The 263,510-nt window shown below is 39.1% G+C and overlaps 20 protein-coding genes across 39 annotated transcripts; 10 read left to right on the top strand and 10 right to left on the bottom strand.

Annotated features, from left to right (window-relative positions):
* Positions 1-679: 679 nt before the first annotated feature.
* On the bottom strand, positions 680-7,903 carry LOC114141889 (zinc finger protein 236). 2 transcript variants are annotated; one of them, XM_028012775.1, is made up of 3 exons: positions 7,819-7,903; positions 4,656-6,911; positions 680-2,273 (listed from the first exon to the last, which is right to left on the bottom strand). In XM_028012775.1, exons 2-3 carry the CDS (start codon positions 6,885-6,887, stop codon positions 1,929-1,931), a joined length of 2,577 nt encoding a protein of 858 aa, XP_027868576.1. In that variant the 5' UTR covers positions 6,888-6,911; positions 7,819-7,903; the 3' UTR covers positions 680-1,928. The 2 variants fall into 2 exon arrangements, with proteins under 2 accessions (XP_027868576.1, XP_027868575.1); XM_028012774.1 differs by lacking the exon at positions 7,819-7,903 and adding an exon at positions 7,489-7,593.
* A 128-nt stretch (positions 7,904-8,031) lies between these two features.
* On the bottom strand, positions 8,032-24,316 carry ntd5 (ntl-dependent gene 5). Of its 2 annotated transcripts, none has more exons than XM_028012779.1 (9): positions 24,164-24,316; positions 22,343-22,480; positions 21,191-21,382; positions 14,992-15,115; positions 14,483-14,559; positions 11,307-11,489; positions 11,009-11,206; positions 9,480-9,683; positions 8,032-9,415 (listed from the first exon to the last, which is right to left on the bottom strand). In XM_028012779.1, the coding sequence occupies exons 1-8, from the start codon at positions 24,234-24,236 to the stop codon at positions 9,601-9,603; spliced, it is 1,068 nt and encodes a 355-aa protein (XP_027868580.1). In that variant the 5' UTR covers positions 24,237-24,316; the 3' UTR covers positions 8,032-9,415; positions 9,480-9,600. The 2 variants fall into 2 exon arrangements, with proteins under 2 accessions (XP_027868580.1, XP_027868579.1); XM_028012778.1 differs by having other exon boundaries at positions 22,343-22,483; positions 24,164-24,293.
* Positions 24,317-26,287: 1,971 nt separating this feature from the next.
* Positions 26,288-35,266, bottom strand: dbpb (D site albumin promoter binding protein b). 2 transcript variants are annotated; one of them, XM_028012777.1, is made up of 6 exons: positions 34,844-35,266; positions 34,651-34,734; positions 34,211-34,492; positions 33,255-33,704; positions 30,246-30,505; positions 28,103-28,318 (listed from the first exon to the last, which is right to left on the bottom strand). In XM_028012777.1, exons 3-6 carry the CDS (start codon positions 34,398-34,400, stop codon positions 28,103-28,105), a joined length of 1,116 nt encoding a protein of 371 aa, XP_027868578.1. In that variant the 5' UTR covers positions 34,401-34,492; positions 34,651-34,734; positions 34,844-35,266. The 2 variants fall into 2 exon arrangements, with proteins under 2 accessions (XP_027868577.1, XP_027868578.1); XM_028012776.1 differs by having other exon boundaries at positions 26,288-28,318; positions 34,651-35,265.
* Positions 35,267-39,473: 4,207 nt separating this feature from the next.
* On the bottom strand, positions 39,474-49,323 carry LOC114141887 (zinc finger protein 628). 5 transcript variants are annotated; one of them, XM_028012773.1, is made up of 4 exons: positions 48,878-49,302; positions 48,369-48,485; positions 45,218-45,862; positions 39,474-43,117 (listed from the first exon to the last, which is right to left on the bottom strand). In XM_028012773.1, exons 3-4 carry the CDS (start codon positions 45,435-45,437, stop codon positions 40,743-40,745), a joined length of 2,595 nt encoding a protein of 864 aa, XP_027868574.1. In that variant the 5' UTR covers positions 45,438-45,862; positions 48,369-48,485; positions 48,878-49,302; the 3' UTR covers positions 39,474-40,742. The 5 variants fall into 5 exon arrangements, with proteins under 5 accessions (XP_027868574.1, XP_027868571.1, XP_027868573.1 ...); XM_028012770.1 differs by having other exon boundaries at positions 39,474-45,862; positions 48,882-49,323; XM_028012772.1 differs by having other exon boundaries at positions 39,474-45,862; positions 48,354-48,485; positions 48,882-49,323.
* A 5,637-nt stretch (positions 49,324-54,960) lies between these two features.
* shisa7a (shisa family member 7a) lies at positions 54,961-72,829 on the bottom strand. 2 transcript variants are annotated; one of them, XM_028012984.1, is made up of 6 exons: positions 72,343-72,829; positions 65,679-67,792; positions 63,051-63,205; positions 62,664-62,729; positions 62,189-62,374; positions 54,961-59,037 (listed from the first exon to the last, which is right to left on the bottom strand). In XM_028012984.1, the coding sequence occupies exons 2-6, from the start codon at positions 66,434-66,436 to the stop codon at positions 58,091-58,093; spliced, it is 2,112 nt and encodes a 703-aa protein (XP_027868785.1). In that variant the 5' UTR covers positions 66,437-67,792; positions 72,343-72,829; the 3' UTR covers positions 54,961-58,090. The 2 variants fall into 2 exon arrangements, with proteins under 2 accessions (XP_027868785.1, XP_027868787.1); XM_028012986.1 differs by lacking the exon at positions 72,343-72,829 and adding an exon at positions 70,806-71,027.
* Positions 72,830-74,640: 1,811 nt separating this feature from the next.
* On the bottom strand, positions 74,641-79,421 carry ube2s (ubiquitin-conjugating enzyme E2S). Its single transcript, XM_028013564.1, has 4 exons — positions 79,227-79,421; positions 77,793-77,940; positions 76,452-76,642; positions 74,641-76,145 (listed from the first exon to the last, which is right to left on the bottom strand). Exons 1-4 carry the CDS (start codon positions 79,227-79,229, stop codon positions 75,777-75,779), a joined length of 711 nt encoding a protein of 236 aa, XP_027869365.1. The 5' UTR covers positions 79,230-79,421; the 3' UTR covers positions 74,641-75,776.
* Positions 79,422-81,669: 2,248 nt separating this feature from the next.
* Positions 81,670-85,024, top strand: josd2 (Josephin domain containing 2). Of its 2 annotated transcripts, none has more exons than XM_028013653.1 (5): positions 81,670-82,056; positions 82,153-82,281; positions 83,451-83,576; positions 83,948-84,142; positions 84,324-85,024. In XM_028013653.1, exons 2-5 carry the CDS (start codon positions 82,160-82,162, stop codon positions 84,433-84,435), a joined length of 555 nt encoding a protein of 184 aa, XP_027869454.1. In that variant the 5' UTR covers positions 81,670-82,056; positions 82,153-82,159; the 3' UTR covers positions 84,436-85,024. The 2 variants fall into 2 exon arrangements, with proteins under 2 accessions (XP_027869454.1, XP_027869455.1); XM_028013654.1 differs by having other exon boundaries at positions 81,670-81,933.
* Positions 85,025-86,691: 1,667 nt separating this feature from the next.
* ttyh1 (tweety family member 1) lies at positions 86,692-117,243 on the bottom strand. 2 transcript variants are annotated; one of them, XM_028012427.1, is made up of 15 exons: positions 116,719-117,243; positions 107,812-107,976; positions 105,904-106,133; positions 102,524-102,635; positions 99,842-100,179; positions 98,717-98,812; positions 98,540-98,612; positions 96,104-96,179; positions 95,880-95,935; positions 94,674-94,766; positions 94,495-94,587; positions 94,273-94,412; positions 92,409-92,576; positions 88,442-88,520; positions 86,692-87,748 (listed from the first exon to the last, which is right to left on the bottom strand). In XM_028012427.1, the coding sequence occupies exons 2-15, from the start codon at positions 107,944-107,946 to the stop codon at positions 87,665-87,667; spliced, it is 1,773 nt and encodes a 590-aa protein (XP_027868228.1). In that variant the 5' UTR covers positions 107,947-107,976; positions 116,719-117,243; the 3' UTR covers positions 86,692-87,664. The 2 variants fall into 2 exon arrangements, with proteins under 2 accessions (XP_027868228.1, XP_027868229.1); XM_028012428.1 differs by having other exon boundaries at positions 92,516-92,576; positions 116,719-117,238.
* An 883-nt stretch (positions 117,244-118,126) lies between these two features.
* Positions 118,127-128,337, bottom strand: leng9 (leukocyte receptor cluster (LRC) member 9). Of its 2 annotated transcripts, XM_028012429.1 has the most exons (8): positions 128,269-128,337; positions 127,909-128,116; positions 124,215-124,308; positions 122,772-122,908; positions 122,329-122,655; positions 121,035-121,272; positions 119,734-119,857; positions 118,127-119,652 (listed from the first exon to the last, which is right to left on the bottom strand). In XM_028012429.1, the coding sequence occupies exons 2-8, from the start codon at positions 128,051-128,053 to the stop codon at positions 119,026-119,028; spliced, it is 1,692 nt and encodes a 563-aa protein (XP_027868230.1). In that variant the 5' UTR covers positions 128,054-128,116; positions 128,269-128,337; the 3' UTR covers positions 118,127-119,025. The 2 variants fall into 2 exon arrangements, with proteins under 2 accessions (XP_027868230.1, XP_027868231.1); XM_028012430.1 differs by lacking the exon at positions 128,269-128,337 and having other exon boundaries at positions 127,996-128,206.
* Positions 128,338-128,531: 194 nt separating this feature from the next.
* flcn (folliculin) lies at positions 128,532-140,814 on the top strand. The gene is made up of 12 exons (XM_028012431.1): positions 128,532-128,750; positions 128,917-129,123; positions 129,212-129,358; positions 131,037-131,258; positions 131,363-131,529; positions 131,610-131,701; positions 135,655-135,812; positions 135,976-136,089; positions 137,740-137,863; positions 137,947-138,060; positions 139,333-139,435; positions 139,814-140,814. The coding sequence occupies exons 2-12, from the start codon at positions 128,917-128,919 to the stop codon at positions 140,019-140,021; spliced, it is 1,656 nt and encodes a 551-aa protein (XP_027868232.1). The 5' UTR covers positions 128,532-128,750; the 3' UTR covers positions 140,022-140,814.
* Positions 140,815-142,152: 1,338 nt separating this feature from the next.
* On the top strand, positions 142,153-155,970 carry grwd1 (glutamate-rich WD repeat containing 1). Of its 3 annotated transcripts, none has more exons than XM_028012434.1 (12): positions 142,153-142,691; positions 142,901-142,945; positions 143,039-143,145; positions 143,402-143,473; positions 143,764-143,910; positions 144,096-146,223; positions 146,322-146,439; positions 149,354-149,516; positions 150,233-150,443; positions 151,520-151,665; positions 152,168-152,359; positions 155,231-155,970. In XM_028012434.1, the coding sequence occupies exons 6-12, from the start codon at positions 146,004-146,006 to the stop codon at positions 155,537-155,539; spliced, it is 1,359 nt and encodes a 452-aa protein (XP_027868235.1). In that variant the 5' UTR covers positions 142,153-142,691; positions 142,901-142,945; positions 143,039-143,145; positions 143,402-143,473; positions 143,764-143,910; positions 144,096-146,003; the 3' UTR covers positions 155,540-155,970. The 3 variants fall into 3 exon arrangements, with proteins under 3 accessions (XP_027868235.1, XP_027868236.1, XP_027868234.1); XM_028012435.1 differs by having other exon boundaries at positions 142,901-142,941; XM_028012433.1 differs by lacking the exon at positions 142,901-142,945.
* A 2,217-nt stretch (positions 155,971-158,187) lies between these two features.
* On the bottom strand, positions 158,188-162,846 carry cdc42ep5 (CDC42 effector protein (Rho GTPase binding) 5). Its single transcript, XM_028012436.1, has 2 exons — positions 162,682-162,846; positions 158,188-162,038 (listed from the first exon to the last, which is right to left on the bottom strand). Exon 2 carries the CDS (start codon positions 162,019-162,021, stop codon positions 161,125-161,127), a length of 897 nt encoding a protein of 298 aa, XP_027868237.1. The 5' UTR covers positions 162,022-162,038; positions 162,682-162,846; the 3' UTR covers positions 158,188-161,124.
* A 6,015-nt stretch (positions 162,847-168,861) lies between these two features.
* Positions 168,862-180,970, top strand: leng8 (leukocyte receptor cluster (LRC) member 8). Its single transcript, XM_028012892.1, has 16 exons — positions 168,862-168,908; positions 169,027-169,181; positions 169,894-170,017; positions 170,819-170,953; positions 173,410-173,487; positions 173,730-174,150; positions 174,262-174,433; positions 174,501-174,671; positions 174,858-175,106; positions 175,200-175,358; positions 175,884-176,178; positions 176,562-176,663; positions 176,760-176,828; positions 176,918-177,047; positions 177,130-177,337; positions 177,548-180,970. The coding sequence occupies exons 2-16, from the start codon at positions 169,141-169,143 to the stop codon at positions 177,708-177,710; spliced, it is 2,517 nt and encodes an 838-aa protein (XP_027868693.1). The 5' UTR covers positions 168,862-168,908; positions 169,027-169,140; the 3' UTR covers positions 177,711-180,970.
* Positions 180,971-182,277: 1,307 nt separating this feature from the next.
* rbfox1l (RNA binding fox-1 homolog 1, like) lies at positions 182,278-197,718 on the bottom strand. 2 transcript variants are annotated; one of them, XM_028012895.1, is made up of 12 exons: positions 197,457-197,718; positions 192,349-192,579; positions 187,850-188,029; positions 187,321-187,374; positions 187,149-187,241; positions 186,989-187,058; positions 185,667-185,726; positions 185,438-185,573; positions 184,513-184,552; positions 184,365-184,432; positions 183,180-183,261; positions 182,278-183,098 (listed from the first exon to the last, which is right to left on the bottom strand). In XM_028012895.1, exons 1-12 carry the CDS (start codon positions 197,541-197,543, stop codon positions 183,054-183,056), a joined length of 1,146 nt encoding a protein of 381 aa, XP_027868696.1. In that variant the 5' UTR covers positions 197,544-197,718; the 3' UTR covers positions 182,278-183,053. The 2 variants fall into 2 exon arrangements, with proteins under 2 accessions (XP_027868696.1, XP_027868694.1); XM_028012893.1 differs by having other exon boundaries at positions 185,438-185,726.
* Positions 197,719-198,219: 501 nt separating this feature from the next.
* Positions 198,220-201,109, top strand: rps9 (ribosomal protein S9). 2 transcript variants are annotated; one of them, XR_003594930.1, is made up of 6 exons: positions 198,220-198,311; positions 199,251-199,362; positions 199,446-199,568; positions 199,744-199,930; positions 200,030-200,189; positions 200,846-200,974. XR_003594930.1 is itself a non-coding variant. In XM_028012896.1 (5 exons), exons 2-5 carry the CDS (start codon positions 199,266-199,268, stop codon positions 201,021-201,023), a joined length of 585 nt encoding a protein of 194 aa, XP_027868697.1. In that variant the 5' UTR covers positions 198,222-198,311; positions 199,251-199,265; the 3' UTR covers positions 201,024-201,109. The 2 variants fall into 2 exon arrangements, 1 of the variants encoding a protein (XP_027868697.1); XM_028012896.1 differs by lacking the exon at positions 200,030-200,189 and having other exon boundaries at positions 198,222-198,311; positions 200,846-201,109.
* A 382-nt stretch (positions 201,110-201,491) lies between these two features.
* On the top strand, positions 201,492-210,218 carry mboat7 (membrane bound O-acyltransferase domain containing 7). Of its 2 annotated transcripts, none has more exons than XM_028013618.1 (9): positions 201,492-201,604; positions 204,244-204,323; positions 204,880-205,009; positions 206,439-206,565; positions 206,681-206,837; positions 207,226-207,421; positions 207,961-208,113; positions 208,654-208,830; positions 209,676-210,078. In XM_028013618.1, exons 2-9 carry the CDS (start codon positions 204,248-204,250, stop codon positions 210,076-210,078), a joined length of 1,419 nt encoding a protein of 472 aa, XP_027869419.1. In that variant the 5' UTR covers positions 201,492-201,604; positions 204,244-204,247. The 2 variants fall into 2 exon arrangements, with proteins under 2 accessions (XP_027869419.1, XP_027869418.1); XM_028013617.1 differs by having other exon boundaries at positions 201,513-201,659; positions 209,676-210,218.
* A 1,490-nt stretch (positions 210,219-211,708) lies between these two features.
* Positions 211,709-221,777, top strand: tmc4 (transmembrane channel-like 4). The gene is made up of 16 exons (XM_028012829.1): positions 211,709-213,479; positions 213,601-213,796; positions 214,932-215,080; positions 215,156-215,320; positions 215,868-215,944; positions 216,207-216,364; positions 216,465-216,612; positions 217,447-217,605; positions 217,681-217,838; positions 218,075-218,195; positions 219,531-219,628; positions 220,014-220,197; positions 220,280-220,410; positions 220,588-220,743; positions 221,162-221,240; positions 221,362-221,777. Exons 1-16 carry the CDS (start codon positions 213,449-213,451, stop codon positions 221,446-221,448), a joined length of 2,097 nt encoding a protein of 698 aa, XP_027868630.1. The 5' UTR covers positions 211,709-213,448; the 3' UTR covers positions 221,449-221,777.
* Positions 221,778-222,277: 500 nt separating this feature from the next.
* leng1 (leukocyte receptor cluster (LRC) member 1) lies at positions 222,278-227,821 on the top strand. 2 transcript variants are annotated; one of them, XM_028012830.1, is made up of 5 exons: positions 222,278-222,391; positions 222,675-222,866; positions 224,444-224,623; positions 226,141-226,430; positions 226,523-227,821. In XM_028012830.1, exons 2-5 carry the CDS (start codon positions 222,735-222,737, stop codon positions 226,740-226,742), a joined length of 822 nt encoding a protein of 273 aa, XP_027868631.1. In that variant the 5' UTR covers positions 222,278-222,391; positions 222,675-222,734; the 3' UTR covers positions 226,743-227,821. The 2 variants fall into 2 exon arrangements, with proteins under 2 accessions (XP_027868631.1, XP_027868632.1); XM_028012831.1 differs by having other exon boundaries at positions 222,280-222,386.
* Positions 227,822-228,911: 1,090 nt separating this feature from the next.
* On the top strand, positions 228,912-254,652 carry lmtk3 (lemur tyrosine kinase 3). 3 transcript variants are annotated; one of them, XM_028012993.1, is made up of 16 exons: positions 228,912-229,264; positions 232,357-232,505; positions 233,879-234,026; positions 235,969-236,042; positions 236,246-236,364; positions 237,610-237,697; positions 238,632-238,780; positions 238,875-238,959; positions 239,703-239,824; positions 240,493-240,642; positions 240,809-246,584; positions 246,659-246,816; positions 248,149-248,282; positions 250,543-250,877; positions 250,962-251,046; positions 253,273-254,652. In XM_028012993.1, exons 1-16 carry the CDS (start codon positions 229,174-229,176, stop codon positions 253,386-253,388), a joined length of 7,779 nt encoding a protein of 2,592 aa, XP_027868794.1. In that variant the 5' UTR covers positions 228,912-229,173; the 3' UTR covers positions 253,389-254,652. The 3 variants fall into 3 exon arrangements, with proteins under 3 accessions (XP_027868794.1, XP_027868797.1, XP_027868796.1); XM_028012996.1 differs by having other exon boundaries at positions 246,659-246,786; XM_028012995.1 differs by having other exon boundaries at positions 232,357-232,490.
* Positions 254,653-255,295: 643 nt separating this feature from the next.
* Positions 255,296-262,234, top strand: prpf31 (PRP31 pre-mRNA processing factor 31 homolog (yeast)). Its single transcript, XM_028013583.1, has 14 exons — positions 255,296-255,451; positions 256,872-257,087; positions 257,171-257,231; positions 257,337-257,420; positions 257,513-257,610; positions 258,173-258,279; positions 258,406-258,575; positions 258,675-258,832; positions 259,908-259,997; positions 260,104-260,231; positions 260,521-260,593; positions 261,549-261,677; positions 261,765-261,863; positions 261,945-262,234. The coding sequence occupies exons 2-14, from the start codon at positions 256,872-256,874 to the stop codon at positions 262,047-262,049; spliced, it is 1,518 nt and encodes a 505-aa protein (XP_027869384.1). The 5' UTR covers positions 255,296-255,451; the 3' UTR covers positions 262,050-262,234.
* Positions 262,235-263,510: the final 1,276 nt, after the last annotated feature.

Raw genomic sequence — 263,510 nt, forward strand, 5'->3', positions numbered from 1 at the left:
GAGCAAATTCTCACTTCTCTCCTAAAATTTACTCTCCATTATGGCAGAAACTGGTTAGTTAACCTTTGAACATCTGCCACCTCTTCCTCTGACCCCCTGTAGATATTATTTTACCAAACTCAAACAAAGCCGCTCGCAGCAGCCCGGAGCTCCTTTTATCCGTGCAAAGACCAGCTGAGGAGTAAGAAAAGGGACGACCATGACGACCCAGTCGGGTCATTTCAGCCATTCTGTACTTAAAGGCTTATCTTGAGCTCAGCTCCTGTAGACTTCATGGCTTAAATCGAGCAGAAAATTCAAAGAGCACCAAAAACAGAGGGCTGCCGTCCTAACTCAATTACTCCCTGAAGGCAGTCCAAGTGGCCACTGCCAGCTTGCACACTCAGCCATCCACGATCTTTAATCTTTTTTATCACAAAGATCCATGCAAAGCCTCCTCTTTGGTGATTAATGTAGTGAAGAAAATCAAGGCCAGGGATTAGCCTAAATTAGAAGAGCGATACGGACCCTTGCTCTGGTGCTCGTTATCTAAACGAGTTTCTCATCATTTGGAGGAGAATTTGAGGAAAAATCAAGGTTAATCAAACACTTGATTCTGCAAAGCAGCTGCATGACAAAGCAAAATAAACTGGGGGGGAAAAAAAGTGAAAACCGATACAAAGATGTTGACAAACACAAAAACAGTTGCAAATATTTTATTCCAATAAATTAGCATAAATCATTTCTGGAAAAGAAATCTGAATGTAGTGTTAGAATATCCCAAAAACATTTGGTCAAACTCTTACTGAATATGGATGAAATCAGAACAGTCATCTAAATAAAAGAAGAAAAAACAGATTTTTGAATTTAAATCAAACAAGTGCAAACAACTCACAGTGTCTCAGACGGTAGGAAAGTTTACATCTTCCAGATGAGATAGTGCAGGAGTGCAGCTTTTACAAATACTTCTCTTTCTATGTACAACTAAAGCATGATCTACGGCGCCCCCTAGGGGACATGGAGAACTTTTTTTTCTTCTGCGTTACATCGCAATAAGTTTTGCGTCCGCTGGTCTATTTTGTATACAATCACAGATGTCAATTTAAAATTTCAAATACAGATACATTTAAAGAGACTCAGTGAAAACGTGTTCATATACTCTTAACTCTTTGGTGCAAAAACAGACTGAAAGTCGATTTACTCACTGCATGTTAATGTCTGTGTAACACAAAAAGACAACCAAAATGGTCAGATATGACTTTAGTACCCAGTGAAAATAACTCAGAAATAGTCCAAATAGTTTGGACGCAGTTTTTTTTTCTTTCCTTCTTACGGAAAATTTGTTTACATCTTAGAAGGGAGATGGAAAGCTCATGTTTGGCCTGTTTTGCTGTTGCACAAATGTTTGTGGTGCATTTCTATCCTAAAGAAAAAGATATAAAACTTCAGATATCTCACAAACGAGATACCAATATACATGGAGAAACCTTACGAAAATCTTATATTATAGCAGAAAGTACGGTGGCCACCGTAAGAAAGACTTTCAGTATTCAATTATCCTGCATGAACTGATCAGTACATTATTGCGAGAACACAAAACCTATTGCGAGGTAACACAAAAGAGACATTTTTTCCCATGGCCCCCAGAGAGCTGCTTAGACTAAATAATCTTTCTTTTCTGAGCACTTTAGGGATTTATCAGATTGCATGAAAACGCATCATTTCATTTTGATATTTTAAATAACCTTTAGACTCATATGAGTATTCCCTTTATCTGCAAAGCAATAAATTAAGGTAATGTCTTCCTGTGTTTGATTTTGGCCCATCAATTGGAATGGGATTAATGCACATTAATGCCTTTTACATCTAAAACTGGAATACACATTGAAAGTGCTCTCTTCTTTAAAAATCGACGTTTAGACCCAAAGTGATGGCGAGTGTCTCTTCCTTCAGTTTGCAGCGTCCTCCTCAGACTCAGAGTTATCCAGGGTGGATACGGCAGAGCTGTACCACTCCGCACTCTCCTCTTCCTCCTGCCTCCCTCCCACTCCGTCTCCTCTGTCTTTTCTCTCGTTCAGCATTTCCACCGCCACCTGGTGATACGGGTGCTTGCGTTTGGTGTGCCGTCGCAGGGTGTTGCGCTCCGCGAAGCGAGTGTGGCAAAGCTGGCACTGGTAGGGTTTCTCTCCGGTGTGCACCCGCTGGTGGCGCTGCAGCTCGCCGGCCTCCCTGAAACGTTTGGAGCAGATGGGACACACGAAGTTCCTCTGGCCCGTGTGGATGTGCTTGTGTCTCTGTTGAAAGAAATTATAAACTTTCATAGCAGGCGCAATAGATTTCTGATGCAATACAAAGGTATTCATGGATTTTTCTTTCCATTTTGTCACATTACAGTGGCTGGATGTAGCAAAGTGTAAATATTTTGTTACTTCTTCAGCAGATTTAGTTGTGTGTACTTTCTACTTTTGCTCTACTACATTTTACATGAAGTATCTACTTTCTACTCCACTAGATTTCTGTAATGTGCTGCGCTACATGCTGCATTCAGATCACATTGCAGTTTTTTCATTTGTTTATGAGTCTGAAAGCAATTAATCACTTATTTGAGTTAACTGGTTCAAAAAACGACTGTATGTGAGCCAACACTAGGGTTTAAATTTTGAAACTGGTGTCAAGAAAGTAAAATATTGGTCACTATTGAGCCATTACAAGGTTGAATACATGGTATTTTTAAATGTTGAGTTGATAATAATAATAATAATAATAATAATAATAATAATAATAATAATAATAATAATAATTGTGAACTCAAAACCTTATTTCCTTCATATAATTTTCTGAAAATAACTAGGCCTATACGTCCACCTGGTCAACTCCAACATGAAGTTGCACTAAACGATTCAAACAGAAGCAGAAAAACATAACTCTATATGAATATGTTGACTGGAAACTGGTTTGACATTTTAATAAGCTGCAGCTGTTTAACCGCAGCCCCATAAACCTAAAGATCCAGGCTAAACCTAATATTGCAAGTTGGAGACAAAGATAAAAACTGTAGAGCCTGGAGAAGCAGAGAAAGAATATCCTGGAAAACAAAGGATAAAATCCCATTTTTTTCATTAAGCTGGAAAACAAATAACACTATTTTGGAGAATTACACACCACCTCTAGCTGTTTCTGTGCCTCCAGTAGATCGAAAAAAATAACAGCTAAATAATAGTCTGCAAACACATTTATTTATGAGGAAGCAGCTTTGGTTTGCTGCTTCCTCATTAGCATTTTCACCAGCATCCGGGCTCTGAAACGTCTCTGCTGCAAATTAAGAGGAAAATAATGTGATCTGGAAGAGGTAAAGAGTTGCGAGGTTCCACAGCAACATCCACTGGGAGCTTAGATGGGATTTGTGGAAAAGTAGTGAGACTCAATGATGGATCATAATGTAACATGCAGAGGACATCCTGTGTGTACATTAGGCCTGAAAATCTATGGTCTTCTAGCTTTTTCTAAAGAGCAGAACATATGTGTTATACATATTTATATTTTCATATTTGAGTGTTTGGGTTTTTTGTAAAAGATTAGCAGTCTGTCATAAAACCATCCCATTTTCCCATGTCGTATAGCATAAGTGATCAAATCTGCCAGTGGAAAGATTATTTTTTCATCAATTTTAGGGAATTGTTAGCTTAAAACAAGCTCCTATATCTTGTTGAAAAATTAGTTGTAAGTTAGTTTTGTCTTGTTTCAAATATATCTCAATATTTGAATTAGAAACTTCGGACAGGAATGTCCAAAGTGCGGCCCGGAGGGCATTTGTGATCCTTGGACTAATTTTGTGTGACTCTCCATTCTGAAAGATACAAACCAATTCAGCAGGTGGTTGATACAGATAGAGACATTTTACCTGTAATCAGAGTGAAAGTGTTACTGACTTAATGTTCAGTACAACACAAAGTATTTGTCTTTTTATCACCACGTTTTCAGAGTCAGAGAATTTTACTGGAAAACTGACTTTAATGCACCAAATCAACTTTTACTTAATTTATAAAATTTTGCTGAATATGGCAAGCCTTTTGAAGGAAGGTGACCCAAATTCCCTTCTTATAACTAAGAATAAATTTGTTCAACGAAGACAGTTTTTAAGAATATGAAAACTAGATGCTTTTCTTAGAGTACAGAAAATGTGCAAGATCCTTCTGAAGTTCTGGATCTACAATGAATAAGATCCCTTTCCAAGAAAAACTACATTATTTTCTTGATTTTTGTTTTTTTTTGTTTGTTTTCTTAACATGCTAGAACTTCTGATTCAACAATAATGGCCCATGTGATAAACAGTTTGTACACTGCTGGAGTAGACAAAAAAATATATAAAGTAACATTTTGTGTTTTTGCAACACTTTGTAAAACCATTTAATAATTTCAGCTACTTTTATAAACAGAAAGGTGTAGATTTTGTCCTGCAGAGATGGATTTCTGTCATTTGTGAGCAGTTTAAGTAAGCGTTTATTAAATATGTTGGCAAATTAATCAGCAGTAATAAATCTTTGCTGCGTCGGTCTGTTCAAGATTGTTTCTGCTGTTCCCTACAGAGAAAAACAATCATTGTAATAAGTTGTGCCATCCCTTAAAACTGACGCCTGATGATCCTCCTGCTGTGCGTCTAATGAAACTATAGTTACCTGCAGATGGCTGGAGCGCTTGAAGGCTTTGCCGCACTGCTGGCAGACATGAGGCTTCTTCTGAGAGTGTGTGATGGCGTGCCGCTCCAGGTCGGAGAGGTAGAAGAAGATCCGCGGGCAGAGTTGGCAACACAGCACCCTGCGAGAGCCCAGGTTGGTGGGAGACTCCGCCGGAGAGAGGGGGTCGAGGGCGTCGAGGGAGTCGAGTTTGCCCGACGGGAGAAGGGGTCCGATGGGAGGGGAAGGAGATTGAGGGGGAGGAGCTGTGCTGTTGGAGAAGTAAAGGTGGTCGTCCAGAGGAAGATGCTCTGAGTGGAGATCTGGAGAGTCAAACTTGGATTCAGAGTCCGGAGACCGGGCCTCCGCCTCCGTAGTGGAGGGGTCGCATGTCGGAGACTCCGACTGTGCAGGAGGGGCTCCAAAAGTTGATGGCTTGTTGTTTTCACTGGTGACTTCTTCATCAGATATGGCTTCAGTTCCTGGGTTTGATTGAGAGTAGCAGATCTGAGTTTGGATAAGATGGCTGTCCTGTAGACCCATGGTGGGCGTAGGGATAGCGAAGGATGTGAGGACGGGGCCAGAGGTCACGCTGTTAACACCTGACAGGATGAGGGGAGAGCTGCCGGCGTCCAGTCTGATTATGGGGTTAGGAAAGGTGGGAAGAGCCGATCCGAGGGAGTTGACCTGACCTGAAGGCAAAGGAAGGGACACTTGAGCGGAGGCAGTGGTAACCTGGGATAACTGACCAGTGGAGGGGTCGAGGACGGCGATGGGGGTGGAGGTAGAGGTGGGATCAGTAGATGTGGCAGGAACAGAGGAGAGGAGGAGCAACATGGGCATGGAAGCACCCGGTGAGGTAACTGAGAGGGGAAGAGAGGAGAGCTGAGGCGACGAGGAGGAAGACAGCAGCAGAAGAGGAGCGCTGGCTGAAGGGTTGGTCAGGATCTGGATGGTTTGGCTGGACAGTGAAGGGAGCACGGCTAGATTAGCCTCCTGAGCAGCTTTAACATTCAACTCTGCAGCAGCTGGAGCATCAGAGTTTGTCAGCAGTTGTATCTGATCACTGCTTTGTGGTGGCTGATCACTGGCAGAAGGTGCATTTAGTGCATTCTCTAAACTTTGGCTAAAGCTTGAACCTGCCAAATTCGATGACCCGTCTTCTTCTTCCACCTGAACCTGATCCGACTGAAGCTTCCCCAACATGGAAGCATCGATTTGCGGCACTTTGAGTCCCTCCGGACTGAGCGTATATGGGATTCCCTGGTCGTCAATGAGGAGGAGGTTTTCATTGTCGCAGTCTTCTGAAGACAGAGACGTGAGGACAGAAGTAGAAAAGTCCTCAGAGCCTTCATCACTGTCTTCCTCCACCATGTCTCTGTCTCCGTCTCCCTCGAATTCATCCACCTCCATGATCAGGGGGCTTTCACAGCTCAGGTCCTCCAGGAAGCGCCCGCAGGTCCTCTCTCTTTTCTTGGGCAGACTGAGATCCAGCGGCTCCGTCTGCTCCTCCTCCTCCCTGAACATCCTCAAAGACCTGCAGTCCACTTCTTGCACAGTCAGAGGAATATTTTGCTCCATTTCTGTCTCTGTAGATTCCTGTTTAATCCAGTGATGGCTCAATAATTTAAATGCAACAGTGTTTGAGATGAGGTCAGTCTCTGACCCTTCCATGTGTGTGATTTTAACTTTTCCCTCTGCCTCTGGGGCATCTTCAGTGAACTCTTCATTATTCCTAACAGCTGATATGTGGATTTGACCGCTGCTGTTCTCTGTGATTAGTTCTCCAGCAGAAACCAAAGCAGGTCCCCTCAAATGTGACCCAGCACAGTCTTTGGTCTGGCTGATGGCACATTTCGTGATTGGCCTCTTGCACTGCGGCGGGACAACAATTCTGATCCTTATTGGTTGCTTCCCCAGGACCGGCACCCCAGGCTTCACTCTAATTGGCTGCCTGATCCCAGCAATCTTACTGGTTTCCTGAGAGACCGGCTCCGATGTCCCGCCCACCTCTGCCTGTTCCCCGTTGACTGTTTGAGCATCTCTCCTGATGATGGTCACCGCAGCTTTGACGGAGCAGGTTTTTAGGTTACCCGGTTTGGTGCTGGGTGGGACTTTTTTATCCTTTGGGTCCAAAGCGACCTCTGTCACGGGCCCCGGTGCCTCTGCACACTGGCTGCCATTTTGGACTTCCAGGCTGCCACTTGTCAGGACTGAGGCCAACTGAGAATCCATTTTGGGGCATAACTATTCCTATTTCTATAAAATAAAAGAAAAAAATAGACATTAGAAAGTTCAGTTAACAACATTAAATTAAAGTAAAATAAATGTAGTAAATTACCGAGTCAAAAACTCATAATGTATTATTATTACTATTATTATAAGGGTCAAGCCAATATTCATCCACAATTTTGGCATTTTATGATATTTAGATCGTGCAGGATTCTTCCTCAATTATAAGGATCGCCGCATATGACCCAATATTACAACCTTCTGCTGCTCCTTCTGTTTATTCTTGCTCTATTTCTAATTAAACTTCAGCATATGACCAACAGAGACTGAACTCGAAACGCAACGGAGCAAAGGATCGAGAGAATTTGCATTTTCCAGCACCATTCTATTAACCTGAATGCAGCACGAATAAAACGCTTAAGGTTGATTTCGCGTCAGAATATTATTCGGATTATTCTCGGATTGCAGTGTGTGGCTGTTCTAAATTATTGCTGGGGATAAAACCGAGGCGAGCTGTCCGTGTAGGACGCCATTACGCACAGCCCTAGGTCCGAAATGACCGTTTCATTCTAAGGGAGCGTGTGCGCTGTGACAGCTGTCGGACCTGGGACAGCAGCATCACAATCGCGTCAGTCGGAGCAGGGGGGAAACGTGTCAGTTCGCAGCCGGAGCGGATCCCGTCCTCCTCGGTACCGCAGCTTCCTCGGACCTACAGCCAGCCATTTTATGGAGCCGAAGGTCCGAGCCGCCGAGAGCGCAGCTTCGGGGGCAAACTTTCCCGGCGCGTTGTCCGCCTAATTCGTGTCTCTGCTTGTCCAGCAGCCGCCGGCGCCTGGATGGACCGGACACGCTTTACATACATTTAAAAACACTGCATTAAAAAAAACCCCAACTATTCTCCACCCATACTCTCGCTGCATTGGGACTGGCTTACCCGAGCTGTGGATATTTCCGGAGGACCAAATATGACTGTGCAGTGTAAAAAGGGGTGATGCTGCGAATGCAGAGGGAGGGAGGGGTCAAAGGGAGTTGCTATGGTGTAGCAGCCTACCGGGTCCGAGCAGTAGCCATGTTCAGCCTATGAGTACTGTTGAACCTGCAGCACAGGAGGGTTTCATCATGTGGCATTAAAGAGCCAGAGAGCGGATCGTTTTCACGTCGTTTTCCTTTATTTTAAACATCAAAAATATAAAACTCACAAGCCCCGCAGGCTTGATGTCTCAGACTGAGCAGAAAAAAAAAGATCTCACAGTGAAACATATCACAGAGTCAGTTCATGGATAATATATAATCTACTAATGAACTATACATGCATCCAGTGGCGGTTTTTGATGTGGACAATGCGGCTCTTTTACCAGGACAGCACAGTCTCGGGGGCGGCACAAGGAGAAAAAGTTATACTAGAAGCAATCCTGTTCACACCGACCTTTAACAGTCTGCAATAGAGTCAGGCAGAACAAACCAAATTAATGATAATGTCAATACTAAGTCAGCATCAGTATCAGATCAATAGTAGTGCGTAAGATTGATATTTTAGTTTCAGATTGCCTAATGAAATCCCATTTAATCTGCCTCAAAAAGACTTTGTTTTGATTGCACTTTTTACACTGTGTTTTAGGAAACAGCGCACACAAATTAGTTTTGTTATGCTGTTTCTGTTGATCTTGTTAATATGTTTCTTATGTATTTTGTAGACATTTATAAACTTTTCACAAATTCTTTCTAAGGTTTTAACAATATATTTAAAAGGGGAAAAAAAACACAAAAACACCTAAATGTTAGAGGTCTGATATATTAAACTTGCATAATAAAAAATATTTTGATCAATATTGGCATTGGTAATACTGGCCCCTTATTTATTTGGTATCGGATCAATACCAAAATATGCAGTATCACAACCCTCTAGTCTGCAATTTGATTTAAATGTATTCCAGGTATGAAACAAGATTTCTAAATGCATCGGTCAATTGATTTATCTATCTGCTCATCTAGTTACTATTCACAAATCCCCATCCCTGCAGATCCATAGGTTCACAGTGTACCTTTGGTTTTATATCTTAAACATTCAATTCCACCACATTTTTCATGTCAATATCCCCCATTTTTTCCAGACTGAATTTCCAGAGTTCTCAGTAACTACATTCTGTATGGTAACAAAATCTGACTGTACTGATTATGTAAATCTTTGGATTTGATTTGCAATTTGAGTTTTGTAAATAATTTGTACTGCTCTTGGTCATCTCCAGTTGACCAAGAGCAACTGGTCAACTGCAGTGTGGATCGTTCCACACTGCAAACATTCTTTAAAACAGATTGAAACTGTTGAAATCATAGAAAAGATCTGGGGGCATTTGTGGCAGATGAAGCAGGGTAGCGACTCGCCCTGGGTGCTGTTCAACCAAGAACCGCCACTGCATATATCATGATTACAGTCTCTACTGTATGGAGCAACTCAAGCTGCAGCAGGATTTGAATATAACTTGTAATGTTTGAATGTAATAACAATGCCTTTTGATTAGTGTGCAAGAAAATTAGGAGTATACCTAAACCCAAAATGAAGAGCTTAGACTAATTCACAATAACTGTCAAAAAGAACTAACAGATGTTGAACAAAGAATATCTAGGTGACCATAATTAAAGTACATGAAGCTGTGCTGAGTGTTCAGGAGGAGTTCTTAAACGGATGCATGTCTTAGCGGGTTGAGATCTTGGGTAATCACTCCACGTCACCGGGCGCACATGTTTCAATTTCTGACACCAGCCGATGTGGGAAGAGTTTGTACTGCAACCATGTAGGCTCTGAAAGATAAAAGAAGAGAGATATAAGTGGCTGGCAACAATATTCAAACACTTTTAAACATTAACTAGTTTTATGTGACGGACCAACACAGAGCAGCAAAAAAACAAAAACATCCATATTACTAAACTGACAGGCCAGACAAGAAGGATAGTAAAGCTAATTTCCATCTGCAGTCCACGGCAGGTTGATGCAAACATGAAATCACACATGTAGATTAAAAAGAAGGAAAGTCAAAAGCACATGGCTGACAGAGTATTACAGGAAGGAAGTTTTTTTTTTGCTCACCCATTTTAGATCTAAGACAACATGATGGGACGAAAGCAAAAAAAGCTACTCAAGCAGTAAAGTTGAAGTGAAACTGGTGTAAAGACCTGTAGAGGCCAGGCCGTGTGTAACTGAGTATGAAACTTTATACTGTAGAATAAGATTTGATAACTAAGAAATGATTTCTCTTTCTGCATATGAACATCCTGTGAAGCATCAAACCTGCTTGAGAAGAACCCAGCAGTTTCTGCCATCTCTTCAAGATCTTATTTCCACTTTATTCCCAATACTTTGATTTTAACCAGGAAAGACAATTTTTTTCTATCAACATTGCAACTTTATTCTCTGAATGACTCTTTGACTTTTAACCTTTAATCTGTAATTTAAAAGAAAAAATAATCCACAAAAAAAAAAAACATCCATTCTTTATTTTCTGCTCCAATTGACCCTAACACTCAGTATAGTCACTGATCTATACATAAATGATTAGTTACCAGCCACTGGGTGATGGATTTTGAGAATAATCCAAGTGTGACGTGCCGATCAGAGGAAAGCTAATTTCCAAGAGGAACCTTTCATGAAAACTCACAGTCTCTTTTAGTCATTGTATGTGTTTTATCTGTATTTTCCTCTGATGCTTATGAAAGTCATATAAACTAAACAAACTCATGTAAGGAACACAGCAAACATGTGGAAGAAGGAGCTCTGGACATAGGAGACCAAAGTAAACATTTAAGCAAAAAGTTACGTGTTTGGGTAAAAATGAAAAGTGTACATCATCTTGAATGCATCATCTCCACATGCTATACCAGTGGCTAAGCATGGTGGTGGCAGCATCAAGCTGTGGAGATGCTTCCCTTCAATGTGAGCTAAAAACAGAGTCTGTAAAAGGTCGAAGAGGCAGAAGTTCACCTTCCAGCAGCAGAATAATTAGGAACTACTTTGGAATAGTTCGAGACGTGTTGGTCTGTCGTTTAAAATAAGAAATAAAGCAATCTCTGACGTAGTAAAGGTTGTGATGTTCTCGTGCAAATAACCGAAACAGCCTGTTTGGGTTTACCAAGGTAGCACTCTGGTGTCTGCAGCTTCCCGTCAAAGCAGGCCTGGTCTGCGGTGAAGCTGCACTGCTTCTTGGGATGTTTGCAGTAGAATGTCACGTTTTCCCCGTGGGGAACCATGGCGTCCGTGACATCAAACGGCCAACGCTTCACTCCACCAATCACAACACGACTCCGCTCAGCAGGGATGACACAGCGAGCTGCGTTGCGAAAATATGAAAGCGTCACGAAGACATTTACATGTTTATTCTCAGAAATTCCAGGTTTCCCTGAACCCAGACACACCGATTCGCTCCTCACCTCGGCAGTGTGGTGGAGACGCGCTCCAGCTGCCGTTTGACAGACAGGTGATCTTCTGGGGTCCATCCAGCCGGTAGTTCTTCTTGCATAGATAGTGGATGTCAAAGGCGACCTCATACTCAGTCTTCTGGACTGCAACCACGTAGCCCTGCTGCACTTCCTTTGGAGGTTGGCAGAACAACTCTACAAGGCAGAGTGGTTTTATTGTTGTTAAAGTATTAACTTTGCAATAGAAAAGTACTGAATGGAAAAAAAAATCATGCAAAATTAAACATATAATAATTTATGATGAGAAAATGTTGGGAAAAATTTAATACAAAAATATTATGTAACAAATAGCTCAAAGAAAGTCGAGCCCCAATGCATGACAAATATTCGCCTGTGAAGAATTTTGAATGAATATGAATTACAACAATATTGAAAGTATTTTTGAATTTGAATTGAAATCCAAAAATTCAAATCTAATTATTTTTTTAAAAACAGGAGGTTTGCGGAAACTGCTGTATACATTTAAGACAAAAACCAAGATATAAAGCCAATCCTGCAACAATAAACAATTAATCAATGAATCATATGATAAATTAAAATGAGCTCAATAATTTCCATTCTAATGATTAATATTTTTTGAAGGACAATTTTGTGTACATAAACATAATAATATGGTTTATGATGTCAGTTGTGTGCGTTTATTTCTGTTTTATTTATTGATTTTGGTTGTTGTGTTTTAATTTGGATATTTTAAATATCTTCCAGTTCCAGTGTTAAGTGTTCTTTAGTAAATTATTGTGTATTCATCTTTGAGAGAACAGCATTATCATGCCATTATCAACATAATGCTCGGAAATGGTCTAAAAACAACAATAATATTGTTTATTGCAATAATTACTGAAACAGAAAAAATTATTACTGTGACATGCCCACAAAAAACAAACCAGTGATTCTTGAGAAGAGGGACAAAATGGGTTTAAATTTTCCCCAAATTATTTTAATAATTCCTCAAGCTTATGTATACAAATATGACAAATAATGTTTTGGAAATGTAAAGATGCAAAGGTGCAGGCTCCTAGTTGCAGCATCTTTTTGAAAATTACTTTTTTAATGGACCTGACCCAGAACTTTGTCAACACCATCTGACAAAAATAAATCTAAAATAATTTTTTAATGACCCAATTAGTGATATTTTTACTCAATTTTACAGACAAATGCTTCTCAAGAAACAAAAGAAATATTATTTAAAACAAAAAACAACATAAGGTCCACCTGACGGAGTTGATGCAGAACTGAAGGTGGTGACACTAGTGAGTAAAAAGAAATACTTGATACATGTGAAGTAATGCCATTTATGTAAAATACATTAAAATGAATTAGCTGCACATTTAAGTGAGATTTCTCAACAAGAGTCACGCTGTCAGTTAAAAACTCTGATGGAGTTGACAAAATGCCAAACTACTTCAATTTATATCATGTTATTCTGAAGGAGGCCATATTAAAATACTTGATTAAACAGAATAGAGAAACTAAAAACAGCATGTTTTATTTTCACACTAATTTTTAAAGACAACGTGTTTCAAAGTTTGGGAGCCACAACAGAAAAAAGCTCCATCTTCTCTCAGTTTCTGCCACATTTTTGGTCTAAAAGCAGCTGGTTGAACCTCAAAGGAAAGGAAAGTTAGAGTAAAGCAGAGAGAAGCGAGATCATTTAGTCATTTAAAGGCTAATATTAGCACATTAAAATAAACTACTTGACACAAAGGGAGTCAATGAAGAGGTGAGATGTACTCATGTTGGTGTGTACCAGCAGTATTCTGAATAAGCTGAAAGGGATACGTGACTGACACCCACATAAACTGCAGATAAAGGCCTGTATTATTCTCTCAGTCATGCCTCAACAAACCCGGCTTATATTTTGTTATTTGCTTGAACTAGAAGACCCTTTTTTTGTAAACTGAGCTGCTGTGTTTATTAAATTTAACATCTGAGTGCATAATGACACACAAATTTGTAACAGAGCGTTTGATGAATGACTCAAGGCAACCAAAATTAATCAGGGTGTTGCATGAGGTTCTGTGAGGAATGAATAAAATAACCTCTGCTTACTTGATGTCTCCTAGGCAATTTCATAGAGGCAGTTAAATCATTGTAAATTTTGTATATTCTATATGTAAATATATATATATACTGCTTTTTTAAAGAATGTTTTCTAAGTGGGAAATGAGGAATGGCTTGAAAGATAAGTTGTTTGATTAAAAAAAAACGTTTTGTGCTTTTACAACGAGTAATGATGCTGCATTTTTGCATTTATGGACATCTTTACTGGACCGACAAGCTGTCTGTTACCAAGTTGATTTTATAGCGAAACTAATTCAAGTCTCTGTAGAGCTGCACAGTGTTACAGTTCGTAGCACCGTTGCCTTGCAGGAAGGATCCAGTTTGTCTTTCAGCATGGAGTGACATGGATGTTTTTTCCCATCCTGTCGGTCAATCCAGACAGTTCGAGATTTGACCACTAGAGGGCAGGAGAGGACTTTGAAGCAAAGCTTGGCGCTTGAAGGGTTGGCGTGTGCGCCTGTGTAATTGTTCGGCTATTTTATTCAGGACCATTTCTGGTATATTTACTAACTTTCTGAAGACTGATGAGCCTTTTGGGGACCACAGTCCAGTAGTAATTCAATGGACCCTCTTGTTTAAGGTCAGAGGTTAAGCTTAGAGGTATGACATGTGTGTTTACTTGTATATAATATACATAAAGGACCACTTTCACAATGTTTACCTACAAAGGGAGGCCATTTGCGACTTTTTTTTTTTTTTTTTTTTACATTTCTACTCTGCTCTACAGGTTAGATTTAGAGGTAAGGTGTGAATTAAGTTTGGGTTAATGTTACTTTTATGGAAAATCTCTTGGTTATTAATGCAGCTACTAAAATTAATGGAAGTCAATCCAAAGTCCTCAGTTTGCATAGAAGAACAAGGATGGGTGTGTGAGTGTGTCATTTTTATTTTACACCACGCTGATAGTGTAAAAAAAACATGCAGTTTCCAAACTAACACCTATTTTCAGTCTCTCACTCACTCACACATTATTCACTAACCTTCAGAAGTGTGTAAAGTCCTGCTGAGAGTGGAGTGGATGTAACACACACACACTCACACACACTGTGGTCAGTCTGCACACTTACTTTTACAGACCGGGTGAGGATGCATCCAGGTCTGGTTGTCCTGACAGAAATTTTCCCTGCTCCCCACTACATCCGCCCTGCAGGGTGGGAAAAGGGGAAAAGTGAAGGAAGCAGATGGCAGGATGACACATGCAGTAATGCCAACTAAGGAGCTTCATGAAGCACAAAAATGATATTTAAAAAACAGTGTGAATGCATCCTTTGCTTGTGCGTCTCGTTTAAAGTGTGTGTGTGAGCATGAGTGCAGCAGCTCTGGCTGACACATCCACTCTGGCTCATCCTTTCCTGTGAGATGACTCAGTGTGTAGAAGGGAAGTCGATACAAGATTTGACTGTAATGACCTAGTTAGCTCAATGGAGGCATGATCAGCTGGGGGATCAAAATGAATTCCCTGCCATTCATCGCTCATCACACCAGCCTTGCCCCCTCCCTCTCTTTTCTTTCCTTCACACTCCATCTATCACTTCCTCCGCTCCTTTCTGTGTAACTCAGAGCCACACTCGCTCACCCAGACAGGCAGCTGTAGCGGATTGAAGTCCCCACAGAGGCGTCGCCGTGGATGCTGAAGGTGTTGATCACCTCCTCTGGCAAAGGGCAGGTCGGAGGAGGAGTGTGTCCAGGTGACTGAGCCTCTGTGGTTCAAGGAAAAAGTAGGAGGCGTCAAAGAAGGTGAAAGAGTGATAGGAAATATTTACAATTACATCATTTGTGATCAAATCTGAGCAAATTTAGGACATTATTCACTTCATTCATGTGCAAAGAAACAGGTTCGCCACTGGTCTTCAAATAATGAATTCTACAGCTGAAATGATTAATCGGATTCATCATGATGAATCGATTATTGAACTAATCGTCAACTAACCTGGTAATTGATTAATTGTTAACTGGAGAACAGAGACTCAAAAACAACCATTTGCTAACAGGACAAGTCATTCAGAGCATTAATTAAAGCAAAACTGTACAAAAAATATATACATTTTTCATTTAAGATAAAAAACTTTTGTCTGTTAATACGTTTTTCCCAAAAGTCCTCAAGTGGCAAAGTAAAGTAGTAATGCCACATTACTGCAATTTAGGCAATAAAATATTTGCATCTTTTAATTAATTTCTAACATTGTGTATTAAAAAAGGCAGAATGTAATTTTTATACGACTGCTTGATTAATTGTCAGACTAATCGGTTGAATAATCAGTTAAAAATAATTGTTAGTTGCAGAAATTTACATGAGAAAATTCTCCTGTAAAGTAGCACGAACAAACAGTTTTCTTTTTACACATGGCTCATACGGGCGTTTGCCCAGGATGGCGTTAGAAAGGGGGCATAAGTGCATCTAATCAGCAATCAAAGGAGAGTTGGCACTCCGGTGTGTTGAGTTGTTTGAGCAACTTGTGCCAGGCTCGATGATTTCCTCCATTTTGAATGGTGGAGGGCAGCAGAGAATTGACAATTAATCAATGTAAACACTGTCGATCCTGTCTTACTGATGAACTTCAAGTATTTTGCAAAGGAAATAGAGCAAAAACATCAGCCTATGGATGTGCAATAGTAGTAGAAACACCGCCTAACAGACGAAACAGTTGTAATTGTTGTGAAAGATGGACCATCAGAAAGCCTCCCCTATAAAACGTATTGAGGTTTGTGGTTGTTATGTCACAAAATGTGTCTCAGCCAAAGCACTGCAGAACCACAAAACCTGCCAGAGTTTTTACCCTGCATTAATTCGGTAACTTTATTGGGTGCTGAGTTTTATTGCAACTTTGTTCCTTTTACTTAAAGAAAACATGTGAATGTACACATCTCTACAACCCTGTAGTATTACTAAACTGCATTCCAATGTAAACCCAATATATCCTGGAACCTGTTTTATTTAACCCAGACCTCCTGCGACCCAACAGAGGCGTTTCACCCAACGTCTCATTCTATTTCAGTAGAAATAACCAGTCTTAGGTAATAAACCAAAGTTCGACATGCAGGTGAACCACCGCCTCAAACCTCTCCAAGCTTTCAGGTTGTATAACTCCTGGCTCTGATCGTTCCCGCAGCTGAGAGCCTCACGCTTGTGCAAGTAAAAATATCAAGAGTGGTGCTTTGCAGAGAGAGGCTGGAGTGACCGGAGCAGTTTTGAACAGGAACGCAGCTTTGAAAGGCAGAGACTGCTCTCGCCTGAGGACGATCTCTGCCTCTGAAATGGAGAAACACTGAGACAAGAATGTAAAGGCATCTATGGGAGAGGGAGATTTTTCTTTCTCTTTTTTTTTTTTTTTTTTTTGGAGTCAGATGAGAGCCGAATGCCAAGTTCTGTTTTCTCATACCGCCCCTCTCCTGCCTCGTACTGCTGGCTGCCGCCCCCACTCACAGTCTCTGGCACCAAACTGCAGTGAAACAGGTATATCAGATTCATCTCCTTAAAAGCTACAATACAGCACATTTGAATGAAACACGGCGAAGAAAATGCATCATTCTGACTAAAACGGATCTGGTTATGGGGTTTCACTCGTGCAAGCATGTACCTTGGTATATCCATGCTATGCAAACTAAACACCCTGAAGCTGCACGCCTGTCCTTGGCTCCTATTGTGGAGAGAGACCTTATCGGAGGCCTCAGAGGCAGAAGGATGAGTCCAGAAAGAGATGAGAGGAGAGGAGGAACGGACAGAGAAGAGAAAGGCCTGAAGCAGCATGAGCAAGAGAGCTTTCTGACTCTCCCGTCTGTGATCTGTCGCCCACACACACAGAGACACACACGCAGACAAACAGTGTGACACATCTGCAGCCCACCCCTCTAACACATCCAATCTATCCGGAAAAATACCTTCCTGGTAAACACACACACACGCAAACAGTGCACAAGGCACACACTCTGACAGGGACCCGCTGCCCACCGCCTCACAACAGACACGGATCAACTCACTCACACCAACACACAACGCAAACACTCTCACACGTTCAGAACCCACCTACCTTCTGCCCGTCTCTCTGCAGCAGAGAGCGAGCCGACGATTTTATCCTGATTTCACGTCTTCCAAGAGATGAAATACACATTTTAAGACAGAAAGCAGCTCAGATGAGGACTTTCCTCAGAGAGCACGTTCAGTGCAGCTGGAGGTGCGTGGCTAATGGGATCTGTCTCAGATGGTAAAAACTGACAACAGTGACAAGTTGACCAAAGATAGTCAGGGAAAATTCAAGATAAGTACTGATAAATTACTAGAGGTTCTACTTATTCATGAGCCTTTTTAGATTTGTGCATCCTGCTATATTTTAAGAAACATGACTACACAAAAAAATCTATTTTACATTAAATAAAATACAGTATCTTCCAGCAGTTATCAACCAGTTGTAAATATCCAGATTTATTTTACATTTTAAAATAAATTATGTTTTATTGTAACAGCATGATCTCATACTGAAAAATATATTTAAAAATTATTTGAAATCGCTTGTTCAGTGCAGAAACAACACCGGTCAAATATGCTATTGGGATAGAGGGGGTAAATGCAACATGAAATTGATCAAAATATTAGATGTCGCAAGCATCAGTAATGTGTATTCAATCTATTGTGCAGATCTGGATTCTTCCAGAAATAGCCAATGAGATTGAGTCTTCTTGACTCCAGTACAACTCCAATAAACTGAAATGTCTGGAATACCACTGAAGATATTCCTTCTTCATTTTTATTTAATTTTTTTAGTCAAAAGGGGAATGAAAAACAGATTCTAATCCTCAAAAATGAAAAATGTTCCTGCTTTTAGGAGCTATCTATTACATTTGCATTCAGAAACAAACTTCATGGTTAAATCAAATACATCTAAATCTTTCAGTCTATAATTTTAGTAGCTAAAGTTACTTTGTTAACAAAACCAGTGAAACTGAAATGCCTGCAGGTGACTAAATTATGAATGTAAAGTCATAACATTCTAGTTGTAAGACTAAACTCAGATGGCTTTCATACTTCGGTCTCTCATCCTCACTGCTTTCACTCCAATCCGTCGACTGCTTCAGTTTCAACTCTCGTCTCTGGGAAAGAAACCTGTGGTTAAGTGCCTTGCCCATTTGGTAGCAGAAAGCTATACTCAAACTCACAAGATTTCAATTGAAAGATGTTTCTTCCCATGGTTCTTTAAAAGACAATCTGGCCCACAGCCTGACAGATCCACCACTATGCCTGACAGTTGTCATGATGTTGAAAACCTCAACTTTAATGTGTGTTGATCAAAACATGTGTATCCAGTGAAGGCACTGAAGAGCTTAGCAAACTCCCACTGCTGATGTTGTGGGGGGAAAAGGCTCCAAACAACCTGGTTGGTATAAACAGAGAGTCTAACGCTTGTGGGAGAAACTAAAACTCAACACAAACTCAAGTTTTAACGACAAAATGTTTGAGTTTCTCAGTTTTGTCTACACACACAATAAATGGACTCAGATGAAACACGTCAAGTGTGGAATTGTTCTGCTGCAATAAAAGACTAATTTATTTGAAGCCAGAATAATTGCTTTTTATATTTAGAGAGTAAACTGGTTATAAGTAATCAAAAATGAAAGACCTCTGAAATTGAATCTGTTTGATGCTCAAGTTGCTCGTGTGTGACTGTTCACTTAACTATTAATTTAATTTGATGCAATGTATGTGCAATTCTCTTCGTGTGTTTAAAGGCACTAATGGTTCACAAACAGCGGTTGAGTTAAACACAAAATGTACGCTGTCAAACTAACAAGTCGTTGAAAGTCAGATATATTTTACTTTGGTACTGTAGTCGTCGCATTATTTTGATTGACTCTCTTATTCTCCACATGTTTAAGCAACAAATCCAAATGTTTTATATTTTGTCCACCACAGAGCAGCTCACAACCCCAGGATATTTTCTGACCTGTCCAGTTTGTGAAAAGCCGGTTTGACAGAAAAACATTTTGACATTTTGTTTTACTCTTATATTTTCTGAATTTGTGTCCATTTGCAACTGCAGCTCATCAGATGGGGAAAAAAAGAGCGACAGTCCACAAATATCTAGAACTGCAAGAGTATATTTTTGTGTCTGTTGTGTAACATCCCACCCGTAAAGCGTAAGAGCAATTCGCACATATTAGCAACTCCCTCTGTAAAACATTTTGACATTTCTCGATCAATTTGTACTTGTGAAGCAGGTTTTTAGCACAATTGCTTGTCATTTTGTGGACGATGCTAAATTTGAGACTTCGTTCGTGTTTACTCGCAGATTTTTGTTCATTTGTTCCTTTGCGTGGCCGCAGAAACAAATGCATTGAATTCACATGCACATAAAGGACAAACTCAGGAAATACACCAGAGTAAAAGTGTGCAATGTTTTTTTTTGTTTTTTTTTACAGAGCTATGTTGATTTAAGGCAAAGGGTTGAATTGGTGCATTGTAGGTATCAGAGAATTGACTTGTTGCACTGTTAGATTTGTAAAAAAAAAAAGGTTATGATTGTCATAAAAAGTAAGATTTATTCTCCCTTCCATTGTGGTCTGCCTGAAATTTGTGCTTAAAATATGTAAAGTTCCAACAGATGCTTCAGATACCAAAGTAAATAATAATAATAATTCATATTAAGATTTGTCTCTATTGTGCAACTAGGATCGCTCAGGAATCTGTGCTTAGTCAGTGCAGAATAATCAGTTATTTCAAATATTTCAACTTTAGCCGACACATTTCTTTAAATGAATCAGCTCGACACACATTAATCCACTCAAGGTCACTGTTATTTAAAATATCTTTAAGAAGTAAAATAAATAAATAAATATCTAGATAATCTATTTACTTCATCTTCTGTGTTTTAGGAGAATTTGAAAGGAGAATTGCATCCCTTTATGATCACAGACTAGAGATGTTATGTGTTGCTGTGTTTGCTCAAAAAAAAACTAAACATCTGCTGATAGCTGTTGGTTCAGAAAAAGAAAATGGAGAAAAAAGCAACCTGTTGGGTTCACAAAACATTAAAGAAAAAAGGTCAGGGGTGTCACAGATTCATCCTGGGTTCCAGCGAGGTCTGCCTGGTATATTTCAAACCAAAGAAATTGTATTTGAAATGATGCTTGGAGGCCTGTATTTACAGCTTTCAGGCAGGAAGTGAACAGAGAGAAAAGATGCATTAGTATTTTAGTATCATGAATTGAACCACAGACTTTAGAGATGTCAAGGAATAATATTTATGGGGTTTTCACTGTACCTTCCTTGAGACAAAATACAAATAGTTTGATTTTCTGCTACTTTTTTCTTTAGTCCGAGGGAAGCATGATTTCAGAACAAAGCTGTAGATTAAAAAGAGTGAAATGCTTGACTAAAAAATATTGGTATTGACTGAAAGTGAATAAGATTCATTCAGAAAAAGCTTTTCTTGTATTAAGTCTGTTTTCATTAAGACCATTGATAGCTTGATAGAGACTGGGCTGCTTTAACAGTTCAGCAGCAAAATCTTGGGTCTCTGAACGCTCTGGTTGACATGGTGATGGGGAGAATAGGTCACAGTTGTGCAACACGTTTAAGTTGACACATTCACAGGGGGGTTTCCAGTCATGTTTATCTGCCTCTCTCTTTTTCTCCCCATCTGGTGTCAACACACAAACTCCAATGCTCATTCCTTGGCCATAAAACAGCCACAAACTCGATTTTTAAAGTATCAGAACTAAAGAAGACAAACAAACCTTTTCTGTACATTTCTGGACATATAAAAAATGAACAGTAAACCCACCTGCGCAGATGGGCTCATCCCCACTCCACTGTCGGTCACCCTGACACCGACGAACCGTGACATCCAAGCCATCAGGCAACGTAAGGCCCGGCTTGCAGTGGACCTCTAGCAGGGCGGAGAAGGAAGGAGTGGCCGACACGAGGCGAAACACCAAGTTTTCATTTGAGTGAAGAGGCCAGGGACAAGTACGACCTGGGGTGAGGGGAGAGGGAGAAGATCGAGGAGGGGAGGAGAGAAACCAAGAGGGTCGGGAACAAAACAATTCTTAGGAAGTGTTGGATGTTAACCAAAGAAAACAGTTACAGCTGAATCACTTTAAAAGAGAACTAATGAGGTTGTATAACTAAATTGCTTGCAATTACAATGCCCTACTTTATGACATACATAATAAAAGCTTGTGTTCTGCTTTCTGAGGCGTTGGGATTGTTGGGTTTTATTTAATTCTCCAGGAAAAAAAAGAAAAAGATTGTGTGTTGGCTAAAATACACAGAGGCAGATTTTATTATGTGCGATTGGGCTCACCACCCAAGGCGCTATTTAGTCTGGGGCCTCAACAGAAAAGCTGATGAGGTTTTTAGTATCAGATTGGAAGCACTATATATATATATATATATATATATATATATATATATATATATATACAGTATATACAGTATATTTATAAAAAATGCTTTTGATTAACTATGATTAAAAAGGGGGAGAGGTTAGGTTGGACAAACACATGAAAACCACAAAACATAGAGTGGACAGACTTAGAACAGAACTTTGATTAAATATTTTCTTCATGAGAGAATAAAACCACAAAAAACTTCTTGTTTTTTAAATATTGCAACAAAAAAACCCCAATCTTGTCTGATTTTATCAAGTTAATATTGCTTTAAAAACAGTCAGGTGTGTGGAAGAAATGTGTCTGTCCAGATAAGATCATTTGGATAAAAATGTGGGGCTCTAAGCTCACAATATTGATAATTGCTTTAAAAAACGCATAACCTGACAGTGAGAAGATTTTTCACAGATTTGTTTTTTTTTTCAGAACTTTGTTTATTTCTGATTTCGGGGGCTGCAGCGGAAAGAGCCTGCCCAGGTCTCCTTTCAAGCAAGAGCCGCCCCTGCAGATGCAGATACACAGTGAATCGTAATGAATCCAGTTACCTGGAGCCACACAACTCAGACCACACTCGCCGTCACACAGGCATTGGCGCTTGCTGCCGCATTCTGCGTCAGATTTGCAGGTCCGAGGACAGGCTCTCGTTTTCCTCTCTCCTCCCTGAAGTCTCTCCACACACGGCCCTGCTGTGACACCAACACTCATCACACACCACCGATCAATCATACGATTGTTCACATCTTGAGAGATTCTGTTTGCCAGCTCTGCTTTTGTCTTCTTTTTGGAGGGGGGAAACATTTGCGTGGGTGGCTGAGTAAATGAGTATTTCCATGGTGGGTTTTGTTTAATCCCTTCTGTTCAGCTTTCGGTCTTCCTTCTTATCTAATCATGTTTAATCTGAAAATCTCTATCTTTATAACTGCACTTTATTTTAACAGTCTATTCCTTAAAATAGTGTTCATATTTATTGAACTTTTCCACATTTTCACAAGGTACAACCACAAATTTCTATTTAGTTGATATGGCTCTTAGGTGACAAAACAAAGAGAAAAAGTCAGAGCAAGCATCAGAAGTTACCTAATTAGTAAATAGAGTCAACCTGTGTGTAATTTAATCTCAGTATAAATGCAGCTGCAATGAAAGCCAGAGAGAATATAACATTAGTGAACAAACAGCATCTCACAGATCACAGTTTTAATCCATCAAAGTAGAGACAGTTTGGCACAACTGCAAACCTACAAAGACATGGCCGTCTGGACAAAAAAAAAGACTGTGCGAAGACGGCATTTGTCAGAAAAGCAGCCAAAAGGCCCATAGCAACCACAGAGGAGCTACAGGAGCCCTGAAGATTTGTAGACACAACAATTGTGTTCAACAATCTGTCTCTTATAGAAGAAGACAAAGCCAAAAAAAGGCATTATTGAAGGCAAGAAGTTTGCTATTGTGAACATGTTTTTGGCAGCATCATGCTCTGGAGATGCTTTTCTTCAGCAGAGGCAAAGAAGCTTCTCTGAGTTTATTGAAAGATGGATAGAGCTAAAAACAAAGTAATATTGGAATCTAAATGTAGAAACAACAAATAACAGCACACAAAGACAGACAGCTACAATGAAAAGGTTTAGATCTAATCATGGGCTAGAGCGGCCCAGTCAAAGTCCAGATCTGAATCCAACTGGACATCAGTGGATAGGCTTGAAAATTGATGTGCACAGTTTCTATGTCTGATCTACGAGTCGCAGATACACAGCAGCAACTCAGCTAGATACAAATGCCATGCTTTTGAGATTTTATTTATAGAAAATATTGAAAACCATGTATCATTTTCCTCCTAATTTACAGACCACAATGTGTTACTTTGTCACACAAAACCCCAATAAAATAGTTTCAAAGTGGCAACATGTGGAATAAATCAATGAGTAAAAATACTTTTGCAAAAGCGCTGTATGTGCAGCCACAACCACCTTCTCTGCACATCTTCCACTGACAGCTGCGCATGTTTAGCATCAGTTTCGTACAACTTTAAAAATGTTTCAGAACAAGAAGCGAGGGTCATGCCAGGACCCAAACTTTTCAAAAATACTAGAAAGTGAGGAAAAGAAATTCCTACACAGCTGCATTTATGCACAAACATTAACACAGAAAAAATATGTAGATATTATAAATAGAAGACTTTTAAAAATCTGCAATCACCTGATCAAAATGCTAGTTTTAGGACGTTTTGCAAAAGAGTGTTTAGTGCAAACTCCAGGAGTTTGGTGCTTACATTCAAATGTAATGTGTCTTATTGACACAATAAGATGTGCCGATATATGTTTTTATTATACTTCATTTAGTAAACTGTGATTTTCTCTGAAGATGAGCCTTACCTGAAGCCTGAGGGGAAGCCGTTCCAATCAGAGCCCAGAGGAGAAGCAGCAGCAGTGCAGAGTCCATCATCATAGCCAGACCTCAGGATGATATGAGTGAGGGACAAACACAGATGCAGCTTTTTTAAAGAAGTAGGTGGGGGGGAACACAAAGGGTGGAACAATGCAGGGAGTGGGTGGGGGGTGGTTTCAGAGAACCCGGGAGCTCACATCTGTTTTGTGTTGAAGACGAAGAGAAATGAGGAAAATTCCTCTCTGAAGGACCTTTCACCCATTTCTGTTAAGACAGCACAGACTGACAAGCTTATGAATAGACCTGTAAACAAGTTTTTATTTTGACAACACAACTATAATATATCTGACACTTTCAACTATATACAGCAGGTTAACTGCTTTGGGAAAATGTATATATCTTGGAGTAAAAAAGTATTTGGTGAAAAGTACACTCATGTACTAAGCAATTGATCTCATTTAATATTTTTTAAACGATGTCATCAGATAGAAAAAAATATAAAGTAATGTTCAAATTCTGGTATTATAAAGAACAAAAGTTTTTAAAATAACAAAATACCAAATTCAATCAGAATTTCTTATTTCAAATCCTTTTTTGGTAACACTTTATTTGAAGGAGTGTGCTTAAGACTGACATTACGTGACATAAACATGACATAACACCTGTCATGAAGATGAGGGAGTCTTCCTGAATGTCTACTGTCATCATGAAGTGTCTTTCAATAAATAATGACACTTTTAATGCAGATTTCCATTAAAAGTGCATTATTTAGCTTTTTTTGGTCAAACTTACATAAAACCTACATTAAAAACCTAGCAAAAGAGTCAACTTTGCATTAAAAGTGTCATTATTTACCGAACGAGACTTCATGTCAACAGTTGTAAACATTCATTAAGACTCCTTCATGTTCATGATAGGTGTTATGTCAATTTTATGTCAGTCTTATGCACACACTTTCATAATAACATCACTCAGGTGAAAACAAAAAGTATGGTGATGTAAAACTCCTCCTAAAAGTCTTTTTTTGTTTGTTTGTTTTTATTATTATTATTATTATTATTATTATTATTATTTTAACGTTACTCAAATAAATGCATCCACTTACTACTCACCTCTGGCCAAAAGTCATAGGGGATACAGCAAACTTGTAGACGAATATGCATCAATCTGATCAGACTGAAATATAACATCTTGGGCAACATGGATGGGAAAAATTAACATACCATAAAACATTGAATTCATCCTCCCACAGGGATACATGGTGGTGGCAGCATTATGCTTGCAAATAACTTTTCAGCATGTAGAAGCTTGCTTTAAGTTAATATTTGGCTAATATTGATCTGCCTTTACCTGCAGATTATTTAACTTATGAAAATGTTATTTAAGTGAAAAACTCTGCCAGTGGAACTAGTACTTTTTTAATAAACATTCACATATTATTGATTTAATTTAGCTGAAAAGTTACTTATAAGTTAGTTTTGTTTTATTTCTAGTATACTAAGATTTTGTCCTGGAAACTAGCCCAAAAATACTTGATAAGATTTTGTGTTTTTGCAGTGCAGTTTGCAAAGACAAACAGGCAGATATTTCACTCTCTATATGTGCAGAGCGACATCCCCAAAAGACTTGCTGCTGTAACTGCAAAGAAAGCTGATTATACAAACCAGTTGATGTTTTCCTTCCACTTCACAGATATGTGCTCCTTGGTGTTGGTCTATCACACAAAATCCCACTAAGATACATTCAGTTTTGCTGTTTTAAGTGTCAAAATAAGCAAAGGTTCCAGGGAGATTAATACTTTTGCAAGGCATCTCTAATGATGGTGTTAAATATTTCCACAGATATCCAAAGGGACAAGGACAGAGTTTGTGAGACAGCTGACAGGCTTAGGAATGCGTGCAATGTGAACAAACAAGAAGATCAAAATATCAGAACAGCCCTGGAGCATCCCAAGACAAATCACAGTCTGGCTATCACTCCGAATTTTGACCGACTCTTTTCCCCCTATAGAAACCCAACTTTATTTCCAGATGGAGTTAATGTGAAACACAAACTTGTAAAGAAACAGTCAAAACAGAGCAGCAGTGGATGAGAACAATCTTTTATTGGTGTTTTTTTTTTTTTTTTGCTTTGTTTTGTTTGGGAAGTTGCGACTACATCCAAAACCAGCCAGCTCAAACTGGCTGGGGAGAGGGAGAAGGGGTTGGGCGCCATGAACACTACTTATGCAGCAGTCACTACAAGGTTCACCAACCACATCTGTGAGGATATTGGAAACCGGATCTTGTTGGGTAGAGCAAACAATCACTGAGTGAGATGATGCAGGCTGTAAGGAACCGCCGAGGAGCATTGCAGTCGTGTGCATAGTCCTTACACAGCTCGAAAACAGAAGACGAAGGTAAAATAAGTCTGCATGAACGTCACGTTCAGGCCCATGAGTCGAGTTTGTGAAACCCACTGGGGTGGAGGAGGAGGTGGTGGCGGTGGAGTCCAGAGCAGAAGTGAACGTCCGAGGGTGAGCATTTCTGAGGAACACTCAAAAAGATGTTTCTAGATGCAACAGATCTTGTCTCTCCAAAGAAAGAAAAACATTCAGTAATATAGAATAATAACAATAAGAGGGTAATCATCATAATTATAACAATAACAATAGCTGTAATGGTAACTACCATCATGGTCATTAAAGGGATTAAAATCACACTTTCGCTAGTCATCCCTCCCCCAGGAACATAATAACACTGTACCATGCCCTTGTGTAGGTGTTGTTAAATACAGTAGAAAGCAGACAGGTGGCTATGGGGAAAAAAGCACTAAATAGCAACAAGCTCTGTGGATCCACACGGGGAATCTTGGCTTTGATTTGTCCCAGAAATCTGGGAAAATGTTACACTATTCTACTCAATGGGAGGCTGGGGGGGGACACGACCCGTCTCCTGAAATACACCAAATACGTATTCAAAATATTTCTCCTTCTAAAGTGTGATTAGTTAATACAGTGAAGTATCGGTGTGTGCCTAACTGCTGGGGGGCTGGTTTCAGAGTATGTTACAACACTGAATGGGAAGCGTTTAACTGTGGGAGCAAGCAGAAATAGAAGCATGGATATATGGATTCAAAGAGGATGCAGAGGAGCAGGACTATCCAGGGCTCCATAACATCACAAAGCACTGCGCTGAGAGAAATAAAAATAAAAAAACAGATCCAAATATAAACGGATTTCAGAAATATGCACCAGTCGACAGGGTAAAATTGTCTATTAAAAAGATGAAAAGGAAAAAAAAAAAAAAAAACCACAAGACCTGGTCAAGACAAGTGTTGAATACACCTTGTGTCTGTCATTCTGCCTCTACTGAGCATGCCCAGTGACCTTTACGTGACAGGGAAAAAAAGGAAGTGCTCGAGAAATAATCCACAAAATGCTCAACAATACGATTTTTAAGATAATTTTTGCTCTCTATATTACAAATTATTACATACGTCCTCAACCATGCTGCTGCATCGTGACTAAAGCATCAATGGCTGACAACTCCAGACTCATCTAAAAGAAAATGATGTTCACCATGGCTTCTCTGCATCTCTGTGTCCAAAACATGTAGAAAATATACAAAATTATTCTCTGCATTTGCTCTCCCTCTAAATTTTTCTTAAGTATTATAAAAATATACAATTCTCCAATAACAAAACCCTTAAAAGTCACATCTTTTTTAATCAGTTAAATTACTCTCTCTCTCCATCAATCACTTTTAATAGCTCAACAAAACAAGACACCTGAGCTTCAGTACACAACCCTTTTCCTTGACTTATACATTCATCATTTTAATAGTCAGTGTCCTTTTTATGATTTCCAACTCATTAAGTCCGTCAAACCATCCCGGTAATTTGGAGTCTTAAGTTTATTTTGTCTCCTCTTCTTGATTTTTCCTCCATCACTGGTCACCCAGACGGTTCTCGTATTTACTAAGGATGTTGCGGCAGCGGCCCAGTTCTTTCCGCATCTCGGCCACTTCCTGTCGGAGGGCGGCGTTCTCCCGCTCCAGGTAGGCGGCTCGCACCGAAATCTGGTTCTCCTTCAGGCGGCGAGCGTCCCGAGAACGCTTCGCAGCCTCGTTGTTTTTGTACCTCCTGGTCCAGTACTTCTCGTCCTAGGAGGGGAGCAAACACAGAAGTGACATTTAGTGGTTTTAGTATGTGAGTGAGCTTTCACCAACAAACACAAATGAAAACTTGAAGATCTATAGTGAGGCAAAAACATGTTACAGAGTTCTTCTGTTTTTGCTTGTTTTGTCAAACGTATTTCTTTAATTAATTAATTAAACTTGTGTAAAAACAATTTGCCCCCGTGGTAAAATCATGAATTAACAATGATTAAAATAATTTTTTGGTTTGATTTCACCTACCCTGATCAAATAGGAATACAATTAAGAGATCTCAAAAAGACATAAGGACTGTAAAAGCCTACAAAACCATTTCTAAGAATTTAGGACTCCGCAGAACCACAACAATAGCCACTATCCACAATATAAACATGCACTAAGAGTGGCTGGCCGATCAAAATAACTTCGAGATGGAGTCAATGGCTCATTCAGAAGGTCACCAAAGAACCGTAACATTGAAAGCTCTCAGTTCAGCTCAGTGTTAATCATTTTTAGATGTTTCCTTGTTGCCACGTGCCTAATTTAAATGAATGAGTTATCAAGTTTCTGCAAAAGTTGATTCAGTGGTAAAAATAAAACCCACTAATGCAACCATATAAATAGTATTTATTGGTCATCATCAAAGCTGATGACCACTGTGACGTAGTGTAACTTTATATGCAACCAAACGTCTTTCCTGTTAAAGAAGGTAAACATGGGACTGACAGCAAATAAACAAATTTCATCCCCAGCAGCCAACTCTTGGTAAAATCCCCAAATAAATAGAAATCTTGCTTTTAATTCACAGTTGAACATTATATGTCGCATAATCACTTGTGCCTGATTTCTGATCTCCAATCTTCGTAAAGCTCTGACCTGTTTATACCGATCTTGGCCAATTTCAAATGTTCGGTAAGAATTATAATACAATAAGTTACAGCAAAAACTTTCAAAATATTCTTCATGCAGTAAGCGTTATTGACTATTTATAGTAGAGGAGACGTCACACCGTGTGTCAGAACAGTTTCTGTATAGCAGGATTTAACAGTTTTTGACGAATGATTGCAGACTTTACATTTTAAGCTACATTTAGCTCATCCAGAAAGAGGTCTGGATGAGGTCTTGCTCTCTCTCGCTGCCTCGCAGCCAGAATGAATCTCAGAAACACTGTAAAAAATACAACTTCCTACATCTCTGTGCTTACACCTTCTTAACACTAAAAATAGCTAACAAAGTAACTAATATAAGTACCAAAATAGCTAATAGTCTATAGTAAATGCAGTAAAATCTTTCACACTAAAGAGTCTTGTTGTCAGACTCTTACATTTACTAATTGGAAAAAGATTTTGGGGTTTCTGGAAGAATCGAGTGATTCTTGTTGCTTCGCTAATTTACCTTTTATCCATAAAATACCACAATATTTACACCACATTTTTCCGAATAATTATATTCTCAAAGCTAAAATATATACAGTACAGATTGTGTCAGCTAAACAAACTTTTGCAGTTTTCTGTAAAGGCAACATTTCTGAACTTCAGACTTATTTGTTAGATATGAGCAGAGATCTCTGTGTGCCTTTTTCTGAATAATCTGTTATGAAGGTCAGCTATTTCTGCACTGTGTTACTCATTTGTATCACAGGTTAGTTTGCGATTCATTTAAAAGTGAATCACGGCTAAAAGTGTTATTTCCTCATTTGTCAATTGAACAGAGGGCGTCTGTCCAACGAAGATCTAATGTGCAGACTAATGCAGATTTTGGTCTCTTGAAATGTCATCAATAATAACAGAAAGCTAATTTTCATGTGCATTTAACAAACAATTAGTAAAATTCTGCAAAAGATGATTGAAATCTGTTCTCCTTTTTCATTTTGCCTCTAATCTAACAGCCAATAAAGAAAAAAAAAACAGAATTTGAGTTTTCTTACTGGGCTCACCTTCATGTTATCAGGCACTAGGATCTTGCGTGCCTTTTTGATCATTGGCTGTGGTTTCAGCTCTTCCTCGCTGAAGGAATGCCTTCTGGGGTCAAAGTCTTGGTCTCCAGAGGTGCTGGACATGGTCATGTCTGACGGATCCATCTCAAACATTCCAATCGCATCCGGTCCGCTTCCCGTGGGCGTCAGCAAAGGAGGACAGGAGGAGGAAGAGGAGGACGAAGGCGATTCGCAGGAGTCGTTCATACTCGACTGACCACCTGGAAATAAAGGAGAAAATGAAATTGTATGATTAATTAAGTCAATTAATGAATAATAATCCTATAGCGGTGAAAGTGGATAAATTGGCCAAAGATTTAAATCTGAGAATCTCTGAGAATGAGAATGATAGTGTTGTCATTCCTTTAATTTAGATTTAGATTCAAAGCTACTGGTTCCATCAAAAGAAATTGCAGCATATTTTTCATTTGCTATGTTAAAGTTTAATTTTGAAATTGGTGAAATTTGGAAAATGGCACAATCTGAGCAAATGTAGTTAAAACAAGTAATGATACTGAGATCATATTTCTAGTGGTAAACATTTAAAAGATGTGAACATCGTTATGATGGCCACCAGAGGGCAGCAGAGAGCTGTTTTTCCTCAGTGCCAGAGACTTGCAGACATTTCTGTGCCTGCAGCTGATTTAGAGGTGAAGTTTTTCCAGACAGCCTTCATGAAAAGGTGCGTACGTTTTTCAGAGAATCTGAGTTATTTACAAACAACGAATAAAAAAAACTATCATATAACATAATATACATCTTACTAACTTTTAGAATAAGACGAAATGGGTTTTATTTTTTAAAAAAGTATCATTTTAGAAATGTTTATTTGTTTTTGAGATTAAAGACAAACTTTTGTAAATAAAACTTAACAACTATACAAATTGCCTACCAAGAGTCGTACTGTGTGTATTTGTTCCACTGTGTAAACTACAACCACAACAACAAATTAACCTGATCGATCTGAGTTAAATAAATCAAATCAGTTATCAAGGCAATAACCGTTATATTGTAATAAAACTTATGTCAAAAGAAAGACTTACAAATGGAAATGTTATATTACTATCCTCCCCCCCCCCCCCCCCCCCCCACTTCTTAAAATCTCTTTCTTTAGATGGGGCCAATAAAGGGCTATGCACTACCCCCAACCACCTTTAGGTCCACAACTGATTACTTTACCCCAATGAGTGCACAAATACACACGTTGAATTAAATATCTCTGTACAAAAATATGTTTTTTTAAGAGTAGAGTAACTACCTGTTAACCATGTGAAACCACATATCTATTGTACACTGTGCCAGTATAATGTCCTTGTGATATGAGGGCATATTTTTATACAAGGTGTGTACTGTTTACTTCTAATCTCAGTGTTCAAAAATGCCAACGCCTTGATCACAGTAAAACAATGATCATATTGCCCAATCGACAGGATTACAATCACTTTGCAGCAGGAGAGCTAGACTGCTGGTGCCATGCTGCAGCAGCCCAACATCAGGAACCAGTTAGCCCAACCACCTGGTTGGATGTTTTCTTGAACTGCATGTCCAGAGTTCTGGGCGGCTCTGACACTGGATGATGTGCAAACTGGGGTTTTTTTGCGCTCTATTACTCACATGTTCTGATAGTCAATATCTGGATTTTTTATCTAGAGGCGATGTGATGGAAAAAACTCTACAGAACTTGTACAACAGCATTCCAGCAAGGACAGAAGCCTCTTTTTTTTAACTTACAAAGCAATTAAAAGCTAGTCAGTTTGATTATCTTCCACATGATCCCTACATTCTTCTCTAATAACACTTTATACTTGTAAATAATCGTCGTAATGCAAAAACAGTCCAGCAGCACAGGGAAGGAAACTCTTCCTGTTGCTCTTTTCCTCCCCCCTCCTCTCTGTGGGGCTCCTCCTCCGTCTCGGCCTGGCCCTGCCTCTAGTTCCCTCACTGCAATACTCCCATCCTCTTCACGTGTACCGACGCGTGCACATGGCCGTGGCGTGTGAAGCAGGGAGAGATTAAAGACGCACCACTGCAAACACTCTGCACACTGCTCTCACTGTGTCTTTCCCTCACTCGGCAGTGTTTTGACCCTGATGCACATCAATTATTGGTTGAGAGAGGGAGCTTGCTGATCACACTGTACACTGCTGTACATAGATCACATTCCAAGCTACAGCAAAGCCTCTCGTCACTGCTGTGGAGTTGACTCATCAAAAAGCCAAAGAGTTTTCTTGTGTACTATCCCTTGGTGGTCTTACAGCTTTCCCCAAAATCTCATCCAACTTTTCACTAAACCCCTAAATCCTGTAGTTTATGTTTAAATTAGATTTTGCCTTTAGGGCCATGTGACTATCTCATGCCTTCACTGTGACCCCAGACCAAAGGGAAATGCTTTGTCACTAGTATTTGTTTAAACTAAAAGAAGAACCAAATAACAGACACTATATAACCTTGGCTGCATTTAAAAGACCATTAAATAATATCAAATCAGTAGAGTGGGACATTTTGTCCTTCAAAGCTTGTAAACTATTAAAAGCTGTGATGAAGTATCTTCCATCGCTTCTGCTATGGAAGATACTTCCATATATTCCATAGCATAAATACTATGAAAGATAGTATCCACAGATACTATCTTCTAGATAGTATCTAGTATCCATAGATACTATCTTCTACACAGTATCTAGTATCCATAGATACTATCTTCCATAGTATCTATGGAAGATACGTCCATATCACAAAGATAGAAGATCATAAATGGTTTGTGAAGACCATTCACAAATGGTCTTCACAAACCATTTTTATGAAGACAAACCTAAAAAACGGCATCAAGAAAAGGGCGATATGGAGATAAAATTTGATTGTTATATTTTGTGATAACTATTGAAATAAACAAAAAAAATTTGCAAACTCAAACAACCAAAGTCAGGATAAATCACAACTTTTATCTTTTTTTTCCAACAACCACCAACTCACCATGTAGACAGTCGCTTCCTCCTCCTTGACTCTGTGGCTGGGCCACCTCCAGGCCAATGAGAGACGGCGAAGACGAGGAAGAGGGCGACGAGGACAAAGACCCAGGCGGCGATGAGGGCGGTAGGCACTGGGAGCTCTGGTTGGGCACGGCCGACTGGGAACTCTGTGAGGGGATCTGGGCCGAGCTGGAGCTGTTGTTGTTGTGCATGCTGCCCATTCCGTTCTCGGTCAGAAACTCCTCCAAGTCCATGTACTGGAGCTGAAAGAGCCCGCCGTCTGCAGGCAGGGTGCGATCCCACATGAGAGGTCCCAGGAACTGGTTGAATCCGCCATTTCCTCCAGCACTGCCACCTCCACAGCCATTACTGCTGTTGTTGCTGACTATCCCATTGCCATTCCTCATGGAGCACACTCCCAAAGAATCCTCATCTAGGTCCAGCCTGTCTTTGTCTGCCATAGAAGAAAGCAAAAAAAAAATAGTTTGTTTTAGAGATTTTGATTACAAATGCATGCAAAAGCTACTCAGAGTGGCAGGTGGATGCACTTATTCTCCAAATCTCAGTTACACAATCATAAACACAAACTCCCAGATGGACCAGATGGTAGTCGAACTGCAGTATAATTTGCTACAAGAACATGAAAACAAGTTCCTGAACAAATCTCACAATGACTGTACTTCTGTTTGGCAAAGACAGTGTTTGTGTGTATTATGCAGAGCAGCTTGAGATGAAACATCTCAACAAGTCCATTGTAATCTGGATCCTAACTTTAAACTGCAGCCGGGTTTATAATCCAGGAGAATACTGATGAGGGTCATGGAGAAGTCATCCCAGGCATGTGTGCTGGCACATGAGACTGGGGTGTGAAGCTTTGAGAGTGAATCAACTGCTTCAAGGTGATACTACAACAAAAATGGGTGGAACTAGCATAACACAAAGACAGACAAAGTTTCTCACCTTTTGAGTCACAAGGATTCTTCAGCCGGTGGTCTCCCTTCATGGGTTGCTGCAGGAGGGACTTTAAACCGGCCATGGAGTTGACGTGGCCCCCAGTGAGGGAGCCCGCAGGCTGAGTACAACTCCCAAACTGTGGGCTTGCACCAGCTGGCAGGTCAGGGGTCGGAAGCTGGGTGAGTTGCCTGGACATCCTGGACTGGAGGGAAGGGGTGGGGGGTTGCACCTGAAGTACTGAGGCAATCTGACCAGAGAACCTTCCAATAGGACAAATATACTGGCTGGCTGTTTGTTTGTATGCAGGAGGGGTGAAAGGTGATGGACACACAGAGAGAGAAAACTTGTGTTAAGATGAATTCATGATGAATAAAATAGCTTTTGTATCACAGTTACACTGTGTAAAAATACTTATAAGACATTATTAATGAGGTGAAACTATTTACCTTGCAGTTGTTGCGATAGAGATCCTTATTTCCTAGTATAAAAAATCTCTTCAAAGTACTCCATTGTTATTAGATGTTTTTAAACTGTAGAGTAGATCAAGACGTTGCCGTGAGAGGGACAGTCAGGCTGATACCGTCTATAAAAGAGCAATAAAACCGCACAGCAGAGGCAAAACAAAATGTCACAACTCACAACTGCGAAGCGGTATCCCGAATTTCTCGACCTGGACTCAAAAAACAAATTTCCCAAAACAAAAACCAAACAACAACAAAAATCCTTCCGCCGTTACAGTAAGAATAACCTCGTAGGAAAAGAGTGCATGTAGAAAAACAAACAAGGAGCAGCAGTGGTCAAAGGAATAGCTGTGTGTTGGTCAGATGACAAGTTGTGTTGCTGCTTGTCTTCTCTGCTGTGGCGCTCTGCTGTCCGTCAGCGGGGGGAGGAGGAAGAGGAGGAGGAGGGCACTCTTTCTGTCTCTGCTGTTTTGTTTTTTTTCCTCATCCGGTGAATGCAGTCACGGGCGCACGGGCTGGGATCTGCGTTCGGGCCGCGCGACGTCCACGTCCGATAGTCCTCTGCCTCTCGCGCTCAGCTGGAACCGACACGGGCAGTTCACGTGACGTCACGCCTCGCGGAACAGGCGAGAGGGGCGTAGCCGAGGATTTGGCTAGATCACTCATTTATTTATGAGACACACCTACCCTCGTGCGCACCTCGAGGAGAACAGGCTGTGTATGGCAGGTTGTTGTGGCATAAAATCAAAACAGACTTCCACTGGCCACGGGGTCAATTCATCACTCCTGCCAATTTCTGCCTGTCTTGTTTCCATTTCTTAGAAACCCTTTCGTACTAATGTACTTAACCACTTAATAGTCAATTATATTCTTGAATTATGGCGTAGAGCAGAGGTGGGTAGTAAGTTACATTATACTTGAGTAACTTTTTCAGGAAAAACATTACTTTCTCCATTAGTTTCACCACACTGTACTTTTTACTTTGACTTGAGTAATATTTTTTATAAAGTATCTCTATTCTTACTTGAGGAAAATTTCTGAATACTCTACCCACTGTGAGTAACGTCAACGAATTAAGAAAAAAAACGAGTGAGAAACAGACACGCGTACGGCCAAAGTTAAAGTGAGATTTCTTGTTTGTGTACAAGGTTTGTTTTTCTAGCGTTATTTTATGACCTGCTGAGTCTGCCGTGCCATTTGGTCCTGGAGGTACTTCACCCTATGGTACAACACAAAATTACCGATGGTAAGTATTTGGAAAAGTGCTGCCTGAATCTTTTATTTTGTAGTCATGTTATATATATTTTTTTTGTTTGTTTGTTTGTTTGTTTTTTCATTGTAACCTATAAAATACCAGAATTTTGACATAACATTTTTCTCTGATGATGCCATTTTTATATATTTAATCAACTTTTTGATCAGTTACTCAATATAGCTGACTTTTAACCAGATAATTTTTTACTCTTACTTGAGTAATATCTTGGATAGTTACTTTTTACTGCTAATGAAGTATTTTGAAGTACTGCTACTCTTACTTTGGGTACTCTAAAGACCTCTGGTGTGGAGAGTGAAAGGCCATTATGTTTACATATTTTTCACAAGGAGTCTTAGTTGTACACTTAGAAATGAATGTGATCAATATATTAAAATATAAAACATATACTGACACAGGCTGGAAACTGAATATTTATACTGAAACTCACTGTTAATTAAGTAAGTAATCTATTAAAATATCAACAATATAGTTCATTGATATATTAAATAAAGACATTCAACATAAAACAAACCATTTTTAACTATTAGTTTTAAAAAAACTCTGAAGGGAACAGATTAAAAGCTCGGAGTATCAGTAGAAGATGAAGGATTTGACTTTAATATAAATGTCTCTCTGAAAAATAAACTGAAGATCTCACAGACAATTTGGGTTTCTAACTACCTGACATAAATGAATATGGAATCTCTGCATGTTTGTTAAATCTGACTGAAAGATCGTCTCGTCAGGAAGACACCAGCTGTTTTCATGTGGCGCAGGCATTGTTCCTCTCTTTGGAATTCGAAACCAAATCATGGACAGTAACTAAAACAGTACGATCATAATTTCTGTACTGTAAATTGAAGAAAATTACTTAAAATCATTGGTTTTCAAAACAGGAACTAAACGTCTCTATTGCAGTATATAAAGTTGATGCAGGCTCTCAGCCAATTCACCAATTCATACCACCATTTTATACCAGAGGGTGGTACTCATTTCAACCTTTTGCCAGGCTGTACTTTTGTCATTTTGGTTGTTTTGTGGTCACGTTCTCTGTTACTAAATTGTAACCTCTATCCCAGGACATTTTCTTACCAACTTTGCCTGAATTTGTCCACGTCTGACTGAGGGAAGTTTGATTCCCACTTTAACAAGTAACAATCTAAATTAGTTTTCTATATTCTGCTCATAGTTTACTGTGAAAATGTGGTTTAATGACCAACAAATAATAAACACGAGTAGGTCACTTTGAGTTATTTTAATCTGACCAGGGATAGTAATGTCACAAATTCATGAGTCGCCTGTGTCAAAGGGGATCAGAACTAAAATAAATGGATATAGGTGACATTGCAATGATAATATTTGAACATGTTGCACTGTACTGCTTAGATCTTGTCAAGCTATTGTATGCTAAATTCGCTTGCCATACAGTTTGTTTTGTCTGATATAGACAGTGTGACTTCTTGTTTTCATATATTTTTTCTTTTTAATTCAGCAGTAGATTTGAAATCAATTTTATTATGGGTACACGCTTTTTTTTTCTTAGTGCGAACTTTGAATAATACATATCAATGACATAAAAAATATATACGTATGTTGAATTTTTGTATTGTAAAACCTACAGATTCGAGCCTCGGACTATTCTAGCTGAATTAGGTATCCCTTCTTTATAATGGCTGGTCACAATTGCACGACTTTTCCAGTTTCCCTTGTAATCCACGGAAAACGTGAGTGTGCTGTTTTTTCAGGAGAGAGGAACGCTTCTGCACGTTGCCTGCCGGCGTACAATAGCTGTTCCAGCTCACGTGGGTCGGACACGCGAAGAGCGAGCCTTGTCCGCTCGCGCTCCGGGCTCTGATTGGCCCAATCGAGCGGTTGCCCCGCCCCCAGGAGAGAGAGCCATTGGCCAGAAATAGGTCGAACAAACCCGCCCGCTTGGATTCCCCCCCGCGTGCATGCCACTGCCGCGTGAGACCAGCGAGGGGAGAGGGAAGAAAGCGCGAGGGTTTGTCTCGTCTACTGTACATTGCAAAGCGCGTGTGAAAACAAAGCGCGCCACAGGAATTCACCTGTCTTCCTCCTGACACAAGCAGAGGTTCAAGTAGATTAGACATGGCAACATAGCAATGCATTTCATGGCTATTTTAATAACAGTGCATCAACACGTTAGGCAGTAAGATTGTTGACTCCACTTAACATATACTTCAACAATGTCTCTTATTTATTGATGAACGGTGAACCTCACTTTAAAATGTATCAATCAGATATGTTTAAAAGTACAACCAAAAATAATTCCCAAACCCAGCTTTACTGCTCCATATTTAAATGTACAACAGAAGAAAGCTCAAACTTTACGTCATTTAATTTTTTTTTAAATAACTTTGACAGGGCTGCTAGATTACTTTGGTTACTGTGTGGTATTAATCCTGTAGTAAACAAAAACAGCCACATCATTCACATACTTGATCCAGCACCCAACCTCGCCAGACCTCTCCTATCACAGTTTCATCCATGTGACCGCCCCACTCATCCCTACCAGGCCAAGATCACTATAGCGTGTTGCTTACTGCCATCTTGTGGCGCCACAAGTGAGAGCCAATTATTTTCAAAACGGCATCTCAAAAATGTGAAAATCAGATTTGTTATATTAGTTCAGTTCAAAGAAATAAGCCCATAATGTATTAATTCATCACACATAGATCAATATATATTCAACCACTGCTCAGTTCGGAAGCTTTCATACAGAAGTATTTTGTTTGCTATAGCCCACACAACCCTTTGCAGGACTGACACTCTTTAGAATAATAAAAATGTCATTTCTAAAGAAGTTGTTCACAGAGTGAAGTATCCAATTGTGTTAATGGAAAGTTAAGGAAAAAAAAGTGTGGTAAGCTGATAAACAGGGAAGCCACCAGACCTAAACTCCCTCTATTTATTGCCTAATAGACCAGGTGCCAGAGCCAACAATGAAGACCAGCTGAAGCCAGGCATTAAAACAACCTGGGCTTTCTTAACACCTCAGCAGAGCCACCTCCATTCCCCGCTGCATTGGCACAGTGATTCAATCAAAGGGCTTTTTGTTGTTTCAGGGTAATATTAATATTTCCTGAAAAACTCTTTGGAGTTTCATTAGCTGTAAACCTACTCAGGAAAATCAGAAATACACACTTGAGGTATATAAGGGGTTCTCGTTGTAAATTAAATTAAAATACAGACACAAGAACATTTGGATTTCTTCTTTAAGATGCACTTGTACCCGTCCTGTGAAGGCCTAGTGACCTCCCACCTACTGAACATGGAAGCAACCAGACCCCCTACAAGGGTTGGGCTGGTGTAGAAAGTGACTGACTGGATGGACAGTGTTAAATTTGATTATTGAAAACCATTAATTATCCTCAAGCAATTAACACAATGAAGTGTGTCGTTATAGTAACTACATCCTGAAAGACTTTGGTTCACTCAATGAATTGTTAACTTTGGATAAGGTACACTCTTTTTCTCATACTATACTCTAGATATTGCTTGTAGGTTACAGATATGAAATAAAAGAAAAACAAATGATTACACTTAAGGTTTATTCATTGCTGAAATATAATCAACTACTGACTTCTCAGTAAATAATGTGATAGAAATCTACTAAAACTAGAATTTTTTTCTTTAAGAAAACAAAAAACTTGACAGGGGTTTGAACATTTCATATACGAATAAAGTGACAAGATGTTCTTAAAAATGCATTTCATCAGATTGAGTTGAACAAAAACAAAAACAAAGTTTGACAGTGAAAACATGATTGCAGATCAGCAAACAACTCAAACGTATAAGGGGGTAAGTAGAAGACTGGCATGAAGACCGATTAGGTTACACACAAATACATGGAATATTACATTTGTTTATCATGATAGGTCCTTGTTTTTAAACACACTTTGAAGAAGTACTGTAGAAATAATCACTGCTAAAAAGAGCATACAAATAACATGAGATTAACATGTTACAGTCAATTTGTTTAACCTGTTTTTAATCCTGTGGTATAAAAACTAGGAATATCCTCAAATAAAGTAAAGTGAACACCGTAAGCAAGGCTTCTTCATTTTGGCAGGAGAGGGGTTACCGTAATTCTAATTACCAGAAACTTACATTTCATCTATATGTGATTAAATCACTAAGGAATATAGGGGCAACTCTCAAATCAACTTTACACTACAAACCTTTGGGGATATACTGAATAAACCATCACATACTGCAGGAGTGATTTAACAACCTCAGCAAAAAACTTGACCATAGAACAAACATGCACTGACATACTATTAACAAAAAAAAAAGGTTTTTGTCCCCATGTCCCTATTCCTAATAAATGCACTTTACATAAAAAAAACTCCTCAGAGCCTATAAGTGAACAACAACAAGACAAAATACACAGCAGACATTATCATACAGCAAGAGGTGTAGCAGGGAACTTTAGTTGTGGAAGGGGAAGATACATTAGCAGGTCATTTCACCTAACTTGTCTAGATAACTGCACAGTGTCAGCCAAGCATAGTGTCAATGCACTTAAGGGGTTCATTTATGATCCTATGGAAACAGTCACGTCTTTGAAAACACCTTCGAACATCTTCCAATATAACCTGGAAGAAGCTCTGGTGATATTTAATGTAATGTTCTACAGTAGTTGTTAACACACATAGCAGAGTAGATGCAACAGAAAAAGAGGTAAATTCTCCTAAAGGCAGTAGATGCCTTTGCCAGTCCCTTTGTTTACCTCTCACTTTCCTATTTTAGAACTGAACAACAAAAATCCCTCATTTGCCATTTCTTTCAGACACCAGGATCAATATCTGTACGGTTCTTGTAAGAATGGCATTTCCTCATGACTGTTGTGTGTCTGTCTTTCTCCGGGTCTCTTTGAAAGCTTCAGCCTCTTAGCATCTCCTCTTTGCAGTCTTTTAGCCCTGCGGCGGCAGGACTCTTTGTGCCTGTGAAGAAGTGTAGCGTTCCAGAAGCGAGCGGAGCAGTGACGGCAGGAGAAAGTCCCTCTGGCACGATGGGAGGCTCGATGGATGAAGGCTGTCAAAGGCCTGTGAGACTGCTTCCCACACACTCTGCACCTCAGCCGATCCTGAGCGCTCAAGGCCTTTTGTGGGTGTTTAACTGCCATGTGGATCAGTAGCCCTGCTTTGCGGGAAAATACGGAATTGGGGCATATGGGGCATCCGAACCGTTTCACTGGAACTTGGAGAGATGACAGGATCTGTACTTTCATTCCTCCAGTGTTGATAAGCCTATACCCACCACCACCAGATCCTCCCCCTCGCTTAATCGTCAAACGAAGAGAGCCTTGTTTCTTATTCTGCTGCCCTCTTATTGTACAGCTTATCTTTTTCTTCCGTTTGACTCCATCAAATCTCACTAACTCTTGGGATTCCCAGTTATTTTCCCTCCATTCTCTGTTGTCGGACTTTTTTTTTTTCTTCTTGTGTCGTCTCATTTCATCGTGGGGCAGAGGGATGTTGCACTCAAATGGTTGGTGCGCCCGGGTGTCTAACTGATGATGGGGATGATGGTGGGAGAGGTGATGATGGTGATGCAGATGGTGATGTTCAGTGGAGGGCAGTTCAGTGAGGGGCTGGAACGGGGCAGTGGTGTGAAGCGTGCGGCTACGGGATCCGGCTGGATAAATGTGCTCTCCTTTCACCCCAGCAGGGGAATGTGGGTGCTGCGGGGGCATGATTGTGGAGTTTGGGGGGAGTGGCTGAGAGTAGGATGGAGCACTGGAGGTGGAGGATTGGGCTGTTCCAACATCATAAAAGAGGGGAGAATAACCAGTTGGTGGTTGTGGGGGTGGTTGCTGATGACTATGAGTGACAACACTAAGACTCTGCCCTCCATGGCCTTCAGTGGATGGAGCCATCTGAAGCAGGGCATTGGTGGCAGCCTCACTTTCAGAAGCTGACTGATTAACATCACTCCCACCTCTGTTTTCTCCAGACCCACTGCTGCCTTCTTGGGAGTTAGACTGTTCAGCTCGGGTAATTCCATGCTGAGACTGCCTGTGTCGAGTGAGGCTATTTGAGTAGGCAAACTGTTTTCCACATACCTCACAGGAAAATAACTTGTCACCCCCACCTTCATGAACCATCTGGTGATGGGCAGTTAGCTGGAAGTGATGACGGTAGGATTTCCAGCATATAGCACAGGTGTAGAGTCGAGGCTGCGGTGGAGGCTGCGACTGGGGTGGGGGGGGAGGCTGTTGCTGAGGGTTGGAGTCTTGAGGCTTGATGTCTTGAGAATAGGGGTAATAGGAAGAAGTGCTTGGTGCTGGATTCTGGCTCCTGTCCTGTGCCACGCTACATTGAGTATTTGGATTAAAGCTGTTGAGGTTCTCTGGAGCTGGTGTTGTGGGTACCTCTTCCAGCTCCCCTTTCTGGTGGAGTTTGCTGTGCCTCCTAAGGCTCTGGGAGTAACCAAACTCTTTCCCGCAGATTGTGCATTTGTAATTCTTTGCACCAGAGTGGACTGTTTGATGCTTGCTGAGGTGAAAAGCCTCTCTGAAATACTTTCCACATATGGTGCAATGGTGGGGTTTTTCACCAGTGTGGATGCGGTCATGCCTGCGCAGAGTCTCGCGGCGTGCAAACCCCTTGCCACAGACACTGCAAAGGTGAGTGCGTGGGAGCCCGCTGGGCCCCATTCTGGGGGTATACTGCCTACGTTTTGGGTGCTGTCCACCAGCTGCAGGATCTTTTTTAGCTCTTGGTTTGCGAGGACGTTTTGGTTTGGTAGTAGGATTCTGTGGGTTGCTGCTCATAGCCTCTTGGCTCCCACCACTTCGGAAATTCTTATCCATGCCAGACGTGGAGGAAGGTGAGCCTAGAGGTCCTAAACCAAGACCTCCTAGCAGACCTCCTATTATGTCTCCCCTATCATCCCCTCTATTTCCGCTGTTGCTAGCTGCTGTTATTGCAGAGATAGCATTATTGACAGAGCTAGTGACATCATCCTCTGAATCATCCAGTAGAGAAGAAAGAGGCAGGTGGGGCTGCTGTTGCGGATGGTGGTGCTGGTTGTGGCTCTGTGAGTGTGGATGCAGAGTTGGGGCCAAGGGAGCCTTTCTCAGAGCTGCGCCCGCCATCCCACTTCCACAGGGGGAGGCACCAGAGTAGCATGGAGATGGATTACCTTGAGAACGGTGGTCATCATGGTAGCCTGTGTAACGATTCCGAGAGTAGTCAGTGGGGTATTTACCATCTGTTCTGTCCCTGTCATTTGAATTCCCTCCCCTTCCAGATTGAAACAGACCATCACATCCTAAACCTGATTTAGGTTCTCCTTCACTCACAATGATTATACCATCCTCTTCCTCAGTTTTCCCATAAATAACCCTTCTATTGCTTTGATAAGTTCCCCCTCCTCCATTACCTCCTCCACCCCCTCCCCCGACTCTGTCCTCACCATCAGTTCCTGTCTTGCTGCCCCGGTGTTTGGGTCCCCTACCTGGCTTGCCGCAGGTGCCTGAGGCAGCATGGTTGAGAAGAGAGGTGCTCTCTCGGAAGGCACGACCACAGGCAGGACATCGGAATGGCTTTTCCTCATGAATCTTCTCATGACGTGTCAGTGACTCTCTACGATTAAAAGCTCGAGAGCAGGTGGAGCAGCCATATGGGCGGGCTGAAGAGTGTATAACTCCATGTTGCAGCAGGTGCCCCTTTTTCTTAAAGCCTTTGCCACAATCAGGGCAATGAAATATTTTGTCTGGGCTAGGACAAGAATTTGACGAGGGTTGGGGAGTTTCTTGGGTCGAATGGGGAAGGCTTGGGTCAGACTGAGTTTTAATGTAAATGGGATTGGGGCCTGTAGTGGCAGTATTGCTAGTACCTGCTGTGGTTGGCTCATGCATGCGCATATGCCTGCGAAGGCTTGATAGGTGAGGGAAGCTTTTGCCACAATCTCCACAGCTATAAATGGGCTCTGAATCAGACTCTGAAGCGTTGGGTTGCATTGAGCTCTGGTTATCAGATTTAGAAAGCTGAGAATCATTAGTAACCAGTACTGAGGCAGCAGTGGAAGAGGGAGCAGAAGAGGAGGAAGAAGAAACTACAGATGAGGATGAAGATGAAGAGGCAAGAAGGGATGATGGATCTCCACCCATATTTGTAATACCAACCCCACTACCAATTAAAGCTGGGGGCTGGCCATGACTTAGCCCTCCATTACTACTAGTGCTTGGATTACCACTGTTGCTACTGTGAACATGGCTGCTACTGCTATTACTGCCGCTATCGGATTTTCTTTGAGGCAAATAGCCAGCCATGGCTTTTTTCCTTCTACTACTACTGCTACTACTACCGCTACTTCCGCCTCCGCTGCTTTCCCCTTTACCATCTTCCTTCGATAAAGATAAGTGAAGTGGTAAGGGAAGGGGCAGACCTGCTTCCTGCTGCATCAGAGAAGCTATCTGATTAGATGAAAGCACTGGAATGCCCTGGAAGTCAAAGCCACCTAGTGATGAAGCCTGGGAGCCTGGGTGAAGAGGGTGGTGAGGATGAGAATGAGAGTGAGGATGAGAAAGGGAATGAGGTGGAAGCTGCTGCTGCTGGGGAGGTTGCTGGGGAGGCTGCTGGGGCTGAGGGGTAGAGTGCCCATGTGAATGGGAGGAGTGCAAAGCAGGAGGTGGAGCAAGGCTAGTGCTAGGCTCTCCAGCTGCCTGGCTTAACCCAATCCCTAAGTGGTTATGAGTTCCCTGTTGAACTAGAAATTGCTCTAAGCTAGCATTAGCAGGCACACCAGAAAGAAAGTACTGATTAGCAGCTAACATGCAACTAAATTGTTGATGAAGGCTCCGTGCATCAGACTGGGCTCCAACCAACTGGTGTCCCAAAGAGCTGACTGCACTGCTGCTAGAAGGGTTGTTAGAGGTGGCCACAGATGTTGATGGGGAGGGAGAGGAGGAGGAGGGGCCAGGTGATGCCTGGGGGACAGAGAGGCCAGGATGTAAAGGAGGGGGTGGAGGTGCTGATGTTACTAATCCTCCTAATCCCCCAGCACTCCCACTACTGCTACTTCCCCCTGTAAAGTGCTCAAAGCGGCCTACACTTGGGTGTAACTGCTCCTGTGCTAGTGCTGCCTCAGACGGGTGGAAAGAGCGCAGGAACTGCGGGTAGCCTGAAGAATGACTCGAGCTGCTGCTGCTCATCTTGCTTGACTTTGAGCGAGAGGTCTGAGATGAGGAAGGCTGTTGTTGTAAAGGTGGGGGAGGAGGGGCACTCATCTTGGCAAAAATGGAGGCAGAATCAGAAAAGGCGTTACCTCTTGACCCCTGCAGGGGTCCCAAGCCAAGTCCAGACAGAAGAGCTCCAGAAGACTCAGCCTGCTGCTGCTGCTGCTGCTGCTGGAGTTGATGCTGGTGTAGTTGCACTTGCTGCTGATGCTGTAGCTGTCGATCTAAACCAAGGCCTTTAAACTGGTGGGCCTGGTGCCCACTTAACATCTCTATAATGTCCAGATTGTATTTTCCAAATTGGAACATTTCCCACTCACTGGCACATGGGGGTGCAGATGCCAAACCTCCAGTGCTAGGAGCGGCTACAGTAATCCCACCACTCACTGGTGAAAGACAGACTTTACCCTAAGAGTGGGACTATGCTACTATGTTCTTACTTTGGAGACAGCTTAAAGTTCATCTCTCCAGATTGTTTATCTCTGGTGCTGCCACTCCCTCTTGATCATTCACTGCCCACACTATACTTCCAAACTCAGTGTGGTAGCTGAGGTGATAAATTGATGATCAAAGGTAAAAGGTAGACGAGTTCCACCCAACTGCATCAGAAATTAATTAAATGTGGTTTTTATTGAGGAACCAGTTCAAATGATGGTTTTCTTGTCTCCTTTGAGAATAATTGTGTTCCTTCACCTAAGATTCCCCATCCATGTTCAGCCAAGGAGTTCCTACAGCTGAAAACACAAAAGTCAAAAAGGGGTGAAAGTCATAGAAGGGCTCTATATATCTTTATATTAAGATAATAATCACTTTATGCAGACCGACAGATTATTCTTCAATATACAATAACATTAAAATACAGGCTGCAGTATATAACTTTTATAAAAAATATGTTTACTACATATTTGTTAAAACTGTCACTAAATTTACATTTAATACAGTGCAGGGCAGTTTTAAAGTATCTCTTCCTACAAAATATAATTGGGAACAAAAACAAATTTTTGCATGATCACATTTTAGTTGCAGTGAATCTACACACCCATTTATATTTCTGAAGCAAGAGTGAAATGAACAATTTGTACCTTTTTGTAGCATCTGCAACAAACCAAAAAAGAACATTCAACATTTTATATTTGCAATAACTTACCTTAGAGTGGTTCTGCTGGAGTGGTGCCCAATTAAAGTAGCTGTATAAATGCCAATTGTTTTTATTATTAGTCTCATACTGACTACCAACACTAAGGTATTTACTTTTCTCTGTGAATGAATATTGTGCACCTTGTAGGCGTCTGTAAAAAGAGGCAGATTTTGCATATTTAACAAAGCACTGGAGAGAGTGACCCATTTTACTTCATTACTATACTATCTGACCATTTAATCTTTCCATGCTGAATCTTTTCTGATATGAATCACACATAGTACACATAACTGAGTATTATGCAGCATATTCATTGCAGAATGGATGGATATTAGAGAGGTTTTAACTCTTCGTCTATGTAATAGCTCACAGACAATTTTGGACATAAATTGTCACACAAACTGAGTAAGAAAGAAAATAGTAATGTAAAGATTTCCAAGTGACTTTGCCACTCTGCTAAGTACTCTGATTCTGTACCTACAAGTGCTCATGACATCCCAGTCTACTTCCTTTTTCATCTGATTTGATAAATACTAGTTTGCAATTACGTAATTATCCATAGCATGTCTCATGGTAGTAAAAAATGCTTAAAACACTCATATAATTTAATTGTAAATTCTTCTTCTAAATATATTTAGCATTATTAGACCTCATTTCCATTGTTGGTGATTCTGAGCTCCATATGGACCAGTTTTCTCTTGTGGAATATGAGAGATTATGACTGCAATCAAATCAAAATAACTGAGTTACATTACCACAAATCCTGACAGCCAACTAGTTGAAGAGAGTTGCTATGAATCACTGGTAGTCAACTGGAATAAAGACCTGAAATCAGCTCTGACTGTCGTAGTTGTGTGATGAAAATATAATTTTGTTCTCAGCCTCCTAATGTCCACCCCTTCTCGTCACAAACCCTGTAGTGAAATTTTTGCCTCCTTCTGCCTGCAAAGCTATTGCGTGAATGGTCAGAATTTTGTGGCCGTGTTTGTTTATGTGGAAAAGCGTATCTGTTATACAGAAACACTGAACTCGCCCTGATTGGTTTTGGTTCTATGCAACAGGCAAACATCCCAACGATGCATTCTGGTGTTTTGTTTTTGTTTTGGGGGGGGGGGGGGGGTTATCTTCCAATAATATGAAAAATTTAATGATACTTTCCAACTATTATTCCCTTCAGCTCCAAACTTGTAAATTGTTTCTCTCTTCCATGTTCACAAAAAACACCGGCAGCGGGAGGGGTTTCATACGAGATCAACATGATGCATCTTGTGGATTTTGAAGGGTGTGCACAAAAACTAATGTCTTGCAACCACTTGACTGTGGTCTGAACAAGCTGGGCCATCAATGCAGTCTGCCACTTCTAACTTTGCTCTCCAACTTTCATAACATTAACTGCAGAGGAAATAATAGTTTAGATGTTTTCCGACTTTGTCAGATGAGCCTACACCTAGTAAAGATTTTAATAAAAGCAAACAGCAACCTGTTAGTACTTTAAGAGAGGCAGCAATGGGACCCTGTTGTTTTAAAATATCAGATTTAGTTTATATTCCTTCAACTTAAGTAAGTGAACTTGTTGACGAGGCGAGCTCTTTGATAGATAGATAGATAGAAGTTGGGAGAGTGTGTTTAGATTAGTAGGTTTACAAGTTTCACATTTCCAATATGATCTTAGGGTTTATCACTAAACAGTAATGATTGTGTCATAAAAGCTAAATAACACAACTATTATAAGTAAATTAACTGGTATATTTTTTCCATTTATACAGTTTTGTAATGCTATCTAAAGACATTTTAAAATTAAAACTATTTTTGTGATTTTGGCTTACAACTTCTCTTTAAAAGTAATTCCCCAAAAATCTTAATTTTGGACCTCCGTCCATAATTTTGGCATCATGTAGCTTTTAATGCTGCAGGTAAAATTTTATTTAAAAAAAATTTAGAAAAAAAATTAAAAATTCTTTTAATACATAAAAGAAAAAAGCAAATTTCAATAACAACCATAGAGAAATAACATTTAGTCACTAAATGATAGTTAAAGTTCACCGTGTTCTGTAGACTTTACTCACTTTAAATGTGTTTATGCTCACCTCTATAAATCTTACCGTTTCCTCTAATTCAATAGATGAATCCTTGGAGGGGGATTTGAGCTCCCCTGGCAGATGAGGGAGATTATCTAATGCATATCTCACTGCCTCTCATTTTAATGCACATCAGCAATCCTGCAAAAAAAAAAAAAAAAAAAAAATAGGGGGGGAAAATGGACCAGAAATGCTAACATTAACACCAGCTTTCCATTCGCTTCACCATGTAAACATTAGTTTCAAGCGCGAGCAATAACGGTTGCTCCTGTTACGGCATTGGCTAACATTTAGCAGAGGGGGGAAAAAAAAGAAAAACTAAACTTGGCGGTTCTCTTTAGCATCATGTTAGACTTCGGCTCAGTGTGTCTTGGCTATGTGCAGCCACACGCATTTTTTTACAAAAGCCACATTGTTGCTAACGTTAGCCATCCTCTCTAAGCACAATTGTAGACGGACGCCGACTAACGTTAACTTGACGATGCTAGCGCTAGCACATACATCTGCGTAACCTATATTCAGCAAATGTTTACCTACGCATCCAGTAACAGAGCAGAGTTTGTAGATGGATGAGGCCTGGCACGCCTTCTTCTTCTTCTTCTTCTTCTTCTTCTTCTTCTTCTAACTGCCTGCTGGCTAGCTACGGTGCGCTTCCATTTCTGCGTGCTGTTTTCCAGTCGTTAGCCAGAGCCATTTTCACTGATGCTGCGCTGGGTGAACGCTCGAAATCAACGCCGACGAACACCGCTGCAGCCTCCTCGCCATTTGGTTACCGACCGCTCTGCGCTAGCGGGGAGTTCATTAGAGTACTATTTAGAGGGCCGAGGAGAATTTTTGGTCGGTCGGCGGTGATATATATTTTTTTGGGTAAAAGTGAGTGACGTGTGCTCCCCTAACGTTGGTCCTTTCCGGCCCTTGTAATGTTTCCGGGTAGCGACAGCAGAGGGGCTCGCGGACTGTGTTTTAGGGCTCACCGCTTGGCTTCATGCTGCTCGGTTTCGCTTTTAGCGATCTGCATATTGGGTGTTTTTGTGAGTTGAACCATCACATATCAGTTGTACGGAAAAGTATTAGGGCTACTAAAAAAAAAAAAAAATCCGACTTTAATCTGAGAGTTGAGTTCTCAGATTATAGTCTGAAAGTTAGTACTACTGCTGCACAATTCACATCCCTGTCACTGAATTTGTTGCTGCTAGTTTACTTTTTGCTACCAGGTGCATATATGCATTAAAATCTAAATTCTGGAAAAAACAACGTCTAAATTCTTAGATTAAAATCACAATTCTGAGAAGAAAAGTAAAATTTGGAGGCTTTTTCTATTCTGAATTTTGTGGAGCAAAAAACCCAGACTTCTAAGAAAAAAGTCACAATTCTGACATTTTCTTTGAATTCTCCATCCATCCATTTTCTGTTCTCCCTTTGTCCCTAATGGGGTCGGGAGGGTTGCTGGTGCCTATCTCCAGCTACGTTCCAGGCAAGAGGCGGGGTACACCCTGGACAGGTCACCAGTCTGTCGCAGGGCAACACAGAGACATACAGGACAAACAACCATGCACACACACACTCACACCTAGGGAGAATTTAGATAGACCAATTAACCTGACAGTCATGTTTTTGGACTGCGGGAGGAAGCCAGAGTACCCAAAGAGAACCCACGCATGCACAGGGAGAACATGCAAACTCCATGCAGAAAGACCCCGGCCAGGAATCGAACCCAGAACCTTCTTGCTGCAAGGCAACAGTGCTACCAGCTGCGCCACTGTGCAGCCACTTCTTTGAATTCTGAGATAGAATTGAAAATTCTTAATTAAGAGAAATAATTCTGAGATTTCAGCCCTAATCCACTTCCATATTGTTATCTGCTTGAATATATTTAATGTTAATCTTGGTCAGGGTTGTATAAAATGTCTCAGAGTGAAAAACAGGAGGTTATAACATTCATGTTACAGAAAGTCTTTTAATTTGTTTGATCTCAGAACAGTATTTTTTATTATGTCAGTATTTCTTTTATTAAACTCTACAGTAATTGTATAAGGGGTTATTTTGTGTACACTCACTAACAAATTGTCTCCTCACTCAGTAGATTTATGCTAGTCCTTTATACCCGCTAGGCCATCCAGGGGACATAACACATGCTACATTAAATCTCTTTGTACCAAAGCAAAACAATTTAATGCCTTGCTTTGGTAAAACATTAAATCACTATTTCTTCGTCAGGAGTGTAAAATGCATAAATATTTTAGGCTTTTATTCTTGTGGTATTCCTGGCATTCAGACAATATAAGTATAAGAACTACAAAGTTGTTGAACACACTTATTAATTTCCACTGAATTCTTCATGTTTTGATGACTTATGAAAGGAGTCTGAGAATTTCCTCTCTGCTGCTGAGGTCCAATAATGTTAACGGTCTCAGAACACGTCTCCTGAAGTTTAATTGGTCAAATAAAAATAAAAATTGTTTGTTTTTTATTTCATTAATTTAAATGCCCCACTTTGATATAAACAAAAAACTTGAATGAAAAGGAATAGTTGGAAGAAAAAAAATCAGACAGCCTAGCCCTTCTCTCAAAAGTCAGTCCTTTATACCTTAAGCAATTAAGCATCAATCAACCATTCATATTGACGAATAAACTGATCAACACAGGCAATGTATATACGGTATATAAAAATATTATCTTTGTAATGATACAGCACTCTGCTGAGCCAATATACTTCATTGTATTGTATTGTTCCTTTAGACAGATTGCTTCACAGATTTATTCCATAAACAGAAATGTAATGTTTCATTTATTTAGGTCTAACTTTGAGATCTTTAAAAAATCTCAGATCCTCTTGAATTATAAATGCTATCTCTTTCAACAAATCTTTTTGGCGAATGTGTTGATAGTATACTGTAATATATTTTGAACATAACTACATCTAGAGATTAGCTATTCAATAGAACAACCTTTAACAACTGAGGTGCAAAGAAAAAAAATATCTACAGAGGAAATAAGTGTGGTAGTGTAAGGAAGCACAAAGATACTGGAGATTGCAACAGACCCGATGGCGTCTGCATCTGTTTCTCTCACAGTGGAGGACGTAGGAAGAGGTGCGATAGAGTGATTGGGTTCTGCCGGACAAAGAAGACGGAGTGATGGAGTGTTTAAATCACCAAACCTCGACAGTCACCCACACCTAAAACCATGTGGGGCGACCTGACAGTAATTGGACCACAGAGGAATAAAAAGGAGCCAGAGAGTGCCGGGGACCTCACAGGTGAGGTGGAGATGCTCCAGGGGATGACCTGATGAAGCTGGCTGGGATTTGTTTTTCCAGAAGTGTGAAAGTGCTGGTATTGAGATAAATAGTGGCTTCTTTTACAAAAGTAACACATTTTTCTTCATAATGAGAATCCCGTATGTTTTATCTAACACAGTGAGAAGAATAAATATCTACCACCCCCAAAGATTTGTTTTGCTTTTACTTTTGCTTCATACTTAAATGTTTCACATCATCAAACTAAGTTTATTATCATAAAAGGTTTATCAGAATAAATACAAAATGCAGTTTTCAAATGATGTATCCATCTATTTTGGGAAATGACCTCCAACCCAGCTTGGCCTTTATGCTAAAATATACCTGCCTTTCCCTGTTAAATCAAATGAACTGTGATTAATCAAAATTAGTTTGGTTTAATTCATTTGTCTACACCCAGACTAGAACCTGTATGGCAACTTGAAGTAGGTTAAAAGATTTCAAAAAGTGCTAAATCATGCAACCTAATAAAATTTAACAACAGATTACAAACAGTTGTTGTCTTCAACCTGGAAAGGAATAAGGTCAGAGTTCATGATTTAACAGTAGGAAAGCAGACAGGACAAAAACTGCATCAGATGAAGAGTCCAAAGGCCGAACCGACTGCTGACCAACAGGAACACAAACACCCCAGGAAAATGTTCCTACATCAGGTTACGCACACTTGGATTATACAGTGGAACAATAATCCAAAGCACATCAGGAATCCAGCTTGCTATAGTAAAGGTTTGGAGTGGTCTGGACAAAGTCTGGACTTTAAAAGTCAGTAGTAAATATAAAAACTTTGTAGTTTTTATATTTTTTTTATGAATGCATGTTTTGCAGACGTTGTAAATGATAAATGGTTTGTACTTGTATACTTCTTTCTCAAGTCCAGTCATTCACCCATGTACTCTTGTACTTTATAGAAGAGTTATAGGCCCATATCAGGCAAGTCGTAATAATATTTAGGTATTTTAAGAAATATACACAGTACTCATGCATTTAAAAAATTAGGATGTTATAGTATTTTTTGAGAGCAACATGAAGCTACTGACCACAGGATGGAGTAAACCTATCAACATCCAATTGGTGTCATCAATTCATACCCAATTATGTATGGTTTTACCTATCAATGTAATGATAGGTAATCATTGATAGGTATCAGAATCATGTTTCTTTAGTGGATAAGGCACCAAATGATAGATTAAATGATAACAAAAACAACCTTTCATTTATGAGCCTCTGTTCTGTGTCCAAATCAAGCTGAATTAGTGTGAACCACCTGGTGGTGAAATGTGAAACTGCGAGAACTCAAATGCACCTTATTTTTCCTGTCCTTTGTGTGTTTTCTCTGTGTTGTTTCAGCTCCACAACAACGTGAGCTGCCGACTGCTCTTTCATTTAAACCCTCACTCTTCTCACAGCAATAAATGTATTCACAGGAGGTTGAAGGTATGAAGTGCACAGTCTCCGTCTTGCTGTGATGATCCAGCAGGTGCGGTGTGATATAACTCTGCGTTCAGATGATCTGGAGTGGATTTCATTTAAAAGTACAGCTGTCCACTCCCAGTAGCACTCTATGGCTTTTAATGTGCCTTATACAACATCTCACACCTCGGTGATGTACAGCTTTAGTTTGTTTACTAATCTACAGACAACTGAAGCGTTGTCTGCTAATATAATGTAGCTGCAGCTTCTGCTTTGACCCCTTATACAACATTAATTTGTTTCCTGATTGCTACTATTAGAAAGCCCATTTCATAACATATTACTGCTGAGCAAGCCTCTTGTGTCTGAAGTGTTTACACAAACATCTCTCAGACTGGTCTGTTAACAGTCAGTCTGAGCATTGGACCAAATATAGGATATTGAATTTTCAGCTTCTCTTTGGTTTAGTCATCATTAAAAACACAGCATAAACTCTTGGTTTTTGTCATTTTGTATTCAAACTCGGCTAGATTTTCCTGGCCTCAATGTTGTTCTGTTTAGTTTCTTTTTGTTTGTTTTTTAAAGACTCAAATGTTGTATTGGGAGACATGTCAGGGATGTTAAAGGTACCGCCAACCAGATTTAGTAGAAAACCTGGACACTAATTTTTTTTTTTTTATTAACAACACTTTGATTCAAAGTGAATGTGATATTAGTTTCTATTTACCAACTATGTTTAAGCACCCCTGGTGTAAAAAGCCTTTTAAGTAAATACATTTTTCATTGCCACTATATCATCTCACATGAAAAAAGTAGAAAAATACAGTTTTTAGTTCTAGTATATTTATTCAGTGGTGGCAACAATAGATGATCAGAAACATTAATTCGTTGCCTACGCCCGCTTTTCCTTGCAGGTTTTCTCCTGGAGTGTTTGAGAGACGAGGAACATCCAGGTTTATCACAATTACCATAAAATACACATAAATGAAGCATATTTATTTCGTTTATGCTTTACTTTTATTAATTGATCAAAGTGTCTGTCTCTAAATATAATGCCACAGTGGAAAATTTATATAAGGGTCGCTTTTTAAGTGATGACCTTAGAAAATGTTGGTAAAACCTTGTTAAAGGTTTAATTTAGAAACACTGCTGTTCCGACAGTGGAGTGTGGGAGTGAGAAGGAGTTTCTTAAAGAGACAGAGGCACAATTTTAGGGTGAAGTCAAATTTCTTTTAGGTCTTGTTTGATATATAGAGCATTTTTATAACACTGAAGGTAACAGTTACTTTATTGTGTTATATAATGGAACTATATGCCTGGAAAACACATGAACAAGTGAAACTTTCACAAACTAAGCAGAGCGAGGGAGAAAGTTAATTTCAGTGAGGAATTAGTTAAGGGTAGTAAAAGAGAATAATCTCTAACATTCACTATTAGAAAACTGCAGTATGTTATTCAGCTTTACTCCAAAAGAAAATTCATTTCATGTCTTTTTATGCATCTTAACAAAAGTGCCAATAACTGTGGGTATGTCAGTAATAAGTCAAGATTGCTGATTTCTTTAGAGAATAAAAGTAAATCTAGAATAAAATTAGTCTAGGCATTGAGGAAGGTTTTCTGGTTTAAGTTCGGTGAGGTCCTCAAACAAAGGAACAAAATGCCAATCAGTGCTTCTCTGTTGGTTTTCAGTAATGCAACACTCTAATAATCTAGTGGATTATTCTAGATTATGGTGGAGGAGGTTATCCAGGGCATCATACATGCAGGCGGTGTCCCTGCATGTATGCATCAACTGAAGAAATTAATTAAACTCCTGATTTTCTCCTGATTTTACTGCAAACCGTGACAATATCCAACAATCTCCTACGTGAGAAATCTCACACTCTAAATTAAAAAAAGGACAAAACATTTTTTCCACCAACTTTATTATACAAATTCTTTGTCACTGTCGTATCCAAGGGAATCAATGCATTCAACAATAACAAAAAAGGGTTTTGTATTTAAATCTATCAGCATGAAAATAAATCCATAAATTTCCTTTACTGAACACTCTCCCTGTCCGCTTCAGGTGGCTTTTATGCATCTTCCCTTCTAAATGAATTCATCACGGTAAAAATGCACACCATATTCATTCATTTCTCTCCAAATAAAACAAGCTTCTCAGTGTGCCTGCTTGCGAATTACTTCTCCTTTATGATAAAAAGAAATAACCCCTATATAGGAGGGTGCTATGAGAATAAAAAGACAACGAAATGTTATGAGTTTGGCACTGTACAGTTCATTAAATACTAACACGTAAGGTTGTTTTTTTTTGTATCCTCAAATTAATGTTGAAGAGATCACTCAAAATATTCTGATTGTACTAGCTATACAAAATACAATACTTCCACAAATTAGATTAACCATTTATAAAAACTGTGATGAGTATTAAATGGATATGGCTTGTGAGTTATTACAGACTTTGCTACAGACCTTTTTGTGGCTCTATTTAAAAAAAAAAATCGAATACAACTTCTACGTTGTCTGTCCTATTTCCCTGAAAAAAGACACTGCACTTCAAAGCTTTCGAGTTTCTGTTCAGACCTCTAGCTCCTCTGTAATCAACATTCATCTGAACATACAAACATTATGGCATCGTAGGGTTTTGTGCGCACAGCCTGCCATAAGTTAGCCGGTCAGGCTGCTGCAGAAGAAACTCTCTCGCCGCACGTCTAGCTAGAAGGCTGCAGAATTTTTAGAAACGTGTTTTTTTTTTTGTTGTACCCGAGTGGAAACCTTAAGTAATCACTTGAGACAAAGAAGTCATAAGGCTGATGTCTAGGCACGGTACATACAGCTGGAGGGTTGGCCATTCGAAGCATTGACGACCCTTTAGAAATGCCAGGCATGCTTTTTGTCAATGCCTCTCAATGAAATGGAGCTGGCATGCATCGAGGTTTGGAGTCTTCTCAAAATCTTAATGACCAGAAAAAAATAAAAATAAAACAAAACAACTAGTCATGAAAATGTAAAGTCATCTAAAAACAATAAACACTTAAAATCCCACCAAGTAAAAGAACATCACATATCATAAGATAATTGTTAATAATAACCATAACAGTTATAATAATTATTAATAATAACACTCCATCAAATTTATAACAACTACATTTAGCACTGTGTATAGGAAGATTGTCCAAATGGAGTCGTGTGTTTTTGCTCTTCAGCGTTTCGCCTCGTTCTATCCTCTGGCCGAAACGTTGCTTCCGTCACCCGCACCTCTGATTTCACTCGATAAAAACAGAAGTAAAAATAAGGAACAAAAATAAACCCTCTCTCAATGCAGTACCCTCTTCCATGGATGAGTCGGGCTCTGATCGGCCGAGCTCGTGCAGAATGTAAACCTTGAGGACACGACACGGAGCGTGCTCGTGTCTGGTGCAAATATCAGGGGACTTGGTTTGTGCAAAGTTTTGTCTCTGTGTTTCTCTTGGAACTGTGCTTAAATTGCTCGTTTTATTTTTTTGTAGTTTTTTTTTTTTTGTTCATACACATTGATACTTGATACATCATGACAATATCAACACAAAATCGATAGAAAGAGAGAGCATTTTATATGGACCACAGATATCACATACTACAGTATATAGGATAGGATAGCCCTTAGTATTGATAAGCGTTGTTATTGATGATTTTTTTTCTACTTTTTTTATATATATTTTTTTTCTAACTCATACTGGCTGAAGTGCATTATGATACAGCAAGTTCCTTGTCTTGAAGATGTGAAGGGCTTCCCAACCGTCCGAGTCTCTCACCCCCACTCCGGACTCTAAGGATGTTTATCTCACCGGCTCGCTCCAAAGACAATCCTTTGACTGTACAAAACATCACTGGCTTGTATCATTTGTGGTAATAACTAAGTGGTGATTGTCAGACCAGCTTCCAGGATTAATACTTCCTTTGTATCTCCAAAAAGATGGCTTTGAAGGACAGTTGTGTAAGTGCATCCTCTTTGTGCTCTTTGTATGCAAACGTATTACACAGCAAGTCGCCTCTCTGGAGGAAAACTGAACACATGCTTCTTCTTTTTGGGTAATATTAAAACAGATGGCTCGGTATTATTTGGTAGGGCCTGATCTGTGAATGGAAACAGCAGGGGAAAACGACAGCCCCCGAAAAATGACCCTGTATCATTTTTGAATATCGGCTTTCTTGTAGGGTCGCTGTGGTCAGAGTTTGCGTTCCTCTGATGATTTAAAATCTAAGGTCACATGGAAAATTAGGCAACCCAGGTGTCGGATTGTTAATTTTGGGTCCGTCCTCGGTTTGAAATTCAGGCGAGGAGTCCTGCTGGAAAACAGCCTTGTCCACCAAATTAGGAAGCAAAAAGCACAGTTCAGTCTCCTTGTGTCAGGATGAGGTTTTGTTCTGCAGAATGTAAAATATCCAAAATGTTTTACCATGCAGGCACAATGGTCTTTGAGACTGATCTGGTTTCCTCAGCCTAACACGTCGACATCAGTCCAGGCAGCTGGCTCTCTCCTCTGAAGTCCTCTGTTTCCTTAAACCAAGTTTTTAATGTCTCATTCTTTATATCTAATATGGCTCCTGAGTACTTCTTGAAAAACACACACACATATACACACACATACATATATATATATATGTATATAATTATATATACATATATATATATGTAGGCGTGTGTGTGTGCGTGTATGTATATATTTATATATAGATATAGAAAAACTAAATCATGAACTATTCCTCTATTGGTTTTGTTTCACCAGTCCTTCTACGAGTAATGGCACTGCTGTATATGGCGATATGGCAAAAATCGGTTAGAAAATATGGCTGATGTAGGCTATCACAAAGGTGTCCCCACCTAAACTTTTAGTTTTACAGGTAGTCATATTCAAGCTAATCTGATTAAAGAGAAAACTAATTTGAATAGCCTAAACACGTTACTGTTACTACTGAATACTTCTAGTTTTATTTGTAGTTTAATAGTTAAATGCAGAAGGGTGATCGATTCCCCTACGTCTAAGGGATTTTTACCTTACACCGTCACCTCGTTCTTACTCCCCGTCCTGATCCCCTGACTGCCTCCTGTGCTTCCTGCAGACCCACCACCACCGCCGCCGCCGCCTCCTCCTCCTGGTATGAAATGTAGCTGCTCGATGGTGTTCTGCCTTTTCGCTGCGAAAGCCATCCTCCTGGCGCTGTGGCCCCCCAGCGTTCCCGTTCCCATGACGACCCCGGCTCCGGGCACCTCCCCCGACCAGCCCACTCCCCCGCTCACGTGACTCGTCATGCCCGTGCTCCTCTCCTGCTCCCGGCCAGACGTGGGGTGAGAGTTCATCTTGATCATGTGGTGCCGGTCAAGGGAAGGCGTGGCGCACACATTCTGCTGGGACTGGGCCTTCTGCTGCCGCGGCAGCGTGGGGACGATGCCGGTTCCTGTGTGGGCATAGGGATCCACCACTCCCATCCCGCTGACCCCCATCCTGTCCTCCAAGTGGTCCGGGGACATGAGCATCCTCTCCTGCCTCTCCTGTATCTCCTGCCTGTCCTTCGTCTTCCTGGTCAGGGTTTGCATGTTGGTGTTCTTGTTGGAGGCCGCCATGGCTTTGTGGTACTGGTGTTGCTGGTTCTTGGACATCCGAGACAGCGTCCCGGTGTTGCCGGGGACGTCGCCCATGTTGAGCAGCTGATCGGAGGACTTCACTTTCCTCGGAGGCTTGGACAGAGTGTCGTAGTTGGGATTGTACTGGGGCTCAGGAGGGTCCAGAGGGTAAGGATTGGGAGTGGGAGAGGCAGGCATGCCAGAGGGGGGCGGCGGGATCCAGGGACGGATGGCGTGTCTGGGGAGGGTTCCTCTCCCACTGAGGGTGTAGTCCCCACCCCAGTGGAGGTGGTGCTGGGAGGACTGGAGGGCCGGCTGAGCCGTGTGGGGTCGGCGCTTGGTGGTGCAGTAACCAGACGAGTACTCATCGAGTCCTTTCTCTGATAGCCAAAACAATACGTACATTAAAAGATGTGAATTAATCATTTGTAGCAAAGGATAAGTCTACAGATAAAAACACTACAATCACCAACATTAGAATCTCAGCCCTTGCTGCCTGTCTTACCATCAGTACAGTGCAGGGCTGACCTATTCACAATTTTTTGGATTAACTGATAAATAATTGGATATCAACAAGTGCAAAATAAAAGATTTTGGTTTTTTGTTGATTTCTTTTACAGAATTTGAACTAGGTGAGGCTAAAACTTTGCCACTTGAGGAGTTCTGGGTAGAACATATTTACAAAAGACGAGATTTTTTTTCATCTTAATACAAACTATTTGCATTTTTTGTACACATTTGGATGGGCTGCACAGTGGCGCAGTTGGTAGCACTGTTGCCTTGCAGCAAGACGGTCCTGGGTTCGATTCCCGGCCGGGGTCTTTCTGCATGGAGTTTGCATGTTCTCCCTGTGCATGCGTGGGTTCTCTCCGGGTACTCCGGCTTCCTCCCACAGTCCAAAAACATGACTGTTAGGTTAATTGGTCTATCTAAATTCTCCCTAGGGGTGTGTGTTGTGTGTGAATGGTTGTTTGTCCTGTATGTCTCTGTGTTGCCCTGCGACAGACTGGCGACCTGTCCAGGGTGTACCCCGCCTCCCGCCTGGAACGTAGCTGGAGATAGGCACCAGCAACCCTCCCGACCCCATTAGGGACAAGGGTGAACAGAAAATGGATGGATGGATGTACACATTTGGCTTAATTAGTGCTCTAAGAAAGTTGTTCTTTTAGCAACTAGTCATTTTTGAGTATCTATACTCCACTTAAGGATTCATCAATTACTAAATTAGTTGACGATTATTTCAAGAGTCGATTCATCACAATTAATCTGATTGTTTCAGCCCTAATCTGAATTATTTACATTGCCTCAAAAAAAAAATTCACACCTGTTTAACTTTTCCATATTTCGTCATGTTACAACTACAATCTACAGCACATTTGATTAGGATTTTATGTGATAGGCCAAAACAAAGCAGACATCCTAGTGGAGTTCAGAACTAACAATACGAATAAATTAAAGCAATTGGTATTTAGTAGTCTTGTCAATCGATTAAGACATTTAATCAGATTAGGCACTGTGATTAATCTCTGCGTAGTACTGTAAACTTGAAATGTAAATATGAACGTTTTCAAAAAGAAAATCTTTTATTATCACCAAACATCTCAGTTTTCCAAGTTTTAATATTTATTATTTAATTAAGTCATTTGGTTTCAAACGTAATTTAGAAATGCTAACTATGCACTATTTTGAATACTTGCAGCTTTTGTCAATTTTTATTTGAAATTCCAAACAGCGAGGAATTACAATAATTCAGCCTTGAAGTGATGAAGGCGTCCAAGATGGCTATAAAACCTTGGTTTTATGTCAAACATACATCGAAAAGTTTTTTAAAGCAAAAGTTGCCACTGAGTATTTTAGTCTGACTCTCCTCATTCATCTTTTCCTTCGCATTTGAGACTGCATTGCTGAACTCAGTACAAGGCCGCGCTGCTGTGAAACTCTGAGTAACCCTATTGATACAATTAACCCACATTATGTGATATTAACACTTTAAAGTTTTTAGATTAATTGTATAAGTTAACAGTAATTAGTCAATCTTTGAGTAATTTGCTTCATTTTATTGAAGACTATGTTTCTCTTAGGGGTTTCTTGGAGAGGATTAATGAGCAAACAGCATCATGAAGTCAGTGGAGGTTCTCACTTGGCAACTATTTCCTTCTCCCATCTTCCCAACCAACCAAAGTGAGAAAACGAGATTCTAGGTGGGGATAAAATGCATTACAAAGTGTGTAAGCAAGTGCCCCTATTCTCTGCAGCAATAAGGGGATGCCTCCTGAACACAAGGGAACTCCTCTTTATCATGCATAAAGCAATAAAACAAATTTCAGCGTACAATAAATAATTCTAAATTTGTATGTGGGGCTTGACTATCTCTTTCGGCAGGGTTTTATTGAACAACTGCCAATAAAACCCATATTGAAAGTTGCCAGTGATGAAGATAAATGACAACAGCAGAAAGCTCAGAGATAAAATTATTGAGGCATTTAAAGTAGAGCTAAGATTATCATACAATATTACAAGCTTTGAACATCTCACAAAGCACTGATCAATCCATCATGTTAAGAGGGAAACAGTCTTGGTAAATAATCTCGCATTAAAATCATCCAATCCAAAGTCAGACCTAAATCATATCAAGAGTTTCTGGTAAAAATTAAAAAATTCATGTTGGCAGATGATCTGAATACAACCCTGAAAAGCAAATTAGGCAAACTTTTGAAACTTTAAATGTGCAAAACTGGTAGAAATAACCACATAATACTTGCAGCTGTAACTGCACAAAGTTGTTTCTATAAAGCAATTACAATAATCCCTTCAGTGAGTTGTACATCAGAGTATTAGGCTATGAGAATTTGTTTAATTGCAAGAAAATAGTTATAGTAGTAGTAACTTTAGCAAAAAAAAAGTCTTAAAATTATGAGAAAAAATGTTTAATGAGGATAAAGGTTCAATAAAGTTATCAAGATATGACATCTCAGTTTGAGTAGCCCCTTTCTTGAAATACACACAGTTGTTTGAATGATTGTTGCAAAATCAGCTACTGATAATAATTTGATGCTGATGTGTTAAAAGTATTTCTGGCAAGTCATAAGTAATATCTGTAAAACCTGTACCAAAGAATAACTTCACAAGATGCTCAACATTCCTCATTTTATTCATTTTTTGTGTAGTTCTCATAAAATAACTAGCTCCTTCTAATTTTACGACTGTATTCTTGCAACATTATAAGCAAGATGGCGACCCTGGGCGTGCTGACATCACTCTGACATCACTAGTGGAAAAATAATCCACATTTTCCAAAAATTAAATCTTCAAAAACCAAAAATTTGATTACTCGATTGGTTGTAATGTGACCTAACGTAGAAAAGGTCAACGGGTGCAAATACTTTTGCTCCACTGCAAAAACAAGACCACACAACGATGCATTCTGCTCCAACAGTGTCGCCATGCTGAAGCGGTTATGAAACATCTGCAGGAGCAGCACTGTAAGGGGGGTAAGAAGGCGTCTCATTTGTGGGAGATGGCAACACTCACCGAGGCGTTTGAGTGAGGAGTATCTGTTGAGCTCGGGCTTGGTGGCACTTTCGTAGGAGGGCGGCAGCTGGGCCAGGTTGTGCAGGGAGTGGTGGAAGGACGGCTGGGATTTGGTGTTGTTGTGTTTGCTGGGAAGCAGGGTGCCTCCAGCTGCCAGCTGAGCATTGTTCATCCGAGGGGTGCGTTCTACAAAAACCACAGGGAGAAAACGACTGCGTGTTAAATGAGATTTGCTCCTCTGGCGCTGCGTTTTTGCAGGGTGTGAATCCTCCAACATTCACTAGGAAAAAGGGAGACTGGTTTCCAACTTGCTTTCAGCAGCGACACAAGCAAACCGGAGCTGTGATAATCATTATTATTGTTCGGCTGAATGAGCCTACATCTGAGCTTAAAATGTAGGTGAATGAAGTAAATGAAGAATCTGGGTGATTGGATGTGATTTACATGGAAGCCATGATGTGAGCAGCTGCCTTACCGATAGTCGCAGTGTGTTTGGGGCTGGAGCCTGATGGGTGGATGAAATTGTGCTGCAGATTGCCCACTGTAAGTCAGAGAAAAATAAGGTAATCAGCTCACAAAATGGATGTCAGGCAGTTTGAAGATGAATGCCGGTTTAGCAAAAACAATGAGGCCTGCGCAGGAAAACCTCCTGATGCATGTTCATTTAGCAGTTTTTAAGCCAGAATAAGTTGTTTCTGCAACCATTCTTAAGCACACCACCACAGGGGATTTTTGTGTCCTATCTAATCATGGAGAAATCTCAGTGGTGGGGCACAGGGGAGAAAAATACACAGATGAGCCCCCTCTGCATATGAAAGATGCTGTTACAAAAGCACTGTCTAATTCTGCAAGAAGCCCTCACATCTGTTGTCCTTGCTGGGCACTCCCGGGGCGTAGAGATTTTTCGGAGCTCTTCCCAGCGTCCCCTGTCCGTCCGCTACGGTCAGAGCCACGCTGTTGTTTCTTTCATCCTGCTGGACTGGACTCGACTGGTGTCGCAGCATGTCAACCAGGGCTCTGGTGGGAAACAAGAGACGGGGGGGAACGGCCACAGATCACCAAGTGTGCTCTTCACACTAACAATAATTCAGCATTCAAATCGCCAGAGAGCAGTTTTAATGATTTTTGATGTAATTAATTGTAGGCAGGAAAATAATGTCAGTTTGATGAAGAGACAAGAGCTTTTGCAGTACATTTCAAAATGACCTACAGCAACTGTGCACATAATACATCTAAGAGACAAACAAACACTCGATGTAGCTCAATAGCGGTCATCATCCAGTGCTGTTTGCAAAGATAGACAACAGTGTCCTCTTAAAAAAAGACAAAAACAAATATCCTGACTGGTTTTAGGCTACAGTTGCATTAGGGCTGGACAATAAATCAATAACAACATATACTGTGATAGCACATGATCAATAGCAATAGCTAATATGTCTGATAGAATGTTCAACATTTAATTTGTAGAATATTCACTAAACTCTGATCTAGAACCGCACAGCATTATGGGGGATGTAGGCAGAGGAAAGGCTTTGGCCACTCAAGCTAACCAAAGTTAGTGGTATCAACTAACTCTCTCTTTGGTTACCTAGCAACTCGCTCATCCTTTGGTCACCTAGCAACAGCTCAAGGTTCCACCACCAGGCCTCATAACTGCTAAAAAATAAAAACCAACGGCGTAGAATGAAAACTGCTGACAAAACAGCAAATGTCACGTCACCAGTTTGGCAGAATGTCAGACATTTTAAACAAAAAACAAGTCAATAATTATTTACATCGACTGATATGATACTCTTATGTTGTGATACGTTTTTCAGCCATATTGTTCAGCCCTAGGTTGCATATTATGGAACACATGAGACATGACAGTCTTATTTGTAATTAATCCCCATTTTTAATCACTCAGTCATCATTATGCTCCCTGACTTTACCATCTGGGTCACCATTAAAAAGGCAGTAAAAATCCACCCAATTCCCCAAATAAATTAATTATTGTTCATGGCACTTGAAATATTATATTTAGGGCTGTCATAAGAGCAAATTTTGCTGGGCGATAAGTTGCCCCAGTAATTATTGAGATAAAAAAATAATTGTTCTTGGATCATTTTCAAATAATACTGCCCTCTCAAAAACCAATAATTTTAAATTTTGTTAAAAGATATTTATACTGGAACTGGAAGACATTTTGAATATCCAAAATAAAACACGACAACCAAAAACAACAAATAAAACAAAAATAAAAACACACAACAGAAACCACAAATAAAATGGAGTATGATCTCTCAGTAAACAAAATTGCCCTTGAAAGATTATTAATCACCAAAATACAAATCATATAGCTTGTTTTAATTTATCATGTGATTAATTGATTAATTGGTTATTGTGACAGGCTTGATTAAAGCCTAGAAATATTATATGTAATATTTCTAGGCTATAGATTCAACTTACAATTTAATACGTCATCCACAAAACCATCATACTGTTCCTCCTAAACACCTTTTAAAAGAAAGGCAAGATAATGTGTCAATGTGACTTGTTACTGCACACTGCTGGTCAGCTGCCTGAAAAAAGGCTTCTACATCTTTTCCTTGCGGAGAAGAAAGATCATTTCAGCTGATTGTAAATATGTACGGTTTCTCACTTAAAACTAGAGTTGGTAAGCTAAGACTAGCATGTCCACTACAGAACTACTGTAACTATAGGCTGGCTACCTTAGCAGATAGCTCCACTAGTTAAGCAGCTAATGCTAGTTCATTGGAGTCCAAGTGTTACTTTATGCTGAAACAGTTTAATACTCAGGATAAACACTTTTACTTGAACTACTTTTAATTTAGAAGTAGTTTAAATAATTTCCTTTCACTAGATTAAAGTAATAATCTAAACTGTTAACTGCTACTATATTCTATTTTCATAGTGATTGGAAAAAATAAATAAAAATACATCAATTCTATACATTTGTTTTACATATTAAATCAAAAACTATATATTTTTTAACATTCATATATTAAATATAAAAATTATTTTTAAAATAACATATTTACTATTTTAAATAAAGAAAAAGCATATTTGTCACATTTATGTTATCAAATTAAAATTATAGGAAATAAAATACAATAAATTCATTATTAAAGATGTCCTAAAAGGTTTCAGATTTATATAAATAATTCAATAGATAACATTATCATCATGATCAGTATGTTCTAATATCTTTGTAGTAGTAGGAATAATTGGTAGTTTCCATTTTAAATAAATTATGTTATACATTTTTCTTTATAATGTTTCTTAAAAATACCCTGATGCTATGAATTCATGCTGTTTTTACTTACTGAGAATCTCATAGCCAACTTGGAGCAACCAGGAGTTTTACTGAAGCTACATAAACAAGGTCAACTACTGTATATGTAGTGTGATAATTAACAGCATTATTCTACACGACCTGAAGACACGTTTTCAGCTAAAATGATGAAATGTAAGGATGTGGAAGCCTTACCTGGGCATATTCAGGTCTCTCTGGTTGGCCTCCTGTTGAACCTTGTTGAAACACACCTTGATACCCACAGCGACAGCCACCATGAACACAACAACGCCACCGATGACAAATCCCGTGTTGTGGCTCTGCTGCTTCAGCGGATCGTAGTCCGGGTCGGGACCCACCTCCTCTGGTATCATCATGGCCTCTGTCTGTGGCTTGGCCCAGTCTGGAGAGTTGTAGTTTGTACAGAGGTCCTGCACCAGCTTGCGGCTTTGGTCTGGACAGCAGAAGCGGTAGTGGCATGTTCCGCAGCAGTAGATGTAGGAGTCCTTGGAGCAGTTGAAAGAATTGTCAAAGTGTCCCATCACATCGTAGTAACCCCAACAAACATCTGTCCATCCATCCATGATGCGAGGTGGGATGTGGGCTGCTCCAAAATGATCTCCTAGACCTTCAGAAGAGGTCGCATTCTTCGGAAACGTCACCTGGGCCAGGGGCTTGGGAAGCGGCTCCAGAACGCTCTCTGAGGTGTCTGGAGGTTCCTCGGGGGCTTTAGGTTTGCTTCGGAGAGCCGCTGGCCTGGCATTGGCCTGGAGGGCAAGGAGCAGGAGAGAGGAGCTGGAATCGGCGTCCGGCTGCTCGGTGAACGGCCTCCTTGAGCGGTCTACATGCTGAGGAGGAGGGGACGAAGAGGGCTCCACTGCACGGGTAAGAGGGGCAGCGAAAAGGGAAAGCAGGGAGACGGCGAGGACTCGGAGATAGGTGGTGGGCGTCATTTTTACATGACTAAGACACCTATTTTCTGTTGTTGAGTCAATGTAGTTACAAAGCTTTATCCGCTTTTCCAGCTTAACCCACTAAAACGCCATGTGAAGAATTTAATGTACAGCCTTCTGGATATCAAAGATGTATCACGGATTTCATTCAGGTATGCTAAATAATATCATTTTTGAAAGAAAAAGCCTACTTCCGTCAATTTATGAGTGCATTACTGTGTGTGTTTGTATTTAATGGTAATGGTAATAAAATTGTTTTTATTGCGTCTTATGAAGGGCCCCGAAAGCATACTAGCTTTGTTCTCATCTCTCTTAAAAATACCCTGTTGGATACGGTTTCAATTCCTGGCCCCAATAGTCCTTTATGAGTTCCAAATTGATTCAATAAAACAAGACACTCCTGTACATTCGTCTGCTGACTCTGGCACTTGAGAAATGGTTCACAGGGAGTGTTTTGTCTGTTCTATTCATCTTCTGCTAACTAGTTCAGTCTGGCACTTTCTACATTCAAGACCTAATTAATTTGTAGGCATCTATTAGTATCAGAAGAAATGTATGAGAATAATGCTCTAACCAATTTGGGGATTTTATGCCGATCAAACAATGTGGATCAATATTGTCCATTAATGCAGACTCATTTCGGAGGACTCCATCGGGATCAGTTTGGTCAGCGCTCGCCTGGCACAAGCCGTTACTGTGACTGGACTGTGGGTGATAATGAGGAAGGCTCTGCTTATGTGCTAGAAGGCGGAAAAAATTACGAGCACACATGAAGCAGAAGAATGACTGCCGGCCTTTTAAAACGTGCAGCAACAAGAGCTAAATGCCATGGTTTTCAGGCAGATTTTTATGAAAAAAAGAAGTCACCCTTGTCACTCAGCTGTATCCTTAAATAGATATGAGATGAATGGCACATTGCTTTTGCATGTGACATGTCAGTCGGAGCAGAATTATTCCTGATTTATCTCCAGGGGGTTCAGAGAATATCACTTTTGTTGAGAGATATGTAAATGTGTGAAGTTATTGTACTGGAGGTGTTGGCAATAATAGACAGAGGCAGATCTGTCTCCCACAGAAATTATAATTATATGTAATTATCAAAACGTCCCTATCTGTAGCAGAGAATGTAGGCACAGATGGGGGAGACAGAATGCTGAAATCACCGAAGGCTCCACTTGCTTCATTTACATGCTCCTCTAACCTTCTTAGGAGGGTTTGGGTGTGAAATAAAAAGAGTCCCACAAAGTAGCAGTTTGTCCACTGACTATTATTCCAAGGGGGGAGTTTCTCTTCTTGTTGTCTTTAAAAAGCTTGATGGCCAAAACGCTCTCCAGGTTAACAAGTCGACAATCAGACCTGCAACATGTAACAGAACAAAAAATTAACAGATGTCTTGCAAATGTTGTGGCTTAGGAAGAGCAAACGCACATCACATATGTTTTAATTTGTTGGATTTTTACGTTTCTGAAAACAAGGACATCATAGCCGCATATGTAACCTGAGCCTCGGGTTAGACATGGTCAAACAAGTTCAAGTTAACAGTAAGTTTTAAAAGAATAGACCAGATTTTAAAGTTATTATCTGGAGTTGAAAGATTTCCTACCAAATAAATCAGTGATGGCAGGCAAACAGCTACTCAGACGGGCTCATCATTTAGCTATAATTTAAACAAATTAAAGCCACTCAAACTGAAAGTCACTTCATCTATATGACTCAAAGTTATATCAGCAGAGTTTAAATACCTACACTTTACTAAGATACCATGAAGTTTACACTTAGTCAACGTTTCTACTAAAAGCAAATCATGTAGATAAACAGACGGCCTCTCAAGTTACGTGTCTTCTTCTTCTCGATTTCTTTTTTTTTATTTATTTATTGGCGGTTAGCAAGAAACGTTAGATGTGCATTACCGCCAGCTACTGGTTCTTGAAGATTTAATGAAATTTTAGCGACTTAAATAAAGATATAAATTAAAATATAAACACTACATTAGTGGATATTACATTTCGACACTTTAGCATATTTTTGTTGCTGATATATAAGTCAAATCAGTTGCTATGCTAAAGGTAGGTTGATGGTGATGGTTGCATAAATCCTCACAGCAGCGGTAGTGTACAGGCAGTCTGATGGACCTCCAATTTTTGCAAATATAGATACGAAATACAACTTAGAATCAAAAATATCCATATCTGTGGAATACAACACTATGCCAAAGGAACGAGATTGTTTTCAGTAAGGCACTGTCTGTATATTCCCACGCTAAAGCTAATCAATCCACACTTATCCTGCATTCCAGTTGTACTCAGAACTGGAAAAATCATGACTTCCCCGTCGTAAAAATCAACTGGAACGCCCTCTAAAGTCAGATTTCCCACTGGGAGCAACTTTGATTATTCCCAGTTACAACTTGTAAGGTGGACTTCACCTTTCAATATGGCCGCTCCTGGCATCAACAGTGGTAAGATGTGTGCATCTAAAACCAGCGTGACACAAAGTGCCCGCAATTCTAAGCTGAACAAATTAAAAGTGGTGTTTGCTTATGTAAGGTTTAAATTGATGGTTGAAAGAGCTATTAAAAACAATGTTTATGGGTGTCACCATGTTGAAATTAAAACTAACTGTAACGCTGTTACTTTCCTATCATTGTGAAGCAAAATTCACCAAGTGTTGGATTGTTACCCACTAATAGGGAACGTGAGATCCGAACTCCGACTTCCCAGGTAACTAGAACATAGAAAATTTGCCTCACAATTACACCCACAATGATGATGATGCATAGGAATGATAAATCCAGTAGTTTCCGACTGGATTTAGTTTCACATAGTCACAGATATTGAAGCAGAGCGTTTTGACATAATATTGAAGATATTTTGAATTATTATTCTTACTAGTCAGAATGTAAATGCATATTATCTTAAATTACAATTCAGGATAGTCGAAATGCAATTGTGTCTAGTCAAAATACATTTTTAGATATCAAGTACATAATTATAGTCACACAAAACCAATTTTACAGCCTGTCATGATAGCCTGACCATTGCTATTCTTTTCCACTCGATTCTAATCTCGCTTCACTGCTCCGTCTCGGCTTTCTCCCATTAAAGGGAATTTCTCTAACAGAATTTCAACCTGGCGAATCAGCGAACAGAAGGAGAAGCTGTGAACAATAACGTTCTTCTGCTCTGTTTTAGAATCATAGTCTGCCTGTAGTTTCAGCAACGGCAGTGGAGGAAGTGAACAAAGCCATTCAGTCCATGTTGGCCATGTTTCAAAATATTGAATTTGCATTAACAGCTGTCTTTTTCAGCTCAGTACTTCCCTGTTCACGGTGGAGGATGGTTGTTTACAGCACATGCAATTTCTGGTAAGCGTCATAGCATTGAACTAACGCATTACAAATGTCACGGCCAAATGTTAGCCTTGGCCGTGGCAAGGCTAACGACTGGGTAAAATTTTAAACTTCAATAGACTTTACCCTTCCAACAAGCGATCCTTTTTAAATAGCTGAGTTCAGACCCTTTGTGCAAAGCAAATAGCGTAGAACAAGGTGTTCGTTTTTACCAGTCTACAGATGTTGCTCAACTGAGAAAACAAGAACTTATAAAGAGTCTTTAGTGAAATAAACATTTTCAGCTTGAGTTGTTTCATATTGGTAAAATAACTAAAACAGGGTAATAGCTGTTAGCCATCCACCTCTGAGGATTTCTTCACATTTTGACAAACACATCGCAACTTGATGTCTACTGCAACTAAGGAAGCTGTTCCTGATCATTAAAAAAAATCTGAACCATTAGTTTTAAGGGCACGATATGCTTTGTTTTCAGTTCAGTGACATGGGTCAAACTGCCACATACAGGCCTCAAATTGCAACTTTGACGTTTGGGATCGGAACTTAGGTATGTTAGGTATGAATGAAAACATTTTAACAATAAAGGAAATTTTAGCAATAAAAAACAGAGAGACTAACTATCAATCTACTGTGACTTGCAGACATTAAAGAAACTTGTGTGGGTAGTTGACTGAAAGCACAGTTTGCCCAGAGGGCCACGACCTCGTGATTCCTGCCCTGCACACCTTTGTCAACCCTTGAGTGTGCTTAATTTTTGGGGCGATGCACATGTCGTGAATTATAGGAGAGTGCGGATTGCATATCAGTGTGCTTGTTTGGTTTGCAGGAAAGAACACTGAATCTCCTGAAAAAGCCAGTGATGGAAAAGAGTCCAGAGGGATAAATGCAGGGTAAGGATTTAAACAAGCAAAGAGATTGTGGCGAGCGGGAAGAGCCAGAGGTATAGATGCAGAGACGACCATGAGTGGGAGGGCGGTGTGTGGGTGGCACAGAATCAAGTACATTTCTCCCAGCACTTACCAATACAACACGGCACATCACACAAACAGCACCACCAAACAGATCTGCTAATGCAAGTCCACGCCACACGCAAGAAGGAGGAGAGTGGTAATCAGAACTGTACATCGGCTCCTGTTCGAACAATCAAAAGGGTTTGAACCTGAAACTGCATGTGAAGGATACAGTCAGCGTTCTGTAAACCTCCATGTAGTCTCTGCCTCTCTTTTTATTCTTCCTGCTCCTTCCTTCCCCTCTTTCTCCCTCATTCTGCCTTTCGCTCTCTTTCTCAGATTCTGTGCGTGGGTTGAGGCAGCTAACTCTCTCAGAATAGCAATGCAGCTCTGTCTGTGTGTGAGTGAAGGAGGAATTGAAAGGTGGGGGAAAGGAGGCAGAGTCCAATCTACACCTATTAGTAAAAAAAAAAAATTAAAAAGTCAGACTCCAAAGTCACATCTATATATCTATCTTTTTCTCAAAAGATGATACCCATGTCATGATCACATTGTCGCGGCAACTCCGTTTGCGACAGACCATACATTCAAAGGAAAATGTGCATTTGCAGCTGCACAGGTGTTTCTTTCTCAAACTTAATCTTATAAATCTGAATGCACCTCCTCAAGTCTTTCGCTGTGCTATTTTCCAGTGAAGTGACTCAAGCCTTCCTCTGGGTGCTGCAGTAGATGGGAACCAAAGGTTGTAAGGTGCACATACATTCACAGCCTTGAAGATGCACCCCCCCACCCCCTCCTCTTCCTCCTCCACTGAGTTTGCACAGCTACAACAGTTGCAAAAACATTTCACGTTTAAATTGCAACACAGCAAAAGGGGCTCCATCATTTCCACTGCGGGAGAGAGCGTTTGCACGTCTTAGTATACAATGTTCTCAACAGGTGTCTGTTGGGAACGAAACAAAATGGCCACTTTCCCCCATACCCCTCGTTCTCACAGAGAGCGCACTGTGATGTCAGTGGGTGAAAACATCCTGAATACAATCACTGTGCATCTGAGAGACGTTTAATTACAGTGACAGCCGCGGATGAGGGACTCTATATCAGTGAATACGTGCTGCGCAACGCCTGTGCATCACCAGGCGATTGAACTGGACACCCCGCTCCTCAGACAGCTCTCCAGCCTTCATTAGGTTAATAAGTTGCAACTTGCACGGACATGACTTGCATGTATTCAGCGCAGGCTAAAAGTGCGGGGGTGTATCCGTGCCGGTGTGTGTGCGTGCATATGTGTGCGTCTTATGAATGGTTTTTAATATGTTCATAACGCCGCAGTGCTGTCGATTAATGCGCTCAAATGATGTAAAAAGACACACATGGAATTAAAGCAAACATGAAAATGTGAGAGTGTGGCGCAGCTTTTTTCTAAATGCGTTTTCTTGTTCTTTGTATTTTTTATTTTATTTTATTTTATTTGACAGCCTAACAGACGCGCACAAACTCACATTTTCGTGCGCATACAAAGACACAGAAAGTACCGAGTCGTTTTCAAAGATGTTAGTCGTTAAGTGATGTTGCAGTAATAAAATGTGCATAATGTCGTGTCTTACCTGTGCGCTGCTCTGGGGTTTGATGCTGTGGAGAGCCTGCGCACCGTACATCTCCGCGCTCCTCTGATGGCAGCCTGTTATCGTGGCAGAAGATGATGAGGACAGATTGAACCGCTGCTGCTAAATGTGCCACTTGTTTTATTTGATTAGATTTTTTTTGTTTGTTTTGTTTTGTTCCAAAAGCTCTTCCGATTTCAGGTTTCTTCCCTCTCCAGCAGGCTTGCTAATAATCCAGAGGTAGACAAGAAAAGAAAAGGGGGCAAAAAAAAAAAAAAAAAAAAAAACACCGAGATGTTCTCAAACATGTGACAGTTCATCTAAACTCCGGATTGGAAATTTTAGAATAACTATCCAAGGGGGAAAAACGCGCAAAAGTGTGAATTTAACTTTCTGAACCTGGAGCTGACCGACTGACGCTGGTTCCTCTGGTATAGGTGCCTAACTAACTGCGCCTGGCCTCACGGAGGTCCGTCAGTGGCGGAGCGCTCTGATTGGTCCGTCAGGCTGAACGCTGATGAGACCCGACTCCAGGCTGCTGGATGCTGACCGTCAGCAGGCCCATTCAACTGGTCCATCTTCATTTAATTAACTCATACTGAACTACGTGACCCTATGGCATGAAAACCACTTTTATTTCTAAACTTTTTATTTTTATTTTATTCTTTTAAATCTTTCTTGTTGTTTAAAGAAAAATAAAACAAATCAGATGCACTCCAGCGAGTGGGGTAGGGGGGTGGGTAAAAAAAAATAAAAAATAAAATCTAGATCCAGAGATTGTGTTTGCGCGTTATTTTCTATTGCTTTGCGTGTGTGTGTGCGCACGGCGGAGAGGAAGAAAAGAGACACAGAGAGGCACGGTTGCCACAGCAACTGTGTCATTATGTTGGTGGCAATTATGAAAGCGATGAAAACGGGTGAGGTGCGGGGAGAGGACTGGCGCAAAAGCTTTAACACTGGAGCGTGAACGAAACTGTCAATTAGACTCCGAGTTCCACACCGACCGTTCAGATTGCTTTAAATGTGGGACGGGAGAGCCTGGAAAACCAGCAAGGGGAAGACTGGTCGGAAATGGCAGTGGGTGAAACTGACTTCGCCATCATCAGATCCTGAGAAAGATGAATGAAAATACCTTTAAAAATATATATGTTTAGGGGGGGGGGGGACATGTGCACTAATAATTTGCATCAGGCTTGCTGGATGAGTCATGATACTAAAACAAATAGATTATCCAGCCTACAGTATCACTCTTGATTAGAATAATTCCAGAAATAAAAGGTGTGGGCCCCCGGGTTTATCCATGAGGATCCAGAGGAGGTGGATGCCAGCTGGTGGAAGAGGTAAGCACTTTCAAAAACCGGAGCTCAGGGGGTTGTATACGGGGGATATGTGGAGCCCCAGGTGCCTAAGAAGGGCCTGATAATTACCTGCATGGTAGGCTGCTATTTCTACACAGGTGGGTGGTCTGCTGCATGTCTGAGGCAGAGGCCGGTGGAGCCCGCAATTATGGTCCAATGACGACGCTCTGCCGGGTGCACTTTCACTGGCTAGTTTGCAGGGGTGGATGCAATTAGTCTTTCCTCATAATGATTATTCCATCAGAGCAGGAGACCACTCTAAACAAAAACAGAGCGCTAATTTATATTGCCAGACAGTGAAAATATCTCTCTTACACACATTACTTAGGAGGAATGGACCTGTATGATGGGCAGTTATCACAAGATAAAATTGGACACGTTGCTAGTATCATGTCGAACCAGCTGAGCTTAATCCTCATGGCACACAGATACATTTAATAATGTATTTAATTTCCCTTTAGGATCAATAAAGTATTTTTTAATTCAAAATATAAAACAAGCTCTATATTTTTGTCACTCATTTCATAAAGTTACACTTTATTGTAATTTTGATTTACTGATAATAAAAAACATTCAGTGTTTCAGAAATACTACAAAAATATTGGAAACTCAGTGTCACATCAAAATGAATATGCTGTATCCAAGCATATTCAAAGAAAGTGGAGTGGAAGGAAAATATCCACCTGCAACAGAGAACCACAGTCTTGAGAGGAATTTGTAGATTTAGGAATGAAGTCTGGAGTCAGCACATTAAGGACCATAACGCACAGTCGAATCCAAAACACAGGCTACAAACGACACAGAAGACTCTTCCCTGAGCCAGGAGGAAAAACATCTGGACTGTTGCTTAGCGGCACAAAGTCATCTGTAACTTTTCAAAACCTTGGTGATACACTCAGTTGTTTTACATTGAAACAAAATAAAAACAGAAAACGGGACTCGATTTAATTTTTACTTGTCATATTTCAATGTTTTATTATTTCAAATAATTTAAAATGGACACAAAATATCCAGCCATCAGCTGACCCCATTAACGGAGTTTCACAAACGTCTTTTCAGAGCATTTTCTCCGGATCTGTGGACCTCGCATGCATTTAGAACAGAACAAAATCTGCCTAAGAAACGCTGCCAGTGCTGTGATTGAGGAGGAAACTCGAGCCAACATGGATGCCTTCTGCAGTTTCTGAAAGGAAACTACAGAAGTTTCAGTAGTGGGAAAGAGTAGGTAGCAGATGTTTGCTATACTACACCGGATGTAAATCAATCTGATTTTTTTTGTTGTTTGTTTTGCATGTTTTTATAAAAGTTACCAGCTTACCCTGCTCCCTCATGGTGACTGCTCTACATCTTCACGCACAACCACAACACAGCCGAGTGCGGACATGTCAAAGATTTGAAAATACTGGACAGTGAAAATATTCTTTTTCTTTCTTAAAAACAAAAGAAGAAGACGACAGATTTCTTATAATCCAGTGTTAATTCTTCCATACCTTTATCACATATAGACCATGATATGAAAAATACAGGTTACAAAAATTCAGCTCTGCGCACTAGCATCGTTTCTATCCCGATAGTGAACATGTGTACTTTTAATTTTTTTTTAGCAAATTTTCCATAAAAATCCCTTGAGCTCAATTTGAAAACTTCGTCCTAGTTCAGACTCAATAACAAGGCAGGCTGTGCAGTACACGGTACCACCACAGCAGCAAGAAACACTTTAAAAATACCTGATAAAGTCCAAAACAATAGGAATTATGCGTCAATAATAGACATTAAATGCCATATTTCAGTGATGTAGTTCCGTCAGACTGGCTCAAAGGAAGAATACAGATAACTGGAATTATTCTGCTGAAAATCTGTATCCAGAAGCTTTTCAGTGTCTTCAGGTATGGAAGTAATTAACAAACCTGTACAGCCAATAGGATAAAACGAACTGGAGGCAAAACAGAGGTACAATAGGGAAAGTCTAGTAAGAGTCAGAAAAAAAACAGAAAACAACAAAAAATTCGGTCAACACAATTCAATATTTATATTTACACTCACGCTCGCATTCATACGTACAGAAATTTTGCAGAGGTATTAAAGTCGCCTCAGAGCTCGCTTTTTATCCGCTTTCTTTTTCCCTCCTACATTATTGGTGTTACTACTACCGTTGCTATTGCTGCTGGTGGTACTGGCTCCATTAGCTCCATTACCCAGAGCTGCTGGTACTGCTGCCACGCTGGGCTCCGATCTCTTCATAGGGTCACCTGCGTGCTTCTTTGGCTGAGGGCCGTCGTTAGGGTCCTGAGGAGCCCCGGAGGTCCCGCCCGGCCCACCCATCGCATGGATTTCTGTGAGGAGACGGGCGCGGGACTCGTACTCGGCATAATCCTCTAAAAGCAGGCGGCCAGCCTCTTCGTTTAGCGCAGACTCAGGGTTTGGATGGATGAGAAGACACTTGATGGTCTTTTTTTGGGAAAAAACAAAGCAAAAGATTTATAATTATGTCGTAGATCTGTTTCCATTACAAATGTATGCAAGGTCCTTATCTATTTTCCAATGTTGAAAAAGCAATTTCACAATAGCCGTGTTCCCATTAAATAAGAAATTAAAATAGGAGTCACATGCGAACAAGCTTATTCACATGATACATTTTTAAGATCATGACAGCGAAGGATGCAAATTGACCCTTGTTTTTTTTCCCTTTTTGTCATGTCACTGTAAATTCATTTCAGGTTCTAAAATAAGAAAAAAGAAAAAAGTAAACCTTACAAGTAAGACGTGTCGGAGGCCAAGCTCTGCCTTCCAGTCCCTCTTCAGCACATTGACACAGATCTCTCCCTTGTGACCCACGTTTGGGTGAAAAATCTTGGTCAGGAAATACCCCTTGGGTGGAACAGCAGGGAAGTCCTTCCCGAGGACCAGTCGCATTCGGAAAATGCCGCCGGCAAATGGTGTTCCCTCTGTCAGAGTATAAAGAATTCATCCCATGAGCATGTATCTCATTACTGTGTCAAGTCTGTACAAATGTTTTTCCCTCCAAAAAAATAGGCTCACAAAGCTGCAGCTGAGGGGAAAGCAATATCAACCACAAATAACAAATACCTATAATGTTATAGGTTCTGATATCACTTTCTGCATCACAGACTTACAAATAGAGTGATGCAGAATGCTGCGTGAAGGAGTGAAATACCTGATCTGCCTCCTCTTGGTCCAAAGCAACAGGGGAAAGGAAAATAAACGCACGGAGATAACATGGAGGCCACTGACTGTCGTTCATCTATTTAATCTGACTCACACAACACCAATTAAGTACTTACATGATAAAAATAGGAGCGGAGTAATGGTAGTATTATTTTTTTTGTGTGTGTGTGTTGCTCAGACTAACGTCATCGCAACGTTTTTTTGCACAGAATGTTTGCAAAGGAAAACAAAATAAAAAAATCAGTGCAGTGCTAGTTTTTTTTGCTACCAAGGCACTTTACCCATAAATAATACTATGTCTGATATTTTCCTGTTCTGCAATAACTGATTGAACAAGATCTTGAAAGCTCCATGTCTGTGTGTTCCCTCGTCTTCATGGCGCCTTTTGTTCCCCAACAAAATTTTGAAGGCTTTGCTGAACAGCTGAATTACTACCGAGATTAAATCAGTCATAGGTAGACTGTATTTACATAATTCCTGGGCTGGATTTTGAATCGAATATATTGAATTTTTTGGCACATATTTTGAAGAAGTTGAATGAGTATGAATACTTATCTAAAGCAGTGTCATTTTTGTGCTTTATGTTTTTGCTTCACTATTTGTTACAGAGGAACTTTTTCTCATGTCTTGTAATGTACATACCATAGTTAAAATAATAAATTCCCTATTGAAACTATAAGATTAAGACATTACACAATTATAATAAAAAATCCTAATGTTATTTTTTTGTCTACTGTGTAGTTAACTGCCATGTTTCTATGAGCCATTATCAAAGCTGATGTATTATACACAATCTGAAAAAGATTATGGCTACCTTAAAAGGGGAAGGGAAAAATTTCATAGAATTAAACAAATAAATGCAAACAGAAAATTCCTATTTCTATGAAGAAGTTACATTCCAAACTTTACCTGGTCCTTCAATAGACGTGTGAAGTTCAGTTATGTCTTCTTCACTGGGATAGATCTTGATGCCCTCTGGGGGGTCTGCAGCCAAAGCGGAAACTTCTTTATAGACCAGCCGCAGAACGTGGGGGGGCAAATTCTCTACATTAGAGTTCTGAAGAGAAAGATTATTAAATCTTTAGCAAACAAGACGTTGTGTAATAAGGTAAGCCCATTAGAAAGCATTTTTAAAATCCCTAAAGAACTTATAACCTTGCTGGGAAAGTGATAGGGTCAGGCAACGTCATATTGTTTAGATTAAAAATTATTATTACTATTATTTAAATTGGGATTAAGAAGTAAGAACCACCCTTGGGATTAAGAACCACCCCTTGGAATATGCTGCAGATTCATAAAGGTTCAAGTTCAAAATCAAACAGAAAATTAAGGTCAGAGCCATTACAACATATCGCTCTGACCTTAATCTATTTTTATTAAGCTGAAATAAAAAATATTGAAAGTATATGCTGTTGATAGATGACGTTTCAGATTTTAAAAATATTTAATTTTTTTTAGCATTTAGCATATCAATCAACTAAACAAACAGGACAATTTTGATTTATGGACAAATTGATTTGTGCATATGTAGTTAAATGTCCACAAGCAAAAGCCAATATAATGACTTCTGTCTCTGACATGACAGAAGATCTAACATTTTGTTCCTTAGAGCTTGCAAATTTTGAGTACGTAACACTTGATGCTAAAAAGCAAAAACATTTTTATCAAAACCACTGATCATAACAGAAATTATTCTCAAAAACACTGATTTTGCCACAGTCTTTCCTACTTAAAAAGTATTTCCATTAACAGTTCACTTGAAAAGACCGTCTTTTTCAAGTGATAATTTATTTCATGCCATATTGAAATAAATTATCAGCAGCATTTTATTACACTCCTTTTCCTTAAGTACTCTTTAGTAAATTTAGTTTGACTACAGAATCTGTTTTACACCTCAATGCATTTTCACTAATCTTGAGCTGGATATAGTTTGGAATCTCTTGTGCCAGCGGTCAAGACAAAGTTTTTTCAAAAGATTAAAATGGCTTTATCTGTTTATTTGGCTCTTACCTTTTATAAAAAAAAAACACATTACAATTCCGCATTAAAGGCAAGCTGTTTGTAAAGTATTTTATTGAGCATCTCATAGAGAAAGTTAATTATAGGAAACGGTTAGCATTGCAAACAATAGCTTCGGACAGTTAGTATCAGGTCTTAACAGCTGGAAAACTACCAGTTTCTTTGTAAATTCCCTTATTGATTTGACTAAATGAAAAAGTTATCCTATTATTAAAGCACACATTTCAACAAAAAAAATTAAATATTCAGGAGAGCCTTCGACGAGTAAATGTCGGATCAAGCTAGCAGCTAGCTGTTAGCAACAGACTCGGTCATCAATCTTACCATCTTCGAGAAGGACGACGAATGTATGGCGTGTGTCAGATATAAAGAAACTTTTCTATTATTTTTTAATAATAAATGTCTGTGATAAAAACTTAAGCCTGCCTCGGACGTTATTGTTTTTCTTTTCTTCTTCTATACGTTGACACAGGAACAAAAATACGTACTACGGTTTAACCTACTGCCGCTGACCAATGATAAGGTTGGTGACGTGATACGTCAGAAAGGCTTAGCCAATCAGGTTGCATAATTATCGTTTCATCATAGAGGACGGTCCTATCAGCTTCAGAAAGTTAAAATCATGAGTTATACTCTCCACTCATTGGTTCTTTTGAAAATCTTACAAACCCCGATCAATACAGGGTCAGCATCATTTAAACACCAGCATAAGTTAGCGGCGCCCAAAAATCTCCAGTGTGGAGTCTACATACCGTTTAAATCAGGCCAATGATCTTAAAACCAAGCATCAGTATTCTACTTATTTACTTAAAACAGGCAAAATATTTGTTTTTGTTAAATATGTGGCATTCTAAAGTGGTAAGCTTGTATTATTCCTTTCACATGGTGTTGTTGTTATCATGCAGTTGACAACGCATTAAATCTTAATTGATTATATTGTATAAGTGTAAAAGATTTAATGTGTGGCAACTGTTAACAGTAGACGCGATTCTTCAAATTTACCGGGGGCCAGTGTTTCTTTACAGTTCAAATTATTCCTTTGACCTATAAAGAAATGATAATGGGCAAGAATCAAATCACTGATCATACGCCCCCAAAGAGATTTAAACAGGAGCAACAAATGCAAGAGAAGTGGATTAGCAGTGCCTACCAACAACTGATGGTGCTATCAAGGACATGTTACTGTGAATATTGTCTTTTCTGCATGGAAAATGGCCTGTCTTACATCACCTGTCTTCAGTCAGAGGTCTCTTCAGATTTGTTGCAAGACTGATTGTTACTGGAGATCCTTCCTGCCCACAATGCAAAATGACTCTGAAGATATTTGAATTAAATGAGTTGCAACAACATTTCATTTTCCTTTGGGATAAATAAAGAATTTTTTAATTGAAGAATTGGAGAAGTCGGAACTTAAAACTAAAAATTATGTCACTCCTTGCCTAACTTGTTTGAAAATCAATTCGTTTTAAATGCCCAACCTAACTACTATGATAAATACAAACTACTAATAAAAAAATATCAGAAATAGATGTATTCAAACATGTAAAGCATGAAGTTAAATTAGATCTGATTATCTTGTTTTAGGTCAGCTATAATTACTAAAAATGTTTATATTTGCTAATTTCCATGAGAGAGAAAGAATATATCACATATTTATTTATTAATGTCTTCAGAATCAGAAGTTATGTAAAAGTATTTCTCATTTTGAAGATATTGATAAAAGCTCAAAAAGTGTTAAAAATAGATCAAAAACAAGATTAACAATAACAACAATGATAGTACTAATGTACTGAGCAAGATTGTAACCTAAATACTGTGCCGTTATTAGAATAGAAATATTGTATTCATAATCCAAGAGATGTGCAACTGAGAAGGATGATTTTTTTTTAAATTACATAATATGAAAATAAGAATAGGAGTGAATAAGAGAGCTAAGTCATAGAGTTGCAGTAATGGTTCTGGTTTGGTTTTTGTAATCTTACTTCCCACTCAGTCTGGGTGTCTTTGCACTCATTAAAAGGAGCAGAGGTCCATTTCCACACCTGTACCAAAAGGTCCAGTGTTTCATAATCTCATCCAACAGCCCTGCAGTGAGTCTTTCTGCCAAAAAAAACTAATGTTATATATATAAATAAACTTACAGCCTTATTCTAAAATATTTTCAATAATTTCTTTTTCATCAAAATTCTACGCATAGTGCCTCATAACACAAAGGTAAAAAAAAAGAGGCTATTTTTAAAAAGTAATCAAAAAATAAACCAACAACACAAGGAGCTGTCTGTATTCTTGTGTGAAAGGACAAATCTGTCTCAGATGTCTACAGACAACGGCTGGGACTTTGTAGCTCGGCTTCTGTTCTGATATCCACTGTTGCGTGTAAGACTTTATATAAGACTGTTCCCTTCCAAATCATATCCAATCAGATTAAATTAACACATTTGGACTCTAGTGAAGTTTTTAAATTACAATTTACAATACTAGAATAGATAGCATAGAGTTAAACAGGATAGAAAAGAGAATACATAACATATTATCTTTATGTGCTTATGTGCTGTTGATACACAAGAATTTCTCCATATAAATGTTTCTTCTATTTCGTTTTATCTTATTTTTACATAGTTTGTTGTTCTGACGTCCTATCTATCTATCTATCTATCTATCTATCTATCTATCTATCTATCTATCTATCTATCTATCTATCTATCTATCTATCTATCTATCTATCTAGTTGTTTTCCAAGTGGTCGCAATCTGTCACTTCACAAGGCTCACCACTAGAGGGCACTACAACACAGTATCACCCTCTTTGGAGTTGCAACCTAAGTTAGCTTCATCGACTGTTTTTAGTTTTTTTATTTATTCCACTGGGTTAAATCGATTATTTAACACTGGGGGAGTTTATTTTACCGCTCTGTTCGGGGGTGTGTGTGACAATCTCTCAACAACAGCAGCAGCAGCATCACAACAACAACAAGAGCCCTACTTCCGGTTTTAGACTCCAGCATCATTTGAGGGATTTGCTTTATCAGCAGGTCAGTGGTTTCATTTGGCTTTTGTTGAATAATAATAGTCCACTCTGCTGCTGTTTTCCTGACTGCCTGCAGCCGAAAACAGAGAACAATCAGCGGGCGGTCACAAGTAGGCTCCGCGTCAGGGTAAGCAGATGCTAACTAGCATGAGAAGAGCTGTAACGTGTAACGCTTCTCGAAAACGTAACTTTTCTCTCTCTCTCTCTGTGTGTGTGTTTGAAGTTTTAGTATGAGCGACGGGGAGGTGTTTCACGAGAAGCAGCGCTTGGAGCTGTGCGCCATACATGCGCTCAACAACGTGCTCCAGGAGCGGGTGTTTACCAAGGAGACGGCCGATGACATCTGTAAACGGTAACCCAATCCCTTCACCCTGGCACGCGGACACTTCGTCACTACACACAAACATCAGAGCTGGCGTTTTGTGACAACGATCGACGGGTTTAATCAACAGAAAGTCTAAGTTGTAAGACATAAACATTACAAAACAACAAACAAAATTCAGTTCAAATTGAACAGTACCTTATTAAATGCCGCTGTAACTCTTATTCAGTTATCTTAAGTCAGTGTAGATAGTGATGCTGTAGGCAGGAGACATTTATGGTAGCAGTCGGTGTTGCTGTAAATTGATGAAGCCTCTGACTGAAGACTGTTGCTGTATGACATGTCATGACATGCCGACAGCTCAATTTCCAGACATCAGAGATGATATGTCTCCTAGATGACACCATCTGCTGTTGGCAAGCACTTTTAAATCATCTTTTTGCTTTTGCCGCTCCTCTTTAAATGTCTGTAAATGTCCAGAAAGCTGGACAGAGTGATGTTGAAGTTGAGGATATCACCAATGGATAAAATTGTATGATCTTCTTTCTTCTCTTTGGTTCTGCTCTTCATAAATAAAGCCTCCTTTTCTGGGTTGCAATAACAGGAGTCTCTCTGCATAATAATCTAAAAATTAATCTAATATTGGTCTAAATAGTGAGTACTCTATAGTTTCTAAAATAAAAAATAAGCTAAAGCGTGACTAATAAACTAGAGTCTCTGGATTCCAAGTTTGTTCTAATTCCTTTTTCTGGGTTCAAAATTCTAGTTCTGCTGACACAAAAAGATGTTGTGTTTCCCAGGTAATCCACATTCTGGTGGTCAAGGCTCAAACTCTGGACAGCAAACAGAGAGTAAATTAGGTGGCAGCCCTTAAATTGGCGAAAATGCCAGCCTGTCTCTCCACTAAGTGGACAACCATGGTGTTTGCTGTAATGGATTTGCTACATTTTAGACAAAGTCACTGTTATGAAAACGTAAGAGGAACCTTCAGGGAAAACGGTGATGCTGCTTTGCACAAATGAAGCCATTGTGGCTGGAGAGACCACTGCTGACATTGTTGGTCTTCAGCCTGAAGGAGCATGACGCAGAATGAGTCATGATCCTGGTGGGTTTTTGACAAACAACTAACACTTATTTAAAGAAGAACCGGAAATGGATAGAAACTTGTTTTTATTCATCACTAATTCCTCTCTTCACAGGTTAGCTCCACAGTGTGTGGTAAACCCCCATCGGTCAGTATTGGGCACAGGAAACTATGACGTTAATGTGATCATGGCAGCACTACAGAGCAGAGACCTGGCCGCTGTGTGGTGGGACAAACGCAGGTGAGTGGTTAAAGTCGTCATGAAATGTCTTTTTGCATGAGCAACCCATCACTATGTTATAGTACTGGATAGCAACAGTTTTAATTCCCTGTTTTTATATTTTTTTATTGTTACACATCACAAACACAAACTTCCGTGTGTTTTATTGGCATTTTCTGTTACAAAGTAATGCAAAGTGGCACGGAAAAGGACATAGGATTTTGCACATCTAATGTTAGAAAAACCTTGGCACAAACCGTTTTAAAATTTTTTTTTCTAACTAGCTTTGAACGTCTGACTTGCCGTAGTTCTCAATTGGATTTAGTTCTGAACTTTGACTCTTCTGAACTACTGAATGTTTTTATTTATCGCTACCTTTTGTAAACCTGCAGGACGGTTCAGAGTCTCTGCATGTCAAAGGTCCAGGGTTTTATTCTCAATGTTCCCTCCCGAGTGTCTCTGGGCATCGTGTCCCTTCCGCTCCGGCGGCGGCACTGGCTGGCCGTCCGGCAAGTTAACGGACAGTACTACAACCTGGACTCCAAACTGAAGGGTCCCGCCTGCATCGGGGGAGAAGCAGAGCTACGGTAGGAATGTGGCCCGCTCTGGATTAGGTTAAATCTTTGCTTTTGTTCCCTGCTTGAACTTCGTCTCAGTGACTCAGTCACTCCCATGCGAGCCATCACAAGGCTCTTACTTCACTCCTTTTGTTTTGCTTCTACACTCTGCATTCTTCTTCTAATACTTTCCTTTCTTGCTTTCTTGCAGAGCATTTCTCAGCGAGCAGCTGTCCCATGAAGTGGCAGAGATGCTCCTGGTGGTCCAGCGGGACGTGGAGGAGGATGGGTCATGGTTAAACCCCGACAGCCCAAACAATTGATCCATTTTGTATCAAAACACAAAGCTCCTCGGGGAAAATTACAGACTTTTGTTGTTTTTTTTAAACACTTCATTAAAGAAAAGTATTCAGGGAATGCACTAAAATACACTTAACTGATACATAAAGGAAAATCCAAAGAGAAGCAGAGGGTGAAGTTTACTCTTGAAATGAAGAAGTTTCCGATTGTAACAGCTGTTGAAGCTTTCCCTCTGGTCTGACCGTGTCTTAAAACAAGGAAGAAGCTGAAGTGGGGCTAGTTTGAGACAAATACGCTTATGAGAACTGACTGAACTGTTTGCAGTTTTACTTGCAGGCTGTGTTAATGATTGAACAGCCGTGTTAATGGTACCTTAATTACTGAAATACGAAGGTAAACGTGTTCTGAGGTGATTTTCTTTGTCGTCGTCTCAGATTTGGGTGATTTTTGGACATATCAGAACGTACCGGTGAAGCAGCTGCGTTGTCTTTTTCCTCTGTCGTTTCTCTCCTATGCACTGCGGAGTGGGATTTGTGAGGTGTAAATGTGTTTGGTTGTGCTTATTCAGGCACACACGTACCAGGATGGCTGAACTATGTAGCAGGATCTGCGGCTATGAATCAGGAAACTTTGTGACTCTGCCTGCTGTGAGTTTATATCGTCACAATGGCGGATCTTGTCTGTCCTGTTAACCTGAGCTGTAGGCAATTGACTTTGCTTGGGATTAAATCCATACACATAAACACATCTGCTAATCAACCATCCATTTTCTAACACCCTTGTCCTTAGTGGCGTCAGGAGGTGCTGGTGCCTTTCTCCAGCTAACGTTCCGGGCGAGAGGCGGGGTCACCCTGGACAGGTCGCCAGTTTGTCGCAGGGCAACACAGAGACATACAGGACAAACAACCATGCACACTCACACATAGAGACCAATTAACCTAACAGTCAAGTGTTTGGACTGTGGGAGGAAGCCGGAGTACCCGGAGAGAACCCACGCATGCACAGGGAGAACATGCAAACTCTGTGCAGAAAGACCCTGGGCCGGGAATCGAACTCCCTGCTAATCATTTTCAGTGGAAAAAGAAAACTTTTTCTACTAAATGAAAGTGTTTTCTTATGCTCTGCTGCCTCTTGCTTTCCCAGACAAGAATCATTATGAAACATCTAGATTTCTATCTGGGAGAACAGCTGATTGGATTATTAAATTAGTTCTTGTTGACATTTAAGATGTGGGATCAGAAAGAAAGTCATTACATTTCAGAAGACTTTCATTGCAGTTTTTCTTGTAGTTTCCAGTCTCCATTGCACTGAAACATCTACCAGTTTTCTGAGACTGGTGTTCCTCCAGTTCCCAGATTGAGACAGTATTGGTTCCTTTTCGGTTGTTTTTGTATTATAATATTGAGACTGCACAGTACTCCAACTACTTGGTTTTCAAGTCTTGTAATTTTCTGCAAACATTTTTCTAAACTAAACAAAACTGCGGGCACTACTAATTGCAAAGAAATATTTATCCAAATATTAGTGAGGTTGTATGTTTATTTTGGAATCCAGAGATATAATTTTGGCCCTTTTGTGCATTATTATGTGCTCCCAATTTTTCTTCTGAAAACCTTTCAGAGTTTTTAGATTTTTTTTCACCCTGGAAAATCTCAAATGCCTAAAAAAGGAAACCTAAATTAATAGAGTACTTGCAGATGACAGATCTAACCACTAGAAAATGTCACACACTGAGTGTTCAGTAAGCTTGTTAGGGGACGATAGTTCTTCTAAAAGGCTCCCACATAGATCCATTAGGAAAAGCAGAGTCGCACAGCTTTGCAGGATTGAAGTTATCGAGCCAGAACACATTAATATTCTTGAGTGATTTAAGCCTGCTTCATAGTTCCCATGTGAGTCATCAAAATGTACATCTTATGTATTTATTTTCCTAATAAGATGTGACGATGCAGGCAAGTCTCATCTGCAGTGGAGTTTGTGTTTATTTTGATGAGTCATCAGATAAATTCAGGTTATTTTCAGCTGTCTGTAACACATGCAAAAACAAAGCTGTTCTGTGACTGGATGCTGTATGTTTGTATTTTCGTCTCGCCCGTTGAACTATGCATACTCAAATAAGTAGGAGCGCCGTCTCTGATGGACACTAGTGACTAATCCTGAACCTCTTGAGTTCCTGTTGTTGATGCTTATTTATAATAATAAACGTGGACCTCTTGTTTTAATTTACTGCGACGCATGCTCTGTTTTGTTATCCACTCATAAAAAGAAAGCAAAGGCTGTTTACAGGTTATTGAAGTTGTTTTTATTTATATTAGACTCTGGAGTGTAAAAGGATGCCATTCAAAAGGAGCATTGGTAACCATACAAACTCAATTAACAGGGTCAGTTGGCAGGGAAGGGGGATTCGATGAAATCTCAAATCATACCATATATACACAAAACATCTTGGAGAGATCCCAGAAACCCGGTGCTATACATAGTTATTATTGCTTGTTACGGTAGAGCTACTGCAGCACCAGTAGCAAGGGTCATATTGCTATGTACCTGCTGTCATTTGCGTGGGATTTGTAGTTCTTCCACTCCGAGTGGCAGTTGTAGTTCTCCATTAAACAAAGTAGAGCTTTTCTCCTTTTTTTTGTTTGTTTTTCCTTTTAGACAAAGGCTCATGAATACTGAGATACGGTCGACAGTGAAATATACAGAGTAGCATCATTAAGTAGTACAAGGAAAAGACAGAACTGCCACCTATAAAAAGTAATAATAATAAAAAAAATGTATACCAAGTGAAGGAACTGCATAACCATTCACAGAAAAAAATGAGCTGTTTTGCTACGAGCCAGTGGTTTTTTCCCTTTTTTTTCTACACAATATTCATATAAAAACATGAAAATAAACGGGTGGTACAGATACATGTAAGAATATAAAACTACAACGCTTGTAGCATTGATACCGTTCAGACTGGCCTCGTCACTGTTCACAGTTTACACAGATTTCCAACAGACAAAGGGGGAAGAAGTTAGACCGTGAGGCGTCGATTCCTAGCTTCGCACCAACAACCAGCAGCGTTGCAGCTGGTTACGTCAGCAGTCCCTTCCTTTTTAAGTGCTTTTAATAATATTTTCCTGTGGTACTGATTCACATCTAGCATTCATTTTATTTAGATTAGTTTCTTTTTCATTTCATTAAAGTGTCCATTCATATGAAAACTAAACATTTTTTTTCTATACATTTTCTAGCAAAAAAAAAGAAGAATCAACGTGAATACAGGTTCCTCGAATGGGAGGGGTTGGGGTGTGATTGATTTCCCCCGTAACCAGTCAGCATGCTGGGAGAGTACTGCGCTCCCACAAAACAGGAGGTCGAGATGGTCCAGAGATGTCACAGAGAGGAGAAAAAGAAGAAAAGACGTTTATTACTCAGGCATGTGAAGATAAACATGACAAAAATTTCAAGTTTGGTAACAATCCAAACATAAAATACACGTTAAACATCTTTAAATCATCGTAAAGGATCACTAAAATGCTTCTATTGTACTTTTTCATAAGTTTTAAGGAGTTACTGATTTTAACAAGCTCATATTTCTTGATAAAAAGTTAGATGTAAGTTAGTTGTTTTGTTTTTTTAGGCGTACTAATATATTTGCATTAGAAACCAGAAAAAAAGACAATAGGATTTTGTGTTTTTGCAGATGAGTACAACTGGAACGCAGCATTAGACATGCTTTAGTACTGATTCTGGACACCACTGTCATAGAGTTAAGCTAAAGCTTAAGCTAAAATTACAAGTTATAGTTTTGTCAGTTTAAAAATCGATGTAAAATCACGTTTTACAGTGTGACAGCATATCCGCTTCACATATAAACAATGAATCATTATAATAATGACTTATATAGTTCTTAAAGGGAAATTGGTATCAGGAGATCAAAGCCACAAAATTCTGATCGGTGCGTCTCTGTCCCTGGCATGAGCGCGGACCGCAATGGAAAAATGAAACACATCATGATGGCGTCATGGGCACAGAGGAACTCACAGAGGGGGGTGGGGACTGCCTGTCACTCAGGGGTAGGCTCTCATAGCCAGGGTTGCCATTGGAGGAAACGTTTGGAGTCCTGTATGGAGACAGAAAGAGACAAGGACAGAAGAGGGAGGGAGAGAAGGAGCGGGAAGAGAAGGGGAAGCAGGGGTGAGACACAATCAGAATGACACGGGGGATGAGGGGACCGCAGGGTGACGGGACCCAAAGACAGGTAAAAGGAAAGAAGAAGAGAGAGATTAGAAATAAAGTGCAGAAAAGCACAGCACTTAGTGTAACTATAAGCACCACTGGCCCTCAAGGGAAGCGCTGCGAGGGCCAGACAGGCACACAGTCCACTCCTGATGCATACAGAAACCTGCATTTAAGGCTAATTCATCACCAATATACCAGCTCTAATGTTATTGCTCTAATAAACTTTGACTTACACACTGCAAAAACAAAAAATTACCAAGTATGTTTGGTCTAGTTTCTAGTGCAAATGTCTTAATACACAAAAACTAGCTTAAGTAACTTTTCAGCAAGAAATAGGAGCTTGTTTTATATAAATAATTCCTTAATACTGATTTTAAAAAAATAGTTGTACTTATTAGTTATAAGTGAAATAATCTGCCATATGAACAGGAATTTTTTCCCCATATTATTGTAATGTCTTGTTCCACTGGCAGATTTTTTTCACTTCTAAAATGGGAATATGTCTTGTTAAAAGTGAAATAATCTGCTGGGGAAACTAGTACTTTTTCCATCAATATTAAGGAATTATTTACTTAAAGCAAGCTCCTGCATTGTGCTTAAAAGTTACTTTTGTCTTATTTCAAGAGTACAAAGACATTTGCACTAGAAACTAGACCAGAAATACTTGGTAAGATTTTGTGTTTTTGCAGAAATCTGAGAAAATTTAAAATGAGTGGACTATGCTATAGTGCTTGCTCTCTTCCTAAGATATGTCAGTATATTTGTATCTGTGTGATAATATCATCAATGAGACTAATCAGAGTAATTTATAGCAAGATAGCACCAAGTAATTTGAGGGGAGGGGGAACGTAAAAGAAGGGGAACCAAACGGGGATCAGAAGGATCTTGGAGAGAGAGAAGCAGCAGGACAGTTTGCAGGGAGATAATAACCTGAGCGATCCGAACACCACAGTGAGGAGATGGATGACAGCGATGATGCAGGAGTGGAGAGTAGGGGGCCGAAGGGTTTACCTATTGACAACCTGAGCCTCACATCGCCGGGGATTTTTACGAGCGCAGCCTCATCAGAGACGCCCCCCCTCCCCTTCCGGCACAGCAGTGCACCTGAACTGCTGTCCAGGAGACAGGAGGCCGTTTGTAACCAGATCTGTGAAATGTCCCGAGCGGCACTACATTGTCTGTCCTGAAAACACCTGACAGACGGATAGACAGACACACAGACAGACAGACAGACCGACCGACCTCTGGAGCTGTGTCTGTTTCTCTGCCTACACTCTAGTTCACACTGACCTGTCTGTGTGTCTGTCTGCAGTTCATGTGCTCAGCCTGGCAGCTCTGTGTATGTGCATGAGTATATGTAGACACTGAAACTACAACTGCATCGCAATAAATCAGAAAAAGTTTATTTAATTAAATTCAAAAAGTTAATTCCTTGTAGCTTTATTCTGCACAGAGTGATAAAGTTTTTATTTATGTTCATTTTGATGATATTGGCTTACAACTATAATCAAAACCCCAAATTAACTTTCTTAAAGGGCTAGAACAGGTTACTGTAGATCTATGGGCTACAGAAAACATGTTCATTGCAGTTTTTAAACTAAATTATTCTTAGAAAATGAGATTTCCGTTTTTTTAGGGCGTCTCATCCCTTTAAATCCAAATAAGCTGCTGCTGGCCACACCCCCAACTCAACGTTTACACTCACACATGAAAATGGCTGCAAATAGATGTGCAACCATACATCTTTGAAAAGCAGAAGTAGAGCCTCCTGCACAACCAACAAGAATGTAGCAAGTGGTTTCTGGATGTTAAGTCAACAATAAAACACTTTTTTTTTTTCCAGCATCCATTGTACAGGGCATACAGTCGTACAACCAGCTGACCAAACGTTGGGGTTGCTAGGTAATGGTGCAGTGCCCATCAGATGTGACTTAACAACTGGGATATTTTTGAAACAGCTTATTTTCCAGACACCAAAAAACATTTACTCATTGCTAAAAAAAAATTATTGTTGTTTTTTTTTTTTTTATAATGCTTGGGCTGTTTTTCCAAGCAGTTGAGACCCAAATGGAAGTACAACAATGTGTAAAATGTGAATTTTACATAATAGGTCCCCTTTAAAAACTTAAATAGAATATAAGACTAATGAAAAAATGTTTTTAATACAGAAATGTTGATCTGCTGAATGGTATGTTCATGTATAGTAAAGTAAGTCCACTCAGTACTTGGTCAGGGCTTCTTGCATGGATTATTGCATCAATGCAGTGTGGCATGAAGGCGATCAGCCTTTGGTAGTGCTGAGGTGTAAATGAAGCCCAGCTTTCTTTAAAAGCATCCTTCATTGTTGGGTCTGGCATCTCTCGTCTTCCTCTTAACAATCTCTCTATAGGTTCTCTGAGGTCAGGACAGAATTCTGGCCAATAAAGCATAGTGACATATGGTGGGTGGATTAAAGGTAATCTGCAGAGAGAACCATGAACTGCTCTGACATGTGCTGACTTTGGACTTGATAACTCTCCAAAATCCTGAACCCCAAATCATCATTGACTCGTCAAGCTTCTTGTGTTCTGTGGCTCTCTACTCTTTATCCAAACTCTGCTACATTAATATCCAAATGAAATGCAAACAAAAGGAGAACTTTGGCACACTGGGCAAAAGTAACTTTTCTCCATCTTTAGCATTTATCGATGTTGTCTCTGGTTCATGCTTAACACAACGAACCCCACAGTTTTAGGCCAAGCCCTGGAAATGTCAGTGTGCGATGCCTCACTATAATTAAAGTCCACTTATTTTGAATCTTCCCCAAAACTACACATTTTTCTACAAAGTGCTTTTTCCATCCACTCAACTTTCTGTTAGTATTGGATGCAGATGTAGGAAGAGGAAAGACTTTAGCCGCTCAACGTCTCACAGCCAGCTAAGCAAGGTTGGTGGCTTACACTGACTTATTCACTCTTTGGTTACCTGGCAACTCACTCACTCTTTGGTCACCTAGCAACAACTTGTTGAGCAACTGACACAGCACAGCAGCAGTTTAAATTTTCACCTCTGTGCCTCATAACTACTTAAAAACAGACAACCATGTGGGGTGAAAACTGTGGATAAAACAGAAAAGGTCACACCACCAGTATAATTATCGATATCAACCGATATGAAATGCTTATATTGTGATACTTTTTAAAACTATGTCACCCAGCCCTAGTTTTAACGTAATATTTCTGTATCAAAATGCTTTCATTTACCGGTCTTGTGTAATTTTCTTACTTTCTAAAAATCCAAGCATTAGGTTTTTGCCGTAAGTAAGCCATGATCATCAAAATTGATAGAAACAAATTCCTGAAATACTTCACTCTAAATGTAGTTTCACCTTTTTAAATTCATTTACTGGAATTGTTTTTAGAAGAAATTCTAATTTACTGGCGTCACCTCGTGTCTAATCTGCCTTTCTTTGAGCAAAGATGAGCGTAGCTTGCTAACACTGTGATAAATCTGTGTGATGTATAAATCACATCACACGTGTGTAAATCTGAAATGATGGACTAGGATTTTAGCTCAAAGCTCTCTTCTCAGCGTTGATTCAGACTCTGTGTTGTGTTTCTCTCCTGATGGACTCTGGTCTGAGATGGGGGTCAGCAGTGTGAAGGTGCCAGATGGTCCAGATGTGGCGACAGAATCACAAGGTTGATGTGTGTCTGAAAACATTCAGCATGTTTTGTCTGTCTGTCTGTCTGTCTGTCTGTCTGTGTGTCTGAGTGTCTGTGTTACTCACGGGAGGGGCGGCGCACTAGAAAACGGGGGTGTCCACCCGGCCCCCGGGTAATTATAGAAGGGGGCCATTGCCCCTCGTTGAGACCCCGAGGATGCCTGTCTACGTGCCTGATGGGAGGTGAAGGGGTCCTCACTCTCGCTGTCCGAGTCGTCGTACTCCTCTGATTCACTGTTGGCGTCCATGACAGAGAGAAAAAGCAAAAACGGGGAAACATAAGATCAAGGAAATGGAAACCATTGAGTCTCTGTAATTAGTTATAGTTGGTAGATTGAGTAAATTCAGTGTCAGCCACATTTACAGGAACCCACCTTTGATTTGAGTAAATCTGTTCATTATGAATTGGTGAGGAATCCATGCACTACTGTTTTTCAGTTATTGGTACCTTTGCTAACAATATTTTGCACACCTGACATAAATTTTGGAGAATTATGTAGTTGAAAAACCCATTGATGCTCTATTTTCAGTCACTGTCAAATTTTTTTCACAGTCCTCCACTGACTGGAGACTGAGCATGAGGTTCTTTTCCTGGAGCACCTGGACCTGGACTGATTGATGCTCAGAATCTTACACCTTGTACTCATGTAGTTGGGTCTTTATAAAAACAAATATATTTGCCAATCGTTTAAAAAAATAATATCATACCCATGAGGTCAGTTTCAGAATAGCTTTTATCCACAAACTTGCAAAATTCTACGTTGTTCTATGTTGTTTTAAACATGCCAAACCCATAGGGGGCAGCATAGCACAAAGGTAAAACCTGTAAGTCTCTCAAATTCCTTCAAAATAACCACGACTTCCTGTTCGGAATTAAACATGGCGGCAGAAGGTTAATTTGCGTGGACAGATATATATGTTGAAGTACTTTAAAGTAGCGTTTTCAAATATAAAATTATTAAAATACAAGGCGATGTTGATTGGAAATCTTGTCAAAACCACATATGCGTCGCAGACTGTAATGCGCTGGACGCTAAATCTCCGTTTTCCCATGAACACACGCAAACAAATGCGAATTTTCTCAAATCTCTTTGTCAGAGTCTTTATAAATAGTTGGTTTTAGTTTAAATTAAACTGAGTTTTTGAAAGTGCATAAAATGTATTAGTTTTTACTGCATGTGGACTAGGCGTCTAATATCTGGACATGCTAGTGTGCACATGCCTTTAGATGTAATGACGCAGGAAAAGATAACACCATATCAAAATATTCTCCATCATAAGTGCCATTCATACCTCACATGTACGTCACTGCAAAAAATTTGAGTGAGTCAATCCTGATGGAGTTTCTCACAACTGTGGCTCTACAACATTTTTCTCTGTTACGAGTGAAATAATCTGCCAGTGGAATGAACCATTTTCATCAATAATAAGAAATCATTGACTTACAACAAGCTTTTATATCTGGATGAAAAGTTTTTTATAAGTTAGTTTTGTCTTATTTCCATTGTACTAAGATATTTTCACTAGAAACTCATTTAAAGTGTTTGGTATGATTATCTTCAACGATTACACATAGCAAAATCTCTCAGTATCCTTATAAAACTCTATTTAAGGATTGTTGTGAATATTTAGCTACTATTACCACATCAGCCAAGCCTATACAGTATGTATAGTCTTAAAATGAACTCCAGTGTTTCTGCGCACACTAAATGTTGAGAAGTATTGCATATAATACAGAAATCTGTGATGTTTATTGTCATAATAAGCTTGTGTAGGAGGCATGGACTGTGAAACAGTGGAGTAACAAATTCATCCTGACATAAATACTTTCTGCTTTTAAAGCAGGAATGTTCACCATCGACAGTCGTAAATGTTAAAGAGTAACAGATATCTGAGCCATTCAAGTGCCTGCATGATGTTTCTTTTTCACCTGGGAAAGCTTCTCCAGGCTCCAGGCAGAGAGCAAAGGATGGCAGTGAAGGCCAGGCCAGAGAGGAAAGAGTAAAGGGAGAGGTAGAGCAATCCCTCCATTCCGTCATAACACAGGCCTTTGAGTGAGTCGATGTAGTCCTAAAAGGAGAAAAAAAAAGGGATACAATGCTCAGAAAGTTTGGAGGTCATGGTTTGGGAATGCTTGGTTTTAATGCAGTACCTTATTAAGGATCCTGCAGTTCAGCAGTGCCACCAGCTGATGAAAGTTGCCCTCTGTGGTGTTGAGTATCTGCTGAACCTCCCTGAGTGATTTCTGCAAGTGGCACAAAGTGGACAAATGTGAGAATTTCCCTGTCGAGTCTTTTACTTGCATTTTTCTGTGCAAAAGCTGTTGCCTACCTCGGCTTTGGGGAACTGTGGCAGAGCATTCCTTTCCAGGCTGGAGAGGTGTGTGTGGATGCTTGACAGCGCCCTCTGAGACTGGGTCAGCAGCTAAATCCAGAGATTCACTGAGGTCAGTGCCATCACATGCTTTTGATTTGTATTTTCACTTTTACTTTGTTTGTTTTCTTATGAGTGTAAATGCTAATCTGAGTAATCTACAGTACGATGTTCATCATTGAGACTTTTAATCATTCTTATGCAATTTTTTTTATATTTTGTGTATTTTATTCAATGCAGACATGCTCTAATAATTCTACATTAATAATTCAGCAGATGAGCTATATCACACTGCAGAGAAATCATCAAAAAAAGCATTAGATGGTTTCCTGTCACAGACTATCCCTCCATCTCATCATAACACAGGCCTTTGTGTTATGACACAAAGCATTATCTATACATTTTCCTTTTTTAAATCTTAATTTTGGCACCAGTGGATTTTATTCCACATTAATTAGACAGAAAAAAGGGATTAAGAGAGAAGGGGAAGACGTGTAAACGCTGTAAAATCAAGTAAAATTGGAACAAATGCTGTGCAGTTCTGGATGAGAGTTTAGTGAAATTATTGAAGATTCTATCAGTCATATTATCTATTGATATTGTTATTGATACTTTTTTTTTCCTTTCTGACTTGAGTTTTATTAGTTTTCCATAAAGAAAATTACACTGCAGTTCTACACATAACAAGGCATAAGCTAAACAATGGTTGGTCTTTGTGGACTCTGGGAAAAAAATGCGCAAAACAGTTATGAAAGATTGCTATTGATCTGTATTGTTATTGATTTAGACCTTTCAGCCTCCACTAATCTCGCTTTGTGATTTCACGTTTCTGTCCACATTCTGTCTCAGTTGCCGTCACCCCTAGTCGCTTCATTGAAATACTGCTGGCAACTGACTGTAGAATATTTAGCAGATTGTAAATTTCCCAACCACGAAACTCTTCTGTTGTTAATTTGTGGTTTGTTTTCTCTGCAGCTGGATGAGACAGATTTATTCAAATAATCACGGTTGGTTTGATCTGATGAGTTTATGTAAACAAACTGGCCGTACATGAACATCTATACTTCTCGCCCTTCTGGGAAGCTTTACATTCCACTTTCCTACTCGGTGCTCACAGTTTAATGTGCTGAAACATGCCCACATGACTGAAAGAGATCACATTACCTGCTGGAATGGACTGTTCATGCTCCTGCTGCAGGTCAGGTAATAATCCAACACGTCTGAATGTGCAGCAAAACAGCAGCACACAAAAGATCAGCGCACAACAGAAAGGAACATTCATCTGGTATTGTTTTTGATTCTGCTATCTGAGGCACATTTAGGGCAGAAGATCATGTACAGGGCAAGGGTTTATTTTTTTATTTTTCCAGAAGCTGCACCATCTATACCTGAGCTGGTGCCGGTGGTGATCTGGGTGGAGTTGAGGACAAACATGTTTGGTTCAGAGCAGAAGTCGCTGAGGGCCTGCAGCAGGAACCACAGACGGAGAAAGATGGGATGATATGAAAGGACCGATGTCAGCAGATGTTAGTAGAAACATTGGCCAGTTGAAATGTTTAACATATCTAACTGCAGCCCAAACTTTATAGCAAGCATTGGTTCGGTTATGTTGAATCCTCCTGTCTTTTAATCTATTTTCTATTTATTTTATTTTTGATTTAATCTTCATTTCACCAGGAAAATCCCATAGCGATTAAAATCTCTATTCATGTAACAGTGGCTACAGGTTAATTAGTGCTTTCCCTCCTGAACTTATTTTGAGTTGAATGCACTTTAAAGATCCAGTTATTTGCTAAAGTGTTCGGACTGCTCTAACTGTGAAACATTTTTCACATTACAGCCACAAATGGGTTTGCAATTTATTAGCCTATTGTGTGTAAGAGCAACTAGGAGTCTGCATTTATTGTATCTTTTATTATTTCGTTTATCATAATAAATTTCTTGTCATGTTAAGAATTTTGATTTATTGCTGTCATGATAAATTCCAACTAATAATGTTTTTAAAAAAAAAACTGTCTGGATTGTTATTTTTAGCCATTTCCTCCACTGTTTGTTCAACCAATAAATTTGAAAACATGACTGAGTGCAGTTACTGCGTGAATTGTAATACTAATCAAACTTTTTTTTATGTAACTGGTGTCCTAAAAAAGTGTTTTACACATTTCTCAAGTTTTGCAGCCTTCACAGTGATATAGTTGCCTAAAAAAGTAATAAATAGTTCTCTTTCAACATTCGTTTCGGTATCTCACAATGGGACACGACCCCAGCGCCTGTCCCCCAGAAACTCTATTTCATTACGCCAGTCTGGAGTGGCTGGTAGAAGTGACGGCGGCTCCAGGAGGAGGGGCTTCCTCGCAGTATAAATGCCTGACGTCAAGCAAGCGATCTTCAGTCTAACACCTCTTCTCGCTCCCAGAAGCAAGTCTCAGACGGCTGGTACGGTAACTATTGAGCTAGCTAACAACTTGGTCGTCGATATTGTTATCACAATAGCAGCACAGAGTATTGCAATAGAACTTCAAGTCCACATCGCCCCTCAGATCATCACAAAACGTTGGTGAAGTGGAAGGAAAATTAAATGATATTTTACATGAGCTATGGATCTCTGCAGCTCCTCCAGAGTTACCATGGGTGTCTTTGCTGCTTCTCTGATTAATGCACTCCTACCTGCCTGTTTAGGTGAATATGATATTTTAATCTGATATTATTTAAGGGTATCAAAACAAAGTGGCTTAAATGCAAATGTACATCATAGTTCCCATGTTTCATCCAATTCACAGTAAAACCCCATTTTGTGTTGGTCTAAATCAAGAAATCCCTATAAAATACACTGAAGTTTATTGTAAGAATGTGATGAAATTTGGAAACGTTCAAGTGCTATACCACAAAAAAAAAGTCACAGCTTGAGATCGCCCCACCAGAAGAGGGAGTGAGAGCCCCACACAAGCTGACAGACTGGAACCACTGACCCAACACAGCACAGACTGGGCCGCATCACAGCTGCTCCATTGTTTCCCTGTCAGTAACCAAGGACAGAGTGGCTCTGTGTGGACGCACACGCTTTGGGACATCTCCCACCAGCCCCACATGACACTGGGAAACTGAATAGAAAATATATCCACACTTTCGACTCTTTTGACGGATGAAAGCACCTCCCCCCGCCCTCCGAGACAATGGCCGCACTTTACAACTAAAAACGGACATTCTTTGGCCGCAGATGTAAACAGGCTCTTCGTGCTCCATAAAAGTCAGCCTGTCTGCAATTTTAAGGGTGAAACAGTACAGCAGGGTTTGACCTTTGCTCCCAAAATTGTAAATGTACATTGGTGTTATTACCCAATATGTCAAGCTGCAGCAAAGGCTTTGAGCTTATCCCACTGACAGCAAGCTGATTGTTTCTGCTTCCTGATCCTAAAATGCACTCCCCAGCTCTTCCTGTCCCCTTCTCACTCTTGCTTAAGGCACTTCTCTTCATCTTTTATCTTTACTTCTCCAAGCCAAACGCCCACAAACTTGCGAGTACACTTGCATGCAAGAACGCGCACTCCAGTGGGACAAATGCACTTTGTTAACAAGCGTGCACACGCTCATTGAATCTTTAATCTCTGACCCATTTTCCTGCCGTCTTGATTCTCTGCCATGACTGCAGCATTCCCTACGAGGCTGGGCTTTTCACAGTTTAGCACAATGGAGACAGAAATTAAACACAGGCCTGCCATCAGGGGCCAAAGCTCCTTAATCCATCATCTCTCAACTGCTGCCTTTCACTGACAGTCCCTGGTATCGTTCCTGTTTCTGCCCAGTTTTTCTGGATCCATACTCACCACCACCGTGGCCGTTTCCAAACCCAGGGAGCCCCAGCTAAGGAAGAGAGCCAGCCATGCCAGCACGGTCATCCTGTGAGGAGGGAGGGGAAAGCAAACACTGCTCAGCCAGAGGAACACTCAGTACATCAGGCCAGAGCGGTTTCAGTCTGGAGATAAAATACTGAGTTCACTCACAGGATGAGCAGCCAGCGGGCTTGCTTGGCCAGTCCAAGCAGGATGAACAGACACACTATGAGGTCGAGCAGCAGCAGCAACACGTACGACAGCCACCTAAAGAAACACGGAGATTTTCACATCAGTGATCAAACGAGCAGAACCAATTTTCTCCTCATATGCAATGCAGTAAAGAAAATATCAGTTGAGTTAATTACATTCAACCTTCAAGTATTAAAAGTTGTATCACAAGACATGAAGGGTGAAATTAAAATTCATAATCAAGATGAATAAATATGATGGTATTAAATAAAATATATATTTATTTCAAACAACTGGTAAAATGTCATGTATCATGGCAAGCATAAAATGAATATTTTTTACTGTCTTACTTTGGTATACTGTTTAATTTTTGTTTGATTTTACTTAAGAAAAAAAAAAAAGGATAAATCAAATTTGACCAAAAATGTATTTTGATAAAGCAAACTTGATCATTTTGATAAGTTATCAAAAATGATAACTTATCAAAATGATACATTGTTCTCAAAATTATTTATAAAATGTATCAAATGTTTAGAATTTGATCAATTTGAATTTATCAAAACAGAATTAATACATTTTGATTTATCAAATCAAAATTTTATATCAAATAAATCAAATTTGATTAAAAATTTTATTTGTCAAATAAACATATCACTAAAAGTAAACAATCATTTTATTTTTATTGTTTGAAATAAAAATAAATCAAATTAAACAAACAATAATCAGGATACCACAGTTTAGTAATTAATCTTCAAGGCCCAAGTTAGTTTGGCAGTAATGTGTTAATGTCTCATGTGAAGACAGTCAATAAATGAACTATATATCCATCAATGAGGCTGTTTTGTTTTTGTCACAGTTCAACTTAACTTCAGCCAATCATTATGTTATATTTTTTATATTTAGCCACTAAATATTTAAAAAAAACCTGCAATTTTAACTATTTATCTTTGCTATTTTTTAATAATGTGAAATTGTACATTGTCATTTTTGCATAAATTGTATTTATCTGTGTGTTGTTAAAGACGATCAAATTTTTTAAAATAATTTTCCTTGAATAAATATTTATCCACAGAAATCTCTTTAAACCATGATAAATAACCTTACCTGTAGTCCTCATTGACTACCAGTGTGTTGGCGGCCCAGCCAGGCGTGAAGGGGTTGGGCAACAAGCTGCTGGTGGGCACCACCGTGGGAACCACAGAGGGCGGGACGGGCGTCAGGGGCGTGATGGACGCCCCGCTGACGCTGCTGTCGTTTCCTGGCCCCGCCTCTACGCTGGACCGGGCCAGGGAGACGGAGGAGAGGAGGTTTATCACGTTCTCGGACAATCTCCGGCAGTTTCGCGTCGACACCAGGAACGGCTTGCTGCCGGAAAACATCTCCTCCATGGAGCTGAGAGGGCCAGAGACGGAGAGCTGCAGTCCAGTAATGGTGTCTGAAATCTATGAGGGGAGGAGAGGAAGAGCGTGAGGGCGAGCTGAGTGGGATAAAAACCACAAAACAAGCATAGTGATGCTTATAATTGCACATAATTGCTGCACAGAGAAGGAGACAGTTCTAATGCACTTACAACCTAAAACATCGCTAATAGATTAGAGAGCAGCTCCCTTTAAGAAGGGGACGTCTGAGTCAGAGCACCAAAAAAGGACTCTGCACATTTCTGAAACCAGGAGATTTAATCAATTAAGTCCCTAAAGTCCCCAAAAACTTTTCAGTGAGTCAAACGTAATCAAAACTATGAGCCGGGTGTTGATCATGGTGAAAGAAACGTCTCCTAGCTAGACAGGAATGTGATCTCTACAAGCTGATCTCTATTGATTTGCATTTACACTTTTTCTAACAGAGTCAGCAATGTGTCTCATTCAATCTGTCATCTGTCTGAATCCTTCACCACGGAGATTAATCTACAGTCACAAATGGAAGTTTTTGTTTTTTAAATCTAATTTTTTTTTATCTAGATTCCTGTAAATTAGTTTATTTATGATTCAAATTGTAGACACTCAATGTTTATATTTGCAGCACTCACCAGATTAACGACGCCGCTTGCGAAAATGTGTAATTAGCCTTGAAATAATATTAATCTTTTATTGCAGGAGACCACTCTCATGCTAAAAACACTGAGTTTTGACAACTTTATTAACCTTTTTCACAATCCTACTCCCTGTCCATGATGACAACATGAATCTGGGTCCTCATTCAGTCTGGTTAGTCACATTTTCGGTTGTTTTAAACTATTTTGACTGTAAATATAGGTATATTAAGGTGGGAAAGTATTTTCTTGCAAAACAAAAACCCATTTGTCTCACAAGAATTGCGTGATCTATTTGTCTTTCCCATTTTGAGGACTGGCTGGAAGAAGTGGGCCTCTTTATCAACTTATACTTTTAGAGAAAACAGAAAATGATAGATTTCTGGTTAAAAGTTTGGACCAACTTTAAATGATTAAATATACATTAATAAGTGTTTCAGTTCCATTTTTCATAGATTTTTAAGAGTGCCAAAAGGTGAAGGAGTGTCCATTTAAAAAACTACAGATTAGGGATTTCAAAAAAGTAAGATTATGCTGCTGCAATTCCAGAAAAAACTATTTTTAGAAATTTGTGTTCAGTGGTATTTTTCATTCCTGCTCCTGTAGTGCATGTTTTGGAATCAATCAAACATTTATATGTTTTGTGAAAGGACCTTAATTTAGTTAATTCATACTGTATTTTTTCTATTATGGAGCAAATTTCTCAAGGTAGAAATCACAAATAGAGGAAAGATTCACTGCAAAGATCGCACATTCAATAATTAATCACATGATGAAAAGGTCACCTTGCTGTTACTCAGACCATATTTAGATTGCTGCAGCTTTTTAACTTAATGCCACACATAAATATATCTGTACAAATGAAAATCCCAAATAAATTCTGTGTTGCTGTAACTTCTAGACATTCACCTCTGCTGTCACTTAGGCTGCGTTCACACTCCAAACCGAATTGACTCAATTCCGATTATTTATCAAATCGGATTTTTTTTATTTATTTATTTATTTTTTGACGTGGCCACGCTTCCAAATATATGCGACCTGTATGTAATCTTCAATGTGAACTGCAAACGAAACTGAAAGTGTCCCGCATGCGCAGTGGAGGACGCAGTAACGTCACACACGCGGAGAGCGTGCTCAGTGTTTGCGGAAGTAAACATGGATGCTAACGGTGGAGAGTAAGCTTGCGGTTTTAAAGGTGTCGTCCGACTGGAGCCAGGAGATTGTCCTTATTGTCCTTATTGGCGGACAATAAGGATAGCCCTCCTTATTGTCCGCCATGGTTGTCTTTTTCTCTTCCCGCTTGCGCGTATCGGGACGCAGAATAGTGACGTCTGTCGAGTGTCAGTGACGTTCAGGAAGTGGCCTGGGTCGCATTCAAAAAAAAAATCTGACCTGTTTTTCAGACTGTCATAAAAAGACCATATAGCTACAGGTCGTATTAAAGCAAAAAAAAAAGAAAAAAAAAAAAAAGAAATCGGAATTAGGTCACTTCGGGCTGCGGTGTGAAGGCAGCCGTATTAGCATCATTATCCTGACCTCATGGAGGAGTGACATTTAGCAGTCTGACTCACAAACCGCTGCCAGACCACAGGACAAATCAATAAGTTTGCATCAGATTCTTTTTTCCTCTGTGAGGCTTACCACATGTGAATCTGCCCCTCCCTCCTTCCCACACAAACAAACAAACAAACAGACAGCATCAAGCAGCGCAGATAAACATTTTCCTGGCATGGGGGGGGGGGCCAAGCAGCACTCACCAGCAGATCGATGGAAGCTAGCGTGTAATTGGCTGTGAGAAGAGACGAGGTCAACTGATACATCCCATCGTGAGCCTCGCTGTTGCCATAGAAACCGATGCCTATGGCAACACTGCAAAGAGGGGAGGGGGTAAAGAAAAGCATGAGAACATTGTTGGAGGGTGACAGGCAGAAAGCAGGACAGAAGAGCAGATAAATGCAATGTTTAATTCAGTGTGTACATTTTAAATGAATGTGACACGGGGGAAGATGTGAAGTGCTTTGGATGAGCATACCAAGAGTGAAGCAAAAGGGAAAGGAATAAACAGATGACAGCAGCAATAAAACACGAAATCAGGCGCCTAGCTGTTAACGCATGAGCTCCAGGGAAGAGGGAGGGGAAAAATATTCAAAATGTTAAACATAGTGTTTACACATTTCTCCGTTATTCAAATATTCAGATTAAGGCACGGGCCAGATGTTCATCAAATCCCCTCGAACCCAGGAGAAATGGTATGACCCAATCCCCCACAAAGTATGTGACCCAGATTAGAAAGCAAGCAGGGGAAATGGAGAAATATGTGTTTTTCATTTCAAGCTGCCAAATGTCAACCAAGCCAGCAAGATCCAAGCAAAGGCCAGCAGCTGAGGGCTCATATTAGGCATATTCAACATTATATTTGCTATTCATGCACAGAGAGCTTTCATGTTGAGCATCAGTGAGGATGAGGCCCTAATATTTCATTGCAGTCCATAAGGGGGAGACACGAACTATCATCCTGCAGTGTGTAAATGAGAACAACATTATGGCAGCTGAAATCAAATTTGCTGCACATTAACCCCCCTGCAATATAGTGGGGTAACAATAATATAACAGTCTGAAAGCATATAAAAGTACAGGAAGTGGAACGTAATGAGCATTAAAAGCATTAAAGTGCACTTTGATTTCCTTGCACCACACAGATGGCTGAAGCTTTAGATGTACAGCAGAGCTTCCCTTGAGTGACTCATTCTTCCATTATAGAAGAGGCGCATGTTGGACAGATGTCAAGCAGTATTTCTGAGCGCTGTACGGTAACCACAATGTGCAGACTCGATGAAAGCACAATCAGCGGAGAGGCAGGGGGGAACAACTGGTGGGTAAAGGACCAGCGGTTTCTGCGCTGGGACGCTCCGCACACGTAATGCTGTAGCAGGCTGTGGTTGGGAAATAGGAAAATAACATGACTGTGTGGAAAACTGAAACCACATGATGGAAGTGATGATGTGCAACCGGTGATTCACAGTCGGATGTTTGCACTTTTACTGCTCAGTATAATCTCAACCACCTAAATACGGCTTAATGTCATGCTTTTTTTTTTGTTGTTTTTTTGGATTTCCTCATTTTTTTTGCGCGCTGTTTCGCTCTGTCACTCTGATCAAAGAGAATTTAAGAGGAAATTCAGCTTACAATGAGTCTGCCGTGACTCATCGACTAAAAATAAGTTGACACTATTTGAATGAGGCTTAGTGCTAATACACTTTGAGATACTTCCACACTGACTTCACGTTCCAGACAATGTGGCTGCTTCTAACAGTGCTAATGTTTGCTTATGCAGTTATGCAGCAATGCTGAAGAACAGCCAGGCACTGAGATAACATTAAAAGCAATTTAAAACCACTGAAGGGTTGGCTCTGAATTATTGTGACTTCAGTTCCTCTTTTCTTCTGTTGCAACACATCCTCAATTGGTTGTTGTTAGCTTTGGGATTGGCATTAAGAAAGATATGTACTATTAAAAAAGCACCAGCATTATCCCCCTGACAAATTTAATGTGTTTTTGCTTCTTTTGTTGCTCAAGTTATATAATTACACTGCAAAAACACAATATCTTTTTGGTCTAGTTTCTAGTGCAAATACTGTATTATTTAGTACACTTGAAATAAGACAAAATTAACTTATAGCTAACTTGTAAGTTTGTTTTAAGTAAGCAGTTCTTCAATATTGATGAAGAAGATTATTTAACAAGACATTTTTCCCATGTTATAAGCGAAATAATCTGCCACTGGTCAAGCACCTTTTTCTCAATATTAAGGAACTGTTTACTGAAAACAAGCTCCAATATTTTTCTGAAAAGTCACTTATAAGATAGTGTTGTCTTATTTAGACTTAGACTTAGACTTAGACTTAGACTGACTTTATTGTCATTTTGCATGCACAGGGTGTATACAGAACAAAATTTCGTTGCATACGGTTCAGGATAGTGTTTTGAGCTTTCAATGTTGTGAGGTTACTCCAGAATAAAATAAAATGCAGTATAAAATATGAATATAAATATGAATATAAAATATAAAGTGCAGGACTGACAGTAAAATGGAAGTTACTTAGCTATGTATATGTGCAAGGTATGAAGTGGAGACCAGATTTGAGTGCAGTCCAGTTAAGAGTTCAGCAGTACTAAGATATTTGCACTTGAAACTCAAAGTTACTTGGTAAGATTTTGGGTTTTTTTCAGTGTAAACAATAGCTGATTCCACATGATGATAACCAGATCTAGCAAAAACCCTATTTTTTAATTATGTATGCATTTTAAGACAAAAAAACAACTTGGGTACTGTTACCTAGCAACCCAAGGGTGAAAAACTGATTACATCTGCTTTTAAATGGGAAATTATTTGATTATAATTATTATGTTTTCTTGAGCAGGTTAGGAGAGGTCTCTAGATTATACTAAACTTGTTCATTAAATCTTTTGCCCAAAATCATTCTTACATCATGGAAATCATACAGTATATCTTTGAAAAGCAGAAGTAGAGCCTCCTGCATGACCAACAAGTGGTTTCTGAATAATAAGTCAACAACTCTTTTCCATCAGCCATTGTACAGCACATACACTGGTAAAACCGGCTGACCAGACATGCTGGGCATTTGCTTGGGTTGCTAGGTAACAGCACTGGGCTTTGTTTGGGTTGCTAGGTAACAGGGCAGTGCCTGCCAAATGTGACTTAATTTTCAGGAGTTTTCTGAAACAGCTCCTTTTCCAAACACCAAACAAACATTAAATTATTGTCAAAAAAAGAGCTTTTTTTTTTTTTTTTAAGTGTCCAGGAATTTAATTGGAAGGAGCTAAAACCCAATTGGAAGCATATAAACATGCAAAAAGTGAATTTTTCATATAGGTCCTCTTTAAAAAAACTCCCACAGATTTCCAAGTTTAATCTTTCTGTTTCTTTGTATTTTCCAAAAATACAGCTGGGTTGCGTATTGTAATTTGTATTCCCTCATTTAATAATGTAAAATGTGTCACTTTGTTAAAAAAAAACAACAAAAAAAAGAAAAACCACTATAAATGTGTGACTTTTTCTCGCAATAGTTTTTGTAAATCTCTGTAGTGCTGATGAAGCCCAGCACCCGCCTCTCACCAGCACAGCGTAACAGCCGCCACCGCCACCCAGGTGACGCAGCAGATGCCCCTCCCCTTCTTCCCGCTGTAACCGTGACCCGTGCTGCCGTCTTCATCATCGTCCTCCTCCTCTGAACCCTCGCTCCGGTCCCCGCGGTGACAGCAGCAGTAATGTATAAGGAAGGACAGGACCACCAGGAGGGAGATGACGAGAGCGATGGTCGATAGACTGGACAGAATGAGCAGAGTCTGTGGGTTAAAAAAAGAGGAGAGGAGAAGGAGAGGGTGAGAACAGCAGATGAACTGGGATGCATTTGGGGAAAAAAAGTCATTTTAATCCAAATAATTATTAATAATTATTATAACGTGCTGGCCGGCTACACTAGCCAGAGACTAACAGCAACAAAACGCACCACAAATCGGAAATCACTTCCGTCTGTAGCCATCAGATTAAACAATACCCAACTGAGTCTTTAAGTCTCTCATTTATAGATTTATTTATAGATTAATATACAGTATTTCCATGTGTATTCTTGTTATTTGATTTATTTTATATTTAGACATATTTGACTAACACACTTATGTATATATTTTATAAATGTTATACTTTTTATGGTTATTTTTGTATTTGCTAATATTCAACACCTTGGATGGAGTAATTGTTCTATTCTATTCTATTCTATTCTATTCTATTCTATTCTGTTCTATGCTATGCTATGCTACATTATGCTACACTATTCTATTCTATTCTATTCTATTCTATTCTATGCTGTTCTGTTCTATTCGAGTCTAGTGTATTCTAGCCTGGTCTATTGTAATAAAGATGATTAATTTGAGAATGTTGAACTCTAGAGCAGATCAGCAGGAGTATACTTCAAACAAATAAAGTAAATACTTTAATAGATTTTAAAAATGCTGCAAACTTGAGGTAATTCTTTGTCTCCTATCCTTTTTTCAGAGGCTTTCAGCTCTAAAACCTTGATTTCTCTCCGCTCTGTGATGGATTTCAACACCACTAAGCCATATCAGACTCTGCTTTTGACCAGGCTCCATGTCACAAAGTCAACATCACTGAAAGGCATTTTGCTCCGACACATTACCGCAGCATTATCCTTCATCCATCTGCCCGTCTGTCACTCCTCCACCTTACTCCCTCTGTCTCACCTCCTGTTCTCAGACTCCCCTCTCCGCCCCAGCCGTTTCCCTCACGTTCTCCTGCTCTCGTTCTCCTCTCCCCCCACTCTGCTGTCTCTTTCCTTCTTTCTATCCACACCACTGAATCTCTATTAATAATCTGTGACCTACTTAAATACATTCGCTGCCACTCTCTCTGGCTCCCCGCTCTAACTCTGTTCGCCTTTCCCTCTCTGCCCAGTTTTCCGCTCATCAACCTCCACGTATTACTCATCACCACTCTCATCCCCTCTCTCTCCGTCTCTATTTCTCTGTCTCTAAGCACTTTTGGTCTCTTTTGTCTTTCTGTTCTGCAGAATAATTTCTGCTCTTCCTTCCCCAGTCCACCTCCTTTATTTGTACAATGGAAGCTGAAACAAAAGGATTGAAATTTTGCTTTTTTACTGCAGAAATACTTCTATCATCCAAACAAAAGCCGCCATGATCACAGCTTTACATAGATCCAATTTGCACAGACACGCTGCAATATATCAGCAAAGAAGAATTGGGCAAGAGTTGAGAGGTAATTGCACGGCTCAATGTAATCTTCCCTCCCGTAAGTGGGTCCATTAATAAACAAGGACAAGAGGTTTAAATGCCTTTAAATGCTGCTGTGATGGATCTGCAGGTGTTTATGGAGGAATTAAGAGTCTTGCTGGACAAACAGTCCATCATCCCACTAACATGTACCAAACTGTACCTGCATACACACAAACAGTGGGTTTACAAGGTGGTTGTGGTGAGAGCTCGTTACCTGCTGGTACTCCCAGCTGTCGGGGGCGAAGATGTTGTCCCTCATCTGCATGCTGAGGTCCAGCCGGGGCAGGGCATGACACATCCTCACCCATATTGAAGGAGAGTAGCTGGGCACTGTGATCATGGCGGCCATTTTCCACTGCCAGCGGTCCCCTCCGCCACCCTGCAGGAGGGAAGACACAGAGGTCAGCTGGACCTGGATGTGAGGTAAGAACTAAAAAGCAGGGGAAAAGGGAGTTGCAGGCGGGATGGTTTTCCTAAGTGCATCTTGGATGCGACGCTGCAGAGCCAATGAGGTCTTAGCATCTCAAACTCGTTCTGATAGGTGATCAACTGGACTGAAAGGTTTTGGGAGGTTTTCACACCTGATAGTCTGGTAGAATCGGTTCAATTTGGGACCAAAATGGCAACATTTGTTACATTTTCAGCTACTGTGATTTGATTTCAACCCGCACCTTGTCAAACAAATCAAAACCTTTGAAAAACCTGTTTACCTCCTCGCCTGTGGTGGAGCTGCCTCAAGAACCACAGAAGAAAACAACACAAAAACCTCTGAAGACAAGCGTTCCTTCTTCATGAAATGTAAACTAAAATGTAGTTGCATTAGATTTTAGCGGTTGTAGGATTTTACTTTTGTCTTTGGTAAAAAGCTTTAAGCCATTTTTCCCTGTAGAGTTAGACTCTCACATTTTCTTTGGTTGTATTTACCCAGAATGCCATGCACTTTAGTCCACTTCCTGCTTTTGAAGTGACCTCTGGTCCACTTGGCATTCACACTGCATTCAAACTGCACCTGAGTTCACTTCAACCGAAACGAGACAGAGGTTGTAGGCAGACCTGAGTTCAATTGTGTGTTCACACCCACCCAAACAAATTGGACTTTTTAGACAAATGCGCTAGAGTTCGATTAAAGCACACTGAACAGAGCTGGTATAAAAGCTGGTGTATATGTTTCTGTTGCTCCAACACTAGAGGTCCTTCTAACGTCAACGGGTTGCTGTTCTACAGAGACCTGCAAATTATCCATCAAGTGAAATCTTTGAGTGCTACAGCAGCAGAACATGTGTGTTTTGCAGCATATTTCATCTGTATCTGTATTTCCCAAGTTTTTAATTGAGAAAAACTACTTCTTCATTTTAGAGACTTTTTGTCAAATGCTTTCCTAAGTTGAGATGTTTAAAATCGCTGTTTGTGTTGTAATCATGTGAATTTGATATCCAGCAATGATTAAGAACCCTGACAGAAATTATATAATAATATATAATTCATAGTTTCTGCCCACTACTGCTCCTTTCAGCTCTATGAATTAAAATTGAAATCATGAACTCCTCCTTTATGGATCATTTAGTCAGACCCTTACTGCAAGTTGAACTGGCGAGATCCCAGGTCACGTTTCAGAGCAGGCAGCTGGAATCACAAAACTTAAAGGGGAGTAACTTACAGCTCAATATGCTTGTACTGTGCAAAATTTAGCAGATTCAGTGCTTTAAGCACAAGAAAAAAAACTAATGTGCATCAACCCCGTGCTTCCTGGAGCTGCTTCTGTCTGTGTTTGTATCATATCCCTACCACATCCTCTTAAAGAAACCTGCTCCTTCTCCCTGCAGTGATTACAGCTTCATGATTACCTTCCGAGGTGGACCAGCCATGGAAGATCATTTTGTGGTATTCACCTCCTGTGCATCCATGTCGCAATTTTTTACATTGACTATGAAGCAAACAGAACGAACACAGATCAGGTAAGAACAATCCGAACAGAGCTGGCGCTAGAAACCCCAACCGGATTAGTTGTCATTGGTTTTTCCACATCTGCCTTGACTTGTTCTGACTCTGATACCAAGAAAATTCAAAGATCCTCATAGAAGTTAGTAGAAAGATTTGCTTTGGATAGAGATGTGAGAGGAACCAAATGTTGTTTTTTTAGGTTGATGACCAGTAACTGGACAGTCTGAATCAGAAAATATCCAGTTTTATATTTAAGCTCTACAGCATCGGGCTGACAGAATGGGAGAAGTTGTTGCTGAGCAAAGAGCTACTTCAATGAGATGCTTTAGAATAAAACAAATCTCCATTATCCATTTGAGTTTTCACATTGTGTAAAGAAACGAGCTGCATTTGACATGCATGCTGGTAAGGTTTTGGAAATCTCATTTATAGTAAGTAAATAAGAAACACAGAGATTGTTTTAGTAATGCTAAGTGAACCCAAAGTGTCTATAGTCAATTTAAGATGCTAAATCATTCTGTATTTCCTTTAAAATATCAGTAAAACCTTGCTTCACAATAACTGCTCTCTCACACACAATGTGTCACCTCTGCTCCTAAACAAATTAGGATCTCATATTTCAGAATAGCTAGAAAATAATATTTGTAATGCTATTTTTATAGCTTTTAAACAGAAATTAGAATCAGCTATAATCAATATAAACACAAAATTCAAATTACACCTCCAGTTTAAATCTCCGGTTTTCCAGTTTATCCAAATTCAGACTCTTTTTCTTACTTTTGAGATAACTGGTTCATTGTTTATTCACCTCTGTTTTCATTGAAATCCTTGAGACGGTGTAGTTACGATGTCCTTCCTTTTTCCAAAAGGAAAAAAAATCAGGTTCACTGGTTCATAAAACCGGTGATGTTTATGAATTTAGTGGTGAGATGATAATAACTGAACAAATGAATAAATGATACAGAATGATTCTACAAAGTTCTGCATACATATCATCCCAAAGTTGGTCAATGGGGCAAGTAGGGAGGTCAAACCCAGTTAATTAAAACACAGAGATGATAAAGATGGAGGCAACAGGAGGGCATGAAGGAGACTGGTAAAACACCACCACAAACTGGGAGTTCATAAGATGAGAAAACAGGGAGAAGCATTTATAACAACAGTACAAATAGAGGGTTACAGAGCTCTGAACTGTACAGCTCAACATCACTAAGCTGTATTCAAAGTAGCAACAAATCATTCAATAAAGAAAACTTTCAGCATGCACAATGTTCTACTTTATTTCTGTTCCTATTGATTCCTCACACAGTGGCGGCTCAGACGAGGCCAGACCTCAATGCAGGGCATGGTAAAAGTTTTGATTCTGCCACTTGTCACAATCAACAACGCCCACAACAGTGTCAGCATTCAGATTTGGGTTGGGTTACTGGCCGAGAACAAGTTAACAGATCACCCACAGGCCAGACAGGGCCCGCTCTAAGCCCATTACAGTAATCCTGTTCACCTTAATGGGTCCAGCAGCCCAACTGTCACAAATCAAATCACTGCCAGCACTCCATTTCTCTTATTAAATCTGTGCCGAACATGTTGGCTCAAATGACATCACATCCATCCACCCATACCTCAGCGGTGTAAACACACGTGAGCGCTCTGCTGTGTAAACATGATGGATGAATTAATGAGATTATTTCACTTAAAGCTTTGTGAGAGACATTTATTAAACTTTGAGCAGGAAAACATGGAAGAGGTGCAATCATCTCCCATTAATTCATGTTAAAGTGATATTTTCTTTCAATCTTTCAAATTCAGTCATCTCAGTTTGCTTCATCGCCGTAGACAGTTTGGTTTTGTCTAATTGTGCTGCTAGTTCTACGCTTCGTTTTGTATAGATGGCGTTTTAGGGTAATTGTAGATGGACTAAAGGAGTACATTTCCGCCAAAAGAAAATTCTGAAATTTTTAGAGTAATCTCAGAAACCTTATAGAATAGAATTGGACATTTTCTGAACTCGTAAAGTCAAAAATTTTTTGACACTTGGAAATTTTCTGAGTTTCAAAACTTGAATTTGTATTATTTTTGGAGCTCAGAAAACTCCAGACCTTTTCTAGAAAATTTTAGATTGATCTTAAAATTTCAGCTTTTTTTTTTTGTGCAAATTTTATATTTTTGTAGCTAGAAATTTTCAAGTTTTTTCTAGAAATTATAAATCTCAAACCATGAGCTTTTTTGTGGACATTTACTCCTCCTTTTTTATAGGCTCTGGACTTTGTTAAAATTTTATTTTATTTTTTCCAATAGCTAACATTGCCCTGCGACAGACTGGCGACCTGTCCAGGGTGTACCCCGCCTCTCGCCCGGAACGTAGCTGGAGATGGGCACCAGCAACCCTCCCGACCCCATTAGGGACAAGGGTGAACAGAAAATGGATGGATGGATGGATAGCTAACATTTGTTCATATGCAATGTGAGGAAGCTTAATGAAATTCCCTGCACTGCGCAAAATCACTCAGCTGTTAATTCAACATTTGGAAGCAGCCTTTGCTTTCCAATAAACGTTATTATTAACAAGTGACAATAAAATAGTGGAAGAGTGGCCAACTTGGACTAAACAAAACTGCTATTGCTAAAACTACAGGCAGAGCACAATTCTAAAAAACGGCGCAGAAAAACTACGTCATCGCTCACAACTCCTCCTTCTGTTCTCCAAATGTCCCAGTTAAAATTTTACCGGAGAAATTCCCTTTAATGGAAGGAAACCCAGACGGAGCAGTGAAGTGAGATCATAATCCAGCGTATTGCGTAGGAGAGCAACAACCAGGCTACTGTTGAGGAAAAATGACTCACTACCCACACAGAAAAGTTTACTGGACCTCTTTTATCAGAAGTGTTGACACTTCACCGACCAGACGGCGCTGAAGACGCTACTGTTTTGTGACTGTGTTCCCGTTCCAGGGGTCTCAAACTCCAGGCCTCGAGGGCCGCAGTCCTGCAGTTTTTAGATGTGCCACAGGTACAAAACACTGGAATGAAATGGCTTAATTACCTCCTCCTTGTGTAGATCAGTTTTCCAGAGCCTTAATGACCTAATTATTCTGTTCAGGTGTGGTGCAGCAGAGGCACATCTAAAAGTTGCAGGACTGCGGCCCTCGAGGACTGGAGTTTGAGACCCCTGCGTTAGACTCAATGACATGGATTTGGAAAATCCTAAACCCTACTATGCATTCAAATACATCTAAAAGCAAGGACGGAGCGGCGCTGGTCTCCTTAATGGCTGTATCTGTTCAGTTCAGTTGCTTGTTAAAACAAATTCACATAGCAGCAACTTGGATGATTTATTTATAGCTATTTAGATGCGTTGAAGGTTTGCAGAGGTTGGTGTTAAATAAAAATGATATCCAATGTGGAGCAGTTGTTTGGATGTTAGATGAAAATGCAGCTGAAATAATCGCGTTAATCCTCTCTGTGTGCACAGCAGCAGATCGGCTACAGCAGCAGAAGACCACAATGGGAGGAACTCAAGTATGGCTCCGTCCTGCCTTGTTTGACTGGTTCAGGCTGCTGGCAGTGTGGGAGGTTTTCTTCCCTCAGTACCAAGTGAGCATCACTTAAATGCCTCAGCCTCCCTGAGTATTTTGTCCATCTCTTTGTGACCACAGAGTACCTCAAGCAGGAAGACACACTTTGTCAAAAACCTCAGATCATCTCAAACTGGTTTCTTGGACTTGACAATAGCCTTCACACAGCAGAGCTGGTTAGAATACCCGAAAGCTGTACTCAAGTAAGAGCAACACCATTTCAACATATTTTTATGAAACGTCCAAGAAATTACTCAAGTAAGAGTAGAAAAGTATTTCATTAAACGTCAAGGAGCTGAGTAACTGATTAGAACTGATTTTATATATGTAACGCCATCGTACACACAAAAATATTAAGCTGTGTCCAAATTCTGGTATTTTAAATGCTAAAATTCATAAATAAAAAAAAATCAAATAGATAACGTGATTGAAGGATTATAGATTCAAGCAGCACTTTTTATATATATATATATATATATATATATATATATATATATACAGTATATACAGGGGGTCCAACCCCTGTATATACTGTATATTAAACCAGTCCTCATTGCAATATGCCAAAATGGGGGGAAGTACTTCCAGACCTAAATGGCACAGCAGTCTCAACAGATATAAATAACAACAAATAAACATTGTACACAAACAAGAAGTCTCACTTTAACTTTAGCCAGGCGTGTTTATATCTGATGTATTTTTTGTTTTATCATCATTCAGTGAAGTTACTCACAATGGGTAGAGTGTCCAGAAATCTTACTCAAGTAAGAGTAGAGATACTTCATAATAATATTACTCAAAGTAAAATGTACGGTGCAAGTAAAAAGTTACTCAAGTAAATGTAACTAGTTACTGCCCAACTCTGCTTCACATTCAACAGATCTGGATCCAGTTGGCCACATTGGACTCATGGATTTGCATTTGTCAAATATGAAGCCACTGAGATGCTGCCATGTCAACATGAACTAAAATATCATGAGGAATGTTTCCGTCACCTTGCTGAATCTAAGCTGCAAATAATTAACGCAGTAGTACCAAGATGTACCTTTTAAAGTGGCCACTGACTGTGATGGAGTTGTACTAGAGTCCTTTTCTATTGATAAACCTATAGACCAGTTATTGATGTGATCAAACACTCCCTAAAACACACAAACACGTCTGTTCTCACAGTTTCTGACTTTTAAAGGCCTGTATTATTGATCCACTTATCGTACCCTACATTCCATTTTCATGTTTGTCATGGAGCCAGTGTAATCCACTTTAAAATGATTGATTTTTGGACAGAACAAACGAGCATCATTTGAGTAGCTGTCCACAAAGCAGACGCTTCCCAAATCTCTCTCTGCAGCCCAAAACATGCTGAACAACTCCAGCCTTTTGAGAAGAAAAAACAAATCTGTGGGATTAAGACATAAACCTCTCAGTTTTAAATGTTTTAAATTTAGTCCATTTCTTTGTAAATCCAACATACTGGACTCAAAACTCTTGATGGTAATTTAAGGTAGCTCACCTGTTCAGATTCAAGTTAGCCCCAACCAAATGGTATAAATGTTTGGATTCTTGCAGTAACAGGTGTGGCTGTGAAAAAGCAACTCTAATCCATTTGCTTTGGACATTTTCTGCTTCATGACATATTGGGAAGGTTTTTCACACCCTGTATGAAGCCCAGAATGTGAGCCTTTACCCTTTACTTCTTGTTTTGTCTCAGTGCTGAAAGATTCATTCCAATAAAAACAGTAAATATGATGAATTTGATGAGTTCTGGAGTCTTTTCCTAAATTTCATTCAAGTCTTCATGTCAGTGGTGCGCCTGCTGAATTATCATCCGACCCGTTTCTTTCTCTTTTGTTTTTTTGCGTTTGGTTGCTTGCCTTCCTTTAGTGGAAGATTATGGCGACATGTCCCAGTCTTCTTGGATCTAATTGTGAAACTGCATCTCATACACTAAGTAAATATTAAAAATGAGCATCTTTGTCTCAATACAAACTTTTAAAGACATTCTAAAGAAGATACCGTCTGAAACCTGCACATGTTTCAGCTAAAATATTTATTCTATCCTTTAACCTCAGCCTTGTTTTTATCGTTTTATGACCTCAATAATGCTGCTAATGTTTGATAACTGTGAAAGTGTGCTGCTCGATCGTATGGGTTCTTATTGCAAACAAGAATTTGTAATAAATATACCAGTACGTATGCGGTGTGAAGAAGTAATTAAATGTAATAAATGTAAAATGTAATATAAATTTTTCATCTGGGGTGGAGTTTTGTATTTATTTTTAGTAAAAGCTTATTTTTATAACAAAAATTCACAAAGAAAAATGAACCACTGAATGCAAAAATGAAAGAAATATTTCTTCACCTGTTGAGGAAAAATGCAATGTTGTGCATTTTAATGTAAGAACAAGAAGATGGAACATAAAGTAGATTCTTAAATTAAGATCTTCAGGAAGTTCATAAAACATTTCTTTAGCCTCCATCTTATTTTGCACATTAACATGACTGAAGAGTTGAAGATTTATGACACTTCATGTGAAAGTCAAGGTTGAGACTCTCCTCCAAACCTTAAAAAATGGGAGGATATTTAACACGTTGTGGAGCAGGGGGTTTACTCAACAGCTGTCACAGATAGAAAACCTCAAGGAGACATGATATCTCTCGCCAGCTTCTTCTTATAATGCCTGTTACTGTTGCATAACTGAAGACAAATAAATGAAGTGAGTCAAAGGGGACAACAATGGGAAACACCAGCAGAGAGATGGAATAAACCCATTGGCTCCAGAGGAGCTTGAAGGAATTAAAAAAAAGAATACAATCTGTTGTTTGTGCTTGAAGCTCACACACAACTCTTTGCATACTGAGACTCCATGATGTAAAGAAAAAGGGCCATTTTGTGAGGCAGCTAATGGGGACGGGGCTGAAGCTTTGCCTGTCAACTGAACTTAGGATCATCTTTAGCGCATGAAAAATCATTGGCACCTTTTTTTTCCCCACCTCCTTTACCGAGACCGATGCTCTGAAACAGACGATATCAATAACGTGCATCTGCAGTCAAAGTGATGCATGTTTCATTTTGCCTCATGAAATCAGTTTCGATTACATCCCCAGCAGCTTTTCTTACAGCTTCATTTATGAGGCATCATGTAAAAGCTTTAAATCCAAAAAGTGAAACCCTTAAAAAACCGGAGCTGTAGAGGAAGCTCCGGAAGCTCAACTTCACATCCAGCAGGATGTGAAGTTGAAAGGGAGAGGGCACAAAATGTGTCCTCCCTAATTGACCAAAATCAAATGACTTTCAGCAAGCCTCAATTTGCAGAAAAAAAACAAAACTGGATGCAATCTAACCATGCCCAACGTTATCAGGGTAACTGGATCTTCTGTAAATGTCAATTAGTGGCTGCTTCTATAAGATTTATGAACCGCCCACAACTAAAAAGGATAATGGTCTCACAAAGGCTATTAGCACAAAAAAACAAGTGCAACAAAACTGCATTGTTTTTTCTGTGTGAGATGCATATCTACATCGTCTAATGTTTCATTCCAGTGATTATTAATCCCCACAGCAACAGCAGCAATTAAGATATGGCGACAAGCGAGGGATTTCTTACCTCAGTCGGCTGCTGGGAGATTTCTATCTCCTTCTGTCTTCTCTCTCTTTGCCGGTGTCCGTGAAATATTTACCCACTCAGAGAGCTATAGTGTCTGTCGTCAACGCTGGACGCGCTTGAAAATTGATCATCCTCAAAGAAACGGCTCAGAGACATGCCAACGTGAGACGGGGTGAGAAACGAAGGCGGTAACTGTAACAGCTGCTGAAATATTAAATGGTCAATAACTGTGTGGTTGTCTGGTGACAGTGGAGAGGTGCTTGTGTTGATGGATGGGCGAGGAGTTCTCGGCGAGCAGGGGTTAGCGAACGAGAGAAAGAGAGAGAGAGGGAGGGATTAGGATTGAGGAGACACCCCTGAGGGATTCTTTATCGTTGCATTGTAGCCCTGCGTTGCTGAACGCCCAAGCGAGTTCAAAACGCTGCACTGACACGATGTTGCTCCAAGATAATTAATCTGTTAACGCGGATTAGTGGGGTCTAACCCCTCACTCGCTCCCTTCTACCGCCAACCCCCCACTGAACATCTAAAAGCTCGCCCATCCAACCAACCAATCTCTGCCCAGACCACCAGAGTGAATCCAGCCCAGGTTACCAAGGCAAACTGTAAAAATGTACTGACTGGAAAATTATGGTGGAAGCTTTAGCCCACCACTCATTCCTTACGTGAAAAATTGTGCACATATAAAAACTGAAGGGGTAAAAAAAGCAGAGGAAGAATCACGAAGAGGCACACAGAGATGAATTTGGGGATGAGGAAGGGAGAAGGGGGATGCAGAGAACAGGAAAACCTGAGGAGAATAAAAATGCGGGTTCCCATGGAGGGATGCTGAGAGAAAGAGGAGGGAGGGTGAGAGAGATGGAGCAACTAACAATGAACAGAAAGGGGCAAAGCAGCGTGCAGTGGATTTGTAGGCGAAGGCAGTTTCCAGTGGAGGCTGCAGGACAGCATCAACACCGATTTAGTGACGGGGAGGCGGCGGAGGACATGTAACGACGTGACTGATGTGATGAGTGCACGCTCAGAGAGATGCCCTCTCAGGGAGTGGAGCAAGAAGAGTGCAGAAAAGACATGGAGGTGAATGGCATCAACAAAAAGTGTTTGCCTTTCACTGGAGAAAAGGGGGCCGAGGCTCGAGAGAGGAGAGGGAGGGGGCGGCGGCGTTGGCTTTTCTGTGTCACTGAAAGGGAGTGGGGGAGGGGAGATAATGCAAGCGAAGGGAGCAAACAGTAGAGAAGCAGGGCGCATACTCACACACTCACTGAGCTTATGGATAGTGTAAATGTGGGTATGCATCTGGAAGGAAAATGGGGAAGAAAACAAACAGATTCATTATGTGTGCAAGACCTCAGCTTAGGGAGCGAGCATCCGTCACATCAGCGATGAGAGAAAAATCACCACTCACAGCTCTTTAAATCATCCGCTTAAAGTTTAATTGTAAAAGCAAACTAGCGGTCATAATAATTGGTAGAAGAATACAGAGTGATCGGTCTTGTGAAACACAGTACATTCAATATTCATGATCGAATTAATCATGAAAGGCAGCAGAGAACGAACCCAGTAGCTAACAAACCCTTACAGCTTTACAATATCAAGACGATAAAAGCTTGTACACCTTTAACAACCATTCATTTATCACAATGATGATTCAGATGAGTTGCATTTGCTTCAATAATTTAGCTTTTGAGACTTATTAAACTTAAACTACCAATGAACTTATTTTATTTTTTGTATTATTGAATGTGCCCATGCAAATTGTAAAAGAAAGATTGACCAGGTTTTATGCATTTTCATGCCTTGAAATTAGATAAAACAATCTGTGGTTTTATACCATCATTACAATTTGATTTGGTTTTATTTATTTTTCCAATATGTTGTATTGAAATACATTTAAGACAACAGAAATCGGTTCTGTATGGTGAGGACTAAAATTAATGATTACAAAAACACTAATATATAACATTCCTATGGCAGTCTTTATAAAAGTATTTCTTATGCCCAATGGACACTGTTGGGTAAATGAATGGACCCCAGAGGATCAGAAAATATCAAAGTGTGTAAAATTAAGGCAAATATGAAAAATAGTAAAGCACAATCAATGTGAGAGAACTGCATCCCTTTGAATTTATGACTTATTGCTTCAGTAAATACCAAAAACCTTGCCTTAGCATCAGTTTTAATGAAGTAATAAATATGTCTTAAGAGTAAACATATCTTATTGCACCAAGTCATGTGCTGTTTAGTGATGTACAGCACTATTTATTAGATACATGTAGAATAGTGCAGGTGATAAGAGATACTTCTTCATTATCGAAGAGTTACGGTGCAAACGATATCATAAAAACCGTTCACCTCGGCGCCGCTAACGGTACAAAGGTGTAAGGTGTTAACTGGCTGCCGGCCAAAATTCAGCCCCTTCCCCACCTTCAGGTCCCACACGCCGTCAAAAATCCTCTCCCCCGCCGCGTCTTCTACCTTAGCCAGCGTGAGGTGGTACCGCGGGTTGTAGGAGCTCCGGTGCAGCCAGCCCTCCTTCCTGAAGGCTTCCTGCAGGCCGCAGTTCAGCTGGTGGAGGCGCAGCTGAGGCTGGGGGCTCAGGTACAGCACCCTGCCGCTGAAGTGCTTCAGCTTCACCGGGAAGGTCACGGCCACGGGCGGGTTGCGGTCCAGTTGGGCGAACCGGCGGAGGATCTCCGCCGCGGCCGCCACCTCGGCGGGGCCGCGCAGCACCAGGAGGCACAGGGTGACGTGCAGCTTGGGGGCGGCCTGCCAGTGAGGAGCAGAGGAGGGGAGGAGGGCGGTGAGCTCCTCCTGCAGCTGGTGGAAGCAGGACAGGATCGTAGGAGTGTTGGCCCGGAAGGTGATGAAGTGAGTGGGTTTTTTCTTAGGAGGACGCCCGTCACATTTCTCTTCTGCCTGCTCCGGTGCTGGATCCTAAGGAGGAGCATCAAAGTCGAGATAAATATAAACTCTAACTGCGACGATGTCCGTCAGAAGAAGGGTTTCCATCCACACCTGTGTGTCTTCGTGACCTTCCAAGGTTTCCTCCCAGTCTTCAAAATGCTTCTCCTCTCCTTCCTCACTTACATCCTGGTCATTTTCTTGAAATGAGGAATTTTTCTCCGTTGGCGATTGGAGTCTAAATAGAAACCAGGAAAGGAAAATAAATACATATGGCAGAATAAAAATGACTTACTTTATTAAAACAAAACAAAAACATTGTCTGAAATCTAACATGAAAAACATTCATTGACCTGCTTTAGAAAAGTTAGTGACTATATCAGTTGTCGTCTAAATATTAAAGGTGACATATTATGCTTCCTTGAACAGGTTAGAATAGATCTATGGGCTATACGGAACACATTTTGCAAAAAAATCATTCTTAGATAATGAGATTTTAGTCTGATCAGTTCTGAATATTTTGAGACATTTTCAGAATGGGCCATTTTAAGGCGTCTTGCCACTTTAAAACAAAATTTACTGCTCAACGTTTACCAGCAGTAAACCCCCAACTCAACGTTTACACTTGCATGTGAAAATGGCTGCAAACAGATGCACGATTCTACAACTGTACATCTTTAAAAAGCAGAAGTGGAGCCTCCTGCACAACCAACAAGCAAGCAGCAAGTCGTTTCTGGATGGTAAGTCAACAAGAAAACACTTGTCTTTTCCAGTAGCCATTGTACAGCCTATACAGCGGTAAAAGTAGCTGACCAAACATGCTGGAGTTCAGCTTGTGTTGCTAGGTAATGGGCTGAGCTTTGTTGGGGCTGCTAGGTGAGAAGCGGAGCCTGCTGATTTGTGACGCTACATTCAGAAAGTTTTTGAAACGGCTCACTTTCCAGACACCAGAAAAATAAACTTATTGCCAAAAATGGCTCTGAGTTTTTTTTAAGCGCTTTGTTCTTCCATTTGGGACATAAATGGAAGTAGAAAATGTGAATTTTGCTTAATAGGTTCCCTTTAAAACAGCATTTATAACTCATTCAAACCTGAAGGAGCTGATATAAATCCTCAAAGAGGCCTTGCATTGTATACTTCTGAGCATTTTATCCAAACCGATGTATTTAAAACACACATTTTACTCAAATGTGGGGATTTTTCACACAGGACATTTTGTCTGCAATGAGTTAAAGATAAAACCTGCAGTAAGAATAACCATCCATCCATCCATCCATCCATTTTCTGTTCACCCTTCTCCCTAATGGGGTCGGGAGGGTTGCTGGTGCCCATCTCCAGCTACGTTGCAGGCGAGAGGCGGGGTCACCCTGGACAGGTCGCCAGTCTGTCGCAGGGCGTAAGAATAACCACCAGACCTATTTGCAGCCTCCTCTTCAACACGTAATCCATGAGAATCCTGCTGTTCCTGAGAAGTGTTTCCTCCACATTGTGTGGGGGCAAAGGTGTGATTCATCTCATTCAGCTCCTCGTCCTCCACATGTCTGTTTTTGGTATGAGCGCAGTCTTCATCCCGACCACCCACACCTGTCTGCTCCTCTGTTGTTTCACAACCACGGTCTTGTTGTTGCTCTGGATCCTTTACTCTGCTTCCATCTGAAACAAAGGATAATTTTTAGTTTGAGAAATTGTACAGATGTATAAGAGTATTCCTACCACTTGAGCTTTTCCCTATTTTTCTGTGTTACAACTACAAATATACAAAGTAGTGCATAACTGTGTATAACACAATTCTGTAAATGTTTTACAGGGGGAAAAAAATCTAAACGGTATGGTAGGTATTTGTATTCAGGCCGTCAGAGTGAATACTTTGTAAAACCACTTATACTGCAAGTGTTAAAGTGTTTCTAAAGCTGTTTTCCACATGTAGTGCTTCTTTCCAAAATAGTTTAAACTCAGTCTGATTGAATCTCTGAACAACTTGATCAAGTCTTTCAGTAAATCAGAATATGGACTCCAACAAAGCTTGTTTGTAAGATTAAAAGCAGCTTTTGAAAATATCAGCCTTTAAACACATATTAAATATCTTTAAATTAAGCTCACATTTCTGTATTGTAATATAATCTTCTCTTGGTCTGATGTAATATTTTATTATGAAATGTGTTTTCATTCTCTGCAAGAGGAAAATGACGATAATTAATGGAAATGTTTGAAATCATCTGTCTCTGCATAATGCCTTTAATGTATTTCACTTTGTGAATTTGATAACTGAAATGAATTAACTTTGCAAACATATTCTCATTTATTAAATATGACTTCATCCATTTCCATTATCACCCATTTTCCCCATCAAGCGCCAACCAGCTGTCTTGATGTGGAAAACAATCCTCACAGCATAATGGCTCTATTTTCAGACGACTCAAAAGTGTTCTGTCAGATGTTCAAAGCTTGTGACAATAATGAACTAAACTCTCATCTAATGTTCTCCAACAAACATCTGAAGCCTCCACATGTATCCTAGACTTTTCAGATTTTTCCTTGCAAACTAAATTCATAAAACCTTGTGTAAGTTTTCATCAACTTCATAAATGTGTCTGACTTTATGATGATCTTCTGCAAAACTTCCCAGCAGAAACATTTTAATTTGTGGCTGAGATGGGACAAAGGCACATTATTTTGTTTTGTGCAGATGGAGGCAGAGAAAGGTCTCACCCTTTACTTCCTCCTCCTTTCCAAACGGGGGAGCCAGAGATTGACCGGTGGAGCCAAAAACCCTGTCAGTTCTGCTGTGGCGGTCCCAGACGCGGTGCCCTCTGTAGGCGAAGTACTGGATCCGGTGTCTGGGCAGAGCCAGCTCTGTGGTGTAGTCGCAGTCACAGGGGTTGGTGTCCCAGTTGAAGTCACAGAAAGGGCGCTCCAGCACACCGAGGAAGCGATCCACGTAGCCCACAACAAACTCTGAAGCGTCCACTGATGTGTCCCACAAGATACGAGAGATCACCTCATCTGCTGTGCGCATGCGGGGCTTTTTGTTCACATCTGCTTGGAGAGAATTCAATCGTTTCCATTCAGACAGAGAGCAAAGAGAGAGATAAGCACATAAAAGTCTCTTCAGATTAATCGTGAAACGTCAACATGAATAAATAAGGACTGACCTTTCCCCTCGTTGTCTTTAGGCTTCACCGCTTTGCTCACAGCGCCTTTTTTCTTCTTGTGTTCATCCATCTTTTCTTCATCCTGTTTGTCATCCATGTCAGGGGACAGAACCGCTGAGTCATGTGGTGCTGGGTCACTGAAATAAATGAGAGCAAGAGCAGGAGGGGGGGAAAGTAAAAATATGGTCACAAATCACGACAAATTAAAAAGACAGGAGCCCTACATTAATCTAAAACAGATGTTACGTACAATATAAAAGCTTACATGAAATTAAAGAAAAATCTAAAGAAAAAGTTTTGCTCCACAATTAATAATAATAAGAATAAGAATACATAATATGTCATGAATTATTTGCATCTAAATGCAGATTAATATCAAAATTTCCCAATCAAATCCAACATAAAAAAATTCAAAATAAACTAAAAAGGCAAATAACACAGGAAAATGCACAGGAACACTGAGTTCACAGGGATCTTCACTTTAAAAATTAGAACAAAATAAAACTGGAAATTGTAATAATGTTTTTATTTATCTAAAAGGAAAATAAATCTGTTTGAATGGTTTACTCATTCACAAAATAAAAAACTACATCGAGCCTTTTCTTCTTCTTACTCTGTGCTGGAGGGTAAGAAAATATGTCATTTCCTTATTTCTGACCTGCTAGTTACCATTTTAATTGATTACATTTCCCCCTTGACTATAACATAAGAAAACATAATTTTAGTGTTTTTTGTAGCTTTTTTGCTTCTCATTTATATTTTTTAGATCACGAGAGCCCAGCTGCTGCAAAACTGGATTTTGACATTTAGAAAAAAATAAAAAAAGAATCAAGGTAGACATTTTAACTTTAACATTTCATATTAGATTACCGTGGTCACCAGTAGCAAAACGATAATCTCTCTGTGTAAAAAGAGAATGAAGATTTTTATCATTATTCTGTCATTTCCAAAAGACTGCCAAAATTTCTAAACCCAGTTAAACTTTGTGGTAATACTTTTATTAAAGATTGCTAAAGATTTGCTCTCTGTCTCTTCCTCACAGCCTGAAAGAAAGGCAAACATGTTTGGACATGTTTCATGTTAAATAGTTTCTTACATATTTTTCCTTCCTGACTCTAATCGCCTCAGACATTGAAAATAGCTGACTCAAAACTCAAGACTCTGACTCCCTCTTTTCTCTGGAACTGCATCTAACCCAGACTGTGGTTCTTATATGGTGTGTTTAGTGTTGGGAATAATTTATTTGTTTGAGTTTGCCATCAACCAGTCATCGGTCAGAGCTGATTAAGCTGAAAATCTTCTGAATCCTGATTGGTCTCTGACTCTCTAACTGAACCTATATAAATAGGAAACTTATGTACTGTGAAATAGTGAAAAAATGCAAAAAGAGAATAAGAGACCTCCTTCTTGTTACTAACGAGAGGCAAGTGGATTTGAACAAACCTGTGTGATAAACGACACCTTCCTCCGAAGTGGCACTTTCCCTTTTGGAAAAACTGGCACACTTTTAATCCATCCTTGTTCTGTTTTGAAGACTCTATAAATTAGAACAACAATAAGGAAGACAGAGGGAAGATGGGTAGTAATATCCGAATGAAAGTCTAAGGAATGTTGTCTTTAATATGTCATCAAAAGGAAGAGAAATCTGCTAAACAACACATGCAGTCATGTCTGGTGTTTCTGTGGCTTCTGCATGTAAACACACTGACCAGCATTGTTTTTGTATGAACATAATGCAGCCGTTTTCTAGCAGAATGAAAATACTTCTTTGAAATGAAGATAAATGCATGTTGGCAGGCAAACTCTAAGTGCAGACATGCTAAACCCACCATTATTAATCATTAATTATTTGTTTGTATAATGTTTACATTACAAGTAAAGATCCAGACTAAAGAACTCCGGATATTATATTTTCCCTCCAACACAGTAACACTACAAACCCTGCAACAGGTGGTAATGATTCAATCCAGATGACTGGAAAGTCATCCAAGATTTCACACCACACTTCCTGTTTTTCTATTTTTGGACAGAACTGAATGTAACTCTCAACCCAAATACCTAAACTATACCTGTAATGTCTTTCTGGTGAGAACTGAGATGACTCCAAAACCTTCTGGCCCGGATCCAGGCGCGAAAACTTACAGGAAGTGCTTTTTTTTTTGTACTTGTTCCTTAGGAGTTTTACCGGGATTAAAAATGATAGATGCAGATGTTGAAGCAGACAGAGGAATCTCTCTCCTCTGAGAGTCAGATTGAGTCATGTGTTGACGCCAGGAACTGATCCAGCAGAACATTCTGTCAGGAAGTGAGAAACTTACACCACACTACTCCATGAATTCAGCTGCCTCTGTCAGTGTGTGAGGGTCTAAACACATGATAACAGCTTACCAGAACTGATACTGCTCTGGGAGAGAGCGAGACACTGAAGGGTTTGTTTCCATAACTGCATTATTACAATGCTGCAGTAAGTGGAAAGGACATATCTCAATGCAATATTTTAGTCGTATTTAAAAATAGGGGTGCACCGATTTATTAGCCAGCTGATTTATCAGTGCCGATTTCCTTAATTTTGGGAGATCTGTGATCAACCGATACTTACCTTGATCAACAAAGGTCTAAAAATCAACCACTGTCCTCTTTTTTCTCCAGTGATCAAGGTTTGACTGGTAGACTGACCCACCAGGTCATGTCTGCACATTTGCAGTCAATAATAATCACCCCACTGTCATGAACTCAGCAACTTTCTTACAATATTTAGCAACAAAAATCGCCATCGGCCAAAATCGGAATTGGCAGGTCAGGATTTTAAAAGACTGGTAATCAGCGATCGGCCAGAAAACTGCAATCGGTGCACTCTAATTTAAAAACATAAAAAATAATCAATTAATTTGTGAATTTACATCAAAAAGAGTCAAAAACTGTTGATTATCAAATACCTCTATTATAATTCTGATAGCACAGTTTTCTGCATAAAGAGACAGCAACTCTGGTCAAATATGCAGTTTCTACATAGAAGTTAGTTTATGAAGCAAAATGTAAAAGGGTAAGTAAAATTATAAGTAATAAAAAATAATGAACAGAATTTCATGTTCTAATCCTTTGTGACTTAAAATCACAAAGTCCAGTGCTATGCAGTAATAAACTAATTTAGTTCATAAAACATTTCTTATTAATATGCGTGTAAGCATAAAAGAGATTGAAATCAGTTCCTTCTAATTAAATCTCTATGAAAAGGGCAATGTGGGACTCAGATTAGGTGAAGTTACCAAGGTGAAGTTAAATGAAACATTTTATCTGAAGACTCAAAATTTAATTAAAACCTTTTTCAAAATTAAGCTAAAGAGAGAACAAAAATCTTACTAGATAAGGGGGGAATTCTAGTCCTCAGCAAACAATGTCCTGCGTGATTTAAATGGGTTCGGAGACATATTGCTGAATTTTCTCGCTAGCCATTTTGTGGTTTTGAAGGAGCCTGCTCATCCTCCAGTCATTTAATGGAAGTGTCTAGTCCATAAGTCAAAGGTTCAAAGGTTAATTACACTTTTTACTGTTATTTCTGCCCTTTGTCCTACCTCTACTCATTAAAAATTGATCAAAATAGTTGTTCAAATGCGACACTGATAAAATTATTTTAAATTACAGGCAAAACATTGATTCATCATCAGTTCTTACATTTGTTTTTCCACAAATGTACATGACCGAAAGCTCCCATTTGCAGGTAGGAAGTTAAAATCCTGGAGCTTATATGATTTATGTTTTATACTTGTTAGGGAAGAACATACTATACTGAATGTATTTGAATGTAAAAAAAAAAAACAGATTTAGGTTTCTGATCATGTACTGCTGGTATACTAAAATATATATATAATGTATATTAGGGCTCCATGATATTAGGAAACATGAGATAATGTTGGCAAGTCTTTTGATACTGAAATGACATGCAATGAACAAATAAATAAAAAGTGTTCATTTTATGTCTTTGTGCTTTAGGTTCATAGCTAACATAGAACATAGTCTATACAGATACTGGATTAACTAAAAAAAAAAACATTATTTCCATCTCAATAGCTGCTTCTGGCTAAAGTCTAATGTTTGGCATTTTTTTCTTAAAAACATGACTATTGTACTTCCTCTTTGCTTTCTAAGATTTTACCCAGAAAACTCGCTAAACCCGATGGTTGAGCGCTAGGGCAGTCATTCATCCAGCGGCCCGCCATGTTTTTGAGTTAAAACATGTTTAAAGTTAACAGGAAATTTTAAAATATCACTTGATAATTATTGAAAGATTAACACCTGAACACCAACTATAAAATCTTTTAAAAAATGCATACATTTTAAAAAGGCTTAAATAAATAAGTAATGCTTAGCCTGGTGGGGGTAAAAGTAAAGCCCGGTGGCCCGCCAGGCTTACAATACACTGGGGGAAACCTTGCTTTCTAAAAATGATTGCAGTTATATTTCAATAATACTTGTGATACAACGTGCAGTGTTAATCTATCTTTAATACTTGTTCTTCAAATATTATTGAAGAACAATTTATCACAATGCATATAACTAAACATTGAAGTGGTTTTGTATTTTCTTTCTTGTGACATACTTAAAACACTTTTTTTCCCTGTTTGTATCATTCATTGTTGGCGTTTTAAATAAAACAAAATAAGACACTAAACAGAACACATGATATACATCAAACTAAATAATAATATATTTATTGTTAGGAAAGAAAAATATTTAATTTTGCTGGTTTTATGCTGATTGGCTTTAATGTCAACTGTTTTGAATTGGAACTCTTCAATTAAACATTAGTTACCAAACCAAGAAAACATCTACATTTTGGAAAGGACCTGAAAGCGCAAATCATATCTTAGTTTTTCATAACCATGTCCCTAAACATTCTCACTACTCCACAAAAGAGTGTTTGTGTTATTAAGAAGAACTCTTAACATTAGTTATTGCATGTAAACATGCCCTAAACCTTATAAAACAAAAACAGGTTTAGGGCTAAGAATGAGGTGAACTGGGATTCTGCTATAATAACTGTGGCTTTTACAGTAACTAGAACAAATCTATCAAAGAAACCATTTGTAAAAATGATGACCAATGACATGAAGCAATAGAATAACACTGAGACATTTACCTCCCGTATCTTTCCGGTCAGTTTTAGCCCCAGCAGCACTCAGATCCGGTGAGTAATTCAGGGTGGAGGGCGACATGAGGTTCTCACCTCCGATCCTCTGGTTCTCCATAGACCCCGAGGAAACTTCTGGACCGCCTGACGCCATTTCCAAATCAAAGAGATATCGCTGTAGCGTTTCACTGACAGACTGTCTCTGCTACCTGGACACCTGGAAACACAAACACGGAAGTCCCGGGTTAGCCATCCGGTGCTCCAAGTTAGCCTTCCGGCTAACTTAGATTTGCATGGTAGTAAAAATATATATACATGCAATTTTATTTTTCATTGAAAAAGAAACGAAGCCAAATGAAGTTCACCGACGTGATCGCTCTCTTTAGTACTCTTTTGACCCAGTCTGTAATCCTCGAATGGAATTATGGTTAATGCAGTTTTATTGAAAAATATCTAGATGTACAAATGAAAACTTAATATTACCAACAAAAGTAAAAACAAAAAACAAAAACAAAAAAAAACTGAAGAGCATATTTTATTTATTTATTTTTTAAATAAAGTTTTGTCTTTATAAGTTGTGATGTGACGTTAACCGTCGGAGCAGTGAGTCAGCGTGAGAAGGCAAGCGCCTGCGACGTGCCTCAACGTCATGTGATTCCTCTGTTGTTTGCTAACATCATGTAAACAGAAACGGGGGAAGTGGTGCAAATATCCATTTACTCTCGTTCAATAATGAGTCTTTGCTAAAGATTTAGAAGATTTCTTTATTATTGTTTTTTTTTTACTTTCACCGTTGTTCGTCTTTATATCTTTAAACACGACCAACGGAAGCAGCTGTGTTTTCGCTGAAGGTAAGACTCGCCGATTTAGCTTGTTGTTATGACAACGTATTAAAAGAAGCGTTAGCATTGTAAAGTCACGTACTGGCTGGAAACAAATATGACCCACAGGATGTAAATTGTACGACATCTAAGGTTTTATCCAATAGTTTATCTACATATATTAAATGTTTCTCAGATGAACGCGCTGGTGGCTCTGTGTCATTTCTGTGAGCTCCATGGCCCACGAACACTGTTCTGCACCGAGGCGCTACACCCACCATCCCCAGACCCTTCGTCTCAGATGGGAACCCCTGTGCCAGGAGACAGGGATGGTGACCGGGAGGGTGAAGGTCTGACTATGAGGGCCAACAGCTCAGCAACACCGAGAGGAGAGATGTGTGAGGTGAGTGGACTGAAAGCCTGCTGTTTTGAGAATGAAGTTCTGCAGTCTGTTTCAAAGTTACTTATGGCCACTTTTTCTTTCCTCACAGGGTTGTCGATCTCTACCTGCATCTCATCCTGGCTTTGTGAGCATCGATGATGAAACAGGCATTCGCTTCTTGAGCCATCAGCATCCCAGGCAGTCCCAGCTTTTCAGTGTGGTCAGACAGGCCTGTGTACGCAGTCTCAGCTGTGAGGTAAATTAACGATACTCCACAAAGACTTTAAAGTAGAAGTTATCTTGGATAGGTAGTCAGAAAAAGTGAACAAATCAGTCCATACATGAAGAAGTACAGCAGTAGAATTTAATATTTACATTATAGTCTGAGGATCAAACGTAATAGTTTAAAAAGAGTACTCAAATATTATATTTGTTTCAGACTTTGCCAAAAGAAACAAGCAGTAAGCAATATAAGAGGCATAAATTACTCCCACAATATACTTGGAAACATTATGGGTTACCAGGAAGAGAAAATATTGTAATTTGCAGTGGAAAATCATCAGTGTGTGCCTTTTTTGAAAATGTTTTAGTTTTTTTTTTCTATCTGAGATGTCAGACTTTACTGTACAGTCTGTCCTGCTAACAAAGGAAATCTTGACTCGAGAAGATAACTTTCATAAATTACAGGGTTTTATTTGTTCCTTCTGTGCAGTGTTGGTGATTTTATTAGAAATAATGCATTTTTAAGTGAGAGCAGCTTCTTTTTTGGTTTTTCTCATTTTGAAACCATTATTAACACCATAAATACCTAGTTGAAAATGAACCATCGCAGCTAGAAAACCCATTATGAGAAAATGCTTATGCCCAATGTTGTAATTATACAGCACTGGTATGAAAATCTCAAAGTAGAAGAGGGAAAATTTGGAAGAGGTGGAAATCATATATTATTTAAAGAAATACTGTTTTTGTTCTCTTAAGTGTCTGTGTTTTCACAATTGGGGCCAATTCCAAAAAGACAAATTTGTCTTTCCTTTTATGAAAGAAAATGTGTAGTAGCCGTCTTTCAGCCAGCTGACCAGTATTGTGAAGCAACAAGTGGGGAAGGAGCAGTGCTGAGTTACTATATTCCACAGTGCTGTAGAAAACTCTGGTCGCTCCAGCACTTCCTGAGACATCTAATTAAAAACACTTCAAAATGTAGGACTGACATGATGGAAAATGTTTGTGGTTTTGAAAACATAACTTCTTCAAACTTAGGTATATCTTGACACCAGTAACTTTCCCATAGCAGCCAGAGGAGCCGGTTCAGTGACAGACTGCTGCTTCCCAAGTGCCGGACCAATAGATTTAAGAACTCTTTTGTCCCCCATGCCGTCAGACTGTACAATTCCTCACTGGGGGGGGGGAGGTGACACAGGACAGAGGGTAGAAGGAGTAGTGACCCCTTGTATTTTTCTCCATACTTATCAGGTCAAACCACATAGTGCAATACGATATCACTGGTCAATCTATCCGCCAAATTCTTATATATATATTTTTTTGTGTTGTATTTATATTTACTTATATTCTATATTCTTATTCCTTGTTTCTTGCATAATTTAAGGTTTTGGTTACTCACATTTGGTGTGTACCTTAGTATTTAATTTGTATTTTGTATTCTTTTGCACTTTACTTACTGTGTGTTATCTTTGTTTTTTGCCTGGGAGCTGCTGGTAACTTCAATTTCCTGAGGGAGTCTTCCCAAAGGATCAATAAAGTACAAGTCTAAGTCTAAGTCTAAGTCTAAGTCTAGCTAGTCTGAAGAGGGCAAATGTGATATGCTGCTAAATGTTAGGCTTTTAAGCACAACACTTAATTTGATTCTCTGTTTTCTTTATTTTTCGAACAATCTCATTTTAAATTTATTTGCACCTGTTTTTGTCCTTTGGTTTCAGGTGTGTCCTGGCCGTGAGGGGCCCATTTTTTTTGGCGATGAGCAGCATGGATTTGTGTTCTCACACACCTTCTTTATCAAAGACAGCCTGGCCCGCGGTTTTCAGCGATGGTACAGTATAGTTTTGGTGGCCATGGACAGGATCTACCTTATCAACTCCTGGCCTTTCCTGCTCCGTCACCTCAAGCTCACAATACATAGTCTTCAAAGCACAGCTTTAAAGGTAGATCAATGTTATGGATGCTGTACTCCTTTAGTATTGTTTTTTTAAACGTATAGATAAATGATCCCCATTCTGCTCATATATATTTGTCTTTTCCCCATCAGGTGTTTGACAGTGAGCAAGGAGGTTGTCCCCAGAGAGCTCTGAGGATGAACAGTGTATTTTCCCCAGCAGTTTTTCCACACCAGAGGAGTGGGAATGCGGCTCGATCGCTAACCTCACTGACCCAGCACCCCAACCTCTGGGCTAGTCTGCACTGCTCTTTTAGCTGGTGAGTTGAAAAACTTCGCCTCACTGGGACAGACAGTTTCCTTTTGTCATGCTGATCTGTGTTTTCCATCGTTTTTCCAGGTTGCTGAAAGCTAGTGGCAGTCGTCTAACAGAGAAGCTTCTTGAGGGGGCCCCCACTGAAGACACACTGGTGCTTATAGAGAGACAAACAGGTACGATATTTCCTCTCAACCAGCACATTTTCTTTTAACCTTTCTGCAGCACAAATATTTGTTACATTCACCTTTATCATTAAGAAAAAATGTGATGTAAACTATTGAGCTGTAGCATAATGTGGTAAAGCATTGTTCTCTAAAAGAGAGGTTGCTCTCAGTCAGTGCCACATGTTTGCTCAGTGTTGGTTGGTTTCCCTGTTTCTAGTCTGAAAACACTCCTGATAAAACCTGACTCACTGGATCGCTCAGAACTCCGTCTCTGCAGCCAGAAAACCATGACGACACTCAGATAACTTGTCCTCTCTCAACAGAGCTTGCCCTATTCTGGTCAAGATTTATAAAGTGGAAAAAGATTTACAGAAAATCTCTGAGTCCAGTGCAGCTTTTAGATCAACCATCTTAATAGTAAATTCTATACAATTCAGGATCACAAATGGGCAAATGCATACGGCGACAGAAGTAAGAAACTCTATGTTTTAACAGTATCACAAAATACTTGACATCCATGAACATAGTGAACATTTAATCAATAAGTAATAGTTTCTGAGTATCAAAGATTGACTACAATCCCTTGGGCAGGTGATAATACCTTCTGAAGTTAACACATCTAACATTTTATATTCAAATAGCTTTCTTTAAAAGAGTTGCTCTTGAAAATGAGACCTCATGTCTCCATGTGGTTTACCTAGATAAATAAATCATAAAAAAAAATAAAAATCAATATACCTGATTTGAATACTTTTGCAGAAGGATTAGGGAAATTAGTCAGACATATTAGGGCAATAGTGAGAGAGAATCTGCTAAAGGCTGCAACGATTTGAGACTGGGGCTAAGATCCACCTTCCAGCAAGACAACAACCCCAAGTGAGCATCCAGAGCTGCAGTAAAATGGTTCATAATATATATTTATGTATTAGAATGGCTTTGGCCTAAATCTAGATTTCAGTCTAGATGTGTAAAGCTACTATAGACGTAGCCTAAATAGTGGTTTTGCAAAGCAATAATTCAGGGGGCTGAATAAAACTGCTCAACATGCTTTTGAGATCTTTATTTATAAAAACCATTTGAAAATTATTTATCTTTTTGGTGCTCTATGATATAAATTCTTTTAAAATGTATTTTGTGATACTAATAACATAATAATATCAGCTGGTTATTACTGTAGTTTTCTTTAAACGCGTGATAGGTGGCATTCCTGTAATTACCACATCATGACTCTCTGAGTTATTTGTAACTCTGGCAAATATATTTATAAATAGCTGAATTTGACTTTGTCTTATTGGAGAGCAATGTTTCAGACTGCTGACCAGCAGTATGCAGCAACAAGTGAGGGAGTGCTGTTTTACTGAAGGAAACTGGAGTTGGTCCTGAACTTTCTCTAGCATCTCAACTTAGGAAGTTAGCAGTCACTAGGTCACTATTCTGCCCTGTTCATATAAACAGGGTCCAGACGACTTACTTTGTTTGGATTCAAGCTTAGGTAGAGTGAAAAAAATATCAAACCAAACTACATCAGAAACATTGTAATGTTTTGTTTTCAGTTCAGAACATCACCAGTTCACAACAGGAGTCACCGCCAGGCACTTCACAATACAAACATTTTAATTCAGTCCAGTCATACAGACTGATTCAGATGTAAGAAATACCTTCCTGCTCGATCCTAGACAGAATACAGCAGCGTCAGGTTCAGTTTATTACAGCAACTTTGAGAAATGGGTTCATTTAAGGAAAACTTTGGTTCGTGCTCATTGAAGGTACAAATAAATGTGGTTTTCAAGCTAGAAATATAACATATAGAGGCAAACACAAACTAATCAGTGTGCCGTTTGTCAATAAAATAATGCGCTATTCATACTCATCAGTAGAAGTGTGCTCCAAAACTTTGATGAACTTGAAATGTCCATGAATACAATGTTAATGTTTGTGTAGAATCAGCATTCAGGTAAAATCTGCCAAAACACAAAGTCATATCAGATGTTGAAAGTGAAAAAAAAGGAAATTTATTTCTGCATCATGTTTGCATTTTACTGGCTTTTCCATCCTGCTGCTTCATGGAACACATGTCTGCATAACCTCAGTCTATTTTAATAAATCTCTGGACCATAAATGACTCCAATCCCCAAATTCAGCGAAGTTTTATATTGACTTGAGCAATGTTTTCTGAAGATTTGCACACAGAGTTTCTGTGCTGAACCAATTCCACCCACCCCCAACCAGCCCACATGTTTACCCCTGAGCCCTGCACTTCTCTGGAAGCTGTTTATAGACCCAATCATATTGCTGATCTGTTTCCTATTAAACCAATACATTTTCATTTTCTTTCTTTCTGTATTTATTTGTTTGGGATTTTGTAATGTTAGATAAATTTAATAGTTGTCTTCAGTGCTTTTCAAAGAAGAATATACTCTCCTCACTATGATCCAATCCTAAAAAAATCCTCAAAAATGGAAATAAAAAGGACAATAGTGGGATTGTTACTGTCGGAGCAATTAGTTTATTAAATCACAAAAGTGATCCTAAATCAAAATGACCTGCCATCTCTTTACAGATCAATGCATCCACTGAACTCCTTTCTGGCCGCAGATAAAACTATTATTTTATTGTTACTTTTTTATCTTTGCACATTAAATTGCATCATGTACAATGACTTAAAAACTTGAGTGGGGATAAAAGGGAGCTTTTAGGATTCTTGTCCTGGATTTTAACCAGCGGGTCTGAGTTTCTGTTTTGGTATGTGTCAGCGTTCTTTAATACCCTCTGAACTGAGCTGTTCGGTAAATACTGAATAACTCTGTCAGTTTCACGATTGCTTTTTGGGTGGAGGGTTGTTGCAGTAACAGGTTGAAAAAACACGAGGCTCTTTTTATTCCTGTCTCAAGAAACGTTAAGCCTCCGGGAAGCAGGAAGAATTTTCCCTTGTAATATGATTCACCACAGAGAAGAGAGTTATCACTTTGTAGTCTTACAGTAACTGCCAGTTTTTTTTTGATGAACTGCTCTGTTTATTACAGGAATTTAAGTAACACTGTTCCTGGTCCTGTCCAAATGTAGAAAAATATCTGCTTTTTATCCTGCAGTTTGAAATGTGCTTGTAGCTTAGTCTGGTCATTTGGAATCGTTTTTAGTAAATGCTGTGTTAAAAAGAGTATAAAGAGAACTGAAAGTGCTTGTATTTGTATCTTTGTATCTGTATCTTTTTTTTAAAAGATACAAATCAGACCCACTGGTTAAAATCCAGATTTAAGATGCAAAGATTCCCTTGATGGGATTCAAAATATAAAAATGTGGAAACCAGTGTGTTCTTAGCAAAGCAAACATTTTAATATTTTATTTATGCATAAAAACAACCTTAGGACTGAATGAAGGCTAACTTCTGCATTCGTATCATTGCAAGAACTTTAATATTGGCTTGTACAAAGCAAATATCTTTATCAAAAGCAAATATGTTGACAGATTTTCATCCACAATAAAGTATATTTATTTTTTTATTTAGATATGAGATCTGTCATTAAATGGAAGTTACTTCGCAACAGTGAGAAAGCCTTTGTGAGAAATTTAAATCTGTTGATCGATAGATCTATCTTGACCACAGGTTGGTTTTGTTGCCATCCATATAGAAAGAGATGGAAAGCCCCCTGAATGATGGAAAGTCCCTTACGGTATTGTGGTCTTAATGATATGAGTAAAAGTTGCGTGGGTACAAAACACAAACAAACACTGTAGCACACAGTATTTGCTCTTAACCTGCATCGTCGGTTCGGTTGATGATTAAAAGTAATTAGGAAACTTTTTGGTGAACAGTGAGGAGGCACTGGTGGAAACACAAAATCAGAGGAGTCATGCGGAGTAGCATGACCTGTCCACAATAATTTCCTGTGAAAATTTCCCAAGTTGTTTTAGTTATTAAGTTTTCAAGTTTTTGTCTTTGTGTCACTGTTTGTCTTCCAAAGAGCAAGAAGAAGAAATGAGTTGCTGGGAAGGAGCAGAAGGAGGCAGGTCAGAGTCACAGTTACTCCAAACCGACGGCAAACTGGGTCTGCTGTGTGAAGCTTCAAAATCGGATGATGTGCCTGGTCCAAAATTTAAATCATTGAGACACTTGAGACAGGTAAACATGTCTAAAAGAAACATAATTTTGCTGTGCATAATCACTGAACATTGAGATTATATAAATGAAAATGAAAGTTGTAGAGAAACATTTTGTTAAATAAAAGATGTTTGTTTGTCATGGACTACACTCTGAGAGCTGCTGTTTGTGTTTTTGTCTGCAGGTCCTCGGGGCGAATGACTTTCGACAGCTATCATGGCATGTGCTCATGGGAAATCAGGTCATATGGAGAAGTGCAGACCCCGGACTCATCCAGTCAGCATTTACTGTGCTAAAGGTAACTCAGCTAGCAAGCCTTTTAACCCTTACCTTAAAATAGAGTCCAATAAAATGAGAATAATTTAAAAAAAAACAATCCACATCAATAGGCACTTCTTAAATAAGGTCTTTTTCCCTCAGTTTATTTGTTGGTTTTTCATTAATACCACAGAAGGAAGATTTGGAGCTGTTGTTGTATTTAAAATGCATATTTTATTCCTTACCTGGAATTTAAGTGAATTCAAATGAGAAATATTGAGTAAACTGCCATTAATTAGCATCACTGTTAGCCTTACTAAGTGTACATCTCAACTCCACATTAATCTCTTAGATTTCCCAGCAGGCTCTTTGCACGTCGGGAGTCAGTGAAGTTAAGCCAGAAACTTTTAGATCTCTAAATTTATAGACCCATCATCTTCCATTACATTCAAAGGTTGAAAGCTCCAAAGGATAAAATAATGTTGCCGTGCATAGGGCTGCATGACATTAGGAGAACTTGTGAAATGTGATCACTTTAATGGATGCTGTGATACAATATGACTTCTGATAAATAATTAATTAAAAAGCTTTTGTGTCTTTCTGTTTTGGCTTCATAGCAAACAGTGAAAGAGTAGCCTGTCCAACTGCTGTTAAAAATACTAAATAAAATTAATTATTTCCATTTAAACAATAAGGTTTTATTGAAAAAGTTGCTTCTGGCTGATGCCTTTTGTATTGGCATTGAAATAAATTACTTTTTATTTCTGTATGTGTTTACCACCATGGCACCTCTTTACCTTCTAAAACTTGTGCTCCATTAAATGACAAGTTTCTCTAAATAAAGTGATAAAGAGACTGTATGCATGATACTTAAATAATTAGCTAACATTTATTGCAATCCAGTCAGTTCTTGATGATGTCTGCATGATGGGCCATAAGTTTCCATACATAGAAAAAATAAACATTTTATATTGGACAACCGTTGTTATTTTTGTGGGACTTTGTGTAATCGCTGTATGTCTTGGACCACTTTGTGGTTGATCTGCAACATTTCAGGTTTTCTGAAACTTGCAAATACATTTTGCCACAGTGTGTGACGCTCGTTCCACGTTTTCTGTTAAAGCTTCGTGCAACCATGCGACTGCTTCCCAATCCTGCCATCAGTATAATTTCAATTCTTTGCTCTTTTGTCAAACGCATCTTCTTGAGCATCTGTATTATAAAAGAAATATACATTTAACATTCTCCTATGTATGGAAACTTATGGCCAACCCTGTATAGCCCATACTTTGTTGTTGAAATATCTGTAAATTTGTTATATTTGGTGCATCCCTTGCTTTAAGATGCTCAGACTTCCTGTTATCAGCTGAAAGCCTTGCTCTCTCTTGCAGCCTGAATGAGTAATTGACATGAATTAGTTTTTTACATCATTGTGCTTCTTCTTCCTTCATTTTTTTTAACTCACTGATGCTGAAAATGACCAACTTTGAATTTGCTTCACTTAGTAACAACATTTTCACCAAAGACTGATGTGGTCAGCGACTCTGTGGCACCTTGATGGGTGACGATGGGTTCACTAATCTGAAATAGACAGAATGTCACTGGTCCAGTTCTGGTCACCAGTTGGTTTGCGCATCACTTCTTTCTGATCCAACACAGCTTACCCTGTGAATCTTTGTGCTCCTGTTAGTCTTTGCTGCCAGTGGGCTGCGTGCGCTCCGTCCCATACAGCGCTCAGTACGAAGAAGCCTACAAATGCAACTTCCTGGGTCTCAGCCCAGACGTTCCTATCCCGGCCCACGTCAGCTCCTCAGGTACAAAACGACCCACTGATATCAAAGTTACCTGCAGGCCACTTTGGGATGAATGTGTGACATCTGCTCTGTTTGTCATGCAGAGTTTTCAGTGCTGGTGGACGTCATGTTGAAGGGTTCAGCTGCAGGCGAAGATGAAATCTGTGCACTTTATCAGTTCATCATCAGCAGCGCCAACACACAGCCGACAGACAGAGGTGAGGCTACATGCCGTAAGCTGGTAGAGATCAGAGTATTTGATTTGCTGTTTTTATTGAGCGTCTTGTTGTTTGCTTGTAGAATGGACAAAACGCAGCACTTTTATTAATAAAAGTGTTAGATAACATTATGACTGCATATACAACCATATTCTATAAATATGGAAAAGTTCATTTATTTCAGTATCTACATTCGCTAAGTGAAACACATTATATTGGTTAATTACACACAGACTGATGAATTTCTGCTTATAGCTACTGAAAACACAACATTTAAGGTTAAAATATTACAAATAAGACCAATAAGAAAACATTTTTAAAACACAAATGTGGACTTAATGAAAAGTATGTTTAACACCTGCGTAAAAGTTGTTTTAATTTGACAAACTAACCTCAGAATGCTGTTCTAATTTACTAAAATAAAAAATTTCTGTAAATTGTCATTTACAGAGGTAAAAAACCTCAATTTTTTTTAAATATGACTGTGTAAAAAAAGAGGTTATAGATATAATTTTGTGAACTCTGGGAGGTAAATTTCATTTATTACCATTTAATAAAGTCCTGATATGCAGAAAACAACTTAACTTGATTCTGATATTTCTGCAAGATAAATAATAGAACCCTGCATAGATTGAAACGATACTTTGTTGTGTGTAACCTGGTAGGCATTGTGTTTGGAAGAAAAATTAGATTTTAGTTTTAGTTTTCAGCAGTCAAGGCCAGTCAAACACAAAATTGTGTTCTTATGTGCTTCATTTCTACTAGAGAGTCTAAAGTCTTAATACTAGACATAAAGCAAAGTTGAAAATCTAAAGTCATACAGACAATTGTAACATTGGAAAAATAACTTAAAACATGAATTAATCTGTCGGTGAAACTAGTACTTTTTCACAAATATTAGAAAATATAGCGTACCTTTCCGTTGAGCCTTAAAATAAATTGTAATTCTATATTTTGGACTCTAATCGGTGTGATTTGTGAACAGGACAAGTTTATGTGAAGCTACTCATTAATTGTGATTTAAGCCAGAGCAGCGGTTGTGCAAGTTATGAAACTGTTCAGTGCATAAATAAACTTTAAGGATCTGGCTCCATGTCAGAAAGTAATTATCTGGTGGCTGACTCTCCCCAGACTTCTCAGCTTGAATTCAAAATTGTTCTGTAAGCAAGTTGTTCAGACGGCACACATCAGAGGCAAACCTGTGTAATCTGGTTTGTACGACGAGTTGTGAAACTAAGATTTATTGAATCTTTACTGTGCTTTTTTCCCCAGGTCCAACATTGCTGAACAAACTTGAGGTGGCTCTGTCTAACGAGAACTTGTCTGTGGATGTTGTGTCTCACTGCCTGCTGTGCCTGAAGGAGGAGTGGATGAAGTGAGTAAAATGACAACACTGCAAGAACACAAAATCTAACCAAGTATTTTGTTCCACTTTCTTGTACAAATATCTTAGTATACATGAAATAAGACAGAATTAACTTACAAGTAACTTTTCAGCAAGTTTTAAGTCAATAATTCCTTAATATTGATGTAAACATACTAGAGCCACTGCCAGATTATTTCACTTATAACTAGTAAGTTTTCACCAATATTAAGGAACCATTTACTTAAAACAAGCTCCTTTCAATTGTAGAAAGACATTTGAAGTATAAACTAGATTAAAAATAAGAAGATTTTCTGTTTTTGCAGTGTAAAGTAAACATAGATGTGGGAAAGATTTCTGTGTTCTCAGAGCAGGCTTTCACTCTTTCAGCAAAGTCAAAGTGCTGTTTAAATTCTCCAAAGTGGACGGTCGGGGCAGGGAGGACACCCAGAAGGTTCTGGCCCTTCTCGGCGCCACGGGGCCCGGCGAGGAAGACAACGTCAGGCTGTTAAAGTACTGGATGACTGGACTGAGCAAAACCTACAAGAGTCATTTAATGACAGCTGTGAGAGGAGGAGAGAGAAGCCCCAGCCAGTGATAAAAAAAAGAGGAGGAGGAGGAGGCGGGACGTGGTGAAGAAAAGAAAAGTGACAGCAATAATATCTAAAGCTAAACGAAGCAAGAGTGAGTCTTTTCATGGGTAGTTTTGTTGACTGTATGGATTCAGTGTTGAATGAAGGAGCGCTGTGAATGGATGACAGAAATGATTTTGCTCATCCATTATTGTCTTTTTAAGTAATGAGAAATCTATTGTGTACTCTCCTCTGATGATTATCCTGCTCAGATTAATACATGGAGTAATTTTGGATAAAGCATGGGGGCCTTTTTTGTTAAAGGGAATTCTTCTATAGGACCTCCCATCATGTGAAGTTTAACTTATTACTAAAAGTTTTTCCACTTTGTTTATTAATACAGATGCGTCCCTAAAGAAATAAACTCACTCTGATGCACTTTATTCCCAAATTGGCTCCATCTGGTGGTGAAGTGGGGAAATGAAAGGAGTGAAAGTGCAGAAGGAGTGTTTCTCCTGCAGCTCCCACTCACTTGTTTGACTGGAGCTCAGCCAACAAGTCTCAAGTGGTGTAAGACAAGACTTTTAAGGTTTTCTGCAACTCAAAGTTGTACAAAATGGTTGCATAACAAGTTCTCTCACTAGTAGGGCCACGGCATTTGCACATTTTTGGCTCCTTAACGAGCCAGTCACACGCTGATCCTCTCTGCTTTTTCTGTTGTTTTTTTTGTATTTTTGTGTAAGTCCAAAGCGTCTCTTGCTTTGCTGAGGTCCGCAGACTTTGGTCAATAAAATCCGCCAACATACGGCTCTGTTTAAACCGGGTAGATTTTTCTTTTTTCCATTGGTTTTACTTGACCTGAAACTATGTGATGATTGTGCAACCAGGTTTCCTTCACAGTCTGAAAGACTATGGATCCTGGTCTGGATAAGTGTGGAAAAAACACAAGAGAAAAAGATTTCGGTTGCCAGACTTAATTTCCTGTCCTGCTATCAAAATGTTGTGTTCATCCACCCATTAACTTATCAATCATTTTATTGACCATAAACCCACAGTCATGTTTTCTATTAACATCTCAATATTAGCCAAAAAAGAACGGGGAAGTCTGGGATTTTGACATGTGTAGGAACTCTGTGCAATGAAACAAGTTTGGACTCATGCTCCGCTCCAAGAGGAAATTCATAAATACTGGATTGACCGGAGCTTTCGTTCTCGATGCAATGTGTTGACTAAACTCTTCTGGTATTATGCTTCTCCTCTCATAACTAAAATCTGGATTTCATTTGGTCTCTGACTCTCTGCTAGATCCAAAAGAACATTATTTCCAAATTGCTTGCATATTTTCTCAACATGCAAGTGATGCACGAAGCAGGAAGACGGCACAATGGCTGAATATTTATAACTGTCATTGTAGCGCATTGTAAAGGTCGAGAGGTTTCCACTTGATGAGGCCTCCGAGAGTTTTGGAGCGGGGCTTTTTTTGCGTACGGCGGGTTTTGCTGCTGCTCTGTAGTTTCCATTCCCCCTCAGTAGAGCAACCGGTCCACTTTCCTTTGACCTTCAATCAGAAAGAACATAAATAGAAACAAGTTTTTTCCTCCTTCCTTTCAGTAGTAATTAACCTCCTTCATGACACGTCGCTGAAATCCGAAGCAACAGGATGCTGCAGACGACCTGAGGCCTCGCATCAACACGTTATAGACAAGATGTTGACAGCTGTTCACAGTGCTGGACTTCAGTATCAGATGAGGCACATCTGTGAAGCTGCTTTTGATGGCAATGACTGCGAAGAGCTGCTCTACATAGAATGACTTGCATGTTCTGGCAGTGGGGTGTTGCAATCTTGCTTGCCAGATTGACAAGGAATTATTTAAAGCAGAAAGAAAAGCGGCCCATGTGACGATTAATCAGGATGATACTGAATCTGAGGGGAGAAAGACAGGCAGATCTGCAGGCGAAGAGGTGCGGGGGAGACTCCAAATGAGAAACATACGCTCCAACTGCATGACTAAGCCTCCTCAGCCCCTGTTTGGAAGGGGGGGAAGGGGGTGAGGGTGTCAGGGAATGTGGGGAGCGGGGGGGGGGGGGGGGGGGGGGTCAGTCAATAGTGAGGTAAAACGTGTGGCGTGGGAGGGGCCGGGACTTAAAGGGAACAGGGGCAGGCAATCCAGCGTAGCACTTTCACTTTGAGCGGCGCCTGTGTCTGAGTGGAGAACACAAGGAGTGACCAGAGGGAGAGGAGGGTGGCCCGCGTCTCTGCCGCTTTGTCCATTAAGGAACCCAGGAGCTACTGAAATTTAGGAAGATTCAAGGTCTGTAGTGCAAAAAAAAAAAAAAAAAAAGGAGGGGAGACAAAAAAAAAAAAAAGCTCTTGAAAACGAAAGAAGGCTGCAGCCACTCTGGGATTTAGAGGGAAAATCCAAAGTGAAAGAGAATGATGGCTTGTGGAGATTAATGGGTCATATTTTGGAAAGTACCAGAGGAAACCAGAAGAAGAAAATGCACTGAGGGATGTGAGCAAGGGGACTGAACATCGACCGCTAAGAGAGAGGAAAGGCAGAAGCGTGCTCTGTCAGAGACCTCAACAAACCACAGAGGGGGAAACTTTGCCTTTCACAGAGTGACATAGCTGAAGAGTGATTGCTGTCAACAAGAGAAATGGAGAAGTGTCCATTCTTAGAAAGATAAAATGCCAGGTAAGAAATAAGAACATCGTCCAATGATTTACTTTAGCTTTTATTTCTATGTGCGCACTTGTAGAACTTGTAGAGCAGACTATTACCCATGCTTATTCAGGTATTACAGCAGACTGCATGTGTCGCTACAATCTCAGCCACACTAATGTCATACACTTGGAGTTGGTGATACAACCGCAGCTCAGAGTATTTTCGTCTGTTTTCTGCAGAAATGGCTAAATTGACACAGGATATGTTGAAACGTTTCTCTGTAGGTATGCAGCTCGAGAAGATAGAAACCACAGAAAGTTTCCACCTATTATCTGAATGTCATCTGCTCCTCTCATCCTCACTCATGTGTCAAACAGGTCTACTTTTGCTGCTGCTCTTCATCGTCCAATGTGGTGGATGTGACTTTGACCTGAAGGGTGTTAGAAACATAAAGGCAACAATCGATTCTAATCCAAATGGATTTGTAAGTCTTTACTTTTTTTTAAATCAACACCTTCGAGGATGTGATGTAATGATGTGAAGGAATAGAAAATAGCATCTTGTCAGATAATTCAGACTAAGCATATCAGGTCAGAGAGGGAAATCAAACTATGTCATGCTTTGCATTTTTTAGTCACCTTGTAGATTTGTAACAATTACAAAAGATATGCCTCACTTTATCAACTTCAGCACAAAGCTAAATCAGTTCTGATCTTTGTTTTTACTTCTCTCTCCTCCAGCGGTCTGTGTTCCCTAAAGATTATCGTGTAGTCCACCATTACACTCGAAGCATGCTGTGTGAGACCGAGCCGGTGAGTTTAGTTATCAGTTATCAGAGTCTCACATGTCATAAAACTGCTTGTGCCTTTTATAGAAATCAACCTCCTCTTTTGGGATAATGTTTGACTCCATAACCTGGATAATTATTACCTTTCTCCCTCACTCATTTACAGATCTTAGGAAAGAAAAAAAAAAAAAGAGTTTGTGAACAGATTGCTACAGCAGGTGCTCTCTAGTGTCACTTGCACTCGAGTGCCACTGATGTGGTTCTTGTGGTGATCCGTCATGTGTTGTGCATGCTAACTCTGAGGTCTCCCTGCAGTGTTGCGTGTTCTCGGCAGCAGTGGTTCTCGTAGAGTCCTGGCATGTGCTCCTCACAAACCTCTGGGATCAGCATCTCAATTACACCTTCATCTTAGAGCTGAAGCAGACACTGGATAGAATTGTTGAAAAGAACAAAAATATAGAGGTAGGATTTTTAGTCTTTGCAATAAAAAAAGAGAAGGATATCTGTTAATTTTCTGACTTATTAAATTTTATGAATTTTGTAAACTATAGTAGTTGGAGCTATACGTATCACAGCTTTTACAACTTGACTTGAGTTGTTTCTCTGATAATTCTGCAGCCTCTAATTGCGTCATTTCCTCTTCTCAGAGTTTCAAGGAGGAGACGGATTTCAAGCCGTACCCATTATTGTCTTCCTCGCCAGAAGAACTATTAAATCTAACGTCAGAACTTTTTGCTCGGTGGCTCAAGGTGGGTTGCTCACCTTCAATTGAAACTTGTTTCCCACCCACGTTGCCCCCGTTTTTTGAAAGGAGGGACTACGGTCCGGTGAGGGGCAAACTATTGACCACTCGAGCCATCAGACGCGAGGAAGACCAGCCTGAAAAAAGGGTAGACAATAAACCTCCATCGTCCTGTGGAAGATCTCGATCCCGGCCCTGTCCTGCAGCTTTCTGGAGCCCCTTGTTATTGTTGTTGTTATTTGGACTCTACTGGTAGCAACTTTTTTTTTTATTGCACAATAATGAAACCTTTACCTGGCACTGAATGAATTATTTTTGAGTTTTGATGCAGTAAGCTTTGCTAAAATGAAGTGATATGCACAAGCTGAATTAAATGCCAAAAGTCAGCTAACTTTGCTCTTGTTATATCAAGTATATATTAAACCTTATAGTCACTCTCTTGGTTGAAAAAAAGCCACAAGCTCCAGCTAATTGTGCTTTCCTTGCTAACAAGAGATCCAAACTGAGCTAGTCGGTGCACATAAGCCATTCTCTGTGGTTGCCTCACTGTTTACAAATGAATGTTGTGAGAATTTATTCCTGTAAGTAAATGTAAGTTAAAGACTTTTAGGTATAGTAGCATTTGGTTTAAATTAGAGTGATCCAGTAACTTATATTTATTATTACGGTTCTTTTGTTGTTTGTCTAAGTTGGAAGAGTGCATTAACTCTAGTGAATGAGCTGAAAATCTGAGGGCAATAGTTTAGCATTTATCAGACAGTAAATGTTGCTGCATGGATTAATGCTCTGTTACTGAAACAGTAAAATGCTTCTTTTCATACCTTTGATTTTATCCATGTCTTTGAGTTCTTTTTGTTGCTTAATTTGAACAAAGTAGTCATTAAGTTACTTTTTGTTCATGCGAGATTACTCGGATGCTTTGGTGGTCCCTTCAGCGTTGAGATGCTTTTGTTTATGCCCCTGGATTCCTTTATCTATTCATGTGAGGTGAACTGTGATATGTCGGGTGAAAGCAAAAAAAAAATTCAAAGATAAGCTGCAGACGGGCCGGGGGGGGGGGAGGAATGCATCGCTGCCGCTTGGCTTCTGTCTGAAACTATAAGAGGAATAAAAGTGAAATCTTTACGCTAGCACTTGCCTCTGCTTGCACCCACACCCAGACATGTAATGTGTACCATTGTCCTTGCTGTCGCCATGGAAGCGCCGTGTTTTGCATGTTCCTTGTTTACACTGAATTTGTGTCAAGATTTTTGCAAGGAGAAACAAACATGTTTGTACAAATGGGGACGGAAACACTTCCATTTTAATACGTGAACTGCTTCGTTGTACCTGTTCCAGTCTGACGCATAAATATTTTAAGACGTCTGCCCGTCTGGAGGGATAAGTCCTGGTTTCCAGTCTGTGACAGGGGGGTACTAATGTCTGGAGGTTTCATAATTCCCGTAAATAGGCTTAACTGTGATTCACTGAAACCTTGTCTTGGGTGGGTCACCGAATACAGATAACCCCACTAAAAAAAAATAAAGAAAGAAAAGAAAGCACACATATACATAGGGGGGGGGGGAGTTCTGGAGAGGTCAGGTTGACCATGCACAATACAGCCAACAGTCTGGTGTCATGTTTTCGAGAGAAATCTTTCAAAGACTGCTTTTTCCTGGCAGCGGGGAGCCAAGCGCCAAAGAGGCCAGCTGAATTCCCGTAAACAGGGTGGGAGAGAGAGAAAGAGGGGAGAGAAGGAGGAGGAGGAGGAAGAGGAAGGGGGAGGACGCTCAAACCACGTGGTCGCTCCATAGACCGGAAGTGCCCTTCCAAGATGTCTGCGCCCGATGAGCACGCGTTAAACCGAGAAGGAGAAGGCGAGATGGCAGAGATGGAGGAAGAGGAGGAGGACGAAGGGGTAGAGATGGAAGACGAAGAAGCGGACGGAGACGGGGGAAAGAAGGTGTACGTCCCCGGGATCGAGCCGCTTCAGCCCGGAGAGGAGCTGGAGATGGACCGCTCTGCGTACCGCGTGTACCACGAGTGCCAAACAGGCGAGTTCAGACCCGGCCTGCTGAATGTGCTGCTCAAGCCAAGACTGCAGGAGCTCAAACCCAGATCTAAGGGTTTCCTTTTTTGACTCTTCGTTCAGGTGCTCCGTGCCTGAGCTTCGACGTGATGAAGGATGGAGACGGAGACGGCAGGCAGCAGTTCCCCCTGTCCATGCTGCTGTGCGCGGGCACGCAGGCGGAAACAGCCTTGCAAAACAGGTACAACACACCTGCTGCTCACTTTTATATTATTGCTTTAGAGCTTCCAGATTACTATTGCACATTTATGTTACAAACAAAACAAAGGGGAAATAATTTGCAAACTAAAATACCAGACTTTATTTGTTCTGGTGAGTGTTTTGTAGTTTTAGTTCAGGTTATTGAGAACAAGTTTTTTTTACACTCTGTAATAAACAATTAATCGCATTAAATTAATCTCTATGATTTCATATCGATGATTAGTATTTTCTTAAGACCAATTTTGTTCGCACACACTTCGTAATCCACGTTATTTATTGTGTGTAGTTGTGTTTTATTTGGAATATTTAAGATATCTTCTGCTTCCAGTGTTCAGTACAAAATTAAAGGTTAACAGTCTTTGAGAGGGCGAACTTGCCTTATTATGTCATTACCAATATATTACTTGAAAATGGTCTCAAAACAACAATGTTATTGTTTACTGCAATCATTTTGGGGACAATTTATCATTATTTTAATCATTATTAACATTTGTTATCGGGCCTGTTGCAGTAATCAATAAATTAATTAACCGCTGGAGATGGGCACCAGGGATGGATGGATGTGATCAATTAAAATGAGTTCAATAATATCCATTCGCCTGGTTTATCATTTGTCTCTTTTCTATTTTTCTCCTTCTACCAAAACCTGGATGATGAAAGTCTTCAATCTGGTGCTTTGGTTTGTTTGAGATTTTGCTTGTAGAGACTTCAAAATAAATGTTATTAGTCGTTTTTATTGTTTTGTTTATTTTGGATATTTAAAATGTCTTCCAGTTCCAGGGTTAAATGTTCATTAGAATTTAAAGTTTGTCGATCTTTGAGATTGTGGTCTTGCTTTATTATGCCACTGTCATTTTATTAGTTGTAAATATAAAGGCAACAATCTTGCTGTTTATGGCAATAACGTCTGGGACAACAAGATTTGTTATTGTGGCAGGTTTAGTGAAAAGCCTTGTTATAATATTTTCTCACAAGTTGGGACGCATTTAGCTGCATTTCTCCTCTCATTTTCACATAATCACTAGTCAAACTGTCTTCCATCTTGATTGCTTCAGTTGATTTACTGCAGTTAAGGTGACCGTAGCATTTTAAATTCACATTAATGCATCACAATGAACGGGAGCTTAGCTTAAATTAATCTGTGTGTCCTCACAGAAGCACTAGTTGCATTGATCAGTGTTGCTTTGTTTCCAGTCCATCTGCGATACTATCAACAACTTTTTAAAGCTGCAGGTAGTATTTGTCTTAACAATTTGCTCTTTTTTTGTTGAGGAGGAAAGAGTGGGAAGAGAGTCTCAAGAGACAACAGAAATGTTACATCTGCTCATGTGTTTTATCCAGCTGACCTGATCCAGCCTTGTTCCTGTGTTGGGACATAGACATGGCAAAGGATTCTCTATGCTTGTTTAGTTGAGCGGAAAGCAAATGTTTACATGAAGTTAACAGGACTGGTTGTAGTTTTAGTACGCACTTAAAAAATAAATTACATGTTTGCTTAGACTCCAAGTCAGTTGTTTACTCTTTTCTCAGACAGATTGAAGCTAAATCCGTAAAACTGTTGTTTTGTTAAATGTGCAGACATGTGCTTGTGCAGCTTTTCACCAGATTACTGAAGTTTGATGTATCTGTGTTAGATTTTTTGTCTTAAGCCTATTCATTGTGAAATTTGTTGCATAAGCTCGTTTCTTTGTTCCTTTGCATTCTTGCACATTTTGTTGCAATCCAACCACAAAACCTTTAACGTGATAGACCACAATATGAATATAAAACATATAAAACAGTTCATATTCATATTGTACAGTGCCTTTAAATAATATGTCTTACTGTTTTAACAGCTCAATGATCAACAAAGCTAGGCTTTTTTGACAAAACAAATTATAAATAGCATTTATTTTATGTTACATGTTATTTAATAGCCTTTTTTTTACATTAAAGTATTTTTATTGTATTTTTATTTATTTTTTTCTCAGGAAAGCCAAGTGATGATTGTGATTGATTTTGTAAAACATCCAAGGGGATGAATACTTTTTAAAGGCTCTGAATATGTTCAGGTTTGAAGTTACTGCAGAAATGCATTTTATTTTTCTCTCTTAACCAGTAATTAACCTAAATTATTGATTTATTGAACATTTGTCAAGTCATAGTTGTAATCACTCCATACCAATTATTCTCTTTTGCGACCTATTATTGGAAGATTTTGTATGTTTTGTGTTTTTCTTGTCACAATAATGAAGTGTCCCCATGACAAAATAGGAGGAAAATATCCATAAATAATATAAATGAAGTAAATAATTGTTGAGCTTTATGTCTATATTTGCGTCCGAAGTAACTGAAAAGAAATTAAAAAATAGAAATTTAATACATTTTTATACATTTTTATTCAACTTTTGAGAAGGAATAAAAGGAAAAGGAAGTGTTATACTCACTAATCTTAAATTGCATTTGTATATTTACCCCTTTACTCTGAAAACCGGAATAAAATCCAACCTATTGTGTTAAGAAGTCACCTTATTAATAAACTAAACACTCCTCCTGTGATTATTTTAAGCTCAGTAAGAGACGTCTGTTGAACTAACGCATCAGTAAATCTCTGAACAGTTCCTCTTGGCTCTGTTTCATATTGTGAAATATTATTTTTATGACTCAGCCCTTACATTGATGAATGCTTGTCAGTGGTAAAAACAGACATTACACCCAGATAAAAGCAGACTTGTTCATGCGAATTTCAGGTTATCTCTTGTGTAAATCCTTTACCTGCCAGTCAGGATTTAACTGAAAATCTGTCAGAACTTGAATAAAAATCGAGTCCGTTAGAAGGTGGTGGGTGGCTTTTACTTTCACTCTCAAGCTCCTCCGTGTTCACCTTTCTGGCGAATGTGCTCCTCTCGCTGCAGACTTCTGGTGATGCGCATGCACAACCTTCATGGAACAGAGAAGGAAAACGAAGAGGAGGAAAGCAGCGATGAGGAAAGCGATGAAGAGGAGGAGGAAGAGGATAAGAAGCCACAGCTGGAGCTGGCCATGATGCCTCACTATGGAGGGATTAACAGAGTTAGAGTAAGTCTGTCATTTTTTATGTAAGCAAATTATAATTGGGGCACAAATCTTTTTAAAGGAGAACTAATTTGCTTTATTTAACAGGTTAGTAGGCAGGTCTGTAGGCTCTACAAAATATGTTTTTTACATTTTTTGCACATAATCATTCTTCAGTAATGAGATTTTTGTTTGGTCAGTTCTGCCTAATTTGAACTCCTTTCAGAATGAGCCATTTTAGGGCTTCTTGTAACTTTAAATCCAATTTAGCTGCTGCTGGCGATGCCCTCAAACTCAACATTTACCCTCTCACGTGAAAATGGCTGCAATAAATACACAGTTATACAATCCTACATCTTCGAAAAGCAGACGCAGAGCCTCCTGCGCAACCAGCAAGTGCTTTCTGAATGGTAAGTCAACAGCAAATCACTTGTCTTTTCCAGCTGCCATTGTACAGCCCAGCGGTAAAACCAGCTAACCTGACATGCTGGTGCTCCATTTGGGTTGCTAGGTAACGCCACAGCATGACTTGACCATTGGAAGGTTTTTAAAATGGCTCATTTTTCACACAACCAAAAACATAAACTTATTTTGTAAAAACACAAGAAGGATTTTATTTATTTCTTGTTGTTTTTAAAGTTCTTGAGCTGTTTTTAGAAGCATTTGAAACCCAAATGGAAGTATAAAAAATTTGAATTATAACAGGCCCCCTTTAATGACTGATTGAATTGATTTTCCAGGTGACCCAGTGTGGCGAGCTCCCATTGGCTGCAGTGTGGTCGGACAAGGGACAGGTAGAGATATTCGACCTTCGCCCTCAGCTGGAGGCCGTCCACAGTTCTGCTGCCATGGCAACGTTCGTCCAGCAGCAGAAAGAAGCTACACCACTGTTCAGCTTCTCAGGACACATGAGTGAAGGCTTTGCAATTGATTGGTCCCCTAAAGTCCCAGGTGAGTCAAACTTCCTCCTGTAGACAGGAGGAAGGAAAAAAAAAACAAGAATTTTTGCTGCAGGCCAAAAATAACAAAGACTTCGGCTATAATTGAGCTGGATTTCACGCTGTGATCCTGTTCAGAGGGAAAACTGGTAACCAAATCCAAGCATGAATCCAGGATGTAGAAACATTAAAATGACAGAAAAGTAAAAAAGAAAAAAGGGTTTTCAGTTGAGTTGAATGTTCACAAAGTTAAATATGGATAACATTTGAAATGGAGGAAATGTAAGAGTGTCACTAAGCTGAAGATTTTAAAATGTGGCAGGAAATGATCCCTGGTTGATTTGGTTCCTTTGGTTTTTAATAGAACGGTGCATCTTTTCCAGAGAAACTTGGATAATCTAAGAATGCAAATTCAAAAGCGCTATTTAAAGGAACATAAGTTTCTGCATAGATACTAAATACTGCTGTCGGTCAGCCCTACTTGATGATCAATAAGTACAGGACCTTGCAAAAGCATTCACACTTTCTTTTTTATTTTTAATTTTAATGTGATTCCAGGAGGATTTCTGCAGGTGTCTCTTTCTGGATTCTTATGTCTCTAAAATGAGATTTTAGGGTTTGCTTTGCAGCACGTTAAGTAGAGCTCTAACCTTCTGTGAGTTTCACAAGCCTAAACGATTGTGTAATAATTGATCAGTTTAATAACTTTCTATAAAGGAGATATCAAAGTTTAAGTGGAATATACTTTTTTGTTGTTATCCCTTTTGGTCTCCAGTTAATTAAAGGCATACTGGACATGATAGGATATATATAAAAATAAAATACGCTAAATTACCCGGCTCATCCCGAGTTATTTTTAGTGTCTTTCAAAATCTGAGAACCTAAACTGATTTCATTAAAGAATCAAACTGAAACACTTTATTAAAGTGAAATTTCAGGATAATATATTTAATTTTGATCACTAAATGTGCAGCAGAATGAAGGGAAGTTTATCTTAAAGCCTAATATTTTTATCCAGTCTACCAGAACTATATAAAAAAAACATAAAGACTAGATTTTTAATGGATTCTCCTGCGTTTTCCTCACCAGGTCGCCTCGTCAGCGGCGACTGCAGAAAGAACATCCACGTGTGGGAGCCTCGCGAGGGTGGAGCCTCGTGGCAGATCGACCAGAGACCTTTCAGCTCCCACAGCCAGTCGGTGGAGGATCTGCAGTGGTCTCCCACCGAAGCCACAGTATGTGCAATTATCAAGACACTGCGGGTCACACTCACGGGGCTGGATGCTTCTTCTCTTCCTCCTCCTCTCCGATGAAAGGAGTGAAGGCTTTGAGTTGACGATGAGTAAACGAATGCTTTGATTAGACATGCATTAATGACGTCACGTTGAGCTCACCTGCTCTGTGCTCTGCAGGTTTTTGGTTGTGGGAAACACAAAAAACAAACAAAACGCAAGGCGTGTCGAGCGAAATCACTGAGTGGATGAAGGAATGTAAAGGAGCACCTGGCGCGCTGCAATTGTGTCGCAACACAAGGTTGCAGCTAAAATTGAAACTGTCCCCATCTTGTTTGAGGTTTGGGAGTGAGCAGCTTGCAAATTGAGGCTGGCTTGAGCCTTTTGCCAAAAAGAAGAAGAAGAAAAAAAAGAACAGTAGTTGCTTTGTTTCAGACTTGGTTTATGTTGTATGTGATTCACTGTTGAGGTTTAAGCAGTTGAAACATTTTATTTCTTCCTCTAGGTTTTTGCGTCTTGCTCTGTTGATCAGTCCATCCGTATCTGGGATATCCGCGCCCCACCAAACTCGATGCTCTCAGCCAACGAGGCTCATTCGTCGGACATCAACGTAATCAGCTGGAACAGGAGCGAGCCGTTCCTGCTGTCAGGAGGGGACGACGGGCTCCTGAAGGTCTGGGACCTGCGACAGTTTAAGGTGGGAACCAACACCAGTTTACTCAGAAAGATCTCAATACCTTAGAATAACTTATAAACCTGAATTTATTTCTGTAATTAAATTTGAGAAGTAATACTTCTATATTTCAGTGACTTTAAGTACAGATTAATATACAGTACAGACCAAAAGTTTGGACACACCTTTTAATTCAGTGAGTTTCCTTTATTTTCATGACTATTGACATTGCAGATTTACAATGAAGGCATCAAAACTATGAATAACACATGTGGAAATATGCACTAAACAAAAAAGTGTAAAACAACTGAAAATACCCCTTATATTCTAGTTTCTTCAAAGTAGCAACCTTTTGCTGTGATTACTGCTTTGCACACACTCTGCATTTTCTTGATGAGCTTCTAGAGGTAGTCACCTGAAATGGTTTTCACTTCATAGGTGTTGCCCTGTCAGGTTAAAAAGTGGAATTTCTTGCCTTATAAATAGTCATGAAAATAAAGAAAACCCATTGAATTAGAAGGTGTGTCCAAACTTTTGGTCTGTACTGTATTTCAAGTGTTCATTTCTTTACCTTTGGATGATTATGGCTTACAGCTGATTAAATTCAAAATTCTCAGACAATTAGATTATTACACAAGACCAATTAAAGTATTTTCTACAGAAAAGCTGACTGACTGGAAACTATGTCCACGTTTGCTGGTCCATAAATCACAGTGATGTCATGATCACTGAAGCAGGTGTTGGTACGTGGGCACAATAAAAAATTTTCTGGACGATAAATTGTTCAAGAAATTATTGCAATAAATGATTATATTGTTGTTTGGAGACCATTGTCACGTAATATATTGATTATAGCATAATACTGCAAGTTAATGACCCATGATTTTGTACAAAACACTTAAAAGACTTCTTAGATATCCCAAATAAAACACATCTAAAAGCAATAAGTAAAATAGAAATAAAAGCCATGCAACAACCAAAACCAAAAATACAGTAGATTGTGAAGTCTCTGTAAACAAAATTATTGAGCTCGTTTTCATTTGTCATGCGATTAATTGCTTATTGCGTCAGGCTTAATGTGGGCAGGTTCCAAGTCCTGCTGAAAAATGACATCAGCGCCTCCATAAAGCTTCTCTGCAGAGGGGAGCATGAGGTGCTCTGAAGTGTCCTGGTAGACGGCTTTTGTTGGAGTTCATTCATTTTTGTCTCTGTGCTCCACCAGGTCCGTTAACCAGTTTCAGAACCCGACCAGAATCCCTGAGTTTCTAAATTAGCTTCAGAAATAATGAGATTTGGTTATATATGTATAAAACAGGCTTTAATGCCGAAAAATGATCAAATGTTACAAGCCATACATGTCATACAAAAGGAACAGATACAGAGTTACATTCACCGTTCAGCGCTGGGGCCAAACTTACCTTATGGATGAAACCAAGTTAGGCAAAGACTGTAGCGCATGTTTAGCTTTTTATTCTTCTCTGCAATCTGTGCCCTTCCTAAAGGGTAGTCTAATCAGTTTCAGTCTGTTTACATATGACTCCCGGCAGTCCCACATAAACATGGTTAAGTAAGTTGCAGTGTGTGCGTGTACGCAGTTAAAAGAGGCTACAAGAGATAGAGGAAAAGATAGAATCTACAACACTTTAAACTTGATAAATCTCAGTGGAGCAACACCAGCAGCTCCCCAGGTCATCGCTTACTGTGGAAACTTCAAACTGGACTTTAAGCTGTGTGGATTTTGAGCTTCTCCACTGTTTTTCCAGTGGAGAAGCTCTGGACTGTGATTTCCAAATGAAATTCAAACATAATATTTATCTGAAGACTGGCTCCTGAATGGGTTTGCTTCATAATGTCATCCAGGCTGCAGTTATCCTTGTTGCTTTTCCACCTTTTGCGCTACTTTTTCCTTAAACTAAACGTTCTGTTAATATGCAGCTTCTTCAGCAAATAACTTTGGTATCAATGACTTCCTGCAAGACAAGCAGCTGCAGGTCATTTCATGCCCATTAAATGACATTTCTCTGTTAAATTTCCTGTTTGGTGAGTTTCATTGATTGCAATTTTCATATTTGAAAGAAACTAAAAACTAAATTGAGTTTATTCACTAGCTGTGAGCCATGATCAGTAAAACGGACAGAAACCAGGAATTTACAACAGCCTCCTGCTTTTTAACTGAATTACTGAAGTAAATAAACTTTCCAATTACTCCTGTATACGTCAGACAATTCCCACTGAGACTTGAGGAAATTTCTATCATTGCTACATGAAAAACAATGTTTATAGGTTTGTGTGTTGCATCAGATTGTCTGCAGCCTTATTATTTATCCAGCTTGAACTAACCGCAGACCTTTGTTCCATTTTACACAACTTTACAACAATAATTAAGATGATTATTACCGCCCTCCTTTTAATCCGTGTGGAAACGCACTGAGCTGCAGTTCCAGGAGTCAAACAAAACCATTAATGCTGCCACAAAAACAAAGTTAACATGCATATGGCCAAATGTGGACATATAAAATGTATGGGTGCACCAATTCATCTGCCCCAATTTCCTTAATTAAGGGTGATTGGTGGTCGGCCGATACTTGCATGTAAAGCTGATCTTTTCCCAGAATCTTATGTACCTCAGCAAAAGTCTAAAAATTGGCCTCTGTCCTCTTCTGCTCTGCAGTGAGAGGTTCGACTGACAGACCGGACCACCAGGTCACATCTGCACATTTGCAGTTAACAATAGTCGCCCCACTGTTACCAAATCAGCGACTTTCTTGCTATATTTAGTGACATTTCAGGCAAAAAAAAATTGGTATCGGCCAAATTCAGAATCAGGAGGTCAAGCTTTTTAAAGAGCGGTAATAAAATGGCCGTCCCACATTAACCTGGGTCTTTAATCTGCAGACGGGTCGTCCGGTGGCCAGCTTCAAGCAGCACTGCGGCCCCATCACGTCCGTGGAGTGGAGCCCAGGGGACTCGAGCGTGTTCGCCGCCTCCGGGGCGGACGACGTCGTCAGCCAGTGGGACCTCTCCGTGGAGTCCTGCGACGTGGGTGCCAGGGTGGAGGGGGTGAAGGATCTGCCCCCGCAGCTGCTGTTCCTGCACCAGGGTCAGTCGGAGATCAAGGAGATCCACTGGCACCCGCAGATGCCCGGAGTGATGATCTCCACGGCCCTGTCAGGGTTTAACGTCTTCAGGACTATATCTGTGTAGGGCATGGATGTGTGTGTGTGTGTTTTGTATTTAGTCGTAAATATGTGAATGGAGCTTGTAATAATGTACATAACATGGCTATGTAAGTAAGAACTCTATTTCTGACATTTACTGGCAGAGAAAAGCGCATAATGAATTTTCTGTATGTTCTACAGATGTGCAAACCGTTTTAGACATTTCCTCTTGCATGCTAACAATAAACAGTTTAAATTCTGATCTGCTTTGTTTCTACTCTTAAATAAAAATTTACTTCATGCTAAAAAGGATTCATAGTATAATTAGATGAGAAGAAATTAGTCAATTTGCCTCATCAGTGATTGGCATAATCTAGCAGAAAAATATTTTATCGGGATTTTAGTGGCTAGACCAACGCACAGTAGTGTGTTTGGTTAATCTTTTGGGGGTTTTGTAATACTTAATTCAAATTATACGAAATAATAAGATAGACTACCACAATTATGCCGATGACACACAGCTATACATTAGTCTTTCACCAGGAGATTACAGTCAGGTTCAAATACTCACTAAATGTATCGAGCAGATTAATGTCTGGATGGGCCAAAATTTTCTCCAACTAAATAAAAATAAAACTGAAATATTAGTGTTTGGACCAAAAGAGCATAGATTAAATATAATCACCCACCTTCAGTCCATTGGATTAAAATGCTCTGATGAAGCTAAGAATCTGGGGGTGATCATGGATCCTGATCTGAACTTTAATAACCACATCAAATCTATCATAAAAACATCATACTACCATCTAAAAAATATTGCTACATGCCTTTGTTTTTAGTAGACTTGATTACTGCAATGGAATTTTTACTGGATTATCAAATAAAGCAATAGGACCGCTCCAGCTTCTCCAGAATGCTGCTGCAAGAGTCCTAACTAAAACAAAAAGAGATCAGCATATCAGTCCAGTTCTAAGATCCCTGCACTGGCTGCCTGTTGCTCCGAAGAATAGAATTTAAAATCTCCTTAATGGTTTACAAAGCACTTCATAATAGAAACCCAGACTACATTTCTGATCTTCTTCAACCATATGTACCACTCAGACCTTTAAGATCATCAGAATCAAACCTTCTAACTATTCCGAGTCAGAACTAAACACAGTGAAGCAGCTTTTCGTTTTTATGCTCCAACACTCTGGAATAAGCTTCCTGCTCATTGTAAGACTGCCCCTACCTTGAGTTTATTTAAAACAAGGTTAAAAACCTTCTTATTTGACGTTGCCTATTCTTAAATTTTTGGTTTTTTTAACTATATTCAAAATTGTAATATTTATTTTGTTTATTTTTAATCTGCTTGATTTTTAATTTAATTTTATTATTATCTTCTTGTCGTATGTTGTTTTTAACTTTTTTGTACAAGCACTTTGAATTGTCTTTGGCTGAAAGGTGCTATATAAATAAAGTTGCCTTGCCTTAAATATTTGAATTCAGTCAATACTTTGCAGAACCAGGTTTTGCTGTAATTACAGCTGCTCGGATTGGCTGCTTTTCACATCTAGTGATTTAGTCTTTTGCTAATTCTTTGCAAACTACCTCATTTGCAGTAAGATTGTGGAGCTGAATGATTGGTATGCTTTCATAAACATAGATTTTCAAACCATTTCATAAAGTATAATTTTATCTAAACCGTCTCACTGCCATTATTCTACATGAAGGTGAATCTCCCCCCAGTTTCAAGTCTATAGAAGAGTTTTCTCTGGGCATATATCATATTTATCTCCATATAGAAAGTCATAATCTCTGATCAGATGAAGAAATTTATGCCCATGTCATAATTCTGCCACCACCATGTTTTACGGTTAGTTCAGGGTCATGTGTACTGTTAGTTTTTCTCTAAACATACAGTTTATTGTTCTCATCTGATCACTTTCTTCCACATTTGCTCAGAATCTTCCGTCTTTTTCTCTCTCAGTAATGTCTTTCTAGTTGCCATTTTTCCACAGAGGTCAGATTTGCATCGTGCACAATTAATGGTTGTCCTGTAACCACGGAGCTCAGCTACCTTTACAAATCCAGGGAGCCATTTCTGTCCTAGCTTTTAATAACATTTGTATAGAGCCACTAAATCAGCATAGCCTTGAAGTTTACGTTTGAAGCTTGTCTGTTTTATGGTCATATTAAAGAACTATTTTATTTGCAGGAGTTCAAAGAAAAACCTTGAAGCATAAATACTTGTCCTGCACTGTGGTAAACAGAATTTAAAAGGATTTTGGTTGATTAAAAAAAACACAGAAGGAAAATGAATTATTGCACTATGGGTTATTTTGTTGTAGAAACTTTATGCAGATATATTTAGAAAATTGGTTAAAAAAAAACCCCTTTGTCTCCAGGCCCTCGGTTGCAGACTTGTGTTAACAGATTCTCCAACCAGAGCTGTGGCTCTCTGCAGCTCATCCATGGTTACCATTAATTTCCAGTTGGGCCCTGTTTTTATTTTGTAATGTTGCATTAAACAGAGCTCTGAGAGATTTGTAGAGTGTTGTTTTCTAACCTAACTGCTTTAAACGTCTCCATAACATTCTGCCTGACCCATCTGCTGTGTTTGTTCTCTAAAGAAACCTTGAGATCTTCACAAAACGGCTGGATTTGTGTTGGGATTAAACTGGACACCGTTGGAGTGCTTAACAACTTCTGAGGTGGTTGGATGCACTGGATTTTATTTAGGGGTATTGTAATAAACTCAAATGCATGCTAAACATTACAGATTTTTATTAATTTAGAAAATCATGCATCGTTTTCCTTCCATTTCACTCGTGCACGACTTTTGTTGATCAAAAGCTCAATGAAATATGCTGAATGTGACAAAATGAGGAAAAATTGAGTGAATAATTTAAGGTGCTGCACTAAAATAAGAACACAAGAATCATTTAAGAGAATGAAATTGTTTTGTAGTGCAAGGTGATGACCGTCATCACATTGCACTACAAATAAAGTTACATAACTGCTCATTTTTAATTGGAGGTAACACTCCAATTAAAAAGGCATTTCCTTTCTTTGTGGCAGGAAACCTGGTAAGTAGCCACCCCAGTCAAAATGGCTAATTATAATAGCAGAGTCCTAATAAAGTGTAGAGCAGTTTGAGAAAGCATCCCAAACCCTCATATTACCCAAGCCTTGCATCAGAGAGGCAGTCAAAGCTGGTGCCAATAATAACTTTGTTTTTACTGTAATGTTTATTAAACCACAGGGTGACATTTGAGGGGTTTTTTAACCAGCATTTTCAGCAGAAAGGTAAAATGGTATCTCCCTTTTACAGAATTTTGCAGCAAGCATTTAAGTCAAGAAAATAACGCAAGCAAAAAGTACAAAAATACACAGTTTGTCCTGATTTATGAGCAACCTTTTAAGTCCCATGATTGTCTTCCTCTAACTAGAAAAAAAATACCATCGCTACAGCCTGAAGGACAGTTTGGGAAGTTAAAAATAAAACCATCTCAGATGTGGTTTTGGTCGGAACCAGAAAGCCTCACATTGCCAGATATGGAATGTGACAAATTCACAGTAACTCATTATCAACAACGCCTCTGTGGGCTGCAATGCTAAAGCCAAGGAGGCTCTTCTAAACACGCAATGCGGGACAAATAAGACAAGGATATAGCACAGTATGGAGTACAATAAGGCAAAGGATACAAGTCCCTTTAAGGCACATATAAGTAAAGGTCCATAAACACAGCGCCGACTGCATACAGACTATAAATTGGATATAAAAGAGTAGATTTAATCGTAACAACCTGATCCATTTTTCCTGAATCAAAGCTTCCACAGAGCTTCAGTCCGACAGCAAAGTTTCCAGCTGAATGAAGCGGATCAAAGTGCTACAAACTCTCTGCTGTTTGAGTGAGCAGATGATACAAAGTCTTGTTACCTTTGTTTATAGTAATACCGTATTTTCCAGTTGAGCAACAGGTTAACTTGTGCACCTTTTTTGGTTTATTTTAGCTTTACATTCAGATTGTTTCTGCTTCCCATTCAGCTGTAAAGTGGTAAATTAAGGAATATGTTGTAAATACAGTGGAAACTGGATCTTTTTACAGACACTGGACAAAGAGACAAACTTTTATCCCTTCATTTCTGACATTAAATCAGATTAGACGTTTTTTCCGCTTCAAATTCAGACATTTGCATACATTTCCTCAGTATTTGGCTTCTTTCCACAAGTTTCTCACAGCAGTTTGCTGGGAGTTTGGGCCCATTCTTCCTCACTGAACTGGTGTAACTGAGGCACACACCTTTACTTGCACACACCTTTTCAGCTCTTCCCACTAACTATACAATTATGGCTTTGTGATGACTACTCCTGTGCATTGACTTTCTTTTCTTTCACCCTGTTTTTTTTAATTAGGCTGCTATTGTTCATTTGAAACACCTATTTGTTCCCAAGCATTGACCTTTTGGTTGATGCCTTGAGATGCTGTCTAAATGTTTCCACATGTTGTTCATTTCTCACGATGCCATCTATTTTATAGATTAGTCCTTCCTCCAGTAAACACTCTTACATCATTCTGTCACCTCCATAATTCAGGCTTGCAAGCTTCCACCTTCTTCTGTAATACGTTACAATGCTCATTCAGGCCAAACATTTCAAATTTAGTTTCATCAGACCACAGGACCTTTTTACAAAGATTAGTTTCTTTATCCCTCAGGGCTTTGGCAAACTATAATTTAGCTCTTTAAACGGGACCTATTATGCAAGGTTCACATTTTGTACTTTTATTTTGGTCTTAACTGTTTCTAAAAACAGAATAAGCACTTAAAAAAAATGTCCAGTAAAATGTTAATGTTCCCTGGTGTCTGAAAAATTAGCTGTTTCAAAAATCTTCTGAATGTAACATCACAAATCAGCGGCTACTGCCCCTCAGCGACCCCAGCGAAGCCCAGTCCATTACCTAGCAACCCCTGCCAAAAGCAGCCCATTGCCTAGCAACCCAAGTTGAGTTCCAGCACCTTTGGTCAGCTGGATTTACAGCTGTATTTGCTGTACAATGGCTGCTGGAAAAGACAAGTGTTTTGTTGTCGACTTACCAACCAGAAACCACTTGTTGCATTCTCATTGGTTATACAGGAGGCTCTACTTCTGCTTTTCAAAGCTGCACGACTGAATAGTTGCTAATCTGTTTTCTGACATTTTCACGTATGTAAACATAGATTTTGGGGGGGCGTGGCCAGCAGCAGCTTATTCTGAATTAAAGAAACAAGAGGCCCTAAAACAGCTCATTCTGCTCAAAATAGACAGAACTGATAAGACTAAAATCTCATTATCTAAGAATGATTTTGTGCAAAAAATGTAATAAACATGTTTTGTATAGCCCATTCATCTACCCTAAGCTGATCAAGGGACCGTTTTCACTGTGAATTATTACACTAATTTGACCAGCTTCAGTCAAAATCTCCACATGGTCTTTTGCTGTTTTTAATGCCATTATTATCAAATAAAGTTATTAAAACTGGAAAGAAACGGTTTGATTTAAAGTCAGACGGTGAGAAAAGAGTTTATGTTTCTTTTCATGGTGCATGTAAATATCTGGCTTCTACTGTATTTTCAAACTGTTCACATGGAACATGAATACCTGTCCCCTATAGACCGATTTCATCATCGGACTCGTCTTCAAATGAGTAGCCCCGTCCTTCCTCTTCCTCCTCCTCCTCCTCCTCTTCCGAATCAGTCTCTGAGTGGACGCTCTCTGACCTCCTCCTGTCCAGCTCGGTGACCCCGTCCAACTCTGAGCTGTGCGATGAAGAAGGACTGGGAGGCAAATCTGCATTGTGGTTACTCAACTCGGGTTCTCCCGCCGGACTCTTCCTCCTCCCGCTGTCGTCTCTCGCCGGGCTGTGGCATCCCAGCTGATCATCATCATCCTCATCGTCGTGGAGGTCATAGGTTTGACCCTCCTCCTCTTCAGATGGCTGGCGAATGATCTCCTCTCGCTTGTCGCTGAACCTCACCTTCGGTTTTAGCCCCCTGGACTTCAATCCGTTCTCATCTGGTATCCTGCCGTCTTCATCCAAGCCGTTCCCGTTCACGGACGTCTCCATGTTCCCCCTAATCGCCTTCATTTCCACCACTGATGTGTCACTCCTTGGGCTGAGCACGGCCTCCCCGTTGGAGTACAGCGACAAACTGTCCATCACCCCTAAAACGTCCCCAAGGATAGACGGACCCAGATCCAGATCCAGGTCCAGGTCCATGGTCAAGGAAGACATGGACTCCGAGTGCTGAAGCTGTGGGCTCTGTGAAGCATCCTCCCGAAGGTCGCCGTGGTTCACCGCCGCCTCCAGGTCAGCAGCCGGCAAGATCCCAGAACCACTCAGCTCGGAAGTGGTCGGACTGGGACCAGCGGTGGACAAGAAGGAGGTGTCTCCAAAGGCGTCGCCTCCCCTGCCGATGTGCATGGTGTGGCGAAAGTCTCCCAGGGGGGCGGAGATCATGGTGGGGTCCAGGCGGTGGGCCCGGGATGGTTTGTGGAGTGGCATGGCTTGTGAGGGGAAAACTGTGGGTGGAAAAGGAAAAAATAAGGGGAAAGAAGACAGAGCTAAATGAGACATAACACACAGACACTTCCTGATAAGACGCGGCTGAGTTGTGTAATGCAGTATGGGAAACCTATGAGCCTTTTGGCACTGGTCCGGCTGTGAAGGCCATGCTGAGACTTGCACTTGAAGCACACTGTGCAGCGTTAGCACATACTTTTCTCTGCCCTCAGGGCTGCTTGAAGACAAAAACAAGACTGTAACCTTCTCTACAAAATAGAAGACATCTAAAAGTTTTACATCCATGAAAAAACGGAGGTAAACCCCTAAAATAGCTTAACCAATAGTTAAAACTGTAGGTGTTAACGTTAACTTATATCTTTCTTATAATTAATAACCTAAAATAACTGACGGACATTATAGAGTAAAGCGGGAGTGGGACTGAGTGAGTTCATATATCAGTAGAGGGGCTTCAAGGCCTAGCCCTCTGCTGCTTTTTGGGTTTCCTAACACTTAAAAACATCTATAAATTGCATAAACAGATTCTATAACACATAGAATTGGTCTTAAAAGTATTAAGAGGAACGTTTGGATCAAGACAAAACTCCGCTTATCGACTGAGTTAACCAAGATTTACATAGAGCGATTAAAAAAGAAACTTACTTCAAATAGTTTGTTTTTCTTTTTTCCTGGCTCCCGCTGCAGAGTCCACCTTTTTCATTTGTCTTTTCGCTTTCCTCTCCTCCTTCCCAACTTTTCCCTCGCTCTTTTCTCGCCGTCGTATGCCTGTGTTAGTTTTTCTTTTTCTTTTTTTTTCTCCTCCTTTCCAAAGGGATGGGCATGGACTGAGGAAGTGACGCGACAGTTTGTTTTTTTTTATCTCTCTCTTACTGCGAAGAGAGAGGAGCAGCAGCTGGATTAAACCGGACTTTCCGGACAGTTAGAAGGCACTCAAACGCATCTCAGCGCTGTTAAATCAGTGCGTAAAAACTTTATTTAGGTCAGAGTCTGTTTTTTAACTTAATCAGATATATTTATTTATCCCTTTTGGATCCCTCGGTATTTGTTTTTTTGTACTTTATTATTTTATAAAACTGCGGTGTACTCATAAAATGTACACAATTTGACCAAGTTGAGTATTTTTTGTGCAAATTTTTCCATCAAATGTCTTTTAAATTGAACAGAGCATTTGGTGTCCCTTCATCATTTTCTTGCATTGTTTTTAATACACTGCCACTGCAATTTAATTTCTATTTTTCTTTGTTTTTTCTCCATTCTCAGTGTTTCCTTTATTTTGTTTTCCACTATCATGTAATTATTTATTTTTTTTTACATGTTTTGAAGTCTACAAGTTTGTATGTATTGGACGGGAAGAAAATGTACTTTTTGGATTTTTAGCATCTTTGCAGAAACAAAATGGATCAAATTTAATGTTTTTGACCCTAGTAAAAAACATCCAGTTTGGAGCTAAAGTTAGACTTGTTTCACTACATCATCACCTCTGGTGAGGTCAAAAGACATTTATTATTAAAAAACAAAAGACAAAGTATATTTAGACATATTTCCATGCTAATCTTTAAAATAGCTGTTTTGTTTGTCCAGCGGAAACACATGGTGGACAAAACAAAGAGACCTCTGGGGGTAAAACATTAAAACTTTGCATTGTTCCTTAGCATAGTAGGCGATTACCCTGATACTCCTTCATTTAATGAAAAGTGGCCTAGATATAAAAATAAACTTGAAAGAACAATAAAGTGGTAAAATCATCAGTTATATATGTATTGTTATTATTCATTGTTAATAAAAACCCAAAACCACAGTCACTTTTTATTGTTTTGTTATGTTAAAACCACAAACTCTGATGCATTTATTTTAATTTTATGTAATAGAACATGGAAAGGTAGTCCATAAGAGACATGGTTTTCAAGATTTTTTACAAGTAAAAATGTGAAAATTGCTCTGTGTATTTATATCCAGACCTCATTAATCCTACAAACTCCTACATAAGATCCAGTGTAACAATTCCCTACAAACTCATCTAGTCAAAAACATCTAAATGTACCTGAGTGTAATTTACACCTAAATCCAGCTGTTGAATGAAAAAGATTTGTTAGAAAATATTAGTCAATAAACAGCATCATGACCAAAAAGCACACCAAATTGGTTTAGGAGAAGTTAAAACAGGTTTATAGAATAAAATAATAATCCAAGGTTTGAACATCTTACAGAGCTCTGTTCAAAAATTTAAATATTAAACCTACCAAGACATGGACAACTGCTAATATTGGGTTTTAGAACATAAATACCTTTTAGAGAGGCAATGTAAACATGTAGTGAAATGAAGCATCCCACATTTTAGAAATTTAATTAAAAATTTGTAGTTTGCATCATAATGATCAATAGGAAGGACTATGTAAAAAACGCATTGCTTTCATAATTAACACAATTCTGTTAATGGATGACCAAAGCTGACATAATTTAAAATAAAAGCAGTTGTTGGTCCTCCATATCTGTAATGGAAGTTTTAAGCAAATAAAACATAAAAAGAATTTGCCTTTTTATAAGCTTCGTATTTTAAAACATTCATTAGGTCTTCATCACTTTGGGCCACGGTTCTGAAGAGACCCATGTGATTTCAAACTGCAGGTTACGTGGAAAACAACAATTGCTCAAATCTGCTTAGGTTTCATTGGGGAGTGGTGAGAGGGAAGACATAGGAAGTCCTGTTCGCAGCTTCCAATAGGCTGTTGGGGACACAGCAAACATGTGGAAGAAGGTGCTCTGGTAAGATAAGACCAAAACTGAACTTTCTGACCCACAAGTAAAAGACTGTGTGTGGAGGCAAACTGCACATTTTGCAGATCAAACATTTCCTTGTGAAACATTGTGGTGGACCCATCATGCTGTGGGTGAACGTTTCTTCAGCTGGGACATAAAAGTCACAGTTGTTGGGAAAGTGGATGGAGCTTAAAATAAAATAAAACTTGTTAGAAGCTGCAGACAACATGAAACTGGGGTGGAAGTTTAACTTCCAGCAGGATAAAAATCTCTTAACACAGCCAAAGTTACGTTGGAATTGATTAGACATACGCTTACTCATGTGTTAGAATGGCCCAGTCAAAGTCCAGATCTAAAATAAACTGAGAGTGAGTTCACTCATCACTCAGTCTGACTGCGACTTCTCCAAAATCTACTGAACAGCTCTTGATTTAGCTGTAAGATTGATGTATTTTTGTATTTTTTTTAACTTCACTCTTTGTAAATACATACCTGGATATAAAATTTGATTTATCTGTATTTCCTTTTATTTTTTTCTACAAAACAGTACTCAACTTTCCTAAAACATCGTTTGATTAAAATATTAAGTCATACATTTTGTACCCCCGGAGAGCATTTGAAGCTGTACGCTGCTAAATTAACCTGCACTGCGTGTGAATATATTATTTAAATAAAAACATGCAAAAGATCCAAAATAAAATATTTGGGAGAGGAGGAACTCAGTCTCAGTGGGTTCCCCTGATGTCTTAAACACAGATATGCAGACTGTGATTAGGCAACACAGGCTTAGCAAACACATTTAATTACACTGTGAAATATTACGAAGGACTGGAGCAAAAATAAACTGCAATTATGTTGACATTCATGGAATGCATGTCGAAGACGTTGAGGTTTTAACACGGCCACACCTAGTTGACTACACATTTTTTAAGGGTGGCTGCTTCATATTTTGTTAGCTGTACCCTTTAGCCTAAAAGTTCACTGGCCTTCCTCAAGAGTACTGAGAAAAAGATGTGGAAGTGGACCAACATTTTGAGATGTTTTTTTTATCTATTGTCCTGTGCTTTCAAGCTTCCTTCCATGGGTTAAAGAAACAAAAATCCCAGGTATTCAGACAATGGTACTGGGTGTTGAGTCACTGTTTGTTGGATCCTGTAGCAAACATTCAGCATACTTGTGTGATGATGTAGTCGACAAGACAATATCAACCAGTCATTCATACCCCAGGCACATGTTGTCAGTCACTGTGAAACAGGCAGGAAATTACACGAAAGCTGCTCCACTAAAATCAGACAGCGTTGCTCCCACAGAGGGCATTTATTATAGTAGTTATACATATATACTTACATACTCAACACACGATTACAAATGTAGAGCTTAGGGATCTGATGGTAGGAATATTTCTTTGTTGGATTTGGCAGAAAATAAGACAAGTATTTCTACAACAACATTTGGCATTAGGAGTTATAAATGACTTGAAGGTTTTGGGGGATTAGTGTGGGAGAGACTCTGGCAGGAAATGACTCCCCTCCCTGTGACACACACACACACACACCCCAACGCACGCATACACACACACAAACGCACACACATCCTGCAGCTGCACAAGCTCCACAGGAAGGCAATGAGGGAGAAGAGCTCTAAGATCTACAGAGCTTTAAACAACTGGCTCTTCTCACTGTCATTCAAAAGCCTTCAGTTATTCCACATCTTAATATTTATATCCCAATGGTTTTAAGCGCTGCTGATAGTTCTTGGGCCTTTTTTTTAATATTGACTGATTTTTTGTTCAGTAATAATAATAATAATAATAATAATAGTAATAATAATAATAATAATAATAATAATAATAATAATGACGCCATTTACTTACAAGTATATTTTACTCTGACTTGACAGATTTCTTCTTCCTCTGTCTCTTTTTCTTTTTTCACTTTATTGTTGTGCCTTCTTGATGTTATTAGAGTTTCATTTATTCATTCGCTTTTGAATTTTAAGCATTTTCATGCTAGTTACTGTAGTATTTGGAAAACAGAAATTATTTTCTGGTTTCAAATATGAACTTCTGACAAGTATAAACTTAAATTATATGTTAACTAAGACATAAACAATTCTCTCCTCCAACAGTAATAAAGAGTTAGATGAGAACCAGGACTGGTGACTGACCATGGGAGGTCAAAGTTTAAGGACGGAAAGTACAGATCTTTGTGCTTTTTCTACTTCCCGTTTGAGGGAAAGTATGTGTATGCAGGCTAGTCATTTGTGAAACATAAAGTTTATTCTTGATATAAAACTGTATATCTAAGTTTTTACCGTAGATGTACTTACTTTGGACAGTCAGCACTAAAAGCGTTCTTATTATGCCATTATTACCCTTATAAACGATTTCCACTTAAAAATATTAATTAAACACTTTACTAATCCTAAAAAAAACCTGTTAAATGGAAGCCATAAGGCACGTTTCATACACTAATACAGAGTCAATATCTTGCAAAAACAAAAAAAAAATACAATTTAAAACTTTAATTCACCGTAACTGTGGCTCATATAGTCTTCAGAGATTTCATAGCTAATGGTTTATTAACTGTTTATTAATAATTTTGAATGGGATACTTACTGAGCTTTCTGTTTTATTTATCCACATAGATTTCCAGATTTCCATAGATTGGTCCAGATTTATACATCAGATCATTATGTTTACAGCTGAGTTGTTACCATAAAGATAAGGTCTTTATCAAATTCCTGCATGTTTCTTGCTTCAAAACTCTCTACAAGAGACAACAGAGGCTAGAATGAGGCGTACACATAGATAACAGACAAACTGACCCAACAAGCGGAGCCATAACACTTGTGAGAAGTACGTGATCTTTTTTACTTTTCATAATTTCCTACTTGTTTCATTCACTTATTTCTTAGCACAACTGGAAATGTGTAAAATAAATAAATACAATTAAAGAGGAAAATAATCAGCATTCATATTTAGGGAATAAGTGTCTAGAATGTGTTGCTATTATGTACAAGTTCACATCAATGCTGATTTAAATGCAGGGTTTGTTACTGTTTTTATACGTCTTTGTGCCACTTTTAACTATGAAATATGTTTTAAATCAGTATGAATGTATTTGAAAATGTTTTAAACCAACGTTTTTGTTTGCTTTCCTACAAATAGTTGGGCTTTCTGGTCAAATTTCAGCGGTTTGAACCAAAAGATCACCAAGCTTTCTCTGTTTTAGCAGAAGTTTAATTGTTTTCTCACTCTGCTGGAAGCTCACTCATTTACATTGTAAATTTAACAGTGATGGTAAATTCCTGGCAAAGCAATACTTTGAAAGGTGAAACCTTTTGTCCATAAATATGTTAATTTAGCTCCGGTTTGAGGTTATAAAACTTCAAATGTGGATTCTAATTGTTTAATTGTTTGACAATCGAAATTCAGATGAAAATACCTGATTTAAAAAAATTAAAGTATAAACGTGTGATAATTGGACTGAAGTCTACCCCCGCTGCGCAAGGTTTGCAACACAAAAATATCCAACACAGTGGTTTAACTGTTAACTGAAATAATCTTCCCAATATTTGTCGTATAGGTAAGCTATTTACAAAATTCAAAATAAAGTGGACATATAACATTATTAACAACAGAAAAGAGAAATATATATAATATATATATTATTATATATAATAGATATATAAAAGTACAGTTTCGTTTTATTATGCTGTAAATCTAATGCTTTGTTTTCCTTTCCAACACTGAACTTTCAGGTGAGAAAGTGACTAACCGCGACAAGACATATTTGGCTAAGTATACCCTGCGCCTGTCTGCTAAGGCATAAAGAAGTCGCTTTATTTTGTTTTATGGGCAGAACAAGTTACAAATACTGTTTCAAAGTAAACTTAAACTCTAAATGTGGTTGGCTAAGGGGAACGGGAAGCAGGACAGTATATGAGCGCAGTTCGTGTCGCAGTTCTGCCTGTAAGACACTACGCTGGGGGAAATAAACAAGGGGAGGCCGTTGGCCGACTTGGCCAGTTTAACTTATCTGCCATTTTGTAGCTCTGTAGTTTGCTCAGACGGAGCTGTTCGTCAACGCAGAAGGAACAGATACATGAATGTCTGCTTGTTTTCTTTTAATTTACCTCTTGTGTTAGGGTGTATTAACGTTTATTTTCTTTGTTTAGATAATTGTATTCGCTATCAACTGATTGTCCCCACTGTAATTTACATTTCAGGTTGGATTTTTAGTGTTGTTTACCTTCTGAGGGATTTTAGAGGAGCTAAGGCTAACGGTGTTAGCCTAGTTTTTCTGGTTAGCTTTCTGAAGCTAACGGCTAATCTGTAGTGAAATGGCGGCCAACACGGCTCAGGCGACCACTACAACCAACTGGTAGGTCACACTCTTTAAAACGAGAACGTTAATTTAGTTCAAATAAATATCGTGTGATGAACATACATCATGTCTTTAATTTGTTTTGTTTTATTTCATTACCGGTAATGGCATTAGGTTTATGCCTCGCTTACAGGAAATGTGCGGGGTTGTATGTAGGCCGTTGATACGGCTAACGGAAGGGTAACGCGTTAGTTGCAGTTATTTCGCTAAAATGTAACTTTAAAAAAATGCAATTTATTAAACGTTCTGTATCTGACAATGTGATAATAGGTCAAACATATTATGCTGGGTTAATAACGGAGAAACTCGATGCTTGTCAATGTTTTTAAAAATGAAAAGTTGGGATACATCCCCATTAAAAATATGAAAATAAAAACGTATTTTTTGTTTTCATAAATTCTAGGGTGTTGCATTTCTCGAAAAATGAGGTGGCAACAGCTAGAAAGCAGAAGGGTACGGTAATCTAGTTCACGTTTGCAGAGATTAAATATCATAGCTTTTGAGCTGGGCCAGTCCTAATGTGTTGCTGATGCAAATAAAGCAAATGCTGCTTTACTGCTCCTGACCTGACGTGTTTGGGTAAACCCTAATCTGTGGGGTAATTCGTTATGTTATTGAGACTTTGTTGTCCTGATCCAGTCAGTTTTTGAATTCTAGCAAAAATATCTGGCAAACGCATCCCAAGTATTTGTATTTTTGTTGATGGCAGGTCCTACGGCCCTGCTGCAGATGGCCATGTGCATGAAAATCCAGAATGGGAAAAAGCACGACAAGCACTTGCATCAATCAACAAAACTTCTAAGAATTCACAAGATAACAGAAACACGGCCGAGGTTTGTGCTTCATCTCTGTTGCAGCTTACCTGTTTCACACTACAGAATCTATGAACCTATGGGTGTACTAAATCTTCAGATGCTTAATCATTGGTTGCTTTCATTTCAAACCCAGAATTGTTATTGATACATAATAGTAATACTTTAAAGAGTTGCTATGAATGCAATCACTTTTTATTTTATTTTTTTTTAATTTTGTTTCACATGCAAGATTTACTTTAAAGTGTTATTATGTATGTGGCAAGAAGTGCAATTAAGACACTCATTATCATGGAAAAAGTTAAGAATTTATATTTATTTTGACAACTATGTCCAATTGATTAAGTCTACAAAACACCAAAGTTAATAATCATTTTTCATTGTTGGTTCTGAAAGGGCATCATTTAAATCAATATATTTTAATATTTGATTATTGTATACTGTTTAGCTATGCATTTTATAATGACGATGATTGAATGATTTTAAATACTTTTTTATTGCCTATTTTGTAAGCATCACAAAAGAAATAAAATCACATTTAAGTCCATATTGCCCATCCTTAATGTTAAGAAACATTAAATCAAATGGTTGCATCTGTCACTGTGTAATTTAAGGCCTTTGCCACTTCTGATCAGTAAATATCGATCCACTCTTAACTTCAGTTAAGGACATTACCACAGATATGTCTTAATTAAGCTGTTTAGTGCTTGTCCTTTGGGTTTTGCTAAAGCATCTTGTAGTTTACTTTGACTTCTGTTCCTATTAAATGCTTGTTTATTATTGTTAATACAAAAGATTTTGTTGTTGTGTTGGTAATTTTAGGCAGGCCAGTTTCAGGCAGCAGTTGGTGACTCTGCTGCTCTTCAGCAGCAGCAGTACTATCCATGGTACCAGCAAACTCAGCAGCATTACCCTGGATACACATACCCCTACAACTACTACTACCAAATGGGACCTGTGAGTACAGAGGAAATAAATTGCTCATAGATTGTGTTTAGCAGGCTTATTTTGTACCAACAAATTGGTGTATTCTATTTTTTATGTGTCTATAATCAGAGTAATTGGAAAAATTTTTCCTAATGGCTTTTGCTTTTGTTAAAACACACTTGGCTCAATAAAATACTGAAATAGACTTTTACTATTAGTTTTACACTGTTACCATTAAAGAAAAGAAGCAAAGTTAGCCAATTTCCTGTTAATATCTGCCAAACTCCCCAGTTTTGTGGAGAGATTGTGGCATACAACTTTTAATCTTTTGCTCTGACGGTGCTGATCAATTAAAGGGGAACTGATATGTGCATGGACATAATTATGGCGCAAGGGGTCGATTTTGTTTTTACCCAAGGCTGTGCATCCTACAATGCTATTTTAAATATACAGTGTCGGGCTACGCTTACCGTATTTTCCACACTATAAGGCGCACCTAAAAACCTTCAATTTTCTCAAAAGCCGACAGTGCGCCTTATAATCCGGTGCGCCTTATATATGGACCAATATTGAGCCACAACAGGTCTCGCAACTACGGGAAGCAGCCGCCGACTTCATTTTCCCCCGTGGAAGAAGAAACGGGAAAGCAGACGCCGACTTTATTTTTCCCGTAGAGGAAGAAACGAGGAAAGCAGACGCCAACTTCATTTTCCCCGTAGAAGAAGAAACAGGAAAGCAGACGTTAACTTCATTTCCCCCGTAGAAGAAGAAACGGGAAAGCAGACGCCAACTTCATTTTCCCCGTAGAAGAAGAAACGGGAAAGCAGACGCCAACTTCATTTTCCCCGTAGAAGAAGAAACGGGAAAGCAGACACCGATGCAGCCAGCGGTGCAAGCTGGGTTTTGTGTAAAGACCCCAAAATGGCTCCTATTAAGAGACACGCTTACAACGCAGAGTTTAAGCTCAAGGCGATCAGTCACACAGTAGAACACGGGAATGGGCTCTTTGCACCTGCCGCGCTGACGTCACAACCGCATGCGCAAATGCGGCTCTCTTTTTTCGCTTTGAGTTACCATGACAGCTAGAAAAGACAAAGTCTTATTTCAGACGCAAATAAAACAATACTATGAACATTGCTGCCTTCCTAATATAATGGGCTTTTAAGTTTTCATGGATTTCCAAACGATCCTGAATTAAGAAGACGGTGGCTTGTAAATATTCATCGCTACCAGTTAAAGCTAACGCCGCACAGCAAAGTTTACAGCCTTCACTTCACTCCGGATCAGCTTCTTCAGCCTAAAGAACAAGATAAAGGAGCTTCCTGTGTTATTTCCATGGAATCACTTCTGTATTCAGCCTGAAAGAGAGTTTATGGGAACGAGAGAGCAGACCAGAGCCAGACAGCTGAGCTACTGATCCGCCGGTACACACTGCTGTAAACACCGTCCTGCTTCACAAGAAACATGCAAAACTAATAAAGCGAAGTAACACGGAAACCTTAAGGAACACGGCCATATTTTTCTAAAAGCAACAACTTTGAACCTGAACAGTCAGCTGAACTAGAACTCCAACACCAGAGCTACTGTTAAGTTATGGGCTTGTTGTGTTTCAGAAGCGAAAAGCCTGAACCGTAAAATCCCCATTACTTGGTCTCTGACAATAACGACAATAAACCACGTAATATACTTGAACATAAGGTAAAAACATTGTCCGTTAGAATGGATGAAAAATGTTTAGATACTTAAATAGCACATTTTTACAAGAAAAATGTCCGGCATAAGCTAAAGCTAATGTTAGCCACAAAGTTTAAAGAAAGTAAAACTCACCTTCGTATCTGTGTATAACGAGGCGAACATCTTAAAACCTTTCTCCAGCTTATTGTCGGGGCTTCGGCTCGATGTACATCATTAAGCTGAGGTGCAAAGAACCCATAAAGCAGCAGCGAGAGAATTTAACATGAACAATCAATGGTGCGGAAGTGGAGGAAGCAACAGCTGTTCATTTTGGGAATGAACGGAGTTTTCAGAACGCTGGTTTGTAATCTATTAATAAAGTTTGACTGACCTATCTGACTATTTTGTCGACATTCCCTTTGTCGCAGTTCCATCTAATGAATGCATAACGTAACCCCAGCCTCTACTGTAGCGTCTATTCTATGCGCCTTATAATGCAGTGCGCCTTATTTATGAAAAAAGTTTTAAAATAGGCCATTCATTGAAGGTGCGCCTTATAATGGGGTGCGCCTTATAGTGCGGAAAATACGGTAATTTTAAAAAAAAAGTGCAACTGTGATATTATTGTGAGTGCATAAATGCATCTAGTAGCCTGCCATTTATTGCACCAAACAAATTCTTTAGAATCATTGATCATGTTTCACAGCTTGATGAGATTTGATTGTTTAGTTGAAACAATATCTCTGGTCTTCAGTAAAATGACAACTGACAAAAAAAATAAGTCAGATTTCCTGTTCTTGTGTCTCTTTCAGTATGGCGCTGCATACCCACCAAATCAGTATGGTGTGCCTCAAGGAGCATATCCAGGAACTCCAACTTCTAATGGACAGGTATAGAGTGTATTTTTCTTTGAAGTAACATTTTAAATTACTTTTAGATGATGAGTTATGGTAGTGACTGTTTTGGAATCAACAAACAAAATCAGATCTTCTGACGAAGCAGTCAAGATATGATTAAATTTATAAATTAAATTAGAAACCAGTGGATTTTTCTTTTGTTTTTGTTATCGTTGTTGTTGCTTGATGCACAGTTGTGTGGAAGTTTTCCTGATTCTACTGTTTTGTTTTCACAGCCTCCCCCTGTGCCTGGAATGGAAGACCAGACCCCAAACTACTCCCAACCACAGCCCCCTCCACCCGCCACCCCCCAGCCTCCCCAGAGCCCAACCACCTCAGAGAATCCCCCACCCCCACCACCCTCACCTATCCCCCCTCTCCCCAATTCCCAGTACGCCCCGCCTGCTTCGCAAAATTCTTACAGCAACAACAATAGCATGTCATACCCGCCCAGTGACCCCAACCAAATGCAAGTGTACAATCACTCCCAGGGCAGACCAAACTATGGCCAGAGTTTCCAGGCGCCGAACTCCTACCAGCCTTCTCAGAATAATTCCCAGCAGCAACAGCTGCAGAGTCAGTACTCACCTGGGCCGGGCCGCGGAGAGGCCAATAAAAACCAAAAACAAGGACAGCAGATCTGGCACCGCATGAAACGTGAGCTTTTCTTTTTCTCACATTACAGCTTCCCCATCATTAGTTTTTATGTTGCTTTCTTGGAGGGAAAACGGTGATAATTGTTTGCTTCAAATGTTTTTGCTCTCACAGAGGCACCAGGAATAGCACCGGTTAAATTTAATATTTCCAAGAGGCCCTATCAGGTTCAGTGTTCCCCAGTTTCCAGTCAGGCTTTCCAACCAGGTGAGCAGCCCACCGGGTTAAATCAGGCTCCTTCCTCACCAGCTACTGCCAGCACTGCTCCCGGAGCGGCCCAGATGAGGTCAGACTTGCTTTACTCATTCTTTAACAACCAGATGAACTGGTAATGACCTTAAATTCCTCTCCAGACCCCAGGACTGGCCGCAAGCGATGAAAGAGTATGTGCAACGCTGTTTCACCGCCTGCGAAACGGAGGAAGACAAGGATCGTACCGAGAAGGTGTTAAAGGAAGTCCTCCAGGAGCGTCTGAAGGATGGTTCTGCCTACACAATTGACTGGACCCGTGAGCCGTTACCAGAGTGAGTTCAGTTCTGGCTTTGAATACTGAAATTGTTAGTAGAAGCTAATTACTGCCAGGAAGATGTTAGTTTTATTTTCTTTTTGGTTTTGACCAGTCTTGTGAGTTAATTGCTCTCTTAAGGAGGTGTTCTCATAGCAAAGCATCAGTAAAGTTTTGTCTGAAGCTGGGCTTTTGTTTTCCACAGATTAAAGATAAAGCAGTCTCGTTGGGAAACTGTTCTACCCCAGAGAACATCAGATAACTCCATGATGCGTGGAGGAAGTACAATGGGGGCTGCTTCCAGGGGCAGAGGAATTGGCCACAGGTTAGGTAACTACAGGAACATTTTTTCTCAAAGGAGTCCATCGTCTAGTTCATCGCGATCCTCCTCCCGCTCTCCTTCGCCTTCTCACGGCCGACACAGAGATCGAAGCAACCAAAGACACAGGCGCAGGTAAGATTCAAGTCTTGCCCTCCTTTGCTTCGAATACTTGAAGTGTCCTGTATGCTGATTGCTAAGATGTCTGATGTCTACCTACCTGTCCAGTGATTCTGGCTCCCAGTCAGACAGCAGCATGTCCAGCGACCTGCAGCCCCAGCTGTCAAGACGAGGACAGAAAGGTGGGCGCGGTCGCGGTAACGACAGGGATAGGGGACGTGGAGAGAGAGGCAGAGGAAGAGGAGGAAAGGCCAACAGAGGAAGACGGTAGGATGAACATCTCTAGAATTTACTAGTCATTGATTTATTTATCATTCCTGTTCTTAAGTGGTGAATAAATGTGATATTTGGGACTCAGTTTTGTAAAGCTTTATCATCTGATACCAATTTTCTCTTTAAGAGCTATAATTGGCAGCCCTTCCTACTGTGTTGTAAAATAATATTTTACTCTAAAATGACAGTTTCCTTTAGCATTTTATATTGGTAATGAGCATGAATTGCTCTAACTACTGTAGTGTAGTTAAACCACCACTTTGACAAAACATTTGTTAGGCACAAATTGACATCCTGTGGTAAACCTCTGCTTTTCCTTCTTCTGCAATGACATCACACTGAAGAGTGTAGTCTTTAGTAAAATGTAGTTGTGTGTCGAGATTATTTATTCACTGATGGGAAAAATAATGAAGTTTTAATCCGGGGCAGTCAAGCTGAAAGCACTAGCCAGTTTCTCAATGTATCTCTAATGTGCTTTTGTTTTACAAAAGCTTTACATTTTAAAAATGTGTCTTTTAGGAACATGGATGATTCAAATGCAACTGTTGGAAAAAAGAGGAAAGGGGGAAGCGCTGGTATGGACTTCCATGACCCAAACAGGGAAGCTAAGAAGCAGAGCAGAGCAGCTCGTTTTCAGAAGCAGCTTCGCTCTGAGCCGCTGGTTCTCTCCATCAACTCCCTGGATCTGCCTGATGGGACCCAGGAGAGCCTCAGCTGGGAGGACTGCCCCATCGTGGGCTCATGTCATGACATCACCAAGCCCTACCTGAGGCTCACCTGCGCCCCCGACCCTTCCACTGTCCGCCCCGTACAGGTATGCCATTCAGAAGATGCAAACACAAATTCCCCTCAGTTTTTACCCATATACTGGACAGTTTGTAATTTTGGATCATAGTAGTTAAATTTATGTTTACTTGAAAATTAATTCCTCTGAGTCTAACGAATTTCTACATAACTTCACATCATGTTCCAACTAGAGTTCTTTTTCCTTTTTTCCCCCCAATGTCTGACCTAGAAGAAAAGAAGTAGTGAGGAGCTTTTTTCTTCATAAAAAGCTCCTCACTGCATCCGGTTGTACTTCTTCTGCATCTTTGACCTGTTCTTTTAAAATGATAGAGTTAAATGTTGACAATGTTTGCAGCCTTCAGAGACTAAAGATCTCACGTTTGAACTGTTTCCATTCTTGTCTTCTGTCAGGTGCTAAGGAAGTCCCTGCTAGCTGTAAAGGCCCACTGGAAAACTAAGCAGGACTACGCTTATGCATGTGAGCAGATGAAGTCCATACGACAGGACCTCACGGTGCGTTGAATTAGCCTGCTGTCATTTTAGTCTCCTAATTTAAAACAGAAAAAAATATCAACTAAAAAATAACTTTTGTTACTGTGTCCCTGCCAGGTCCAAGGCATTCGAACTGACTTCACAGTGGAAGTGTATGAGTGTCATGCACGCATCGCCCTTGAAAAAGTGAGATTTCGTTTGTGTTTTTGTGTATGTGCTTATTTTTTGCAAAGGTGTGTTTTCTAAGCTTATCTTATTGCTGTTTGGACTCTTAGGGAGATCATGAGGAGTTCAACCAGTGCCAGACTCAGCTGAAGGCCTTGTACAAGGATAATCCCTCAGAGAATATTGGCGAGTTTACAGCTTATAGACTGCTGTATTACATGTTCACTAAAAACTCTGGAGGTAAGCTTGCATCTTTGTGTCATAATTGGTCTAAAAAAGGCAACATTTTTCAGCGTTTTCATGTTGGCCCCTTTCCCTCCAGATCAGATCACCGAGCTGGTGTACTTGACCCCGGCTCTGCGAGCGGATGAGTGTGTCGCTCATTCTCTTGCACTCCGTGCCGCCTGGGCGCTGGGGAACTACCATCGTTTCTTTAAGCTCTACCAGGAAGCGCCACGCATGGCTTCTTATCTCATTGACAAGTTTGTAGAAAGAGAGAGAAAGCTTGCTCTTCGGGCCATTGTCAAAACGTGAGTTATGCTCCAGAAATCAGGATTTTCATTAACTGGAAGCCATAATGATAGAAGTTACAAAAAGTGAACACTTGAAATGCGGCACTCAGCAAGTTTAACTTTTTTTTTTAATATTGATGGTTATATGGGTTCGCCCGAGTATTCCACACTTTTAGTTGCTTCATGTATAGCTGACATGTCTTCCTCTCTCTTCTTCTGTGTTCACAGATTCAGACCCGACCTTCCTGTTGAATATGTGCAGAAAACTCTGGGCTTTCCGTGTTTAGACTCCTGTATGGCCTTTTTAACTGGGCTAGGTGTTTCATTCGCCCCCTCCGACCCCAAAAAGATAGACTGCAAAGCCAGTACAGCCTGCTTGGCTGCTTCTTGAGGGAGGGCGGTGGTAGGGTGACCTTGTTGAGGGAGACAGAGGGATCAGCATAGATCCTTACTTTCTTTGCAAAGCCCTTCAGAATGTAGAAGCAGGCAGTAGTATCCATATAGATACTCACTAGTACACTCAGTCTTTACACATCCATTCAAGACATTACCTTGTCTTAGAAAACAGCAGATTAATAATTAAAGACTGTCCAAACACACTAAATTGGTTGAACAACAGAGGGAACAGTTTTATACGTGGGGTTAGATCATCTAAGCACTAAGCATTCACATCTAGGTCAGGGACCCTCATGGATCCTTTCCCTCTCCCCTCGCAGATTTTAGTGCTAACAGTGTTCTGTTATGTTTTTCCTTCCTCAAGTCAACAGCTTAAAGACCTGAAGATCCAAGTCTCAAACGGGTCCCCGTCAAGTCGTTCTCTGCCCTCTGGAGCCTGCAGAACCGCCCCGGTGCGACTGGTTGCTCGCAAAGACTGTGAGAAGATGGCGGTTCTATTTCAGGAAGAAGAGCTGGTGGTTTGTATCTCCCGTCCGGCGTCCCGTCTGCCTGTGGCGTCAACCTGAAAGAAAAGGACTGAGGTGTGAATTGCTGCTCCTGAGCTTCTACTCTGATGGGCTCTAACACAGCAGCGCTGCAAAGAAGTCCCACGTTTCAGGAGCACTGACTTTATTTCTGATAAGCGTTCATCAAGATGAAGCGGATTCGATCGACCACTAGATGAGGTTCTGCTTCCCTTGGCGTCAGGTAAAAGGTCCCACCGGCGTCTGGAATCCAGCACGTCTCCGTTCTGCCGGACCGCAGCGACGAGGCCTTTCTGCATCCATCGGGACGTTTTAGCAGCCATTATACAGAAACGCCGCTACGGAGAATCTGCATCCTGACAGGGCCGCCAAGGAGAACCGACTGGTTTGTATGCTGCTCTGTGTCTGCAACGCTGGTAAGAAAGAGGAACTTCTGGAAGGAGCTGGATGGTGGCACAGCTGAGGCGTCTTCACTCAATGGTTTTGTTTTCTTCTTCTTTGGACAGCAGTATTGGCTTTTCTTTCATAGAATGGCAGAAGAATTATGAAATGTGTCAGGGTTCAGGGAAAATTCACAGGTAGATTTTTGCACAGTAAGGGTTCTAATAATTTAGCAATGTCAAAAAAAAGTTTTACAGCACACATGCACTCTACTGTCTGAGAAGTGCATAATGTAGTTTGCAAAATAAGTTTTAAACAGATGTAGACAGTAATTTAAGAGTTCAGTGAACCAAGTGCAGATTAGTACTTTTGCCAAACTCATTGTTTCTATGAAATTTGTAAAATAAAAGTTTCAACTAATTAAAAAGTTTAAAAACTTGAACTGTAAATGAAAGATATGTCTAATTGGATGTTTTTCACTTTGTCATGAAATGTTCAGCAATATTTAGGGAGCTTTATATATATATACTTTTTTGTTTTTTACCATCCAGAATGCCAGTAGTTAGTTCCGGTGATGGAGATCTTTGAAGTTCTAATTGGGTAAAGCTTTGTCTCATTATTGTGGTAAATGAACCCCAGAACCAAACAACAGATGTCTTTTGCTGCTTGTCAAATTATTCTGAAGCTCGTCTCTCCTGCTCTCCTAAATGGGGAAACTTCAGCTCAGTATTATGGAATGATCAGAGCAGATGTTAACCTCGGTGTATTAGACTTGTATTACAACAAGGGGAGCTGCAGGCTTGTTGTACAAGCTCGATAAGAAATATTGTAAATATTGTCATGTTTGAAATTTTGTTTTTATTTAAATAGTGAATACTTTTTTGTTTACTCCTGGGTAAGTTTGAGAGTTCCTTTATTTTCATAAATGATTTATGCGACTTGCTTTTGGATGTTTGTGGGGTGGTGGTGGTTGTGCTACGCGTTGTGGCGATTTTTACTGCAGTGAATAAGAAATCAAAATACCACGTTCCAAGATGTCAAGCTAAGACTCCATGATGTGTGGGAAATGTGACAAATCAGTAACAAGTGAATGGGTCGCAGTAATTTGATCGTTGTTACTACAGATATTTTTGACAATGATTTCAACTTGTCTTTTCTTTCCCCCTTCATCCACCCTCTCCTCTGCCCCCCATCTTTCCCCCTCCTTCCACTCCCCGTTCCCACGCACCGCCACGCCTCTCGTTCTTCAGCTCGTAGCGCTGGGGCATTGCAGGAGCACACGGAGTGAGGAAGTGGGTGCACCTCCTCCAGATGGCTGCCGGAGAGAGTGAAGCTGTGAGCAAGTCCTGATTTGACCTGCCCACACTGCAGCCATGCAGCTGGTTGAAAACAAGGGAGCCTCTCTTATCGAAATGTATAAACATGCCCTGCTGCTGATGTGGTTCTTTGCTGCTAATCCAAATATTGAAGATGTTGGGTTTTAGTTTTAAAGATGATGACCTGTCAATGACCCTGTTCCGATGGTTTCTGTTTGTCCAGGTGCATTTGCTCTGTTTGCTTAATCTGTGTACAATTATTGGTTTCATTTTCCTTTTTTTTTGTTTTGTTTTGTAAGATTGATAGAGTTAAGTTTGAAATCTAATTGAGATCCCTTATCTAAAATGTGTCTGGACATGCAGAACGTTGATTTCTAAGTTTAGGTTTCTGAAATGTGCTCATAGGATAAGAAACGACTTTCATCTGTAACGTTTGATGTAAATTTCTACACAGGTTTCACTTGTGCAGATCTAAGGCTCAGTCTAAAGAGAATCCATCCTTTGATAACTAACTGAACATACTTTCATTTATTTTTTTCCTAGTCAGTCATGTTCATGTTTTCATTTATTTATTTTTGCTCTTTTGTTACTGTATCCCTTCATAAACTCCTTTCTTGATCCTTGACACACAGTTCTCGTCTCCCTCTTGCTTAGTTTTTCATTTTCTTCCATTTCTTCCCAGCTGGTCCGTTTAGATTTATTTCCTTCCTCTCGCCTTTCACTCTTTTTCTCACCCCTGCATGAAACTCTCTCCTCACTGAACATCTAACCAGTATTTCTCGTCATTCTCCCTTTTTTATGTCGAATTTGTTTGTGAGCATTTGCTGTGTGCAACTTGTCACCCTGACTAGTAAGTATTGTATGACATCTGCAGTGCTTTAATAGTTTATGTTGCAGCGCACTAACAAGCTGGAGGTTTATCCGCAAAGCCCCTCTCCCCATTTCCCCACTCCTATACAGATCTGAGAACGTTGCCATTTTGTATATATTGTGTAAACAATTTTTGAAATAATAAAAGTAAAGAATAAAAGGCATCTGGTCCGTGCTTTTTTTTTATTGAAAGCTGGATGAATTGGTGAACAAGTAATGACTTAAAAGAGAAATCTACAAGGATAAAGAATACCATAATGAATTATTCAAATAAGACAAATTTAATTTAGTGAATAGAGGAAGGGAAAGGTTAGTGTCAAAGGTCCTCTAGTGTTCTGCTGGTGGGTGTAAGAAGAAACATATCTACAATAAATTAATTCAGAAAAATTAAGAAAAAGATGCCTTATACTTAGAAAGAGGAAAGAAATGCATAAAAGAAGACAGACCCTGGCAAAATTAATCATATCCTGTAAATTTGAGAATAAGGATTAAGGAGAGTTCAGAAAAAAGTAAAATTGAGGAAGAGGAAAAAATCAGTACCTTATAAAGAGGTTTCAGTTTCTAAAGTTTTGGTCAAACAAAAATTTTAAAAAAGATCTTTTTGTGGCAAATCTTACAAAATCTTGAGTTTTCACTGAACACCTGTTCTAGTGAAAATGTATTTCTCTTTTATCTGAGTACCACTGACTGAAACAACAAAAAGTCAATCTTCATTTCTCAGTGGGTAAAAGACAAACATAAATATTTGTTTCATACTAAATCTTTGCACTTGTAATAACTCCTGTAAACCAATCTAGCTGCATTAAGATGTGTAGCGATCTTCACAATTCAGGTAAATGCTAACATTATATTAAATATCCCTTATTTACTGTTTAAACAGCTAAAATTATTGAAAAAACTGAAACCATTTCACACCGTAGTGTGAAAACATTTCCTTACACAGATTCATTCTTTTTTCTTTCCTGTCACTTAAATGATGATGGCCTGAGTAAATACTACTACTCCAAATACTACAACCAAACAGCTATATGAAACTAAAAATGTTTGAGAGATAGACGGTTAGGGTTGCATAAATTTGGTAACAGTTGTTGAGTTATGCAACAATTTATTAGGTCCATTTACTTTCTCTTACAGAATCATGTTGCTTCCTCCCCCTTTAATAACAAATTAAATCATAGTTTAGCCCCTTTGTCTTCTCTTTCTCCTTCTTCCTCCCCTCTATTTTTATCTTTCTTTTTAACCTTTTACCCACCTCTCTTCCCTTCTTTTTCCCCTTTCTCTCTCTCTTTCTTTTCCTTCTCCGTTTCTGAAAGCTATCACGCTCCACTGGTGAAAGTAAATCTGTTGGCCCTGACTGCTGGTCAGGACACATAAAATAATAATAATAATAATAATAATAAATAAAACTAAAACAACCCAGGAACAAAGTAGGAAAATGAGAGAAAGACAACCTAAAAAAAATGAGTAGGAGGAAAAGAGAAGAAAATCAGGTTTATTCAGAGGTAAACATCAAACAGCAGAAAAAAAAAGAGCGCAACAAGAACAAAAGACAGGCAGAAAAAGAATAATACAGGAAGTAATATTAAGAGCTGCAGCAAAGGATGAGAAAATCCCCAGAATATTAGTTCTCCCACTGAAAGCCAGAAAGGTTAATGGAAAATAAAATGAATTAGTTTGGCTACATGGACAGAAAAGGTGTACGATAAACAAAAAAAATTTCCAAATACTTCAACCCAACAGCTGTATGAAACTAAAAATGATTGAGAGGTAGATGGTTAGGGTGAGAAGAGACTTGATTCCAGCTGCATCCAGACAAACAGCCCTGATAGAGATCATAACGTCAGAGCTGTGTCTCTGTCTGTCCACTCTGTCACTGCACAACAAAGTGTGCTCCCACACCAACACTCAAAAACAGGGCACCATCAAAAATAAGTCATTTAACATTGTACAAAATGTTGTTTTGTACACTTTGACCCCTGAAATGTTTTGATTTTAAAACACAACAACTAGTCTCACAGCATTTATCACCAGCCAATGTCTCTGTAGAATCAGTTCACTCAAACAAACTCAGGTAAAGGCCTAATAAATTACATAAGATCCTCTTCTTCAGCAGATAAACGGGTCCTAAGGGATCCACAGTAACACTCTGGTTCGTCTCTGTGGAAGAAAACGGACATTTCCAAGCTTTAAGATATCATGACCTATCCCAGTCCCAGAGTTCATGGCAGATGCAAACATTTGGGAGGCTCAGTAGGGGGTGAAGCGGTTGTATCCTCCTCGGTACAGGCTGGCCTGTTGACAGAAGCAGGGTTGGAAGGTGTAAGCAGAGGGGCAGTAAATACCAGGTGCTCTGCACTTCTGGACTGAGCTCACCATCGTCCCGACTCCATATGTGGTTGTTGGTCCAACTGAGTGGTGATAAGGGTCGGCTGCTGCGGCGTAAACCCGTCCGTATCTGGTGAGGAAGACATGAAGCAGGTCTGAGTGTCAGACCTCTGGGTAAAATCAGCCTCCTACTAAAGAGGTTCTCAAACATCTTTGTTTCTGATTTTTAAAAGTGACAAATACTGGCTAACTGTGATGTATGAATGAAAACTTTTGACGAAACCTTTGATACTAGTAATATCAAGGTTTTTATTGGCAGGCTATCACAGCAAATTTTCTGCAAAGGCTGATGTTAATGTTGGCGTACCTCAGAGAGCGACATTAGGTCGTTCGCTTTGTAACTAGAACATTAAATATTTACATTTTCCACCATATTTTTGCAGTCAGATGAACGCAGATCATGCAGTTATACAATTTACAAGCAAAAAAAGAAGCAGCAGACACTTTTAGGAAGTTTTTATTCAAATGATTAATATCTCACGTTTTTCTCAATGTTTTTTTTAATTTAATTTCCAGCATGACAGTTACATCTCATTAGAACAATATTTGAATTAGACTAAGAAATGTATGATTATGAAATAGTAAATTAAATTCAAACTATCTAAATCCCCAAGCTCAAAAATAATATGTTTTAATCAAAGTAAAACCTAGTTATTGTAGTTAAAGTAATTTACTGATGAGAAAAATTTTACAGATGTTTTCACTTATAAAACTGCTGTATCGTAAATGCCTTCCTCGCTTTCTACTGGACAATAAAATGATTTATTTACTTGAGAAGGTGAGAAACTTTTGCAATCTTTTCTGAGTGAAAAATCTTGAAACAATTTTGTGTTTCTCTTTTTAGAATGCTGCATGTCTGAGAAAACCCCAAAGGCAACAGGAAAATGTGAACCATATGCTTTACAGGCCCACAGTGATTTTCTCAAGAACATTCGTTTGTTTGCAGAAGAAATATTTGAATGTTAAAAACATCTGACAGCAATAATAAAAGTAGTTTCTCTGATTTTTAATTTGGAGTTATAGTGTTCTGGAGCTGGGGGCATCTTTTGGGCCGTTCAACCCACAGAAAAAAAAACAACAATAACAAAATTTTAAAGAAAATGAAGATCAGTTTTACATATTTTCACATATCTGTGGAGTCATTAAGTGCACATTTATTACAGGTCGGCCTACCCGTCACTGTAGGCTGCTGTAGCAGCAGATGCAGACTGAGCCACTCTGTACGCTGTAGGATAACCTCCCTGAAATAAAATAACATTGATACAGTGTCATACAAAGATTAACTAATTTGAAAAATGTTAATTTTAACACAGCTCCTTACATAAACTTCTGCTCCATAGAGTCCATCCTGATATACAACCCTGGGGGTAAAAAAAAAGAAAATCACAAAAACACAGTCAAACAAAAAGTTAAGTAAAACTTGCCTTTGATTTTTATTAAATGTGTATTGGTGGAGGCCATAATCATGTAACTTTATCTGATTCAATATAATGTTTACAAGTTGAGTCAAATGTTTTTCATACGGTTTCTATCCATTTTTATCAAGGTTGTAAACTTACATAATCTTACTTACACATACAATATCACTTTTTAAAAGGATTGTGGAATTCATGTCATTTAACACTTAAGTGAAGCAAATTAATGTTAAGCACACAGAAAGGACTGAAAGAACAAAGTATATATAGCTATATAAAAAACTCATGGGTTTATTCTATAAAATAGGTCCCATCAATCCAATTACTTTGCCTGAAAGCTGAAGCTCAGATTTGGGAATGACTTTGAGGATGGGAAAGATTTGTGATTTTCCTACTTCCAAATGAAAAAAAAAAACCACGAAACTATAAAATATTTTTAAAAAACTATAAAATATAGATGAACTTGTATATTGATTAGCGTAGGGATTAGAGGTTTACCTGAAAATATAGTAATTTACTGAGATTGTTTTTATAGGCAGAAAAGCTAAAAATGTTAGCACTTTCACAAAGTTGTTTTTATATAAAATAAGCTGAAACTGAATCTCCACTAGCTCTTGTTTAAACTAAGCTAGCATTAGCATTGCAGCGTTGCTAGTTGCTACAGGAAGTCAGAGAAGTACCAGTTTATCACCTATGTGTTTTATTTTAAGGTTATCAGACGGTTTATGTCCTGTTTACAAATTGTTGTCACATAATAATCATTTAGTTTTTGGTATGTTTAGCCAGCTGTGAGTCCAGGGCCGCCAGTGATTGTTGAACCCAGGGTCTTACCCCGGATAGGCGGGAACAGCAGCAGGCGCGCCAGCTGCAGAACGAATGGCGTTGTAGACGGCACGACCCCGACCTCGCAGTGCAGATCCCCGGTAGGCCAAGGTAGGAGTCGCTACTGGGTATGGAAAACTGGCAACTACAAACATAGAAATTGAGAGAAAATAAACTTCTTTCACAGTGCAATGTACAATAAAGGCTCTCACTGTTATAGGAATATAAATCAGCCCACCTGTATAAAGCTCAGGTGCGTACATTGCGCCCATTACAGGGTTGATCTTCCAACCAGATGCTGAGAAGAAATGAAAAAATAAATGATAACCACCTATACATAAACGGACCCCTTAATCATGGCGTAGGTCTAGTCAAAGCATCTCTTCGTCCAGGTGGTGACCAGGATATCAGAGGTTATTGATCTTGGTAACTAAAGTTTACAAAATTGTATCTGAATGTCTGTTCATACCTACTGAAGTCATTCTGTTTTGCTAATTGAGAATAAACATTGAAATACTTTGTTCACCATTGATTATGACTGGTGTCAAACCTTCAGTGTGAAGCTTTATTTTATTGAATATAATGTTTAAAAAGGTGAATATGAAAATAGTTACAATCATGACTTACTATGATTAGATTAATTGACATGCAGCAGCCTAGAGAGGTTTCTCTTCAGACTGAATTTGGTGATAGGAAAAAAGTAGTGCGATTCATTTGTTTTGGTAAACGTAGCTTTTATTTTACCTCAAGTCCACGTCTGATTGGCTAATCCGTTGTTATATTTCCTTCCACTGAGTCAGGTTTTAGACTCAGAAAGTAAACCTCGATGGACCGTAACTTTCTCTACCAACCCAGAAATATGCAGAGATTTGGTTGAGATACATGTTTTTGTTGCATCACAGCTATGTTTTGTGTGTCTTTTTATGGAAGATAATTTTTTCCCTCCATACACCTTAGACATTTTTACAGCATCACAGTAATTGTTATTATCTGTGTTTCCTTTGGTATCAGAACAGCATGATGTTACCAAAGTAAGGCATACTTTGGTAACATCATGGCAGTTCTAGTATTACAATTTAACAAATTAAAATTGGTTTATCTTCCTTTTTCTTGCCGAATTTAGAGCTAAGATGTAAAACCCATTACATGGAATAACATTATAGGTTCCTGGTAAATATTAGATTTTAATCAGTTTTGTTAATATTTTGAAAGTCTATTACCTGGCCATAAAATTCCCCTTTAGTCACAATAGTGTACAATAGCAATGTCCTTGTTTGCTAACCTTTATATTTGTTTGTAGGGTTTATTTTTGTGAAAATATTCACTGATGATTAGATGTTAGGCTAATAATAAATTTAATTCTTGATGGTATTAACAAATAGCTCTTGTTGATTCTTCCTAAGGTATTTAATGGGAATGTTAACTTTATTCTAAATAAATTTAAATCCATGAAAAGGCAGGATATAATCCTCAGATTGATTTTGATGGATAACTTAAGCATTAATAAAGCTTCAGACAGCTATAATAGCAATGAAACAAGGCTACATTCAGTTGTCTTACTTGATATTTCTCCATTCATAAGAGGTGTCTGAGGCTTCTTGGTCACTACTCTTGCAGTGGCATTATTGACCTGAGAAAACCGACAAAAACAGCAAGCTCAATAAAAATTAATTTCATGGGATGCTCATATGGAAATCTACAAATAGTAAGAACTCTTCACCTCAATCTTCCTGCCTTCTACGATCGTCCCATTTAGCTTTTCTCTCGCTCGGTCTGCCTCCGTAGCACTCTCAAAAGTCACAAATCCAAAACCCTGAACAACATCCATTTTATTTACATTTATTTTGATGGCAGTTTTAACTGTGGTGAAGTGGTTTTGTGTCGTCGCTCACCTTTGACCCTCTTTCATTGAAGATGATTTCTACATCGAGGATTTTGCCAAATTGCTGCAAAATTCATAATAAAGTGAAATAGTGATCCAAAACCTAGAGAAAGACTTTGAAAAACATTTTAAAATATGCAACAATTATGCATAATTCATGTTTTGCTTATTTTTATATTTCTATTTTTGTCTCAACTGCTTCTAAAAACAGTGAAAGAGCTTAATCATGTTTTTTGGCAATAATTTAAAGTTTTTTGGTGTCTGAAAAATGAGCCCTTTCAAAAACCAGCTAATTGTGGTGTCACATTGCAGCGTTACCTAGCAACCCCAGCAAGGCCTCTAGGAGCAGCTTATTTGGATTTAAAGTGACAGGAGACCTAAAACAGCTCATTCTGAACAGAGCTCAAATTAAGCAGAACTGACCAGACTAAAATCTCCTTTAAGGATGATTTTTTAAAATAAAATCTTAACTTGTTCAAGGAAGCACAATAGGTCAACTTCAGAGACAACCCATTGATAAAGAAGAGTTAATGTCATACCCCAAACATCTGGCGGAGGTCGGGGTCTCTGAAGCGGAAAGGGATGTTGGAGACATGCAGGCGTTTTGGTTGGGCCTTCCCTGAGCTTTCCTCCTCTGTTCCGGTTCCCGCTCCTGCCCCCGACGACACAGACACACCGAGAGCCTGGGGGTCAGAGGTCACGCTGGCCAAAGCATCCTCCTGACAGAGAAGAAGCAAAGCAGAAAGGACGAGACGAAAGGGGACGTGATGGTACAGACGGAAACAGGAAGATACAAAACAAAAGAGGGAGAGGGCATGAATGAGATGAGACGGAAGAAGACAAAGAGAGCAGCGTTACTGGAAAAAGCAAATCAAGATTTTCTGATGATCAGGTCAGCAAGTTCAGCGAGAGCTTTCAGAAAAAAACTGTAAAGATTACATCATGTCAGCATCACATGACATTCAACAAAGATCATGTTCATGAGCTCAAGTGGTCCAAACCGTGTTTAGCGAGCATTCAGCAACCAGTGATGCCTCTCAGGCAAAGGTAAGGCAGGTGTGTGAATTTACTAGTAAAGTGTCTGGAAATACATGCCTGCAGGAGGACAACTAAATTCTGTTGCGACACCTCCAGGCGCTGCAACCATCTTCTGATGTCTATTTATTTCTCATTTTGTACTATTTATTTCTTTATCTTTGTATATTACGTATATACACATAACCTGCATCTTAACTCGAGTCGAGCAAATCTCAATCTCGTTGTAATCTGTTGATGACAATGACAATAAATCTTATCTTATCTTATCTTATCTTATCTAATAATCTAAAAACACAGATTACAGCGGTAAAGCTAACCGTCACTTTGAGACTAAATATAATTTAGAAATATTTGTAAGACATTAATGTGTATGCAGTTGTACAACATAAGTAAGTACACAGATGTGCAACATGACTCAAATATCACCATTTAAATCTGTGCAAACGTAAAAATTTGTATTATATAAAGTCGAATCTGATCTGATTAGTGGGGGCTGACTTGGTGGACAGAAGGCTGATCCAAAAACACTACAACGACTAAAACCATTTTTAGCTACAGCTGTTCTTAAAATATAAAATACATCTTTATTTGGCTTGGCGAGCCATGATGTAAACATGCAAACAGAAAGCTAAAGCCTATATTTTAAAAACGGGTGGATGTTCCTGTGGTTAATTTTTAAGCAATGTTCATGCAGTTAGAAAAAAAAAAAGTCAGCTGCAGTTGTATTTGTTTTGTTTAATTGTGTATTTTTTACTATTCAGTAGTTCTTCTGAATTACAGTGCCTTGCCAAAGGATTTTGTCTTGTTAGAAATGGAAACGTTAATTTATTTTACTAGGATTTTATACAATAGACCTACATAAATACTAAATAATTGTAAAGTAAAACAAAAGCCATACATGCTTTTGTTACTTTTACTTGTTACTTTGTCTACAAATTTTATTTTAATTTGACAAAATGTGGCAGGAATTTGGTTTTAGCTCCCCTGAGTCAATAATTTACATAATAATCTTTTTTGCGTTCTGTTTCAGTTTTGCCAATCTAGAGAATAAAAATGTCCATGTTTTTTAATAAAATATCTCAAGCTCAATCAGGTTATAGGAAGTATCTGTGAATGTTGATATTAAAGTACTGCCACAGACTTTCAGTGGGATTTAGTTGTGGACTTTGACTAGGCCATTTTAACACATAATGTTCTTTGATTATTCACTTGTAGCTTTAGGTTTGTTCTCCTACTGGCTCAAATTAAATTAAACAGAGTCAGACAGCAAACCCAGTTTCATTTTGGACCGTATCAAAAATCTGAATGTTCTTTAAGGGCTGGTTCTGCCAGAATATATTAATAAAACCAATTAAACTGTTGTCAATAAATAGGATTTTGTGGTGTTAATTTAGAAATATTTGTAAGACATTAATGTGATATTAGCACTAACATATGATGTTGAATGTGACTTGTTATTACTGGTTATTTAAATCACGGTCTATAACTTGACAACCACATAAGGCTGAGACAACAGTCAGTTAAATCCAACGTTTTTGACCAATTTTGAGAAAACTTTGCAGTAAAATGTGGGGATTTGTTGATTTTGTGTGAATTTGAGGATTTGTGAAAAACTGGAGGTACTTACTGATGTAACTTGAAGTCTGGAGAGCCACATAAAAAGTTACGGTGGGCGAGATTTGGCCCCCGGGCCTTGAGTTTGACACATGTGGCGTACACTATTCAGGTCACTACTGTAGACAATTCACTACACTGGATCTTATTTAGGGGTTTCAGAGCAAAATGGCTGAATACAAATGCCTGCCACACTTTTCAAGTCTTATTTGTAAAATACTTCAAAACCATGTATGTTTTTCTTTTCATTTCACTTCACAAGTATGCAGCAAAATGTGACAAAGCGGAAAAGTTTGTGAACACTTTAACAAGGCACTCTATTTATTTTTGATTAACAGTGAAAGTGATCAGTTATTAAAAGCTAATGAAAAAAATCTGAATTATTTGATTTTCATGTGATGCAACACAAAAATGTTCTCACCTCTGTTGCACAAGTTGCACTTCCTACCTGAGCTGTGTGGCCTGTGTGTATAAACTGCCTCATGCAAAACAATTCAGAGAGTAATGTGCCAAAACCAAAACATTCATGGTCTCACAATGCACCACAATGCTGGAGTGTGCGCTGATATGCACTGGGTGCAGGATCATCAATCGTTGCAAGAAAAGTGTTAAAACTATTTAAAATAAAAGCCCAAGAAGGATCTTAAAAATACAAAATTTTATCATAGCTGCAAAAGGATGGACAGAGAGCATAATAAGGAGAAGGAAAAGAAAGCATGAAAATACAAGAAGGAATTGCACTTTAAAGATTTGAAAATTAGCATTCTAGTACCAGGAGGCAGATAAGGAGAAAAGAGGCCTCGGTGCAGCAGTGAAAGACAGAAATAAACCAGAGGGAACAAGGCAAAGATGGTGCACAGGAAGCTTAAAATGAGGAGGATGATGAGAAGAAGGCAAAGGGGGGGATCAGAACCGAGGGGTCAGTTTCAGGTCATGGTGCTGCTTTTCTGCCAAGTGTTAAATGTAAAATGTCAAGGGGCAACATTAATAAGATGGTGGCAGGGAAAAGGTTCAGGGATACATTCACCCAGGGAGGCATAACATAGGCTCACAGTACTGGCTTTCTGTGACTGACTGCAGCAGACAGCATCACATCCACCCTCAAACACACACCCACACACAGGCCGGGGCAGGGGGACCGGGGGGAGCCGGGTGGTGGTGTCGCGTCACGATGCAGATTTGTGTTCTGGACCTGAGCGATATTTCAGAGCGGGGAGAGGGAGGAGGGTTTTTCATCTGGTCAGCACTTCCCCACTTTGACCCCCTCCCTCCGAGGCGACGTCTCAGCTTTCCCCCGAAATTCAGCACGGACCCAAGAATGTCAGGGGCTCTATAGCGATAAAATATATAGACGGGGGCCACAAAAAACACCATTTATGAGAGGACGAAGAGATATCTGCGGCACAAGCAGCAGGACACACAGCCGAAGTGCCACACAAATCAAACTAAATGGCTCATGTCTTCATGACTGAACTGCAATGAAGGAAAACAGCAACACTGCCATTTCAACCTGCTTCATCATTTTCATTTATAATAAATACCCTTAAATCACTTCATCAGTCAGAAAAGTCTTTACTTTTTAAAGGATTTGAAAATCAGATTTTCTTTCCTTATATTTTACTGCAGCCCATTAAACAGCAGTGATTTATAAACAAGTTTCTTTCCATATGCTAAACTTTGTTGTTGTCTTTTTAAAGTACTGTATCAGATAGGCTGGGTCAGACTTTAGAAAGGGCTTACAGATTTATTTATTTATTTTTTATGAATGTGTGTTTTTGCAGACATTTTACTTCATGTCAAACTCATAGACACAAATCAGGTGACTTGTACTATTTTGGGATTTTTATGAATATAATCAATATTCACACATTCTAAAATTATTGTGCAGTTATAGTCAATATTTTTGGGAACAACATGAACCTCCATGTTATCAAACTTACCATGCATCATTTCATACCTGCTGTATATGACTACCTATTAATGTACTGGAATTTGCAATAGTAAAATAATTTTTCTTTAGTGGATGGGGCACCAAAACTGGTGCAGCCCAGAGGCCCATATCCTTCTAAATCCGGCCCTGCAGATTGCTCTCCAAAGCTTACATAAAAAAGTAAACAAAACAGAAAATGCTGCAATCTTGAAATGTGACCTGTTTTACTAGCAGCTAAAAAAGACGCAGAGGAAACGCAGATATTTATTTCCAACAACAAACACGCCGTCAGCTGTCCCCCAAGGGCTCCGTACAAGGACATAACAGAGACGAGCCTCTAAATATAGAGAGAAACTTTATCTCAGAGCTCTGCTGTGACCTATATTGGATAATAAATTACTGAAGATCAGATTTTATTGGGACTTGATTCCAGTTTTTATCACAAACCTCTCTTACCGTGTTGCTGGGGGTCAGGGTGTCGGCCCCTTCGAGCTGGGGGCCCTGATAGACCCTGAGCTGGGGGTGTTCAGGGTAGTCAGAGCTGTGCGAGCTGAAATCAAGAGTGGGCAGCCTGCTGGCAGATGTTGGTGGGCCTTGAGTAGGCGGAGGGTACGAAGGTGGTGGAGCATAAACCTGTGGGAGGGCGGGGTCTGCGCTGCCGGCTCCGGGCTCCTGGGCGGGCCCCCCCTGGAGAGAGGAGATGAGTCTCTGGTCACAAAAAAACTCAAAGATGTAAACAAATAAACCACATGATGCTCTTCTTCTGCAACAAACTGTTAACAGAGCAGAGAAAATATGTTAAAATGACAGACAAACGTGCAATAATGTTAAAATAAAGAGATTCAGTTCTCTTCATATGGCAATAAAATAAGTTGTGGAAACAGTGTAGAAAATCTTTACAGGAAACTTTTACCACAAAAGGAAAATACAAGGTACAAACGTCTTATATATAAAAAACATTATAAAAGACAAATAAAGAACTAGTCTGCAATGCACAATGATTTGTTTGTTTATTGTTTTTGAGACTTGTTTGAAAGAAACATCCATCATAAAATCAGTGTAAATTTCACAAAGAAAAATATTCTGCATTTTGACAATTTAGATGAGTAAACCTTCAGTTCATTTGGTCTTTCAGTTTTCATGTATTTTCCTGTTTTTGTTTAGTTTTTATCCCATTTTAGTCTTTTTAAAATGTGTTTTGTATTTCAAAAACACATTTAAAATACAAAATGACAAATGACATTTTTATGTTTTAGTTTTAGCATAGAAATGTCATTTGTGGAAATGGTTAAATCCTTTTTCAAATAAAGTTTTTAAAATATACTAAAAACAGTAACAAACCTAACAACGAATGGCAAGATATGCAGATGATAAATTGTACAATTTTAATTAAAAAAAAAATTAAAAACCTGTTTTTCACTGACATGTCATTTTTTATTTTATTTTTATTTTTTTACACCTCCAGATAAAATATCTAAAACCAGTTGATTTGAGGCTTTTTTTTTTAGTGTGTGACACAAACATCCAAGTCTAATCAGAAACAATGAAAGTGTCATAAACTTTTCAGTCTCAAACTTATAATGAAATCAAACTAAATCCTACAGTTAAAGAGGAATTGTTTTACCAAGCTTTGATGGTTCTCTCTCTGATGCATTTTACAACAACTGCTGCATGTTTTAATGCCGGCGGATCACCCGCCCACCACAGCATGACTGCCTCTCATCAACCAATCACATCCAATCAGCGCCTGACCAGCTCCAGTCACCTCCACCCCGACATGACTCCTGAAGCTGCAGCACGCTGCGCTGATTTTTCTGATCATCATTAAAACATCAGGGGGATTCCATAAGTGGATGTTTATATTACTTCATTGAAAATAAAAATACTATTAAATGAGATGTGATTCGATGGCTTCTACACGTGTCAATTAAAAGATTTTAAATAGTTTAAAATTAAAGTGTGTAAAAGTTAAGAAGAGTTAGCTATTTTACTTTCTAAAAGTGTAAAAAAAAAGTATCTTTTTTGTTGTGTTCATGTAGTTCTGATATACTGAGAGTTTAATCTATTCTTTGTGTTTGTGTTTGAGCTTGTTTTGTTTATCTGTGTTGAAATGCTGGTTGTGGTGATGAATGTTCTTCACAAGACGAGAAGTGCCTAATCAATTTCTAAACGACTTTAAACCAGCCCTGTGAATTTAGATAAAGACAGCTTAATGGTTTCAGGTTTCAAAAATCAATTTCAAAGCCTCTTTTATCTAAACTCTGATTTGAAAAAACTGAGTCAATTCATCAGAGTTGACATCGGAAATCAATATGGCAGCTGAAGGTAGAAAACATAACGTTGCTGAAAAGAAAGAAACTGCCGATGGTTTATCTTTTATATCTTCTCAACCTTTAGTAAACAAATTGCTGCATAAAATGCTGAGAAATGCCATGGCTTTGTGTTGCTACTGCTTAGTTTTATTTGAAATATATCTGAGATTGATACCAGGTTAAAGGTCACAAGTCAGAACTTCATTGGGATTTGGTAATTGTTCTGAAAGCAATGCATCTCTCTGCATCGTAAACATCAACACTCTCTCTCTGTGTAACTCAGTTAGATTAGATAAAAACTATCACAAGCTTTAATACTCAGTTTATAGTAATAGTTTATACCTGTAACTTTCAGTGCATTTTATATGAAGGGCAGCCATATTGGTTATTGAGCTCAGATTCAGACTTTTCCTGTCAGAAATTCCCCTTCAGAGAGTTTTTGTTGAATTTTCATTTAGAAACTTGGATAAATTGTAGGTAGCTTTGTCAGAGGATGCAAATCTCACTGTTTTTCACAAGTACTGACCTCCAAGATAAATTTAAGGCATCGTGAAGTATTTGTAGATTGACGAAAACCCTTTTTACTCTTGTTATGTTGAAAATAAAGCCTTTTAAGATGTGGGACGTGAAGCAGCAGATTGTTGTTTACACCTAGTCGTGTAGCTAAGATGCTTTAGGATCATGATGCATGCGCCCTACTAGCACAACTTTACTATACTTAGTTTGTACACACTATTCCTTACTACTTAGCCTATAATTGTCTTATATTGAAATTAGTTTAATTATCTGAAACCTGTATGTGTGTACATGTGTTAGAGGGCACAAATACTTTTGTCACTGAATATGATCAGTGATTATGTTTATATTTGTAGTTGCTGACTCTTTAGCATCATCTCTAAATTTATGACAGAATTTCAAATTATTGCTATTACCATTGAGCTAAATTGATTCCCTAACACATCTAAATGCAGATTTTTCCTGCACCATTCACTTTTACAAGTATTTCAGCTTTTTATCTTTAGAAACTGTCTCTGTCTCTGTTTTATATCTTCTCTGCAGATATAAAACAGAGAGATTAAGCAAGATGAAAGAGTCTGTTAGATATCACTGTCAGCCTCCCTCCTCCTTCTAACTCCCAGCCTGACTCAGTCAACAGATGCAAACACACAGACCTTTTTTTTTTTAAAAAAAAAAATCCCCATTTGTTCGCTCTTTCTCTCCTCTCCTTCTTCAGCTGTCAGTGGGCAATCAGAGGCCGACAGCTCGGAGCCAGGTGCTCGCAGTGGCAGCTGCCACAGGATTTACACAAGGCCACTCAGACTGCAGATGTTGGCAGCTCAGTGGCCCTCAAGAACAAGTCTTACAGCAATACCCAGCTTGTTTGGGGGAAATGGATACTTATTGCTCCATTTGTGTTGTGTATTTTGATTTTTAGATTAAAAAACTATAAATGTGGCTCTAACAGAGTGAGGCAAAGAAAATGGAGAGAAGGGGGAAGACAAAGAGAGGCATGTGTCAGTCGTCCCTCGGTGGACTTTAAAGCACAGCTGTTGCAACTTGAGACTCAGTGGATGTTCAGCCCAAACTGGTGACATTAAACTGTACTTTAAAATAATCCTTTAAAGGTGAAATTGTTCTAAGATAATTTAAGAACAAGCATTTCACTCTTTAGGCTTTTACATGAACAACATCTTACTTTTGAGGTATTTTTTGCTGCAATCTCCCATTTATGTTGATCAAGTTATCAATTAAAGCTGCAATAGATAACTTTAAAAAACGTTCAAACAGTTTGAACATCCACTGCTTCCAGTCAGAAACAACCAATCAGAGCCAAGAGGAGGGTCTTAGCGCTGTCAATCATGTTTGTGTATGCAAGAACCAAGTGAGTGCAGAACCTTTAATTTTTTTCATAGATTGTTCGTCTGATATTATACTGTCAGGACATAGTGACAGTTTTAACAAATATGTAAAATAATGATAATTTTTATAAAATGTACCCCCACTTTAAATGTAAATTTTATCCTTGCTGTTAAACTGAACACATGTAAACACAGGTTTTACAACTGTCTTCAGTGCTGCTGGATGCAAATGACACAACACAGGAAACAGAACCTCTTCTGCTAATTGTCGGTTCAGGAGAAGAAGACTAAAAATACTGCTAGTGTGAAGCTCAGTGACAAGGCAGAGAGATACCAGAAGCATTGTGGCTTTACTGGTATGTCAGGGGCACTTGCTGCTGGTATCACTCAGACCAGAGGACTAAAGATAGTGTCCCCTTAGCTAGATAAAGAAAAGATACTGCAGAATGTTATTCCTTTATTCTCTGGATTTATTTCTAATCTTTCTCTGACAGAATACAGCAAAAAACTTTAACCTTTGAGTCTTTTGTTTGTTTGTCCTTTCCCCCCCCAAACATCTAAAAACTGCTTTGAATCTAAAATAATTTGCTAAAATGTTAAAATAGCAATTTTATAATGGTCAAAAGAAAGAAATCCAGTTTGTGTAAATTTGGATTTTCTCTTATGAAATTAAAACAATTAGTCTGTCTATTCAAGTTTTAAATTACATAACAAAATTATTGGCAAAGAGACAAAGATTGTTTTATTTCTAGTCAAATTTCTTACACTCTGAAAGTTGTCAGACGTCAACATGAGCGAGCAAATACTTCATCCCGTGACGTCATCTCACTCACGGTAGGAGTGCGATTCTGCTTCAGACGCTCATAAGACAAATGTTTACGCTTTACTTATCCTCATCTAGATTCACCAGAAGGTTATACATGTTTGCATATGTTAAAAATGTTACTGCTTATATATTTGTTTGTGTTTGTGGTGAAAGAAATTACACAATTTACAGAAGAAACAGCGCCTCCTACAGTCAGAGTGTATGACGGTATTAGGTGTCATTTCTCTTCTCTGGTGATTTTATTTTTATTGTTTTAAAAATAAAAAATACAATTAAACCAGGTTTAAATTTCCACTGAAAAAACTGACTGTATTTCAATTAAATACTTTGTATTTTAAGTACTATATTTTTTGTTTTTCATTACTTGTTTTTTGAATCAAATGACCAACGCATGCATGGACCAACATTACCACTTTATGCAGCTCATTCAGAGTATTCTTATTGCAACATTATTCATTGCTTTGCTTATTTCTGTTCTCTTAATCAAAGGGTAGTTGGAGTCATTAGGTCAAAGATCAACAGACGTCTGTATGACACTGTGAAATTGCAGAATAAATCAAGCGTTACCTGAACTAGGCTGGGGTAGCATGTGGTTGTCTGTGGATAGACGGGAAGTCCGTAAGGCTGGAGGATCACAGTGGGTGAGGAGAGCATAGCCCGGGAGGTGGAGGGGAAAAGGAGAAAGGAAAGCAAGGAAAAAGGAAAAAGTTTGTATGCACACGGAAGATCAGGCAACCAAACTGGAGTAAAGAAAAAAAAAAAAGAGGAAAAATCCCAAACAGAAGTAGCACAAGATCCTCCTGGGTTAGGATTGTACTTCACCTGACAGGTAATTTAAAAAAAAATACAAAGAAACTTCCTTAGTCAGGAGAAGAGAGTGTATGGAGCGTTGAAAGAGAAAACAAGTGTGCTTCTGTGTGTTCATCAGTTGATCATGCTGGATGACAGACAGAAACACATGCTGGGGGTCCCCTTTCAGAGTTATAAAAATAGCAATGTCCTTCTGGTTGAGTTTATCACCCTACCTTCTTCACAATTATACATCATTTAATGTAAGACGAGACATTAATAGCATGAATATGCACAATAAATTGCCATTGTTTAATTTGAGATAAAGTTAGTTACATGAACACAGAAACAAACTTTTATGATTTAGTAATTTAGTTGTGTTTCCGTTTTATCATGGAGGACTGACTGGAAAAATAAAATTGACAAAAGAAACGACAGAACGCTAAGATCCGTAAAAAAGTTTGATCTGTTTTACAATTTTTCTATTTGACCAATAGAGGGCAGCACAAAATCAAGTTATATTCCGTTTTAAGGACGAGAGGCATGATGGGACATGTAGTGTTTTGTCTGCCGTATAAAACAGCATGAACTCCGCTTCTCTTCCTCTTTACTAAGCGAGCCTGAGCGAGACAGGTACGGCCCACTACTTCATGCTTAACAGGCTCGAATTTGTGACTTCGAACTACGATATGCTCAGTCGCTGATACGTAATACAGATATTCAAAATAAATATCTTAAATTTCCGACATTTAATGTTTAGCGAATTTGAGGATTTAGCTATATTGTGGAAGCTAATGCTAGCTCGTCTCGTTAAACAACGTGGTGCGATGCGGCTAAGGCCTAGTAGTATGGATGGACAAGATTTTCAGCACATTTTACTTTTATTTCCAGTTAAACCCAACATTTCTTTGCATATTTAATATTCTACAATTGTTATATTTGATCGCATAATTGCCTTTATTCTACTGAACATAAGGAAAGTTAATAGGTTTTTAGCTTTGAGGCTAAAGCTATAAAAAACGCGTGCTTTGTAAAACTCCGTAATTCTTACATAATTTTCTTCAAATTACTTGATGCCAGAAACCCATTTTGTTAACGAATCTATATTTCATTGTTTAGATTTCTTTGCAATTTGAATGATTTGGTCATTTACATGGGTACAGCAGAACTGGATTTACCAAGTAAAAAAAATATTAAAAACTATATTTATCTTGTGAAATTTATTTTACTGTTCCTTTGGTGTCAGATATATTTATGCTGAGAAGTGTGGAAAAGTATACTGATTAACATTAAGAGCACTTGCTGTGTTTACGATGCACCGCTGATGTTCTGCAATTTTGTTTTTTACCAATCCCATTATTTATCTCTAACACCAATCAGCTCTTTTTTGAATGCAACCTTATGTTGGGTGTGTTTAGATAAAGTACTAAATGTTGTCATACATCGGCTCTTTGACATGAAATAAAGTTCGTAATTGATGTGCTTTTGGCAAAGATGCCAGGCATCATTGACAAAGTTGTTTTTTGTCACATACATTAAGTTTTTGCTAATGTCATTATTTTCATTTTGCAGGCTCTATAAGCCACCATGCCCGTTGCCAGAAGTTGGGTTTGTCGTAAGACATATGTCACCCCACGCCGTCCCTTCGAGAAGTCCCGTCTTGACCAGGAGTTAAAACTCATTGGTATGCTTTGATTTTGTTAAATTGTAACAACAGACTTTTAAAAAAATTTTTTAGTTTATTTGAACGATTATCTTTCTTTCCAGGCGAGTATGGTCTGAGGAACAAGCGTGAGGTGTGGAGGGTCAAGTTTACCCTGGCTAAGATCCGTAAAGCTGCCAGAGAGCTGCTCACTCTGGACGAGAAGGACCCCAAACGTCTGTTTGAAGGTATAAGGAACAACTTGAACATAGTTGAAGTTGGCCGATGATTTAATTATACATTTTCAGACTTCACTGTGGTGTCACGAATTCCTCGTCAATGAGGCCATTATTGTTTCTGTATGAAACTCAGAGACATATACCATGTTCCTTTTGAAATTTACGCTTTTTTTGTGTTTTCCAGGTAATGCTTTGCTCAGGCGTCTGGTGAGAATCGGTGTGCTGGATGAGGGTAAGATGAAGCTCGATTACATCCTGGGTCTGAAGGTTGAGGATTTCTTGGAGAGGAGGCTGCAGACTCAAGTCTTCAAGCTCGGACTTGCCAAGAGTATCCACCACGCTCGTGTCCTGATCCGCCAGAGGCACATTCGGTGAGTTTTCAGACCTCTGGAAGAATTCAAGTAAACACAAGAGGGTCTAAAAATCTGCTTAGGGACTCATGAGAAACTTGCTGCTTCCTCTTCCATCAGAGGACCACCAACCTGTAGCACTCTGCGTTGAGATCTCTTAAGCATTTCAACAAGGTCACTTCGGTATCAAAGCCGTATACCTTGTCAGTAGACATTGCCCAGAGCCAATCCTGCTGTCTATTGGCTCAAGACTGTGCCACGGTGACGTGGTGGCTGTCAGGTAAGGTAAGGGGGATTGCACCTCGGGCAATTGTGGTACTCACTGCACCTTGTGTTGTGAGCTACCGAACACTCGGGCTGGTGATTTAAGATTTACGAGCAGATTTTCTGTGGTGTCAAGAATTCCTCGTCAATGAAGCCTGGTTTATATTTACAGTGGTGTAAATTGTTAGTCATAATCTGTGAAATATTCGGGCCAAAAGTGCTACAATTCATTGCATAAATGGTTAAATATGTGTGCTTTAAACAAATGTGTAATTGAATTTCTTTTAAATAACTCAACATGTCTTTTGTAATGAACTAAAACATTGATAATGACATCAATTAGATTAAATCTCTGGTATTCAACAAAATTACAATACTTTTTAGAGGTGAAAAATTAATTGACTAGTAAATTATGAATAGAAAATTAGATAAAATGGAAATAAATTGGTAAAATGTGGAAAATGGCAGCTAAAATCTATCACTTAATTTTAATTAACTTCAGATAAAAGTTAAACAGAATAGCTGAATTTTTAAAAATACTGAACAAATTTGAGATTGTGGCACTTAGAAAACCTGATGGTGATAGTAATTAAAGACTGGAAATCAGAGCATGAGAAAGTTTTATCTTTTTATCCAAGTTCTCTGACCTCCATTTTATTTCTGTGTTGGCAGTGTGCGCAAGCAGGTAGTGAACATCCCCTCCTTTGTGGTTCGCTTGGACAGCCAGAAGCACATCGACTTCTCTCTGAGGTCCCCGTACGGCGGAGGACGCCCCGGCCGCGTCAAGAGAAAGAACGCCAAGAAGGGTCAGGGTGGAGCTGGAGGAGCTGATGATGAGGAGGAAGATTAAAAAGGATTTATTCCAGGAAGTGTTTTGTTCACTTCCTGTTCTGTTAAATTCCTAATAAAAATATTTGGTTTGACCAAAGAACTGCACTGCATCATGTGGCTTTATTTTATTAATTTTTTATTTTTATATAAAAGTTTAAGGTAATTAGACCATTAATACTTACATTTTTACAATTGTAATAAAGTCGAGGGGGATAAATAGTTACCTAAGGGCAGCTACTGTAACTACACTGAATTAAGTGAAAGTTGGATCAAAATTACATTTAGTTGGTGACAAGGAATTGAATTAAGTTTATACTATATATTTATATTATATACATTATATTTTAAGTTTAATTTGACAGCTTAATAGATTAACTTGATTAAAATTAGTTCAACCAGGAACAAATTTAAATGGAATCAACCTATTTTTCCAATGTATGAGGTTGTTTGGTACAGTCCCGACTCGCATAAGTAGAATGGTACAATCCTCTTGCGTCATGACGTCACCACGCTGGATGTACAACGACAAACCCGGAGGTGAACTCTTCCACCGGTTAGGCGTGAATGAGCGACGAGGGACGGATTTCATGGAACGTGCAGGTTAAACCGGAGATAGAAATCTTTTATTTTTTGGCAAACTCTGCTTTTTATGAGTGTAAGTACATAAATTCTGCAATTCTGATCGTCGGCAGCATTTATAGCCGTTAAAAAGCACCTAATTTACGCTAAACTGCTAAAACGTTGCAAAGCTTTCGCTGCTTTCTGTGAAAAAAAGAAGTGCATTTCAAATTAGGCATTTTTTTTTCCATTTAAAACCTTAAATATAAGGTATGCTTCTATTTTCACCTTATAGCAGCTTGTTGCACGCAGCGTTTTTGACTAGTTTGGCTTTTTATCTGCCTGTAGCCATTAACGGTTATTAAAAATGACATTCGGTAGTGAATATTGTGGTTCCGTGTTTGTAATCGGAAATGACCCTAATTGGGAAAGTTTTAGCTTCATTTGTGGCCATAAGTTGTGAAATACGTGAGTGTACTTGCTATCTGTTGCCACAACAGTGGGAGATGAAGTATTCGGGTTGACGTAGGCGCTTTTTAATCTGCGTTAAAGCATTAAAACCAACACGTCTGAGCACATTTTGAAGCTGACAACATTCCTCACCTGAAACAGAGCAGAGTCTATTCAACTATGCAAACATAATGATGTGTAGATCGTGAATGGAAGGCATTTAAATATAATGTCCTACCAAATAGTGTGTCCAGTTATTCAGTTGCGATTGTAGAAGTATTGCTCAAAACAATATTGTCATTCTGCTCTATTTAGAAGGTATCAAAGTGCAATTTTTGTACATACATCTGCAAAAAAATTATTTTACAATCCCTAATTTAAGATGCCACTTAAGACAGATAAGAGCTTTTTTTTTTTTTATCTGCTTCACCATGTCTCATCTAAAGAGTAAGATGATTCTTTAGGGTTCAGACATTAAATAGGAAGCTTCATTTATAACAGTGAACTAAAATAAATAATCTCATAGTTCTTCCAACATATGCATTGTTTAACAAATTGCTGTCTATAATTTTCCTAGCGACAAGTAGCTAAAGAAACCATATTAAAAGTTATTTGTTGAAATAATGAGCAATTTCCTAATCTGCTGACATACAGTGCTAGTCTCTCTTAAATTTGTTAATCCCATTGTTTTAACGCTGATCTTGCTACAGACTTCACTCAACAATGCAAAGAACCAATATTGTTATGTACAACAGTAAAATTATCAAAGAACAAGCTAGACTGTATCATTTGATATTTTGTTTCTGTTGCAAAGATATGATTTCTCCCTATTTCCTTAGATAGAGGATGGAAAATACTAAACGGAGAACACTTAGACTCATTAAGTCACATATTTTTTCATCTTCAATATACAGATAAGTGTCTTTTTTGCCATATCAAAAATTGGCTGCATGTAATATTTGGTAGGCTGTTATACTGAAAGTTCATTCCTTTCACATCCTGCATGCTAGTATTACATGTGGCTAATTAAATGAACTTTATCTGTGTTTGAGCCCCTGCTTAGCTTACATTTGACTGTCTTAGATTTTGAAGTCAGAGAGTGAGTGTGATATAAGGAAAAATAAAGAGAAGATTTTAGATATGTCATCTTAGTAATATCCAACAATAGTATAAGATTCACACCGTTTTTTCAATTAATTTTTAAGTCGTATTCATGCACCAACAAAGTGATTTGTAGGCAAAAACCATGGCTTATTTCCATGTGGTTCTCTTGTCATCTGTGATATAAAACAGAGAAAAATAATGAGGCAGCAATAAAATAAACCTGGATAATCTCGTATAAGGTAACACAGGCCCATAAGCCATAAAAGTTAATGTAATGCATTTGTCTTATGTCTGTGGAAAGAACCTGAATAAGCACAATGAATTTAGTAAGGACAGGGGAAACATGAAAAACTTTACTATTTCATAATATTATAATATACAAAAACACCAGATTCAAAGTTCAGTCTGCTTGAATTTAGAAAAAATAAACAATTTGGCTTAATATATTATCAGTCTCACTTTTTCCTGAGGTATTTCTCAGCTCTTTTTTTGTATAATTGTTTTTTTTTTTTTTTTTTTTACCAATTGTTGCAGTAGTCATGTGTTTAAGAAAGGACAAATTACATTTTTCTTTGTTGTGATCAAGTACAGGTACAAAATTAAAGCTTGAAATCTGCTTAACCATTTTAGAAATATCTCACTTCATTCCATCGCAGTTGGAGAAAACCTTCTGCTATATCTATCTCCAATAGGTTGAAAAAGGAGTGCAAAGACTAAAATATATTTTTTTAATTAAAGATAAAAATCAATTATATAAATCCTAAAATGAAAGATGATTTTTCTTCTACACCTTGGCATAACTTGTCTGCGCTCACTTACTGTTTAGAACGATGTTAGCATCCACTCTAGCTATTATGCTGTAATTGAGTATATAATAAATGCTTTTAAGTGCAAATCTCTAATGTTACTTTGGAGAAATACAAAATCTAAGACAACCATAATATATGGCTATCTTATATAAGTTGGATTTATTAAAAACAGTTTCCATCTTAAAATACTTCTGTTTGTATCTTTAATCATGAGATATATTAGAATTAAAGGCATATTGCATTGGTACGGTGTTTTTCCTCAATGTTAGACATGTTGTATGTGAATTTAACACACTGATCCGTGTTTCCTGTCTGCAGAAACATGTCTCCCGATGAGCTGGTATATTTGGGCGTCCTTGCTGCCTCCATCCCTGTTGGGTTCCTCTTTCGCTATCTCAGTGAGTATTTTGCATAGCTGCTTAGGTTTCATTGTCAGAGCCAAATTTTACAGTTGTTGTTTTGCATTAATTTCCTGATGTTATTTTTTGACTGAAAATTGTCCAAATTCTAGATTAATGGCTGTCACTTGTAGCCGTAGATCTGGATACTCGGGACTTTTATATCTTTGAAGGGAAAAAAAATCTGCTTCTAGTACTCTGCATCATAGCTTTTTCTAATGATGTTTTGTACTAAGTTTTTATTTACACTTTTATCACTTCTGTTCCATCTATATTCCTACACACTTGTGACATTTATTTTGTTTGAAATCCACCATAAATGTTTATTACCCCTCTGTGGGTAATGGACATCTGTTAATCAAGAGAACAGATCTATGCTAATTGCTGCTGGTGTGAGATAAAGAATTTACAGGATTTACCTCAATAGCAGGATGAACATCTTCCACAATTGTAGTTGGAAGCTCCTCTATTTAAGCTTGAAATCATGTGTCAGGTGTTTTTTTTGTTGTTGTTGTTTTGTTTTTACCAATAAAACTCTGGTTTTCTTTTGCTTCAGGTTCGTCTGTGAAGCAGGTGGCATCTCTCTTCCTGGGTTTGTCCATCACCATCGCTTTGTGTCACATCCACACTCTGCACTCCCTGGTGACGGTGATAGGAACATGGATTATCATTAAGAGCAGCTGGCGGTGAGTGATTACCCTCTTTGCATTTTTAAAATGTAAGTAGAAGTAAGTCTTGATCATAATTAGTCTGCAGCTTAGAGTGATCTGTGAGATGTTATTTAGTAAATATGCTCCAAACCCAAAGGCAGGGTGATATGTATCTGAAACTGTCCAGCAATAAATGTTTACCAGAACATAACTTTTACTGAGGTTTTTAGAAAACATTGCCTGGATTGTTTCTTTATTTTATAGAATAATCTTCCTGTGGTTCATCTCAATGGGAAACCAGTTTACATGTTGACGTCCTTTAACATTTGGCTGCACATTAGAAAAATGTGCAGCCAAAAAAAAAAAAGTAACGTAAATGCGGTGTTCCGCTGAAAGGTACATGTTTGTTAAGTTTTGCATTATTCTTAAAATACACTGATCAGAACATCTTGACCACCTGCCTGAAAGCCTGCTATCCCTCTTTTTGCTGCAGAAACCTTGACCTGTTTTGTTTTGGTCTCTCAAAACTGTGAGTAGCAGATCCTTTAAGACCAACAAGACCCATGGATCAGACCTACTTGTCCTGTTCATCCTACAAATGCCTGATTAGATATGGATCTTTGGCATATAGAATCAAAGCTTGAAAATCAAACTCACAGTTTTGCTCCTCAAAGCATCCATGAACTATTTTTTTCTTTGCAGCTGCAGCATTAAACTGCTAAAAGAGGTCACAGCCATCAGGGAGTACTGCCTCAGTTAAAATGTGAACCTGCACTGCGATACTCAGATAGGGCCACATGGATAGCAGGACCTGCAGCATTACACTGTCTCTTCTTTCTTCCCATAATGCATCATGGTCTCATGTGTTCTCCAGTTAAATGACGCACATACCTCGCCATCCACAGGATGTAAAAGAAAATCAGACCAGGCCACCTTCTTCCATCGCGTCCTGGTTTGGTTCTGAAGATTACCTCCCCATTCTTGGTTCTTTCAGTGGTGGATAGTATGAACACACTGATTGGACTGCAATGAACTGTGTATTCTGTCAGAACCAGCATAAGCTTTTTCAGTCTTTGGAGCAGATCATCTCTTGGATCTTACACCTGGGCCAACCTTTGCTCCCCATGTGCAAAGACAGTAGCTGTTTCATCTCCCTCCCATTTGATTGGATCCTGACCACTGCAGGTGGGGAACACACCACAAGAGCTAAAGCTTTGGACATGCTCTGTTTGAGTTGTAAGCCATTACAGCAAGTCTTCTGTCAAACCTGCTCAAATTTGTACATTTGTCTGTTTTTCCTGTTTCCAAAATGTCAACTTTGAAGACACTTTGTTCAGTCGTCGGCTCATGTATCGGACCTGCAAGTGTCCGTGACCGTAACGTTATGCTTGATTGGTATAATTACCGTCATGAATTAAGTGAGTGTAGATTTTGTGGACTCATAATGCCTGCCTTTGCTCATCAGGCATGCCCCAGCACTGAGTCTCAGCTGGACGTTTCTCTACCTGCTCTTTTTTCGTCTGGTCACCTGGTTCAATCTTCCCCAGCCAACACCGTTTGCCAATGCCGTCCAGCTACTCCTCACACTTAAGGTAGAAAAACCCACAAACACTCACGCACAGTAACATCGTCTGTTTGTATATCAAAAACGTGTCCTGTTTCTTGACATTTCGCGTATTTAACTTATGATGTTTGTTTTTCTCTCAGATGGTCAGTCTTGCCAATGAGGTGCACAGCTTCCATGTAGAGAAGAAGAGAGATGTGAGCTCCTTTGCTAAGTCTCCAGTCATTGGTGGTCTGTCTCAAGAACCTTCCTTCTACGACATTCTGTCCTATAGTTACTGTTATGTCGGTATAATGACCGGTAAGTCAACATTAAGTCTTCTCTAAATGAACTTGCTTATATCTGCTTTGATATTTAACAGCAAAATCCTAAGCTTTCATATGCGCTGATGTTGCAATCGATGTTCATTGTCTTTTGCATGATTTATAACCAATGTCTCTCTTTGTCTCACTTCTTGCCACTTGTCCAACATTGTGAGTCCATATTATTTGATATTATTTCTCTGTGCCTGTAGTTTTCATATATGTATTTCTGCTGTCTTTGCTTTCCCGCCCCTCTTTCCTCCTTCTTTTGCACCACCTTGTTTTCCAACATTGTCTTTTGCATCATCCTTATTGCTTGTTTTATTGATCCCTCTCTTCTCACCGCTGTGGTTTCTCCTTTGTCTCATTACCCCGACTCCCTAAAGGCCCGTTCTTCCGCTTCCAAACATACATGGACTGGCTGAAGCAGCCGAACCCGCTGGCTCTGCCCAGCTGGGAACCTTGTCTACAACGCTTGAAGATGGTCCCAGTTTTCGGGGTTCTGTTTGTGACCGTCAACTACTACTTTCCACTTTCTTACGTCCGCACAGACGAGTTCCTGGACCAAAACATTTTCTTCAGGTAAATTTTGCTACAGTGACTTCACAGTGCATAATTTATCTTTTGTAGATTTGTTTTATCATTGTAATAATATAACTCACAGGTGAAATTGAACACGTAAATTGATGAGTTGAAAATAAACAAAGTCCTAATTACATTTCTACAAATAAATTAGGATAAATAAAGAGGGATTCTTTATAAAATCCGGAAAATTATGGACCGCCCTGACCATCCTCTTCAAGAGGCTGTGTCTTCAGTCAGAGGCTTCTTCAAATTTGTTGCAATACAGACTGCTACAGGAAATATTTTCTGAGAAGAGCCGTTACTATCTACAGTGACCCTTTAAATAATTTGAATTAATATGAGTGACAACAACATTTAATTTTCCACTGGGAAATTAATTGAATTTGAATAATCCTGTATTTAGATATTTGTACATTATGGCAACAAAGGGAGAGTCTGGCTGCAGTTTTCCATAGTAGAAAAATCTTATCAGATGAAAAATAATTTTCTTTGTGTCAGCTGAACGATTGTCTTTTCTTCCTCCTCTGTGTCACCAGGTTATTCTACATGGTCGCAGTGTTTTTTGTGTTCAGGATGCGTTTCTATTCGGCGTGGTGTGGCGCTGAGGCAGGCTGCATCAGCGCAGGTCTCGGCTGCTATCCTGAGAAAGCGCTTTCAAAACCTGGAGGAGGACCCACCGTGAACTACAGGTCGTTACCTCACCATCGAAGTTTGTTACAAACCATTTAGCAGAAGTGGGAAAGCAAGGATCTGATCAGATTAGACCAAAGTTGAACTTTCATTATGCTGGTTAGATATGATGGGAAGACAGGTGGAACTAATTATAGGGAAATAATCAAATTAAACGTATTTAACCTCAAAACACATTTAAGACTTTGCGGAAAGACAAATAATGTCCTCGGCTGCTTCTCATCCAACTAGACTGTATTTAAGCTATTTCACTAAGAAAAATTGGCAAATATTATATTGTCTAGATGTGTCCTAAAAAGGAGTTTGACTGAAGGAGGCTGAATAGAAATCGTCGGCTCATGTACCTCACATTAATCTGATTTATAATTGTATACATTTTGAGTTGATCCGTCATAAAATCAAGATAAAATACTTTCAAGTTTGTGGTTGTAACATAAAATAGTATGAAAAGGTTTATTTGCAATTGGTGTCAGTACTTTTCAAAGTAACTGTATAATACTTTCTGTTAATAAATTTATTTTTCCTCGCTTTTTGAGCAGCCCTGATCCCAGCACTGAAGAGAAATACAACTTCAAAACCATCCAGAACATTGATTGTTACAACACGGACTTCTGTGTGAAGGTCCGACACGGGATGCGTTACTGGAACATGACGGTGCAGTGGTGGCTGCACCACTACATCTACCCAAACGCCCCCTTCAAGTCCTACGCACTCAGGTAGGACTTACTCCTGCTGTGCAACAATAACAGATCCCTGGGAGATCTTAAACCCTGAAACTGTGTGGCATGTGCAAACTAATTAAAAACAAAATTTTAAAGGGGCAGTATTATGTAAAATGTACTTTTTTGAGCTTGACATCATCTTATAATGTTATTCCTCATCAAACGCAAACCTAGAGTTTTGTTTGGATTTTTTCATGCATGATTTAAACTCCATGGCAACCATTCAGCTGTATAAAACGCTTGTTGGACCTAGCTCCGCCTTCGAGTCGCAGCTCCGCCTCACAGAGCATTCCCCCACTCTGCTCCTTCAGACTAGCCAGCAGCAACTAGCAAACAGCTGGTAGAACTGTGCATCAGTGCGCTCATCATATGAGCTGCTTCTCATTGGAACGCTAGTAAAAACACTGTGGGGTAAAAACATTGTTTTTTAAAAGAGGAGTGATGTTGTGATGACCTCATGAAAGTGCCGTGTAAGAAAGGACAAGAGTTTCTTAAGGAGACAGAGGCCCAATTTCAAGGCGTTAGAGTTATGAAGTCAGTTTTCTTTTTGATATGTAGCATTTTTAAAACACCTGAAGGTAACATGGTTACTTCATTGTGCTATAAAATGTCACTATGTGGTTGTGAAACACATCATACTGCCCCTTTAAATGAAAAACATCCTATTCATTGCTAATTCTGGCTCTTAGTGTAAAGTTTGTCTGTTCAAAATTAAGATTTTACTCACAAAAATAGAAGAAAGTCTAACAAAGAACAAATATTTCTAGATTATGGTGAGTAATGGGACATAAAACGATATTTGGACTTCAGTTCTTCTCTATTGTCTCTCTGCTCCTCAGAGCTGGATGGACCATGTTCATCAGTGCCTACTGGCACGGATTACACGCAGGTTACTACCTCTCCTTCCTCACCATCCCGCTGTGCATCGCAGCAGAGTCTGCCATGGAGTCTGCCGTCAGATCCAAACTGGGTCCCACCGGACAGAACGTCTTCGACTGGATCCACTGGTTCCTGAAAATGAGGGCCTATGACTACATGTGCATGGGCTTCGTGCTGCTGAAGGCGTCCGACACCATCAACTACTGGATGTCCATCTACTTCACCATGCATGTCATTGCTGTCGGCTGCATAATAGTGGGCAAGGTCTTGAAGGGGGGGAGGAGAGACGGGAAGAAAGGGGAGAAGGAGCGAATAAATGAGGAGATGACTGAACACATGAAAACTGGACAGAAATCAGAATGAATGGAGGAACAGAAAAGGACTGCTTTTAGCTTTTAGTCATGTTTCTACCAACAGACATGACATCGGTCCAAGACGGTTTCTTCTTAGAAACAGACTTCTTAGAAAAGTCCGTTTTATTAAAAATGCAGTTAAGAGTGTCACTTGTGGAACTCCGTTAAAAATAACTACTAAAGCTGTTTTTGTTTCTGTACAGTCATGGCCAAAAGTATTGCGAATGACACAAATATTATATTTTCACATGATCTGCTGCCCTCTGGTTTTCATGTGTGTATGTCAGATGTTGTCATCACATACAGAAATACAATTGCAATCATATTATGAGTAACAAAAGCTTTTAATGACAGAATGAGTTAATGCAGCAAGTCAATATTTGCAGTGTTGACCCCTCTTCTTCAGGACCTCTGCAATTCTCCCTGGCATGCTCTCAATCAATTTCTGGACCAAATCCTGACTGATAGCAGTCCATTCTTGCACAATCAATGCTTGCATTTTGTCAGAATTCCTAGGTTTTCGTTTGTCCACCCGTCTCTTGATGATTGACCACAAGTTTTCAATGGGATTAAGGTCAGGGGAGTTTCCAAGCCATGGACCCAAAATCTCTATGTTTTGTTCCCTGAGCCAGTTAGATATCACCTTTGCTTTATGGCAAGGTGCTCCATCATGCTGGAAAAGGCATTGTTCATCACCAAACTGCTCTTGGACGGTTGGGAGAAGTTGCTCTCAGAGGACATTCTGGTACCATTCTTTATTCATGGCTGTGTTTTTAGGTAAGACTGTGAGAGAGCCGACTCCCTTGGCTGAGAAGCAACCCCACACATGAATGGTTTCAGGATGCTTTACAGTTGGCATGAGACAAGACTGGTGGTAGCGCTCACCTCTTCTTCTCCGAACAAGCTGTTTTCCAGATGTCCCAAACAATCGGAAAGGGGATTCATCAGAGAAAATGACTTTACCCCAGTCCTCAGCAGTCCACTCCCTGTACCTTTTGCAGAATATCAGTCTGTCCCTGATGTTTTTCCTGGAGAGAAGTGGGTTCTTTGCTGCCCTCCTTGAGACCAGGCCTTGCTCCAAGAGTCTCCGCCTCACAGTGCGTGCAGATGCACTCACACCTGCCTGCTGCCATTCCTGAGCAAGCTCTGCACTGCTGGTAGCCCGATCCCACAGCTGAAACACTTTTGAGAGACTGTCCTGGCGCTTGCTGGTCTTTCTTGAGCGCCCAGGAGCCTTTTTGGCAACAATGGAACCTCTCTCCTTGAAGTTCTTGATGATGCGATAGATTGTTGACTGAGGTGCAATCTTTCTAGCTGTGATTCTCTTTCCTGTTAGGCCATTTTTGTGCAGTGCAATGATGACTGCACGTGTTTCTTTCGAGGTAACCATGGTTCACAGAAGAGAAACAATGATGCCAAGCACCAGCCTCTTTTTAAAGTGTCCAGTGGTGTCATTCTTACTTAATCATGACAGATTGATCTCCAGCCCTGTCCTCATCACCACCCACACCTGTGTTAATGGAGCAATCACTGAAACAATGTTAGATGGTCCTTTTAAGGCAGGGCTGCAATGAAATTGAAATGTGTTTTGGGGGATAAAGTTCATTTTCTAGGCAAATATTGACTTTGCAATTAATTGCTGTTATGCTGATCACTCTTTATAACATTCTGGAGTATATGCAAATTGCCGTTATAAAAACTGAAGCAGTAGACTTTGTAAATATTAACATTTGAATCATTCTCAAAACATTTGGCCATGACTGTAGATTCACCTATAATGCAGTGAATCTTGGGAGAGGAACTGGGAGAGTGAATGTTGCTTTTATTTTGTTGAATGTATCAGTGACGTAGGAAGTTATACATCGAGACCGAAAGTCTAGACTTGGTTTTTAGGAACTGTCGAATAAAAATGTGATAAATATTACAAACAGACAAATGCTAGGAATGTATCAAGAAATATTATATATTGTAATTGGACATATTCTTCAATGTAAATCTTAAATCAGCTAATGTTTAATTCAAATTTGTTCATGCTGAAGAAAGGAATTTACAAGATGTTTTTCTATCAAAATGCATTAAGCAAGTGTTAAATATTAACATTTCAGCTCTTCAACTTCTTCTTGGATCCTGTGAACTCAAAATGTTGGTATAGTTGGATCTTTATTCCTTCATTTTCCTCCCGCTGTTAGGACTTCAGATGAAATGATGAACATATCCAGTCTCCTCTGCAGCCGTGTTGTTTCCACTGTGTGGCGTCCCATGTGAAACACTGCTAACATCCATTTACTGCCAAAATATCTGCACTGCCGCTACGCACCATTCAGGGTCGGGACTAAACTTTTAAAAGGTTGCTAGTATTCTTGTTGTTCCATTATGCTGCCAATATTGTATATAGTAACACTGTGTGGCCTAGCAACACCCACAAAATCAAGATAATGGTTTTATTTCTTTTTTTAAGGCGAGTATATATTACAATGTTTTAAAAAAGGTTTGTTTTCCAAAGGGAGCATTACTGTGATTTAAAAAAGATAACAAACCAAAGTTTGCATCTTTTTCCCCGATTCACCATTTTAATATAGATAAGTCCAAAAAGATTATAACCAAGAGTTATAGAAAAGCCCTAAATACGTTTGTTAATATATTGTTTAGAATTTTTTTTTGTGTTTCATTCATGCTTGACCTAAACTGTGTCATTTTGTCGTACGTTTGTTTTGTACCGCAGGTTGTTGAATCTTTTCTGCTGTTTGGAAGGAGGGTCATTTGAAATGCAAATAGTTTTTAAAACCCACACAGTGACAGTTTGTTTTTATACTGATGGTTGTTACACTTTGGGTCTGTAAGAAACCTAACCCTGGGTATTTATTTTTCCTCCTTGTGTTTGTGTTTTAAACCATTCTTCTTGCTTGGAAACAGAATTATATATAAAATCTGCCATTTTGTATCTTGTTTGTTTCTTTTATCTTTATGAATTTAAACCTTTTTGATCATCTGGGTGTTGATAGAAAGATTTCAAGTTGTCAGACAGAGTTGCTTTCTTTCCGACAATAACCACTCTGTTCAGCTAACACGTTTTAATACATTTCTACAACCTTTATCTGGAAAACGTTCTCCTTTCTGACCACAGTTATGCTTTGCAAAAACATTTTACTTCTGGTTATGTTACTGTTGCATCTCCTGGTTGATTATGAGGTACAGTCTAAATAATTTTGGGGATAATAGGTGACGCATTCAAGGAAGTTCCTGTGGGATCATTTATATGACGGGTAAAGTCCACACCGGGAGAAAACAGGGAAGTCCTTCATCGCACATAACACTTCCCTGTTGACAACCGCTGCTTCACATATTTGTTTTCCACTGACGTTTTGTTAAAGTTTACCAGAATGACCATCGAGCAGCAAAGACAAGGCTCCGGTAAGCTGGTGTTTTAGAAACTTAAATTATTTAAATGGACAAAAACTCAACTGAAAAGCAATCTGGATCATTTAATTGTATTGAATCGGTTTATGAATCTCCCTTTTGTTTTGTATTCAAGCATTCTCAGGAAGCGGTCATCCTACTGACCAGGAGTCGCTCAGGTTTCGCCGGGTTTCTTCTCGAATGTCCACTCAGATCTACCATGAACCCAACAGCAGCACAAGCCTGGCACAGGAGGAGGAACAGAGCGGTTCTGAGCCGACCCTGGAGCTCAGGAACACAGTTTTCCCCATGGCTCTGAAAAAAGCTGCACGGTAAGAAAATGATTTAGTGGACGGGGATCCAACAGAGACCTAATAGCATCCAAAAATAATCCCTGAATATCCATCCATCCATTTTCTAACTACCTTGTCCCTAGTTGGGTCTAGAGGGGCTGGTGTCTATCTCCAGCTAACGTTCCGGGCGAGAGGCGGGGTCACCCTGGACAGGTCGCCAGTCTGTCATCCCTGAATATGTTTACTGATTATGTTTTCATAACAGTTGAACCTTCCTGCATTTTGGCACTTTAACCAGCAAACCTCTGTGATTCTTAATAGGATTATGCAATACTCCAACACATAGAAGAAGATAATTGGAAGAAAAATCAAGCAAACACAAGTCTGAGTGTTGTCTATACTTTGTAATGTAGGTTATGTTCAGTCAGGCTGGATAGAAAAAAAACTCAGTATCAATTTTTAAGTCTTGTCACTGATTCCCAATCAGGTTTAGGTCTGGACTTTGACTAGGCCTGCTTTGTCTTCATGTTGCCATCACTATCTACAATGAGTCTGAAGAATTTGATGTACTATGAGTTACAAAAACATTTAAATTCCCTTTTGGCTCAATAAAGTAACTTTAATTTAAACTGAATTGTTGTTCTGCTGTGAAGTGAGATTTCTTCTAGAATTGCCCTTTCGTTACCTTTGTCCATCAACTTTGATCCGTTTCCATGCATTCCCACATCTTAATGCTGCCACCATCATATACCACAGTGGAGACAGTATTTTCAGAAAGTTGTGGAGTGTTAGTTTTTCATCATTATTAAAATGGAGCACCTTAAAGTGATGAATAAATATCTAAAATATACAAAACAAAACCCTACAAATAGCTGCATCATTTCATAATGGTAGAGCTCTTAAAGTAAGGATATTAAAAGCTCAGCTGCATTTAAAAATAATTGCATATATTATTTCAGGCCTATGTTATTCTTCTAAAAACTGTTGATAATCTGAGAGCAGTAATTAGTTTCTGTATTCTTGATTCTGTGAAATTTATTTGCTATATTTTGAAATTAATGGATATGATTTGTGTAAATTGAATATATGTGTTTTCTTATTTTCCGTTCAATTGCTTAAAACCCCAATAATTCTTCTTTTAAAATCATTAGATGTGTTCTCCTATCAATTTCAGGCAAGTGCAACAAATGCAGGTTCCTGCTCAGTTCAATGGAGGATCCTGGAAACAAAAAAGGATCAAATTTGTGCGTCAATTCAAAAGTAACGTCAGAGAGTTTCTCTACTTCTTCTCACTGTGGGGAAAAACCTTGCAAAAGATTGGAGGTAGGAATCTAGTTTATGCTTCCAAACAGCCACAGAGGCTCAGGCCAAGATGGCAAACTTTACTCTCTTTAACAGGAAACTTTGGAGGTGGAGTCCAATCTTACTTCATCTTCCTTCGATTCTTGGTGATTCTCAATTTTGTGTCGTTCCTGCTGATTGCTGGATTCGTCCTCATCCCCGGCATCGTGTTCAGATCGGTGGGCATCAAACCGGAGAGCAGCAAAGCTGATGTTTCATCAGGTCTGACAGGTTTCAGTGGCATGTTACCGTTTATTTTTATATCAGCTTTATTTCTTGTGTTCTCCTGTTAGGCAGGTTATTTTTGTAAAACAGGAAGCAGGTCTCTCAGTTTAATCCGTTTCCAAGCAACAATCACACACAGCCAAGGGTGAACCGTAGAGGTAGATATCTGTAAACTTTATCTAAATATATGACTTAAATATCAAGTCTGGTGGATGAGCTGGATGTCCATAATATTATGTTATACTGTTTTATATTTTCCTTTTATTGTCTTTTCCTATAATTTTTGTATCTGTTTCTGAATCAACATGACCTTAATGATCCAAGGAGAGTAATGAAACATGCAGTAACACATTGCTGTATTCAGAGATATTTAATTGATGTATTCAGAGATATTTAATTGATGTATTCAGAGATATTTAATTGATGTATTCAGAGATATTTAATTGATGTATTCAGAGATATTTAATTGATGTATTCAGAGATATTTAATTGATGTATTCAGAGATATTTAAGCTGTTGTTGTTTTTGTGTTTTTTATATGCAGAATGCTTGAAGTATGACCCAAATCCTCAAGGCCTGGTGGTCTTTTATGAGTTCTTCCTCGATTTACTGTCAGGAACAGTAAGACACCATAACAAAACCCTACAAACATGTCTGACACACACAGGTTTCAGATTGATTAGTTTTTATTTCAGATGGTTACTGTTTCCTGTTACTGGAAAAAGGCAGAGGAGATCATTTTTTTCACAAATTAACTGTCTCATGCTGTCACTAAATGACAGTTTTGACAAATATGAAAAAATACTTTTTAAAAAAAATAAAAGTTACATGCTGCACCTTTAATCTTCCTGCATAACTGGCCTCTCCTCTTAACACTTTGCAGGGTTTCATGGAGTATTCATACTTGTTTTATGGATACTACAACAACAGTGTTATAGTTACTTCCTTGGTGGGCAGCCACTTTTCCTACAACATCCCCCTGGCCTATCTGCTCACTGCCGTCTTCTACTTTGCCTTTTGTCTCATTTGCATCATTGTACGGTGAGTAATTTTATAAACCTTCACTAGATTTACTCCTGAATAGAGGATATTTATCGCTGTATTAGCCTGCCTGGTAAGGTGAACATTTGCCAAAATGCAGGATGGGCAAAGCGGCTCGAGTTGCCGTGACAACCGGAGGCAACGATGTGAGGAGCTACAGCATGATCGTCTTCACCGGGTGGGACTACGGCTGCCTGGGAAGCAAAGCCACCAAACTAAAACAGAGGAACATTTACTACCGGCTGCAGGTCAGGAGAGTTTGCTGCAGGTTAATATTAAAACGAGAACAACTGAGGCTTTGGGAAGATTGTGACGCGTTTCTGTTGTCTCTTGTTCGTGTCCAAACATTTTGACACATTGAGCCAAAACTGTAAAGTGATTGAGGACTTTCTTTTTTCTACTTAAAACTCAGATCTAATTTTAATTTGATCATTTTATTATTTTCTCAGCGTTAAACTTATCATGCAGTATTCAAAATGAAATGTACAAACTAAAGAGTCTTGGATGTTTGCATCGCAAGTCAAGCTTATAATTTCCCAAATTTTGTGGGTTAGTTGTTTATTATTATTGTTGCCATTGAGAAAAGAAAATGACACTATATTCTGAGCAACAACAATGGGATACGGGTCACTTTTAGTTCAAAAATGCTTGGTGAATATAACCAAGTTTATTCAGTGGCTGCACCCAAGTCTCTAAATCTTTGTGGTTTTACATATTATGAAACATCCTACTTTTGTAGAATGTAAAGCTAGCATCATATGGTTTAAGTACTATAAATTTTTTTTCATAGCATGTAAAACCAGAAACATCTACTAGTGTTTTGGGGGTAAAAAAAGACTGACTACAAAAGTCACTATTTTGTGTACCAAACATTTTCCATTTTTAGAAAATGTTAATTATTTTTGCTTCACCTTATATATTGCCTTAAAGGAATGCATCAATTAATTATGCTGGCGTTTTGTTTCTGTATCATCCTTGAATTGTGGTTGCAGGCTGCATAGAATTACTCTGAAGGCCTCAAACGGCCCACAAACCTCTGTTTGGACACCTTTTCTCTAACTGTCTTTTCTGTCTCCCTACAGGTGGATCTGGAGGAGGAGCGTCTAAAGAAGCATGCAGCGTCCCTCACTTTGTGCAACAAAGTTACTTTACACTCTCTGCGTGTTTTGATGTTTTTTGTCGCAGTCGGGCTCATCGTAGCGACCTTCCTTGCCATTGCTCGTGCGACTACATTCAGCCAGGTAGTTTGTGTAGAACTAGCATCATGGCTCTTATAAGTGTTGGTTTGTCATTTGTCTCCATTTCCTGTCCAACAGGAAAACAGCCATGTACCAGGGATCCTGGGATTGTTTTATACGTATCTGCCGTCCATCGTCATCACCCTAGGAAACTTCTTGGTGCCTCTGCTGTGCGACCAAATTGCTTTGCTAGAAAAATATCCTCCCAGTGCTACTGTGGTAGTGGCACTATTAAGGTTTGAACTGTTTGTTTAATTTCTCTGTGACACCGAGTGCTGTAAGCCACAGTTTTAGGACTTTATCTGTGCTTTTAAAATTTGAAAAAACAGCAGAGAAAATAAAGTTGGTTTTGCTGTGGAAGACAGACTTCTTAAAAAAATATTCTTCCATTTTTCATTCATTCCCCTAAACAGGAAATACCAGACTTTGATTTAATTATGAATCTGTGTTAAAACCTGTTTTGTTTGTTCAGGGCAGTTGTCTTGCGTCTCGTCAGTCTGGGCATCCTTCTCTTCACCCTCTGGAAACAGATCATGTGCCACGACAGTAGAGACAAGTGTAATCTGTGTCACTACAACCACGAAGATTACCAGGTAAATACTCAATAAACACACCGCTCAAACAACTTCAACCAAAACAGAACAGACTTTTTCATGCAATACTCAAAAGAGACCTGCTGTTGTCTTTCTCCGTCTTTGGTGCTGCTTTGTTCTCAGATATGTTCAATTTGTTTTTCTGTCAACTCAAGTTTAGAGTTCAAACTGAAGCTTTATGCAGATAAAGACTCAATGAGCAAAGGAAAATATTTGGTATCCATAGAAACTGATGCAGTTGTTTTAAGCTTCCCAGAAACAAAAAGTAGAATAAGCTGCAACTACTAAATAAATAAATGAATACAGAAAAACATATTTTTGATCATTTGTGGTAATATTTAATTCAATAACTGGGTACTACTGGAGTGTTTTGTAATATTTTAAACTTGTGCTACACAGCCTCTAGGTTTCAGAGACATACTTTGCCTAAACTATAGATTTTTAGTTTATTTTTCTTTGTGGATACATTGTGGAGAGTTATTTTTTTAACATAATAGTCACACATTTCCTTAGTATTTAGTGGAATTGCTTGTTAACTTGTATAACTTAAGTCAGTGGTTCCCAAAGATTTTCTGGGCTCCCCTATGGATTCCAATAAAATCCCCCCCAAAAAAGAAAAAATTAAGTGGACACACACATCATTCAACCAGACATAAACCTATACACATATTTTGTTTTCAAACTCCACTGAAGTTTATTTCACACTTCAGGTTGCAACAAAACAAACTACAAACCATCTTTACAGTGAAACACTTTTGTGTAACCTTTTTTTTTCATTCATCCATACCGCTTCCCAAGCTCCCCTGCAATGGCACTGCGCCCCCTCTAGGGGTCTCGCCTCACACTTTGGGAACCACTGACTTAAGTCAAACATTTTGGGTGTCCTGTTTTATGAGGTGCACCGGTTCACGTCCCCACATCATGATGCTGCCATGTGTGAAGTAGAGAACTATGGTTTTCTCAGACTTGCAGTTCCTCTCTTTTTGCTCCAAGCACTTAAATTGTACTTTTATCAGACCACAAAACATGTTACCAAGCACTAAGGTTTTTATTCCTAAATGTATTTGCAAACTGTAAACTCTCTTTTTATGTTGCTTCTGGAATAATGGCTTCTTCTAGACTGAATGACATTTCAGTGCATGTCAATACAGGGCCTATGTTCATATATAAACTGCTGGCTTTGAAGGAAGTAATAAATAATATTTCTCATTTCTCATAGAAATAATTTTGGTAATGCTAGCTGACCTAAAACAGACAGATAGACAGAAAGGCTATGTGTGGGTCCTCCCAACCTCCTGATAAACTTTCCATCTCTTCTTGTTTGTCTCATAACAGTGCTGGGAAACAAGTGTGGGACAGGAGATGTACAAGCTGACGCTGTTTGACCTCCTCGTTAGCATTGCTCTTCTCGTGCTGGTTGAATTTCCACGCAGGTATGCATATTTTTATTTATATTTATCTATTTTTTAACCTTTCCATACAAAAGTTAAAAAAAGAAGAAAAAAAACACACAAGACTAAACGAGTACAGAATGGCAAGAATGCAAAGTCTTGACCCAAAATGTTTAGGTAGAAACACAAGCTCATTATACCTTAACTTTGTTATATGAAAGCATCATCAAAATCAAAGCAGCAGAATCTTTCCTGTATATTTTCTAAAACAAATATCCAAGGAATTCCAGCTGTAAGTCTGTAGACGATCATCCATCATTATTTCAAGACTCCAGTAAAATAGATGTGACTGATACATGAAGATATCTGAGTCAGTCCAGCGTTTTGACGACATGGTGCTGCTGTGGGGTGTTTCTGTTTGTGTTAGGATGGTGGTGGATCACTGGTCCTGTAAGTTGACCCAGTGGGTGGGCCGGCAGGAGTTTGTGGTTCCCTCCAACGTCCTGGGCCTTGTTTACGGTCAGACTGTGGTGTGGACTGGAGCTCTCTTTTGCCCCCTGCTGCCTCTCATCAACACGGTCAAGTTTGTTATCCTCTTCTATTGCAAGAAGGTGAATCTGCAGCTTTAACTCAGTCAGGATCTCAAACAACGGTTTCTAATTTGTCTTTAATCCTTGTTGCTTCTCTCCACAGATCACACTTTTCTACAACTGTCGTCCAGCGCTGAGGACATTTCGGTCCACGACCTCCGCCATCTTTTTCCTGGCCGTTCTCCTGTTCGGCTGGATCCTCGCCTTGGTTGTCATGATTTACAGCGTAGCTGTGTGAGTGCTGATTTCTGCATTTTTATCTTTAAAATTATAACAGATCTGCTTTCACAGGTAATAAAGCGGCCATTACCAAGTTTATACATGTTGCAATCTGTACAATTTTGGCATTGACCAGTTTGAGTATTTTAATGTTGCATCATTAAGGATTATTGATTCTGCCTCTCCAAACAGGATCCATCCGTCATTTGCTTGCGGGCCTTTCCGTTCCTTCTTTAGGATGTGGAAGATTGTTCCAGAGTCCTTCTCCACTCTTCCTGAAGGAGCAAGAGATTTTCTCTTCTTCATTGGCTCACAAGCTTTCTCCATACCTCTGTTTGCTATATCGTGGTAAGTCTGATTTTTTATCTGATTAAAATGCTGGCATTATGCTTAAACGTTCATCTCAATAAGAATATCCCTCTAGGAGTTGTTTTATATTTAATATTTTTAGATGGATTGCAGAGTGATGTGTTGCAATTTATTTCTGTTGTCTTTGATGACAAAATGCTAAATTTTGTTACTCAGAAAATTAGAATATTATGTAAGACCAATAAAAATATATATTTAAGACAGAAGTACTGTTGTGGCCTGCACAACTGCTGACATGACAGTCCTCTATTAGACTGTAATGAATCTATGTAACATATGAGTTCCACATTTTTAAATGAATTCCTGACGTAAATCATTTTTTATGATATTCTTATTTATTAAGATGCACTTGTATTACTTAATACTTAAAGGTCCATATTTTTTCCCTCTCCTGCAGTGTGTTTATGTGCTACTTCATCGCTTTAGCCTCTATCTATGGAAAATCTGTTGCAATGCTGAGAGCTCAACTTAAATTGGTATGTGTTTTTTTTTTATTTATAACTGAAATAATCTCTTAAAATTTGTGTATACCATCCTTAACAGTCTGAAATAGTTTCGGGTGTCCAGTTTAACCAGTGTAGTATCTCTGGTTTACAGGCAGGACAGGATAAGCAGTTCTTGGTGAAGCAGATTGAGAAGATGAAGCTTCTGTCACCACAGCACATCGAAGGAGAACAAGACTAACTCTACTTGTAAATTATGTTTTTGTGTTGCGAAATGTTTGAAACATTCACAAATTGAGAATGCAACTGAAATACTTTCATAAATAGTGTATGTCATTAATGCATTTTGGATTGTACTAGGCAATTCTGCACAAAGATTAATATAATGTAATATAATGTATAATGTATTTTTTTCCTAGAGATAAAAATATTTCTGTTCAGTTACTTAGTAGTACCCAATAAAACATCATATTGTTTCAAATGTGATTTGATAATCCTTTCATATGGTGCCATATTAAATTATCTATCTCCCTACTAATTACATTTATTTATTAAACTAATAAATATTTATGCGTTTTATTTTTATCACCCCATTTGTTTCCTTTTCAATGCCACTTGCTAATAAAACATATTAAAAATAAAAGGGCATATTTATTTTATTGTGTTTAAGTAAACTGAAAAGCAGACAAAATGCAAAGACAAGCACACAAATGCAAACATGACAAAAAATATCAATATACAAAAATAGCCAAGTAAATAAACATGACTAAAGTTTTAAATAAAAAAAACCCCCAGCTTAATTCACGAAGCAAAAATTGCCTGTCTCTTTTTGCACCTACATTTATAGTATTTTATGTCTAAAAACTTTAAATGTATATATGTTTCTATACATTTCAGAAATATAGTCTTTTCTTTTGTCTAAAAATCATCTTATTTTTGGATCTATCATAGATTATAAGTTTTATATGTTATAATCATTATTATTTAAGGTTATATTTTATCCATGTATCTACCCCCATCGTGTCTTTACGTAATAATACATTTTGAGGGGTTTAGCGCCCTCTGGTGTCACAGTTTTGTAATCGAATCAACATGTTGCCATTGTTTACTTCCTGTCTGAGTGGACTAGTTCCTGTGGACCATTATAAACCTCAAGCAAGTGCAACTCCTTACCAAGCAACACGGTAACAGAATTTCTGCCCTGTTTTATCTTCAAAATGTTGAGGATCTACATATTATATCTATGTGTCTCTCTTTTTTGATACACTTTGAGGAAAAGCGAATTTGGCATATAGCAAAATTTGGCTAATGTTAGCTTAAATACAAATTGTACAGGTGACTTAACGATTGTATTCTTCTATCATATTATATCTGACATTTCATTTCGGATAATTTATACCTTTATCTGTTCATCTGCTGCGCCCTCTAAAGTTCTGCTGACGAGCTTTGTGCTTTTTCTCGCCTCAGTTTTCCCGCTAGCCATCTCAGTTAGCCCGCTGCTAACAATCCTCGGTCTCCAAGGCAACCATGAACATCCTCCCGAAGAAGAGCTGGCACGTCCGTAACAAGGACAATGTCGCGCGAGTGCGGAGGGACGAAGCCCAGGCGGCAGAGGAGGAGCGCGAGGCCAAGCGCCGCGTGGAGCGAGCGGAGCAAGAGGTAACGGAGGAGAGTGGACCGTTTCCCGTTAAAAAAAGCAGAACACCCAGCATGTAGGTGGTTATATACTGTGACGTGGGTAAATATTTGCCCCTATGTTCGATCTGTTTGTCGCTCTTTAATGTTTCAGGTCAACAAATTGTTTTGTTTTTTTATCAGATGAAGATGTCCTGGATGAATACAGAGTGCAAATGTAGATTTCATTAAAAAAAATATATATATATATATATATATATATAGTACAGACCAAAAGTTTGGACACACCTTTTAATCCAATGAGTTTCCTTTATTTTCATGACTATTGACATTGCAGATTCACACTGAAGGCATCAAAACTATGAATAACACATGTGGAAATATGCACTAAACAAAAAAAGTGTAAAACAACTGAAAATACCCCTTATATTCTAGTTTCTTCAAAGTAGCAACCTTTTGCTGTGATTACTGCTTTGCACACACTCTGCATTTTCTTGATGAGCGTCAAGAGGTAGTCACCTGAAATGGTTTTCACTTCATAGGTCAACCTGCCCTGTCAGGTTAATAAGTGGGATTTCTTGCCTTATAAATAGTCATGAAAATAAAGAAAACCCATTGAATTAGAAGGTGTGTCCAAACTTTTGGTCTGTACTGTATATATATATATATATATTTAAATTTAAACATGTGTATGAAAAATGACCATTATAGCTGGTTGTAACATTAAAAGTTTGCAGTAAGTTTAATACAAGGTGGAAAGGTTTTCAATCTGTTTATGTCAGTCACATTTGAGGTTTAAGGTTATATACCACAACATCTTAATCTGAGTCAGGTCTGGACTTTCACTAGGCCACACAACAACCTTCATTTTATATGGTTTTTTTAGCCATTAGTAGCTGGATTTGCTGGGGTTTTTTTGACTATTGATTTTAGAGCAGCACAATCACAATCACAATGCTATGTGCTAATTAGCATTAGCACATAGCATGTGCTCCAGTTCTCCAACCCGATCTCTTCCCAGTGGAACGAGTAACAAAAGGGAAGAGGAAATTAATAACTTAATATTTATAATGGTCCTGGAGGACCCTGAACAAAAGAAGAAGAAAGTAGGGCGGAGCTGGAGGACCAATCCCCTTATAGCAGGCACAGAGGAACGCAAGGACAGACAAGTAGAAGAGGACAAATAAATTAAAGAAAACATTTTGTGAAAATATACAACTAACAATATAGACCCAGTTGTACATACCTGCTTGATTGTTGAGCCACCAGCGATCAACTGCAAATCTTTGTGAATAATCAAAGAATCATTTTTAGGGTGATTCATCTTTTTTTCTTTTGTCATGTTCTTGTTTCTTAAAGTTCTCACAGAGATGATTTTAAGAGACTTTATTTTTTTAACATTTCATAATATCCAAAATATGTAATTTGGCAAAAATACAATTTTGTTTCACAATTTGTTTGTATAAATGTACGGACATTTGCAAGTGGCAAAGTTGAAAGAAAAAAATGTTTGGTTAAATGAGTTATTTGAAAATCTGTGTGTGTTTTTCTATTTTTAGATTACTGTTAGCTGACTTCCTTGTAACTCTTTGTCTCCACAGGCGCGTACCGAGTACCTGAGAAGGAAATCTCGAGCTGCTCTCCAGTCAGCAGGAGCAGAAGGAGCTGATGACGTCGAACGGAGCGAATCCAGTCTGGAACATCTCAATCTGTTTCCTCTGGAAGAGGCGTCAGAGAAGAAGGGAAACGAGGAATATCTAAGAGAAAAGAAGGAAGAAAAGGTGACAGCTGTTTCTTCTACTCTTCTTTACTATGCACTCCTTAGTTCTTAATCCCTACGGGATTACACGTGTTCAAACTGAGATTTTAGACAAATTTGCAAATACAATTTTCAGTAAACTTGTCGTAGTTTATAATATTTCTTTAATAAAGATTTACCTTTTCGCTTTGTCCATCATGTTTCCTCCTAGATTATTAGTAGGAATAAGTTCAAGTTTATATATATATACAGTACAGACCAAAAGTTTGGACACACCTTTCTAATTCAATGGGTTTTCTTTATTTTCATGACTATTTATAAGGCAAGAAATCCCACTTATTAACCTGACAGGGCGGGTTGACCTATGAAGTGAAAACCATTTCAGGTGACGACCTCTTGAAGCTCATCAAGAAAATGCAGAGTGTGTGCAAAGCAATAATCACAGCAAAAGGTTGCTACTTTGAAGAAACTAGAATATAAGGGGTATTTTCAGTTGTTTTACACTTTTTTGTTTAGTGCATATTTCCACATGTTATTCATAGTTTTGATGCCTTCAGAGTGAATCTACAATGTCAATAGTCATGAAAATAAAGAAAACCCATTGAATTAGGAGGTGTGTAAAAAGTTTTGGTCTGTACTGTATGTATATATATATATATATATATATATATATATATATATATATTTTTTTTTTTTTTTTTAACACGTTTGGATTTTTTGTGTGAACCTATGTATCTCAGGCTGATGTCACCTGAATTTCAGCTCTGCAGGACAATAATGGCTATTTCTAACTCAATTCTTTAGGTTGACTGAATTTATACCTATTGAAATACATTTATTGTTTTCTAAAAAGCAACTTCTTGTCAAGATGTTCCGATGTCCTGATCAAATTAGCATCATAGAAACACTGCTGGTTTGGTGCTGCTGCAGGTAAATTGTGTTAAAGTCCATTAGCGTTCATGTGGAAATAATGTTGTTATGAAGATGTTTGTCAGCTGGACAGGATTTTCTACATAGTGTGGAAAAGTTGGGAAATTGATTTAACTTCTTTTCAGATCTGGAGAACAAAATAAAGACAAAATATTGTTTTTTCCAGACGTTAATACCAATCTCGTTCTCTAAAGGTTGTGTCCTTCCTTCCTTCTTTTGTTCTAAAAGCTTTAGAAATATCTGCCATAAATTTGATGATATCTTCAATATTAAATAATTTAAATTTAAATAAAAGTTTGTTTGTTTACATGGAAAATGTGTAGCGATGGTAAAATTTATGGTCATTACAGTAATTAAAATACTTTTTTTTTTTTAAAGCTCAATCACAAAGAAACTTGTGTAGCATAAAATACTACTCTCTGTTTTAAATAGTAAATATTTAGAAAATATTGAAGTTGATTAAACTAGAAAGTGTTGGTTTCAAACCGTTCTTATTTACAGTTGTAATGAAAAAATGATTTTGATGATTGTTTTTTGAGTAAAAGGGAAAAAATAAATATTTTGTCTTTTTGATTTTCCTTTTTTTCCCCCCCATTTTTATTTTTATAGGAGAAGCAGGAAAGAGCTATTGGCTTACTCGTGTCTTTGGGGCCACAGCCAGGGTCAGAGGTCACCCCGTGGTACATGAAAAGCAGCCAAGAAAAAGAAGACGAGAGGAAAGAGAAAGAACAGAAGAAGGGGATATCTGAAGAGGAGAAAGAGAAGAAGGATCGCAGACTGAAGGACAGTTTGGATCCTTTGAAGGACATGAAGAAAGCGATGGGCGTTTACGAGAGGAGGGAGCAGAAGAAGAAGAAAGAAAAAAGAGACAAAGGGGAAAAGAAAATCACTGGAGAGAGGTCCGAGTGGACTTCATGTTTAGACAAAAAGAGCAGACTTGTTAATGAGTTGAAGACTAAATGAAATGAAATGTATTTTCTGTCTTCTTCAGCTCCATAGAGCGACTCCGAGCTGAGCGCCTGCAGAGGGAGGCAGAAGAAAGGAGGCGAGCCCAGGCGCTGCTTGACCAGCGGAGCGGTAAAAGAAAGGGAACGGATGCAGAACTGAACGAGAGGGAGCGGCCGTACAACAACGCCTTCTTCCCAGAACTCGCCCGGAAGCGGCAGCGGCGCGACCGGGAGAGCTGGAGGGATGAAATCCTGAAATCTTGAAACGTTTTACGTAGTTAAGAACTGAGAATAGCGTTCAGAGGGAATTGAAATGTTATTTCTGTTTTTAGTGTTTCCCGTTTAAACGGAGACCTTGGGTCACATTCAGCAGCAGCAGCAGCCGGCTTTAACCCCTGCAGTGTTTTGCTCATGAGCACATCAGCAGGGCAGATGGTTGTCCACACAGGGGGCTCAGCCTGTCAGCCTGGCTCACACCGTCTGAACGCATCACACTGACAAATATAAACCCAGGCTTTGCCTCTGTTTGTATTCTCTGGCACATTTTGCTAAACTGTGATTCTTTGTTAAATGGATAAGTTTTCAGCTATTGCCTTGGACTTGGAGGAGTTATGATCAACTTTTCCTCTCTCCTTATTTTTTTCTTTAAAAGACGTTAAAAAGACAACATTCTCTAAATTGTGGGCTGAAGTAAAAATGATCATTCTTTCAGCACGTAACGAAAAAATGCCTCTGTTTTTGTTTGGAGATGCTCCTCTGCTCCTTGAGGACCAGATGTGTGTTTTTCATGTTTGTGTTTCTGGCATTTATTCAGCAGATATTTCAGCGTGTTGCAGACCCACTCATGACTGCGCCTCATTTGTACGCCTCGGTTTCAGGCAGCATGCTTACTCACTTGTACGCAGACGCTTGGAAACATCAAAGCATTTCGGCTCCACTATATCTGCAGTGAGACATTATGAAACCTACTGATTTAAAAACCGAGTTGGATTTGTGCCACTTTGCATGAGAGATGTTTACATTTCGTCAGGTAATTATGAATGATATATGTTGAATAAATGGATGAGTTGGAAGGAAAACATAATAATATTCAGACTGTTTCTACTTTGTGAAATTTGATTCCAAGAACCTAAAGGTTTGGATAAATATTTATAGATTCAGACTTTGTTTCCTGTTCCACTGGTGTAAAAACGTTGTGTATGATGGCTAAAATCCCTGAGTTGAAAATATTCAGGGGACTAAAATGTTCTTTTTTCCCCCCCAATTAAAAATGTTAATATAACAGTGAATTTTGTCTGTTTTACCTGCACAGCCCTAAATTAAACATGTTGTTGTACATTTCCCTTACTGTTCACAGTTATTTAATTTTTAAGGCTAATTACTTTCTATTTTGTTGGTCTAAAAAATGTTTTTAGTTTATTACCTCCAACAAAAATGACAGTTTTCTTCTAAATCATTTGCTGTATTTAGCAAAGTATATTGAATAGTGTCTGTGTTTCTGTTAGTAAAACACAGCTGAACGTTTGAGGAAAAATTAAAGGCAAAAAGAGAACATTTTATTTGTGTTGTGCTTTACATTTTATGTTTAGGAAGATTTAAACTTGGATGGGAAAATCTAATCCTAAAAAATTACAAAAATCTTGAACTCGAGTTGGTGGGGCCACACAAAATTACTCAAAAGTACGGATAAAAAAATACATAGTTCCACTTTTATTTTTGTTTTATAAGAAAACATTTTTCCTATAAGTAAGATAATCTGTCAGAGGAACTAGTACTTTTTTATTTATTATAATAGAGAATTATTGACGTAAAACAAGCTTATATAGCTTGTTGAAAACTGACCTTTAAGTCAGTTTTCTCTTATTTCAAGTTAACTTAGATTTTTGCACTAAAAACTAGAAAAGAAATACTTAATATTTTGTTGCATCACCAAGTTGAACCCTCTTCTATGCATGCGTCTTCTTTGCTCTGATATTTGTACGTTTTAATTCAGATTAAGAAGGAAGGAAGGCATTTTGAATTTCTTTGGAAATAATCTACAAAGAACCGGGATCTCTGAGAAATTTCACCATGAAAAGTGCGAAGGAATCCAACTATTTTCTTTACGACAACAATGTCATGATTTAATGTGTCTCCGTTTAAATGCAGAACTGATCATGTTTGAAAATGATATGAAAAGTGGATCGATATCAGCCTATTTACCAACAGCAGCTTTTAATTATTTCTTCAAGTTGCCATAATGATGATGATGATGATGATGATGATGATGATGATGATGAAGCTGGACCATGACAATGCGCGACGTGCGCGTGTGACGTAGGCAGGCGGAGGAGAAACAGACAACCTCCAACACACTGAGAGATACATGAGGGGGGAGGATTTATATATATAAATATATATAAAAAGAAAAACATTGTTTTCAGCAGACTGAGGCAGAGCGGCGGGGTGAGGATGCACAATGGAGCATCTCCGTGTTTAATTGCGGATTAGAGGAGGAAGAGGAGGAGGAGGAGAGCAGAACAAGGAGACGCTCTTTATTATTAGGAGAGGGAGAGAGAGAGAGAGAGAAGGGGGGTGAGGAGACTGAGACTGTACAGACCGTGGCGGGGGGGAACGGGAGCGAGGAGGACACCGACACCGACGGTCGGCTCGGCGGCGTCGCTCGGATGCTGTTGTCGACCCGGACGCGGCGACGATGCGGCCACACTGCTGGGTGATGGTAGCGCTGGCGGGGATCATGTCGTACCTCAGCCCGGAGAGAGCCCTCGGAGCGCCGCAGAGGGAAGGTGAGCGGAGAATGGATGGATGAGGGGGGTTGGTGGCGGTGAAAACCTGTCAGTGATGAAAGGCAGAGCGTTAACGGGGTGCAATCAGTCAGGTATGGAGGGGAATAAAGGCCTCCTCTTATTGAATACTGTAATGTCAGCCGGTTCGACTGAGTCATTTTGCCAGTTATTATTGCAAGAGCGGATCTGATTGGGTGAGGGGTAGGGTACCATATTTATATGCACTGGTGAAAATATATGCAGGGTGTTGCGATCCAGGGCCCTCAGATCGATTGCATGGAGAAAAAAATAAATAAATAAATACATTGCAAAGCTAAAATCTCCAGTCGGGTCAGTTTTTCAGTCTAAAACATCCTCCGGTTGAGGAGATTATGTTGAACCTATTAGCCATCGCTGGGATCCTTATCATCGCTCTCAGTGCCTTGCAGCCCCTTAGAGCTGGCAGGGTGTTGTGTTTGTGTAATGTGTGCAGTCATTGTATGGTGGCGTATTGTTTTGATAAGAGCTGGTGCTGGCACGGAGGCTGGTGGGAAAAGGCCCTGTGTTGGGTACCTATTTATATGCGCTGTCTGTCTGGACATCTGTCTGGGGAAAGATGGGAAGAATAGCGCTGCTCAGGATCTGTGCGTCAAGACCGGAGCCACCAGGGTTTTATTTTTTATTTTTTTATTATTTTTCTGAGGGACCTCACAGTCAGAGGCTTCTTGTTTTTGGAGGCTTTCGTGAGCTAGATCTTATTTTAAGTGACGAGGAATCCAGTGCACTCGCACTTCTTTTAATAGCAACAGACCGAGCCGTGCAGCAGCCCACACTCGGGTGAAACGATGCTTTTCTATTTCCTGCAAAGCCTGACACTTTCTCCGCTCGCCAGTTTGCAAAAAATAACAACAAAAATGGCAGATAAAAGAGAGCGGTGGGAGGTTTCTTTGGCAGGACGGGATATTTAAGTGGCTAAATTATTTAAAAAATGATTTAAAATTGATGCATGTAGTGTTTACACTATCGTGACCTTGTGGAGGAATGTATTGTTGAATTTTAATGAGGAAGTCAGACATTGAAACCGGGACAGTTCGAGGAAGGACAGATGTTATAATTTATGATTTATATGACCTCTGGCATTGTGTTTATTATCTCTTTACTGTGTTATTGTTGTATTTCTCTCTGCACGCAGGTTATGTTCGTCTCTAAAATTTATATTTGTGTCTTGAAAAAAAGTATTTATACCTGTTGAATTTTTCACATTTTGTCTCCTTACAACCACAAATGTCAAAGTAATTTACTGGAAATGTTGCATAATTATGAAGTGGAAGGAAAATTATGATTTTCATGGTTTACAGTTTGAAAAACTTTATGTGCATTTAGTAAATGCACTCCCTCCTAAATACTTTGTAGACATTTTTCTCCTTTTTGGGTGTGTTCCCCACTAGGTTGGCACGTCTAGGGGCTTAAATTCTTCATTCCACAGCAACTGGAATTAGATCTGAACTTTGACTAGGCCATTCTAACACAGGAATGTACGTTGATCTACATCAATCTGTTACAGCTCTAGTCGTGATTTTAGGGTTGTACTTAACCCCCAATTTCAAGTTTTCGAAACTCTAACAGGTTTTCTTCGCCTTGTATTTGGCTCCCCGCAGCATTATACTGCCACCATCATGCATTCCAGGGACATTCTTTGTTAGTTTCCAGCTGACTAGTGTACCTTCTTCAGCATGTTTGTTGTGTTCCCCAAATACCTAACAAGGACTTTCTCCTTGCCAAATTTCAGGAGTGCACAATTAATAGTTTTGCTATTAACTATTAATTGTTGCATTTGTACATTTATCACATTCTTGCAGCTCCTGCATGATAAACATTTTGGCTAATTCTTTGATCAATAATCTACTTGTTAGGCTTGCAATTTTAGCATATTCTTTTCATATTTAGATGTTCAGATCAACAGACATCAGAAATTTTCAAACTTGCAATCGTATTTTTTATATATATATTGTTTTGGTTTAAAGTTTATCCCTGACCTGCCTACTGTGTTTCTTGGTCTTTATTGTATTTTTTTTGTTCTCTGTTGTTGTCAAATAATTATCTGAGACCTTCACGAAACAGTTTTATTTATACTGAGATTAAATTACAAACAAGTGCACTACGATGGACTAATTAGTTAACTTGTTTTAGGCATATCAGAGTCTCCTTTTCCCTTCCACTTCACAGTTATGCGCTACTTTGTGTTGGCTTATCTTTAAATTCCAATAAAATTCCCTGAAGTTTGTGGTTTAAGTGACAAAGCGTGAAAAGGTTAATGAGATATCTCATAAAACCACTGTATTTACAATAAATAAGATGCATATGTAATTTATTTACCATTTTTAGTGTGTATTAGCCAGACTCTGGATGTCTACACTTATTATTTGTTACTTATTCTTGTCATTTGCTTGGATTTTTGAACACAGAATTGAAATAAAATCAACTAAGAATACCTGGAAGGTATTTAACCTCGCTGCCCTGCCCGTTTTCTTTTCTGCAGATGGTTCACTTCCCACAATCATCTACTTTGAGGTACAAATATCACATGTCCCAATTCCTCCCTCTTTAACCTGAGTAATAAACCTTCCTGGTTGAGTAATTAGCTTCCAGTTTCCAACCCTTTCTCCTTTATTTTATTTGACCTAAATGACAACTCCAGCCACCCTCCCCTTGCTTCTTAACCGTGTTTCCTGAGTGGAATGCCATTTCTGATATCTTCCCTTTTCCCCCCCATGCTTATTTTCCTCACTGGAATGGTATATCTTTCCACTTTCAAAGTTTAATTCCAGTCTCTGTTTCCCTTTTTCTACCGATTCAGATAATAATTTTTACCGTAAGCTTAATTTGTTTTCTTGCTTCTCCCACCCGATACCAACTCTCCATTGGGGTTTTTCGCTGTATCCTAAAACCTGCAGCTAAGATTATGCTCCAGTGGCTAAACACACTTGTGTGACATGATTTTACACTTTTGTGGTCCAGTGAAATTTCTGTTTCTCTCCCTGGCTGCCCTTGCAGATGCACTAATATTTTCTGTGTTAAAGCTTTCTTTCCTTTCTATTTCTGTTTCTGTCCAGTTTCTCAGACCAGGGCCGAGTCTCTCTCTCCTCCACCTTACGTCATCATCCTCATCTCCTGCTCGGGGCTCGTCTCTTTCGTTCTGCTCCTCCTCACCTGTCTGTGCTGCAAGAGAGGAGGCGTGGGGTTCAATGTAAGTCTTCAACATGTAAGAGATTCATCCACCTTTCTGTCTTTCTGTGCATTCCTCTGACTTTTAATGCATATTGCATTTTTTTTTTGGCATGCAAAGCTAGAACTGGCAGCATTTATGTCTTAAACATATTGACATTTTCTGAAAACAGAAACGTTTTAGTTGCAAAAACATTTGAACCCCTTCAATTTGATTACATTTTGTCACATTATAATCACAAACATGAATGTAGTTCAGTGATTTTATGAGATAGAGCATCACTATGTAACGTGTTTGATTCATGGATGCGGGTAAGTGTTACGTCACAAGTGGAGATTTCAAATGTCAAAGTTGCAAAAATAAACAGGAAGCTCATGTAAAGTTTTAAAGTTTCTAACCAGAACTTTAAAACTCCAGCAGCTTCAAACTTCAAACATGCAGCTAGAAAATGTTTTTTTTCTCTTCTGTTAGTTTGTATTTTTATTGTAGCCACTATTGAATACAGTAAATAATTTTCACTGGATCCAAGTTCAGACTTCAGAGATAAACAAGCCGCAGACTGCCGTGTTTGTTCCTGCTTCTCTGTGGTCTCAGTTTTATATCTTTAACTGACCAGTTTGCTCAGATGCCACAAAAATAGTAAAATAACCATTTGCATCTCTGCCAAATAGGAAACCAGCTCCAGCTATTTGCTGTTCCAGGATTTGTAGAAAAATGACTGGTAACAGAGCTTAAGTACTGTATTGATTTGTACTCGAATATTAGAAAAAAAAATTATCCAGAGAATTGAGTCTGGAAAAGTTTGGTATTTTGAAATTAAAATATTGTAGGACTCTATTTTTGATTGTGTTTATTAGCTATACTTGACTCCCTTTTTTATTGATAAATTTGATAAATTTTTATGTGAACATTTCATTGTAACTCTGGGTGTTTGTTTATTATTGTTCTGCTGGGAAGTGAACCTCCATCCCAGCATTTAACATTTAGACCAGAAAGTTTAACTTTGATTGCATTTGACCAAAAGCAGCTATTATCACACAGCAGTCTGTTAAAATACATTGAAATTTGTGTACATTACAAAATGTGGCAAAATTCAAGGAGTATAAATACTTTTGAAAGACACAGTTGTGTAGAAACCTGGTTGTATTGTTGTGGAAAACTTTCTCATAAAATAAGACATTATTAGTTTATTAATGTGGTGGTCATGTTTTGTTTGTTATTCATGTAAATGCTTATGAACTTTCATTAAATCAACCTCTCTGTGTCACACAAACTGTTTTGTATTTGAGTTTTATTCTGACCTGTTCAGGAGTTTTTAATCTGAGTGATTTTCACCTAACAGTGCTTGACAGTTAATTTTTGTTTGTCGCCATGTTGTCATTTTTTTTGCGTTGTTGTGGCTCAACCAGGAGTTTGACAACGCAGACGGAGAGGAATGCTCCGGCGGCTCCAGTCCCATCCAGGAGGACAGCCTGTCGTCCTGCCCCTCCCTCCCTGAGGTTTATACCCTGCCGGTCAGAGACCGCCCCAAGTGCGCCGCCCTGCAGGACGGAGCAGGTAACGCAGCCTTCGGACTTGCTTACTTTCGCTTCATCCCTAGAAAACAAAGATGGAGGACGGCCCTGCTTAGAACTGGACTATAAATTAATAACTATATAAATCACAAGAGACACGTGATCAATATCAATAGCTGGAATATTCAATATTCGCTTTATAGAGTAGTCACTATACTCTGTACCAGAACCGCACAGCATTCTGGGAGATGTAGGCAGAGGAAAGACGTTAGTTGCTCAACCTCTCATGACCAGATAAGTTAAGTTGGTGGAATCAACTGATTCACTCACTCTTTGGTTACCTAGCAACTCACTCACTCACTCTTTGGTTACCTAGCAACAACTTATCCAGTTAGCAGTTATGAGCAGCTGTGTGCCTCAGAACTGCTTAACACAGTGGATAAAACAGGAAAAGTCACGCTCCTAGTTTGTTTGTATTTCAGATGTTTAAAACAAAAAAGACTAAACAATAATTATCGATATCGACTGATATAAAACGCTTAAATCGTGATAAGTTTTTCAGTTCGTTCAGCGCTCCCTCACGGTTGGCTGTCTCCTGAGTCACTGGGCTGGATAATTCAAAGGTCTCAAAGCGAGTGCTGACCCAGTAGTTCGCCCAGTTCACCTCTAAGTGAAGTGGAAATCTGGGAAACTTCTGCATCAGTGGTCAGTTTGAGCTGAACAAGTCAGACATTTGGGCAGAATGCATTTCTTTAAAGGGCATTGTGTTTAAAAGATTGTACTTTGACCTGGATATTTGACCTTTAACATATGATAAGGAGAAACATATTCCCAGTTGTTAGAACTGTTGCTGCCTTTCTGCAGGAAGTCCAGATGTTGGGAACTCTGGTTTCCTCCCAGATACATGCATGTTAGGGTAATTGGTCTCTTTAAACTGCATGTTTGTTTGCCTCTGCGCTGCCCTGTGATGGACCGGTGACCCGTCCAGGGGAGCAGTGGACAGCTGCTTTTGTTATATTATTGATTTTACAGATACCTGTGGGCATTGATCATATTATTTACTATTTATCGTGATAAATTTCTTATTATGATAAGATTTTGATTCATTATTGTCACAATAAATTTCAACTAATGATGTTTAACCCCTCCCAAAATTGTCCTTATTGCTGTTTGTTCAATAAAAGTGCATCAATAAATATCTATAAGTTTGAAAATATGATTAATGCAGTTAATGTGTGCGTTTTAGGGATACAAATTACAGTTTTCTATGAGACTGGTGTTGATTTGAATGTTGATTTTCTAGAGCAGTATTTGTATTTGTGTTTGTTGCTGTGCCGTGCTTCCACATCCTTACAGATACCTGAAAAAGAAGTAATAAATAATTCTAACACTTTTATCGTTTTCACAATGTTACCACAAAATATTGTAATAAAACTGTAAGTCCATATCCCCCACACTTCTATGTAGCAATCACTAATACTGAGCAGCATGCAGCGACAGTGGAGAGGAAAAACTCCCCCTTTAACAGGAAGAATGCAATAATATTACTTCCACTGATTATGAATCATTCTTATTATCTGTGTTTTATTTATGCATACTTTATGTTTTAAATGTCTAGACCAGGGGTCTGAAAAATGGTTCTTTGGACTTTACGCAGTGGCTTTTAATATCATGGGTAAAAATAATAAACCAGCCAAAATATTTAAATATAGATACAACAACTAATGTTGGTTTTAGCATTATTTCATGGAAAAATTACATTGAATTTCCACGACAGAATGTCAATAAGAGTACCAAATACCAAGTATTTTTCTTGTCTGTCGGTTGAAAACTGTGTTTTTTATATATTTTGCATAGCAATCAATGTTCTGCAGAAGAAAATATGTCTAATTGTTTATGTGTTCTTATATCTTCATCAATTTCAGAAATTGTTTTTGTTTCTAGCAAAAGTATAATAAAATCGTTTGTGTTCCTTTTTTCCACAGATCCCAAATCTCAGTGCTTTAAAAGGCACGCTTTAAATTACCTTCAGGAAATAGGAAACGGTTGGTTTGGGAAGGTAAGATGACCGCCTTTACCTCACACTTCAAAGTTATTCCGTTATTCACGAGTTTTGATCCTTCCCGGCGTTCTCTCTCCTCTCTGATGTTTAATCCCGTCCACTGATTAGATCACAAATCATAAGTCAGGCGACTGCGTTTATCGCCACTCTGCTTCTGCTCCCGGCTCTCTTCCACATCCTGGTCCATCTGTCGTTTGCAGGTGATCCTGGCTGAAGTGCTGTGCGACTGCGGCTCGTCTCAGGCTGTGGTGAAGGAGCTGCGTGTGAGCGCCAGCCCCCTGGAGCAGAGGAAGTTCCTGGCTGAATCGGAGCCGTACAGGTGGGAGCAGTTGCACAAGATGACAACACTGTCTGGAGGCTGCAGAGTCAGATTTATAATCCACGGCCACATTTACTGTCACCCATAGTGAAAATAAAGTCTTAAAAGGCATAGCAGAAGCAAAATCTCACTGAAAATAATAATAAAAAATGCCTTTAATTTAATTTGCCTTGATGCTCCTGTGATTACAGTTGCACTTATTCAGAGTTTTTAGGTTCACTGGATTGTCGGTTTCAATTAATGACAAATTGAAGTGAAGGATAATATAAATAGTAACCAAAGAACCCAGAACAACCTCCAAAGAAACTAAAGATGAGCTCCAAGGTCAAGGTTCATCAGTGTTAAATCGCTCCTTCAGTTGTTTGAGTCAAAGTGGACTTCACGGGAGACAATAAAGGAGGAAAGCAAAGCAGAAATGAATGAGACTGAAATTGCCACCATGCATATTGACAAGCCACATGGATTTTGTGAGAATGTCCTTTAGACAGGCGAGACAAAACTGGAGCTTTTTGACAAGACACATATGTCCACAGACACAAAAACGGAGCAAACCAGGAAAAGGAGCCTCAGTGCATTCAAATCAAACGCTAATTTGTTTGTTTGTTACATGAGGTGTGAATGTGCAATCGAACTCTGATGTGGAACAAAAGATATTTATGATAAAAAATTATTGGTTTTACTCTACTCTTTAATATATTAAATTTATTTATATAGTGCCGGTTCACAACAAATGTCATCTCAAGGTACTTTACAAAAAAAGTAATTTCTATTAATGTGCTCTGTTAGGAAGCATCAGATCTCTGATGTATGATGGAGCTTCATTATTCAGGGGTTTACATGTGAGAAGGAGAATCTTTACTTATATTCTGGAGCCAATGAAGGGAAGCTAAAATAAGAGAAATACGATACATATTTTTAACTTTCATCACAACTCTCACTGCAGTAAATCTAAATTTGCTTCCACCTTTCTTTAGAAAAAACAGCTACCATCACTATTAATCAATAAAACCAGCCAGAAAGTGAAATAACCTTCAGAGTTTTGTTTTTACTGCAGCTTCTGTATATCATAATAAAACTTGTTCTTGACAGTAAGAGCTGAGTAATTACAGGGTGATAGATCTGGGTAACATTTTGGCTTTAACCCAGACATTTGGGATTTATCTATGAACAGCTTTGTCTTTGTTGCCTTTGTTTTTGTCTCTTAAAGAGATTTTTCTTTTGCTTCGTCTGACGCTCTTCTTGCAGGAGCCTGAAGCATCCCAACATCCTCCAGTGTCTGGGGCAGTGCAGCGAGAGCATCCCCTTCCTCCTGGTTATGGAGTTTTGTCAGCTGGTAAGTTCAAATTTCATGGAAATGGGAAAACACTACAGTCGATGTCATGGAAAGTACATAATCTTATTAGTCACAAATAGAAACTTTAATCTATATTATAATTTGTAAGTTTTGGGGGAGATTTTGATCCAATGTTGGCTGTCTGACTAAGACTGTTGCACAATAAACCAGATTCAAATATTTCCATACTTTTATCCCAATAGAATAAAATGAGTTGCATTGTGACAAAACGTAAAAAATTACAAGGGATATTTGAATACTTTACCTATACTTTTTATACAAAATAAATAACTTAAATGAAATGCCAGAGAAGTCTTTAAGTTTAAGGTCCACTGGATTTTATTTTTGGCAATTTATAGATCATTTACGTCACTTTTTGCATTTCGTAACCATCTTTTAAAGTCATTACTCGAGGAACGCTCTGCTGTGTCCGTGTCAGGAAAACTGTGGATGATCTAATGTTTTGGTCAGTTTGTTTTCCCGTTTCTCAGCTGGCACAATCTGTGACTCATTAGCAAAACCTTAGGAGTGACTCTCAGGCCAAACAGAGACATAAGCAGATCAATCCTGATGACAACAGGGAGAAAAGCCAAACAACACCAAGTCCTCTTAGACGGCTTCAAGAGAAAGAAACTCTCCTGTTTTCTGCCTCTCACACATATTCTCCATACTGATTTTATTCTCTTTCAGTTCTTGTAACACAAATGAATACTAAAAAGGTTGCCAGCTCATTACCAAATTCCCCAGTTGTTGTTTTTTTTTTTTTTTGACGCTCTGGGATGGCAGACGTCTAAAAATGTATGATTTTACTGCAGGATTCACATACACAGTCAGCATTGCTGCAGCTTTTTACTTTGCGTCAAAACACATACAAACAAACCGGAGCTGACTCATCCTCCTGCTAAACGTACAGCGCTTATGTTGTGCAACTTAGGGAGACCTGAAGCGCTACCTGCGGGCCCAGAGGAAGTCAGATGGGATGACTCCAGACCTGCCAACCAGGGACCTGCTGACTCTTCAGAGGATGGCCTTCGAGATCACCTCGGGTCTGCTGCATCTCCACGAAAACAACTACATTCACAGGTCAGTCAGGAGTTTCCTTTCACTTCATTTCATTAAAGCAACGCAGAAGAAGGGGAAATTTCTGATCAGGTTTTTGTGTGTGTTTTCTCTGTAGCGACTTGGCTTTAAGAAACTGCCTTCTGACCTCTGACCTCACTGTCAGAATAGGCGACTACGGCCTCTCACACAACCATTACAAGGTGCGTTAATCTATGTTTGTATGTTTTTCAGAAGTGGACAAATTAAACTAAGCTGAAACAATTAATCTGATTAATCATGATGAATTGATTAATAAAATAATGGCAACTAATTTAGTAACCAGTTAATTAATTAATTGTTAACTGAATATACAGGCTCAAAAAAGGCCATTTGCTCTGAAAACATATTCAGAGCAGTAATTAGGTCACAAATACATTTTGGATTTAAGATAAAAACAAATCCCTTTTTTGTCAGTAATTGTGTTCTACCCACACCTCCTCAAAGAATATAGTTTTTGCTTCACCCGGCTAAAATTCTGCAAAACATAACTCCTATTAAGCACCTTTAGTTCTCCAATTATGAATCTGTTAATCTAAAAGAAACTGTTAACAGATTATTTCTGCACTTTATCGATGTTGAGTCAAACAGAAAGGACTGAACTTTTCAGATGTTGATCTGATAGTTTCAGATGTTTCCTTTGCTACAAATGATCACTAAATGAATGCTATGTTGTCACATTTTAGAAAATATTATTTTAAAAAAATATTAAATTCTTTGTTTATTTGTATTTATAAATATTTCTAATGTTGTATAAAATAAGGTTAATTGGCTAAATGAAAAATCTGCAGAATGTGTCAACATTTTTAAACAATTGATCAGAATAATCAGTAAATAAAATAATAATTGGTTTCAGCCCTAAATTAAACCATGTAAATAACACATGTTGGTGCATTTGTTTCTAAAGGAGGACTATTACCTGACTCCAGACAAGCTGTGGATCCCTCTGCGGTGGATTGCTCCTGAGCTGCTGGAGGAGTACAGAGGATCCCTGATTGTTACGGATCAAACCAAAACCAGCAACGTGTGGTAAGCAAGTTTTTCTTTTTTATGAAAAAAAAAGAAAAAAGTATGAAAGAAAACCTGAGCTGATGACCCCTGACATGTTGGAGACAATCATCTTATAACAATTCACTACAGCTCCATCACATTTATTGGCAACACGGCTAAAGATGTGCAAGAAGCCTCAAAATAATTTAGTTTACTGAGCATCAGCATATTCTGAAACAGAAATATTACTGCTGTTAGTTCTCTATTAATGACCTTTAGGAGTCCTTCACTTTCCTGCTCTATGTTCATGGTTGCAAATTAAACCACGGCTCCTAACTGGATCAGCTTTAAATTTTACAATAATTTCTTTCAGTATAGATATGTTCAAGTTTGGACATTTAGCCATTTTCTAGAGAATGATTTGAGTTTCCAGACTTTTTTTTGTTATGTTATACAAAAAACAACTTTGCATTTAGATTCTAACATTTTTTTATTTTTTTTTTGCATTGCAACTTGAGATTTTGTCCAGTTTTTGAGTTGCGAACAGATTCAGATTCCAACTTATTTGTGTCCTAAATGGGCAATTAATGTTACAGCAAGTATAAAAACTAAAAGGCAAAGTATCAAAGTTTTAAAAAAATGTCTAGATTGTATAAATAATCACTCTCGTCTCTGACTACTTTCTAATACTTTTAATATTTTTGCAGGTCTTTAGGGGTGGTGATCTGGGAGCTTTTCGAGTTTGGTGCTCAGCCCCACAGACACCTGAGCGATGAAGAGGTGCTGACCTTCGTCATCAGGGAGCGACAGATCACTCTGGCCCAGCCTAGACTTAAACTCTCACATGCGGATTACTGGTTAGTACTTAATTCCTGCTTGAATCTATAAATGTCACAAATCGTTCCAATGCAATCATATCATATGGACAGATTTAATTCACACATTCAGAGTTGTGATATAATGCAGCCAAATTCTGTTTTACAAACCAAACTTATGTTTATTTATTGTTTTTTTTTTCATAAGGTATGAGATCATGCAGTCCTGCTGGCTCCCTCCGTCCCAGCGGCCTTCTGTAGCCGAAATCTTCCTCCTCCTCTCATCTCTCCTGGCCGCAGAGCGAGGATTGTCAAAGAGGAGCATGGGGGAAGAGGAAGAAGAAGATGAGGAGTTTGAGGAGGGCAGAAGAAGGAGAGGAGAGAGCGACGAGTCATTTGAAAGACGTTGGGATCTACTTCGTCCACCCGCCTTTCAGAGTGCAGCAAACGAGCGGCACAGAGACAGAGAGTACAGCAGGGACAGCAGAGACAACTCCTACCCTTTGCTGGACCCTGTGGGGAACTGCATTACCCCATCCTCCTCTGAACTGGACGACATCCTCACAGTTACAGAAACCAGCAAAGGCTTGAACTTTGAGTATTTCTGGGAGAAGGCTCATGCCAGACGAGGTTACAAACCTCTCCCTCCCCCTCAGCCAATCCCAACTGTGAACAATAACCACAGACAGTCTTTAGACACGCCCACTGTGGTGCCGGTGATCAGTGCCCGCAGCCCCTCGCTCGCCAGTGAGTACTACATCCGCCTAGAGGAGCACACTCCCCAGGACAGGTCTCCAACTCTTAAAGGCAAATCTCATTCCTCCTTACCATCTGATTCGGTCTGTCCTGGAGATGTGGAGCTTGTGGAAATCCGTAGTGGAATGCTGGGAAAAGAGCGAGTCCCCTATCGCTCTGCAGACAACAGTGGGAAGACGCTGCAAACTATCCGATCTAGCGAGGTGAAAATCCAGGTGCCCAACACAGGAGTGGCCGAGTTCAGAGACACTTCAAGCAGAGTGACAGACTTCTCAGTGGTGGATCTGGGTGATGATGATGATGTGGAGAAGAAAAAGATCAGGGAAACAGATAAAAAATCTCCCACAGTGCTCCAGGCTCCAGTCCTCCCTCCCAAACCCCGCTCAATGTCCATGTCCTCTTCCAATCACCTTCACTCCCGCCCTCTCCCCGCGCCTCCACTTGGATACAGAGGACTACCTCACTACACCATCGGTGGAAAGATTGAGACAGACCCCCTCCACATGAGCTCCTGCCCATCCTCCACCTTTGATCACCTCGGCCTCCATCGGTCCCGACAAACTCTGCCCCCATCCCCGTCTCTCTCCCCCTCCATCCCACCATCCAGCCATCCCATTTACCCTCAGATGTGTCCTCCACCTCTACCCCCACACTCCAAACCTCAACGCAGCATCCCAAGCTACAACACAGCTGACAGATACTCAAGATACACAAAGATACAGATGCAGAGATCCAACAGAGACCCGCTATCCTGTGACATGTCCGATAGAGAGCTGGACAGGAGGCATGCACCATCAAGCCACACCTCCAAGGAAGAATCTCATACCCGTATGAAAGACTTTGACTACCCCATTCGTAGGGAAAATCCTCTGCGGCCCATTTATCGAAACCCACCCCGTCCTCAGCATGCAAATTCCCAGATTGAGAGGCAGTCCTCGTCTAGTCCTACCTACTCAGATGAGGATGACTCTCCTTTTGCCTCCCCTGAGAGACACAGCAGTCGGACCACAGTCGCTCACTCCAGCCTGTCAGAAGATGCAGACCCAGCCACCTCTGAGCTCTTCTCCAGGGGAATGAAGAGGACCCAGTCACGGCTAGACACTATTCTGCCAACCATTTGGAGGGAAGACGCTGAACTTCAGGCAGAACGAGTTTCAGCAGCCAAAAAGTCTCCAATGCACCTGTTTCTAACCGAGATATCGAGCGTGACAGATTCGAGTGAGACTAAGTCCAAGACCTTGTGGGATGGGGAGAAAGAGGAAAAGAACGACGGAGAGCGATGGGGGAACTTTCTGCTGCACAACAAGGGAATGCGCCGTTCCCAATCACTGATCACTGAGATAGACTCAGCAAGGCAGTCATTGGGACAGGAGAAGGAATTCCAAAGGACAGGAGTTGAGGAGGACAAGACATCACTCCAAGGGGATCTGTTCCTCACAGAGGTTGACACAGACAGAATGGACACGGACAAGGATGAGGAAAGTGATCCAGTTAAATACCTGTATCCTGCAGGATCCAGTTTGCACCCCTATGTCTGCTCTCCCGACCTTTCATCTAACAAAGACACAGAAGACGGCAGCACAAAAGGTATACGGAGATCCCGATCTCTTCTGTCCGAGAGGGAGAAACAAGAATCTGAAATACATTTTGCTGAGAAAACAGAAATGACTAGAGAGGAGTTCCTGAAAGAGATCCAATCAGCAGAAACATTTTTGACTGAAATCATATCCAGACAAAGCGCTACCACAAATAAAGATGAATCAGATCCATCCATCTCCCCTACTCCATTGTCACCTGAATATGAATCCATATGCATCGACCCAAACTCTGCTCAGACCATCACATTCCAGTCAGAAAGTTCCATACGAGCATCCAACAAGGGGAAAGAAGAGATACACACTGAGGCCATCTATGCACAAGTGACCAAGCGTGCAAAGAAGAGCGAGATTAAGGTCACCATAAGACCCGAGATCCCGATTCTCCACATAGGATCAAACAAACAACCGCTTAAACCGTGCAACCAAGGAAACAATGCTGATCACTGCCAGACTGGAGAGTTTGTGCTCTCAGAAATAATGCCCAAAAATGGTTTATTGCACAGTGAAACTGATGAATGTCAGAAGGAGGAGGAAGACAGTTCAGATGGACCTGCCTTACCTGCCAGAGGGGAACTAATAGACCCTCCAGAGTTATCCCCTTCTGAATCCACTGAGTCCAACACTGTGATACTACAGGAGAACAAGTCTCTCATTTTAAATCAGACGAAGACTACTGTTGTTGTTGTAGAGAATGGTGAAATGATGAAAGAGCACCTACAGGTCTGCAGTTGTCAGATAGAAGATCAAACGGAGGGGAAATGTGGTGGGAATGCAGCTGCTCTGGAGAGAAATGGGGAAAATTTCTTTCAGCACAAGTACAATGATCTGGAAAAGTCTGTCATTCAAAACGAAACTAACTGTGAAGTAACTCCGAACACTCCAGATCAAGACCTGTCCTCTGACATCATCACTCCCACTGACTCTGTCCTGTCACCCATGACCTCCAGCTCGGTGGACGGCCTCACACCCAGTGATTCCTGGACCGGAGCAGGAAGCAGCAGTGGGTTGCGGGTCCTGGGAAATGAAACCCCACACAGAGACTCTGCCTATTTCTCCGACAATGACTTAGAGGGTGATGTGATGAACAGGAAGAGCAGCGATGGACCAGGGTCCAGACAAAGTGGAGGCCGAGGGGGCGAGCGGGGAGCACTCACAGGGATAGAGGAGAAGACTGAAGAGGAGGGGGAAGCAGGAGAAAAAAGCCCCTTACGAAGTACTTCACATGCATCCCGTACCAAAACAGAAAGTGGAAAAGAAAAGACTGTTGAGAATTGTGAAAATGACTCTTACTACTTACATTGTGAAAAAGATATACTAAACAAAGGGCTAGAGGCTGTGCACAGAGACGATTCAGGCATTTTTCACAATCACAACGAGAGCAAAAAATCCACATTGCTGCATGATGATCATCAAGTCAAGGACTGTGTTGACTTAATTGATGAGCTGTTTACAAAGTTAGACGAAGAACCTCTGAAGAACCTTTCACACAGTGGTGGGTATGTGATAGACAGCCACTACACAGATGGCATAATTTCCAAGATAACGGATTATAAATGCACAGAGTCTGAAAAGAGCAACTTGAATCTGCACTCTAAGAGTCCCAGTGGGACAAAGAGCTTGATCAACTCCATCAACTCCGTGTCTGGCAATGCTGAACCAGATATGACAGAGAGAGATCTCGCTGCTCAAAGGTCTTTGAAATCTGGGAATGCAATAGTGGAATCTGAGTCCAGATTGTCCAAAATGAGTGAATTTCAAAACGATAACTTGCACAGAGAGGATAAAGTTAGTCTGACTAATCTGTGTACTGAGCATGGTGTTGAAGAAATGGTTTGTTTGGACCACAATGAGCTGGGAGACCTTCACTGCTCAGACCACAGAGTAGATGGGGAGGTCAGAACGGAGTTGGACATACATCAAGCCTCTGCAGAGTCTTGTGAGGGCCAAGATGTGATGGCTGAGGACTGGTGGAGTGCAGTGGAAGAGGATGATGAAGGACCACCCTCTGGAGTTGTTACTGGGGAAATTGACTGCCACCGTTTGATGGAATCAGGAGAACAAAATAATCAGTGGGCTTCTCCAGAGAAAAAGCAACAAGAAGTAGAGCTAAGATCAGAATTTTTTGCAGGGTTTAGCAATAGGAACGGGGGGATTCAGGAGACGTATTGGGAATCTAAAGAAAACGATGAACGTGCAGGAAGGGAGCCTCACCCTTCTTCAACAGAGTCCAGAAATGAAACTGGGACCAATGAAACACAAGAACTGAGCTGCAATATCGCTGCATGTGAAAACGTAAGAGACTCTGAAAGACCAGTTACCCAGCAGTCTGCAGCAGATATCCAACAAGAGGAAAATATTGAGAATCTGGCTCAAATTGATGATTGTAACAGCAACACAATGAATAAAATCTGTGATAGTGAAGTAGAGAATATGGAAACTCCAGAAGAAGAGAGGTTTGTAGAGAAGCAGATTCAGGACAGAGGGTGTTTGACAGACATGGAGGAGAATCAAAACTTCAACAGATTGACACAGAATCAACTCTACAGAGAGGGACAAGCATCAACTGAACATGTTGATTCTGAGAACCACTTCAGCCATTCTTTCCAGAATGACATCTCAAGTATATCCATCAGCATCACTGAACCTCCTCAAGGTAACTCCTCCGACCTAGAAAACGATGAATCAAGCTTCAAACAAGAAGCCGAGCGTAGCCCATGGCTTGCTACACAGTCTTCAGAGGAAAGTCTCCAAAAAGTTAATGAGGATTACAGAGACGCTGCCCTTCAGTCCGGAGTGGAGGAGTTTAATCAGTCATATCAAGAGGTAGACAATTTCAGCTCTGTTGATTTCCCTAGTCCGCCGCCAAGCATAGACCTCGATGTGCAAGATGATAAACTGGAGAGTTTAGATGACTCTTTTCCTAGTCCGCCACCGTCTGTTATAGAAGCAGAGGAATTTATTACTGCCATAAATCCGGAAGACTTCGGTGCTGGTCCAGAGACAGAGTCATATATTTCCCCAGCGAACAGCACAGCTGTCTCGGCGCCATCCCTGCAAGAGCTACCACCAGCTACAACTCAGAATAAAGGCATCTCCGCCAACCTGCACTCCCCGTCTGTACACATAACACTGACCGATGACAACAACTTTACTTCAGATATTGAAGATGTTTGTCATAGCTTCACCCAGAAAACCTCACCTGCAGGTCCTTCTACACAGCGAGATCTCTTGAAAAACATCCCAGCATTGCTAATATCCGAGTGGAAAGACCTGGACGAGGAGCCGCTGGAGGATTTTGAAAAACTCGAACAACTCTGTTGCATCTCTGGGGATGAGGAGGAACTTTTCTTGGGGAATCTGGAGCTTCTGGAGTCTTTAAAGAAAACAGCTGATCAGAAGGGCAGTGATACAGAAGAAGGTGATGACTTCTCAACTCCCGAGGCTGACAGAGGAGATTTAAAGGCAGAATATGTCTCTGATAACTGCAATAAGTTGATTGAATCAGAGCAAACAATCCTGTCACAATCAGTGGAGAAGATTGATGAGCAGAGATCACCAGGTCAAACACCCGATGTCAAGGATCAGGGATCTTTATCCAAGATGACAACCAGAAATGGCCTCATGATGCAGGTGAGTGTGTGGTCTAACTTCTTACATGGTTTCTGTTCACTCAGCTCCCTTACTGGGTTACTCTGATGTTGCAGGTGTGTGAGGAGAGACTACAGTTCTCCCTCAATGAAAATGTGAAAACAAACATGCTTTGGGGGTCGGCTGTGAAAGAGACCGTGACACTTCGGCCATGGGGGGAACAAGTCAAGGAAAGCTGCAGCAGGTCAGTGGAAGACCAAAGAAAGGATGAGAGGTATGAAGGCAGATGGAAACACATACAGAGGAACGGAGGAAATTAGATTATAGCGCTCGACTCCCTCTGACTAATTTCACTTTTTGTGGTGTCATATTTTTACATCATCACAAACTTCAGTTTATTTCGTATGTTAGATCAAATCAAAGTCATGATTAATTAAATACATGCACAAATATGCTTACATTGTCGCAACTTAACATTGCTGTATTTACATCCGATCCCTTTAACTCTAATACTCCTAAATAAGATTTACTGCCTTTGGAAAGCACCTAACTAGTCATGCCACCTTTTTGTACTCAACATAAAGCTGTTCTTTTAGGTTTGTAACTCTGGAGGAACTGCAGAGAGTCACAGTGCTTTTTGTGGCAAACAAGCAGCACATCACCCTAAACACACACACACTGATGTATCTTTGCTGGAAAGGTCCACAAAGTCCTGACCTAAATTCAAATTAATTTCACAGATGTTCTCAGTCCGAACTTTGGCTAATTTACGACGAGAGATGGGTAAAAACTTGAGTTTCTGGATTTGCAGTGATGAAAGAGACAAAGCCCAAAGTATTTGCTCTTGTAATTATGCCTCAGAAGGGATCAATAAAAACGCATGCCACCATTTTCAGATTTTTATTTACCAAAAAATAAAGAAAACCATGTACCATTTTCCTTCCAGTTTACAATCATGCTGTGGTTAGTGTTGCTCTGTCAAGTGAAATCACCTCTAAATACATTGAAGTTTGTGGAGTTTAGCAATGACAACATGTGAAGTTAAAGTGATGTAATTATTCTTGCAACACTTTGTACACCGATGATTAGATGATTGCTTTTGTAGAGTATTTCTGTGATTTTAAAATAGATGGGGGGTTTTGTCTGAGGTATTATATAAGGCTGAGAGCACTAAACATGCCACTGATGTGAACTCTGTGATAATCTTGAAAATTATCTGCTCGTTTCAAGTGCTGCTCTTCCTTCCTTCTGCAGTCAGCATGTTCCCATTTGTCCCGCTCTGTGTCTCTGTGGGAAGCAGCAACCCCTTAGCAGCAACCCACAATCTCTAAATTACAGCTTTTGATTAAGATTTGAATCCTGCAATCAGCATCTGAGACTTAGTTCTTTAGCTGTACTGTCAAAAGGAAATACAAATAAGAAATTTCCTTTTAATAAGGACTTTCTTGCATGATTGTTTAGTGCAATTACAAATCTTACAAATTTATGTATCAAAACTTTGATAAATAAAGCTAAAACTATCTGCTAAAAGCTTGAAACAAAAATGTCTTGGTAAACAAACAGTGTCATGGTATATTTAGGGTGTAATATATATTTTTCTTCACAGCCAAGAGGAGCAGGAGGCTTCCCTTAAACAAGTTCCTCCCATTGAGTCTGATAAAACTGAACCTGAGCCGCTCACTGTGATTGAACAACCTGCGATCACTTCATCTCAACCTGCTGCAAACCAGGCAATGAAAGGTATTGTCATGCTGCAACACAAAAAGCTACTTTTTCCTTTAGTCCTTTTCTCTGCTGACATGGTTTCAGTTTGCTTTAATTTTTTCCTTCTTCTAAAATCTCCTCTTCATTTAACCAGATTATAACCTGGACATTGTGTCTCCTACTTGTTTCTGCAAAGTTAAAGTTAAACGTTACTTAAGTAAACTATCCTATTCTTGGGAAGTCAGGTTATCTCACAGACGAGTTAAGTTTAGATTTAATGCACGTGTGCTCATTGTTTGATGTTTCTCACAAAGAAATAAACATCATACTTTCATTTTAGTCTTTCTATTTTGTTCCCTCTGATTGAGCTTCATAATTCTACCTTAGAATAATGACAAGACAAAAAGAACAAAGAGCAACAAAAAAAAACTCTTTAGTAAAGCAGCACAAGGTAGCTGACAGAGAGAGAGCAACGATCTGATAATTAGTAAAGAAAGCCAGGGGTGACATTTACTGAAGGATGAAGGTGTGACAGTCATTTTTATACTTTTGGATGTTTTGGTCATTTTGTACAGCAGAATGTTGCTGAGAAACATTTTGGTTTGATCTCGAGACAAAAGTCGAATTGTCTAAATCAGAACTAAAGTCGATGGAACGATTGTATAATCTTAAATCTTCAGGAGAATAATACACAATTAGGCTAAACCTATATGTGAGATTTTACGTTTGACACAATCATTTATCTCCATTATTTCCCATCTACTTGACCACTCAAACAAGTAAGCTGATTTGCATTGGGTAAAAGAAAAGTTGTGAAACAGATTGTGTGAAATGGAGATAGGATTAGGCAGAAATATGGGTGGGAATGCTTGATAATGACAATAAAACATCTGTGCAGCATAAAATAAAATAAACTGTTGTGCAACTATATATTTATAAAGTGAATCTGACCAGGCAGTAAATTATCAGCTGTTTCTAACCTGCAGTAAAGTCTGTTGTATTATATTTCTTATATTAATAAAGCATCTTCATGAGCTGTGACAGAGTTACTGTTGAATCATTTTTCTTTTATAAAAACAATATTTTCCAGTAAAAAGCAGTTTTTTCTCAAAATATTTTTTCTTACTGAATGTGCTCCTTGCAAAAATATTTGACCAGTTTTACTAATTTAGTAAAGGATAGTAACAGAGTGGACTTGATTTAAATTTCTCTGCTTTGATTATTCATTAAAATGTAAATTTTAACATGTCTGCTTTTTGTTATGTGCTTCTTGGTCCAAGTAAATCTGATGCCCGAGTCAAAATCACATCCACTTCTTAGATAAAGCTTTATATAAATAGTTTAAGCCAACAAATTAGATAATCTTCTTTAATTAGCTTAATTAGCTTCTGGTCCTCAATGAGGTTTACAGAATCACTGCTGACTGCAGCCAGAATTGCTCTGAACATCAATAAATAGTAAAAAGTGCAACAGTGTAGACATATCAGTGAATAATGTTTAAATTAAATTTGTTAATTTGACTAATGGACTAAACCTGCTGCTAGCCAACTCTAAGGCAAGCTGTTAGTGTATTTATTAAATACTAGTAGTATCAGGCGTCCTTTTCCTTTACAAATTCATAACAGCTGGTTTTACATTTTGGATGCAATAAGTTTAACACTTGCAGGTCACATTTTGTGATACCCTGGAATTGTCACAATTACAGACTGTATGATTTTGACAAAGCATGTCAAAATCATACACTGTATGATTTTGACAAAGCATGTCAAAATCATACAGTCTGTTGAATTTGTTGTCCATCTAACAAATTCAGCCATTGTCCTAGAAGAAAATATTTTAAAAAGTAACTTTTTCCCTCAAAAAGGTGCAAAATATAACATTTTTATTCAGCTAAAGAAATTGCAAAAGCTGCTATGAAAATGACACTTTCATAGCAAAAAGCTGCAAAGGTTTAGTTCAACTAGAAAAGCGCAAAACGCGTAACTTTTGTCTAAATAGCAAGTCTTACAACTGTCCTACTAGTAACTAGTTGAAGCAGAAAAATCACTTATAGGTGATTAGTAAAGCAATTAAAAAGGAAAAGTTCATTGAAAGCATACAACAGATAGTTGAAATAGTCTGAACAGATGAATGGATTTCTGTAGAGTTATGAGCTGAAGGTATAATAATGATACATCTTTAGCTAATGTTGGTTTTATTTCCACAAGTAAAACATATTTTTGATAATTCCTGCAAAACTTGCATATCCATTTGACTCAGTTTATTATCTAAACTCTGTTACTTTCTTGCTTTGAAGCCAAACTCGCTCGCCTGTCTCTCGCCCTCCCTCCTCTCGCTCTGAATCTCCCTCTCACCCCGAGCGGGAAAGGCGGATTCGGGGACAGTTCGATCGGAAATCGCATCGGAAGACGAAGGGGCCTGTCGTCAGGAATCGACCCCGACGAGGAGGAGGAGGATGAGCAGGAGGACGAGAGCTCCCGCAGGGTGATTGTTGTCACGGAGACGGACGTGGACAAACGGATCGGGCTGAGGAGTCTGTTAAAATCACCCAAGGAGCCTTTGGACAGAGAGCGGGACAGAGGGAGGAATGTGTCCTTCTTCGATGACGTAACAATCTATCTGTTTGATCAGGTACTTCCTGTTTGTTTTACAGTCAACACCTTGAATGATGAGTTTGAATTAAAAGTGATTTACGTGTTTGTTTCTTTGCTACAGGAAACTCCAACCAATGAGTTGAGCAGCTCAGCTCCTACAAGTCCAGGTTCAGTCTCTGTGAAAAGCAGCAAGCTGGACTTTCATGGTGAGCTCATAAACATCTCATGTCCTTGAAAAGATCCAGAGCAAATCAATCAGGTTAATTTGTATAAGAAGGCAGTTCAAAATTATTTACACCATAAAACCACAAAAATACAAAGTCATAGAAAATAAAACACGGTCAACAGTTGAGAAAACCAGTAGACATTACATTTAGCCATCATTACACATCATGTCAGTGTTTTATTTATTATGGTAGAAAACCAACTCTTAACAGGTGGGGTTTTAATCTAGATTCAACCCTTTATGTCCTAAATTTAAAATCTCCGCCTGGATATTTTTGCTTATCTTAATTCAATGGGCAAATATATATTTTCTCATTTATTCAGAACAAACTGGAACTTTCAATATCTAGCAAGTTATTTTCGCAATTTACCGTCTACTAAAAGAGCACACCTCAGATTAATTTCACTTCCTGCTACGGTGGGGGTGAAATTACCGTAAATTACCATAATAACCCGATATTGGCTGGAAAGTCCAACATCTTTCAGAAACCGTTGGGATTTTCCAGTAAGCGCGAAGTGTGGCAGAATTACGGTACTGAAAATTTGGCTGGATCGACAGCACTACGTTTAGGACCTATGGGGTTAAAGGAACTCAGTGTTTCAGCTGTTTTGCAGCTTTCTGGAAGTTTGTTCCAGATTTGTGGTGCATAGAAGCTGAATGCTGCTTCTCCATGTTTGGTTCTGGTACTGGGGAAATGGTCACTGTCACCCTGTAGGTCAGTCTGTGCTGACAATCCAACAGCTGACTCACACATCGGTGCAACGTGTCTCACTTTAATAAAGTTTCACCTTGAGGTGGTTACCATAGTAATAAAATCTGACATCTAACTCATCTCCTCGCACTTTAAACAGAACAGCTTCATTTCCCCCCATCTTTTATTCCAGTGTGCAGCCAGAATTAATCTCCCATAATCAACCGTCTCCCTCGATGCTGTGGCATGTGGAGCTGAGCCAGGACATTAATCCTGCGCTCAACAATGCACGTCCTAAGCCGCGTTTCCCCCTCCAACACATTTTCTGGTTTAAACTACGCTCTCCATCTTGTAAACTCATTACCTCATTTCACAGCAAAATGAAAGTCAGAGCTCAGACTTTCTTTTACCCTCAAAGATGCTCCAAAATTAGACACTCAGATCATCTCTCAGAGCTTTTTGGAGTGGAGATTTTAAAACTCGGGAGAGAGAGAAGAGTCCATGTTTCCTTTGAGTTATTTTTAAAGTGTCTTTTTTTTGTGTCAAGCCTCTTAACAGACATGGATTCATAATATTTATTCTTGCACAAACACATTGTTGCATAACTGATGCTACTGAACATGCAGTTCAAGTCAGAAGTTTACACACATTGTCAAAGTCATCTTTTGCTTTTTTTTCTTTCATGGAGAAAAGAGTAAATAACATTTACAACAACAGGAACTAGAGCAAAGGTTTAATTTTTTGTTAAACCTCCAGACTCAAATATAAACACACACTCACTCTAAAATGAAGTTCAAACCATTTCTTTTATCGATTGTAACAGGCAAGAACCAACTCTAACATCTCTGCCTGGCTTTCTATGCAGCCAGAGTTCAGAGGAGTGGCAAAAGCAAATGAGGTGGATTAGCAGTGCTTGCCAATAACCAATGATGTGATCCAGGACATGTTTCTGTGAAATATCGTCTCTGCTGCCCAGATGTTGAGCTGTTAGCATGAGACTGTCATACAGCAACAGTCTTCAATCAGAGACTTTTTTAGATTTGATGCGAGACTGACTGCTACCAGAAGCTTTTCCTACCCGACTTGAAGCGACTTCACCATCCACAACCTTTGAAGACACATGGATGATATGAGTTATGAAATCCTTCCATTTCAAACCATAAAAAGACAAATAGTCATGACAACTTTATGGATGTCAAAGTTAAAAATACTGAACTTGTTGCAACAAGCGAAACTAAAACGCTTCCTATCCAAAAACTTTGTGTGCTTGATGTTGTTTGTGACCAAGTTGCCGTGTGTGGAAATATCAATAAGTGCCTTTTGAAGATTGGAAGGGAAGAAAGGATCATTAAACAGAAATTTGTGAGGTCAAACTTTGTAATATTAAAAATTTAAGTTATAAAAGCATGTGGTGGAGATACGACTTACTAAGAAATTTAACCAGATATTAGTGAGGGGGTTTGTTTATGTTTGAGCCTTCTTGTCTAACTGTTGTTTGGTTTCTCTCTCCATCAGGGCCAAACAAAAGCAAAGAATCGAAAAGAAAAGAGGATTTACCGATCAAACCGCGGTCGTCAGTGACATCATCGCGCTTCACCGTCAGCCCCGCCAACGACCCCCATCTGGTGTGAGGCGAAAAACGGGAGCCTTTGAATCCGAACCCTCTCAGAGCGAGCAGTGAATTCACCCAACAGCCAGCCGTTTACCCAGAAGATATTTTTTTACTGATTTGGGAACTGAAAGAAACAAGACTCTGATTTTACCAGCTGGACACATTCCAGGTTTTGCCAGTGACTGGATTTTGTATGAAAGGGGGGTTGCTGAGCTCCTGCCTGTCACTGTTTACAGAGTTTATCCGTAGCCTTTGGCTGCAAACGTCTTTGGGAAAGACTGCTTGCGTTGGGAGAAAAAGAAAACAAAAATAAGTAAAACAAAAGGAACCTGGAGCTTTGAAAAATGTGAAACAAATCTGACAGCTATGCAGTGGGAATCTTGCTGTGTACCAGCTTACTTTCTCTATTTCTGCTTTATTCTGTTGTACAGTTCCCCGACTGAGAGGGGAGGGGATGCACTTTCTTTAGTCGTTCATCTGTCCATGTAAATGCTTGGATTCCAGACCAGTCCTAATTTAAGAGGTTTTTCTTCCTGCAGCAGCTGATCCAGCAGTTTGAAACGGACTCCTGTATTTAAGAAATATTCCTCAGCATTTGTACAAATACCATAATGCGAGTGTATACAATATTGTTTTAGGGCTTTTACTTTTAGATGTAAACTTTGGACTGCACGAAAAATTAAACATACTACTTTTTATTTATTTATTTATTTGTTTATTTATTTATTTATTTTTCATTTATTTATTTGTCTAACTTATTAAACCTTGATAAACTGTTAATTATTTTGAGACGGAATGCATCCAGGTTTTACCATCTCTAAGATCTTCATAACAAATAAATAAAAAATATTTTCCCAAACGACTTAATTGCTAAGAAGAAATAAAAAAATAAGTATTTTGTATAATTTTACTTGTTAATATATGCCAATCTGTACTGTATGGATCTAAGTCCTGTATCTTTTTTTTATTTTACTTTTTTTTTAGAAAATTTTAGCAGTCTTGTCATTCCTTTTTTTTTTGTATAGTTTAATGACAGTTAATGTAGCTTATAGCTTCACAAATCGAAGCTTCTCATGAGTAATTAGCTCCATTTGTTTGTGTATCTGTTAATTTATCCCATTTTCTACTAACGGCAGTCGATCACGCAGCAGAGGTCCTGCTAGTCTGTTTGTTCGATCTGTTTAAATGTTGGTTTAAACTTGTGTTGTTTAAAAAGGCTTTTCAGAGGGGATGATGTATAAATAAGGGGGGAAATAAAGGTTGAAGGAAATGTGAATCTTTTATTTGAACTGTCTCATGACATGGTTTCTAACCCTTAAATTAACAGTTCTGTGTTACAGTAAGAATTACAGTGGGGCATGATGAAGTTGTGGGAAGATGGCCCGTCCAATACAGGGATGTGCTTCATTTTTATAATTTTTCTTTAAACATAATGCGTGGAAGGCAACAAATTAAATCAGAGGCTCATAAGGCATCAATGACACCCTCAGTAGTGAGGGCTCACCTGCAAACTTATTTGGATTTGCTTAAAAAACAACATATGACAAAAAAATAAATAAATCTAGTACTCGTTGAAAACACCATCGCCATGGCAACAAGGAAACTTTTTACAACTTCTTGTTTTTCTTTACTTTTTTATTTGCTTAAATCAACAATCCGTTCACATAATGATGGGAATGTTAATATAAATGATAATTTACCAAAAGAAATGAATATGGATGACTAGGTTTTTGCCACTTCGGGCTAATCAAGCCGCAGTTCTCATAAATTGTGACGCAGCTCCAGAAGAAAAACATTAATAAAGGAGGCAGTCACGGGATGACGCCTGTATCGTGTCTATAAAGAAAAACATGGTGATGTCCCTCCGGAATGGATCGTCTGAGTTTGTGTGCCTGACAGACTCGATTTCCCACAAAGCAGCAGGAAGTCATGATGACGTATTTAGTCTGCGACCAGAAATGAAGCACTTCGCACAGGAGGACAGCAGCGACTAAACATTCAGCTTATTCGCTTAAAACAGATTATTTTGCTTCATCACGCAGCGTTTTGGTCACTAATTCGGGCCTATTTTGAGCCTCGGAGGTAAGTTTTTGTATTTTTTTATTTTAATATAAACTCCGGGTGACGTTCAACAACGTTTACTGAAGCTAACTGGCTAACAGAGTTACAGCCAGAATAAACACTGGTGCATTTCTGCTGTATGCAAACATCAAGGCTTGTCTCGGTGTTTATGGCATTTTTGGTGTTTCTATTGTGGTTCAGAGGGCTGGAAACGGTTCTGTGGCATTATCATTATTTAACATCTGTTAGATTAGGGGTATTTCTTTTCAACCTGACACTTTGTATAATATGTTTTACCAACTGGTTTAATATTTATTTATTAATTCTTTCTATTTTAACTTTTACCAACGTTTGAATATTTTATGGGAGCGTGTGCAACGTAATTTTGTCCTGCATTGTTGTGTTGAATGAAGGGAATCTTTAATCTGTCTAAACTTTTGATCAGTTTAAAACTGACATTTGGTATATTAATGGTGTGGATAATCACTGAATAAAGTAATTTAGGATTGGGCAAAAGTATTTTCTCAAATTGCTCTCTCTCATTATTTACTTAATGGTAAACATTTTCATCTCTAGATACATTCCTTTAAGAATTTTGTTTTGTCATTTTAACATTATTACGATTTTTGTAGACCCACCTCTGCATGCAGTTTCTCACACAAACTGTTTTTATGCTTAAAACCCATTTACATTTAATTGTTGAACTTGGTCTACTAAATGCGTAAGATTAGTATTTTAAAACCAAATTGAAAGAAGATATTCTTTCAGTGTGATTGAAATAATATTTTTATATTTTTAATTTTGTCTTTATGCTGTATTTGTAGCTATTTTGATAAGATCCACTTTTAATCTTCTTTTAAGCATCAATCAGATTTTATTCATGGGGGATTTTAATGCAGTTGAATATAAGAACTAAGTGCTTAACACAAGTTAAAAACAAAGGAGCAAACAACAGTCACTAAAAATGCAAAACTAAGTTTAAAAAAATAAAATTAAGAAATGTAAAAATATATAAAGCACTAGACAAGGTATTTTAACTGTTAGAGAAATAATGATTAAAAACTAAATTACACTTTATTTATGATGATCTCTTACAATTGTGATTTTAAAACAACATTTAAGTGTTTTGGATCCAATTAAAAATGGAATCAAATGAAAAAAATTGTAATTAAGAACAAGTTATTTAAGTTCAAGTAGATGTCAAGTTAACAATGTGTGTTTGTATTCATTTTTGGTGATACTTTGAATAACACCTCAACTTCCCTGAACAAATTATTTGTCATTAGGGAAGAGGTGAAGTCTCTTTATATATTCACTTTTAAGGCAAACTGTTATACAAACTAAAATTAGTTTTCTTTCATCTCTTTGTGATTCATGCTTTTCACTGAAATGCATCCCTTATTTCACCACTGTCTATTGCTTCATAACGATTTCCTTTCAGATGTCTCTAGCTGACGAGCTCCTGGCTGATCTGGAGGAAGCCGGAGATGAGGGAGAAGATGGATTGTATCCGGAAGAAGAGGAGGGGGATAGCGATGGAGAGAGGAGTCAGGGAAGGATGGTGGGAGCCCTGGAAGATATTCCAGAGGAGATGGAGGTGGATTACAGTAAAGCTGAGAGCGTGGCGTCCATCGCTAAGCTCCGCAATAGCAAACAGGTATTTATTTTGGCTTTATATAAAGTAATATTTGGTGTAAACAAACCTAGTTGGGTTTATAATCATGTTGTGTCTTTTAAAAGTTTTCAGACATTATGGAGAAAATCTCAGAATATATTGGAAAGCAGCGCAAAAACTCAGACGGTGAGTGACATATTTAAAACTCAAATGACTGTTAAAATATTACATTGCGTAATATTGTTAATAGTTGTACTTGGAAGTAAAATATCTTTTTGCGGTTCTTCTTAGTTTCAGGTCCAGTTGAGGCCGATCCAGAATACAGGCTGATTGTAGCAGCCAATAATCTCACCGTGGAGATCGACAACGAGCTCAGTGAGTTTCTGTAAAACGAGAAATATTGTTTAAAAGTGTGAAGAAACGTGTGTCCCTCTTAATAATCAGAGTTTTGTCTCCTGTTTTTTCAGACATAATTCATAAATTTACTAGAGACAAATATTCCAAGAGGTTTCCAGAGCTCGAGTCTTTGGTGCCAGATTCTCTGGATTACATCCGCACAGTCAAGGTACGCTGGGATTAAAAAAAACAACCAAAACCACATTTTCAACTTGTACTTTGATAGGACTTCACTTGGAAACACATTTAAATGGGACCAGATCTTTTCTGTTTTATATCAGTTAGGATTTAAAAAAATTGTTTCTATTTGCTAAACGTAATTTTTTTTAGGAGTGGCTATCACAAAGCCTTGATCTCAACACCAAAGAAAATTTGCGGTCGGAGCTAAAGAGCTGCAGCACGGCCTTCAAACCTGACCCAGTTAAACCAGTTCTGACAGGAGGAACGGGCCAGAATCCCAGCAGACATAGGAAACCGAAAACATTTGACTCGAGTCGTACAGTTTAAAAGCAACACTAGAAAATACAGAATAATTGTGTGTAAAGTTCTGAAATTAAAGAAGTAGAAAAATTAAACTACCTCTCATGAAGGTGGCCTTGATAATCCTGTCTGTCCTAAAACAGGAAAAGTTTTTCCAGATTTAACATCAGAGAAAGAGACGAAAAAGTTGCTGTTCTTTTCTACATGGTGTATTTTAACTGCATTTCGTCTCTCCTGTTGTCTCTTTGAAGGAACTGGGAAACAATCTGGAGAAATGTAAGAACAATGAGACGCTGCAGCAAATCCTGACCAATGCTACCATCATGGTGGTCAGCGTCACAGCTTCGACCACACAGGGGCGAGTCTCTCATCTTTAATCATACGAACGTTAAACCCGCTCCTATGGCTGCAGCTTCACAGTTGTTCAATATTCCTATTTAAAATGATGCTGTAAAGAGCTCAGTTGAACTTTGTGGGCTTGCAGATCGTTGCTGACTGAGGATGAACTGAAGCAGCTTGAAGAGGCGTGTGACATGGCGCTAGAGCTGAACCAATCCAAACACGGGATATACGAGTACGTGGAGTCCAGAATGTCCTTCATAGCCCCGAACCTGTCCATCATCGTGGGAGCATCAACTGCTGCCAAGATTATGGGTGAGGGGGGAAAAAAGCCAAATAGAACCAGAACAAGCATTTTACGAACGCGCCCTTCACTTGTTGCTGATGTTTTTGTTTTCCTCGTCCTGGCTGCAGGAATCGCTGGCGGTCTCACTAACCTTTCAAAGATGCCGGCCTGTAACCTGATGCTGCTGGGGGCTCAGAGGAGAACGCTGTCCGGCTTCAGCAGCACGTCTCTGCTTCCACACACAGGATTCATCTACCACTGTGACGTCGTGCAGTCGCTGCCGCCTGTAAGCTGATCGTGTTGATCCGTCGGTCCTTTCCCCTCTGAGCTGAAGCTTTGTTCAATCTGTATATCACTTCTTCTTTCCGATTTTAATTTACAACAAAAAATGAAAAAGTTATTTGTTTTCGGATACAAAAAAAAAACCCAGACTACTTTCTACTTTTTTTCGTCGTCGTATTTTTAATTTTAGTCTCAGATCAAAAATACAAAATGGAAAAGCGGGCTGCAGTCTGTGTACTTTTTGTCCAATTGTTTTATAACAGAGTCAAAATTTGAAAAAAGAAAAGTGTTCATTTTTCCTTCAAAACACACAATACATTGATGTTTTTTGTAGTTTAGATTTTATCCTCACATCAAAAATCAGACCTTTTATGAAACACCCAAACCGTAATCTCCCCCGTTACTTGGTTTCTGACACTAATGACAACAAACACACATTACAGCAAAATACCTGAAAATAAACACAAAATAAGGTAAAAACATTGTTCGTTAGAATGGATGAGAAATGTTTAGATACTTGAATGGCACATTTTTATAATGAAAATGTCAGAGAATGTTACCTACTAGCATAAGTTAATGTTAGTCGTTTAAAGAAAGAAAAACTCATCTTCGTATCTGTGAATGTATAATGAGGCGTACATCTTAAAACCTTTTCCCAGCTTACTTGTTAAATTGAAAAATTAACAAGTTGTTAATTTAAAAATTTTTGATGATCAATTGAACAAATGGTACCCGGAGCGGCCGCAGGACCCAGTTTGACTGTTACATGTCATTGCTCAAATTTATGTGACCCAGAAATTGCTCTGCTGGTAAAAATGAAAGAGTGCTGGTTACCCAGTGTCACCATATCATCACTGAATATCCTACCGTTTATGAAGAGCAATTCCAGCATTATGTAAAGAAATATCAAAATCTAATTTGGCCTATTTTGCATTTTTGATCAAAGACTAAAATTGAAGATGTTTTTGTTCCCATACAATTCAAAAGCAGATAAAAAATGGATGTTTTTTATCAAGTTTGTCAATTGAAAATGATCCACCGGTCCGACTGGTTAAACTTTCTGTTCTCCTTCCACTCAGGACCTGAGGAGGAAGGCGGCCCGTCTGGTGGCAGCAAAATGCACCCTGGCTTCACGAGTGGACAGTTTTCATGAGAGCTCAGATGGAAAGGTCTGAGAAACATGCACAGTTGATGCATTTTTACTTTACAATCATGATAATAACGACTTAAGATTGTGTTTATTGTAAACGTTTTATTGTTATTTTTCTTCTGCAGGTTGGCTATGATCTAAAAGAAGAGATCGAGAGGAAGTTTGATAAATGGCAGGAGCCGCCGCCAGTGAAGCAGGTCAAACCTCTGCCGGCGCCGCTGGATGGACAGAGGAAGAAGAGAGGAGGGAGAAGGTAGAGAATCTATCAGGAAGGCCTGATTTTCAACCAATTTATCATTTTTAGACATAAAAAGCTACGGAGCCCTAAAGTGAGCAACAACTAAAATCATAATCCTGTGTTCCTTAAATCAGGCAATATCTGGCCTAAGTAAATTCAGGCGACTCCAATGAAAAAAGCTTCCTGAACGTTGGAAAGCAAAGACAAGCATCTGGCATAACTCACACTTATAAGTTTTAAATGCCAGCAGCTATAAATATAGCTCCCATTTCCAAGCTAACTGTTCTCTTCTCTTTCCCTGCAGGTATCGAAAGATGAAGGAGCGTCTCGGGCTGACGGAGATTAGGAAACATGCCAACAGAATGACCTTTGCAGAGGTGTGTGTGTGATTTTTTTTATTTTCTCTTCTCGGCTCTGTTTTTAGATTTGTTGCGTTGTTTCGTAATCTTGCTGCAGCGTCTTCCCATCAGCTTACATTCTGTCTTTATACTACAAAATATTTCTCTTGGAGAATGTGGAAACAGTTTGTATAAAAATAAAACTCCATGCTGAGTGTCTCGTTGCATCAATGTGCCAAAACATTAATAGATGGAAAGGGAAGGTAAAAAAAGAAATCTGCATTGTTTTAAACTATTTTACCCCACATTGGTAAATTTCTGCTAAAGTCAAAAGAGTTCAACATGCAGTCAGGTAATATAAAAATCACACTTTAAAACCTCTGTTTGACTCTACATGCATAAAGCATCATTTATATTTAAACATTATGTCGTCAGGCAGTCCAAAATATAAAGTTGTGTTAAAATGTTCTTATTTTAAGGACCAAAATGAAAATAATTAATATAAATAAGCTAATTACAAAGTCCGGGAAAAGAGAATTTTAAAAAAATCAGTTTCTTTAGAGATAAAACTTATGAGGCTTTAAGAGAAACACAACAGAGATGTTGTTTATTTGTTAAAACAAGCGTTGTACTTCGTTCAGTGAAGTTGCTCACAGTGGATTGAGTGTCCAGAAAATGTACTCAAGTAAAAGTAAAAAGTACAGCGTCGTAAAAATACTCTTAAAAGTACTATTTTTTTCCAAAATGTTACCCAAGTGAACCTAACTAGCTTCTACCCAACTCTGTTGCTTTTTAATTAGCTCATGTGAAAAGTTTCAAATGGTGAAAACTAGTTGAGGTTTGTGGGTTAAATGCATTGATCAGCTAAGTCTTTAAATACACGTGCATGTTTGTTTTTAGTTGAGATAAAATGGTTTTTATCTTTGCTCATTATTTATTATTTTGTCGCTTTATGTGGTGAGGCTTTAAGCTCATCTCTGACTTTGTGTGGCAGATTGAAGATGATGCTTATCAGGAGGATCTGGGATTCAGTCTGGGTCAGCTGGGAAAAAGCGGCAGCGGCAGAGTCAGACAGGCTCAGGTCAACGAGGCCACCAAGGCGAGGATCTCCAAATCCCTGCAGGTAAACGCTCGCTGCTCCTTTATTCTTCCAGCTCTGCTTGATTTATGTTGTCTCTTATATCTGTGCGCGCCATTTTATCGCCGACAGAGGACGCTGCAGAAGCAGAGCATGACATATGGGGGAAAGTCCACAGTCAGAGATCGCTCGTCGGGAACCAGCTCCAGTGTCGCTTTTACTCCCCTTCAGGTAAGAAATGTGACCTTTGGTGAGCAGCGTGCTTTATCTTTTTTATTCTCCTTTTTCGGCTCATTCTGCTTTCCCCTGCAGGGCCTGGAGATCGTAAACCCTCAGGCTGCAGAGAAGAAGGTGGCTGAAGCCAACCAGAAATATTTCTCCAACATGGCAGAGTTCCTCAAAGTGAAAAAGGAATGAAAGATGTAACCTTGTGCATTTGTCATTTTCTCCCATGTGCTCCACCCTGTTTATTTTTATTTTTTATTTTACCATTGTAATAAAATGTTTAGAGTCTTGAGTTTGGTTTAAAATGATGTAAACTGTAATGATTTGAATTTTCTTTTTTTTTTTTTAAATGATCTTCATTAAAGAGTTTAACCCTAGCTTATTATGAAATGGTTGTAAATGGTTAAACAGATTAATTGATTACTGAAATAATTGTCAACTAATTTAGTAATCAATTAACTGCAGCACACAAACTCTAAAATATGCCATTTGCTAAAAGAGCCACATATTCAAAGCAGTAATTAAGCCAAAACTGTACAAAAATACATTTTGCATTTAAGATTAAATGTTAAAAAACTTTTTAAATATTTGCTATTAAAAACTCAAGTGTGAGGTTTTAGTTGAAATTCTGTGCAAAAAGAAATTCTATTAATCACCTTTTGCTCTTCAATTATTAACTGGTTAATTGGAAAAAAAAAAAGTCAACACTACATTCATAAGTCAAGCAGAGTGTTTCACATGTTGATACTAAAAGTATCTTTTTAGTTTCTACAAATGATCAGGCGTTCACTAAAGAAATGTTACGTTATTGCATTTTATTCAATAATTTTTTTTATTGAAAAAAAAATTTAATTGGTTATTTGCATTTAAGGATTTTTTTTTCAGCCAATAAGTCATCAAAAAAAAATATTTGGCTTTTTGGTTAAATTTCCAGATGAGCCTAAACTACAGTACAACCTTGAAGACTGAACCTTGTGACCTTTAAACTCCTGAATGCACATATCCAACTGTCTGGTGTTTCAATACTTTTTGCACAACTTGCTGTTCTCTAACAAGGAGCTTAACGGCAAGACTTAACAGGTGTTTGATCCATGAATATGGACTGGAATGTCCTAGTTCAAGCAGAAACGGTACTTAAACAGTCCTTCTCATTATACATACACATTTGCTATCATGCTACCGAAACAACACGACCAAACCCTAATTCTAAACCTTTTTCAAACCTTAATTCTAAACCTTTTTCAAACCATAATTCTAAACCTCCTTCCAACCCAAATTTAATTCCCCTTTGAGATCAATAAAGTATTTTTGAATTTTTCATTTCTCCTTACAAACCCTAATTCTAGGAGGGTTGGCATTAGACCTATAGCTATTTCTCTCTCTTCGTGTCTAACTACAATATAAGTACGTTACAATTACTCAATTATGAATTTTGATTGTGATCGATAGTGATACTGTGTAACTATCACAGTGTAAGTGGTATTCACCACAGTGATATTTACTGTGGTACTCTGTAATATTTTTGCTGAATATAGTTTTATTTCCCTAGCAATATTACTATGGACACTGCCATGACAGCTGCTAGTGGTTGCCATGCCAACAATAAACAAGCCAGAAGCTCTCGTTCCAGCCATCCTTTATGCAATATATATA

The sequence above is a fragment of the Xiphophorus couchianus genome, chromosome 3 (assembly GCF_001444195.1).
Source record: "Xiphophorus couchianus chromosome 3, X_couchianus-1.0, whole genome shotgun sequence".
NCBI classification, from domain to species: domain Eukaryota; kingdom Metazoa; phylum Chordata; class Actinopteri; order Cyprinodontiformes; family Poeciliidae; genus Xiphophorus; species Xiphophorus couchianus.

What these genes read in the sequence shown, in the direction of transcription:
- LOC114141889 (XM_028012775.1), bottom strand. Translation starts at nt 6,887, where the DNA reads ATGGATTCTCAGTTGGCCTCAGTCCTGACAAGTGGCAGCCTGGAAGTC. An exon ending in AGCGCTCCAGCCATCTGCAG is followed by an intron (nt 2,274 to 4,655) that starts GTAACTATAGTT and finishes TTCTTTCAACAG; the next exon opens with AGACACAAGCACATCCACAC.
- ntd5 (XM_028012778.1), bottom strand. Translation starts at nt 24,236, where the DNA reads ATGATGATGGACTCTGCACTGCTGCTGCTTCTCCTCTGGGCTCTGATT. An exon ending in GGATGAGCCCATCTGCGCAG is followed by an intron (nt 15,116 to 21,190) that starts GTGGGTTTACTG and finishes CTTGAACCACAG; the next exon opens with AGGCTCAGTCACCTGGACAC. An exon ending in TCCTCACCCGGTCTGTAAAA is followed by an intron (nt 11,490 to 14,482) that starts GTAAGTGTGCAG and finishes TCTGCCTTGTAG; the next exon opens with AGTTGTTCTGCCAACCTCCA.
- dbpb (XM_028012776.1), bottom strand. Translation starts at nt 34,400, where the DNA reads ATGTCCAGGCAACTCACCCAGCTTCCGACCCCTGACCTGCCAGCTGGT. An exon ending in AGGAAGCGACTGTCTACATG is followed by an intron (nt 30,506 to 33,254) that starts GTGAGTTGGTGG and finishes CTTTATTTCCAG; the next exon opens with GTGGTCAGTCGAGTATGAAC. An exon ending in TAGTGCCTGATAACATGAAG is followed by an intron (nt 28,319 to 30,245) that starts GTGAGCCCAGTA and finishes CTCCCCTCCTAG; the next exon opens with GACGAGAAGTACTGGACCAG.
- LOC114141887 (XM_028012770.1), bottom strand. Translation starts at nt 45,437, where the DNA reads ATGTTCCAATTTGGAAAATACAATCTGGACATTATAGAGATGTTAAGT.
- shisa7a (XM_028012984.1), bottom strand. Translation starts at nt 66,436, where the DNA reads ATGACGCCCACCACCTATCTCCGAGTCCTCGCCGTCTCCCTGCTTTCC. An exon ending in GCCCAGCAAGGACAACAGAT is followed by an intron (nt 62,730 to 63,050) that starts GTGAGGGCTTCT and finishes TCTGACTTACAG; the next exon opens with TGGGCAATCTGCAGCACAAT. An exon ending in CAAACACACTGCGACTATCG is followed by an intron (nt 62,375 to 62,663) that starts GTAAGGCAGCTG and finishes TGGTTTTTGTAG; the next exon opens with AACGCACCCCTCGGATGAAC.
- ube2s (XM_028013564.1), bottom strand. An exon ending in CACGTCTATTGAAGGACCAG is followed by an intron (nt 76,643 to 77,792) that starts GTAAAGTTTGGA and finishes ATACTCTGACAG; the next exon opens with AGGGAACACCATTTGCCGGC. An exon ending in GCCTCCGACACGTCTTACTT is followed by an intron (nt 76,146 to 76,451) that starts GTAAGGTTTACT and finishes TCCCAAAAAAAG; the next exon opens with ACCATCAAGTGTCTTCTCAT.
- josd2 (XM_028013653.1), top strand. Translation starts at nt 82,160, where the DNA reads ATGAGCGACGGGGAGGTGTTTCACGAGAAGCAGCGCTTGGAGCTGTGC. An exon ending in GCCGATGACATCTGTAAACG is followed by an intron (nt 82,282 to 83,450) that starts GTAACCCAATCC and finishes CTCTCTTCACAG; the next exon opens with GTTAGCTCCACAGTGTGTGG. An exon ending in GTGTGGTGGGACAAACGCAG is followed by an intron (nt 83,577 to 83,947) that starts GTGAGTGGTTAA and finishes GTAAACCTGCAG; the next exon opens with GACGGTTCAGAGTCTCTGCA.
- ttyh1 (XM_028012427.1), bottom strand. Translation starts at nt 107,946, where the DNA reads ATGGCCGCCATGATCACAGTGCCCAGCTACTCTCCTTCAATATGGGTG. An exon ending in TGGAAACGGCCACGGTGGTG is followed by an intron (nt 96,180 to 98,539) that starts GTGAGTATGGAT and finishes TTCCTGCTGCAG; the next exon opens with GCCCTCAGCGACTTCTGCTC. An exon ending in CACCACCGGCACCAGCTCAG is followed by an intron (nt 95,936 to 96,103) that starts GTATAGATGGTG and finishes CTGCACATTCAG; the next exon opens with ACGTGTTGGATTATTACCTG.
- leng9 (XM_028012429.1), bottom strand. Translation starts at nt 128,053, where the DNA reads ATGGCGTCAGGCGGTCCAGAAGTTTCCTCGGGGTCTATGGAGAACCAG. An exon ending in TGACCGGAAAGATACGGGAG is followed by an intron (nt 124,309 to 127,908) that starts GTAAATGTCTCA and finishes TCTAATTTATAG; the next exon opens with AGTCTTCAAAACAGAACAAG. An exon ending in AGGTGTCGTTTATCACACAG is followed by an intron (nt 122,909 to 124,214) that starts GTTTGTTCAAAT and finishes CATTTATTTCAG; the next exon opens with TGACCCAGCACCACATGACT.
- flcn (XM_028012431.1), top strand. Translation starts at nt 128,917, where the DNA reads ATGAACGCGCTGGTGGCTCTGTGTCATTTCTGTGAGCTCCATGGCCCA. An exon ending in CGAGAGGAGAGATGTGTGAG is followed by an intron (nt 129,124 to 129,211) that starts GTGAGTGGACTG and finishes CTTTCCTCACAG; the next exon opens with GGTTGTCGATCTCTACCTGC. An exon ending in GGCCCACGTCAGCTCCTCAG is followed by an intron (nt 137,864 to 137,946) that starts GTACAAAACGAC and finishes TTTGTCATGCAG; the next exon opens with AGTTTTCAGTGCTGGTGGAC.
- grwd1 (XM_028012434.1), top strand. Translation starts at nt 146,004, where the DNA reads ATGTCTGCGCCCGATGAGCACGCGTTAAACCGAGAAGGAGAAGGCGAG. An exon ending in GTACCACGAGTGCCAAACAG is followed by an intron (nt 146,224 to 146,321) that starts GCGAGTTCAGAC and finishes CTCTTCGTTCAG; the next exon opens with GTGCTCCGTGCCTGAGCTTC. An exon ending in GGGACCTGCGACAGTTTAAG is followed by an intron (nt 152,360 to 155,230) that starts GTGGGAACCAAC and finishes TTTAATCTGCAG; the next exon opens with ACGGGTCGTCCGGTGGCCAG.
- cdc42ep5 (XM_028012436.1), bottom strand. Translation starts at nt 162,021, where the DNA reads ATGCCACTCCACAAACCATCCCGGGCCCACCGCCTGGACCCCACCATG.
- leng8 (XM_028012892.1), top strand. Translation starts at nt 169,141, where the DNA reads ATGGCGGCCAACACGGCTCAGGCGACCACTACAACCAACTG. An exon ending in ATAACAGAAACACGGCCGAG is followed by an intron (nt 170,018 to 170,818) that starts GTTTGTGCTTCA and finishes TGGTAATTTTAG; the next exon opens with GCAGGCCAGTTTCAGGCAGC. An exon ending in CTCCAACTTCTAATGGACAG is followed by an intron (nt 173,488 to 173,729) that starts GTATAGAGTGTA and finishes TTGTTTTCACAG; the next exon opens with CCTCCCCCTGTGCCTGGAAT.
- rbfox1l (XM_028012893.1), bottom strand. Translation starts at nt 197,543, where the DNA reads ATGCTCTCCTCACCCACTGTGATCCTCCAGCCTTACGGACTTCCCGTC. An exon ending in CCCTGACCCCCAGCAACACG is followed by an intron (nt 188,030 to 192,348) that starts GTAAGAGAGGTT and finishes CTTCTCTGTCAG; the next exon opens with GAGGATGCTTTGGCCAGCGT. An exon ending in TATGAATGGAGAAATATCAA is followed by an intron (nt 185,727 to 186,988) that starts GTAAGACAACTG and finishes ATTTCTTCTCAG; the next exon opens with CATCTGGTTGGAAGATCAAC.
- rps9 (XM_028012896.1), top strand. Translation starts at nt 199,266, where the DNA reads ATGCCCGTTGCCAGAAGTTGGGTTTGTCGTAAGACATATGTCACCCCA. An exon ending in CCAGGAGTTAAAACTCATTG is followed by an intron (nt 199,363 to 199,445) that starts GTATGCTTTGAT and finishes CTTTCTTTCCAG; the next exon opens with GCGAGTATGGTCTGAGGAAC. An exon ending in CCCCAAACGTCTGTTTGAAG is followed by an intron (nt 199,569 to 199,743) that starts GTATAAGGAACA and finishes TGTGTTTTCCAG; the next exon opens with GTAATGCTTTGCTCAGGCGT.
- mboat7 (XM_028013618.1), top strand. Translation starts at nt 204,248, where the DNA reads ATGTCTCCCGATGAGCTGGTATATTTGGGCGTCCTTGCTGCCTCCATC. An exon ending in TTATGTCGGTATAATGACCG is followed by an intron (nt 206,838 to 207,225) that starts GTAAGTCAACAT and finishes GACTCCCTAAAG; the next exon opens with GCCCGTTCTTCCGCTTCCAA. An exon ending in TTCAAGTCCTACGCACTCAG is followed by an intron (nt 208,831 to 209,675) that starts GTAGGACTTACT and finishes TCTGCTCCTCAG; the next exon opens with AGCTGGATGGACCATGTTCA.
- tmc4 (XM_028012829.1), top strand. Translation starts at nt 213,449, where the DNA reads ATGACCATCGAGCAGCAAAGACAAGGCTCCG. An exon ending in ACAACCACGAAGATTACCAG is followed by an intron (nt 218,196 to 219,530) that starts GTAAATACTCAA and finishes GTCTCATAACAG; the next exon opens with TGCTGGGAAACAAGTGTGGG. An exon ending in CCTCTGTTTGCTATATCGTG is followed by an intron (nt 220,744 to 221,161) that starts GTAAGTCTGATT and finishes CCTCTCCTGCAG; the next exon opens with TGTGTTTATGTGCTACTTCA.
- leng1 (XM_028012830.1), top strand. Translation starts at nt 222,735, where the DNA reads ATGAACATCCTCCCGAAGAAGAGCTGGCACGTCCGTAACAAGGACAAT. An exon ending in TGGAGCGAGCGGAGCAAGAG is followed by an intron (nt 222,867 to 224,443) that starts GTAACGGAGGAG and finishes TTGTCTCCACAG; the next exon opens with GCGCGTACCGAGTACCTGAG. An exon ending in GAGAAAAGAAGGAAGAAAAG is followed by an intron (nt 224,624 to 226,140) that starts GTGACAGCTGTT and finishes TTATTTTTATAG; the next exon opens with GAGAAGCAGGAAAGAGCTAT.
- lmtk3 (XM_028012993.1), top strand. Translation starts at nt 229,174, where the DNA reads ATGCGGCCACACTGCTGGGTGATGGTAGCGCTGGCGGGGATCATGTCG. An exon ending in GAAAACAACTACATTCACAG is followed by an intron (nt 238,781 to 238,874) that starts GTCAGTCAGGAG and finishes TTTTCTCTGTAG; the next exon opens with CGACTTGGCTTTAAGAAACT. An exon ending in TGCAAACCAGGCAATGAAAG is followed by an intron (nt 248,283 to 250,542) that starts GTATTGTCATGC and finishes CTTGCTTTGAAG; the next exon opens with CCAAACTCGCTCGCCTGTCT.
- prpf31 (XM_028013583.1), top strand. Translation starts at nt 256,872, where the DNA reads ATGTCTCTAGCTGACGAGCTCCTGGCTGATCTGGAGGAAGCCGGAGAT. An exon ending in GGAGATCGACAACGAGCTCA is followed by an intron (nt 257,421 to 257,512) that starts GTGAGTTTCTGT and finishes CTGTTTTTTCAG; the next exon opens with ACATAATTCATAAATTTACT. An exon ending in ATTACATCCGCACAGTCAAG is followed by an intron (nt 257,611 to 258,172) that starts GTACGCTGGGAT and finishes GTCTCTTTGAAG; the next exon opens with GAACTGGGAAACAATCTGGA.